This window comes from Aphis gossypii, chromosome 2, assembly GCF_020184175.1.
Source record: "Aphis gossypii isolate Hap1 chromosome 2, ASM2018417v2, whole genome shotgun sequence".
NCBI classification, from domain to species: domain Eukaryota; kingdom Metazoa; phylum Arthropoda; class Insecta; order Hemiptera; family Aphididae; genus Aphis; species Aphis gossypii.
In genome coordinates, this window is record NC_065531.1 from 2,112,512 (window position 1) to 2,344,682 (window position 232,171).

The window sequence follows — 232,171 nt, forward strand, 5'->3', positions numbered from 1 at the left end:
AAAAATCGTATTGTATTTTCTGTTCGAAAAAAAGTAGGCGTACATTATTCCGTGTCCGAAGGTTTCGAAGAGTTTTATTTGCCATTTAATAATTTTGTTTCCAGTTAAAATACAATAAACATAATGATATAATTTATCTATAATTCATTTCGACTATAACATTTAACCAGTATTAATATTTTATTAAAATGTCTAATCATAATGTTGTATATTGATAAAGTTTTAAGAACGGTAATTACATATTTTCTGCGATAAATTCTAATTTAAAATTCAAATACTTCGCATTCTAGAACGACTATATTATTATCATGCTCATATATATATACATATATTCATCAATGTACCTATATATATGATATATAATGTTATGCATAATATTCCAGTCAATACTGATATTGCGTGTATATTTTATGTTCATCGTTTTTACTGGGACTATTCTATAAAAAATATTATACCTACGATATTATACCGTAAATTATAGGTGCGATCCTTAAATAATACGAGTAAGATTTATATATAAACATAGTTTTTGTATATTATTTGGAAAAATATTATTTTAGAGGGTGAGTGTCCTTAACTATCATAACCAAAAAGAGGTCAAAAGTTTGCTAAAAAAAAGAAAAACGAAAGACTTATTGCTGTTCTTCAGTGATAATAATATTTTACTGTTTTTCTCTCTAAATCAGAGTATAAGGTACTAAGATACATGAAAAACAACCCGATGTTTTTTTGTGGTCAGTTATTGAGGAGTTGTATTTTTGAAACAGTTGCAATTTTTTTTTTCATTCTGTTCCAATATAAGAACAAATGGAAAGAAAAAGATAAAAAAATATTATAAAACCATATTTTGAGCTTCACTCAGAATAAATAAAAGTAAAAAAAACTTAGTAATCTCAAAGGAATAGTATTCAAGTAAACACAAAATACCTGTTATAGAGTGGGCCAACTTGAATTTGTAAAATAATGGATACATAAATACATGATATATATATATATATATATATATATACATATATATCGTAATAACGACGCAATTCGACTACACTGCAGTGGTTTGTCGTTTGTGTATATTTTTGGTATATACCTACGCGAGGTACGTGTACGAAATAATAAAATATTATATTATATACATTATACATATAAAAATTGTGTGTGTTCAATAAAAATGTAATGACATTATTACAATGTAGTTTTTTTTTTTTGCCACTGTATCTTGTCGAAACTACGACACGCGTTTTCCCGACGGATAAAAGTGGCGGAAAAGTTCTATTCGAGACAGAATAATTTAACGCCTTACGCGACTGAATATGAAATCATCAATGTATACGTCGCGAGTCATACATATTGTATTATTGTATTTATATAAAATATAAATACATATGTTTATTTATTAATGATAAAACATATCGATACCTACCAAAGTTTTATAGAAAGTTATGTTTGTAAAAGTGAGAGAACAATCGAAAAATATTTAGTAGACAGGCATTACTATTTACTACGAGATGTATAATACGAGTACAATAATACTTCATACAATAATAATTATTGACTGGAGTGTTATTTTTAACATCATAGTTCCGTTTAAAACTTAAATCTTATCAACTTAAGTTCTAACACGTTTTTCATGTGCTTTGCATATTTATATTTTATAATTTATTTATTTTATTTTATTTATTAACCTGTTACATTTAATTCAAGTATAATATCATAATATGTTTTTAAAAATTGGACTTCTGCCCGTTTTATTCGAATGAATAAACTATTATAATTTTTAAAATTAATATACTTGTGAAAATATCGATACACTGTGTGTAATGAATAATATACTATTACTGATAGTGGTCAATGAGAGGAGGGTAGAGACACTGAAAATGCAAAAATAATAGATTATAAATATTAATTTATGCGATTACGGAAGCGTCAGAGGTATGACAAAAAATAGTATGTTTAACTCGAGTGGGAAGGCATTTTAAGTCAGAAATAGCACACGTGCTAATGTGTACACGGTAAATATTTTTTTTGAATGACAAATTACCAGTCAAAGACTGTGTGATTTCCCTGTAATGTGTAAACGGTAAAATAAAAAAAAAATGTTGAACGGAGCATTGCCCGTTGGCATGGTGTGATTAACGCAGTGAAAATAAAAACATGCTATGAACGTATACAACATAGGTATTATTATTATATAATAAACAATTTAATAAATTGATATCTTATTTAAAAGAATTAAAAATATATAAATTATAATAATTTATCAATGTAAGCTTTTTTGTTAGTTGTTACGTATGCTCGTAATCAATTATAAGACATATTACTATATTGCATCTGAACTTAATCCATAATATTTCGAAAATGAAAATTTTATTAAAATGTTTAAAATTCTAGTCTGGAATACGACGATTGTTCTATTATTTAAACAAAAATAAAATAATTTTCATCGTATTATAACAATTACTATAATATATAAATCTTTGTTTTTTATTATAAATGAAAAACTATAGGCACGGGTCGGTACTTGTACATTATGATGACGAGGGTCCTTTGAGCACAAGTTGTTTATTTCATAGTTGAAGTTCACGCGCTTAAGTGTCACGTTAACACTGAAATCTGGTGTGGATATAATTGAATTACTGAATTAGGTTTCCCACCTTTGTGGTAGATGTGATGTCTTTTGCAAAACGCTGTCCACATCGCTGCAAACACCGTAAATACAAACATAAAAAAAGCTCCGGCCGGCTGTAGTGTCAAGCGAAACAATTTCCGTCGTCGCGCTATGACGTTCGGTCTCCAGTGTCCATTGTTAGTTATGCGCTAAAATAGGCACTTACTCTTTATCGGGTACGCTGAGGGTGATCGGGCTGTGATTTATCACCACGCCTCCTTACAGGGACTTTTTTTATTTTTATGTTTTACAATTAATAATGTAATGCCATTTGGACCTTGGTTGTTTAAAAAAAAAAAAAAGTGGTCTGTGACGGTTATTAGAAACAGTACTTTACATTATGTACATCAAATTACTATCTCACAGTTGTAATAGTGTTAAGTACCAAAGTTGCCGAGAAATAGAATATAAAAACATATATTTGACAAATCCGCCTGAAAATCCCGGCGCCGTGGTGTCGCCTTTACAGCGTACTGGGACCATTGAGTTCACGAAAGCATACGAACAGTAAGTTGTTGTCTAGATAATAGATAAAATAATAGTATATATTATACTGTAAATCACATGTACTCCGTTTTCGAGTTTGCATTTATTCTGTTTATTGTAATAAACTGTTCATATACCTATTTTCAAGGGTATAATATTATAGATGATCACTTCTGATCTGATTGATCTCGACTGATCTCTTCGGCTTTGTGTGAAACTAATATAATATATCATACAGAAGTATGTTTTAATTAATTAGATAGTTGAAATAAAATGAGTCTTATCGTTCCATGTGACTGTATAGTGTATATACAAATTACACGAGTTTTTCCGTGTTCGAGATCTCAGTAAATTAGTACCTATTCTTTTCGTACAAACTTTTAAAGTTTTCATTAGTATTCTGTTAATAGGTAGGTATTTAATAGTTATAATTGTATAAGCTTATAACTTATATTCAAGTTTCACTGTACTCATTACTTAATATACTTATTTACAATTCTAATGATGAATTATCTGAAATATAATATGCATGCAAATTGATGAAAAAGTCTAATAAAATGTTATATAATACATAAAATTTAACACGTTTCTAATTAAATCAATGGCAATATTCAAACCATATAGGTACTATTAACAATACGTTCATAAAGTCAATAAATGTATTTATAATATTTATGTTTAATGTATGATACTAAAGTTAAAAATAAAACTAAAGGTAATTGGTTATCCATGACATCAAATTACCTGTAGTGTAATTACTTATTTATCTATTTAAAAACTCTTAATTTGTAATACTTATATTTTATATTGTCTTATTGCCTAAATATCTACAAAACTAACGAACAATAAATATTTACATGTTTTATAATACAGAGTAAAAACTAAAAATTATTTTTATTTAACTATGTGGTAACTCGTATTAGTTTTTTTTTTTTTAATAAAAGTACTTTATACAAATGTGCAAGTAAATGCCAAATGGGTACCGCTCTGTTGTAAACTAGGTTTCGAGTGGGTCAATGTGACGGAAATTTGAATTCAATGATATATTATTACAATACAAAAACCGAATTTGAGTAGAAACGGTCTGTCAGTGTCAGTTTATAATAGTATATAATATCACTGAGTAAATATTTTCATGATATAATTTTTGATGTAGCTTTTAAAACCATATATTTTACTTTTAGTATTAAGGTAGATTTATTCATTTTTTCTGATTATATTAAATTTTTATATTATTTTTATTTAATTATTATACTAAAATGTATTTATTACCGTAACTTAAATCTTAATAGGTATATATATTTTTTATCTATTAACAATATTAACAAAATACTATTATGATTTCTAAAATACATTTTTAAAACAATAGGCTTAATATTATCAATATACTCATTCATATTATATAAATTTAATGTTTGTACAAGTAAATCGAATATGTCAATTATCAATCTACTATACTTATAGTAATAATAAAAATAATAAAAATATTTTAAACAATTGGTACGCACATAATCAAGCTTTTAACAAAGTATTTTCCCTTGGTTGAAATAAATACACATTTTGATACTTGATATTATAATATTTTATCTAAAAAACACCCATATTTTGTATTTACGTATTTATATCGAGATACACAAGTACAATAATTTAGTATTACTGTATTAGTTATAATAATTTGCAGGTCTGTATTTATTTTCAAATCGTTTTACCACTATAGAAACTCCAACGTAAAAATAATTGTTTTCCAATGAAATACATATTTATTTTTTGTTCTTTATCAATTTTTCTTTAGCCTCACACATTGTCTTCGCTTGTTTATTTCGTTGAAAATTATTTAAATATGTAAGACTCGTTATATCCAGATGCAATTGGCATTTATTGGAGTGTAAAACGATCAATGTATGTTCTATTTAAATCATCGTAACAGATCTATGGATCTGTTTGGACTATAGATTGTGTGAATTGTACAGCGTACACTGCTAGTTATGATGACCGAGACAACGTTCGTAAAAAAACTAAACAAAATACTAAAATGAAAATACATTGGACATGATGATACTTTTGATCGCCAACTTCCATGCCAACCATTGACGGCTAATGGTTGGCAAGTAGTATACAATCTGCGAGACGGGCCACAGGTGTAAAAATATGTGACAGTTATGAAGTTAGACAGCGATCCATAGTCGGCAGTTTATCAACGTTCGGGTCGTCCGGTTTGCTTATCTCCCTGCCACCAGCTTCACCACCGATAAGGCCATAGAAATTTTAATTGTATTGATTGTTTTTTAAATGAAAATAAATTAGAAAAACTTGAGTCTAAAATATTTACCTTAGAAGCTAATCCTTCTAATATTAATGAGTTTATACTACGGATGATAACTTTTCTGAAATCCTTGAGTGACAGGTAAGAAGTCGTAGTAATTTAGTTTTCTTCTTACTCGAGTTTCCTTATAATACTAATACAGATGATATGCAGTCTATTCTTGAAGTATTTCATCAAATTGATACTGATGTTAGTACTGTTATCTTACTACGTTTGGGCAAGATCTCAAATCAATGTCAACCAATATTCGTATTGCGTTACCAAACAAACACGATGTTTTCATGCAATTTGTTGAAAAATAAAAGCAAATTACGTCAATCTGAACACTTTAAACATGTTAGTTTTTCTACGAATTGTACATTACTTCAATGTAAACATTTTAAATCAAAACTGGATTTTGTGATAAATATAAAAGAAATCTGCTAGTAAAAATGATTTATATTGATTTATATACGGTGTGAATAATGTTAAAAAACTAAAATTTTATTACCAAAATATTAATAAACGGTAATCCTAAACTGAATGTTTTTACACGCAATTTTTTTTGATTAATCACGATGTACCTAATCATTTTATTTGAAAATTGGTTGCGTAATGGGAGTAGTAATAATGAACTCAGTTTATTTCCAACTTATTCAATTTTTCAATGTGATAGAGGGATTATAAATGTATTATCGGCACTAATAGAAACATCAAAGATGGGGGAATTTAAATTTAGGTCAAAAGTCATTTTAATTGTTATCGTATACTACTACAAAATAGTGATGTTGAACATTTGTTTTTCAACTATTGATAGGTTCATTTATTGTATTAATTGGTGCTATTCATATACCATCAAATATAAATGTATCAACTAATTAATATTTTAATTCTAAAATTATTATGTTAGGTATTACCTTCTTGGATTACACTGGATGGTTATCAATAATATAATTGTTCAGATAAGTGTTATTTTAGACATTTGGAAACCAAATGCATTTGAAAATTGTATCTTTATCTATAACAGTTAAAAGTTACAAAAAATAGTACAATTTTTATGTTTTTGTACCCAACATTATGTTATAACTAACAATGTATTGATTGTACAAAAACTGATGCTCGTTTAATGTTTCACGTATGTTAACGTATGTAGAAGCTATGCATATTTGCATATTTATACCATGTTAAGGTATTTTTTTTTTTTGAAAATCTGACAATGGCTTATTTTTATTTATTTAAAATACGGGACGAACCCTATAGTACAAGAATGACATTTACAATAATAATATATTATCGATAATATTAATATATATATATTCAATGACTAAAATAATAAGTCATACTGTGTGTAAAACAAAATTAAAAAGTGTGCAATACTGCAGTAACAGTAAAACACCGTATTAGTATATAACAGTATTTATTATAATATATTATATTATTATGTGTGTGTGTGTGTCGAATTAGTTTCGTTTAAAAATGTTCCTAACTCGTAACAAAATTAAATCATCAAAAAAAAAATTATTTCAATAAAACCGGAATTAATTTAGGTAATTAGATTTTAAAAAGGCTGATAATTTTAATTTTTACATCCCAAAAGTACAAACTTGCTTAAATTTGATATCCGAATCCACTTTTAAATTTTAAAATCGAACCATTTATTCAACTACTTATCGTATATACTGTATACAATCACACGAAACACACATCTTTGTAAAATCAATAAATTTATCGCTCCGTTCAAAATCTAAAAGTAGTAAATTATGTTGTACAAATAATCTTTTATTATATTATAGTCATAAAGAATTTATTTATTATAAATTAATTATCAAACTCGTATCTAATTAAATAATTGGGTAGTTATCTATGCACTGTGGTTACTATATTTAAAATAAAACGGCAGTTAATACCATAACATTAATATCCAATTGTAAAATAATTAAATTAAATTTGCTGTTTATTTATTTAAACAATAGTTTATCGAATGGTTTATTGCAATGAAAATAAATATGGTAATATATTAATATTATTCTTAAATTTAAACTTTATGTATTTTAAATTATTTAAATTATATAACTAAACAATTTTTTAATCTAACTATTTATAATACACTGTGTCTTGTATTGTGTAATAAATGAGTTTAAAATGTTCCCATAATAATTATTAATATTCTCGTACAAAAAAAAGTAATATTCAGACAATTAATTTTGTATTTACAATACCTTTTTTGTTTTTAATTTTTTAATTATTGCTTATCGTTGATTTGAATATAAATAGCACGATGAATATTAGAAAAACTACGAATATGTATGTACTTTATAATAAACATAACTTTTTATTGGATCATTTTTTAATATATTATTGTGAAAACAAATTTATATACTTCTTTTACGTGGACATAAACTACAATTCAAGGTATCTAGTTAGCGGAGAGCTTTCAAATGGTTATAATATGGCAATATATTATTATGATAATCTGTTCAAAAGGATCGAGGCCACCATTAATTCCTTCTTAAATTTAAATCCATTTTCACACTACAGTACAAACAATAATTAATATAATAACTTTAAAAGTTATAATCACTGCATAAGGCAATATAATAAAAACAAATTATAGCGTTTAAATAAATTAAATTATCCCAATAATTTTGTCAAAATAATGTTGTTTTTTTTACTTAATAAACGTAACATACGTCGTGTTAAAAGATAATATTTAAATGATTTTGTTTCATTACACTATCTCTGTTTCTAAAGACTAAAAGTAAAATATACACTTTGATGTTAGGTTTTATCAATGAGAAAATTGTACCTATAAATATAATAATTTATAAACTTAATTTTAAAAATTGCAATATGATATAATATTATGATTAAAACATACTAAATTGAATGTATTGATTTCATGATAAAAACAGTGCACTTATTTATCAGTAAAAAGCAATAATATTAACAATGAAATGAAATTATTATTCTCCATAATGTATTATTTATTTTTTCATGGTAAAATATAAATTTGCATAGTGGCAAAACTTGTAACAATTTTTTGAGCTTTCCTGCACTTATTGTTCACTAGATAGCGTTCTATAAATCAATGATTATAAACATTTCCTCGTTGAAATGTATTTCTTTTATTTATATACAATGTACATTGTACATGGATATAATTTTAAGTTAATTTTTATATTTTATTGTAAAATAATTCAAACAATTTATGATTATCTTTTTGGATTAATTACCTAATTCATTGTGGAAATCTAATAAACTAAAATCATAAACACAGAACTTAATAATCCATTTATTTACATACTGATTTTAGAACTTTTTAAGTATACTCTGAAATACTAATATTTTTATGTTATATTAGGTATATATTAAGAAATTTTGGAACTTTTTTAATGTTACTGAATACATATTTGAATGTCTACGAATATCAATAATAGATATCATTTCTGTACATTAACCATGACGTAAAGCATTTAATAACCCCATTTGTTATATCATAATATTATCGTTTATCAGTCAAATTTAGTCTAACGATGTTTTGAAACTTTTTAAACTCTTTGTACAAAGATTTCTGTTTTTTAGATGTTTTATTTAAATTAAATATTAATTTAAGATGATATTTTCTTTTGTATAATCATTAAAATAAAAAATAAAAATAATGTTTTATTTATTCATATTACTTTTTCTATAACTAACCAAACAGTTCAAATAAAAACAACATATATTCTTATTTTTTAAATGTATAAAATCACGTTTTAATATACATATAATCATAGGTCATAATTATGATTATGATGGATGTAACATTTACTTTATTTATTTTGTCATTTTGGTCATATAAATACGTTTGGTTTGTTTGTTTTTAATTCACGAGATTAAAAATTGAATTTACAATAAACTCATTTTAATTTTTAATGCTATTTCATTTATATTTATTTTGATTTTATTATATAATTAATTTTATAAGCTTTTGATTTATGTATTTATTTGTATAATGAACCTTAATTTTTAGATTATTTCTGTTCACTGACATTTTCGCTGTCCATGTAAATTATTATAATTTATAATATATTTTATTTATAAATGGTAGTGTAATTTTTTTTTTCACAACATAATTGTACGGTTATAATGTTATATTCTTTTTGTTTGACTATAATATCATTTGTGGTTCTATTTATTTTTCTATTCATTAATCTGATAGTACTGGTATTACAATTTGAGGTAAAACAGATTGAGTTAGAGACGTACAAGATAGTAGGCACTCAAATTACTACAGACTAGTGACACAAAAAAGTCGTAAGTAAAACATTATAAATTGAATAATTATTATATAGTGGAAATGATCTTATTATATTATTTAAATACACTTATTACGTATATAAATAAAAAAATAAATAAATAAATACGTATGAATATTAAATTCTATTACATTTTTTTTTAAATCTAAAATTACCTAATAGTTTCTTACGTAATATATCTACAATCTACATTATATATAATCAACCCGTATTTCATTCCTTGGCACAGTTTACTATAGTTTGTAAAATCTGTATTAAAATGTATTCCTGACACAGTATAGCTATAAAAAATGTTGTTTCCATGGAAATGGTAAGCTAGTGTTAAAATATCATACGTCTTCCGTCTTACAATTATTATGTAATGCCACTAGTGTTTGAAAATTGTATGAAATATAAAAATATGATATTTTTTATATTTTTTATTGTTACTTGAAAATTTTTCAATATTTTAATGAAATTTGTTCTTCTCTTTTTTAAAAAATATTATAAAAATAGTTTAAAATATTTATATTAATAAAAAAAAAAAACAAATACAAACTAATACTTAAATTATATAATATCATGCAGAAATAAAGGATATTTACATTATTTCAAAATTTTATATTAATATAATTCATAATTTATAACGTTATACAATGCTAAAATACGTTTGTACGATTTTACTGCAAGTGCACTAACGAACTGTCTCATCTATCGTAATAACATAATATAAGTCTTCAAAGGGAACTAAATTATGTAATATTTATTTATTTAAATAAACATACTATATAGGGAGAATTAATTCTCACTCGGTTTCTCTTTATGCGGCGGCTTAAAATTGAAAGAAAAAGTTTCTACTGACATAACTCAAGACTTTGATGTCAAATATTTATTTCTTCTGGAGTTAATATTTTGATTGTTTCGATAATTCTAAATGTTTCGACGGATTCAAAAGGTTTGATTGGAATGAATCGATTAATGCCGGTGGTTTGTTTGGACCCTGTGGTAACCGCAAATATGATGAATCCTAAATAATTATATTGGACAATGAAATTCGCCAGACACGTGATTTGCTAAGCATAGCTCTGAGCTTTTATGGTTATGGAACCTAATATCTGTATGTTCTATATACTTACTGAAATATCGTACCTACACGAGTTACAAAGTACAACAATAAATTGAAATTTTTATAATGCTGTAACGATGTAAAAATGTTTGTAATAATTGAATCTATATGAAATTAATTATGTAATGTTTAGTAAATGCTAACATAAATATTTAGAAAACATTTAAAGTCTCTAAAAATTAAGCTTTAAAAGTCTTAAGTTCTTTCATCTCTGAATTAAAAAAAAAAAATCAATTTTGTCGAAAACTGTTGTTTTTATTTTTATATCGTTGTTTTGTTACTTCTTTATTTATTATGTTCTGAACAATTACAATTCTAGAATTTTTTTTTAACCTTTAAGTTATACCTACTGGATTAAGACTTGGTTAACTTTCATTCCAGATTCGCCTATAGTATTATATATTTTAGGTAAATGATGGTTATATATATTAAAAATTATTTTCACTTAGTCAATTTTGGTGAACATGGGGACTTGTGGGTTCCAGGGAGATCATACAATTTCTGGACTTAAAAATTTTATATATTATACATTGTGAATATTTGATGTGGTGATAGAATAAAAAATATCACTGTAAATTATTTACAAGATATTATTTAAGCAATGAAGTACTTTATTTGTTATAATCTAGTGAATTTTATAATATAAGTAAAATGGAATATTTAAATACTTGATTTAGTATAAAATCTAAAAAAGAAGACTAATTTTAAAAAATTTAAAGTTCACTAAGTATATTATTTTTTGTTTTATTTAGGTGCCTAAATGATAAAAACAAAATAATTTGATTATTGGAAAGACTATGGTAATAATTGATTAGAGCTTTGTATAGGTAGCTATTTAATTTAATTCTAAGCAAACGTTAAAATATTCACTACATAAGGGGTCAATAGTCTTATAAGAGCCTTATAGTGGACGGTTAAACTTTCCGACAATGTAAAATTCACTATTTTGTTTTATATATATGCAAAAAACATTAATATCGCCTTCGTTTGATAGATATAAATATAAATAAAATGACTACATTTTTTATAGGTACGCAAATATATGTAATATCAACTTGAAGCTAAACTTTAACTGATTGTTCTTTTTATAGAACTAAAAACTAATTTATAGATATTGTATAATATATTTAAGTTAATAGCTATTAGTATTGTTTAGACTTAAATGAAAAAAAAAACTTTGTACAATGTTGAAATTCTATTTAATTGTTATATTATTTTAAATTCCATAAGCACTATAATGTTTAAAACAAAATATGTGAAGTTTAAATTATCGAATATGTTGTTACTACATTTGAATCTATTATTTAACACCTCGTATTCAATGTTAGTAACAAAAGCTTTATATCTCTCTTGCAAAAGTTGTTAATGTTAATTAGTGTGAGTTTTATTTAAATAACATTGTTTTTTTTAAATTTTTTTTTAACAATTGTTCGTTTAGAAATAATACAAAACAATTTGTCTACGCTACAGTTTATATTGTTTTTCAACAATTAAAAATACGAGGTATTCTTATCCGTTTAAATTTTTATAATTATTTTTAATATTTTAATAAAGTTCATGCAGACGATAAAAATAAATTGGGTACCTTTTTCATATTCTTAAATAAAATATAGTATTTTTTGATTTTAAAATTAAATTTTAAACTTAATATTTTCTTTTTACATAGATATATAAAACAGTTAACGACTATTTTTTTTAAAACGAATTTAATAATGATGCCAATAGAAATAAAAAAATAAACATCGTCCAAATAGATGGAAAGTATTGATAGTATAAATTGATCAACATGCGTATTTATTACTACTGCATTATTAATTAATATACCAATATAACTTAATTTAATTAAAAAAAATAAAAATAAAAGAGGCAGACTTAAAATAGATATTGCATAATCGTTTGTACTGTTCAATATTTTCATTTTACTTTATACATTAACTACTTATATATATTATAATACTCGTGGCTATACAGTCGATTTCGATTTATACGTTCGTTCTACCTATATAACATTGCTCGACCTGCACTTAAGACCGTCATACACCACTGAATCAGATAGATTAATGGACGAGAAAATTTAATTTATGTTTTCTTACGACCATAAGACAGCTCGTCAACGTGCGTACCTATATTCTTGCGGTGTCGCGGTCGGTGCAGGTAAATTTAACGTCACGCGATCCGTATTTGTTTGTTTTTTACTAGTATGCCATTGTGTCTATGTTTTCAAAGAATTGATATTATATAGGACGTGTATATATTGTCATGGTTTAAATCGAGCGAGGTGGATGATGACGATCGGTGATGATTAATAACAGCCCGACGACAACGGTCTGTCGTAGAGGTAATAATACAATGACGAAGGGAAGGTTTTTCGGGGAACGCGAAAAAAAATTAGACAAACAACTTAAAATATAAAGGTCAGATTTAATTACTTGCTCGAGATCCGTCCGCGGGGTAACTGGCTGAGACGAGTGATAGAGCGTCTCTGTGTGTGTAGGTCACACTCAGTTGTCTATAAAATGTAATATAATAATAATACTCTGTAAAGTTTATATAATATAACCATCTAATATTATGTGTACAATAGCAATCACGTTGAAAACTTTATACAATGTACTTATAATAGAATATTGTACATTATAGTTATAATAATAAACCTCAGCAACCTTTGGAAAATAATTCTACATGCCTAAATTTCAAACAATATAGTATAAAGTTTACTCTCGAGAATAGTACAATAAATACACTTAGATAAATGAACATATTTTAGAATATCTATCGTTTCTATGTTGTAATAGAAGTTATAATTTGTGTACCATTTTGTACATAATGCTCGTATTGTATAACTGGTATGATAAATTCAATATTTCAGTAGTACAATAAATAATCAGTTACTACAACGCAAGTCGCATTGACTTTTTATGTTACATCCACAAATGTATTTAATATTCTAGTGCACTAAACTTATGAGTACAACTAATGATGAAAAATAAAATAAATATTCGAAAACGTCAGTAGTTTAAACATATTATGTTATTAGCATTTTAATGTATGAGTTATCTAGAATATTTTAACTAAAATATTATATTATGCTATGATAAAGTTGAATTATTAACTTAATAGTAAAAAACAAGTTAACATTTTAAGGAATGTCACTTAACTTTATGACAAAATGTTTACGTATGTTTTTGTTATTTTAACTAAGTAATTATTTTTAAGATCAATTTTTGATTAGTCAAGAATTCTAACTTCAAAATTAATTTAACTCATTTTATACACTGTATGAATTGATTTGACAATAACATTGAATGGAGATAAGTGTTTTTTATTTCATTACATCGGTATTTTATTTTGATCTTATCAAGTGTGATGAAAATAGTAGTCCTATTATTTTATTCATCAGTTCAACGCGTGTGTTTAATTGATTGTTTTTCAAAACTGACGCTCTAGGAAATTAGATTGTAATAATGCGAAAATACATTTTTAAAAAATAATGACTTCTTGAGAATTTAATACGAAAACACAGCGATATTCGTCAGCGAGAATTTGCATTTCTAAATATTCACCCTCCCTCAACTATACAGCTACGGACTCGATCCATTCATTATTCGGAATTCTTGTCACTGCTTTTCCGAATGTAAACAGGCTCTTTTATATACAGAGGTAGACATTTAAAATTCCGGTTAAATAGATAAGCGCGTTATTAACCTTGAACATTACAGGAAAAATATATCTGGTAACATTGCAACCGACTACACTGTATTTTAAACGATACTTCTAAGATAAATTGTATGTAAAGTTCTATATAAATGCACTGACGACTGACGAGCCTGTTTCAACAAAGATAACTCTAAAATTCGTATCTGCAGTGTACTAGTATAAATTGTGTCTACGTGTTATACGATTTCGATTTTAGATTGATTTTGCTTACTTCATTATTTATATTTTAAACACAACAAACTCGTTATGTGATCTTCATAAATAGTTCATTTGTTTAGTTCACTTCTATTGATCGCAGACTCGCAGACATATTCCGAGTTTTACTAACTGTAAATAATATTATTAAAGTTGGAGTATATATTATATTTTAATTAAAATAAGTTTAGTTTTAATGATTTAAGTATACAAGTTTAAATCTAACATAACTTAACCAGAGTTGATGTGAACAAAATTCAAAATTTTAAATTGGTTATTATTTTATTTCGAGACTTATTTAATTTTTATAAAATTGAATATGGAAAATTATAAATGAAGAAATATTGCGTGTTATTGTTATTGCCAAAACCTAATGAATTTCTTAACTAAAAAAAAACAAAAAGACCGGTAAATTATAAATAAAGCTTTTAAAATATGTCATCACTAACTAATTTATTTTTTCTTACTTATTGGTTTTTTATGTCAATACATTTTCGTATTTTATTGTTTATGTGATTTAGTTTTAATCATTGTATAATTTAAAAATTAAATAAATTGAAAATTATCTGAAATCAATGTATTATAAAAAAACCACAGTTTTTAAAAGATTTGATTTCCACGCCAAGATATTAAGCTTTTATTATTTTCAGATTTTGTGACATTGTTTTATTTTAAGTTAAAGTAATACCCATTAATATTATCAACATTTTTATTCATCTGTTTTTTTATTATTCAAATTACAAGACCAGCCAAAAGTATAAAAGATACAATAGATATGGTAATTCTAATTGAATGCAAAGAAAAATATTTAGCAAACGTTCAACTTTGTAATATTATACATAATATAGGTAGTTATATTTTAAAATAATATTTTGTTTCTTGAACTAAATAGAAGTATACAACGATTACAATTCGAGAGACACAAAGACATATTTTATATAAACTATAGCTATAAAATATTATATATACATTATACGTAATCTATATTTAATTGTGAATAATATGTTATTTTTCTTCATTCAATAAGCTAAAATTAAAAAAGTCTATTTGAAAAAAAACTTTTTAGAGGGGAAGAAATGTGTAAAATATTTACACTTACTAAATCTAAAAGTCTGAAATCATTTAAAACTCATGTGCAGTAATTTTTGATAAAAGTAATGGCTTAAATCGCATTTTTAAAATATAAAAATGACTGTGTATTGTATACTTATATAATTTAATAAGCACTATAAGTGTAAACAGCAGTTGTATAATGAAACTTTATATATATGTTGATTACCTAACACAAGTTTTTAAAATGTAATTTAAATATATAATCATATCTTTTCATCAGTAATAATCAATATTTTAATGAAATAACTAAAATGTCTGCATAAACGTTCAATATGTTACATTGAAAGTTGTTATGACAAATTCTCAAAGCATTTAGTCGTTATAATATTGTAAATGAACATAATTAATTATTATTCAGTAATATTTTGCCAGAACAAAGTTAGACGTTTATTTTAATAAACTGTTTATAGAAACTCACAACCATGTAAACGCTAATTAATTATAATTATTTTTTTTTTTTATTTCAAGTCTACTCAATTTATATTTTATTTAGTTTTAAGTGTTATTCATATAGTAAAATAATAGTGTAAAAAGTAAAATACAAGTAATAATCTAATCAGATTCTGTTTTACCGTTATATTAGTAAGGAAATGTTGTTGATTTACACATAATTTTGTCTGTACGGTTTTAAATGTTTTTCCATCTATTCTAAATCATCATCTGTAGTTGTGTCATTGTGTTAATTTAAATAATTCAAAAATAAGAAAAATATTTTAGACAAAGTTATTATGTTTCCAAGTAGAAATTTCAATTATATATAAATTTGAAGATTTCTAGACAGTGGTACGTTAACAGATATCATTTTATTCAGTAATAGGTTTTCTAGGATTCTCTTCTTCTTTAATTTTAAAAATATTATTAAAAATATACACCATACATTCTAAATTGGGTACTTTAAACGTGAGCAATCGTTTAAACATTTCATGTACCCGTGTGCAAACACTTACCATAGAATTAATAACAATATGGGTAGTATTGTATATTAGAATGTATGGGTAAGAACTTAGAATAATAATATAATAATTAAATGCAAAGTTATTATTCATTCTTATTAATACTCAAGAATTTGAGATTCAATGAATTAGGTACTAAATACTTAGTAGTATCTTGCCCGGCGTACTACACGTCATTCATCCAGTCATAGTAAGGCCATCTTGTACATAGTTGGCGTTAAACCATTTATTTTGAAGTGTACCGTATTCACTTGACTTTGTTTCAAAGTTTGATAATCCAATTTTCCAACGATGAAAACTGTCAAAAGTTTAGAAGACAAACACTAAGGAAGAATAAGAAATTGTACCCGTTTGAAATCATTCATCTTATATGAGTAAAAGTTGTTGTTTTATTACTGATACAAACTCACGTATTATGGACGATCAAATACTATCATTACTATCCCTGTTAATTAATTTATTTTATTGAATGTACATGCTCCTTGAATTGATATAAGCAAAAGCAATAGTTGTAAAAACTACGCATATACATACCCTTCTACTAGAATGTTTAATGTTTAACGCAGTAAATTCGTATTACCATGGACTATATATTATGTATTTAAACAGTATGGTCAAATTGCAAAACAAATAAATCACTTTAGAAATGCCATTTTATTTTTAAATATTTACACCTACGATTATAACCACGCAATGAACTATATTATTAGGTTATTAAGCCATTGTGTTAATATATATATATATATATATTTTATTTTTTGTAACCAAGTTCGAAAAAGGTATGTTATGAAACTTATAATATGTGGTTTATCGATTAAAAATCAATAGTTATTATGTATTATTTACAAATGCACATAATAGTTGTCATTTCTTTTGGTATCAATTATTTTGAGCGTATGTTTAAGTAGGTACATAAATATAAATTTAAATATTACAAATAATAATATGTATACGTAGTCATAAACAGAGTGCCCCACTGTGTTTGTTTCAGTCAATCCATTTTTTTTTAAATATTTACGTTTTTAATTTTTTAATTTTATTATTGCAAATTAAATAGTATTTCGAGAAAATTAAATGTAATATAATGAAATATTATCTTGTAAACCGAAGATGAATGACGTTATACTCTTATTTTGAAGACCCTGCGTTATATCATATACTTTCTTAATATTTACCTGTTATAAATAATATAATAAAATAAATTAATGTATTAAAATATAATATTTTGCTTATTTACTATGTCTACTCTTAGAACTCATGAATTCACCAATTGTAATATGTACATTGCACATGCTTAATAATTATAATTTATTTACAGTGTATTAATTCATGACCAGTGATGAATGAGACGTGAAGACGTTTTGGAAGGGTTGAATGGTTAAAATTTATATTTATCGGACCACGGTGACTGACGACGCATTACGATCGTGTCATTAGTACGATGATAATAATTATCAGTCGTATTCTGTGTTTTATTACGTCTAGACAAGACATGTCAAGCAAAGTGAACATACCGTAACTATTCTGAATATAGTACGTTATTAAGGTCCAATATTATGATGTATACCTACTATATATAATCACTTACGTGGTATTCTTCAAAAAATACTCGCATGTATTGTCGTGCCTAATTCTATCAGATGCAAATTCATGATTTTAAATATTTAACGAGCCCCATATGCAAACAATTTGTTGACTTTGTCTCTTAACTTGTTTTTTACTTGAGTTTTTGGTCGTCCTAAATACGCATAAACCCATTAATAAGGATTGTATTAAAAAGACCAACAAAAAATGTCTATTAAAAAATTTGACCCTTAAAAAAATAATTATTTTCTACATAATGTATCATAATATTTTATAAAAAAAATATTATTCACATGTAATGAACATCATTTAATACAGTGCACTAACATTTAAATTATAACAAACCCATATTTTCCTATATAAATATTGTGGCTTTTATTTACATGTAATTCAGGTCACCTTATAAAATTATATTATAATACTGCACAAAATTATTCAAATTTTAAATTTACAAAACACGTAAATACTATATCTACGCAATAAGAACCAAGCACCTGACATCCAGCTGTCACGTATAAACTAATATTTTTTCTCATTTATACAGTATATATAGAATGGAAATATCTATAATCAAATAAAGTACTTTCAATAAAGTGAATTTAATTAAGAAAGTACAAACAAATACAGACAGTTATATGGCCATATTTTAATGCAGTTTTTAAAAAGGGTTACATTTGACTTTTACCACTGTAAAATTATGACCAAATCCTTTATAATTTCTGAACAGTAATATATATATATATATGTATGTATGTATCTGTGCATATACTATAAATAATAAAAATATCTTAATAAAAAATGCTCTCCGAGTTTATTTCATTCCAGTATACATCCATTTATAGAGTTCTGGGCTCAAGAATCTCGCAAAACCCATAAATTTCAAACCCACAAAGTAAACAAAGTCACTCGCACGTTACGATTCATCTGTCGTTTTTATGATATATAACATAATAATATATCAAAATATTTAAACGGAATACTTCTTTTTTTTTTGTTTCTTCACCTGAATACACATACCACGCACTCGCCAAACATGTGCATTGTTCTATTTCTCTTACCTTTGTTTATAATATAGATAGGCAGATAGCAATGATTGGTGTCTACTAATTGAAATGTGTGCTTACAAATACCAAATACCATAGACATTATACACACACTCACACATATACACACGTCACACACATATATTTATATCTATGGGTAATATTTGCAATGAACAGCCGTTATGCAGTGATTTGTGGTCGGCGGTGAAGGCACCACGTTTGACATGGTGAATGTATACGCGACGATCGCGCGGCAGGAGCGACAGGCGAAATTTGGAGTGAGGGGTGGTATTCAAGCGTGGTGGTGCGCGCGCGTTCAGGAGAGGGTATGCGACAGGGTAGATTTTAAGGGGTTGGTCGCGCGGTGGCGTTAGTGGTCGGAGGGGGAGTGAGAGAGTCCGTAACGAAGAGGGGAGGGGCGAGACTGACACCGCGACAGCTGCGCGCGCGAACACGTCTCGGCGGCGGTGGCATTGTCCGTTTTGGCGGGATTCAACGAGCTTGTTGCTTGCCGTCCGCGAGACCGTCGTTGTCGTCGTCGTCGTCCGTCCGGTAGTCGCGATCGCATTGAACATATTATTATTATTTCTATCATTATCGTCATCATCGTATTACAATATTTGACGGTGATGGCCAGTGGTAACCTCGGTCTCTGCGGTATAACACCGATCGTAGTCGTGGTTGCTTCGCGTTATTGTCTTCGCCGTCGTCACACCGTCGCCGCCGTCGCATAGGATAATACCATTTAAATCGTGAATCGCACGGACACGTGACGTCATCTCGATCGCAATCATTGCCGCCGGTAGTTGTGAGAGTGACGTGAGTGCCGGACGATTGACGGCGGCGAGATATAATAAATGTTGTAGCGTCAAGCGGCGGAAAAAACGGAAAAAAAATTAATAAACCCACGACAGGCTATAGTGGCGGCGAAGCGGCCGTCGCCGAACGCAGTGCCGCATGGCCGCGGTGGCCGGACTTTACGGGTTCGGCGACGATTCCAGGACTGTTGCCGCCCGGTTCGTGGAGAGACAGCGGTTGGCCAACAGGGATTCGCCCACAGACACGTACGTCTATAACCGTGTCACCGTTCACTAACTCCCCTACCCCTTTTCACCACACACAAACACACATTATAATATTATGATGATGATGATGATAATATTTTTTGATTTTTTTATAAGATCACCTGTTATATATCTGAACAATAATAATACGAATTGATCAGGGAGGTCAGTCGATAGAAGACATACTTATAGTCATGGAATTATTAGAAATAAAATATATATAACTGATATTATAGTGTTCAAAATGTTGCTTATTAAGATAAACAGGTCATGACGCCAGTTAGCCAAAGACAAACGTTTTTCTTTTGGTTTTAAGAAGATTAAGTTTCAGGTGATAGTTGGGTTAGGTTAGGTTAGGATAGTGGATTGAACGGACTTTTTCTATATGGTTAGTAGTGACTGTGATAGGTATTTTTAAAGATTAATGAAAATGTTATAATAATTAAACATTCTAATAAAGTATTTATTACCTAATAAATAAATTATGTTATAACGATGAGGATCGTGGTTATTGGAAAATGCGATATTATTATCATTATCGTTATTACATTATATGCACGCGTGGTGGTATGCCGTTGCGTGGTTTGCTAACGATTATTATACCGAATATTATTATGCAAATGCGCTTTGGGCCCGATGACCGCAGGTCGGCGTGTCAGAAGACGATTCGTGTGTCCATCCTGTGAACTGAAAAATCATATTTTAAAATATATTGTAATTATATAATGTACACACAAAAGCCGTGTTTGTTTTCACGCGACCATCGATTTTTGTGGGTTTTTTTCGTTAGTGTTGTATATAATACACGCGTAGTAAATTACCAGCGCCGGCAACGTCTATACATTTGCGCCCACCCAAGAACCACTATACTGTTAACAATAACAAAGTTTGCAATTCTTATCCGAGGTTTATTTTTTTACCTTAATACAGCACACGATTCAGGCCTTACTCGTTTTCAGTTTTATTAAAATTGTTACACACAATTTTTGAATTATATACATATAATATTAGGATTAAAAACGTGGAGTTCCCGGCTCAACATTTAGCGTTGGCTATTATTTTTTCAATCACGATCAATTAATATTGATACTATATGGAAATATATCATAAATTCACATCAAAAACATATTGCACTTTAAAAAGTAAAAACTTAAATTGTATTAGAATGATAAATACAAATAAGGTAACCGTACAGTAAAAGTCGAGCGTCCTTTGTCATTGAATGGGCACTGAATAGGTGTGCTATATTCGAATTCAATGATAAATGGTTGTTATGCGATGAAAAAAACGTTTCTGAGTGAAGACAGTTTAACTTTTTGGTAACCAAGGTTACCAAACAATTATTTTAATAGTAATATTGAAATTTTAACTAATATTTGTATTTTTTTTTTCACAAAACGGCTTCAGTCTTTCTCTTTTTCACCTTCACCCTCTGCTCTTGTACAATTCTATAGGTCAGGGATGCCAGGGGCGCCACGAGTTTCACATATACATATATGCGTATATATTATATACATACCACCCTGACTGCTATAGTTTTTAATCCCACGACGTCATTTATTTATAATACGTACGGTTCCTATCATAGGCGTTTATGTTAGGGTTCCCCTAAGCACTAGTCTCCCTAGTGGAAATTAATACCCTGAGGTACAGTCAATATCGGACGTCAAATAAAAATAATAACAATAAATTATATATAGGTATTCATATAAATGTTTTAAAATAATCAAAAATTAATTATAATAAGTACTATGATATTGTGATATGTCATACTTTAAAATTATTGTAAATTAAGAAAAAAATTATATATATAAATTATAAGCTGTCCTAACAAAATGTATTCATCAAATGACTGTGAATTAAATAATATCGCAATGTTATGAATATTTCAACGATAATTGTACATTATTTTAAACATGTTGCTTTATTTAATCTAATTTTCGAGACTAAAAGGTCTACCTACGACTTATTTAACCTTATTGCACTCGTATATGACAAATATTTTCAACAACCAATTTACTTAAATTCCAACACACCCTCATCCGATCTAACGGTATATTAAATTTTTTCACTATGTCCCACGATCAGTGATGTTCACAATGTGTGTACAATATTTTTTTTTCATGTAAAGATCAATGGTTCAACAACGACGTAAGTACGGTTTATGGGTTCATACTAACAATATTAAAAAAGGTGAATTGCAATATCTAACAGTGTAGAATTAAATTAATGTTGTAAATTGTAATTAATAAAAAAATATATTTGTATATTTTCTATAAAAATAAAATAATTGTATTGTAAAAGTACTGTTCTCTCACCCTCTCTCTCTCTTTCGGGAACGAGTGAAGTCGTGTGCAGCGCATACTGTAATTAATATATAAAATAATATATCGACCGTTCACCATCGTGTCACTTGTCGTACATTGTATTCTATATATATATATATTATTTATTTATGGTCGTTTTTATTATCCGAGTATCCGATTAACTGCATAATATAATAATATAGCCGCGTGCCTTAAGTGAAAAACCGAGTCGAAAGTGGCGTGTGTGCGGGGTAGGAGGAGAGATCGTAAAACCGTCGTCGCCGCGACGCGTATAGTGGATCCTCTGCCGCCGGCGGGAAGGACGCCGGCGGCGGGGTGGCGCGCGCGTAAAAGTTTATAATATGTCTCGCGACGTACGTTCGGAAATCCGCCGGCATGAATACGTGAATATACATGTACAATGCGTATAATAATGTAACGTGTACGATCGTGTGTGTGAGTGCTGTCGTCGCGGTTGACGTGGGCGTACGGCATCATAAATAGGCTATTTATAACCTCCGAACAAATTGATATACCGGGCGCGGTTGATACCGGGCCAATCGTTTACCACGGGGAGGTTGTACCCCCGGACACACGAGTCCCGCGGAGCTCCTGCACCCGCGCTGACTCTTGGTCCTTTTGTATAACCGCGGATGTTGTACTACCCAACTCACTTTCCGCCCGCCCGCACGGTACGCCGCCGAGTCGTCTTTCCTTATATCCAAACGTTGTGCACCAGCCAAAATCGTGTCAATATATATATAGAACACAGCATACTTATATACACAATATAAGTATAATGCATATAGTCATATAATATAGCAAGCGCATCGACGACGATGACGAAAATAGCTTATTACCGGAAATGGTCAATAATATAATAATACATATGTCGGGGAGACGGGGAATTTTCCCTTTTTTTCACTTCGCTTTTATACGTTTTCTTTGCGTGTCTATTCTATTTCTTTAATTACTTTATAATAATATGAAACCTTTTTCGGTGGCGAGCTTAACACATTCTCGTGCAGTCCTTGGAGTAACAAATTTACCGTTATTAACGAGTGAGGTCCGTTTTTCGACTTAACCTACCTACCGAATAAATCAGTCTTCAGATATAGCGATAGAAATATGGAAAAAGGATACGATGATACTTAATCAACCACGCGCGATAAACTTACTATACATTATATTATGTACGTACAACGTACAAAGATGCGTTATACTATAGGGGAAATCATTATTATTTTTTTCTTTAAACAATAGAGCTATACGGTAGATAATAATATGTTGTACAATAACTGATACCCCCACAAACCAAGGATCTGAAAGAGTTTTAGGTCATTAATTTTCTCGAGTTTATTGATTTTTAATTTAATATGCATAAAACAAAAATTATCTTAAATTACCACGCGTTTAAACTATATGTACACAATATTAATATAATGTGTCTTATGTACGGAAACCTGTACAGTTATACATAATATTATATTATACAATATACATATTATAGTTTCTTTTATCATCTAACAGTCATACTCTTGGTAAATTCTCTGATGGTTTCGAAAAATTTTGATTTTCAATGTCGGATTAAGTAGGTTTATTTGATAAATTAACCTCGAAGTAACTACTTTAATTTACAACTGAAACATTTATAATGTAAAATAAACAGGTGCTTATTAATATTTTCATTGAAAATGGAAATCTAATAAATGTTTGTTATTTGTCCTATAATATATTGTTCCTACCGTCTAATAATTGCAAATAATTTTACTCACTGAGCTATCTGGGAAATAAAATCACATTAAAAGATACGAAACACTTTACTTATACATTTGGAAAATCAATTGATAAATAAATATATTAGATGGACAGTTAGTGCTGAATAATTTTATGATTAAAAAACTAGTCAGAAAATCAAACTATGTGTATAATTATTAATTATTAATATTTCAAAATTTGATTTCAATATAAATGAAAGTCATTAGAAAAATATAGATGAAACATATATTAATATGATGTTGCATTTAAAATAAGGAACATAAACAATTATAAAAATGAAAAATACTACGTCGTTACAACTTAAAATTATGTTAAACAAAAAAATTAAAAAAAAAACATAAATTTATCAAAAAAACGATTAATAAATAATAAAATAGTAACGTGACGTGCTATAATGTTGTGATGTTCCTTTATATATTTGCATCACAACATCATGGATTTTGATAAAAAGTTGTTCTCGCTCTTGTACCTTGTATACATATTGTATTATGTATTCATGTAATCCGACGAAAATTCATTTTTCACGAAGTTTGAATTCAACAACATTCAATCACGCTTGCACTCGTCGTATTTTATTTCAACGTATAAAGTATAATATTAGAACATAATTTATACTTGTACATATTTTTTGTTCACATACGCGATGCCAGTATTCTTCTCGTATGTTGAACGTATATTGTATGTTTGAATTTCTATACACGATATAGTAGCGTTTATCAGTATAAGCGCATCGATACCTAACCTAATTGTTTTGTGGTCGAAACGTATGATTTTATGAATGACAGTGTATTGTTTCGTATTCAATATTGTTTTTTTTTTCATTGTCATTGTCATTGCAGATTACAAAAAAAAGTGTTTAACTAGATAAATCAAAAAATGAATTACCTACATTTTATGATATAGATAAGACATGTATATAAATTTGAATCATTTTATCCTGAAAGTATAAGGATTTTTGCTTGACATAACGGATCGGTAGATGAATAAAATTGTATGTGTCTTATTACTTGATCCTATTAGTAGTTGATTATTGTTGCTTATCTTATGAAACATTTGCTGCAGGTATAGGTAAGATAAGGAATGATTGACTTTTGTTTTTATTTGGTATGATATACAATTAAAATCACTTATATTGACAAGAGTTGAGAGTATAATTTTGTATAACTTTTTTAATGTCTAGGTAAGAGAAATTGTGGTGAGTTTAATAGATGAGTATAATTGTCAGCGATAATGCTGTATCTTAGTATCCACAAACGAGATATAACGTGTTTACAATTTGATTGGGTTATATAACAACTGTTATGGATATTTCTTGAATTATCTGTTTGGTGGTGTTGTAAATACAGGTCACCGAGTATTATGAATAAATTATTGCCTTCCGTCAATTTAATTTTATATTTGACTACCTAAGGTTTTTGTGGTATTTATTGAGGTTTTAATTAAATTACAATAATTATCATTTTTATTTATTAATCGTCTAAAAAACAATATTTAAAAAGTGTATTACAATTAAAAAAAATTGTTGGATCATCTCCAAATCCAAAGGCTGTGTTGAAGATAAGAGTTAACGCACGTACAGTATTAAATAAACCTATCAAGAATATAACTTAAAAATAATCAATTATATTTTATAATTGTATTGTAAAACAATATTTCAAAATATTAAATACATTATCAGAAACACATGATAAATTATAAATATATTCAAATATTATATAAATCCAGGGACATAAGTTTTATTTTTAATTGTTTAAATTTAACAAAATCATGAATACATACGTTATCTTTAATATAAAAATGTATGCTCCAGATTGAAAAAAACAGTTCTCAATTTAGGTAATGTAATATTAATATCTTTAACGAATTGTGTGTTATAATCATGAATAGGAAAATTATTTGTATTAATATATTAAAAAAAAAGCAAAAACTTTCATTATACGAAGATACTTAATATTTTAAATTTTAAATTCATTATAGGTATATAAAATTGTTGGGAAGAGACTAGAATTATTGAATATATCTTTCACAAGAGAATTAATGTTATATGTAATTTTTTTAAATGAATATAAAATGCGTTACTATAGGTCACTATTGATTGCAATTGAGATTTATAAACTAATGTATTAACGATAACGTTTAACATTTTTCTCAAACATGTAAATGCATAACAATTTTTTTTAACTGACTAAAAATAACTAAGTATTTTATAAGGGATTTTTTATTAATTAAAGGGCAAATAATTGATAGTTTAAATTTTAGTGTTTCCGCATAATCATTCTGCTCTGATTATTTGGTCTGTTATCAATGGATATGTAAAAAATAATACTCAATATTAAACTATAAAATGTGATTATTTATTATTATATAATACCGTGCGTAAATCACTGCGACGGTATCATAATATTATGTTATAGTCATTAATTCACGGCATCAAAAATTCAGGTTTCTCGTACAATTTGCCAGCCGTCAGGTCTCTTTTTTTATTTTATTTTCACGACTAGTCGGGTCAAAGTAATTTGGGCAGGTGCCAATTATAGCCGTCTCGAGGTCTATGATTGTGTGACCAACGCAAGTTTGATTTTGAGCATCGTGCTCGCACACACACATACATACACTCATATATAAACACAAAAAAAAACGTTGCATTTGGACATTTTTTCATTTATTTCTATTCTAAATTTCATCGATTTTAGGTACTACCTATGTAAATTGACCTGAGTAATCCATTAAACGCACAGACCATCGTACGCGGTGGATATAAAATGATTGAAAACCAAAGGCCAAAGTTTTTTGCATAATGCTATCAAGGAGCTTTTTTAGTTTTATAATTTTAGATTCTGAACGGAGTGATGAATGTATTGATTTTACAATGATGTGTGTTTTTTTTTGTGCCTGTGTATAGCGCACCTAGTCAAAATAATGCTTCAATTTCAAACTTCGGGGGTGGTTTTCCGATGTCAAAGTGAATATTCTTGGTGTATTATAGAGGTTAGGTTAAGTAAACACTTTCCAACAGTCTTCAAAAAAATCAAGAAAAACAAAAAAAATAATTACGGAAAAACGGAAATTTTTACTCAAAACCAGTTTTCGACCAAATCGATTTTTTTATATAGTTGTAACTCAAAAACTAATCATTGTAAATACTTGAAATTTTCCCACATGTTTATGTTACCGTTATTAATACATGGCTGAATTTTCAAAATATTTTGGCTTTTTTTGAGTTATTAATTATAGACCACAGAAATTTTTGATTTTTCTGAGAATTTTGTTTTGAAGTGTCGATAAAAAAATTTCGGATGGCCAAAAAAACTTGAAAATTGAATACAAGTTTTTCACAAGTTATTATTATAGTAATTAAAAAATTATAAGAATACATCGGCACAATTTTTTTTATTAGCATTTGAAATTCAAATATTGACAAAAATTCGTCAAAATCACTAATATTTGAAAATTATTCTGTAGGATAATTCATAAAAATTTTTGCATAAGTAGCTAAAAGTTGAAAATTTAATAAAAGTTTTTTTCATAAGTTATGCTTACAATAATTATAAAAAAACTTAAATTTTGGTGTATTAGGCCATTAAAACATAAACCACCTTTTTTACCAACCACTGGAAATTATATCCTAGGCTGACAAATCTTCGTTCAGAATTATTTTTCGTATACAATGATACCTATCATTGGATTGAAATTTAACACTCCTATAATATATAATAATGATCCACACGGCACCTAATGCTCAGTAGAAAGGTACCCATTTACCCATTTACCCACTTTTTTTTTTTTTTTAATTTTCCGATTTATACGATCTCATGGCGTGTATACGTATACTGTACATACAGTTAACCTAATAATAAACCACCGTAGCATCGATGTAAAAGTATTTTTTATTTCATCTAATTTATTATTTTTTTTTTCTCTGTAATATGTCATAATAAATATAACTGCAACGTACTTCCCCCCCGAACAATATATTATATTATTATGTATGTATATTTTTATTTCACTATTATGTGTGTTATATAGGTATATTATTGTGTATTATACATTATTTAAATCGATATGTGTAATAATAGTTTCGTATCTATATAATCTGTGTGTGAGTGTATGCATACACATAGGCTTATGTTTCCGAATAATGGTCTGACCAATCTCCTGACATTGTTGTCTACAGATTTGCAGCGACGTGACTCTAATGACGTATCCCCTATTGCCCGAGTTACACATTTCTATTGCAATAATAGCTGCTCTAGTCGTTGGGACGTAAAATATTTAACCATCCGGTCCAATGATACAACCGTGTTGTAATGGCGTTTATATATAGACGTAAAACATATACACACGAGTATTATAATATATTGGTGTTGATCACACTTCACCGGATTTAGACCGCGAATACCTCTGCGGAGGTTGTTTTAAACATTTAGCTTAACGCGCATTTCCGTCATAAAATATATATTAATATAGTTTATTTCGCTCAAATTCTCAATAATAAATTTTCCGTACTAATTTGCTTACGAGTATATTGAATTAAACTAACGCACCTACCTGCGCAACCGAACGTCCTGTATAAGCGAAACACACAAACGTTTAAATTGGATAATATATTAATTGCATCGAATTTATTTCTATGGTTTTGTACGGTTCAGCCACAGAATATTTTTCTTTCTCTTATTCTATTTTCTAATAATATTTTTAATAGAGCATTAATTGTTCATAAATCATTATACGTATTAAAGTATTATCAATGTTAGCACTTACTGTGCCATAAACATTTTTATTTTTATTTATAGGGAAAAAAATGTTGTTTAAAACTTAAAAGTGACAAAAATATGATTTTTAAAATAAATTGCAGAATCTAGTTAAATCACACCTTAAAAAAAAAAAAAATTTTTTTAGTTCTTTGTAAGTTGCGATTCGTGTAAAAATATTACAGTTAATAATTTAAGTATTAATTACTGTTGCTTGATTATCACACAACAATTAATTGTTTAATCTAAATTATGTTATATTCCAAAAATATATGAGCTAAATTTAGTGGTGTAAGTGTAACATCAAAATTTATACCCGGGAGTAAAATTCTCAACGTCTCATCCAGGCAGTATTAAGTGAGATCTATGAAGGAAAGTGCATTCATCTTAGTAAAACTATTTCATACGTTTTTAAAAAATATTATTGAATATTAAATAAATTCAAAATTATATTATTATTTTGAATTGTTATGAAAAAAAAAGTTCAATATTTTATTACAAAACAAAAACATTGTATTATTTCGGGTATGAATGTACTTGAGTCCCCCTCATTTTCGGAATCCTTTTAGTTACACCACTGGTTAAATGTATCACAACTAATATTATTATCGTATTATGTTCATAACTTATTTAAAAAAAAACCTATTATTTTTGGTCATTCCATTGAAAATATGTAAAATTGTACTGTGTATATAATTATAAGGTTTGGTATAAGTTAATATACCTTAAGAGGCTCAGTGCCAAATTTTCAAGTTTTCCGAAATTCTATGAAATTTGAAAATAAAATTTTGTATTTTAGTTACCACCTTAATTATAATATTTTTCCACTAATTTACTACCCAATACCTATTTAAGAGGGGTTGATAGGGTGTATTATATCGAAAAAAATGACTTCACGGGAATAATTCTCAGACCTTGTAGAATTGTCGAATTTTAGTAATTATATCCTTATTTGAAAGAAGAAGACTTCCTACAGGCCGCATCGAATTCAGATTTTTATTTTATTTAAAATAATAGTAAAATATAATTTATACAAAATTGTTTAAAATTGTATTATTTTTGTAGACAGATTATAAAGTTTAAAATTAAAATATTGAAAAACGGAGATCGATGCGGCTTGTAAAATATTACCTTCTATATTTCTATAAGTTAAAAAAAAAAATTATCAAATTTGGTTGATTCTACAGAACAGAATCTCTATTCCCGTAGAGCGTATTTTTGTGTACAAAATCGCATTGGCACCGAGCTCCTTAATTTAAGTATATAAACAATTTTAAGCTTCTTATTTTTTTTTAATTTGGATTTGACTGTAGTTACAATGCAATTTATTATCTAGCGATTTAACCACGTTTATTATCTTGTAAGCGTACAATTGTAATAATTGAAGGATAATCAGTATTAAAAATGCTATGACATCAAAAGCTAATAAAAAAACCTCTATGACGTAATCATACAGTCATACATAAACATATTACATAAATAATAATATTTTGTTTGATCAAAGTCTTTAACAATCATTTTGAATATTATTAACTTAGGTAAATTTGCATGCGTCTTGACTTTTAAATCATTTTTACTTGTGTAAAAAATACTTATATCATCTCACAAGTTATCTTTGATAATAAAAAAAACATATCATTTGCATAATAAACTTAGTATACCTTACATGTTGAAGTCATTGATTTTTTTACTTGCACATGTGTGAGAATATAAGAGGTAACTAGTAGTCCCTCGAGAAACACCACTACATAATATTAAACTTTTACTACTAAGAGAATTATTTATTCAAACACAATATTAAATTGTTTTCAGTTTGATAAGCGCATACGAATTTGATTGTTTGCAAGTTAGTTAGTTCTCGAGGAGCACAGGTCCTTTAATGTCAATAACATATAATATATATATTTAATCTTGGATGATATAACATATCTTTGTTAAATAGATAGTAAATAATATAATAAATAAGTAAATAAACAAAATTATATTCTGGAGAAATTTATGTCGTTAATATAAACCGATATTTATTTATTCCTAGACCAAATATTATAACTGTTATACCTACTACATATTTTTTTTTCAAAAAAAATTATTAATATAATTTATAAATAATGTACGTATATCAGATATCTATGTTATGTTAAATTATTCGTCTTAACTTATAATGATTAAGATTTATAACAATTTACAAAACATTCAGAACTATAGATTTCCGTAGGTGAAGCAAAGTTAACAAATAAGTAAGTAAATTATATGGTTCCCCATCATTACATATTATTAAATACATATAAAACCTATTAAGTAATGAGAATTTAATTGTATGTTCATTTTTACACTGAGAAATCTAATAAATTTGTATTTATATTTTGTAGTTAATAACTAAAATCTTATATACTACTGGATAATAATTTTAAAATCGTTTGAATAATATGTTTAATTATGTTTCATTTAAATAAAGTACTAAAACTTTAAAAAACATTACAAAGTTTGACGAGAGCATAAATGAGGTTAATTTGATTTTATGAAAGATGGATGACGTATAATATTATTTCTTAAACATTTAAACGTGTGTATTATATACCTTAGTATAAAACAAATGTTGAAATATTGTTATAAATTATGGTTAGTTTTATTATTATTATTAACTAATATTTATTCGTTAATATTATTTTCTAGACATTATTTTCATTATTTTATTCACTGAAAACCATAATGAAAATTATTCCGGTTCTGATATGACTAAAATATAAACTTCAGTAGTTTTAATAAAAAAAAAAAAAAAATCAATATTTCATTAAAATAATCACTAGGTAACATTTAAGTTATTTTCAGGTACACGGTATATTATTATAAAATTGTATATCAAAGACATTCAATAAAAGTTTCGTAGTGTCTTATACTAAGTGCGTATTACCTGTTAATTATAGATTAAAAAAATTATTAAAATCATGAAGTTATTTTTGCTATAATAATATATATATAAAAAAAAAAAAAATAGTTTAATATATTTACTATGTCATATTTTACACCACATTCAATTTTTGTTCTTGCTTACCACGTGACACTTTACTGGTCATACTACACAATAAAAAGTATAACTCAATTATTTGGGCTTTGTTTCATAATTGTTCGAATAATTAATTTTCAAAGTTAATTAATTTTTATATAGTATATAATAAACTCTCCTATAAATCATGAAAAACCTTTTACACATTTTTAATAATTTGTACCCATAATTTAACGAATAACAACTAGCTAAAAAATTTGTTTTTTATTTAAACACGTTTTTTTTATACATACAAACTATGAATGATTATAAAATATATTAGATACCTAAGATCAATATATGATTGTTCACCAAATGAATAATTTAACTTTCAATAATTTTAATATATTTTTTATGATTTTAACTCTATGATTTGTATTTCATTTTATACTTTTATCGGTGGGATTTAAAAAAAATATATATTTATAATAAACAACTTTAATGGAACGGAAAAATAATATAACTTTCTGCGTGCTCATAAATAATAAATCGACTAAAACGTTTGTCCGTCACGTCCACCTGCAGCAGTGCGTACTTGTATTATGAAAAGGTATCAATCGATTAACAATCGATTTCCTATCGTACGACCATCGCTTAATGTCGTTGAAATATTTTAAAGTCATAGAGATAATCAACATAATATATTAGTAATAATATTGGCAAGAATATTATGAACGTTTAATCGATAATATTGTGTTAAAGTAGTATATTAATATTAAAATAATATGGTATTTATTTGAGAAGTAATAAAATAATCGTATGCGAACTATAAACTATACAAGTTTACGTAAAAATTATAACAACCGACGTCGATTCGATTTTTAACGTAACAAATGAATAATAATATTACCAGTAAGATTTTGAGTGGAATTAATGGAAAAACGATAATATAATTAAAAAATGTGACCTGGGTAAAAGGATTGTCAAAATACTCGTTTTAGTCCCTGGTCACGCGCTCGTACACACACACACTCACTTAAATATAGTATATACACGCTATATTGATTAGGCCGTTATATTAGTGTTACCTTGTGCAATGTTCAAAAAAAAAAAAAAAATGTTTTTCCGTGGATGGATTAAATCTATTATTCATTACAAAAACTTGGTAATTTTTCACAACGATATTATATATACGCTGAACGCCACATACTTATACTTTCATTTACCCGTGTACCACACAGTCATATATAGTCGACTCGGGGATCCTCTTAAATTTCCGGAATACGTTAAAGTAAAACGCAATTATGATTTTACACTTTGGGAATATATCGTATTATTATGTTATGGTATCATTGCTTGAAAGACTAAAACTATAATTAAGTATTATAAATTATAATACTGTGTTTGAGCAATTTATAAATTATATCTGTGTGATTATATGTATAAATATACTATACAATGATGGCTAATAGTTGATTTTCTAAGCATGCTCGCTCACTTTTTTATTCGATAATGCAGTTGTTTACAATCTGTTTTTTTTTTAAATTTATAAAAATAGTTAAAGACTATATTTTTATTCAATTGTTGAGAGTTACTGTACTATTTAAGGTATTAACTTCTATTTTTCAAATGAGAATTATCTTTTTATAGAAAGATAGATATTGGATTTGTTTATATTAGATAGGTATCCACTATATACTTTACCATTTTGAAAGATTATTATCCTTGGTATAACCATTTTGATAACTGATTTAATAATTAGGATTGTAATTTATGAACATAATTCATTTGACATTAAAAATATATGTATATTCATTAAATTATTTACTTTTAAAAGAAAATTTTAGAGCGAGTAAGTTTGATGAGTTACTCTATATATGAAAAAATAAAAATATTTTTTTTGAATTTGATTTCTGCAAATTGTTTATTCATCCAACGCTTTCAAACCATTTTGTTATTATTATAGTTTTGAATTCGTTTTTTGTTCATTTTTCAGAATACACTGGTGTAATAATAACATTATATATAATGCATATCGAATATCGAGCCAATAATTTATTATTTATTAACATTTAAAGTTTTGCTATAAGATATATAAGAGATGGAATGGGGCGTCGAGGGAATTTCGGTGCACTACTCTGCTGGTCTAAACTTTAAACGCGTCATAAATAAATATAAGTACGATATTCAATAACCATATGCGGTTATACATAAACATTTTAGGAAAATAGTTTGTTTTATTATATGTAAAACATAAATTATGCAAGATAATCTATTAAATAAAGTAGAATATTAATAATAATATGATCATTGTCGTAAAAAAATTGGTGTAGCTTAGTGCTATAATAGCGTGCACTTTAAATTATAAGAAAGAAAATTTAAAGTTAGAGAAAAATGAGTATCTCGAGCTTACAAAATCACAATGTAGTTTAATGAACACCACTATATTATAATAGTTTACCTGTAATGCCATAATAATGGTTTTATTTATCTTTTCACGTCGACTTTACAAATAACATTTATTGACAATGATCGCATATATTATTATAATAATATAATATGTTTCGTAGTACACTATTGATTATAGTAAATGATCGCATTTTTATGAATATGCTCTGAAACTCTTTTTATAATAAAATATGTATTATTTATGTTAAATACAAGTATACGAGTAACGATTTATAGGCACCTACACATTACGAATGAAAAATTATATTTTACGATATTGCATCGTTAGAATAATGTCTTCTCGTTATAGCAATGCATATTCCACAGCTATACTCGAAACACTAGTCATATTTTTTAAATAAATTTATCAAAACACTACAATATTCTTTATATTTTAATATCGGTAAAATTTAGACGAAATATTTGGATTAATGTATTATTGTAATTGATATTATATTATAATTCCATAAATACTTATATTATAATTTATAATATATAACACTCTGTCGTCACACAGCGCGACCTGCTACCACCCAGTTCCGGTGCAAATCGTTATTGTATATGACTAAGTTTGTTGAGTGTTGTGTGTACCTTTATTATAAACTCTGTTCCATATTATTACAATAATTTGAAATGTTATTTACCGTGCTGCCGAGCACACGAAACGTATGTCAACCGTCGTCGATGAGTGCCATATCGCTATGCTTAATAATAATATTATATAATTTGTTTTTACGTAGAATAATGTCATGTACAATTTGCCAGAGTTATTTAATTGACTGTTTCCTAATTCTCAGAAATACACGTAGCAAATGTCAGCTAATATTTCGTTTTATCCAACAAAACTTATATTACGTTTTGGCAAAGGAGACATTGACCTAAGTCTGAGTCGACAACCGTGTACAGCGTGTACTGCGCAGTAAAGGTAACCTATATACATAATAGTTTGTATAGGTAAAACGTTATACTTGTACATATTTTGTACAAGAATATTTTAATACGATGTCGGTGAATATAACAGATATTATGATTATTATATTGATGTACAACCTTATGTACCGCATCGTCAAACTTATTCTATGATTTTTTTTTCATACACGAATTTAAATGGAATGGATATTTTTGTATTATTATTATATGAAATATCCTTCAGCTGCAGTGACTATTGGGAGAGATGTACATTTTATTTTTATTTATTTATAAATATGAATAACATAATATGAACACACACATACATATATATATATGTTTGAAAATAAAACTAACTTTTTGGAATAATAATAAATGATTTGTTTTGACTGTAGTTGCAGTTCTCCGTTTTCAATATTCATAATTGTTTTTCTTTTCATAGCAAACCTAATAAAACGTGTATACTTTTAATGATTTTTTTTTTTTTTTTTTTTGCTCGTGTAAATATTATTCATAGCAATATATCCATTTTAGTTAAGCTGTATAAAAATATGTTTAATCGTATATTTTACTTTTCAGCCTTTGACAGATTAAAAATTGCGATTATTAAAATTAATTACTACTTACTACATATTTCATGGTTAAAAATTAATCAAACGTGCTATGATATTAATTATAATAGTAACAATTTATTCGAGAGTAGCATACGAGTAGTGAGTTTAAAAAAAACGTATTCGCCCTATTGAAATAGATTTAAAAATACCACGATACCATTTGCCAAAAGATTAAATGATGTTGGTTTTTAAATCAAAATAAATGTTAATGTTATTTTACTGTGTTAATGTGCAATAAGGTGGTTTAAAATTTCCTTTAATTTATTATAAAAAAAAAAATATATTTTATTACTAAACACTATAGGTACAGTTTTAAGAATATAGTAGTAGTAATAATAGTTTTAAATGTATTTAATATTTATGTATCGCACGCTTTACCATTAATATAAACAGTAAAACAGTGACTTTTTATTATAAATTATATTACTGCTCGTTTTCGGGTATTTTTAAAGGGTTTCATCTGCACGCCTAAAATATAAATTTGTTTTATTAAAAATAGTTGAATTATTAATCATTATTTATTATTGTTCAGAACTCAATAATAAAATAATGTTATGAATGTATAATACACTATACTCCAACAAATAATATTACGAACAATTTATCTGGCAGAAATGTATGCATTTCAATAAGATAAATTATCATAATAAAGAATAATGTCATAACTCACCTAGCCGGTACTTATTTTGCAAATAAAATGTTGTACGGAAAAACAATTGTAATGGTCTATATTATAGTGTAAGACAATTGTTGCAATGTGCAGAAAAATATCTGCACACCTACTTCTCAAGTACAAAAAGAAAAAATAAGATTTCTCATTTAACTTTACAATGGTATTATAATGAATTTAAGTATATTTAAGTTGAGGGGTAGAGGGGATGAGGGTTCAACGCGAGGGGAGAAGACTCAGCCCCCTTACTTCTGACCACGATTAAAAAGACTCCGTTAACATTTTCTTCTAGAGATACACATATACGCTGAAACCGTTAAGTTGAATTAAAATAATTTTCTTCGTTAAAAAATAATTATTTATTTTCAAATTGTTATTATTTTGGTCTTGTATGAAATTATTTTATTAAATATTTTTTGGTTTGATGAAAATATAATCATACAGATAACTTAGTTCATTTTCTTTTATCATATGTTTTATAACATACATTTTATTATATGAACTACTATAATATAATACATATTATTTTATTTTATTAAACACGTATATTACAGTTTTATTAGTTATATTTTGTTTTAATATATTATGCATATGTTTAAGAAAAGTATATAAAATAAAATATAGCTATTTTTTCTATTAAATTCATAACATGGTATATCAAAACCAGATTTTTATTTAAAATTATATGTTTTTGTATTATAATATAATCATTAAATGTTTTAATTCTGGAGAAATGTGTTATTTATTTACATTATTTAAAAAGCCGTTATATCAAAAAATTATAAATTTATGTGTAGGTAATTAATTGTATAATAATATATGGAATACTAATTAAAAGATTTGAAGTAGGTATTAATGAACAAAAGTATGCTGCCCTGTCATCGGCCGTTACATCGTAATAACATTTTAATTTTTAAGTTGTAAGAATTAAATTTACACTCACGAAACGCTTGAAATGTAGTATATAGGGAGCACGGTATACTCTCAACCATGTTATAGCACATTAAAGCCTATTTATATTTTGCGATACATACATATTACACAAAATATATGTATAATATGCCGCCCATGGGATATATACATATAAGTATATATTAATAGTATTTACCGATGATTGACTGCTGCAGCAGCCGTATAAAACAGCAGTTGCCGCAAATATCGGCAGTTTATCGGGTTAGTAGCCTTTATTGTACGAAGCAAAAAACTTGGCCAGTGACGGGCGGCGACAATGGCAGAGAATGAAGGGATAAGTCGAATCGCCTCTCAAATCCAGGAAGTCAGTTGACCGTTTTTTTCCTCTACACTAACTCCTTTCGAAAAATTCTCAATAACAGAATATTATTTGTGCCGCAACAGATATATTACAGTATGTACAGTTGTTATCTATTTTTTTATAAATCAATTTGTTTTTTTTGAAAACAAGAAGAAAATTGGTATTATATTATTATGTTAATAATATGTAACTTGTATATTTGTCGGGACATATTTGCGGTCGCAAGAAAACCACCTCAAACGCAGCAAAAAAAAAAAAAAAAATACTTCAATACAAATGCGCAAACTCTACGCAACATTTCGGAACCTAAGATAAAACAAAAAAAAACAACCCTTCAATCTTCAAGCCTTTGTTATTCAAGTGTTTGGAGATCACTCGTTGCTGCGTTCGAAAAGTGAAAAATAATAATACACATAGTTGCCTATAGTTTGTCGATATCTGTTGAAAACACTGCACGTCATGTATATATTATAATATGACGTATATTGTTTTATGTTATCAGATCTGTCGGTAACGTCTGAATAAACTGTAACAACTTAATTCACTAATCGACATTCGCACAATATAATAAGACGTATGTAGGTACATATTAAGCTTACTCATGGTGAATATTCTCACATTTTAATCCAGATTTTTACGTATGCGGTAACCTTTCAAATCAGAAATGCATGATCAAAATTTTCACTTTCGTTCGAATTCACAAATAACTTCTCGTTGTGGCATTCTTAGAATCTAAAACCCTTCATTCAAGCGCCTCTAAAAAAAAAAAAGTAATGAATAAAAATAAAAAGCAAGACGTAAAGGCAAATCTTTATTTCGTTTTGCAGAATTATTTTCACACAACAAACACTATTACATATATAATTCTGTTTCTCAACACCCTTGATCATAAAAATTGTTTTTATTTCATAATAATAAAAACGGGTGTGACTATAGGTTTCGAATAAAAAGTCTACACGCCACGTAAATCGCCGGAAAGCCACCAATAAATAACTACTTCATGGCTACGCACGAGTCAATAAATGAATAATATTTATTATTCACTCGCAATGATGACAGGACACACAGAAATGAAATGTTTTGTCAAATCGAAAATTAAACCACCGGCCGGAATATGCGTGGTTGGTAATTATTATTATTTTTGCTAGAACAATAAATAAACACTAATACGACATTATAATATAATACTACGTTCGATACTTGGACACGTCCTATTAATGTGTGTAATATAATAACATAATACATCGGCAGTATAATACACGTTGATCGCTGTGGCGTGCGCATGTCAAGCGCAAAACTAAAAAATAAAAATAAAAAAAAATATCTAATAATACAAAATTCGAATCGAATCAAACGTCGGGTCTGACGACGAGGCCATTACAATATTATAAATAATGCAAAAAGCTCTTCGTGACGCCTGTGACGGGTGGTATCGTGTTTACGGGTACAATATGCGGCAATATAATACTATATTATACGAGTTTTGTACGTTGACTATGTAGGTACTCGTACACACTGGTATATTGCGTATATGATATTCGTGTGTCAAAATTATATAGGTACGAATTCCAAAGACACGTGGTTGCTCGGTTTTCGGTGTCGTGATGGGTGGTAGGTCACAAATATAATTCGCTGCACCTACCTATATATTATTATTATTATTATTATTATAATACAGATAACGCACATGACGTTCAATAATATACCTACGTATATGGCCTATGGTATATGTATATATATATATATATATTTGTACACATAGAGTGTTAGGTACTAATGTACTATGGATATGTATTCTAATGATATATTATGTTAGTAAGTACGGAATAAAACGAAAAAAAAAGCATAAATAATGTATATTATGGAAATTATTTGAATACAACGCACGAATTCAAAGTGATCCAATGTGTGGAAAACAAAATCGAAAAAAAAATGACATAAAAATTGTTTTAATGGCGATTTCGACATCGATAATAATAACAATAATATACATATTATATATATTTATAAATTATGTACTACGGACGTTATGTACAGTATATGGCAGATTATGATGATTATTCCACTTCCGAGTACCTATACGCGATACGACTGTATTATTTTTCATACGTTTCCTATTCGCTTACGTTTTCCGGGTTATTGCTGTGTAATGTATAAAGCAATAATATTATGTAATATATTTATTGTGCGTGTACACCCAATTTACAAAAACGGTACTGTTTCTTTTCCATTCATGTAAATATTACAATACAACGGGTAATATGAACAGCGTAATTTACAGATTAAAAGCAGCATGAGATTTTTACTTCAATTCGAATACAACGAGCTCCATTTTAGAAATGGCAATCGTTCGGGTTACCCATTACCGGAGTTGTGTACCAGATGCAATTATTACGTTTTAAAAAAGTTATTCCATTATTTATTAGTAAATTACACAATGATTGTCAGATCGTTTGCTGTAACTAAAGCTAATGGCTTAGCTCCAGTACTGGGGTGTTAAAAATGTAATAGTCGTGGCCATATTATATTTAGTAATACTTCCATAAGCCTCGCATAATAAGAAAATAGAACATATATAGAATTTTAAAAACTAGAGTTCTTGAAAAAATGTATACATTTTTAAACTTTATTAATTATATTTTGTTTCAAACAATACTTCGACCTATTTTATACAAGAATATTAATTGTCTGTAGTGAGCGATCAGAGTGGTGCTATAACCTGTGTTCTCAGCCAGCGAATTCATTTCGTAGAAATTAAACTGCGATGCTATAAATTATACATCATTCATTTAATTAATAATATAATTGTTATTCATTGTAGTAATTTAAAACCTCACGTATACGGTCGTCTGCGCAGCACAGCTACTTCAATATTCCGACTTTGAGGAGTATTATGTAGTTAGGATAATTTCCCGAACATTGCTAGAATTTTTTTATGGATGATTTAACATATTTATGAAAATATAATGAAAACTAAAAAATAAATGGTTTTAACTTAACATTACTCCTGATATATCCCGTAAACGAGTTTGTTATTATTGATTGATAAGTATTCAATGTTTCGATGAGCATACTTCACAATAGCTCAACTGTACAAACATTTACGGGACTTACAGTTATTTCTCCGCCACTGTAATATCCTCTTGAAGGGTATACCATACACTAAATGATTGTAAACAGTAAACTATATATTAGAAGCCGATGACAACTTACACGCTACGTCATAATTCACGTGATGTCATTACATATTTATAATATGATACGTTTTAGAAATATATTTGAAATAAGTCATATTAGTTCAAATAGTTACGCTAACCGTTCATTATTTGTTTTTAATACATATTATATTATAAAAATTAGAACTTTGCAAAAATAATTTAATGCGCGTAATAGTATGAATAAAAACAAATTATTTGAATAAGGCTAAGATCGAAATGTTGGGAATAAAATAAGTACAAACACAAAACCTTTTTATATTATCTGAAATACACAATCTATATGCATATATCTACCATAATTATTTGTATACAATACATATAAGTACATATAAGTATATTATTATTATGAAAGGTTGTGCGCATTTGAGATACGAACGGTTTGAAAAAATGAAGCTATAAGCATTAGTGTGAGCTCGGCACTTGAGAGTTGCAGATTATTGAAAACCGAAGTTATAATAGGTCGCTTTACAACATTTAAACCACGAAAAATCTAAACAAAATTTTCACTATTACGACAAAATACTTTTTTTACAACGATATGATCTGTTTCTCTTGAGAATTAAATAAACATACATAGAAACAAATTATGACATTAAAATTAGATTGATTAAATTAACTTGACACACGCATTGATCAAATTATAATAATATGTACCTCTACAAACTAATATGATATATTATGTAGATTGTAGGTATATTTGAAATTGCTGGTAAAAGAAATAATAAAAAAAAAATTCGAATGATGAATAATTAATGTTCACGACGCTTAAATAAAATCAGTCAATAATCATTGATTAGTCAGCTAGAAAATCTTAATTGAACAACCTGTGTATTTTGTATTTACTCGTACATTTAACTGTCAAGGTAAATTATAATTTAGTTGTATCGAGCTTTTTTTACGTATAACAAAATATACTGTTACCTGTTTATGCTATGTCGTTAAAAATTTAATTTATAGCTAATTATTTGAAAAGCATTAAAGCCGGGCTTATGATAAGAACTTATCAAAGTTATAATTATTATTACAGATTATACCTAATATTATGCATATTATTATATATAGAATAATTCACTAAGTATGCTCACGCCCAATTTTTAATTAATAAATTATTTATAATATTTTTTTTAAGAGTTTTTAATAATTAACAATAATAATATTAGCACAATATAATTATTATACTTAAGTACCTACCTTATTTTAAGGTAAAGTAATATATTTTAAACTATTTCGATTTATTTTATAACATTTATTAAAAAATGTCCTATAGTGATAGAAATTGTTTTTTTACTATATAAAATCTACTTTTTAAACTGAATATTATTAAGTCAATGTTTTTTTTTTAATTATTTAAGTCTAAATTTAAACTATTAGTTTTTCTTTATTAAAATGTATAATATACTTAAGATTGTAGTTATTAAAAATGGTTTCAAAAATGTATATAGTACTTTATGTAATATTGCATCTTGTATTTATTATACTCGTCGATTTTTACAATCTATAAAATGGCTATAAATTAATATCAGATACTAACATTATCAAATCATCGAAGCTGTATATTTTTCAAACCCATTATCATGGTAAGATTTAAAAAAAAAATATGTTAGTACAGCCTACTTACGGCACTCTTTAAACGGCACAAAAAATCTAAGTATTTGAAAATATAACCATCGAGTATATTTTAAAGTTCCAAAAATTCAGAATTTGAATAAATCAATTATTAAAGGAAAAAATGTTGACGTGCTTTTTTGGTGAACCACACCCTGTATTATACTTTTATAGTCGCTCGTGGTATTTATCAAAATTATTTAGGGAAATTTGATCGCCTCTGCTTACAAAAGATTAACAAATAATTGACAAATAACAGTAATCAGTTGCGGCATACTTTTTTTTTACCCACACACTAAAGAAGACTTATAAAACTACATACTCACATACACACACATACATACAAATATATATATATATATAAATATTATATATAAAGTAAGCATTATTATAAATCCTGATCGCCGAACTGTGTATAATCTCAGAGATATTTGATGTTAAGCCAATAACGCACTTCCGAACTGGTAAATTTATTTCGCGAGCGTTAATATTTATTAAACGATACGTCTGTGATGTATGTATATACATTAATATTAACGAGTATTGATACATACATATAATTATCACCCAAACACACACAAATATTTATAAAATACATGTAAAAGTATTGATAATATTATAAACAAAATTAGTCAGTTCTACAAAATCGTTCGACAAGCGGAGCACATTCGATGCTGCCTCGCTGGAGCTATTATAATGATTATAATGTTTACATATTAATGTGCGTTCTATTCCTATTATTGGTTGATGGGGATTGGGGTGAGGGACTCTTGAACAAAAAATTATAATTCTTTAGCACATATTTTGGTTAAAGTCTTTGATAATAGTATAGCCACTCAAAAATTATACACACACTAATTTATTACGTTTTACTCGCTTTTTAAAAATAATTTAGTAGAAACCGAACGAGGGCTGAACTTATTTAACCTACTTTATAGTTAACTTAAATATATCGTATTTTCTTAAGATAATACAGTTAATACAATAACTCAATCAAAAGTATAACCTATAAAAAATTTAAGGTCTGAATATTCATTTTAAATATTGTAATTCAAATAATTATATTATAATAATAATTAGGTAATATTGAATTAAATTGGTTACAATTCGTTTGTTAAGAATTAATAACCTTGTACTTAGTTACTCTTGGTACACTTTATAAAATATTTTCATTATTATTCACAAGAAAATAAATATGTAAATTTAAATGTTAATTTCTTTAATTTATTACAACCTAAAGTAAGATTGTAATTCATCACTGACGTTTAACTATTATTAATAATAATTTTAATAATTTTTAGTTTAATAAAAGTTATGTTGATAGTTTCCATTTCAATTATCATTGATAGTACAAAACGTTATAAAAAAAATATATCAAGCTATATTTTGTTTTCAATACTTTCATAGCATATTTAATATTTTTTTAATTTCAATATATTTTATATATAGGTACAAAAAAGAAAAACTAAAATGTATCAGACCAAACGTATTAAAGTTGAGATCAAGAGTCTCCCGTGAAATATTTAAATTTAAAATAAAAAAAGTTTCATGGTATTTTCATACGGAAGATGAAATAATAATAACAATACATAGAAACAAGAATAATGGAAAATTTGAATTTAAAACTTTGTAAAATATATATATATATATATATACACATTGCAATACAATAATAAAAAACTAATAAGTAATTATCCAATTAAATATTATTATAGTTGCATGATTAAAGCCAAACTCTGGGGTATCGTACAACTACGTCATTAAAAAAATAAATAAATTGTTGAAAACAATAAGTATCCATGTATTTATTAACCATCTACTAGTAAAAATTATGTTAGCTCAATAATTAAATAACAATACATAACATAACATCACAATACTACAATGGTTACATATACAAAAATAATAACTATTATATCTATTTATGAGGTAAGATTATTGTGGACGTTTGTATTAGTAAAGGAATTATTATGAAAGCTGGTATTTGGGAATTATAAAAATAAAAATATTAAAAAAAAAATTGACAAATGAGTAATTTAGAGACAACTGCGTTTATAACTAAAGAAAGAAAGGTAATTAGTGACTGATTATTGAACAGATGTACTTATCTATATGTAATACATCAAATCGCATCAAAGATTCACTAATAAACTATGTACAAAATGGAGTTACGAAAACGACTAATATCAGAACTGTCCACAAGCTCGAACGTATGTGAGGAGATGTTTTCACTTCACCCGCTTTATATGATATTATCATGTATACGATAAGAGAAAATATATTATTACTACTATTTTAGTTTATTACAGATACGTGTACCATATATAGTATGAACAATAATAAAATGTAATTTTCATTAGCAGTATGGAATTAAAAAGTATAAAATATTATAACGTTTATTCGTTCAGCGAACAGCGGTTACATAAATAAAATTTGTATTATGTTATTGAGAATTTAATTAACATTTCACTGAGTAATATTATATACAAATTGAATGTATCGTTTACTTCAGCACCATAGTATATAAAATAGGTACATAATAATTATTAAATGCAATTTTCGTTAAGAAAAAAAAAATATTCAAATTTTCAATGTAAACAAACAATTATTATAAATTATAATAAAGTTTGTTTTTAATTTCAACAAACTATTATTGAAAGTGCACAATAAATGATTTTTTTTCCAACAATAGAGCATCATATTTATATATACGAATTCTATAAATATATGCACATAATTTCATTCATTTTTACGGTTGCGTTTGTAAATCTAATTTTCGATGGAAATTAAACTAGTGTAATAATTGCGCCGAACTAAATAAAAGGGGACAATTCGAATTGAATGGTTTTAATTTCTATGCGAAATTCAATATGATAAAATATTGACCAATAAAATTTACTTAATATTACAATATAATTATCAACTACTCGTTATTATATGTTAAACATTTTTAATTTGTTGTTTTATGAAATGAGATTTTGTTTTTATTTCTTTTGTATCATTTTTAGAAATAAGTTGTAATCATTACAAACGTTACCGCTACCATATCGTAACAAAAAGAAATCCACAAACATAATCATATTTTTCGTCGTTCAATTGTTTTGTTTTCGTTAAATTAGAATAATAAATATGAAAAAAAAACATTTTGTGAGTTTTATAAACGAGTTTTAAATAGTTTATATCATAATAGGTCGTAACATTGTATAATATTATATATTATATTTATATAAGTTAACAATTTTTCTTGTTAAAACTATAAAATTACACATTTATAACAAATTTACAAACTCGCACAGTGTTGTGTTTTAAAATATAATTACTTACTACATTTATATTTTAAGTGTATAATAGGTTTATAAAAGCTATAATATGTCTACTTTTAGAGTAGGTAATATATTATAGTAAACAAAATCGCATATAAGTATTATAAACCAACCTAGTACCTATATAGTATAATAATATACTATAATATAATATTATATATTTACTTAGTTACATAATATGTGCATATATTTTTTTCTATTATTGGTGGTACTTACTTCTTGTACTACCTATGTATAATATATTTTTATTGTTCTTACTTATTTTTTTTTTTAATGCGTAATAATTTATTGTAAATAAATTTAACTGACATATTTACGTATTGCATGCGTATATGTACACGTGTGTATATGGTTAATTAATATATTATATATTAAACATCAATACACGAGCGATGTCACATCTTTCAACTACTACGCAGTTAGTGTATGAATAACCAAACAAATATAAATAATTTGTATAGACGAAAGATTTTACGTAGGTACACCTTTCATTGGTAATAATTTATCATTTAAATGAAAGTTAAAATTTTTAATCTCTTTATCTGTACTTTGTATAAATAGATAGATAGAGATATTTTTTATCTACTCGATCTCCTTTCTAAAATAGTGTTTAAAATATATAGCATGCGGTATTAATTTTTTATTCGAATTTCAGCGATCTATGCAATAGGGTTTTTCGTCACTGATTTTGGAATATACCTACATTACAAAAACATTACATTGACTTTCAATCAAATTTCTAAATTCATAGTACTGTTTGTAAATTAATTGACATCGTATGTTGTTTTTGTTATAATAATAATCATTATACAATATATAAATAGGTAAAAATAATTTAAGTAAAATAATAAAAATATCGCTCTAATTACGTGTACCATCCATTAAAGGTTAATATAATTTGGAATGGAATGATTTGGTCCATATTTTAGGTAACATAAGTTAATAGAATAATTTACAATTGAAAAAAAGTTATCATTTTAATTTCTATATACACAGGACATTACTTAAATAACACAAAAATATCTTAAGAATTTTAAAATATGACCTTTAAATATACTCGGAAATTAAGATTTTGAATAACTGCGTCATTAAAGAAAAAAGCTCAAGCACGATTGATAAATGAAACCAAGTTATAATACTTTATTATATATATATAAAAAAAAGTTATATTCAATCTAAAAAGCTAAATACATGCAATATAATGCACCTATTATAGTTTTAAATCATGTCCATTATCGTTGAATACATTTTTTTGACGGCTTCATAATTGTACACAACATGTAGACATGTTTACGTGTCAAATTAAATATTATTATTATTATTATTGTATAATTTAAAATATTTCATTAAGAGACCTTGCAAAGGTTCGTTTTAACAAATAAAAAATTACTTGTCAAAACACGTTCTATTTTTCATCGGTGGGTAATAGATAGCATATAATGGAGTTATAATAGTAACACTGCAGTGAGCTATAGAACAATCGTTATTTTACGTTCTCGTAAAAGGATAACATAATACTATGAATTTAATTTCTATGATATTCACCTCTTCCGGACACGTCATGTATTCGTTTGCGTAACAAAATTGAAAAGTTTTAAGACTATAATATATATTGTATTGAATTTAGTTTCAATTTTAATTTTTCAAACACAACTGCATTTTTAATTACCAAACGTAATATTATATAAGTTATAAGTAAACCATAAATTGAAATACGTCTTAGAGAATAAAATCATATTTTCATATTGGGTATGATCCGATGAAATACGAAATAACACATTCACGGATTTACTACAAATTATAATTTATGCGTGTTTATAAATACTACATTTACAGTGAAAAAATACTTCACAAAATCTCGGAACACCAACCATCCCCTATTTTTGATTGCAATATGAAAATTCAAAAGTACCAACGTAATATACATACTTTAAAAGCGTGTTAAGCAAGCTAAATAACATTTTTTCTAAATGTATTTGACTGCACGCGAGTGTATCTGCTTAACAAGGGTAAGGTTTTTGGTAGACATCTCTCATAACGAATATTAATAGAATGAAAAGTATGTCATTGTTAAATACTAATTAATTGTTTTAGCCTCAGTTTTGATATAATTGTGCCTATGAACCCCTACAGGATTTTTATCAGGGGGAGCATTGTACTTAGTGTACTCTGATTCTTAATTCTATTACATATTATATATTATTATTATAAATTATTATAATTATTATTATTCTTTATATTATAAATACTATATTATACCAGTCAATTATTTTGTTTTTTTTTTTTTTTTGAAAAAGTCAGTGGTGCAAGTTTGCTTATTAACTGTTTATATATAATACGTTTGTATGTTTTAAGTATATTGTATTTCAAATTATTATTGAAATATAATATTATTTAAAAAATTAAAAATTGACGTGTTTACCTGTTGTATGTAACTCGTTTTTAATTATTACTGTCCTAAAGCATGGAATCGAGATTTGAAATATTCAGCGCCACATATCGGAAAACTTTTGACACAAAGTTTGTCGCGTGATTGCAAATGTTCGTGCTAGATAGCGCTAGCAATTCCAAACGTGGACGTTTAAATAATATAAATAACAATATTATTGTTGTTTTAAGTTCGTAGATGGCGCAATGTGAATGAAGTATGATAATAATTTGAGCTATTTTTTTGTGGTTTTCGTAATCTTAATTGACGACTGGAGATAAACCCTAAATAAGTTATTTAAAACAGTTAACCTATAAGTGTACAATGATACAAAAAAATAAATAATTTTTTTACACAATTACAATTATATTACTATTTATAACTTTGTATTCATATTAGCTTAGCATATGTTTAATATCTAATAATATATTACAATGGTTTTTAATATAATGATGATAACTTTTAAAAGCAATGCATAACAATTATTAGAGTTTTATTTATTTAATTATATATAATACATGAGAATGAAAAATAAATGCGAGGTTTTATATATAATTCTGGTCTTATGAAAACCATATGAAAATCGGAATCGTAACAGAATTTTGTCATATAGAGGCGTTATAATTTATTTTACCTTACAAAATGTGGGTGGGAAGGTTTTTGAGAAGAATTTAAAAAAAATAAAATACGTAGGAAACATATTTTTGTATAACAGCGCGTGGGACGCGGTCTCGTCCGGCGATTTGAAGAGAAAATATACATCGTCTCCCTCGGACCGGATACACATTTATAATATTATATTATAAACGTAATATGTATAGAATATTGTACATTATATGAGTTGTGCACGATTTGGATGATATTTGCCACGTCGTCGTCAATCACGACGTGTCGCCTCGGCGCGTCCGCACTTATATCCACTCGTCGTAATACACCCCATCGGGGATTGTGGGAGGTGTGTGAAAATATTGTATATTTTATTATATGAGAATTCGAAATATATAGTATATTATAGTTAAGTGCCCGAACCGAATCGTCAGTTATATAGAATAGGAATTGATCTGCTTTGTAGTTATTTATATTATATATAAATACGTCGTCATCCTTATTATTATACAGTTTTTTGCATTAGAGGCATTTTTACGAATTTCATGTTAAAAAATAAATAAATAAACGTAAGTGTTATGGTTTTTTATTCAGTTAAAAAAAAAATTATCAAATAAAACGTAACATTATCAGGGTTCTAAATTTAATGCGTTAAAATATTGTCATATATATAAAATTAACTTATATTAAAATGAATCTACAATCTTGCTTATGGATTGTTAATTACATTTAATAAATAATATATTAAAAATTTAAATAGAAAGAAGTATAAATCATAGAAAACCTCTTATTGTAAAAAGAGCAAATGTCAACAAATATTAATTTTACAATTATTGTGTAATAACCACAATAATACTGTGTATTCATGTTAAAATAAAATCAATATTTTTATAATCCGTTTACATTAGTTATAGTAGGTACCTACTATTACAAAATATGACATTTTACCAACCAGTTCAATCACAAAAAAAGTGGCAGTGGCCTTTCATGTTTAAATAACTAAGAATTTTCATAACAGAAAAAAAACTGAAATATAATTATACTCCTAATAAACGATACATATATTATCATTTTCCAAAATATAAACGTAAAAAACAACCTAACCTACCGCACTATACAGTATATAGTATATCGTATAATATATTAATGTATTATTATTATTTTTTATAATGTAATTCAGTCAGCCGCATTGTATGTATAATATATTTTAATTTGTTGTACCTATATTGTTTATATATTTATATATTTAAACATAAATAATTGTTAGTCAAACTAGTAAAAAACATAGATGACTTTACAGAATATACAATTATATTGTTATTGTTTTTAAGTATAACGTTCCTGTCTTATTTTTTAAATATTTTAAACAGTTTTATTTTTTATCACTTTACACATTTAGATAATTTTTAAAGCAATAATGCCATATTTATTAGTATGCTATACAATATAAAAATATAATATTTAAGGCGCTTGTAATTTATCAGAAATTTATGTTGGATAATATTATTTTCCAAACTATACTATTATTCTTAAATGTTCAGTTGCCGACTGGCGTCACCCATCGCATGTTCCGACGAATAATTAATTGGTTTTATTTCATATATATTTTTTAATATTCTTTATAAATATATACATGCAATGTAGTATTAAAAATATAACTGGTACTAACTTTTTTTAATAATATTACTAATAAAATTGGTATAATTATAATAATAAACCCTAAGCGGTTTGAACTTCATAGGCATATAATAGTGTGCACAAAAGTTAGTTGGCTATATGGACTGAAAGTATTGAAATGGAATTGCGTAATAATAAATAATATTACATGCACAAATGAGTGGAGTAGTTATAGTTTCGTTATTAATACAGTTATAAAAAAATCTATATAAATAATATACATAAATCGTACATTCGTACATAAAACCTAACCAATCGTCGATGACTTCTTTTATTTCTATTTAATATTTTTGTATTATAATAAAATTGGGGACAATTATTAAAATAATGGTTATGCAGTGTAAAATTTAAAATAACTTTTTAGTTTATCTGAATTCAAATACAGAGTTTAAAATAAGTTTTTTCACATTTTTTATAATAATATTATTATTAGGTCTTCAAACTTATAGTTTCGATTTATAGAAGTAATTTATTAATGTAAATATTTGAAAGTGTCTTAAATATTTAAGGTCAAACTATCATAATTTTGATAAATTATTCAAATACATATAATATGTAGTTATGTAGGTTATAAAATTATGTAATAGTATAGTTCTATAAATATTTTTTAGTTTGTTTTTAGATTTATAGCGTTAATATTTTTATCAAGCTACGTTCGAATCATTACATTTTATGAAGTGATCTGATCTACAGAGTAAGATAGCTACTATAGATTTGTTATTTTGGCGAATTCACCTAATCGTTTTATACAACGAGCTTAATATATAGTTTTAAATATTTCACTATAAAATTTAAATCTAAAATTAAACGTTTAAGAAATCTACCCTCACTATTGGGACTAAATATTTTTACAAATACGTTAGTAATAAATCAATAAATTGGAAAGTATATAACATGATAATAATAATATTTTTTGAATGATTTATTTGGTGTGGTTTTCAATTGATGAGATAGAAGAAAATATTTCAAATACTATTATAGTATAATATGATTACACAATATTTTAAAATAGAAATGTGAATGAATCAATGTTAAATGGGTAAGAAATAACTTATTACTAACAAATTTTACATCTATTATACATCTAATAACTTATAATTATATATTAAAATAATTTAATATTATTAATGTTTATACAACAAATTATAAAACATTTGAGGACGTGATTCAAAAATTTATTTTCTCATTAAATGCTTACAGTGATTAAGTAAAATTGGCGCTTTTCAAAATATTTGACATATTTTTCACTAATATAATAATAATATAATTTGCCTTGAGTCACTTTGAATATAACTATTTCCGAATCGCTTTTTTGTTAGAACGATGAATTTTATTTTATTTTTTGTACTTGACATACCCATTTAATGAAGATTTTCTCGAAGTAATATGAATAATAATAATATGACAAAATGCAATTTTAATGAAATCTGAACATAATAATAATACGACCATTATCCCACGTAGGATGGAAGCAAAATAATAATAGAATCATTGAATATGGTCTTATTATTTTGATTTTTAATTATTTATACCCAATGAAATTTAAATATTAGCGATAGAAGGTGGTCAGAATAATAATATATGCAGAATAAAAATTATAATAATTTTATGATTTTTTATGAATTTTTATTTTTAACTAGACTTGATCATGTTTTCATGGATAATTTATAAATAGTATAATAGTAGGTATATATATATTGTAAAATCTATGTGCCTAATATTACAGTGCATGTAAAGCGAATACTTCCTAAAACTAACTACTATAAAACAATAAAACAATCATGAAAATGATTCATTAAATTAATTTAATTTGAATCATAAAACAAATCATGTGTTATTTGTTATTTATGTATACTTATATTATATAATATTCTTTTCTGTTTGACTTCACATCAATTTTGTTTCGAAGTAGTAATATAACTAGAACCGAAAGAAAAGAGAAATTTTACAATCAAGTAATATTTATAAATTTATTTTTATTTTTGCACATTGTTTTCTATAAGTTATTTTTCTATATGAATATTTTGCATAAATAAAGCAATTTAATTACAATTATGATATTGTATTTTAGTGATGTATCTAATAATTTTTAGTAAATGTTTGTATAATTTTATTATAATGTAGAAAGTTCACCTTAAAATATATATATATTTTTTTCAAACTAAAATTTTGCGCTACCTCTGCGTAATTATTTTATTGATCTCTTTGTAATGTTTACAGACTGAATCTTTTTTCTTAAATCCGCCACTACCAGAATATCCATCGACGTGGTTTTGTGTAATAATATAGCGACTTTAATAAAAAAAAAATCCTTGCTGACGTCGCGTTTACACCACACACTGCGGGAATTACGTCTTGCACTCGATAGACATATATATGGCGAATGTACAGGGTGGAGACCTATCGTGTAATTTTGTTTTCCAGTGATATAGTCCAACTATGAAACACAGAAACATGGTGTGTCATCCCGTACAATGTATATAAAAAATGTATTATTTGTACGTCGTACGAGTGAGCACGATAATTGTATTCAACCCTTAACCGGCGCACGCACTGATAGAGATCCGGTCAGATATCTCTCTCACTCTCTTTCTCTCTCTCTCTCTCTTTCTCTTTTTCTCCATGTTGGATCAGCGGATATAGTACATAGTATATATGTATATATATATATAATATATACTATATATACTTTGTACCGTACGATTTGTATTATTATTGCGTAGTACTATTTTCTGGGCCAGATGAGGCATTATATTATTATATCGGCGACGACGCAATCACAGCACTGCAGTTTCATCTGCGCGTTATAATATACGACACACGCGTCTCCGAGCTGTGAGTTATTATAAAATCATTGTTATAATATAATTGTGCACATGTAGTGCATTTATCTTGTCAAGTTCACCCGTTTTGAATGTATTGCCGTTAGTGTTATCGTTATTTTTTCGTAAATACGTTTTGCTGTTATCTTCATCGAGACGGGACAATATTGCTACAAAAAAGCGTACATTATATTCACATAATTATTACGGCTATTTCGTTCGTCTTCTCAGTGTTGAAAAAACGGATTTACCGGTTATCGATTCGCTGTTGGATCTTTCTGAAGTTCGAAAGCAGGATATCGTCGTGCAATTACGTTACGATCTGCGAGAAATGGTAATGTTTTTTGTAGTCCTTAACAAGAATAACGGCGTTTGACGACCAGTTTGGTTTATTAACTCTAACCAAAAAGTATTGCACTACCATTAGTATGATGTGTAAAATGTGATTATTTAGTCTTTCGCGTTATATTTCCATCCATTGACCGCCCGTTCATATTTGTCGGTAATAAAACGATCATCACTTAGGTTGTTTATGGAGAAAGAATATACGTAATAATTAATTGTTTTCGATTATCAATATCCGCGCACACATGGAAAGAGATAAAAAAGAAACGATTGGAAATTACCAGGTTTAGATTATTTATTTTTTTAACGAACACGATGTCGCTTTTAACGTGTTATAGTTCTAGAAAGAAAAATGTTTACATTTTAAAATAATTAAAATTTATTTTTTTCACATTATATTTAAAACCATTCTTTATTCATTGAGGTATAAAATAATAATATTAAAGATAGAAAAAAATGTATACACACTCATATTGTTCGCTTAATTTAAACATGACGTCGATGGTTTAAAGTTTAAAAATGTAATTTATGATTTAAGAAAGTTTGATTACTTTTCACTTAAATTGATGAGATGAAAGCGACGTTATTAATCAAATTATTTAATTAAACGTACAATATTAAAACAATAATGATTATGAATTATAATTATTTTTTCTTAAATATATTCATTTTTACAAATTGTTTACATCTTTATTGATGCATATTTTTTTTTGTACTGTATATATTATTAAAACCCAAGTATAACAATTGGATTTAATGTTTGAAATAAGTTATCAGAAGATATACAAACTTTGTATATGATTTATAAAATATGTTTCTTATTTTTACTCTTTAAAAATATATTTGTAAGCGTATATTTGTTGTTTAGTACAACAGTCAACAAGAGTAGTAAATTTCTATATACTTAATTTTTTAGTAATAATAAAACAGAACCTAACAGTTCATATTCATACCTATTGTTTATTTTTATTATATTACTTATATACCATCAAAATGATTGTACTAATGTAGACCATGTTGTATAATTTTAAAATTCAATTTTTAATGGTGAGAAATGAGATAATTTTAAAGGAAAAAAAATTACATCAATAAAAAATTTTAGCTAAAAAAAAATCAAACGTGATGACCTTCTGTAACCTTTCCTTATTTGCACTACTTATGAGCACTACCTACGTAAAAATATATTGCACCTATTTTGCCTACACGATGCGCCGTATTATAAATTATATTGAAATAGTGCTGGATTTTTACGTTTATTATTGTTTTGGGTTATGTTTATTTAAAATTTAAATTCCATATCGGGATATATTTTTAATCAGCTAAATGAATTCGGTTTTGATTTTAACAAAACATCACTAAACGTTGTGCGTGTAAATCGAAACATATAATTTATTAATATATTATACATGCACTATTGCACTTTTAGTCATTTTTTTTTTCGTCATTGTCGACTTATGTTTTTACCCACATACATCATACATTTATACATCATACATCATAGTTGTATCGTTGTACATGTATAAATTATTATAATTTATAATATACATAGAGAGCTAGAACGAATCATTTGATAGATATTATAATATACGAGGGTGGGACTTCGTACATAAATTATTGGCAAAACGAGCACTCTGTATAACATCATATTTATGTATACAAATATAAACGACCTACATTCGTAGGCGTCATTCATGATTTTACGTGCGAACCCTCACCCATCCTTCTACGCAAGACACGCCACAATTCACGAGCAAACAAAATTTGATTTAGATATCTATACAATATATCACAGACCTTTTAAGATATAATAATTAAATAATATTATACAATCATAGATAGTAGGGTGCGAGTTCTCTCGTAGATATTTTCCTCTATTCTCGTTCGTTTGGTTAATGATAATATTCTTAGGTAGAATTTTTAAAGAATATTCCCCGGTTTTACTGATTAAAATATATTATAATTATCATGATTATAATAACTAATAAGTTGTTTGTGGAACGATATATAAATGTTCCAGTGTAATAGTGATCATAATAATATACTGTATTATTCAGCATAATACAGGTTAAAATAGTATTTTGGCATATTAAAACAAAATTGTATATAACTATGGGTTAAGAAAAAATAAAGAACATCAAAAGTCATCGATACCGTTTGGCAGTAAATAACTGATACGATCTACATTATGTTGGCATATTATACACTAAATTATGTTATTCTAATTATGAGGTAAAATAAAAAAAAAACAAATACATATCGAAGGCCGCTGCCCTTTAATATCGTATTTTAATAATAGTATTATATACTATTATAATACAGTGGTTTTAAAAAATCAAACAATTTCGGTTAAGATTGAGCGATTGCGATTATTTTCCCGGATATCGACCGGACAGCGTAAAAAGAATCGCCCTGTACATACACACAGTTCATCATATTCTAACTGTTTCCGGCCGAATGTGTGCAAACCACGCTCGGCGCGTATGGCGCATTGCAGACCGATGCGCCGCAGCGCCCGGCCTTTGCGCACCGAGCACTCGTTGTCGGCCCAGACGGTGGAGAGTTGGCACTCCTGGACGACTGACGACGCGCGACGGTGACCACGATGATGATTAATAATAACAATCATAATTTATAAGTAATATTATTATTATTATTATTCCCCATTTATTAATTTAACCATCGTTGAGCCGCAGTCTTACATAATAATAATAATAATAATAGTATAGGCATTAAATATGACATGACATACTAGTATAATGTGATTAGATTTTTCATATTATGTGATACGATACTTTTGTAACTCAATTACCTTCGGTGTATGTGATTACAAATTATTATATTGTTATTTCATGCAAACAATTGTCATTATCGTAAACACACATGACTAGTCGTCGGCACTTTTGTGATTATCCGTGACGACTATATATATAATTCTTTAAAGACCTATCGTCGCCTTATAGGTGCTTAACAACCAATGTCGATGGAGGATAATAGTATAATAATATTATTGTATCGTTATTATTATTATTTTAAGACTTCGACATAATACAATGATAATAATACGGGTATTATATTACTTATGACGATTTTATATTATACCGTTATTAACCTGACCCACTGTAGATACTTATCAAACATGAGTACGAATTTTAGCCATTGATGTATAGCATTATTATATAATCAGTGTATTCACGCACATTTTTTATTTTATATAATATAATAGTTATCTTTTTTCTTATATTTATGTTTGCAAGATAATACTTACAATAATATAACTAATTAAAATAATACAAGCTTGTAATGCTTTTTTTAATGAAACTATACGTAAAATATTTTATAATAAAATACCTATAAATTGGTTACTAGCAGTCATAAATTAAGTTATATATAGTACAATACTATAATGGTTTTGCCTAAACGTTATGAAAATCGATTGATGAAAATAAATGTAAATTTTTTTACTATTTTTTATTACAATTTTATTATATAATATACATATATATATATCGCAATAACCATTATTAACTATAATATTATATAATTATAGTATTACCTTATCTTATTATTGTGACCAAATTTTGGAAATGTGTTGATGTGTGCGACGTGCAGAATAAATTCTATACGACCGTCTCGTAGGTATCCATTTCTGGGAAATAACATTCAATTGACGAATGGCGAGCACTGCAACAACCATCGCCTGATCATTGGAAGCGATAAAACAAAACGAGATAAGATTTGTGTAGTGGTAGTCGTGTCAGCGGAATTTCATCGCACTTAACTAACTGCATCTTGATTCCAGGCTATAATAATATTACATATGCGCTCATTGACAGTGACACGAAACCAATTTGAATAAGGCCATAAACATACTGTGAATAGGACATAGGTTCATAGTAGGGTTTATAATTCAGAGTAATATGATGTATGTATTAGGTAACCACATTGACCGTGGTATAAGCTCTGGTATAGATCCGACCACAGTCCGTACCGCGTTATGGAATTTACGTTATGATAATAAAATAATTTGAAATCTAATTTTCTCTACACTATTCTGAATAACAACTTAGTAAAATTAATTCAGTGTTTTTAGTTTTAATATTAGAGTAAACCAACATTATCAAATAGAATTATCGAAATTAAAGGTAAGAATATTACATGTATTTAAAAGTTAGTTTTTTTCAATATTTGTATTTTCCAAGATATATACTATAAAACATATTTTGACTTTTAATAATTATAATATGCATAACTTGTTTGAAAAATAAAATATCATTAATACGACGTATTTGATGTGACACGTTAGAAACCAGACAACTTGACGTAAATTATGGTATACTAATACCTACATACTGCAGAAGGTAGATGGTTATCGTATTTTATTTGCTTTCGGGGTTTTAAGTTGTATTCAACTAGAATTTATATAGAAATATTAAGAAATTTAAGAATGTATATTTATTGATAATATTATTATTTGATATTAATAGGAAGTTATCAGTTTTGATACTGTATAAGTATTTCCAATAGATTTGAGTAATTTTAAGTTTATATATGTCATCTGATATTATATCGTCCACCTTTATCTCAGATTTTCAAATATATTATTATATTAATAATAATCTAAATGCATTCTAAGTACCTAATATTTAAAATATAAAATATAAATCTTACAATATTTACATATGGTTAGTGTTTTTAAATGGCACTTTTACGTGTATATTGCCGTGAAGTTTTGCTTTTATCCTGTTTTGAGTGTTTTTTTTTTATCCACTCCACTTTCACTAGGTGTTCTAATATTATGTATAAGTGGTATTTATGTACAATATAATATACGAGAGCGCTTATTTTTTTAATGAATTATGCATTTTTGTTATTTATATAGTTAGACGATTGTTTTCAATTTTGTATTTCGGTGTTATCCAAGAGAATTTTCTATAATTTAGATACGGGAGGGTCATGTTTAATATCCAAAACTCTACGGATAATATTTTACAACTTTAATCGTTTACATTCTACACAATATTATAATAGTATTATATTACCTATTATTTAACTTATATTGTAATATTCCACACATAAAAATTTTTCAAAAAATCATCTATGCTAAATAATTTATAAAAAAATGATTGGTTCTTATTTAAAAAAAATATGTTTTTTATATTTTATTCTCCTTAAATAGTAAAAATATAAATAATTTAAAACATAATTCTTAAATATAATTCAATGTTCTACTTTCTATATATTAATCAATTCGACAAAAACTGTAAGGGAGAAAAATATATGTTTTTTACGGATCGTAACTAAGAAGGCGAAAACGTTGGTTTCACCAAGTCACAAATTATAGTATAATAAGATATTATTATAAAAATAGATATTCTGTTTATCAATTATGTAATTATGTCGTATCGTAGCAGAATGAAAATCGATCTGTATTACTAAATATGTGCTCACATAAAATTTGAAATCTTTACTTTGTTTAAAATTGTATAAAAAAAAATCGTGTATGATATTATGTTATATTAAGACATATCGCATCTATCATCGACAGATATATTATACAAGAGTCTATAATTTCATGTATATGATATGTAGTTAATAATTAACGATTATACAATATATATTCTATATTATTACTCCTATTCGATCGATTTTCGTATGTATGTAATGTTTCAAATAATTTGTGATAAAAACGTGAGGGTGTAAGTTGAGCAATTCAGTTCCTAATAGTTTATAATTCGCTTTGGTATAAAATTCTTCCGCCTCCCCCTCTAACACAATATTATATAACTTTAGTTGGTCGTTGAACGCGGATTGCATACATTAATTATTACTATATCATACCGATTTTTTTTTGGAAACAGTGATGTTATTGCAAGCTTTATAATGGGGATGTTCTTTTTTCCGGTCATGCGAACACGATTTCATACACATCGTATTTATAATGTTATATGCCTAACACTGGGTTTAGGTAGTCAACGATTGTATATATATAATTATATACGCTTATATACACTCATAACAAAAATAATAACTATATTATTAAATGGTGCAAAACTTAATGTACTCGTCTGCAGTTATGTAGTTTAGAGTGTGAGCGTAATTAGAGAGACGATTTGGCACGTCCACTTTGTATATTATAACAGTGGAAAAATGCTTCTATGTAACTATATACGTATCTATACCTTTATAATATAATATTATACACGTTGATACCGTGCCTCACAGGTTATGCCATTTAACGATTATACCCGGGTCCAAATGTCACGCGATAACATTTTAAACATGACCTTTGTCGTTGGTATTATTATTATTACTGTACAGTTTAATATATTTATAGTATAATATTATGTATGCAATATATACCTAAGTATCAACGACAAATTATAATGTTCAATATCATATGCTTAGTATATCGACATAAGTTAGACGTTCCACTTTCTACAACTTATAAAGTACATATACCTAATTAAATAAAATAACAACTAAGTAGTAGAAGGATCATAACATAAAGCATGATATCAAATGTATGAAAAATTAAATCTAGTTCTAATAAATCTAATAGCATGCTCGAGATTTATAACAATTATCTACAAGCATCGTTGTCGTAAAATTCACACAGTAATACAATATTATTATTGACTGAAAACAGTATACCTACTACTATAAACTGTCGTAATTGCGTAATATAAATTACATGCAACCATTATACGCGTTGTAACATACTCAATACTCGTACACGGGATTCATACGATAAAGTCTATTTAAACGAAAACGTTCATCGGGAGTTTCTGATCGAGTATGGTTTTATTTTCATATGTATATTATTATACATATAAGGACAAACTTTAGTAAGATATTATAATAATATGCATAATGAATACGATAAAGTTATTTTTTATCATCTTAAAACTTCAAAGTCTGTACATTAAGTTTGAAAAACTAATTCAACGTGAATTCAGTTATGATGAGTTTTCTTAACCCCTTAATACCATATTTTTAGCTTGTTAAAAACTTCCGGGCTTATATAATATATATATATGTAAAATGTACATATACATATGAATAATAACGTTATAAGTTATAATATAGGATTATACTATACCAACTCGTTGCACATCATAAATCGCATGATGAAATGATCTAATAACCTCGCGTACTATACATTATTTCAATGTACTCATTTTTTTTTTATTTATTAATTCGATTAATACAATATGCATGTCTTAGATTTTTTACAAAATATGATACAAATTGTTTATAAGTGCGTGCGTTTACGCACTTTAAAGAATCAATGTATACCTAGTATATTATCGACATAAGCTGAAAAATGTCAACGAATAAGAGTTTTACCGATCTCAGCTCAAAAATATTTTTCTAATACAAACATTTATCATTGCATTCAAGTATAAAAATATAAAATAACAATACAGTTACATACTCCATTACACATAATAATACTAAATTCTATGATAGGTGTATTCACTTTTTCTGTGTTGTTATTATTCAATTCAAAATCTAACACAAAATATAAGTTTAATATAAACACGGTAAAAATACAAATAGCTTTTATAATATACTGATTTTCATTTAATTTTGGGACTAAAATATGATATCGTGATATCATTATCATTTCATAGATTGATGTATATACAATAAATTTGTAGCTGCACGCGATTGCAAAGTCTGCAGTGCGGCATATTAAGTTACATAGTTATAGATAGGTATACGTGTTTAAGTTTAATAATGTGTATAACGTAATTCGAGTGCATTTAATGTTGACATTGAACAATAACAATAACTTGTGATACAAATAACGATAACGATAATTGTAAGGAATACACGAAAAGCCATAAAATGTGGACGTTATTAGTTGTCGTATTATACCTAATAGCTTTTATGCATAATCAATGAAAATATAATATTATACAACTAGGAGATTATGGTATTTTAGAAGTACAGTATAGAGTATTCGTTATGTTCTTTATTTAAATACAATACAACATTCGTTTTTTTACTTGAAAATTAATATTTGAAAGTAACTACTTAAGAGAATATAACTGTTTTCAAAACCATACGTTATCTTCATAAAACAGAACTTTTATTGTTCAAAAGAATAATATATAAGGCTGTATAAATAGATTCACTTCAATATTATAATCATTTATATAATGATAAATATATACTATAATATAGTCGGTGTACTTTAACTATATTTTTATGTATATATTTAAAAGCAATAAATAAATAAATGATATCACAAAAAACGATTTAACAGAGGTGGTCTAGTTATTACCTGAGTTATGCATATTTTAAAGTTATAAACGTCTGTATATATTTTTATGTATTTATTAGTAAATTAATTTATCTATTAAAAAAACAACTCAATTAGTTAGAAAATATTTTATGATTAACAACTAACAAGTAAACAACGTTTTATTTTAATCCCTATTAACATTTTTGAATTTGATATTATTCTGAGAAATAAATTAAATTTACAACCTATAGTATTTAGCTATCTCTTCACTCATAAATATGTACAAAAAACAGAACTACTGTACATCCATTTTTTGATATTTTTAATACGATATAACGAATGCGATTGTTTTATCTTGTGTAACTTACCAAGATGCTAGTGTATTCTTATATAGATACAATTAAAAAAAACAAATGTATAAGTAAATTATATTCATAAACTATGCCCTTTATGTGTATAAATATGTATCAAACGCAAAATTCATTATTGGATTTTATAATTTCAGATAGGTACGTTGTGATTTTTTTAAAAAAAGTAGGTTAACGCATTTTGGTGGTGGATATTTGTCTATCGTCCTTTCGGTCCTCGGACAGGATAGTGTAATTTTACTGTAGGTATTCAATTTGAATGCAATGATTGATGCAATAAAAAAACAATTCTGAGCGGACGCGGGGATCTTTTTTATTTAATTTTATTCGTTTCTATGGTGATAAACAAAGCCGTAATTAGTTGTCCATAACTATTTAATATATTACAAAATCGTGATATCGTACGTTTTTTCTCCTTTAATCGCTTTTATTTCGAGTACCGTTTCGAAAATCCAAAAATGACATTTCTAAAGTACCAGCTCAAAACATTACCTTTCAGGAAATATGCTACACTTGTACTTTTGAGCAAGTTTAGGGGGAGAAAAAGTGTTTACAGAATAAAAAATAAATAAATATTGTAAAACCAATACGTTTCTCGCTCCGCTTAGAATCTAAAAATTTTTCTTATTAAATTACTTACGTTCCTATATTATTTTTTTAGTTACCAAATGTAGATATAGGATTATCATTTATTAAATTATACCAAGACGTCTATATTCGTTATTTTTAAAATTGTTCTTATTCGCCTCGTTTTATGATAATAATATTATATAGCTTCCAATGGTAATTTAAATTTTAAATATATATCATAGTCATGATTATTCATTACGTCCTGACAGAGGTTTTTATCCCTGGTTTTGATATCACATTTTATACACAATACGCGACAATTAAAGATAAGTTAAATTAAATTAATTATTTGTTATATAATTATTATATATATCCAATATCCATATATATAATTGAGTTTATTATTTTTTATTGCTTTATTATTACGTCTAATGACTTTATAGTGTAGTATACTATAATTATAGTGATCTCTTATAAAAATGTAGTGATTTCAAACTTTGATACTTTGCTACCACTGTCCACTGGTTTGTTATTAACTAAGTACTTTTGTTGTATTTTGTATTATTTTCCAAGATGTTCTTACTATAAATACTTTGTACGAATAATAATCAATACATTTGAAAAGCTCGCTCAATTTCACACAATTCTTTTTTCACATTAAAATGTCAATATAGGTTATAATTATTATGTTATTTTATTATATAAGTATTAATGTATGACGAAGGGATTAACATACAAGGGTGATATTATATACCATGCATTATTCCAGTTTTCATATCTTTATTTTTAACTTAGATATCTACTAATAATAATATTATCGTTTATTGGGTGGACATATTATATCCTTTTATGCTTGATTATCGTATTCCGCTCGTTTACTAGATGATTTTATTTTTATATTGCAGTGCATATTATATAAACAAGTTTACATAAACCACGGAACTGCCCGTCAATCATGCAAATTATAGTTCACAATAACATTTTGATACCATGAAAATATTATTGTATGCGTATCAAAACAATATTAGAATGTTTTTTATAAATTTCTGACAAAGAACTCTGTAGCGCAAAGTTTACCATGGATCATCATCATTATAATTGTAACCGATTACTTTCTGTACAACTAACTGGTGGTATTATTTTTTTAACATGAAAGTTAAACAACAATACTTGACGTTTCGCGACGGCAACGTATATTACTTCACTATTTATAATAATTATTTCATCTCTATCTAATCTTGTTATGTACTTGTTTATTTTATGATGACAAACATGAATCTATGTGCATCAAAATTACGATGTTTGACTATATTACTATATTCTATAGTTCTACCCCAGAGATCATATATTATATATTAGGAATTAAGATTTTTTGATTAAAATAGTTTATCCTTTAAATATACAAAAACATATCCATAGTGCGTACAACTTAATCGTAAATATTACGATATAGGTAATATTAATTATATACGTATAAGTCATGCGAAAAAGTCGGCCATATATCACATTTTTTCTGATAAATTAAAATTAATTTTTATTTTATTATATTAATACATAGTATATTGTACTGTAAAACTATAAACATGTGGTATACAATATCGGGTGTTCCAATAATTTTGCTGGTACAAAAATATTATTTTAACTAACATAACATCAGCTTGTTCTAAATAGCTAATTCGTATTGTCTGAAACATCTTATCAAAATGCTCAAATTATTCATATTTTATAACGATATTAAAGGTTTTTCTTTTAGTACTCTGTATGAATATATCATGGCCTAACGAAAATCGATTCTTCTCTGCCTCTAAGCGTGATACTTTTTTCACAGTAAAACCAGTCTTAGTGTCACGGTATATGCGCAGAATTTACTCTTTCTAGACAGAATATGACTCGATTACACTAAAATCTTCGGTAACCATTTTCTGAGTTTCAACACGTGAACTTATTGACAAAATTCCGTTGTCTGTAACAGACTTAAGTATTTCCCATTTAAACTTAAAAATGTAACTTGATAATTTTACAGATCATGTTGAACTCATAATCTGCATAATTTCCATAGGGGTTTTATCAAAAATCAATAAGGCATTTGTTCGAAATTCTACAAGAATGAAAATAGAATTTAATCGTTGGCGCTTCCCATTACGGACGCGTACTACTTGGTACTTTAGAATACATTTTTTTTTCATACGAACAATGCATAATATAATATATATTATATAGTTACGGAAATCGTGCCGTTTTAATGGAGATAACGTCTTGGATAATAATCTGCAGTTGTTAAAGCTCTTGTTTGAAAAGAATGTCACTTTATTATATGCGAATACGGTGTCTTGTATAATTGTACACCCACAGTATAATATAATAAAATGTAATATAATATCACTATAGTATTATACACATAAACGCACACACGAAAGAGTGATGAATATCGCGAAATGCTGCTAAAAATAGACGTTTTTCCGTGAATTTCCATTTCTACAAACATAATAATGTATTATAATTTAATACGATTTGATGGGCGTGGCTGTAGTCCTGCAGAATGTGCATATAAATATAATATGTCTATATACGTAAATACGACTGCTGCAGCTGTGCGTACCGTCGTTCACTACATAATATAATATATATGTGTGTGTGTGTGTAATTCCGTGGTGTGAGTCGTCATGTCTTTGAGTGTGTATTTGTGTATACGTACGTCGATATTGCTAGAGGCGCATACCGTTCGGAGATTATATTGCTTTTTTCGAATCTCATCGAGAATATAATACTTTCGTTTTTCGATCTGTCCCGCGTAACTACATTTATATATAATATACACTCAAGTTTATCCATCCTCGTTATCTTGTCTTATTTTCGTTTCTCTTCTTCTCTCATTCCCTCTCCATGGCCAAGAAATTCGAATATTATTTGCTTATAAGGGAGATTATTAGAATAATATATTATACGATTGTAATATTATACATGATACGTAGTTATAACGATATGATGCAAATGTAGGTACGGCGACAAGGGGTAGAAAAAAACCCTTGAGATAGGCAAAAACCTACTATAAAGGTCACGTACAGTCAAATCGGCCTCGCGGATACGTCTTATACGTGACATCCTGTGCTTGTCTCAATATCTCATGTAGTGATATTATAGCAATGACAGTCATAATATTATTGTATTATAATGCTATTGATGACGACAAAAACGATAATAGCGATAATAATAAATAATAATGATGACCAGGCAATGGTGGCGATGGTCGTGTATGTGCGTTGCGCGCAGAGTTCATTGAGTGGCGATCGCGCGTGTATGAATGAAAGCGCCGTTGAGGGTTGCGCCGTGTGCACGCGGTATACACGACAACGTCGGTCGGTGGATGAGTGGGCGGGTGGTAGCATCGGTGGTGTTAGGCGGAAACGGTCCGGACCGCGGCTGAGGAGGCCCCGAGAAACGGCGGCGGTGGCGTATTAAGTGGGTGGGAGAACAGCGACCACGGTTCCCCCCTCTCGCATGCCCTATCGATCGGGCGCCACCACCACCACCACCGCCGCTGAACAGTTCACCTCGACGCCGCCGCGTACAGGCAACACTCGAGCGACCGGGCCCGGAGCTTATGTGCGTGCGTGTTTGCACTCACGACGACGGACTGACGGATGGACGGCCTGAAAAGTGCGAGATAGACAAACTATAAGATTTAATCTTATTTAAACTCTCGGAACATTAAATACGAGTTTACGACGCGCACTACAGTCATAGCCTCATAGGTGTGGTTACGATTATCAACGCGCTTAATATAACATTTTGATAACGGACATTTTTATGTATGATATCCACGTGGACGGAACCCAAAAATTCATCTTAGGACAGTAACAACTGCTTCTCGTTTAGTTCTTACTAATTTCAATATTCGTTCTTAGTTTTTTCTGTCCCCTATCAATATGGCTCCTAAATTTTAGCGTTCAGTCGAATGCTATCCCTAAATACATTGATATAAAGTTATGATTTAAGTTTCTTTATTTCTTTAAGCTGTTGATTAAGATTTTTGTTAGTTTTTTTTATATTTAAATAGAATTTTTATACCTCTATCTCTAAATGATTTGTCCTTTGACATTGTTTATTAATTTGTGTGTCCAAAACGTTAAGTTGTTTTCTATAAGTTAAAACACTCTCTATTTCTTCTAAATCTTTGCAGTGGTGTATCATAATATATTCAAATTTGTATAATACTAAGAGTTTTCGAGTAATCACATAGTAGGATATAAGTAGGATAGCGTATAGTGTTATTGCTGTTGTAACATACATATATATGTTTTACAATATTAAGCATATTAATTGTTTGCAGAACCTATAAAAACCATCGCCCTTACAGCTAAATTAGTATTTATTTTTGATTTTTCTAGTAGACAAATGTTTTATTATTTTGCACTGGTTTTTGAGCCTCAACTTCAAAGTGGGTCAAGTCGACAGCATAGGAAACTATTTAGCTAGCGTATTTCTATAGCACTTAATGTTTATACGTGTGTTGAAAATGTGCCTTCTACTAGTTACATACATTATGATATAAACGTGTGCGAAAACTTCTTCGTGTGCGAAAGAACTAGTTATAGTATAATATAATTATTACAATATAGGGATTATTATGTAATGCACGCGAGCGCGCACCCACGTTACATTATATTCCACGACACAAGTGTGAGGAGGGGAGTCGACGACGCGACGTAATAATGATATAATAATTCTCATGTTTTCTTTTTAGACAAACGGAAATAAAACCTGCTGATTAAAATATTATATACGAGCACATTATACGGAATTCCGTTCAGAAAAATGAAAAAAAATGTCTATACAGTATACACCCTTCGTGGCTCGAGAGTTTTTGTTCTTTTGCCTTATGTATATTAAAATGGGTTTGTCGACTGGTAGTTAAAAATAAAGGCCAAATATAAAATATAAAAACTAGTAATTAAATTCCAAAACTCTGCTGCAGCTCTACAGTTCAACTACAACAACTACATAGTACACCATATTATAATATATTTATATACACATATATATTAAGTAGCGCAGCAGTATACACTTTGTAATATAGTTATCGAACTATTTCCATTGATATCATCGCTGTAACATTAAAATAGTTTCGTCTGTGAAAATACCCTTTATGGCCGTTAAGTATATATACATATAATTATACATAGGTATAATAATGATAATATAAATTATATTATAATATACCCTTTTCCGTTCACGTTGTATACCGTTTACGCGTTTCGAACACGCGCATTAGGAAGTACTCTATGCAAACCCTCATTTTCGTACTACTCCTCCGACACCGCACTTTTGTGAATATTATCGAAATCGATATTTGGGTTCTACACGAACGATCGTTTTATCATTACCGACTTCAAAACAAGGGTTATGATTATATAATTATTATGATTGTGTTTATTATCGTTACTATTAAGTATATTATTATATAAAGCTGTAAGTGTATTGTGTAATGTGCGAAACTACCGGCTACTAATAATAATCGTTTTGCACGGTCATACAGTTAGTGAGTACTGTTGCAGGTGTTTGAGTAATTTTTTTTAATGGCTCGTTACAAATTCACTCTGCTCGTAACCATGTACCTAATTTCAATTAACAAAATTGACGAGACAAATCAAAAATAGTAAAAAGTAGACATAAATAGTAATTGTGTATTATGATATTATGATGACTTTATATTATACAGTCTAGTTGTAAATATGTGTTAGCGTGTTTATATCTAATTTGAATTTTAGTGACATCATCAGATTATGGTTTTTAAAAAATATAATAATTCAGGTTTTCTTCAGATTCGATTTTTTCGCTCTCTTTAAATTATTATTGGTTCAAATACAATGGAATTTCGAAAAAACAACATAAACCATATAGCTATGACCGTAAGACTTTAATTTTTTGATTAACAATATGTTTAAAAATATACTAACAATTTAGTAACCATTTGACCTTAAGGAATATTACGGATATTAAATTGAAATCTAGGAAGCTAAATTCTTTCGAGAGCTTCCTTATTTGTGTCACCACTGCTGATATTATCATGGTGGTTCAATATTTATAATTATATTTAGTATGCATGATTCAAAAAGTTGTAACGTTGGGTACATGCCACCAGCTGTCGAGAAAGTTATATCTCGCCAACTGCGATATGTCTAAGTGTGGGTATATAATATAATGATAAAATAACGAACGTAAAAATGTAATTTGTTCACAGGACGATTAAAAACCGTTTTCATAACGTCTTTTGATATACTATCTTGTATTCGCGTTTCATATACGCACACAAACTTAAACGTTACTAAATCCCTTACATTTACATTTAATACGTACACTCTTTAAATCGAATCCAAGTGGCTTTTAAATTTTAATATTTAGGTAAATTCCTGGGGTGGCACACAAGTGTATTACCTACCTCATCGAATTAAAATCGTTTTTTTTTCAACTAATATAACACCATAGTACTGTATAAGAGTATATATTTGTATAAGTATATTTGTTTTTATCTCCGGTCAAAGTTCATAACCATTACCGGTATGTAAATTTAATGGATTGTTCTTTACTTTTACCGTTTTTATAAATGTTAAATGTATAATACATAAATAATCGCTTGATCCATTTTATTCAGAAAGTTAAAACAGAATACACAATAATCTATGATATTATATAATATGCATGTACTAATATTGTACTATTATACAGCTTAATAGTAACTATTATGCATGTATGCTTGCGATTCGAATATATTCTATATTATCAAAGAATGTACGTATACACAATACAGTGTACACAAATAATTTCTATAAATCAATGTGTACACAATTGATGATACAAAATTCTAAATATAAGAAATATATTATATTTTTAAGGAATGGATATTCAGTTGAATTTATTTTTTATTGTTTACTCATTGTATAATTTTGTCGTTATGTACGGTCATCATAATTTATTACTGATGATAAATACTATACCATTAAAGTTCAAATCGATGATGTAAACTATAAGTACCTATTTTAAATGTTTGATAGATAAATATATAATATATATTTTTACGTTATATCAAAAATGAAATATATATTTTAAAAGGGAGACTCCGATCGTCCGATCGTCTCATGATTGATTGACGAACGGGTTTGGGATTTAAAAATACTTAATATTATATGCATATACACACAATAATACAATTACAATGATAATCCCAATACTGTCTAATGATATAAATATCAAATGTTTCATGTAAAGAACAGTTAAATATCAATTTATATTATTGTATACTGTGGGTGGTAAAATTAAAAAAAAACTTTTATTAAAAAATGTCATACAACACTGTTCAATGTAACCAATGAATTACTACATGTGATTTTATTGTTTTAGGGTACACGCGCGTACACACAACAGATTTTTTCCTCTCTATCGGATTCGAGCATGTTATACCGTATTGAACTTCCATCCCTATACACGCGTATAAAATTATACAATATCATTATATTATATGAACACCACAATTTATGCCATTAATTATAGCCGTTTGTCCTAACTCGTAAGCGTTTAACTCCGATGACGCAGTATATATCATTAGGTAAGGTTTTGCGTTTATATATAGATATATTATAGTGTTTACCGATCGATATGCTTAGGTGTCATAGTATAATACAATATTATAATATAATAATAACATATTATATTAGTTACACAAAAGATAGATAAAGTATAAAAACTAAAAATGTAATACAATTTATATGTTATGGTTTGGATATTTTTTATTCCATTCAAGTGTTGTTTTTTTGTCTTTAAACTTTTTTCAATATAATTTTAGAAACACGAGTCCAATTAGAATACAACTGAAATCATTTTTAGAGCTTTATTCAATTTCGTTTTTTGTATAGGAAACTTTTGTTTATTTTGTATTTTAATATGGACCATGTTTTGAAAATTGTTAAAGTAAAATATTGACAAGAGATCAATAATTGTTCACCTTATTTATTATTTATAGAAGTATTTAAAGTGTTAATTTAGTATCATTAATACATAAATAATTTTACTCTCCAATTATATTAACCATAAACTTAATATATGCATCATTTTAGTATATAATATGTAATATTGTAGATATCGAGTCAATATTAATTGTTATAATAAATAGCACTAACTACTGTTGCAGCTACTGCTGATATTTAGACAATATTTGTTTTTTTTTGTTGATGTTGTTGACCATACTTGTATTTCATAATCTGTAATTTTTGGTTTTTACATTAAGTAAAAGTTACGTGTTGAATAAACTATTATTTTAACTTGTGGAAAAATACATCCACCGATAGAACTTCATGGTATGTGCTTGTATTCCGTCAATTAAGAGGGCCTGGTTTGAATCATGAGGTATTTGAACGTAGTATTATTAAATTACATTTTTATTACTTAAAAATTTCTAAATTAGAATAATGAAAAGAAATAAGAGAGAATTTATTTATTATTAATTTAAATTCTTCAAAGAATTTGAAAATCTGACTATCGTTATTATTTGTAGGTATGAAATTTGGGTTAAGTGAATGATGACATGGTTTCATTTGCATAAGTACATTGGTTTTTTTGAAGGGTTTTCGATAGTTGATTGTTGATTGTAGTCTTCTGAAGTGTTGATCACGAGGGATAGTTGAAGATGTTAGTTTTACAAGTTAAGATTTTTGCTTGGGGTGTTGAGGAGTTTTCAGATAAGTTACTTGTAGATAGTACAGCCTTTATAACTTACTAGATGGGCTCCTTCACAGAGAGAATATTTTGCATGGGAATTTGGAGATTTCTTTCCGAACACAAATGAGTGATTGTCACTTCATTTTATACATTTTAAGTGCAGTAGACTTGTGTATTTTCGTAGAATTGTTAATTTAGACATTGATATTAGTTGTTTTTTTTTGTGGGTATATTCAACTTTTACTTTAGTTTGCAATAGTATAAACTGATAAAATATCACTATCACATTCTTCTATATTAAGATCAACAAAGAACATAGGCAGTAACATTTTTATATAGTGATATTTTACGTTAGTTACATTTCTAACCAAATTACCCATGTTCTCATTTTAATCTTGGCGTGATGTCTTTAAGAAATGTTGAAAGTAATCCGATAACTCCTAATTCCTTAATGAGTTAATTAGTTGTGGTTTTACTGGTTGTATATTATAATTGTATATTTTTACAGTTAAAGTTGTTTTTAAGTACAGTAAATGAACGTAATATAAGTGTACAGTATAAAGATTTTTGGGAAAAGCTGATCAAGTTATATCATATTATGCTTTATTGATGATTCGGGTTAGATATATCGTATAATTACCACATTATGTGTATAAATTATACATAATTTCAAAATCTATATTTTTTATACAGAACAATAAATATATTTTTTAATAAGGATGTAGATGATGTATGAAACTATCAAAGTTCAAATTGACCAAATGTTTTGTAACTTTGCAAGTCAGATATGTGATTATATTAAAATGTTTGTAAATATTACAACAACAAAATATAAAATACAAATCGGTATTCCCACCACATCCCTTCAGTTATAATATGAATAGCTCTCTCTCACTCTCTATAACAGTCCCCTTTTACAATATAATATATATCAGCTATATAAAACAGTCTTGACGGACCCTTCTATAGACGCGCGATTTAATATACGAAAAACGCAACAAGTTCCACGAACTTGGGGCGAAGCCAGCCCCATACAGGTGTATAATATAGTATAAATATAATGTGATACGATGAATCCCGAGCGCGTTGTTATTTTAACCGTTTTTTAATCGTCGTACCTGTGCTTGTTAAATGACAAAATTATATGTACTAAAATTAATTAAGCCACGTTTCAAACAGCCTATATAATATGTATTTAATATAATAACACAAAAACGCACAGAAAACGTTACAATGCGATATTATTAAACATATTTTTAAAGAATTGCGAGAAATGCGACTCAACAATACCATGGTACAAGCGTTAAAACAGAAAGTGCGTGCGTGTTTGACCGCCGTGATAGAAAAAAAAAATTGCGATACACTGGCCCCACGGCCACGGCCGCCGCCGCGGATCGATTGCCGCCGCCGCGGGTGAAATTCAAATGCGAACGCGCCCGAGTCGACTCGTCTGTAGGAATAATAATAATAATAATAATAATAATAATAATAAAATAAAATAAAAAAAAACCATAGGAGCCTTTTACTGACCCACTGTACCTAGACGAAAACATAAATGTTCATTTTACTCAGAGCCTAGTTCTAGTTCTCAAATCTCAATCGGAAAAATCACACATCAGAATACACCAAAAGTAACTATATGTAACAATAAACATTATTGTTTTAAGTTTTTTTTTTTTTTTCATGAAATTTAAACGCGTTTTCTTTATGTACAAATAGGTAATACAATACGCACGTGTGACATATCATCGGTTATTGTTGTTAATTTGCAGCGGGAGAGTGCACGTGTATTATTACTATGCGTATATTATATTATTCGTATACACATACCTATGCATATTATTATACTTGGCACACGCGTGTAACGTGTGTTGAAGCGATTGGGGGTGAAAAAAAGTACACGGTAAAAGGAGTGTGGAAGAGGAAGAAAATGAAAAAAAAAGAGAGAAGCGACGAGGTAATCATTTCGAGGTCCGTAGAAAATCCCGATAATGGCTGTGTATCTAAAGAGGGTAGATAGGACGCATGCTCGGGGGTGAACTCACAGTCGTTGTCGCTGGGTCGAGGGGTGTACGGGTGGGTGGGTGTGGTGGTAGATCCAGCGCGCCGCACGCCGTGTCGCCGCTCGGTATGGTGCGCTCATCCAGCCGCGGTGTTTGTGCGTCGCACCCCTCTCCCCCTCGCCGGCCTCCCTTGTTTGTGTAGTGCTTGTCTGTGTGTGTGTGCGCTCGCGAGCCAAACGGGCGCGCGCGCGTGTGCGTCGTATTAGTGTGTCGTATACGAGCGACCGTACCGCCGGTGGTGAGTAGTGTTGCACACGCGCGCGTACGGCAAGGAGTCACCGCAACGACGAACGATCGCGCCGACGACATCGAATATTATTAATCACACAATAAAATTAAAAAAAATAAATAAATAACGGTAACAATAATAATAAATATAACGACGGTGACGGACAATATTATTGCTAAGTAGTGTGGCAAACATAAATCTTATAGATCGCGATCGCACTCGTCTATCGATCATGCGGACGCGCCACGGCGTGTCGTGCTCGCGACCAAGTTTCGCACGGTGCCGCCGGAAATAGATACTACGAAAAATCGTCTCGTGTACGACTCACGCGGCGGTTCTACTCCCCAACAACACATAACATCGTAATCGCGGTGAAGTCGCTCGTTTGACTCTCGTTGCACGTACGTTAAAACGCGCCGGGGCCGGAAATGGCGGTGCTACAATAATAAAATTAATTGGTAATAATATTCGCGTGCTCGTCCATCGCGCTGTCGTATCACGTCGTCATAGCGGTGGTGCGCGGGCGGTGACCGCCGCCGCCGCCGGCGTCCGGTGCGTGCCGCCGCCCCGATCGGTGCCGCAGCGGCGGCGGGCTCAGCAGCCGCCGTCTCCGCAGCCCCCGCCGCCGCCGCTGCGATCACGTCCGCGACGATGCCGGCCGGACGCGTCGGCGGTGACGACCGCGACGGCCGCTGGTCCGCTGAGCCCGGTGGCCGGCCGTCGTGAGCCGACCCGACGGCGCGTACAGCGAGCGGACGGCCGACGCCGCCGCCGCCGCTCGTGACCGCGTGCACAACCGGTCACTGCCGCGTCTGATGCTGCTGACGGGCCGAACATCCCAACGGGACCAACATTTCCCGGATCGAGTTCGTTGAGAAATGGGGGCTGACCCCTGTCCTCAAACCGAGACAGGACCCACGCCCCCGGGGTGCTAGCCTGGTAGACGGTGACGATGCCGGAAAGTACGTTTTCATTCCGGTTTTATAATAGTATTATGTTATCATTATATAATTATTGTTATTTTTTTATCGCTTTGTATTTCGCGTTGGTCATGCTAGTCATGTGATCACGTTAAGCTGGAGTCGTAGACACACTCGGAAGTATGTGCCGTATTAAAGGAAATCGCATACATTAATGTACTAGAGAATTTACACCGATATTATCTTTGACGTTTATTACAATACGTAAAATCATCATATTATTATGAATCTAAGGTTTGGTCGAACTTAATTTTCACAAACTCGAATTCGAATCCATTATTTTTCGATATGTTCATAATTGGCACAATTTCATTTTTTGACTTTAGGGGAGGGGAGGCTTAGCCACCCCTCCAATTTGCTCCAATGGTCAAAATCGAACTTTATTTTTTTCAAACTTTTCGAAATACTTGAGTTTTGAAGTATTCGATTTTTAGTACTAAATATGTCCATATAACATCGAATGGTTTGGATTTTTCGAGAATCAATCCTTAAATATATCATTTATTATATTTGTAGGTGGAGTATGCTCGCGCGCGTGTCTTAATGAAGTAATAATTATAAGTATTCGATTATATTAAACGATGACTAGGTTATACCTACGCTGAATGCTTCTTTGAATTAGGTACAGCGTGCAATATTTATTAGCCTTATGTGAGTTGCTTGATTCTGATGACGGCCGAGCTTGGATAAAAATAAACAAATTCTAGTGGGTTTTCTTCCCCAACAGTATATTATACTAAATCATCTTTCCGACCAGTTGGCTCCTTACTGGCCCTTTTTACGCGGTTAATTAGATGTCGTATTTCATCATTTCCTAGTCGTAGTCGTCGTTGGGTGAACCGACAAGATATCATGTATATACGCGCATAATGTAATACATTATATTATTCATTCGTTGCTATTAGTCAACTGGGATCGCTGATTTTTTCATTTACAGCTGCTACAATTCACTATTACGACAACACCACAATTTTGCGAAATACACCAATAAATTAATTGTATATGGTAAACATAGTGAATTTAATTTTGAATACAAATTTAACATAAAAGTTATTATGTTTAACGTTAATCTTTTTTTATAATAATTTATGTTTTTTCTCTTGACATGGAAATGAAAAGTGTCTCTATAACATACTTGATAATAGTATAGGTATACATCGATCTTTAAAGAGAGGTTTATATAATCAAGCACTTTATATACAGCGTTAATCTTAGCGAAGTGTATCTAGCCTGTAATGTTTGTTTTGTTTTCATTCGATAATATTATAATATTTCTATGTAAGCAAATTTATACGCAGTAGTGCTACGTGTTATGTATAGAAGTGGTGATAATATAAGTACTATAGTCAGGTCATTTTTAAATAATAATTTGACATTTTAATGAACTAATAGTGAACTGATGGTTCTCTAATATAAAAGTTAGGGACTTATGTTTGGTCCAATTACTTTTAATAAACCATTAAATAAATACACTGTTTCACGTATGTAATATTATGTGTTTATATCATTTGTTTGTTAAATTAATAATTAATAAAACCTATATTCTCCATACAATCATTAAATATAATATTTCAATTTTTGTGATTTATTTATATGGCATTATAAAACCATATTATATATTTATATTTACATTATAACAATTATAAAAATGATCTAAAAATAGTTAAAGCAAACATACTATTAAAATAGTTAGTCTATGTTTTCATGCTAACAAATAATTATTTCTTAATTTTTCACAATGTATTCGAATTTTAGTTTTCTTTGACTATGCATTGGTATGTGAGACATAAGACATAATATGCAACATAAGATGCCTAGAAAATAAAAACTCGTCCATAATATTGTTTAACTGACGAGAACTCTAACAGCCATTTTAGCAGGTTTTGGTACTGTATGCGAATGTCTGTGTGTGTGAGAGTGAGTTTTATATATTTTGTGACGTCGTGTTATTAATTTATCGCTTTGTTTTTTCACGCCAGTCGCCCAGAAAGAAATATAAATGATAAATCTGAAAATCGGAAGTGGTTTCAGGGTCTTGGCAAACGTTCAGTCTGAAATGTCGAGTGTATATTATATGTTAAAGAAACTGGGATAACAATTTATCGTCAAGACCCCTGTACAAATTCCAAACGATTCGAACAGCGAAATGTTCCATTAGGGTAAACTACTGAAACGTTATGGCATGGCATAGGTTTTTAATTTTTTTCTTTTTTTTGGCACTCTCAAGTGTTATAGTACAATATAAATGTGTAGGAAATTCTGTTTATCCAAAATAACAGGAAAACTTACAACCTAACAATGTTTTACGTTAGAAATGACTTGTATTTAAAATATATATCTCTGATCTCCGACAGAACACTTTTTTAGATTCTGAATGAAGAGCGGAACGTATTGATTTTAAAATGTTATAGATTATAATTGTTAATATTATGTATACATTAATAAAATATTAGTTTTTTTTTTTTTGATGATAGACAATATGTATTATGTAGATTATAAAATAATTCTCATTTTTTTTTTTATACACATATATTTTGTATTCTGGACGAAGCGAGGAATGTATTGATTTTACACAATGATGTGTTTTTTATATTTTTTTGTGCTTGTGTTCAACATAACTTGTCGAAATAATGCTTTAAATTTAAAACTTTATGGGTACTTTCTGATGGAAAATTAAATATCCTTGATGCATTAAAGAGGTCAAAAGTAAAAGTTTCCAGCACTTTTCAAAAAAATCGAGAAAAACAAGAGTTTTTACGCAAAACCAGTTTTCGGACAAATTCGATTTTTTTGTATACTCGTAGTTGTAACTCAAAAATGAATTACTATAAATAATTGAAATTTTCACAAAATGTTTTTATTTGTGTTATCTATATACAGTTAAATTTTTAAAATATTGTAGCTTTTTTGATCTATTTATAGACTATTTTTTTTGAAATGTCGATAAAAAAAATGTTCGATTATAAAATTTGAAAATTTAATACAAGGTTTCTTATAACTCATATTTTTTTCTTATTGTAGTTAAAAAAGATCAAAAATCGTTGTTCACAATTATTTTTATAAGCGTTTAAAGTTTAAATTTTTATGAAATATGTCAAAATCTCGAAAATTTGCAAGTCATTTTGTAATTGAAAATTCTTAAAATGTTTTTTATTTATATCTTAAGTTAAAAATTCAACACAAAGTTTTCCATAAGTTTTCCTATAAATGACTATAGAGAAAACTCGAAGCGTCATTATACGAACAAATGTTATGAACGTCTGAATTTTAAATTTTTACGAAGTTACGTAACAATAACGATTTATCCTCAAATGATTTTCAATATTTATTATTATTCAAAAAATATAAGTCGTAGATACTAGACAATTTTACCAGTTATTTAGATTGGCATTTTCTTTACATAATTTGATTTTCAAAATAGTTCGTTCATTTTATGACTGACTATTATTGGGCATTTAAAATATTCATTTTTTTTTTTTATATATATATAAATGTCGATAAATTTTTTTGGCTAAGTCAAAATACTTAAAAATGTAATACAAAGTTTCTCATAAGTTACTCTTATAGTGATTCAAAAATTATAAGAATACATAAACACGATTATTTTTTTTTATTAGCGTTTGAAGTTAAAATATTGACAACAATTCGTTAAAATCATGAATATTTGAAAATTATTTTATAGTTATAATTCATAAAAATGTTTGTATAAGTAACTAGGAGTTGAAAATTTATTACAAGATTTTCTATATAACTTACAATAATTATAAAAGAACTTAAAAATTGCCCAATTGAAAATTTTGTCCTTAGTTTAAATTTGTATTAACTCGTTAAATAACGATTTACTATTAAATAATTTTAGATTTTTGCTATACCTAAAAATTACTAGTCGTAGAAATTTTTAACATACAACATTTGTTTAAATTGGCATTTTCTTTACATAATTTAATTTTGGGGTATTTATTCAAGTCATTGAACCATAAACTACCTTTTTCACCATCCACTGGAAAATATATCCTAGGCTGGCAATCATTCGATACCTACTATATAGCAGAGCGTTACCCACTTAACTACCCTTTTTTATTATTTGTATTTATATTATCACCATATTCCGTATACTACATAGCTGGCACACTTGAATCTGTCTCTACCTCACGTATACATGTCCCATGTAGAGCATCTACATAAATTAAATAACACGTATTAATTTCCAAGTCATATAATTATTAGTCTTAATCATAATTTAGTCCATAATTAATCCATCTGATATAAATGGTATGATATTTTTATAACTGATATAATAATATAATAGAGGTACATACATTTTAAAGATCGTCATAAATTGAACTCGAATTAGTTTATTAGAACTTGTCAAAATTGAAAATGTTCATATCATAAATTAAATTATATATAATATTTTAATTATCCCAATATTAAACGATATTATCTTTATAATATTGAACACTATGGCGTAATATTATTATACGAAGATATTGAGTCATCCCTCGATATTACTGAACTATCATACTATAATAATTATATAATATATAGATTTTACTTACATAATTATAATGTAGTAGAGTGTCCGTAGATGCAAAGTTGATTATTACGATCAAACGCAAATGCCATATTTCACGAACAACCCATTTTATGTATAGACGTGAAATATAATAATATATATGATTTATACGCATTTATCATTATACATTCTGTTCGTTGGTCTACACTCTACAGTATCAGATTTTTATGTGACTGCACACTCTTATATGTTATATATACATACATATATTAAAATATATTTAAAAAATCCATCATTTTGTATCCATCCAGACACACTAATGTGTGTTTCGTTCGGAGATCTAGCAGCGGAAAAGTTATTTATTGTTATATGGGTTAAATCATCACTCAGAAGATACATTTATAATATATGTATATTATAATATAATACACGCGTATTTGAGTGGCATGTATAATATTATGGATGAGTGATAAAATGTATATTGTATTACGTAACTACATAGACGCATTGTATTAGATCAAAATATAAAATACTATAGATTCGTGTGCATATATGTAACATTTTAAATTGAATATTTTACTTGCGAATTAGATGAACGCGCACAATATATTGTACATTTGTTTTACGACGTCGATATATAAAACGTGGTATCTATTTGAGTGTCATTATTATTTTTTTCTTTTTTAAAAAATAATTAATTATCTTTTTTTTATAGAGAATGTCAATTATTATGATTATTTATATTAGGTATACTTTTAGTTTCGGTTTACACCTAAGCTTAAAATTGAATGGCCAATTTATGTAAATTATCAATATTCGTTAATTTTTCATTGCGTAATGTAAAAGTTAAAAGTTTAGAAAGGACTTGGGGTAGAGTATTTTAATATTGTGGGTCAAGATGAAAACTAAATAAAATTAAACAAAATCAAAATTAATTTTTATCTAATATATTAATTAGAGTTAGTTTAAAATATTCTAAAAGTGTAATAACATTATAAAATTATGTTTATTTTATTTTGTATTTTTAACCATATTTTATTGTAAAATAGAATCAATCTATCTAATTTTCATAGTGTATAATGTATATTATATTGACTATTGAGTATAGCCAAAATAAATATATACATAATATAAGTCATTATAATAATGGATGAGTTCAATTTGAACTCAATGATAAATTGTTGTAAAATATAAATAATTCTGTGTTGAGACAGTCTATGGATATAAATTAATAAACATATATTACTATTTTCAATTTATTTTATGATAAGTAACATGGTATGTCGATTAGTTTTTAACAAAAGCCTCACATTTATAATATTATATATACATTATATAATATATATATATATATATATATATGTTTTATTATTGAAAATGTAGAAAACATTTATAATTTGTATACAGTGAAAGCTCGATAACTCGAACCTCTATAAGTCAAATTGTCGATAACTTAAAAGAATGCCTTGGCCCCTGCCTTACATTTATGAGTTATTGAGGTTTTTTGTAATGCAAATTTTTGATAACTCGAATTTATTTTTAGATCCCAATCGATTCGAGTTATATTAGAGATTCCACTGTATTAAGTAAATGAGTTGATATTTTTTAACTGGGCTGGATGTCTTGAAGGAAGAGATTCTTCATTGACACTTCTTCCAATATGAATTCAGTTTGATTTGACTTAAGAGGACGCTACACTCGTATGTGTTGTCTCCGTGTTACAAATGTAAGACATAAAAAAAATGTCTTGCATAGAAAGAACCAAAGAGGCTACAGTCATACCTCAGAAATAAAATTTTAACCACATATAAAAGAGAACTTTAGATGTAAATATCGTTTTTATTTTGTTCAATATCGGAGCTCCAAAAAACGTTATTCAATTATAAAAACACAAAAATAATCGATTTTGAAACAATAATAACTTTTTTAGTATAAGTGATATCGAAAAAATAAAATGACATTTCACAGTTAAACTTTTCTTTTATATGTGGGGAAAATTTCGTTTCTTAGTTATGATTGTAGCATTCTCCGTTTTTCCCCGTGCAAAACAGTTTTTGCAATGTTTTACATTTGTAAGACGTAGACAACACATACAAGTGTAGAGTCTTCTTAATGATAAAATTATATAGCTATTTTCGTTTGACGCAACGGGGAGCGTTAACAGGTAATGTGTAGAATCTAGGTTGACTATAAGTGGATAAGAGTGATTTAAGACGTTATTGTAGAATTTATTAAAATTATAAGAATCCAGTTTTGGTATTTTTGGAACTTTGGGATCGTGATACAGGGATCTATTAACGACATACCATAATGAATAGTGAGGAATTGAAGATTTATTGATTATAATGATTGAAAGATCTTTAGGCGCGTATAAATTGTTTTTAAATTAGCATTTTTTTTTTTTTTTTTTTTTTTTAGTGTCATTTTCGATGAGTGTAGTAATTTTAATTTGTATAATCTAAGATTTAAAGTTTTTCATTTTATTTTTATATGGGTTGCTCGAAGTCTTTTATCTAGAGATAGAGACCTAGATATTTGACTAGGATCAATATCATATTTTTAAATCAAATTAGAATAATTAGATTATTATTATTATTTTAATTAAATACAGACTTACCGTAGAAATACGTAAAAACTCGAAACCCCCAAAAATACTGTTTTGGAATTACAAAACAATTACTAATTATTTCTCTTTAAGTATCTAATTTTTTTAAAATGTAAGCTTCAAATGTCTAAAAAAAATGTGTATAATATGTACTCATATTATTTAGATTTTTGAGTTTAAGTGAATTTTACATATGAGAAACCGTATAACCATGTATGTCAATATCTAAGAAATTAAAATATAATTTTTTTGTTTTAAATCGTTAATAATAATTCATTTTTTAACTTTGTAAAAATGTATTTAGCATAATATACAATAATTTAAACTAGTAAAATAAATGTATATGTTATTTATTATTCAATTTTCAAGCTTTATAACTATACCTAAAATATACATGTATTATTTTAATTGGGATATAAGCATTTTACTTGAACTTTTCTAGACTTTTTTTTTACCAAAATTCAAAAATTTTACTAAAAATTAATAAAAACCCCTAAAATTAAAAAAGTAGAAAGTTAATATAAATATATTAAAATTATAATAATATATAATATCTAATATAAATATTTGGTAAAATTGTCAAGTCATATATACCTTATTTATTGGTTTTTTAGTAACAACGAAAAAACGAAATTTACTTTGAAGAAAACTAGTTTTTTAACACAAAAATAAACGCTTTGTTGTAAAAACAATACATTCATCGCTTCGCTTAAAATTTAAAAATTCATTTTCTCAGATTCTTAAGACACTTAAATATAATATACCTACAAAATAATATTATAAATATATATATGATATGTTTATATATATTTTAGATTCTGAACGAAGTGATAAATGTATTGATTTTACAATGATGTGGGTTTTTTTTTTTTTTGTTTTTTTTTGTGTCTGTGTACAGCATAACTAGTCGAAATAATGCTGCTCCAATTTCAAACTATGGGGGTGGTTTCCGATGTAAAAGTGAATATCCTTGGTGCATTATAGAGGTAAAAAGTTAACATTTTCCAACAGTTTTCAAAAAAATCGAGAAAAACAAAAAAAAAATGACGGAAAAACGGCAATTTTTACGGAAAACCAGTTTTTGACCAAATCGATTTTTTTTATGGTTGTAATTCAAAAACTAATCACTAATCACCAAATGTTAATATCAGTGGTATCTGTATATATTTAAATTTTCAAAATTTTGACTTTTTTTGAGTTATTTATAGACCACTGAAATTTTCAATTTTTTTGAGAAATTTTTTTTAAAGTGTCGATTTAAAGAGTTGTTTTTTTGTAGCTAAAAAAAATTAAAAATCGTTAGTTACAATTTTTTTTTATAAGATTTTATAGTTCAAATTTTTACGAAATCTGTCGAAAACGCGAAAATTAGCAAGTAATTTTGAAGTTGAAAAATCATAAAATTTTTTTCTTTTATAACTAAGTTTTGAAAATTTGGTACAAGGTTCTCCATACATTTTTCTTCAAATATCTGAAAAAAAAACTACCGGATTTAGACAAAACATTTTTATGAGTGTTTGAAATTTAAATTTTTACAAAACCGCGTTAAATAACGGTTTAGCCTCAAACGATTTTTGATATTTGTTATAATTCAAAAAGTATAAGTCGTAGATATTTGAAAATTTTACCAGTTATTTAGATTGGCATTTTATTTACTTCAATTAATTTTCAAAATATTTTGAGTTTTTTTGAGCTATTTATAGACAACTGAAATTTTCAATTTTTCTTAAAATTTTTTTTTGAAGGGTCGATAAAATTTTTTTGGCCCTATCAAAATACTTGTAAATTTTATACAAAGTTCCTCGTATGTTATTCTTATAGTTATTAAAAAATTATAAGAATACATAGGCACAATTTTTTTTTATTAGCATTTGAAGTTCAAATTTTGACGAAAATTCGTCAAAATTATGAATATTTGCAAATTATTTTGTAGGTATAATTCATAAAAATGTTTGTATAGGTAGCTAAGAGTTGAAAATTTAATACAAGATTTTTCATAAGTTTAGCTTACAATAATTATAAAAGAACTTAAATTTTGGTGTATTCAGGCCATAAACATAAACCACCTTTTTCACCAACCACTGGAAATTATATCCTAGGCTGACAAATTATCTTCGTTCAGAATCGTTTTTCGTATACAATGATACCTATCATTGCATTCAAATTTAACCTAGCCTATTCCGAGGTCAACCCCACCCCCTAATGTACAGCAGAACGTTACCCACTTGCCCGCTTTTTTTATTTTGTATAAAATATAATTAAGGTTTCAAAAATGTGGGCAATTAGCCTATAATATGTACATATATTTATATATATATATTTTTTTTTTTTAATTTGTTGTTGCAAAATAAGTACTCTAAAAAAGTTATTAGTTTATTAAGTAAATAACTTGAGGAATAAACTCTATCATTGGGATGACTTATTCTTCGGTGAATGCATCTATTACGCTGCACCGTGTACTAATTTTTTTTTAAGTGTTGTAAGATATTTTAGACATAATTTTAATGTGTATTTTAGAGTATGGGAGTGATTTCTGATGATTTGTTGATAAATTGTTAAAAAAAAATAAATATATTGCTTCTGTGTAAATCAGGAAGTGTGAGTCGTTTTTATTTTGCAGATGGTATAAATTCCTCCATTAGTTTTTCTAATAACAAATGATTTCTTTTTAAAGGAAGTTATGACATTGCTTACCCTTGTTGTGTTATTTATAGCGATATTTAAACCCAATTTGGTTTCTTGGTTGATCATATCATTTATGTGCAATATTAAATAAATATAATTATTTTACTTATATTTCGTGTCAACACTACGGTTCTCTAACTATAATGTGATATTGACCAGTAATGATTGCTCATAAAACCATTTAACTTAAATAATTAAAAAATGAATCCCGATGGATTATGACGTTATGATATTAGTGATAAATAATATTGCTTAATTGCTTCGTGTAAACCTTTTCCACATTAAACAACATAATATAATAGTTATAAAAATATGATTAGCTCACATGTATCATTTTATTTTATATAATTTTATGGGAAATTAATATTAGTAACTTCAACCTGTCATTATAGTATCCTTAATACAATAATAATGACATAATTGCATAGTACAAGTTTATGTTTGTTTTATAAATACGTCCACTCAAACACGGTATAATAATAATTTTCCAAAAACAAAAAAAAAACGAAATGAAATGAAAACTAAGTCTATTTTCAATAAAAAAAAAACCAAAAATTATACATATGTCTCATATATATATATATATATATATATGTATGTGTGTATTTTTTCATCTTTTACCGGAACTTGATACTATTTTGATCAAACTTCAAGGTTTTTTTGCCAACATCCTCCCATTACTTTCCATAGTCTTTATCGTTGTTTTTGTTGTAAATAGAAGAAGAGTGGTTTTTTTATTATTATTTCGGTTACGCAGCAATTTACACACACACAGAAAACTCAGAACATAGTCTCAATAATCAGTCGGTCGAGACTGTAGTGGTGGTAGTGGTGGTAGTGGTGGTTTATGGGTTTGGTCGCCGCGCTGTCTGGTCTGTAGTGGTAACCACGGTTACCGGCAGTCGTGCCCCCGACTCACGTTCTTCAGTGGTTACCAAAACAATCACCAAATAAACTTATAGAACAGATACTACTACTAATTATTACTCTAAGAGTTTATATTATAATATGATTTATGATTTTATATACTATATTATATATATATACTACTCGTGATATAGATATTAGTCGTAGTGTATAGCTGCTGCAGTCACACTCGGTAAATTTTTGTTTTTCATTCACCTCTATATTTTCACCACTCACAAATAAAACAACATAAACTATACCGGTATATATATATTATGCATATATTATTTTTTTTCATAGTCTCAACCTCCTACCACCTCACTTGATCTATTTTTTCGTGTAATCGTCGAAAGGTCTGATTGATGATGACATACAAAACATAAGCACGCAATAGAACACGTACCGGTATATTATTTGGCGTTAAATATACTTAAATTCCATAGATTTAAATTAGAAAGCTTTTCATACTCGGCGATAGCTTTAAAACGGTAATCGCAGTCAACTTCACAAATTTTTAACAGATTTCCGCATATTTTTATTATTATTACTATTATTTTATGCGCAGTAATTGGGCTGACAAAAACACACCACAATATTATAACAACAGCTTGTTGGCTATACCTAATATTTTCCGTTTTTTTCGTTATATTTCACTTCAAGACCAGATGGGCTGCAATGTATATCTTATACCTATATGGCTATATCGTATTATATAGTATACATTTATAACTAACGCGCTAGTCAAAGTGGCTATCTATATATATATATATATATATATACTTATACTTTAATATCGTGTATTATAGTATTATGCACAGTAATAATATGGCGGGTAGCACCAAAAATGTTTTTCACGCAATCAAGGTATATGGAATTTTAACCATTTTTTAATGCACTTTTAAATTTCGTTAATCTATGATAATTAGGTTTGCATGTTTCAATGTATTTAATATGTTAAATCATATATTATAAGCTCCACCGGTCAACAACGATTCAAAAATCGGCTAGAACAAATAATGTGCATTTTGCATATTGCCGGTCGCATTTAAATACGCGTAATAATAATTCTACTTATGTATTTTGTAATATTATAATACAAAGTTGTAATAATAATAAGAAATTTACCCGCCAAAAGACACTACTTAGAAGGTGATTCAAAAACTAATATGATTAATATCATTCTAATTCCTATGAATTGGAGAGTATAATATTATAATATTCATTTATATTAATTTTGTTTATGTTTATCACGTTTGCTTATAGTCAGATGATTTTTATACTTAATTAAAATAATGGGACACCATATTAACGAATCTCTATCATCTATAATGTATCTATATGGCTATATTATTACATGATATAATCTTTACAGAAAATTTTTTTTTAATATTTTATATCATGTATATGTAATATATGGTTTGTATGTTTATATATATATATATAGGTTATAGATATATATAATCAATGAAATATTTTTCTCTAGTGATGCTATAAACATTTTTTGAAATATTTGACCATTACAATAATATTAATACATAATTTAATATACTAATTATACCAACGATTAGTCATATGTTAGAAGTATGCACTATATAAGAATAAGTGCCTACTTAAGTCAATTATTGCAATTTTTTAAAACACAAAGTATAAAAAACTTTATCATAATAAACATAAAATTCATGAAATATATTCACGTATAATTTAGCATAAAGTTCGAATTTCTGAAATGCCAATAAAATGTAAAATACCACTTAATTTTATCATAAATTAATTTTCGGTATTGTTTAGGTCACTGCCGAAACTCAGTACCCAAGACGAAGACGGCTGTGGTCCAGGGGCAAGTCTTGGCACAGGCCTCACACACGGTCATCCTCAACACTGTTCGGGGAGTGCGACATTCGAACCGATACCGCACGATCACGACTTCTGCGAAAGAGTAACAATCAACGTAAGTATTACAACTTATCATTATAATATTTTTTTTATGAATAAGTTATTAAATATATACATACATTTGGAGTGTAAAATAGTAAACAAATACTTAACATTATTTTTATTTTTATTTGTATATTGTTTTTATATAATTTATTGTTTGATTTGTCTACCATGCCATATAATTATAATGAAAACACTAAGGCAATGTTTGTTTTATATTAATAAAATAATTGCACAATTGTATTTAAAAAAAATGTGATATTCCAGCATCCAAAGTGTCTTGTTGACTTGGTGTGTATATTATATACGTATATGAAATCAATTTATGAACGTTTGATTTATTTTGGTTAATTTAACATTTTTCTCGACCAGTGCCGTACTTCAGCCATTGTTGACATTGCAAAACGTTCCGAGATTGACTAACGCCACGAGGTCGTTGAGAAACGATGCTTATACGTATATATATATAATATAGCTGCTCAAACAATTTACATTTAAATTACACAGCATACACGTTGGAGGGTTGGATTAAGGGCTAACCTAACCTAAGACTAAGGCGGCTAAACTATAAAAATGTCAGCCATCAATGTTGTCAACATGAGAATATTACAAGAGGGCTTTCGTAAAAACCGTTTATCCTTATAATATGCATATAATAAATGTTATAAATACAGTGCACATAATATAATGATCCGTCGAGTGGGGCCTGATGGGAGGTTAGGTTAGCTAACCTAACCAGAGAGAATAGGAAGATAAATCAATTACTCGTCAAATTTAATTCATAACTTGTGTAATATTTATTGACACTACAGTACTGTTGGGAGTTTTGATACTTTGAAGCTGAGAAAACGCCCATTTATTATACTATTACGCATTTTCTTCGTCTAGATCGGATATTGGACTTTTTAAACTATTTTCTTTTATCATAATCATTCTCTTATTCACACGTTTTTGTGAAACATAATATCATAATTGTGATCAATGGATACCGTTTGGAGTGCACTCGAAACGTGCGTTCATCGCGTAAAAAATCATATAGCACCAGCAAAGTTGCGGTAACTGAGTTTGCATTATCGTGGAGGATTTTTATTTTTTATAAGTACCCATCGAATTTAAGAAAAAATATATTGGTGAGCTATCATCTTGATTATTTAACTAGAAAAGAATTCAAAACCACTGTTACGTAGTAATAAGTTTAATACGAATATACGTATAACTACCTAGTTATAATGTGTACGAAAATATATTTATAGTACCAATAATATAATATATTAAAATATCAATTATTTATTTTATTATTTTTATTTATTAATTACAAATCTATTAAATATAATTAAAATATATATATATTATTGGTTGATACAATTTTGTGCTAAACATTACGTATTTCTTTTTTTTTTATTCAAATTTAATTTTATTGATAAATGTATTTAACTGTACTATAGATATTATATCATGTTTAACTATATACTTTACATATATAATAAAACAGTTTTATAATATAAACAATTTAATTATTGTTTTTTATATTATATTTAATATAAAGTTCGGTAACTTTAAAAGTTCAGAACTTATGTTACTGTATTATAGATATTGTAAATAGTATCAATAGATATTAGGAACTCAATATTTAAAATCCATAAATGGTACTATATTTTGAGATGGGAAAAAAATATATGATTGACTCACAAATTATAATAAGGAGTCAGATTGTTAAATTAAAACTATGTAAGCTTCAATAACCAAGTATCAATATATTTATCGGTGGTGGGGGAGAGGGTTAAAAAGAACATAGTAAAATAAAAATGTAAAACTATCACAGTAAATTCTTTGAGATGAATGTGACGGACATCGAATTGCATACAGTAGCACGAAAATAAATGCTCATGGGATTATTATATTATTTGTCTGTGTTTAACCAAAAATGGTCGAGTAGTGATGAACTACCATATACAGTCGTTTTACGATAAATGCAGACATAGTTCAAGAGGACGTCGTACGATATATATTATATATTTTATATAATATATATCATACAAAATATAGGTATACGAGCACTTAACTCTTATGTAATATAACGCTCGTTGTACAATGGAAAACATAGTGTGGCCGTGAGGGGAAAGTGTGGATAAGACGTCGTCCTAAATCGAGGGCGATTTCCTCGCCGCCACCACTATTCTTATTGAACGTGAAGAGCCCTCGTGCGCATTCATTAGACTCTAAAATCTGTTAAAAGTTTCGAGAGCGGAATTCATAGCGAGCGTATATTAAGTCCTATCGTTAATCATATTTTGTATATCTATATCGGGTGATTCATTTAACGTAAGATACTCAATGTTTTTGAAAATATTTTCGATTTAAAATGTTCAGCCGTTAAAAAACGACACTTTCCAAAAATATTTATATTTTTATCATTTCTTTTTTTTTTAGGTATTCTATTATGATGAATAAAAGTCAAAATTTTGAACTAATATCTTATCATTTATAAATATTTAATTGATCGGAGTGGAGTAGTGTACCGAGAAGCCTAATATTATAAGCCGCTTATTTAATCCTTAGATAATTATTAACTAATTATTAATGTCAACTGTTAATGTACTATAATACTTGTCTAAAATTGTATTTTTGTAAATTGATGAAATACTCCAAATAATATTTTGCTTTGAAATATAAAATTAAAAATGTACGTATAATTCAAAATAATAATAACAATAAAAATTAGTAAAAAATATTGTTTAGATCTACTATTAAAATGTAATAAAAATATTTAAAAAAAAAAAAAAGTTAGTGTTTTCTGAAATGATGAGTGGCTTACGTTAAATGAATCACCTCTTGTATTATATTATATGTATACTTGATTTATAGATATATAAAGAGTAGATATTTGTTGTGTAACTATATAATTGATTAAATATTTATAATATAATATTATAACACACGAACAAACGCAAATTGTATGCATATGTACATATCATAATCGTACTCGGTATTAGTATAAAATATAATAGAAATATATGTAAGCAAAAAGTTACGCATCATTGGATATGTGTTGATTGAAGTGTAGAGGTGAAACATAAGGAGATTATATTATATTAATATCCCTGTTTACTTTTTTTTTATTCCATCTATTCAAAACCATCTTAAAAAATTCCTTTCCATCGCAGCATAATATACAGCAGTATAATATTCTGATTAGATGAAAAACTGATGTGAAAAATTAATATAAATGAAAAATTCGCTCAAGGGTATACAAAATAAATACACTTTATCCTTAAGTTAACTATAAATCAACCCTCCAAATAAAATTAGCTATCTTACTATATACCTAAATAATCGACCATTGATCACTTTACATGATAATTAAGAATAGTAACCTCCTCAACTAAAATTGACAAAATCTAAATCCTCCAAATGGTTAGGTAAGTTTAAGGATCATATAATATTAATGTATAATTTAATATAATATGTACGAAGACGTATTATGTACTTATTATAATGATACATTTGTATCAATTTTACGAGTTAATGTTCGTAAAAATGCATACGGACTGCTAAATTTTATAAACGCGCTTTGGTGAAAAATAAAAAGGTATATTAATAAAATACCTTTATTTTTAAGTTTTACCTTGAAATTTTATTTTATCGCTTACCTAATATAAAATATCACCACAAGTCACCGAGTCTATTAATATAATATGATATAAAACTTCTTGAATTCACCAAATTTCATAATTTGTATGCTTATTAGAATTAATCTGGATATAATTCAATGAAAAATAAATCGTTAGCATAAATAACTAAAAACTTTGTTTTGTTGGTTTGTTTACTTTAGTTCTACTCATTATTCTATTCTTAGAATATTAACGACTAAATTTTGTGTCCTTTCGAACAGTTAACTTGGGGTGAAGAGGATGTATTTTATACAGACTTAGCCTCCCTTTTTTTTATGACTTAGGATTCAGCTCCCTTACATAATATATATATATATATACAAATTATTCAAAGCATCCTTATTTCTTATAAATGCAAAGGTTTTAGGGTTGATCAAGGAAAAAAATTTACAATAATTTTAAGTATCACCCAAAAACATTAAAAAATTATTAACAAAATTGTATTAATTAAGTGAAACATATTTTTAAACACCACTGCAGTAGTGCAGCATTATGGTACTCTTTTCGTATTTCATGACTATTGTTATCTCAATTTTCGTTCATCTGATATTATGATTTTAGAGTGACCTACTAATATAATAATAGTATTACAATATTATGCTCATCACACATTTATTTCGACTTTTTTCAGTATAACTCATCCATGAATTATATTTTTATCGAATTATTAACACTTACCATTATGGTGTATGATATAATAAAAATATATATTGTTCTCATATATTTTCTATTATGCGTGCATTTTTTTCTATTTTAACGTACCAAGCACATATACAAATATAATAAAAAGTTTTCATGAGTATTTAAAATAAACTAAATTGTTAAAAATATATATTTTTTTCATATATAACAATAACTAACCTAATCTTGTAGCGAGTGTGGTATGAAACTATGAACAAACAGTGACAATATGCACTTCCTGCTGATGTTTTCTACAATGCCAATGTAGACTATTTTCTCTATGCCTTTATAGTAACATATTATATAAAATATTATAAATTCCTTTAGCAGAGTATTCTAAACGAAAGAAGATGACGGAGCAAGAGGAAAAAAGATTTTTTTGGAGATTTTAGTTAGGGGTAAAGGAAGTTGAGAGGAAGTACGGAAGATGACACTCCGTATAGAGCACCGGGTGACGTATATATAGACTCCTGTACGTTATTTATTATTTTAGACGGGTGCGGTGGAGCCAAATTAATGATTCTCTAATGGTTTATAATGCGTGTCATCCTTTCGTGTGACAAAGTACCCACCCTCGCGTATAACGTTCGCATAATCACTCCAATATTGTATAACACGCTTATTAATTAACGTTTGGAGTATAATATAAACGCGTATTTTGTCGAGTACCGGTTTTGAAACCTGTAGACATGACCAGTTGAATCAAATTAACTGATATTAGAGCTTAATTGTACATATTTAATACGGTATGATACTGATTCAAAAAGATGATTATGTTATATTTGTTTATTATACTACCTATGCATATTTAAATTTAAAATTTAATAATTAAAAATTAATTTAAAAATGTAAAATTAATTTTCAATTTTATAAAAATACGATTGTTTGTTTATTTTATTATCTTATTAAATTGAATTTCTGAAATAATAAACAAAATATCGAACTAATAATGGGATTTTGTGATTTGCCTATTTTTAATATTCAATTATTATACCATCATCAATTATTAATCCTATTATTTTCTATTTGAATTTTGTTAGTTATAAATTTATTAAGTATCAATACAATACTAACATGAGAATAAGTAGAATAAATAAAATATAAATAAATGTATATTATATGTATACATTAATATATTAGTTATTATTATTTTTTTAATGGTGGTTAGGTATTATGTAGATAAGAAAATAATTTTAATTTTTTTTTTTTATATACACATTAGTTTTATATTCTGAACGACGTGAAGAATGTATTTTACAATGATATATTGTATTTTTTTGTGTGTGTCTGTAAACAGCATAACTTGTCAAAATAATGTTTAAAATTTAAAACTTTAAAGGTGGTTTCCGATGACAATCTAAATATCCTTAATGCATTACAGAGGTCAAAAGTAAAAAGTTTCCTGAATTTTTTAAAAAAATCAGGAAAAATGGAAATTTTTACGTAAAACTAGTTTTTGACAAAATTTATTTGTTTATATAGTTGTATTTAAAAAACGAATCAATGTAAATAATAAAAATTTCACCAAATTTTTATATTAGTGTTATCTATATACATTTAATTTTTTTAAATATTATGGTATTTTTAGTTATTTATAGACAACTGAAATTTTCGATTTCCCCTAAGTATTTTTTTTTTTTTTTTAAATGTCGATAAAAAAATGTCTGGTTATTAAATTTGAAAATATAATAAAAGGTTTCTTGTAATTCATAAGTTATTCTTTTTGTAGTAAAAAAAATCAATAATCGTTGGTCAAATTTTTTTTTATAAGCGTTTTAAGTTCAAATTTTTACGAAAATGCAACAACTATTTATTTTATTAATAATCATTATAATTTATATATAATAATAATGTGGTATATTTTCTCTGAACTCATAATAAGGTTAATGATAAAGTAAAATGAGAAAAACTGCTACAAAGAATAACAATCATCCTAAATCTTTTTATAAGTTTAAGATTTAGTATATGAGTTTAATTTATTTTCAATTATATATTCAAACAAGGTCTTGGGCAAGTTCCTCCTGCACAGTGGTGTTATTAAAATGTGTCCCTGGAGTGTAATTTTCCGTTTTACTATTACTCATAAGTTTCTCGGACGTACAGTAATAAATATATTCTATAAAATGATATGATAAAAATAAAAACTTCTTTTTTATGGGCATTTAATAATGTTATAATGTTATTGTTTTATTTATCATATTTGTACGGTAATTGTAACTGAATTATATCATAATAATAACAATACAATATAAAAAATATCATTTTAATCCAAAAGCACATTTACGCTTAATCACACGCGTAACTTTTAACCTAAGTAACGATTGTAAGGGCATAATATTAATGACGTATTGGTTAGTTTTGAAATTAAAATCGGTATATTATTACCTTTATAAATTATTATTAGAACACCATGTATACTCTATGTCGATCTACAATAATATGCGCAATATAATCTAAGACAAAACCAATAACATTAGTAATACTAATGGTAATAATTTAGTTGATATTTTACTATGCTCTTGGTTTTATCGATTATTATTATCTCTAACATAATATATTATAGGTCTCGACAACAACGAAACATGCAAGTTAAGTATACAAAGTTTGATTGGTTTACGTTACGATACTGTAATAATATATTATCATATACTATATATAATATAGGAATCCAGCACGTATAATATAATGTGCACATAATGTTCCACGTAGTTAGTGGTTATCAAACGCTAATAAATATTATCTTGATAAGTGTGTGTTTCTTCGATTTTACGATATGCTCCGGCGAAATGGCAATCGTTTTAGAAATTAATCAAATAGTTTTGAGTTTATTTCGTTGCATGATAATAAAATACTATTATTTCATGTTTAAATGTTTAAAGCACTATACCTAAATTACCGCCTTACCTACTACATAACATACTTGCACAGTAAAGTTCTTACGTGAGGCATTAGAGCGATATAATATATTTTTTGAAACAAATTAACGTTCCTACTCTACACTCATATGTATTATAATATTATAATATTTTAATATCATAATATAAGTTGTTCGTACACTTCAGTGTAATAGTTCGTGTTTTATGTATATTATATATTATAGGATATAAAATTATAAATAATAGTGATAGGACTTCCAACTTTTTAATGTTTTAAAACGTACCTAAATGAATATGCTGCAGTTATGCCCTTATTATTTATCATATGTATGTATTTGAATGTGTTTAAATCAAGAAATATAGTGTGAAGTTTATTTTAAATTTTAAATTTTAATAAAATGTTAATATATTTCTTTATTCTATACATGAGGAATATTTTTAAATAATAATTCAATAGCAGATACACATTGTTTTATAAAATATAATATTACACTGATTTTAAAGCGAAACGTTGACTTTGAATTTATTTTTTACCGATAAGATTAACATCTCAAACAATGTAATTTTTACTTGACTCTATGAAGTTTTTAATCATATTATTACTATATATAAGATTGTAAAATTAGGAAATATGTATCAGGTATCTAAAGTATTAAGAAACCTCTTAATATTTATTACAGTGCTTTTATGTATTTCAATCGTAAAGTTATGAAATTAATTTATAATTTACAAAATAATAAATCTAATAACCAAAAAATAAATGCAATTATAATTTTGACCAACAAAATATATCGTAATAATTTAATAACTGCTTATTGACCTATGTAAATATATGTACAGCTCATCAATTATAGTGGTTTTTTTGAAAAAAAAAATCAAGAGCATTTAAATATCTAATTTTTGGCTTAAATCGTAGTAGTATACATGGAAACATAATATATAACGATTTTTCTCAAATTATTTAAATAGTAAAATGTATCTCATTGTAAAATATTTCGTAATGATGACAAAAAAAAATGTTCTCGTAAAATTTGGATTGACCATCAGGACAATAATATACATATGTATATATATATTAATTATACTATACCACTATGTTATTAATATTAATAGGTTTATAATATAATCCTTACAATTTATAACCTTTATAAACTATTTCATCTATACATCAATCTACGTCTATCCATGAAAATTAATTATCCACAATATTGCACTTTTTAGGCAATTATAACAGATGTGTTAGAATAAAAAGATTTAACTAATAAAATACTCATAAATGTAATATATTATTAAAGTTTAAGTTATAGCGAAATTCATAGTTTTTTTTTACGTAAACTATTACCATTTTGAGTGATACAACAGAAGTTTTTTGTTGCTTTTTGAAGTGATTTTTTTTTTGTTTTTTAAAAGTACAAAAGGTATAATAACATTAAAGTTTTAAGAGGAAACCTCTAGCTATTTAGATTCAATAATCAAGTCATCAAATTTCTTCTTTCGCTATGGTCATGATTCATATACATTATACATATTGTTTAATAATACTAACAATGCTTAATTTTTTATCTCCTATAGTTACCACTTGCTAAGAAAATATTATCTTCTAATCTAATAATACACCAACATTTTTTTCTGAAAATATTTATATTCCTGTTGGACTCGCAACAATAAGTGTTTTTATACTTGATGAGAAAAAAAGATCAGCCAGTTATAAAATCGTATATATATTGTAATAATATTTTTTTTTACTCACATATCGATCTTGTATACGAGGGCTATACTATTATTGAAAATATAATTACTATTATTGTGTATTTATTATTGTAATTAATAAATATAATATTCTATATATATATATATATATACATATATAAAATACTCAATTTCTTTGATACTTATATATTTCTTTATCGAATCCGTTTTAGGTGAGCGGTATGAGGTTCGAAACGCAGCTGCGGACGTTGAACCAGTTCCCGGACACGCTGCTGGGAGACCCGTGTCGGCGGATGCGGTACTTCGACCCACTGCGCAACGAGTACTTCTTCGACAGGAACCGGCCGACGTTCGATGCCATTCTCTACTATTACCAGAGCGGAGGCCGACTGAGAAGGCCAACAACGGTGCCGTTGGACGTGTTCTCTGAGAGATCAAGTTCTACGAACTCGGTGAACTGGCCACCAATAAATTTAGGTAAGTCATCTAAGTTTCAAAATTGTCCTGAAAATTATTAGATAATACTGCTGTGTAATATTTTGCATAAACATTTGTCATACATTTTTCAAAATAAATAATTTTCAATGTTTATTTTCTTTTATGTAATACGTCTGCTAACATATTTGTTTTTTTTTTATTGCTACTATTAAAATTGTATTTATAAATAAAACTCGGTCTAGATTTGTTCGTTGTCTTAAGTGCATACACATACAATCTCCGGGCCAGTTCAAAAGTTAAATCTTTTTTCTATTTTTTCTATTAAATGATACATCCACACCAGATAGTTACCTCTTGTATACTCACATGCACTCCAAAACTCGCGAAACTTCTCCTCTATTCCAATTTCTGCCAGTCATACGCACGTCACGCATGCCTTTAATACATAGGTATGCAATATGCATATAATAAATGTATAATATGTATTTTATACTTAGGTAGAGTACATTCGTCGTGTATATGATGCTGTTGCTCAAAACAATTACCCTTAAGGGTTTTCCCGAACTAGGTGATAGTGCTGGTAGTAGGGAATGTAGTTATGTGTTCATTGTCACACACGCGAATGTTTTTTCCCCCTATCACACCTATTATGCTCTGTTTTCCCGAAATTCAACGAATGGTTTGAAGCAAGGTGGTGTTGAGGTGGGATACTACATCGGAACAGATGACTGAGTATGAGATAGGTTCTGCCGTTACAGATGTTGTGGCAAATGGGTCACGTAAGATTGTAATTCGAAGACTTAACTAGGATCGATTCTCTTGCTTTTCTTCCTCTAGTATCATCATAAAGAATTTCCCTCTCACCTGCTATCCATGTATATATATTTTTCAAACACGTTTCCATTCCGGACTTCAGACGTGACATCAATTACTCGCATACTGACGACTTACTTCACTTTATCAGCTAAATACGTGCATTGCTATCATCATTATATAAAATTATAAACACGTATCGCATACGTATTATTGTGCTGTTACATCATAAATTATCACTTCGTATCAAATACGCGATCTTAATTTCAAAAAAACCTACCCATTCCATTTTCAGAATAGAAAAAACAAGACGGTATATTACAGTATATTTATATTATAATTTGTGAATTACGAAATAGCAATATAATACACACGTATAATGCTAAATAACGTTTATAGTTAAATAATACACATAGAGACACTATATAGACATTGTATTAACCTCCAAAAACCAATTTTATTTAACGGACCTTTATATATATATAATATGTTATAATGGTATAAATATTGAAAGTTGTTTATTATTATTATTATTATTATTATTATTATTTTTTTTTTGGAAGTTTTTAACACCCACTGCTGTTTTGTGACAAGATATATTTTGTATATTATGCAATTTTCAGTTTATTTGAAAACTGTTTACCCAAACAAAACAATTTTTTTTTAAGTGGATCCTATATGTTCAATTAACTTTATGCACTTCTTATAATAAATGTGTTGATCTAGTATTAGGTAAAAGACTTAAATGTTATTTTCTAAACTAAATACTCTTCCTAGAGGACAGTAAAAATAGATCAGACATTTTTAAATTTTTATTTAAATTATCTAAGTGTAGCTTTATTTATTGCAGTAACTATAGTAGTCAGATTGGTTACTTTTTCCACTTTCAAGTTTGTATTGTTCGTATAATAAGTTTTATACTTTGATGTTTTTATGTTTAATAATACGAACCAATGTTGTGGAACGCCAATTGTTAATAGGGATAGACATTTTTTACCTCATATTAGATGATGGGGGCGGGGGCGATCAAAAACGAAAAAATTGCATTCTTTGATATATATATGCGTTCAAATACTCCAAATTTCGTTTCGATACAACGACTTCCGTATAGTAGTCATTTTTTAATGTCCCAGACCGCCGACTGTTATAATACCTCAATACACAGTTATAGGTAGTACATTCTATATGTACAAATATATATATATATATATAATATGTATGTGTTATTATTGATAAAGTGCTATCACTGTTGTCAATCAATAGATGCTCGATGTGCCATGTAAAAAAATAGAATTAAAATAAAATTAATTCTAAGAACCATCCGGTTGTATCCATGTATATTATTATTATAGTATCGAGTTGTATTATAATATATTGTAGTATTATAAGCATTAATAGCACTCGTGTCAATAATATGTACATAGCGATAGCCATCAAGGGTTAGTTGCGGGAAGGTTTATAAGGGTGATTGGTGAAGGGGACGCCACTAGTCGGGATTTCGCCTAACCCGGGCTGCAAACGAGTTTAAACGGCAACAATGTAAATGGCTTACGTGGGTGCAGCGCGCACAGCAGAGGATGAGCCTATATATCTAGCCAGCCGGTGGTCGGACGCGGGACGATCAATACGACCTGAAATTCACCGTCGTTACAATATATATTCTCTTTTCTAAAAATAGACGCACAATGCCTCGGATGCATTCGCATCATCGTCGTCATTGTTTAAATATTATATTATTATTTATAAGCGTGAGTTAAGATTCGTATACTTTCCAAATAACGTCATTGGGGGGTCTTGGGAAAAATTTTCTGATTCAATTGCAATATACTACGAAATACAATACTATCATTGCAGATATCAATAATTGTATATAATATACCAATATTTAAAATATACTAAGTAGTTCGCCGGCGAAGTGAATAGGCAAAACAGCTACATGGCTGTTAATGTTCGTAGTCAACGGTACAACATTATTATTACAACGTCGTGTACTCTTGTGTTGCGAAAAACACATGTACTGATTGTACTGTGTTATAAATAATAACATAATTTAAAAATTACCATCTTAAAATAACTTACTAGCCCAGTATTAAATAGACCTAATAGTAGTGGTAGCTTATCCGTCTCTTTCAAAACCTATTACAACGTATTATTTTTAATAATCATTTTAATTTAAAATCCAAGTCGAAAGCTCATTATGGAAAAATTATAACAGTTATACGAAATGGTTTTCGAGTAATTTTACATTCACTTTTCATTTACATTATTTTGTTGACAATTAGTATAATTTAAAAGTACTTTGTTAGAAAAATAATTTTTTTCAACACTTTTTATTTGTTTGCGTTTTCTCTGATTTTATAATTAATTCTTAGAATGTGACTTTTTCAATATTGTCTATCGCACGTCGATCTCCAATACGACCAGATCCTTCCAAATAGCTATACACAATTCGTGTACGTCTTTTTTTTTTTTTAGTTACACTGTTAAGAATGTGATTGACTATCGATAATTTTTCCAATATTATACGCATGTCTGTTTGTTAGTACTGTCACCTCCTCATACCCATTTTGTATCGATATGTCCAGGAAAAAACCCTCTGAAGTGTTTAAATAAGGCGTATTATTTTTTTTTTGACGAGTGACAGTGACGTATCGTCCGCGTTTAAGTTTTGAGACATATGTGATATGTGCAGCAATCGTTTGAGAACAAAATATATTGTTGTTGACATATCGTTGTCGTCATCGATTGGTAAATCAGAGGGTCAAATCGAGTGTTTTTATTCACCAGCACTCACGTCATGATACTAAGTAACAGAAAAAAAATGTATTTTAAATAAAAGAAAAATAGTTTCCTTCGAAACCTCAATTGTCTCTTAAAGGACCAGTTTATATTATTATAAATATGAGTATATTATGTTTAAAAATGTATAACAATGTCTACACAGATTTTTAGTTTTTTGGTTTTTAACCCAACTGAAATATTTATATATCGAAAGAGTAATAATAATAAAAAAAATATATGCGTGATATTTAATATATTTTTTACTTAATATACTTAGTGTTACTATGTTAGTATTTAAAAAAAAATACATGTTGTATTTTAAACATTTTGATCTATCGCATATAATTATAAGTCATAAATATAATAATCGGATCATATATCGTATGGTGCGTTATTATTCTAGAATATAAATAGCCATATATTATTTAAGTTTGCTCATGAAACATGCATTAAGCCAATACTATTTGACGCAATGCCCTTTTTTTGAAGCTATATAATAAAGTACTTTAAGCAAAGCACCGCATATAATATCATACATATTATATACACGTATACATGTGTGTGTGTGTGTGTGTGTATATGTATTATAAACACAAGTCATATGTTCTCCAATGAAAAATCTTATTTGAAATGGAATTGAAACAGTTGCCGTATAACTTCCTAGATATAAATGCGATAACGCGTTCATTTTTTTTTTTCATTCGAATAAGTATATAAGATATTTTTTACTTCCTTTTTTGCCTTAAATAAATAATAACAATGGCAAATTATGTAATATAATGATACCTTTTTTTATTTAATTTCTGGACGGGATAAACAATGTATTGATTTTACAATTATTCGTATATATTTATTATTTATATAATATAATGTATACATTTTTACGTAATAAAAAAAATATATTTTCATGTAACGAAGAATTACGTTTATGTCATATTAAAGATCGAATATTATACTTTTTAATATTTTCGACATGTAAAAATTAATACCATATAATTGTTCTTATTGAAATAATTTATTACTATTTTATTTAAAGATAATATCACGTGTACATTATTGATATAAAACAAATTCGTACATTGATCCATAATTAACCAGTTTTATTGGACCTAATTGATATATGTCCTTCTAATTTAACAATTCCATATTTGTGTTATTTTTTGATGATAAAATAATGTATGACAAAATCTATTATTAGGTTAATTATAATTTTTTATTATTATCATTATATTATATTTTACTACTACGTGATTTTGATTACTCTATATTCTCTTTTCTATTTCTATTTTCAGGGAAGAAGAGGGTTTTATAAAAGAAGAAGAGAAACCACTGCCAAAACCCGAGTTCCAACGGAAGGTATGGCTATTGTTCGAATACCCGGAGAGCTCACAAGCCGCTCGGGTGGTGGCCATCATATCCGTGTTCGTCATATTGCTGTCCATCGTGATATTCTGTCTGGAAACGTTGCCAGAGTTTAAACACTATAAGGTGTTCAACACGACGACTAATGGTACGAAGATTGAAGAGGACGAGGTGCCTGACATCACCGATCCGTTCTTCTTGATTGAGACCATATGCATCGTGTGGTTCACGTTCGAGCTGTCCGTCCGCTTTCTCGCCTGCCCTAATAAGTTGCACTTCTTCAAAGACGTGATGAATACAATCGATATAATCGCTATTATACCGTACTTCATCACGTTGGCCACAGTGATTGCTGAGGAGGAGGACCCCACGATGAACCTGCCCAAGGCGCCGCAGAACCCGCAGGATAAGAGCACCAACCAGGCCATGTCACTGGCCATACTCAGGGTCATCCGGCTCGTGAGGGTTTTCAGGATATTCAAACTATCCCGACATTCCAAGGGATTGCAAATTCTTGGGCGCACCCTAAAAGCCTCCATGCGAGAACTGGGACTGCTCATATTTTTCTTGTTTATCGGTAAGATTTTTCGACGACGAACCGCGTCCGCGTCCGCCTGTACTACGCATCTTATTGTTGCTTTTGTTATCGTGTACTAATACCCCGCGTGGTTGACTTTGGGGATCTTTGAGTTCAATTCCGTCAAACCGTGGCGTATACAAAACCATGTTTTTACAACAAATAATCTGGTCTTGATAGAAATAGACCAGGCAGGTGTACCGCGCGGTCCGTAGCAGAAACGAAAAAATATCTTGTTTGTAGTGCCAACGAAAATGATTATTATATAGATATGACGTACAAAAGTCATCGCGTATCAGTCTTTCTCGGTGACGGATTGGATCTTATCATAGTATTAATTATCTCTTATTACGTCATTTGCACTCTTACACTGACAGAAAATCGAATACAATATACGGGACACGGGTCATTATCAGCTTAAATCGGAGAGAGCGCAAAGTAATTCGATTTACGCGACTATCCTTCCGCGCTTTAATATTGTCGTGGTGAGTGCAGACAAAAATCTGTGATCCACAAGCGCTGTTTATGATACTGAAAATTAAAGTGGTCGCAAGCAAACAAATTCTGTTAGCGGTGGCGGCGGTTAAAGTGTTTGTTTATATATATAAATAACGTCGACGACGGGGCAAAACGAAAATAATCGTAACATTCCGACGTGTCATTTTATCGATTGACGCCGACCCAAGCCCCCTCTGTGTTTGTAGAGAGACTGTGTTTCTATATTTATATAAATATATATAGAGAGAGAGAGAGATAGAGAAAGAGACCGCCTCTTGCCGGGCCGCACACACCCCGTCCACCTGTTTAAACCTTTTTTTGTTCTCTCTCACTCACTCGATCTGTGTTTGTGTGCATTCTCCTTTCCATTCTTTCGTATTTGTCTATATATACATAAATACCTACACACTATATCACAGCCACCGCTGAATTCTCCATCCGTTACCGAGTCCGGTTTCGATTAGATTTTTCGACCCCGGGCAACTCTCATCCACTGACAATCAAGCGCCTTGCGACTAGCCCGACAAAAACGATGAATTTTTCACGTGACGTTATTTTCTTTCTCTCTTTTGTACCCGGTGGGTTTTGTTAATGCGTAATGACACCACTACCATGTAAAATATAATATAATTCTTTTAGTTTATCCGAATATTCGAAGTATGAGAGTTTTATTATAAGTAATATTATTTATTGTAATTTTTTTGGAATACAGAATATTTTGGCGATTTTCTTAAAATATTTAACATAATAATATTATTTGTTGTGTTTATAAGTCAAATCTTGTGACGTAATCTACCATTAAACATGCTTGTCTTATCAAATTTTTCTATTTTTGAGAATGATATATTACTGTACGGATATCGCCATTTTTACTGCACTAATACATATCTTTCTTGGAAAAGAGAAATATCCCGTTAATCCTTACAATATTCTGTAGTAGTTTTTACTGATATCCAGTGTTATTTACGTGTAGTTACCAGAGTATTTGCGGATTCAAACAGTGTCCACTATGATTTAAATTTTGATTTCTGTGTACAAATTTTTATATTCTCACCATTAACCACTCTACTTCTATACCACCCTCTACATAATAGGCATAACATTTTATTAATCCACAGTAATTGTAAAACCGTAAAATCACAATTTTCTGGAAAATCTTGCTTCTTATTGATACCGCATAATATATCTTAAATTCTTAAAAATCTACTGTTATTGAGCTTGCGAATGAAGTGCTCTCTAACGGCACTATATGTGGTTTTTGTCACATTTCAGAACGACATAATATATAACTTCATTGGTTTTAAAGTTTCTGTATTTAATTGCGCATATAATATTATATAATATGCTCGACGTGGTTATATTGCACGGCAAGCTTGGAGTCTATCGTCGACACCTTTGACCATACGATTTTTTGATATGACATTTGTACAACTTTTAACAGAAATTCATCTTTTTTTTACGCGTATTATTTCCTGCAGTATATTCTATACAAGCCCCTCCTACCTACCCCAATCACAGTAGATAGAGCAAAAGATACAATAGTATATTTAGAGAGGTTCGCCAGAATTCTCGTTAGATCATTACTCGTTATTATTTATTCCAACACGATTGAGGTTTGAAATTATTATGCCCTACATTATTCGGCAGCGCTGCTCGTTATATTTTATTGTGTATGGTATTGTGTTCCAATGTCAGCGCTGTTCTACGAACCGCTTACTTTTTGAACCAGCGATATTCAATTTTTTCGTCTCTCTGATTTCCAGTAGTCCGACCACCAAATCGGAATGTAGATTAGACGCTACTAATTCATTGGAGCATATGCATTAAAGAAAATAAATTGAGTTTGACGTTTTTTAATAAGAATCGTCAAGCGATAAAAAATAAGTTCACTACAAAAATAGATTGTGACCAAATCGCTATTAAGATAGCATACTTTTCCTTGTATTTTGCGCGATTTTGAAGAGATAAATCGTTTTTCAGTCCATATTCAACATTCTCGTGTTCTCAATTTTTGAATTGTCAATCTATTAAAATGATTATTAGTGTATAAGTAACAGAAAGTTCGGCTTTTCTGAGTCTATATAGACAGCATGCTAATTAAGCATACTTTTTTGACAAATAAAAAAAATAAAAAAAAAGTGGTGCATAGATTCGTAAATATAATCTTTTTTAGTAATATTTTAATTTTTTTTCTATTACTACAATATACTTACAGTGTTGGTTTAAATATTTCGTTTCAAAGTAAACAATTAATCAAATCACCATTTTATAAGTTACTCGTGTACAAAAAAATAAAATTTTTATATAATAAGTTACTTTAGTTTACAAAATTACCTTTTTTGTTTGATTTTTTAATGTTACATCTATGTATAGTATTATTTTTGCACAATTCGTATAATCATATCTATATCGTCTTACAATATTATTGTGATCTTAAAGAATTTTTGAAATAAAACTATAGTCGAGTTGGTTGACATAATGTATATATATACTATTATACACTTTGTACTTTCAATAATCCGATAACGATTTATATAATCTTTGAGATATTAAATTTTATCTAGAATTTCAGCCATATTCAAAGAAAGTAGGAATTTAAAGCTTAAAATCAATAAATATTACATTCGTTTCTAGTTAGTACGACGTTAAAAATTGTATAATGAAGTAACTGTATCATAATATTATATACACTTATAATTCATAGAGTTTAAAACGAGTTACTTTTGCATAATATTATAAAATGTTTAATTAAATTATAATCGTATGATGTAAGGTGACTACACGAGTAACTTATTTTACTATATGTATACGAAGTACTTACCAAACACTGTACGTATCATATTATATTAGGTATATGATAATATATATAATGAGTAGGTATGTAAAGTGCAAGTAACGCCGCAATATTCCGACAAATATTATGCAAGAGGTAAATGATTATTTTATGGTAAACGAGATAGTATCTTTGAATATTCTTAAATACATATTTTAAAAACTAATACTGTAATAATGATTACGGAAAAATATAATATATATTACAATTTTAAACTTTGTAAACATGTCATATTATCATCTAGTTCACAATAAAATAATCACCCTGTACATGTTTATACTATGTATGCGTAATATGAATAAGTAGCTAATTGTTTAGTGTAAAATTATATAATAATAAATATGAGTAGGGTGATTAATTACTCACCAATCACCGTGATGTTTTACACGATGACCCATGCATTAAAACTGCGTTGCTTCCTCGTCACGATATTATTATATTATATTTAATACGACATCCCAGATTTCTAAACACATATAATAATAGTTATTTTGCCTATTTGTCTATTCTCTTTTATCATTTTTTTCTGTTCAATCTCACAATATACAACATAATATATAATATGTAATACTATAATATGCGTACAAGGCATAATAATATATATTATTATACAATTCAAAATATACCATCAAAACATTTAAAGTCTATTTTTTTATATAATATTATAATGTAATAGTATCTTTGTTCGTTTAGCGAATGTAGACCCGGAAGTAAAAGCTAATGGGGACTTTATCCCCACCCCTTTATTTGAAATATTTTTTCGCTTCACAGTTATGAAATAATAATATATACCCAAACGAATTTATTTCTTCTTTGATGATCTAACCTAGATCAAATTTCTATGTAGACTTGTTTTAGTAGATTTCATATTTCTGTAGTTCATTGTAGATTTTTTTTTTTATCTCCCGATCACAGTTAACCCGTTTTATGGGAGATTGATTATATTTAAAGTCAATATAGCTTAAAATCATTTGATTGATAACTAATTTTGTTATCAACTTCAGTAGTTGTAGCAATCAGTTAGTACTCAATGATTTTCATTGGTGTGGACAATGGTATTATTATTAAAATAGTCCAAGACAAAATACAAGATCTATCTTACAGAATTAATTTTCATATTTCTGAGAAGTCATCTCATAATAACGAAAACCAAAATTTCTTAGATATCTGTCATTTAGTTGTGGGTGCCTACTATCATGATGCGCGAACACGCCGAAAAATGTTTTTATACTACATAAAGTTCATGTTTCGGTGAGCCTGCCTTGGTTTCCATAATCTCAAACTATAAGGCTGGTCGGTTACTTCGTTTTCAATTAGGGGGCGTTAAGCACTGATATCTAATTTCGAGGGAAAAAAGCATTTGACTCACAAAAGTCGGATTAAAATTCACACGATATCGATGGAGCATATCAATATTTTCGCCCAATTAGGTCGTTGCACAGAAGTTTCAACATATCGCGCGCGACTATATATTGTGGTCGTCGTTCACCGCGCCCGCTACATTCTTAGTCCGCTGCTATTGATTTTAACTTTTTCTGCGTGCAACGATAAAAATAAACTCACGCAAACACACATAGACGATCATATACAGTTAAGCTCAAACATACACTCGTACGTAGTCGTCGTCATCGCGCAACGATGATGATGTTACTGTGTAAGGTTATCGAAAATAAAATATAATATAAATAAATAATAAATATATATAATATATTATGTGTATATTTATACACAGGTAGTTTTTTTTTTTTAAAAATTACGAAACAGCAATTTCTAGATAAAATATTTTTGAAAAAAAAGCATAATAAGCATAATATTTTAGGTCTGACCTGCACACAATAAAAATATATTATTATTATAATTTATAAAATTTTATTTTATTTTGTTATAATTCATCTAAATTAGGTTTGGTTAGGTTATAAGCAACAATAATAAACAGTGAAAAAAATTAACTAACACTGTCTTATAGTTAAACATTTTTTTTGAGGCAGACACATTTTTTGTTTAATATATTAATTATCGATATAATATTAGGTATGAATATAGTATATTTATACGATAAATTAATAATTACACAACAATTGTTGGTTATATGATTATGGTGGGATTTATCGTGACAAATCGACGGAAAACCGTTTCGACAGACCCTCACGCTCGCGTTTTCCGTTGGACCGACCAAAGACAAAACTTTGTACACGATTTACCACACGGACGGCCGATCAATTCTACCGATCGGAATCGGTGGAGCGGAACTCACAGCCGTTTATTATTATCACTACGTCCGATCTTCTACGTCGCACTTGTGGCGAAAATACGTGTGCGATTATTGCACTGTAATATATCATATTTGGTCACAATGCGTGATTAGTGATGAGTTATTTGTCCATAGACACGATTTGGATGGAACATAAAGTGCTCACAAAAACGATCGTTATCTAAAACTTATTTGAATCAAATAGTAATTTTTTTCAAATAATATTACAGTGCTGTAGTATTGTAATATTGAATAATCATTTTTGACGTCAATTTTGTGTTTTAATGGTTTTATATTTATCCGATTTAATTATTTGGTTTTTAAATATTTCCGCGTTAAAAATTTAAATGCTACTCGTTATAATTTATTTTTAAAACATTGTGTTTTTAATTGAATTTTTTAATCTAACATATCATTTTTTATAATTTTCTTCCACTAGTAAATAAACACGGCACATATTTCATATTTATAAAACATTATAGATATTCAGCATTTGTAACCACTAAATTATCGCGGTCGGCGCTTTCGATGATTGTTTTATGCGTATATTTTTTTCATTTATATTGCATAATGTTATACATTAAAAAAAAAATATAAAACAAATTATTATATAGTCATAATTTAAAATCCGCATGAAATCCCATTTGTTTTATCCAAAACTATTGGAATCATCTTTGTTTTTTAGAACTCCAATAACAATTCCATTTTTACCACTGTAATTTGGTCCTCCATGAAAAAAAATTAGATTTGGTACATTTGAGAGGGACAAGAACTTTGAAGTTCGTTTAAATTAATATAGCATTTTAGAAGTGCTTCAGAAGATTCGATACACGTGACCACCAATTTCACTTTTTCACGATAGTCATACACACACACTTACGCATTTTGACCGTGTGTCGTATTTATCAATTTCCACGATAACATTAAAATATTTTCATTCAAACAATATTATCGTAACATTTTCTAACCAGGTGGTGGGGGCTAGCCCATATATATAATATTATAAATATATGTTTATAGTGGGTCGGTGCCGCACGCGCCCGGACCGGCCCCGTCGTCATGGATACCGCGCGCGCCGCCTCCGATTATAGCGATCGAATGACGTCATCCATCCGGGGTTTTTGTGAATAACCTCATTGAAGAAAAACGGCCTACATTTCTCTGCACACACAGGTTCTTCGTCAGCATTCGGAGTCATATATATATAATAGTTAAACGTATTATATTTATATCTACCGAGGGAGGGTGGAAAATTTTCCGAATATATAAATAAATGCATACACTGTTTTCCAAACATCCCAATCGGCGTTGTGATTTTTGAAATCGATTCGCGAAGTTATTATATTACAATATTATATCGTATTTAACGATGTATTCGTCTATTTTATTATTCGACATTCATCCGTAATGCGACGATATAACTACTTCGACTGCGCACAGTGTGACTCCGAACACAAAGAATGTTAGAATATTTTTATTTTTTCGCTTGCATTACCTTTGCTTAAAATCGCGGAAAGTTAAATTTTACAGAAAATTTACGTTTTCTGTGTTACTCTGGTATAATCGATAATCAGATTTATATGCGACAGATGGTAACAAAACGGTTTTTAAATGTACAATATTTTTCTCCACGTGAATTTTGTTATTGAATATTTGTGTAAAACACAAAATAATAAATGCAACTTAATAATATTTGGTATTAGTATAATATTATTAAGTAAAATAAATTTATAAAAAAAAAAAAAAAAAACTATGAAATATACTTCTAAATATTTCTACATAGGTTCATTTAAGGTACAATATACCAAACATAAACAAAACCTAACTTTGACAACGTTAAAATTTTAAAGATGTATTGTGCTTTGAAGTAAAATAATTTGAAATTTTTAAAAAAATATATAATTTTTAAAAATAAATGGTTTGGATTGCCAAATTACAAGAAAAGAATAACAAGATTTCATATTCTGACAAATACATGTTAAATTGTACACATATTTTCTCGATTCTTTACAATTTTTGTTTACGAGTATACGTATATTACATTCGCATTAATATTTTTTTACATATATACATATATTTATATTTATATTTATTATTTTCTCACGTGGAATCAAACATAACTCCAATTTTATATTTAATAATCGAAAAACAAATTAATCTCTGAATTTTCCCGACTAAAATTCAAATTTAACACTGTGTCCTATATAAGTCCGACGAGTTGGTAGAAAAACAAAAAGCTATAAGTATTTCGTTACACCAGGCGCACCGTAGTGCGGTGGAACAGCATGATCAGAATAGAAATCACCGAACTCGTCAGACAAACATAGGCCACAGCGTTGGATTCTGAGTTCTTATACAATTAATTACACTTATATGTGATGGGAAGGGAATGTACTTAATTCGAAACAGCCGGGTTTGCAAAGAGAGAAAGTCGTATCTTGTCGTTAAGTATTGTTTGAACTCGGGAGATCCGGCCGTCCACCCTCTCACTTCAGTGCACCACTTAAGTCACTTTCAGCACGGAAGTAAACGGAAATTAAAAATTTCGAACGAAAAAAAAACCTAACCGAAGATAAAGCAATCGCCAAAACATTGCTGCAATGCTGGGTGGGTAAGTCAAAATGTCACTGCGCGGCGCGTTTTAAGTCGCTAGTCTCTCGTGGCGCAATCTCCGTGTATATAATATTATACTACTTACATAGTTTCGGGGTTTTCCTTTATTTTTGTTTTCATTTTATTTTTATTATTATAACTGTGGTGTTGAAAAAAAGGGGGCTGCCGACCATTTGTCTCTGAGCGTGTTGTTTTCCAGGAGTGGTGCTGTTCTCGAGCACCGTGTACTTCGCCGAGGCGGGTTCCGATCAGTCGTTTTTCAAGTCCATCCCGGACGCGTTCTGGTGGGCCGTGGTCACCATGACGACAGTCGGATACGGTGATATGAGGTAACTTATAATTGCGAGCAGCCAGGAATACAACACTCGCCAACCATAAACCATCACGACCGATATATATGCATACCAATAATATGTATACACTACTGTCACGACTGATATTTACGACTTCATGACGCATTCTCATGAACCTATATACTGTATAAACATCGACACATGACTTACTAGAAATACACGCACGTACTCAACAACACTCAAATAAAACTATAACGGTGAACTACTATTCTATACAAGACAGGCTGATAGAAAGAGAAACCTTAACTAAGAAAGAGAGAGAGAAAGAGATTGAGAGAAAACGAGAGAAAAACGATTTTTTTGGATGAAGAGGAAGGCAATAAGAAAGATATAAGTAATAAGATCGAGTAAAAGTTTCGAAACACTATATATCTCGAATGTAGAGTAAACATTATATATAATACTCAGGAATATATATATATAATATATCATCGTGATCATGGGGTTCTACATAATAATATAAAGTAATATGTCATGTATTATGTACAATGTTTTATAAATATTTGTGTGCTAAAACTATTTCGGTATTGTGACGGGAGACTTCCATATAAGATCGTCGTCGTTGTTCACGCCGCCGATCGGAATCGCGATTTATTCATTTTTGTTTATGTTTTTTGGTTTTATATATGGTTATTATTATTATTTTATCGTTTTCATTGTCGTCATTATTACTATATTATTATTTATTTATTATTATTATTATTATTATTATTATTATTATCATTTTTTTTTTTTTTTTTTTATAAGTCACAGTCCTAATGAATTTCAGGTGTGGTGCTATTCTCGAGCGCGGTGTACTTCGCCGAAGCCGGCTCAGAGAATTCCTTCTTCAAGTCCATCCCGGACGCATTCTGGTGGGCTGTTGTTACCATGACGACTGTGGGCTATGGTGACATGACGTATGATGTACTCAATTTCATTAAGACAAAATTAGACAGTTATTGAAATTTATTTTTTTCCATATTTTTAATTTTATTCACTAATAGTTATTTGCATTTTATTTTTTCTTTAACATTTTAGTGCGATTTATTATCAGAGAAAAAAAATAATAATAATAACAATAATAATTACAGTAACAAAAATCGCATTAGACATATTTTTATTACATTGTGTTTTTCGTAAACGTATTTTTATTCGTTCATTTATCTTTTACTAATTATTATTTATTTATATTTTTTTAACATCGTTAGCTTGTCATTAACATATTATTATTATTATTATTATCGTGTAAGCTGTCACTAATTTCGAACTGCCGTAGATCATTAGTTATACTATAATATTATATATAATATTCTTATAACCAGCAAACACACGTCATACTTTAGACTTAAATTCATCACATATTTGTGTTTATTTATCATTTACGATATTTTTTTTTATATAATTATGATCACGTCTGAAAGGTAATAAACAGAATACCTAAAATATTTGAGAATATTTTACACAGTCTGCAGTTATTCCCATATTACACACAAAACATGTTTTAAAATCCAAATTCCCTATATAGCATAAAGTACACGAATACATAGTAAATATTATTATATTACATAAATTCCATTATATTGTTTGGTTATTTAATCTATAGTTTATTAGAATGACTTACTAATATTTAGTTTCCTCAAAATCTTTGTTATTTTTATTATTTGTTTTATTTGACGATTTCATCAAATACTGAGTATGTTAGAACAATAAAATTCTATATTCGTCTTAAACAATATTGTTATTACATATTATAGTCGTCTTGTCACTGTACGCTCCATTAGGGTTTGCCAACATTCCCAAATCTGTATAATAATGTCACCATCATCATCATCATAATAATCATGAATCTCGAGCACATCATATTTAGTAAAATATATTAAGACATTTTATAGTGTTATACTATTATGCCACAATTTAGTTTCGATTGCAGTTCTCCAATCGCGATTAGAATGTTTTAGATTAATTATATTATATCGATAGAGGATTTCAGTTTAGATAGATCGAAGAAAGTATTATTACTATTTTTATAATATTAATACACCTACTTAATGAAAACATTATAGTTTATTTTTTATTTTTATACCTTTAAATTATTTTTATTATTTTTTTTGTTTTGTGTTTTTGCCATTGTTTTTTTGCTCCTTAAAAATAATTACTTAATATTATAATTCACTTAAACGTTTAGAGAGTGTTTAGACAGTTTTATTTACCATGTTACATATACTTTGTAATTTGTATACAATATTATGTTTTACTTTTTTCATTATTTTTTTTTCCGTCAATTAGAGGTATCACCTGTTATAGGTAGACTTATAGACAGTATAAAACAGCAGCAGTTCACTAACACATATAGTTACCATATACACATATAATAGCCTTGACAAAACTATATATAAATCATTACTTGACTATAAGTCAATTTTTAATAACTACATATACGAAGTTATACATAACATAGTTCTAGCAGCACGAAGTGCAGTGTTGTAGTTGCATATTGCAGATTTAACAAAACTCATCAACCACATAATATATTATTACACTTACCTACTAACAAAGATTAATCTGTTGGCCTAAATATATCATTTTCGTAGTCGTTTGTGTATGCATGTTTTACTTTTGAAATTCGTATTGTTGACGTAAGTGTAGTGTAGTCGTTTGTATTATATTTAGCGTAATTGCATGGTTTTATAAATATCATCATTATATTATAAGTAATATATCAACTATATCAGTGTAACGATAAGTGTTTATTATACACTATCATTGTGTTTGCATAGTTTATATAAATATATAATATTAATATTATATACATATGTTAACTATGTAATTAATAAAACGGTTATGCTTTTGAAATCGTTTTATAAAAATCACACGAAGGATTCAATTCTAGTGGTGTGTGTGTATGTGTGTGTGTGTGTGTGCGTGTGTTTGTTTTTGACAATCCGTCTTTTTATTGTTATAAGTCCTGGAACACGAGATAATTCATATCCCCATTTTTTTGAGCTCGGACACCCGTTCATATTTTTGGCTTTCTTGTATCGATTGTGCAAATGCTTCTCACGTGGTGAATTATGATACAGCACATAATATTACTCCCATGGTGTGCTTATATTTATAGTGTATTACAGGTCGATTATATTATTATTGTAGATCACTCAATGTTCTTTAATAACCCAATCTAACCAATTGCATAATTTGTAAATAGTGGGAATGAAAGGGTTTAAGGGTATGTATCGTACTTATCTATTGAAAAATGCTTTCTCTGAGAAAATAAAATTAAAACGCCAAAATAGATTAAACAACTCTAATTTTAAATTGATATTAACTATTATATAATTATATAGGGAAATTATTTTATCGATTAATAGTCAAAATTTTGACATTTTTTACATAATTTCCATTACAAATAAAACAACGTTTTTTTTAAAAAAAAAAATTATATTTTTATCGTTGTATTTAAAGTTTCTTTATAATTTTGAATGACAAAATATATTTTTAATTTCATAAACTAAATATTTTTTGAAGTATTTTGATACATAGTAATTTAAATTTGGATAAGTAATTTATGACTTAATGAGTATAAATGTTTAAAGTTTTTTGAGCAGAGTGGAGTGGTAAGTAAAATGTTGTTTTACTACTCCGCTTATCAAAACATTAAATACTCGTCCAAATCTATATCGATAATTAGTGTTGTTCAATAAAAGATTCACTCATTTTATAATATATACATATATATATATATTATAATTATATTTTACTTTTAAAATAATTTTCTTGTAGTTTATATATCGATCAACTTCCTAGATAAATTAAAAATCACTTCGAACAATTAAAAAAACTAAAAGTACATATTTAACCTAATCTAAATATCCAAAGAGTTAATTTAAGTTACCTGATCAAGAAACGTCCTGGAGTATTCTGAGTGTTTTATAATCATAGAATCGTCCTGTATAGTATCATGTTTGAAATATAAATAATAGAACTAACAACGCGTGTGCATCATTGTGATGACTTTTTGTTGTTTTGGTTTCACATTTTCACTTTTCCATATGAATATAACATAATGTACAATCTTTTGAGTGCAATAATATTATCGTTTATTCCAAACAAAAACAAAAAATTTTCTCAATCAGTATCTATACACATACTCATATATAATACATTTATCGGGTTATCCAGAAATTGGTGAGACATCGAAACGGATATTATAGAACAATCATTATATTCTATTAAATCGATCATTTGTTAAACTAGAAATTTAAGATATAGAGTTTCGACTTACAACACTAATTTTATTCCTTAGTATTTTTTGTTTTATTTCAACGGAAAAAATTACTTTTAACTGAAATGTTTTAAAACATGTATTTATATATATATATATATATATTTAACGACAACCTGTCGGTTTTATTTCATAACTGTATACTTTTTTTAACCTTTAAGCGGGCGCGCTGTTGTAAAAATATAACACTTTTGCAATTTTATTTTTTTACTTATATTTGAATTTTATCTTATCGATGGTCATGGGTATTCTTCTTATTAATCTAAAATGATTTTATTTATGGTTTAGACAATTTTTGAAGTATTTTATGAATTTAAATAAAAATAATTTTGTAAACGTAATAATTTTATTTTATAATTTATACTGCCTATATTAATATGTATTATCATTAGTGAATTCAGATATATAAAACAATAAATGTAAATATATTTGATTATATGTACAAAAATAACAACATATTGGGACTGTTATACAATTTACAACGCGCAACTACTGTTTTAATAGATAATAGCGAGCCCACAGCCTTTTTTATTTATTTGTAATTTATTATTTCGATGTGTTATTTTTATTATTATTAATGATGATCATTGACGCATATTGACGATTGACGTATTATGAACCAAACCTTTCATGGAGTAGATACCCCTCGCCATTTCAATTCGCTCGTCCAAGCGTGTCCACCAATTAAATGGACCACCCTACGTATTTATGTGTTTATGTGTATAAACTTACTGTTCAGTAAATTATACAGACAAATATTACACAGTATTATATTAAATTATATTATATTTTATATTATGCGTGTGTTTCATAAAAAGCATGTTAATTCGTATGTATATTTTATATGTATAATACATATACAAAATATACATACGATTTAGATATTTTGAAAATTTGTCTAGTGTTTACACCTGCGCTTTTATAAATTTTTGTTCGTTTTTCCGTTTGGTTTTTTTCTAATTTTCATATTTTATTATTATTAAAAATGATAAAATTGATTGTACAAAAAACAACCATAAAAAAAATACCACCACCACGAAATCCTCCGCTAGTCATTATACCATACATTGTAATATTATTATATTGTTGTACGCTCGCCGGAACACGTCGACATGTGACATATTCGAATGTGTTTCAGACCAGTGGGCGTGTGGGGGAAAATTGTCGGTTCACTGTGCGCGATTGCCGGCGTGCTCACAATCGCACTGCCCGTGCCCGTCATCGTGTCCAACTTCAACTATTTCTATCACAGAGAGACTGACCAAGAAGACATGCAATCGCAGAACTTCAACCACGTCACCAGCTGCCCTTATCTTCCCGGTACTTTAGGTGGGTATCCGAGGCGAGAGCTGTCAATCGACGCGCCGTCGCCGTCGCCCGAGCCACGGCGCGATCGACGTTCGCGAACGATATAATATTATACGCGTACATATACCCACTGATTCTATACATAAATATATATTATTATATACGGTCTAAGTTTTTTATAATAATACAGAACGTACAGTGATTGTCTTCAACCAGTGACTCACGATTGATTCAAAACAAATTTAAGGATGCAAATATAATATTAGTATGAAGAAGTTGCTTAGTTTAAAAAACGAATAAATTAAATAAAACTAATCTTTATACAGTTCAAGGATATGATTTTTTTTATTTATTCAAGTGCATTCTAAATTCTAATCTATAATTCTAGTCAAACTATCTATGTATAATATGTTCACGAGTTCACCCCCATTTTTAATATTAATAACTAATTATTCAAAATCTAATTTTCAGAATATTTAGGGTACCTACCTAAGGTGCCTAGTTAGTTTTAGTATAAAGATCACATATTTTTTAAATACTTAGATTTGTTATATCATTTAACCTTTTTTAATGCTACGGCTATATTCCTTTATTCATAACCTTTTATCTAATTAAACCTAAAAACATGGTGCCATTGGTGGGTGCTATATTTAGTAACCTAGTCGTATACATTTAAAACTTTAAATCTAAAAGAAAATTTATGTTTTTTTTTTGTTGTTGTTAAACTTCAACATAAAAATAACTTAATTCAATTGCAACAACATTTATCATAAAATAATAATTAAAAAAATAAAACTTAAATTATTAAAAAATAGTTTGTTATATAGTATATACGATTTATTATATTATTATATAACTTTTATAGTACTATATTATAATATACAAGTGATTCCGAACATTGGTCGCGAGATCATTATCAATTTAATCAGTCGTGAGTCAAAAATGGTTGAAGGTTACTGGTATGTATATAACAGGGGTGGCCAAACCGCGTCTCACATATTATCGTAACATTTTTACAAACACATTTTTTAATATGAATTTTTATGTATTATATAAATAATATGACCTTTTTTTTTTAAATTTTGGCTTTTCTGTATTTATTAATTCATTTGGTGGATCGCGAGTCTCTTCTCACTGGCCACCCCTGGTATATAATATAGATATATACACATATTACATTCACACACTGTATGTTTGCTTATTATTTATTACCTACAACCATTAGTTTTATTATTATTACTATTGCTGTTATCGTCGTTGATGTTGTTATTGTTATAACAGACCGTTTAACTTACCATGTACCCATATACACATTTTCTCGATCAATTTTTGTTTTTTGTTATTTTTTATTTGTGTTTTTTTATGTATATACATACTTGGGTACATGGACATTTTTTAAATTCTATGATAATAATTGTAACACTACGTTTTTGCAATAAAAATCAATTTTTTTTTTTATCGTAGTGATTTTTTTTGTTTTAAGTAGTGCCATTTTAATTTAAAATGCAATAGGTAAGCCAATTGAATATCGAATCGGTATTTTAATATAGTAATTAGCTATTTAAGTGTGTATAATTAAATTAAGAGTAGGGTGACCTGAGTAATAAACCATTGTATAAAGAATACATTGCTCAATAATTTTCTTCTGTCCGAATAAAAAATAAAATATAAAATATAAATGCATTGTACCAACTTTTATTATTATGTAATAACATAACGTTTAAACGTCTTAATTATTATTTCAGAATACTATTTTGTAGGAGTAGGTATACACTATACATAGTATAGTATTATATAGATTTTATGATATTCGATACCCGAGTGACCATAGCATTGACTATAGAAAATACAAAAACAAACTTTTCTCATTACAAATCGAAAACAAATTAATAGCTGAACTGTTCGCAAAATCAGACAAAAACGGGTCACCCTAGTCTGTAGTACATGTATGCATTAATGGGAGCTACAGGAAGTCATTGAAATTTCGCACATCTTTAATCCAAAAAAAAAACTTGATAATTAATGCTCCTCGTATAATTTATTATAATATTACCCATATGCAAATGTGATGTGCACCAAGGTTTTCGTGCTAATTTTTTTTTTACCGTTGTTGTTATTCCTTTTGTGTATAACGTTTGCGTTTCGCGTCCGCCGCAGGTCAACACATGGTGAAATATCCGTCGGGTGGTGACTCGACGTCGGATCTGATGGACTTGGAGTCGGCCGACAATTGTCTGCTGGACGCGGAGCTGGACGAACCACCTCTGTCGTTGCCGCCGCCGCAGCAACCCAAAAAGTTCAACAGCTGTGCCACCGTGGTCAGGCTCAACAACAACAGCATCAAGAGGTTCAGTGTCGAAACTGACGTCTGACTAGCAGGTGCGGTATTAGCTGCTATGCAATCCTTTATAGCACTGAACCGTATGGAGTATATTAATATGTTTTCATAGATTTTAAAGTACCTAATTTATTTGAGATTACTTTCAATTCCAACAATTTTTGGAAAATCTAGCCAGGATCTATACATATTTACCGATTCGCAACACCTAAGCGTAAGCTAATATGCACATTTATATAATATAACCTACGTAAAGACGTATTATACTTATTGTAAATTCGTTAACATGAAATTCTAAATTTTCGTAAATCACGATGTGTGGCATTGAATAATAATAATATACTATTTATTCAGGAACCTTTTATTGTTAAGTTATTTGGAGGCATTTCGAAGTCCGTTTATTTTTATCAAACACACCACACAACGCCTTTATTATTACAATATTACAATACTCTAAATGTTATTGCTGCAATATTCTACATTGCACTTCTATGAATAGCTATCGTGAAACACGCCAATCGTGTAATACCGTATCGGTACCAGCTATATCTAAAGTTGTATCCAACGACTTGGTAACTTTTGTTTTAGAAACCAATTAAAACTTTTGCATCACCGGAAATTTATAGGTATAATTTAAATTAATAAATATATTTTCATTAGTTTTTACACGTCAGTCAAAATAAAAACATAAATTGGAAAGGCTTTAGAAATGTTCCAAAACGTTTTAGGCTGGGAAAATCGTATTTTTTCAAATATCAGCTACAATCGTGATTGCGTGTAAAATGTATGATTTTCTGTTGTTTTTAATTGTTTATATTTTATAAATTATAACACGTGTATCGTGTTCAAACTGTTCAAAGTAATCTAAATTAAATACATAGTTAAACTATAAATAGGGATTAATAGTGTTTACAAATTTGGTCTCACGCGTATAATCATTTAAACAAGTGCTTGTACTTACATAAAGTAATTACTTCTTTTACGTGTGAGTAAATATATAACTATCGATACTTCTAAACGAAAAAAGAAGATCATTTTTATATCATGTTAGCATGCTTGTGATATCATTCGATTATGGATTCGTAACTATATGTCAAAATGAAAAAAATGAGTTGTGAATAACTAAACCGATAGGTGCCTATTTGTAGTTTTGTAACAATAAATATTTATATTTGTTTATTGATAACGGTTATTGTATAATTATAATGATTTAATTTATACTATGTATTGTTTATAATTCTAGTATTCAAATTGCAATCCGGCGGCCGTCCAGGTCTCCAAACGCCTAAAAGGTGCTGTGCTGTGATAGCTAAGATGTTTCCTTCGTTAAGTTACCTCCGACAAGTTTATTTATAATATTTTTTTAAGCGAATATTAATAACGATAATAAAAATTGTACTCAGAATCTCACTCTTTTGAGGGGATAATTTTCTAATAATAAACCTAATGAGCCAATATAATTATATATAATGCATAATACCACAATTATAATTATCCAGAGCCGTGAGGAAAAAATATAGTAAACGGATCGTCTCAAATTGTTTTATTTAAAATTGTACGGGTTTTAATACTATATATTATTATATTATATATATACTATACCTATATACCAATAAGCCTTATTTGACTGGATTAAAAAAAAAAAACAATATTTCTAATACGTATTTTATTTATTTATTTTTTATCTTATAAGCCACCGCCGATACTGATACGAAAACTATATGAAAACATAACGCGTTGGAGATGCGAAAGCTTTTACAATTTTTTAAATACGATTTTTTCCTTTTTTATAATGTAAAATCTGTACCGATTATAAATTCTCGCAACAATCTTATTATGATATTTTTGATCGCCTGTAATAGTCTCTATTATCTATGTAATAAATTATTAGTCGCGAGTCTTCCGCGTTAGAATAATAACAATAATAATAAAAATAATAATAATAATAACAGTAATAATAACGAAGTCATAATATTATTATATTAATTATAAATCTTTTTGATTTTATATTAATTTTTAATCAACGTCAACATTGTCCCCATTGTACACATTGATGTAATAACACGAAATAACATAAACCCCATATTATAAAAATACAGATTTTGGTGAATCAAAATTGTTTTACTTCCGTAAAGTTGTGAGATTTGAAACGAACGCGACAAGTACATAGTAATATTTTCATATTATTATTTTGTCTATCGATTCACGCCTCTACGATGAATATGAATCACACACTATGTGAACCAAAATCAGTAGGACTCTTTTATGGATAGATATGTGTATGAATAATACAATAATTATTAATATTAATATTATTATTATTATTATTATCGTTTCGATGGTAGATAATCTTTATTTATGAAATAATACAACTCATAATTAAGGTTGACCGCCGTTTTCGATGGACACGTATTTCATAATCGATAACTTTAAGTCAATAAATAATAATAATAATATAATAAATTATTCTCCGTTCTTACAACATAGCACGTAGGTAGCTGGTAGGTAATACACTTTTACCACGTTTACCATGCAATCGTGTATAATAACATTTCACCTGTCATTTGTCAAAAACGTTCAGCAACAAAACGTCAAAATAATATTATTTAAAAACATCCTACAATACTTGATCGTTGTTACGACAACAATAAAATAATATATTTTATGAAAACTCACATCGATTTAGGCCGCCGAAACGACCACCTTTTCAACTGATTTTATATCATCGTCCGTTTGTCGTTTTAGTTTTTATGATAATAATATTTATAATTGCAATACTATAATATAATAATACGACTTTAACAGTTATTGTATACAGACATAGTTTACAATTTTAATGCCTGTTATATACGTTTATAATATGACGTAGTAATATTAACCGTGCTTTGGGTTTTTTTTCGTTTTTAAAACTTTTAATTCTAAATTATAATCACTCTACCGTCAATAATTTTTTTTTCGGTGCATTTCGTCTGAGAAAAAAATGGATTACAGGGTAATTCGATACAGTCCGTCGGAAACATTAATGGTATTAAATACCACACCAAACGTTATTGCATTTATTTTTTCCTTGTATCGGTCAAAAGGATTCACAATCAATCATTATCATCGTCATCGTAATAATAATAATAAAATATATATACCATATTATGCAACACTACACCTATAATACTAAATCTAAACCCTAATCCCATTTTTTCCGATATGACCTATTAATCGGCATACATACTTTCATTCGCATTCACATATAACAAATTGGTAGTTAATTATTATGAAGACACAGTGTTATTGAGTTAGAATTTTTCAAATGATCGTAATTATTATGATTATAATTTTGTAATTTCTTACAACACTTTTCATGCTTTTATTGGAATTTTTTATTAACTTCTTTTGTTTTGTTATTGATCCATGATAGGTCGACGTCAGACTTATAAAACTATAATTAATTAGTTTAAAAACAAACTTCAATATCTAATCAAACGACGATAGAATGGAAATGAAAATGCGCATACCAAAACAATAACAACAGTTTATTTTTGCGTTCCGGAAACGAATTTTGATACAAATGTTTCAACACGTTTTTACGTGATAATAATATGATTATAATTATAATATTAATGGTCGTCATTGCGGATGTATAAATCGCAGTGTTTTTCCCCATAAATTACTTATTTCTATCTAACTTAGAGACATTTTAATTATGGTTTTAAGAAATTATTACCTACTTTATTAGAAATCCACGACTGTAAAATTTACAAAACTAAATTTTGTAAGAAAAAAAAAATATTGTAATTTCTACGTTATTTAATACAAATAATAGTAATAACCTACCAATTTATGTAAATATTTTAAAATATAAATTACTAATTTTCATTAAATATCTACTAAAAATAATTGATTTAGATATTGTTACGTTTTTTTTTCAAATTTAGGCGATAGTCGAGTAGGAGAGTGCCAATAATATCTATCAGGTATAAATAATAAGATAAAAATATCCTAACATTTTTTTTAAAAATATTAAAAAAAGTCTTGACCTTAATAACGACCACAATTTTTTTTTTATTACAAAAAATCAATTAAATAATTATTTTAATACTTCAGTAAATTAATTAATAATTCTATGTCGATTAAAAATGTATTAGCAGTGGTTTTATTTATCGACGACCAACGTCATCTCGGAGTTGTAGGTATTATTTATTCTTTAAACATACAATGACATAAAGCTGATACTATGATGTTAAATATCTACTATTTTATATGGCTGTTGAATTATGAATATTGAATTAATTTTAATAACATTTTTCGAGATAATATTTTGATTCACTAAAAATACTGTAAACTCAACTAATAAATAAATATACTGAATAAAAATTAATTAACCTAAACTATCTTAAAATTCTAAAAAAATATAAAATAAAAAGTTTACTTTTATGTATCCAAAACAGGAAGTTTTTGAACTTAATATGTGTTCTTCTAAAGCCCATCCCCCCAAAAAAACACAATTATTGTGAAAACGCCCTTCATTAATATATCTACTTACGTGTATCCTGTATTACTATTACATCATTTAAAACTCACTAAATTCAGCTTCACGATAGTACCTACCTCTGCTTATAGCTAATGATTGTATTTTGTTATGCGATTAACTATTAATTTCTTGTTTTTCGAACGGTAGGTCGTAGGTACCTATCTAACAGGAAATAAATTAAGGCATACGCCTCCACGCGACGCGAACGGTTTATTATTACATACCTTACATAGGTTGCCTATGGTGTGGATGATTTAAGCTTTTTTTATAAACCTATATAAATAACGATAATAATAATGATACTGAGTAACACTTGCAATTTTTGTACTGGTATTTGTATAATAGGTATTAACGTTTTCTTTACCGATGTATTCATTAATAATTTATTATTAAAATTATATTATTATTGTTATGATATTATTATTATTATTACTAATATCGTTGGACGAATAAATAACTATTATTATTATTGTTATTGTTTAATTCGACCTATACGTTAAATTGTTTGTAAAACATTGTGCAATTTCTATTTATTATTATATAATATGTGTGTACAATGATTATAATAATAATAATAATAGTAATAATAATAATATTCAACTTTCTTATTACAATCAACCAGAGCATGTTATTATTTAATAAACTTGTCAATTGCAACGGATTGGAAAAAAAAGGCTGCACAATTAATATTATTGTTAATATAATATTATATTATAATAGAGATTAGAATGATTTTTGTTTTTTTTATTATTATTATTATTGTTATTATTATTTAAATAACGAGAATAAGACAGAAAAACTTTTTTCTCAAAAACGGTTTGTCGTTTTTTTTTTTTTTAATCGCGAACTAAAACCGCAGCCGAGAACCTGTTTTTTTTTCTTTTTTGATAAACCTATGTCTACACTCGTATCATTCGGCTATCGCGCGCAATGCGGATTTTATGCGAAAATAAAAGCTTTTTTACTGCACTTCTTTATCGTTGTTTTGAATAGTTGTCTTAATATTATATTCTAAGGGAGTAAGAAATATATATTATATGCAAAAAAAAAATATAATAATATTAATGTTAAACACGTCTAACACGTACACCTTCACACGTTGTAAAAAATTAAATAAATACGTAATACTAAAATGCAATTTAAACATAATATTATTTCAAAGAAGAATGATTTTCCAAATACAATTTCATAATAATTATTATCGACAATCTTAATGTGTATTTTGAAACGATTAATCGGTGCAAAATGCGAGTCGTGCAGTCATCATACATAATATGATGCGCACGTATAGGTACGCTTCGCGGGTTTTAAAATATTTCAATTGAAAAACCATATAATTTATATAAAATATAATATAATATTGTTAAAACACAATATCACATTTCTTTGATAAATTGATATTATATTTATTGTTTTTCGTGGGAAAAAGCAATAATAGTTATACTCTAATTTTTTTTTCAATCAATTTATTCAATTTTTTTGATTTTTTACTTTTAAGAAGTTTTTAGACTATATTATATTATAATAATAATATCTGTCCCCAAATTTGTGTTCTTAAACCATAAGTCCACACGCGTTGTACGCATATAATAATAATAATAATTTTTATGATAGATACTTTCCCGCTATGGCGCTATAACAGCATTGTCATTACAGCGCAATCGGAAATCTGAAAAATTAATTCGGTCGCGTGACCGCGTGTTCTCATTTAACAATTACATTGTTATAAATAATAATATTATTTACCTGCCTACGTTTAATCGATCCAAAACCGAATATTGTATTAGATTTTAATATCATAGTCACATCTCAAGTTTTCGAAGGGAAAAAATCTCTATAATTATTAAAATGTATTGCTATTAGGCCAAAACGAATATATAACAGCCGCGAGACGCTCGTACGTTTTACTCGTTTCATTCATACGTTCTTCCTATTTATATAGTATAGAATAGATTCGTATTATTATATCAATATGCGTTAAATATTTATACAATAATAATAATTATTTTTTATCCTATCATCTTTATTATTGTTGTAGTTATTTATTATTATTATTATTATTTCTATTACTAATAATACAACTGTTGTTATCTGACATTTTTGGGGGCGTTCGCCAATCGTCCGAGACTATTTTTCTCTTAAATTATTACGTAAATATTATATTATTATTAAATTACTTACTATACTGATGGATACCTGCATACACATAATACAGAGCACTGCAGTTTTCGACGCGTAGATCGTTGTTGAACTATTAAAAATGCATTTCATCCGCACGTCGAACATTATGACAAGAACGAAACGAAATAATAATATAATGCCGATGACGATAATAATAGCAATAATAATAATAATAATTAATAATGAAAACGTTCAGTAAAAACTAAATGAATGAAATTAATATTATACCTAATAATATAAAAACGAAAAATCAATAATAAAACATAAAAACTAATATCGACGAGATTATTATTATTTATATTGTATATTATATAGGTAAATATAACATACATAATAATTATTATTATTATTATTTTTATTATTAAACATATTATATATATATATATTTGCATATATACATACATTCCTAGATTTGTTCTGTAAATAAATAATTAAATCGTTTATATGAAATTTGTTTTTGTTTCAATTTGTTTTTTTTTATTGTAATCCAATAATCGTATTATATTAATATGTATTATTTAGTAGATATTATATAATTATTTATATATTTATATACATACATATTAAATATTATGTGTATGTACAATGTATATATATATATAAATAAATATATTCTATATCTATTTAGTGGATGTAATAAATTTAATTTAGTACCTATATCAAACAATTATTTGTAAAATGATCGTTGTATATTGATTGAAAATGAAATCAGCATGTTATTGTTACATAATAATAAAAATTTGAAAAAAAAACTAAAAAATTTAAAAAAAAAAACATTAAATATATAATGCTAAAAATTGTTTTGATTTTTTTTTTGTAAAATGCAAATGTTCGTTTGAATAAAAGTGTTTTTATTAATAACTAAAAATTATTAGAGTGTGTGTTTTTATAACGATGACGACGTCAATCGTTTTATTTACCTAATATCAATTCAAATACCCGTATTAGTAGATACCTACCTATCTACCTGATGTCCTGTTATAATATTTGTTGCAGCTATAAGTTACATATCATAATACAATGTTTCCAGATCCTAAATATTTCCTAAAGTCGTAAATAATAAAATGTTATGTGTTTCTAAGTTTTTTTTTTAATTGATAGATTTTTCTTTCAAGGATTAAGTCACGCGTCGGGAATAATGCGACATGAGTCGGTTATTAGGTTTTTGGAATTTTAAACCAATTCGTATATCTTAAGTAGAATAGTATATACGAGTATAAATATAAGCAACCAATTGAACCAATTTCGTTTATAACATTTGAAAATAATTATTTTTTAAGTTTATTGTTGGACAATAATTGTTATCATAATAGTATGTAGTCTTTGTTAATTTGTAATCACATATTATTATAGTTTGAAGCACCTACCAATTCATGTGGATGATTTTAAACTATTTGCTTTCTCTATCAGGTCCAAACACGATAATTATAAAACGCAAATCGGATTTTTTTTTATACTTTAATGGTTTTAAAGTAGGTAATCTAAAGTAATCTATCTTTTTAGAATAAAATCGACCAGTACAAAATGTAGAAAAATTTTTTTAGGGTATTACTATTTGTCTAAACTTTAAATATTGTCTCAAAACAATTTCATAATCACTTCAATTTCACTGTATATTAGACTTAAGAAAAAAATACTGATTGATTTAAACGGATATTCAATAGTTATTTAAAAAAATATATTTAGAAAAATTAATTAATACGTCAACCTCAAAAATATCATATTTTCGTAGGTGATTTTACTCTAATGAGGTCAAAACATCTTCAATACCTGACAATATTATTCAATGAATTATGTTTTTTGTCTACATTTCGCGGAGATCTTAGAAATAAAACATACAGATATACTGCTGACATCATTTTAACAATAGATAAAACTTTATAAAATAGGCTTTGCCGCAATCTTCTACTACTATATGATTTAACTCATTTTCATCACAGCGGACCCAGCAAATCATGTATAAAAATTGTATAACAAATATCAATTAGTTTATATATCATATAACTTCTGGAGTTCACAGAATGACCACCTTTCTCTCTCCTTATATAATATTTATTTATAATGATGACTGTATTTTTCATCACTAATTTAAAAAAAAATATAATCAATCTATATAGATATCAATTTGCCATAGCTGACGACGCAAAAATCTATTCAAATCCATATATCATTGGTGTATTGTATATTTCTTCAAAAGTACTTAATTGATATTAATAACGAATAGTAAACTTTATAGTTTATATGACCTTTCACTAAACTAATCTAAAATATATCAACAAATGTCAATACTTCAACTTATCTCATGTTTTAAAACATAAAACTCTTTATTTTTATTTATTAAGTATCAAACATTATCCAACCACGTTAGGTACCTACTCTTTAATGAATGATTTAGGTTTATAGCCTTATAGGTAGTATATTAGGCAATTAACACCAAACTAAAGTTCAACTATCACCTATTAGTTAGGTACCAAAAATGAAGCTTTTTGTTTTCATTGGTATAATAAAACGTACCTAACTTATCTGAAATCCATAATTTAATCACATTCAAATGTATTTATAACTCACTCGTGCGATTTTTAGTTCAAAATATACTAGTTTAATTTTGCAATAAACAACAACACTCGACATACATTTCAATTCGAAAAGATTCAGAACAAAGTATTCGCTGTTTAAATGCTAATAATGTAGGTACTTACCTAATAAATCAAAAACTCCCTGCTCTACCCTAACCCCGTTTTAACGATTTTAATTAAATGTTATAAATCAAAAAGTATAAGTCGTAGTCTCATAGATACTTGAAAATTTCACCAGTTATATAGATTGGAATTTTCTTTAAATGATTTAATTTTCAAATTATTTCGTTTATTTTAAGGCTATTTATAGGCATTTGAAATATTCGTATTCGTATTTAATTAGTTTTTTTTTATTTGAAGTTGGATTTCAAATATTGATAACAATTCGTCAAAACCATGAATAGTTGAAAATTATTTTGTAGTTAAGAATTTATAAACATTTTTGTAAAAGTAGCATAGAGATAAAAATTCATTACTAAATTTTCCGTAAAATCTTACGATTGGCTTACAATAATTATAAAAGAACTTGTACGTAGGCCAATTAAAAAAATGTTATCCTTAGTTTAAATTTATTACAAAATCGATAATTCACGCATAAAACAACGATTTACAATCAAATACTATTAGATTTTTGTTATAGTTTAAAATTACTAATCGTAGAAACTTTACACATACGTCTGTTGTTTAAATTGGCATTTTCTATACAAGATTTATTACAGTTCATCAAAACATAAATTAAAACATTTTTCAATACCCAATGGAAAATATTATATATCATAGCTCTTAGACTGGCAATCATCTTCATTCAGAATCGTTTTTCGTATAAAATAATACCTACTATTAAATTCAAATTTAACACACCCATTATAATGACCTTCTATGTCCATGATCTACTCGATACGTATACTCTACAGCAGAGCGTTACCCACTTGATCATCCTTTTTTATTTTGTAGAAAAATTTTCAGAGCATTATTATAATTAAATTGTATAAATAATAAAATATTTGAGTGTAGGTAAAAGGTATCTAAGAGGTTCTTTTTGTATAATAGACTCTCTGGTCATCATTTGTAACTATTATCAACTACGAGATCGAAATTCTTATTTTATAAGTGAAAAAAATGTTTTAAAATGATTTAAAATTGTGTAACAAACAATATTTATAAAATAATTTTAATAATTTTTGGGACGATTAGAAGTTATATACAGCACATTATACACACATCACATCTAAACCTCATATTTTATCACTGTAATAATATAAGCGATCTGACCATCTGTAAATAATATATTTAATCGGTTATACAATCAAGGAGTGGAAACGTATTAATATAACAATTGCATTTTATATATCTCTTCAATAATCATCACTAATTTGAGTCAAATTAATTTCTCTAAAACCAATTAAAAAAATTTATTCAGAAAACTGTAAACGTTTTACACAATAAATATTTATAGATTTATAAATATATATTTAAATGTCAACATTAATTGTTCGCAGAACATTAAGCAATAAAACCAAGTCTAGGATACCAATATATTTTCTGTAATACGTACATTAAATATGATATGGTATAAACCAACTAATATACAAGTTTCATTAATGTGAATTTAACATTACCGAATAGGATGTTGTGAAATTCATACAAACAAAATGTTGTTATAGATTACAAGCAAATGCAACATACATAAAATATGAGAAAGGAATAATCGTTATTCAAAACAATGTGTATAACTTATTCTTAATCATATTTATTGAGACTACATACTAGCATTGTAACATTTAAAATTCAACAGAAATAATTAACTACTTCTTTTTCGTTTCTTCTTTATTTTCGCTGTTTTTATTCCAATCTTTGAGTCCTTTTGGCAATGTAGTGTCTTCGTCCATTGAACCTGTTCCTTCAACAAACTCTTCATATGTCGATTTTTCTTGGAACGGTCTGGGCCCCAAAAGTTCAATCATATCTTCTCTGCTAAGCACTTCTTGTTTTAACAATCTTTCGGCGACCTAATGAATGATTGAAAAATAATTTTTACAGATACTTATTAAGAACTTCATTATAGATAAGTTGAATTATGGTTTATAATTTATTTCACTAAATGTTTAACAGTTAATGTCTTGAGAAAATATTTTGTGTAATGGAACATTCTAGTAAATAGCATATTAATGATTAATGATACAATTACATGAACAAATTCATGAGATATTGAAACGAGAAATTAAGCTTCATCACTTATTAATAAGAATATAGACTACTATGAAAAATGATAGATTTACACAGTTTTAAATTGTATTATGTACATCAAGTTGTTTTATATGAGGTACAATCTGGTACATATATCCAGAGAGTAAGTTCCTGTATTATTAGTTTTTAAATTCTTGTTGATTTAACATGGGAAAAATTTGGTCACCCTCTCCCACTACACAAATAGCTCAGAACTGGCAGCTAGTGATTTTCATCTCAAAATCAGAACTTGGTGGCCAAAACTTCAATGACAATGACAAGTTGAAAGAATCTGTTAACACATGGTTGCATCACATGTGGCATCTTTCTATGATAGAGCAATACAAAAACTAGGTTAGGTTAATAGAGGTGACTACTAAACAGAAAAATAGCTTAATATTTGTGCTTAACATTCCAATAATTTATTTATTTTTTTAAATATATTTTACTTTTTTTTATTGCCCAATAATACTTATTTTCTGAATATACCTATTATTTAAAGTTATTAACTTTTATTTGTACTACTTAAGTGTTACCTATGTTTTATTATTCTATAATAAAATATTATGTAATTATATAATTTTTCATAACCTAAAAAGTAAAGACAACTCAATTTATACCTTAAAGTGTATTTACTACTTGTGCATAACTATTTCCCAAGTATACCTATTATATTAATCTATTATTACCTTTATAATATCGTCCTTGTGTTTTTTAACTAATTCCATAGTATCATCATATGCTTTAGAAACCAATATTTTTACTTCTGAATCTATCAAATGGGCTGTAGTTTCGGAATACGGTTTCTCAAATGTCATTTCTCCAGGTTGAGGCAAATCAAAACTAACATTACCAACTTTCTCATTCATTCCAAAATGTGCAACCTAAAATTCAAATAAATAAGTTATTATTGTAGTTAATTTTTTTAATTCTCTGAATACAACAATGGTTACAGTACCTGTGCATATGCGTTTTCAGTGACTTTTTTTAAATCGTCCTGAGCACCAGTAGTAATTTCATTAAAGAACACTTGTTCAGATACCCGACCACCAAGAGTCATACACATTCTATCAAATAACTGACGTTTTGAATACAAATATTGCTCTTTGGGTAAATATTGAGCATAACCTAATCCTTTACCTCTTGGTATAATTGAAACCTAATAATAGAAAAATAAATAATAAATATATTAAAATCATAAAAACTTGAAAAATCTGATACTTGACATGACATTATATTTAACTATCTTCATCTTTATTTTTTAAAAGTTATTATAACTATAAATAAAATCCTTTCATATTTTAAGTAAATGACAGACAAAGATAATAAAACTGAGTAACATGCCAATAAATATATATATAAACCTTTTACAATACTTTTAATAATGGATCTGCATATTGTAAGAACCAGCCACAAACAGCATGACCAGCTTCATGATAAGCAACTATTTTTTTCTCATCAGCTTGCAGAACTCTACTTTTCTTTTCCATACCAGCTACTACCCTCTCAATGGCTTGTTCAAAATGCTGTATTGAAATACTAGCAGCCAATTCTCTGGCAGCTATTAAAGCTGCTTCATTGCATACATTAGCAATATCAGCTCCTATAAAACAATAAAACAAAAAAATAATACCATCAGAATAAATTTATATTTTAAGAATTTTTGATTAAGAAAACATCTGTGTAAGACTAGATTTTTCTATTATATTATGTACCATATAGGATAAGGTAGGTATAATGTATATTTATGAAAAACTAACAATAGTTTACTTAAAAATAACAACATTTATAATTAATACCTGTAAAACCAGGTGTTCGAGCTGCTAACTTTCTAGCAGTCTCCAAAATATTCAAATTAGTTTTTAATGGTTTTAAGTGCACACCAAAAATGGATGCACGACCTTTAATATCAGGTGCTGGAACATAAATCTGTCGGTCAAAACGACCAGGACGCATTAATGCTTGATCCAAAACATCTACTCTATTGGTAGCAGCTAAGACTACTACGTTAGTAGTTGTATTGAAGCCTAAAAAATATAAACATTATTAGTAGATACAGTTATACCAAAAACTATTATATAATTATTGTATACCATCCATCTCTACAAGCAGTTGATTTAAAGTATTTTCTTGTTCAGAATGACCACCTACATTACGACCTCCTCTTTTTTTACCAACTGCGTCAATTTCATCAATAAATAATATACATGGGGCATGTTTTCGAGCCATAGTGAACATATCTCTGACTCTTGATGGTCCAACACCAACAAACATTTCCAAAAACTCTGAACCAGAAACAGATAGAAACGGAACATCTGCTTCACCAGCAGTTGCTTTTGCGAGTAACGTTTTACCAGTACCCGGAGGTCCTATAAGCATAGAAATAAACCATACAAATTATTAAATTATTCATTGATTACATGAGAAATTCAAAGTGGTTTTGTTAAAATAATCTAGATAAAGAAATATTTTACCTGTAAGCATTGCTCCTTTAGGAATTTTAGCTCCAAGATCCAAATATTGTTGTGGATTTTTCAAAAAGTTAACAAACTCCATGATCTCTATTTTAGCTTCTTCACAGCCAGCAACATCCCTAAATTAAATAATTAAGTTGAATAAATATAAACTATGAACATAATTTAATAATAATTTACTTGAAACGGACGTCAATATCTTTTGGATCTACAAGTTTAGCAGTAGATTCCATTACCCCTCCAAATAGTCCACCTCCTCGCCTACCACGGCCAGTCATCATTTCAGCCGACCTTCTCATCATAAACAATAAAAATCCAATGAATAATATAGTCGGAAGGAACCCTGAGAAACTGCTTGCTTCCAGTTCAGTTTTATAGACTACTGGTATAAAATTGGCTGGCTCTAAATTTAGTTCTAGTTGTGCATTTTCCAAACTTCTCTCAAAAGAATCTACACTACCAATGTTAAACCATAAAGTTGCCTGTAAAAATAATAATAAACATAATGTGAAGAATTATAGGATTCATTAATAACCATTAAATAAAATGTTATCTTACATTTCCATCAATAGAAGATCCCGGCTGTAGATTGATTCTAACCCATTTCTTGTTAACAACTTCTAATTTATCAACCACATGTCGGTTTAAATAACTGTAAACAAAAAATGAAAGAATCAAAAATATGTGTTTAAAATTAACTTTACTTGTGATGTAAAATAAAAATAAATCATCATTATAATTCAAAACTAATAGTGGTAACTAAATACTTACTTATTGACAAAATCTTTCCATGTGATTTCTTTATAGCTCATATTATAAAATGCAAGAAGACTGATTAAACCTATTGCACCAGCTACACCATAAAGTAACCATTTTTCTTTATCAGAATCACCTGAAGAACTAGATCTGAAAAAGAAAAATAGATAAATAAAAATTACAAATACCATTTAACATTTCTATTGTTATAACAGTAATTTAGATATTATTTTTAAAAATTAGGGAATAAATTATATTTTAAAATATTAAAATTTAGGTACCATCAAAATATTAACACTCAATATTTAAATCAGTTTTCATATGTAAATCAGACATACAAATTAGTATATAAAAATTATTAACTCAGCATGAAGAATTTTAATTATCTACACTTAATATGGTAGTTTACAATATTATAAATTTTAACAATACTTCTGTAATACATTGTAAGTATTAATTATTTGTTGATTGTAATTTTTTTAAACTTTTATTAAAACATATGTGAAAAATTAACATTAATAATTAAGTAACAAGACTTAATGATAAAAGTTGTTGGGCTATGATTGTTGGCATATTACCATTTCAATAAGAGTACAAATTGCACCATATTGCAAAATCTAAACAAACCAATTAAGTCATTATTTCTACCCATAAGGTATAATGTTATATGACAAAATATAATATAATATTTTATATTATTTTGATTGATATAATATAATAATTTTATTAAAAAGATTTATTTTAAGGATTATTATAACAACTATCCAATCATAGGTATATACTTTGTAAGCTATCGATGTCAACAATGTTGTAAAATCAAACTAGAAAAAAATTCAAGTTATTACCTACTTAAGTTGATAAAAAAAAAAAAATCAATGTGTACAACTCTATATAGAAAAAAACAATAAGATAATTGGTTATCACTATTCAGAATAGATGTTTTTAAAAATAAAAAATACACACAATTCAATAAGTGATGAATATCTCTATCACTAACCTAAAAATTCACAAATTAAGAACATTTTTTATTTTAAATATAGAAATGATGGGTATTTATTTAAGGTACATGATATAACGATAAAACGTACTAACCCTTGTGACATTCGATTGATCTTTTTTTTAAATGCAGAGTCGAAAGAGGTTGGTTTGCTAGCAGGTCTTTCAGACTTTTTGTCATCTTGTTTGGATTTTTTGTCTTTATCAAAATACTTTTCAAAACCTGTAGGTGGTTTTTCACACAGATTTGTCCACTGTTTGAGAACTGTATTTAAACTAGGTAATACTTGACGCCTGCTCAGAAGACTCAATTGACGGTTTAACTATAAAACAAACAAACCAAAAATTATCGAATTCTTTATTTTCAAAACTTGTCTCATTTTAAATTCCAAACTATTACGATTTCGACCACTTACTGCGAAATTGTCTAATTGGCCCGTACGAATACCATTCATCAACAGTCTCTCAACCTTTTTCGATATGGTAAAAAATCTCTGCGACATGTCTACAAAATAACTAGATACCTATTAATACAATTTAAATACATACAACGGTCAACGTTTAAATAATAATGTTGCATAAATATAAAGACGAATAAATTTTAAATAACATTTTCTATTTTTCTCATAATTATTCACAGACTACAGAAAACGAGTGTTATCAGATGACAAAAATTAACCCTGCCATTCATAGCGGTCTCTGCAATCTGCTTTACAGCAGAATTGTTGAATAGTTCGATGGTCTGTGATAACGAGCAGTGCCGCCAACCGTGCTTTTCTCAGTCAAAGGACTTGCACTTCCCGGGCATTTTCGAACACCTCGACATCGTTCACTCATTTATGTACTAGATCGAAATAATAATAGTGATAAAATTCGTTAAATTAAATCGAATAAGACTCACACAACATTTTAAGTTGCCAACCGATACATAAAAGAAAAATAATTAGTTAATTTGAATAAAAATTTTAAATACGACCTTTTTAGATTCAGAGTGATAAAAATAGTTTTCTAAATAGATTATAGTTTCTTTATCTATTATTAAATTAAAATGTTATTTATTTAATCTTAGAGTCGAAGACAGAAGAAAGAAGCAAGACTACTAATAAGATAGGTGCTGTCATCAACTATTATTAATTCTATTATTAATCCGACCGACATAACAACTTTATATATTATTATATGTATATTGTAAGTACGCTGTACAGGCAGAACTGCACTGAACATAAGCTTACCATGCTTATGTTTCAAGGTGTATTATATTAAAAAATCAATTTTTTTTTTATTATTATTTGTAAAAAAATAGAAATACAATTTATACATATACAATAAGAATTTATGTTAATACATTTTTCTGAAAAGAAGCCCCTCCCCTATTGGAAGCACTTCTATATATTATAATCAAAAATTAAATCTAATAAAGAATTTTTGAGTATAAAATAATATTTAAAAACATTTTGATATATTAATCTATGGTGATTAGAAAAATGTATATTACAAACATAAAAAAAAGTTGTGAAATCAAACAATGTAATATTATGTAAGGATGTTATAAAATATTTTATTATATGGGCTATAAATATTATTTTATATCTAAAATATTTATCAAATATTTACCTATTAATTTTTAGTTTTTAACATATAAGTCATAAATTAAATACGTCATATTGTAGTGTCTTCAAGCTTTTGAACTAGGTTAAATAAAAATCTTGAGAATGCTTTTGACGGTCTCGATCTTGAATTTGAGAAGTTTCATGTTGAAGGTAGAAAAAGTCAAAGAAAAGACAGTAATTTGTAAATTAATAACTAATAAGTTGTTTATCAAATATAATTATATAATACTTTGTAAAATTAGTGGACATAGTTTGAAAAATTAGTAAATTTAAGACTTTGATCTGAAACTCAAATACAAACGGCGATGTTAGGGCGCAGCCCATAATGACTCGACTAAGTCCGATGATTTGGGAGATAAGATCAATTATAGTTCGTATATAGCGTACCGAGATTCGTATAATAATGATATATACTTATATATTGAGTCTCGACTGGAAAAATACACATTAGAGATGTTCTAGGTGGTGGATCAAAGAAGCCAAAAATGTGTTGATATAACGTTTTAGATGATTTATGATGTGCGATTTTGATTGTTTCTGTCTTTCTGATGATTCCTTATAGGAACATTGCGGTGTCTCGACAACACCCTTATACGCTTTCCAATATCGACTAGGTATAATAATTATGTATATATTATAATAGTTAGTACACATTTATGATAATTCATAGTAAAATAGAACAATGTATAGTAAAGCGGTGTTGCCGGTAATTCGTATTTGATTTAAATAAGTGTCCAAAATGGACATGAAAATAATAATACAATGCCTAAACTCATTGTAGTTAGTTAACTCGAATATTTCATAAATATAAGATGTCTATCAATGTTCCTGATGTACCTATTTGATGTTTTTTTTTTGTTTTGTTTTTAAAAACGATATTTTCGACTATGAATTTGATTTGTTGATGAACAACCTTTGATTAAAATCAGGCAAGCATCACTATACATCCCATTATATTCAAAATTAAATCCTAAACGATATACCTATGTAATTCTCTCTTGCTGCAGTGGTCTGTGCATATAAATATTATAATAATATTTTTTTTTTTTAGCTAATGGCCTTAGTCACCGGGCTTAAGTTCAATAAAAAAAAATATATATATTATTACGTCACGCTCACCACACACAATAATAATATAATAATATATATTATCAGTATAGGATACCTCTTCAAGGTAAACTCGTTGATACATAGAAGATATATTATGAAAAAAACAATCGAATATAGATACCCTTAACTGCTGCGGTCGGACGCCGGCGAGTCAACCCGTTAAATCCCGTTAAATTATATACGACCCTCCACAAATCCAGCTGGATCATGCACGTTTCAAGTGCTAGGTGGGGGATATACGGGTATTATACTCGCCAAGGATAAGCTCTCCTCTATCACGTGAGTTATGGGTTACATTAGTTAACAATCGCCGTAGTCTTCGTAGGCCGCTTTTAATGTCACATTTAATAACACACCTAAATGTTAAAATAATAACTGCTTGAAATTATCAGGCTTTTATAGGTAATCTGGCATAGTACAAAATCTATTGCATGATCATTAACTGCTCGTGAATAAGTTGATCACTGGAAGACGGAGAAAAAGATGTGCATGGGAGTAAGAAAATATAATAGTATTGGCTAAAAAAACCGCTGGCTTGCATCTATAGGATTAATGCTGTAATAAAACAATGTGTAAACATAAAACGATAAAAAAAAACTCTAACCAAACTGACGCATAACAAATAGGTTATATACTTGTCGACAATCATCAATAATTTCACGTTATTTCATTTACTGGATGATTTACAAATGCGATACTTACCTACACGTACGTAACGTACATTGTTTCATTTAATATTATAATATACATTTGTTGAAATTTAGATTTTTTAGAATTTCGAAGAATAATAAATACAATATTTTTGAATTGATATTAATTATGTTGTTATAATTTTCAAACAATATCTGCTGGGACTTGACTTTTACGTTTATTTTGGTTTTTATAAAATAGATAGGTACATATTTTTATTAAATTTTAAGCTATTAGGTACCTATTTTGTCTTATTTATATTATGAACGCTGATGATAACTCGTCGTATTTAGATCAAAAAATACCGGGTATGATTATTACTTTACGCAATACATGTATACATGTGCAGTGTGCATTATAGGTGTTAGTACTTTAATATTATGTTAATATAATGATAACAATGTAATGCCATTGCAGCATTAAAAGCAGTTTAAATTTGGAGTAAACAACGATCAGAACCCATCATCTTTTATAATACATATTAATATAAACTATAATCTATAGTCTATATTGTTTACTTACGCATATCAAAAATATTGTTTACAGTTGATCGGTCGTGTCGCCATCTTCGTATAATATTATCATATAGTTTTATTACTTTTACTCGTATTATTATGAAATAGTTAATGATATTACTATCACCGACGAAAACTTGACATGACACGATGTCACCGTTTTCTCGAATTTTAATAATGTGTTATTAATTGACGTGAATATATATGAAATCTAAAAACATTGAAAAAGTTGTTATATTACGACGCCTTGAAAATGTCATTAGAAAGAAATAATAATAATAATAATAATAAGTTGTACTCGTGCAAGTGAAACTCGAAAGCATAAATTCATGGCATACGCTATTACAGTATAATAAATTGCAATACTTACTTACCTACATAATATTATATTATTTTAACATTTATATTTGAATGTTTATTGATTTTGAGCTTTAAACTTGAACTAAAAAAGTATACAATCCCATATAAAGTGCATTGAAAATAGTAATTGTATTACATAGAAAATTAACACACATATACAATAAATATATATTATATATTATTATGTATAATCATAACGTTTTATTCAGCAATTTTTCATTTTTATGAGATGTGTAGGATGCATAACGTTTATATTATTATAATAAGAAGTTTGAAATTATATACTATGATGATTAATGATACAACGGTTTGTGTTTGTACAAAAAAATATATTCATAACAAGCAAAAAACACTTGCTACAAATTTACAGGTCCTGCTAAATGATTAAAATAAAAACCTTATCGAAAACATTAGTTGTTTTTGGATCGTTATAGTTTACCATCGTATAAAACATTAGTAATATTATCTACTTAGTATTGAAAATTGTCACAAAATTTAGTAATCTGCAGTTTAAAAAAATTGTGAAGTTGTTGTATTATACTAGTTAGTAGTTATTATGTTTTTGTACATTGTATTAATTGTAGCATAACGGTGGTTTTGATACTATTTAGAATAATAAATTATATTTTATTTTTTTTAAATTATGTTTAAGAACTTTTATCAGATATTTAATAGATTATTTAGTTATTACCTATATTATATTGACTATTTTTATAATATTAAGTACCTATACAATTATCATATAATATGTATATTTTATAATAAATAATTATATTTCTAACAATTAAAAATATTTGGTCAGTTTTGGTGATTTGTAGAATTACTTATTAGGTATATTTTCAGTTTCCATTTGAATTCATGAAATGGCTAAAAACAAAAGTTAGTTTCAAATGGAAAGTAAAATTTAACAATAAATTAGGTACTATTAAACAGGTAAAAATAGTATTAAATATAAATATTAAATTAAATAATAAATAATATTATTATAAAATATACCTATATAAATATATAAATAAATAATATTTGTTATAAATTTAGCAACAAATAAAATAAATTTTATTTTTTTTAATTAACTAAGTTTAAAAAAAGTAAGTAGTTATATAATAAATTGAACTATAATATTATTGTAATCTCTAATTTTTATGAAAAATTATTTTATAAAATCCAATCCAATCAACCTGTATTAAAATTTAAAAATTAATTTAAATTAAATTAAAAATCATTATTTCTTGATGTAAAATAGTTCAGATATTCAACACGATATCATCATTTATTTTATGGTGATATCACAATAACGAAGACTAGTTTATTAATTTAAACTTACTGTCAATAACAGATTTTTTTAAATTTCAAAAATTTGCAAATAATAATATATAGTAAACAATTAATTTAAAATGTTGGTGTAATACTCATTCTATATTATTCTGATGCTTTCGTTCAAAATTATTACTTAATAGGATACTTATTACAATGGGACATACTAAAAATAGGTAATAACATACTATATTATGATTAACATTCAGATAGAAATAGGTAGGTCACTATTAAAATAATACTTTTATACATTTATATTGTTACACAACAATTATTTAAATAACAATTTCAACAAATAATATGACAATGAAATAGGTATAATGAAGATAAATCTAAAATACAATAAAGTACAATAGTCAATATTCACTGGGATTGTTAACCTTATTGTGTTATATATAGTTATAGTTATTTATTTTTATTAGTTATATTTTAATTCAAAAATTGACTAAGTATACAATTAATTTCTCAGTTTTACTTAAACAAAAACTGAAGACATCATGTTATACATGAAATATTTATTCATAAATTGGATAATAGTATTTGTATTTCTATATAATCCAAGTTAATGTAAAAACGAAATGAAGCTATGAAGGTATATATGATAAATACCATCTCTTTGTATCCACCTTCCACTTTGTAAATTGAGTGTCAGCGTGTTAAATTTTGGATTTTAACAAATGGCCGAGAAAACGTTTAGACTTGAAATTTAATAATGAAAATTGTATGTAAATAACTAATTGTTTAAAATTTGTGTGTATTATATATATATGAAAATTATGTAATAAATTATGTAAATAAAAGCAATACACATGAATATGGTTATTAAAAATCGTTTAAGATCTAGATATAGAATTATAAATATTTAATATTTTTGAAAAACATTTTTAAGAAGGTTTTATCAGATGTTTTAGTAACTAATATTATTTCTATAATATCAATTAAATAAAAATTACATATGGTCATCATTTAATACAAATTATATATATCAATTTATCATTAGGTACTATGTTTTAAAAATAAGTACGTGATACGCGATTTTTAGAAATACAACTAATAATACCATTAATACTTATAGGTGACTCATACTATTGCTCTATTAACTTTTATAATATATGAATTACATCAGACAAACTTAAATAGTCATGTCAAATTAATTTTAGTAATAGCCGAAACTCCAGCGAATAAACTTTCATGTATTAGTGTTATTATCATTAACTGGTATAAAAAATAGATTACTTGATCAAATCTGAATTTATTTATGATAATTTGGAATAAAATTCTCAGTTAATATATTTTCAACTGTTTTTTGTAGTTCTTAGGGCGATACTTGGATTATGTTGTTGATAAGTGGCTACAGAAAAAATAGATAATATTTTCGCTACAATGAATATAATACTATAATTGTGTATTAAAGTAAAGAAACTATTAAACTCATCATTTTATAAACAACACAAAATACATATGAATATGGATTTATAATTTTTATCAAATTGTTTAGAGAAAGAGCGAATACTCAATCATCTTAAAACATACTTACTATTGATAAAGACAGTTGAGTATTTATGAGTGGGCGATGTGGGAAAAATAAAATTCAATAAATATATATAATTAATATCATACATAAATACATAATTGTTAAATTGAAATAATTAATTGTATTTCATGGATATAAAAGTGTAAATAAGTGAAATTGAGTATAATTATCTTGATTTTAGCATTAGAAAATACCTAAAACAAACCTAAAATAAAAATATTTTCTTATTCTAATTGAAATAATACTGTTTAATTTTGTTTGAATAATATAAACTCTATATTTTAGTTTTAATATTATTTAATTGGTGTACGTATAAATGTCTATATTTTGTAATAATATTGTTCTTCATTAATTTTTTTGAAATAAGTGTTTATGTAATCCTGTTCTGTAATCTGATTTCAACTAATATGAACTCTGTTGATGGGGAATTAATAATTATTTTTATACGTGAATAATTAAACCATTTATTTAGTTCTTGTTTGAGCTTCATAAATTATACTATAATAACTAAAAAGTATATTGTATTCCATAAATATTTAAAAATAGTAGATTAAAAAGGCTTAAATTCTACAATAACAATATTGCAGCTATAAACTTCTTTTTTAAGTGTATAATAAAATCGAATTTTGAATGTCCCGTAAATAAATGTTTTTGGAATATTTGCGTTTAAAAATAATGATGTATCCACCGCCGAAGCCGTATAAATGCCCTAAAAGATTTAAAGTATACAATTATTTAATATTATAAGTGATTCAAATAGTATCATTATATTATAATTAATTTATATTGTTTACAATAAATAATATTTTTCAATAATATTCAATTGATCTTATCATTAATTAAAAAAAAAATAATTTAATATATAATTTGATATACTTGTCCTGTGATGATAGCGGGGATCGTGCATAATATTAACCAAGTTAAATTTGATTAGAGTCACTTCCATAGTAATTTGATAAAATTATATTCAAAAATTGATATTAAATAATTATATATAGAAGTTAATATACCGGAAGTATAGGACATGTGGCATTCTTAAACCCTAATCCGTCCATCACAGTGGTCCACGTAGTTCCCATTAAACGCCTAAATGAAGAGCAAGCATTTGGCGATTTGTGATATAACGTATTGTCTTTCCAATTTCCATTTTCATCTTTGAAGGAAAAATTTGTTTCAAACTGTGAAAAAAAACTAACAGCTTAATATTATATTATTATCAAAACAGTAACATAATATTATATTTTAAATATAGCAACAAATACAATTTTTTTACGAATGTTTGCATTCATGTAACTTAATTACATTCCAGTCCGGTTGACGGTAGCCATCCGGGAGGGTGTATTATATTATGTTTGAACAATAAAGTAATCTTTGTTTGTTTATTTATTTTTATTTGCTATGTTGGAGTATAATTGTAAATACAAATTTTTTTTTTTTTTTATAAATATTGAATTAATCGTACTTACAAACAAAGTGTCGTCAAATAGAACGCTACTGTTTGTACTCCCTCTGATTTCAGTCACATTGGATTTGTGATTATAGCTCAAGTAATAACTATGTCGTATTTTATGGTTTTGTGAAGATTCACATCTGCTTATCTGTTTGAAGATCATTTTATATGGACCCTAAACAGAGGAATATATTTATTATGTATAGCCGATACCGTATTTAAAACTATAAAATATAGTATAATAAGTATGTTGTTATAAAAAGTTTTGAACTTATTTGTTAGTTTATTAATTACAACATTAGCTTTTTTAACTAAGCAATGAATATATTGGTTTAATAATAATGTGTATTTTCACTATTAATTTGTTTATATTATTAGAGAAGAAAAAAATACTTCAATCCTTAACATTTGAAAATCATTTCTGGTAGAAAATTGAATTTATTAGTGACTATGGTGAATCGGATACAGTGTTAATTATCAAAGAAAAATAATAAAATAATTTACTCGCTTGTATTCGAAAAATATGGAATTTAATCGTGAATTGTTACCATAATCCTTATTCTTGAACATAGCTGTTTTAATATCTATTTTTATTGTTTTTATTTAATCATATTCGATAAATATTATTTTTTTATGGTAATTATTATAGAACAATTATTATAGAACTAATATACTATACTTATTTACCACACGATGATTAACAGAATATTAGTAATTTCAATATTTTTCATTACATCAAAAATAAAATAAAATTATTAATATTGTTTTAGAATTTTGTTTTTATGTTTATAACCCAAATCTGCAGATAGTGTAGGCATTTTTTGTTATAACTTATAAGATAATAATCTAAATAGTTGTGTTAATTTTATTTGTGTGATAATATTAATTAAGTTATTATCATAATTATCTAATAAAAAAAAAAAACTATGAACTATGGCTATTTGGTAATAAATACTCCGAAACAGCATTTTGAATAACATGTTACTACATTTTTATTGTATGAAATCATTTTTATAATAAAATTATAAATATCACTAGATTTCATAAAAAAATATTTTTATTGGTACCTAAATTATTTATTTTTAAAACGTGATACCTAATTTATTATGCTGAAGTCTTATTTTATTATTATTTTATGTTCTTTATTTATATGTCAATAAATCGACATGTGCAGTTAATATAACACTTAAGTGTATAGTGTCTGAAGATAATAGTTTGAGTATTTACGTATACATATACATAATATATAATATATATTATAATATATGTATCATGTATTATGTATATATAAAATAAAAATTTAAAAGTATCATTGTGAATTATTTCTAAAACTCCATTATTTATTAAATTAAATTAATTGAATTTTAATACCTAAAAGTTATCTGTATCATATGCAATTGATTACTTATTTAGTTTGTTAATAAAATACTTTTCGAACTTTCAATACAATTGAATATAAGATTAACTATTTTATTTTATAAAAACATTTTTAATTTTTCCTTTAGAACGCCCCTCAGACTTCCCATATAATTTAATTACATCTGCCAATATTGAAAATATTGTTATTAGACTTTGTCATACATTTACATTTACAAAATATATTGAAGAAATGAATAAAATGATCAACAATAGATTGTTTCCACTTAAGATTGATGTGCTGTTTCTGTTTAATATTTAATTTTCCTTGTTTTTGTATTGAAATTAAATTTTAAGTTATTTTGGTTTTATTTTTTTATTTTTTAGTTATTTTTAATCATTTTGTTTATATTTATATCTCACAAAAGAAAATTACCTTTACTGAAAAATATGTTTATCACCGATATTGTCATTACCCCAACATTACATTATCGAAATCATAATACGATATTATAAATGTTCACTTACGATTGGTAATTTAGGAAAAATATTAAGTGCTCTCGATCCAATACATAATAATAACACTGTTAGTGAATAAATAAGAAAAAGGTTCATAATGGTGAGTATAATTTTAGTTTTTCATAGACATTAAGATTTAATAAAATATATAAAACACAAAGATGTAACTATTTTACAGCTTGTTCCCCGGTAACATAAATAATGAATGCAATTGATTGTAACAATTTTATTGTATCATATTATATTATATCTTTAGGGTATAATTATCTTGATTGGCGTCGTGTTTGAAAATTGTAGTTATTATTTAATATGTCATTGTGTTTGGCATCATATATTTTATGATATTTTATTCTCACAGATATTTAAAATTTTTTGACAATATTCGTTGATAATATTTTATTAAATAGGTAATTATAAATATATAAAATATTATAAAAATATGTTTAAATTAATGACGCTCAGAAGAAAATCTATAACAATAAATGTTAACTATTACAAACTTGTTTTGTAATGTGATACGAGACAAAGGTTCAAAAGAGGGTATGAATAAGAAGTAATAATACAATATGTAATGTAAAACATTTAGGAATTATTTTAAAAATTACTACCGTTGTTTTGCAAAAAATAATATTATAAGCTTAAAGGATAATATTTTATTGAAAATAATATGAAAACATTTATATCGGGGTTTAATACAACATATTATATGTATTATATAGTATAATTAATATGATATAGTGTCAAAAATAAGTAATAACTAACCACATTTTAAAGCAGTTGCATATTTTTAATTATTAAGAACATTGTAAGTAATTAATATTAATAAACATGTTAACTTAGTAGTTTACTAGGAGTTATATGCAAATAGTTTATCACTAAATATAATACTAAATACGATCGGAATTTTATTAAAAGATCAAATTATAGTATAATTTTAATACTATATTATAAAACTATTATATGTTTTTTTTTTATATGTTCGCAAAATACTATGTCTAAGAATTTAAGTTATCTCAAAAACGAAAAAGTCGGCTAAATAAGTGTAATAGTAGGTAACTGTAATATTTTAAAACATTTGTGATTTTCTTAAAGTGTAACCTAGCTACAATGTAATACAATAAAACGAATAATGTTTGATAAACTAAACTACAACTCAACGTTTACAATACAGTAATAATAATATTTTAATAGTTTTCTTTTCAAAAATTCGTGTTACTTTTTCGTACATCAGAATAGTGTAGTATAACTCTTAACTAACTAGAACGATAATGATGTTAGCAAATTGAAGAATTCTACATCAATTACTCCGGAAGGTCATTTTTTTTAGCATAGTGATGAACCTTTATTTATCCCCTTTCAAGATATTGACGATCATGCTGTTGGCGTTACTCGAATTTTCCACCGTAGTTGTGAACGCCGCGCCATTGGCTTTGGAAAACGAATGGACGGCGGTGGTCATACCCATTACACGAGCACCAGTCACTACCCATCAAGTACGAAATGCAACGAAAATCGAACCTTTCCAAAAGTGGTGGAACTCAATTGCTACGAGTTATCCGAAACGATTCTGGACGACGGTGAATTATTTCCCCTTAAACAGTACTTTTCGTAGATTTTCTTACAGTGGTATGGACTTAAGTAAAAATTACAATGGTAAGAATCCTCACGATGAAAAAAAATTTGGTAAAAATAAGCACGAGAAGAATAAAGGTGGTAAGAACCGCTACGATAAACACTGTGGTAAAAACCTTCACCGGGAGCACTGTAGCAAGAACCAGTGTGATAAGCCCTTTGGAAAAAATCGCCATGAAAAGCACTGTGCTAAAAACCAAAACAGCGACGGTCATCATGGTAAGAATTACCATGAACAAAACAAGCTGCAGAAGATGAAAAAATGCAACAAGCGCAAAGAGTTTATCGTAGACAATAAGGTTAGTGTCATATAAATTATTCATTTTTTTTACGTATCTGTCAAACTGGTCAGTGGTGGGGCTAAGTTATACACAAACATTTTCGAAGAGATTGTAAATGTTTTGTTGTTAAAGTGCGTATTTGAATTAATCTTTCTATACATTTGTGAAGTCGTCTCGGGTTTTTGAATGATTTTTTTCTATACAATATTTTCTATCTTAGAATATTATAAAAATACAACCATATTTGTTATTAAAAATATACTTGGCATAATGCAAAAGTTGACCGTAATTGAAAATTGAGTGTATTTAAATTTAAATTAATTAAACTGATACAGTGGGTTATGGTAAAATCACAAGTAATTCAGCTATAATTCTGCTATTTTTGGATGGTTACATTTATTTATAACATACAAATTAATAAAACCGAGAAAATTAATAATAGTCAATCCAAAAATTAAAAAAACTATTTTTAAAATTTCAAATATTGTACACAATTTATAATTTTTCAATAAATCGATTGCAATCTGTGGATCGTTACATAGTGACCCGCAGTTATTTTGTTATGATATTTATAGCGGAATCATAAACTATAATATTATATATGATATTGTTACTTTTAAAAGTACAATAGAATTTACCGTTTTATCGCAGTGTGATAATGACTTATACGACTTTAGGCCTCTAGGGATACCTAGACCACATGTTAAACGTTGAACATCATATTAATAAAATAGTTTTTACAATTAAACAGTCATGCGCTACGTAGGGTGTTCTTATATTGATATATCATTTGATTTTACAGGTTATTGTCCACATCAATAAAAGTCGAACGCCTAGTACGACACTATTACCGGTAAAAACAACGGTACCAGTTCTGGTCTCGACCACGCATAAATGTGTTGAGAAGAGTAGTATTTTCTCGTTTGTTGACATATGTATACTGATATATTGTATATGTTTTTTGATAGCCGTATGTTTAATACGTATGTGATATAAAATCGTTTTTTTCACTTTGTTAATTTTTACATAATTTGTATATACCTAAAACACATAATTATATTTAATAGTTCATTACAGTATAATAATAATAAATATTTATCTGTGTAAAACTGTCTTAATTCATTGAATAATATATCGATGATTCAAATGATGATGCTAGCAAACTATAATTTTAACTTATAAACATACATACTATTATACAAGTATGTTAGTTCAGTCGATATTTTAAAGGCAATAAAGTGTAACAGAACAATTTTTTTTTTTTGGAATAAACTTTTTATTGGAAGTTGATGAAGAAAAATAATTTTGAAAAACTGTTTCAACAAACAGATAAATTGAATTATTAAAGAATTAGATTTATTTTATTTTGAAAAATGATTTTCCGTATTAAAAAGTCCCAATATCATTTTCATTAACTCGTCATAAATTACCGTGGTAAAATATCAAAATTTTAAATAATTGTCAGTCATTCTAACATTTAAAACTATCTCTAAACACAATTTATTTAACATGCCTATGATCATATATTAGAGTTCGTGTCTTAGTAGACTAAAAACATTTAATCACATGACTATAACGTTCGGCCGTAATTTCGTAACGATATAACTATGGAAACTATCTGCTATAGGTGGCCAACAAGTCGATCACGACGACTTCCTTATGATGTATTTTTAAGCAAAATATGAATATAAATGTATTTTTGATTATTAATGACATTTTTTTTTTGTCGATTGTAACTATCTAAAGCTTAAGAGGTCGATTATCAAAAGTTCATAAAATTCGAAATAATAAAAATAAAATAATTTAATTGTTATTTACACGAAATTCTATTTCGAAGTATAATATATTGTGAATTTGTCAATCATACATAAAGAACTAATAATTTTAATTATTTAGAGAATATACACCTGAATGGCTAAATTAAACCAGCAACTTCTGCTGCAATGGAATAAAATATATAAAGCGATAGCTACTTACTAATTCCGCTCGGGTAACGCGATCGTTCGGATATCGTATAAATCAAATTTGGGTTTTGGCGTAAACGCGAGTATATACAATATTATATTCGCTAGAAATATGTTTTTATCGTCGAAAAATATTCTTTAATCCTCTAAGTGTGCATTTATATGCAAAATACAATTTCAGTATAATAATCAGATTGACATGAAATACATACCTAAAATGTATTATCTCTAGGAGGTTCTTGGATATAATGGGCATACATGAATATGAACGTCATCTCTAATAAAAATATACAGCAGCATAAAATAATAAAATCTGTATTTTAGTAATTTAGTAAATATTAATGAGAAAAAAAGTCGTATCATGCTAGTCTGTGTTGTTTAAAAAAAATTGTCCACGTTTAATCCAAACATATAGCAATATCTTATTATAATGTTTAATACGAAAAATCGTAACACGCGATAGAGTAAATAGCATATTATTGTATATAAATGTAATTATTAAAGAAAAAAAAATGTCGTGCTATTAATAATGTATACTATGGTGTGGCGTAATATAAAAGCGTCAAAATAATATATAATATTATAAAGACTTTGGAGTACGATCGTATGCGGAAAGTGTGAAAAATTATTTTGAATATTTTAGATTCTTTTCTTTTTTTTTTGTTCAGTTGAAGGTTACATTCGATTTTTTGAGCTTGGTAACGAAAGATTTGATAGAAACGATAGGTATATTAATACATGATTATATTATGTGAAATAGTAAACACGTAATAAATGTTAATTAAAATATTTATCTTCTCATTGTGGTGCATAAAATAAAATTTAAACAATTGCTGAGTTTTTATTTGTTTCATTTTTTATTATTTTTATTGTTTTAGGTAGTCATTTTCATTTTTAAATTAGATATGTAAGCTATATAGTATATATAGATACATAAAATAATTATATGTAAGTATTGCGTACTATTGTAAGTATTGTTGTAATAGTATAGTCAAGATGTCAAAAGTGCAGAAGTTCATTGTTTTAAAAATTGTTTAACCATTGGTGTTGGATGTCGTTTGGTAGCGATAAAATTGAATTTTCAGTAGAAAAGTGATTAACAAACATTAAGTCAGAGAGACATGAATTACCTAAGCGTGAGTATAGATTTAAATGTATATACATACTACTGTTAAGCCGAAAGAGAGAAAAGTTTCACGATATTTATGGCTTGCAAATGCTTATAAATATATTCTTCAAAAAATATCATTATTATATTACGCGCTGCTACAGGTGGCGATTCTGTTTAATTTCACAGATTAATCGCGTAGTCAAGTTTGTATTACGAGAGGAACTTTTCGCATTATGACCATTACGACGCATACGTACGAAAAAAATAATAGTATAAATAAACGAAATGAGATCGTATCTTTCTGAAACACGCTGCGGATCACGCACTTTGTCCTCACGGCGGAGACACTCGTCCGCGGGCTTCATTGGATTTTCTCGTATATTTATATACACACAATAGTTATATACTTATATATCATATCCGGTGTATCGACTATAGAGCACAACAAAAAGAAGAAAAAACACAAGAGATGGGAGAGAAAAAGAAGTAAGATATAGAAACTTTTAATTCGCATTTATTTTACTCCCCGGAACTAAGTTGTGCGTGTGTACGCGCGTGGAAACAATTTCTCTCTTCTCTATAATCCATCTCTCTCTATATATCTCCTCCACGGTGAAGTGATGCTAAACGAGTGGACAGTGGGCTGAAACCAAGAGCCGGCCTAAAGTGTTTTTAAGCGCATGGGTAGTGGCGGAACTATTCATTTGCTTCGAGACTTAAACATAATATTATAAATACGGGTGTCTTTTGACTTCGTATAATATTCCCCCTAAAGGCCGATCGTGTCATTATGGGATCGGAAACGAAAATGTGAAAAAAATAATTATGAGTTATTATTGACAGGACGAGTAAACCGGATATATTGAATGTTGTGATTCGGAAATTACGAAATTCGAATGAGAAACCGGAAATGTATTATTGTATTTGCAAAAAAAAAGTTCAATTATTATTATGTGTATACTACCATAACTACTATTGCTTGTGCTATTTATATAAATCACTTAAACAATCATATTTGATTTAGAATATTGATCAAATTAAAATGTTAATTTGAGTGACCTGATGATTTTCAAAAAATCGTCAAGTTTTTACTAAGCTAACCACCGTTTTCTCTAATTATTTAAATTTCCAAATGGTGTTTTGCCCGAAAGTCTGAAAACCCGAAACCTTCTTTCCCGAACGTCTTTTTTTCAACGGTTATAGTTCCCAAAATAAAAAATGTAGTTATTATGAAGAGCTAACGCGGCGTATTTTCTATATATTATATTTTATACCAATAACTAAAATACAACTATTGATATACTTTCTAATCTATTAATAATCATTTATTCCATGCGATAAAGATAGAATTTACGGAAAAGTACGGTTATCTTGTCTTTATTGCACTTTGACGTCGTTATCTTTTAAAATATATTTAATTAATACACTAGAAGCATAATTTATGATGTTAATTATTAATTGTATTAATTATTTTTTATATTTTATACTTATCATAACTTATTGACTTTAATGTTGATTCAATTAAAAAGTGTTTGGGAAAAAGGTTACGAGTTTACGTACTTTTGCGTAAAATACCATTCGGGAAAGTTTTTTCGAGGATTTTGATTCGGGAAAAATACCCTAAAAACCACTAATCAGATTTTTGATTTTTGAAATTTTTATACTATTTTTAATTTTATTGTTGTTACTTTGTGATATACTACTGTCCTGGTACTAAAATATTACTTAAACTTTAAACTGCTGTGTTTGTTTTATAATCTACAATTTATACCTTTCATTAAATCTCTATTTCTAACTCAAGGTTTACTTAAAGGAGATAGATAATCGATAATGATATCTGAAAACTATTGTATTATGTACAATGTACACATTTTTTTTTTTATTAAATAAAAATAAAAAATAAAACTTTAAGTTTAATTACAAAAAATTTTAATAGCTTATAGAATGTCATTAAATATGAAAAAAGCAATGATTATTCAAAATTATAAAAATCTGATAAGTAGTAATACAGTGATTTATAAGTGATATACAGTGAAAACTCGATAACTGGGTTGGAGGCAAAAATAAAAATCAATTTATCGAGAATTCGACTTATAGAAGTTCGAGTTATCGAGGTTCCACTATTTTTTTTTTAACTTTTAAAACCATGTAAGTCCTTTGCTGTTACTGCTAAATTATTCGACTCTTCTCTAATGCATAGTTTATGTCCTCTCATATTATACTAAGTATAGACGAAATAAACCAACTTTGATGTATTTTATTTACCAATAACTGAAATTAATCAATATATATTATGATTTTATGATAAATACTCTAATAAAGAGGTGTGGTTAAGAAATTTAAATTATTCAACTTTAAAATATAATCATCTTGTATTCTTAAAGTCTATGGTGTAACATACTATATTTGAACTTAACTCTGCATCGGGTGCATTATGATGCAACATAGATTAATACAAGGGCATATTTAAAATTTAATGAAAGATGAAACGTTAAAATTTTAATTTATTTGAAAATATAGCAAAAATCTCCTCCCATCTCATAAAAAAGTTGACGGTTTACTTTTGTTTAATGTTAGATTTATCTAATAATGATAAGTAAAAAAGTAAAAACAAAAAATACAAGAAATGAAGATTTTTTTTAATTTTTGATTTCAAACATTGATCTTTTTTTTAATTTACGAATTGGTTTACAATTTTTGGTAACTTCACGTCTTTTAACATCTTTATGTATATTTACTAAAGCTAAACTTAATTTCCAAACTTTTTCATATCACTACTTTTTGGATATTAATATAATCACAAATTATTATTGAAATGCCTAACAATAGTAAGATACATATAAAAACACCAGTAGGGGTCGTGTAAGGAGCTTTTTGTTTTATACGATAACAACCATAATATTTAATCCTTTATTGTTTTTTATTCAATATGGTCTTGGAGATAAAACAAAATAATATAGCGCACGTGGAGCAACACGTTTTTATTTTTCGTCCATTACGGACACGCATATTCTCTTGTATCGTGTATTCCATAAACGAATCTCGCAAAGAGAAACAATTCTGCTGAATAAAAAAAACTAAACGAGGAAAAACAAGGAAACCTGTATACCTACATTATTGGAACCGAAATAAACCCATCCGATGTGTAATCAACTTTTATTACCATCGTAGTTGTCTTCATTGCATTAGAATATAATGTTTTCGAACAGCCAATTTCCACACGCCCAATCAGTATAATACTCTATGTGTTGCGTGTAGTGTATACTAAAAATGAAATAGCTGTAAGTTGTAACTCTGTTATCCACCACCTATGCAGGTATTGTACAATCATTTTTGTCGGTCGTCCAAAAACAGAATAAAATTTTACCTTTGTGCGGACTACCAATAAAAGAAATTTAATATTTCATCCATTCATTTATATTCATTGTAAAATTTGTATAATATATATGTAAATCATTTTATAAAATATAGTATTAACTTATAAGTATTTTTGAATAAATAAATACAATTTTAGATTCATAGTGGAGCCCATCATAATACATGTATTGATTTCATCATGATGTGTTATTTTTATTTTTTTTGTGGACTAGTACATGATAAGTTATCAGTAAAATACGTAGATTTTCAAAAATATTGGTGATCCTGAATATCACAAGATATGAATATTTTTTATACATACCTTATATTACCAATATTTAAATCCCATGCATATACTATATTATATCTTAATATATATAAATCTCGTGTCACAATGTTTGTCCTCAATGGACTCCTAAACCACTTAACCGATTTTGATGAAATTTTTTACAACGCGTGTAATTTGGTCCAACTTAAAAGATAGGATAGTTTTTTTTCAATATGTATTATTAATAATATGTGCTCAAACAGGAATATTTTACGATAGAAATTTTTGTTTATAAATGGTTGCTATGGGGGTCATAAGATTTGAGAATAATATTTATTTATTTGTGGTTGCTATGGTAATATATAAAATTAATATAATGAATTACGGATTTTGACAACATTTGGTAATCATTTAATAATATGAATATAATATAATGTAATATAATTCCTCCTATTGTCGCAGGAAAATGTGCTTATGTAATACAATTTTAGGAAAATACACCAGAAAAGTTCGGAATCTGGGTGTAAAAAAACAACAACAACTGTCTCTGCAGTTGTTCAGCAAGAAAATAAACTATATTAAGGTCGCTATTGATTATGATTGAATATAATAGTTATAGACCTGATGTTATATTTTGTTAAAACCATAACAACAAAAATAAGAATTAGCAAAATAAGTCAATGGCCACAGTAAATTTAAAATTCACAGCAATAGTTAAATTTAAATTAAATTAAACTTACCAATCGCGTGAATGCACGTTGTGACTACAATAACCTTGATTATTTTTTTGCCAGACGCATCATCGGCGAGCTGGACGCTCTCATCGGATTTTAGTGCGTTAAGGTTGGGTTAGGATTATGTATTAATTGATTAATATAATCCACCGTACTATGTCAAACTTGGTATAACTTTGATATTTATTAGAGTTAAATCATACACTTACATACAAACAGCACTAGGTCCGCGATCTACCGCAGATAGATTGCCTACCTGATAAATGATAATATACTTCAGCAGTTCAGCGAATCAGAATTTTTATTCCGGGCAACAGAAAACTTAAGATAAATCTAGAACATAATCCACCGAATATTAAATAATGAATTGAACAAAGTTTGAGTCATATAGAGTTGGTATATTTAACGAGCAAGATAAATATTAGTTAGTAACATTATAAACATAGATCATTCTTATATTAATTATTTTGAAAATAGTGCTGGGATAATACACAATATAGTATGGTGTATCACATAGTACATAGGTATTTAAATGCGATTTTAATATAAAATTTTCATATCTCCGTGATAAACCATATTTATATGTTTTATTAAATTTTCTCATACATAATAACACTAATACATGGCCTACGAAAATGCAAAAAAAACCAACTAATACGCGGGCAACGCCGTGTCGGGACAGCTTGATTATAATATATATATTTAATTGGTATACATTTTTTTACAGCAATAGACTAACATAACAAGTTATACTAAGTTTTATTGTTTTACCAACAGGCAACAATACAAAAACCACGAGATGGCACATTATTGTATTTTACCCACTGTAGTAAAAAAAAAAAATGACATAACTTTGAAACTTAAGTGTTAGAAATTATAAAATTCTTATACACATCTCGCGGGGTCCGCAATCCACCACGTGTGGATTGCCTATATGATAATATACTGCTCTCATAATCATAAGAGAGTCTCACGGCAACGGTAAGCAGAATGACTATAATATTATGACTTGAGTAACTCACTGACTGATAAACGTAGAGCCTGAACAATGATAGATCGATGCTTACAATTTACACGGTATATTCGTAAAATCGTATCACAAATTTAGTGTGTAATAAGAAAGCATTTTACAAAATTCGCATACTAAAGTGGTGCTTTCACAAGATTTTTGAGAATCAAAACAGTCAATGAAAATGTCTAAGTTTTGAACACCGTTAAACCGAATAGTAAATAACAAATTAATCAAAATTCGAATCTATATACATAGAATTTGCATTTTTATCGGGCAACGAAGTGCACGGGGTCAGCTAGTATATTAATAATAATCTTGGATTTAAAATATAAACCATAAATGCTCCATTAAATAGAACTATGTAAACACATTAGCTATAATGATACCCAAATTGATTTTTTTTTAATTTTAACTCTATTGAATCTTTTTTTATTATTAGATATTACCAGTGATTTGCATTTATGTTTCTACTTTACTCATTAATTATTGTAATATTAATATTTTCTACTATTTTTCCTTTTGATTCCTTGTTACTCGTTCATAATTATATTTTAACTCACTTATTTTATTACACTTATTATACAACATAATTGAACTTAATCGGTTTAAATAACAATAAATAAATAAATAAATAGCTAATTTTCAAAAAATGCACCTTGTTTTATTGGCTGTTCTATAAAAAATAACTGTTTTTTTTTTTTATTAAGATTTAAAAATTTAATAAAATAAGTACACCATAGTTAATATAAAATTTATTTCAAGGGCGTTTAGCTTCTGCAACTATAGATTGACAGCCAAACATTTCGTTTTTTTTACTATACCACATGTTTATTTTGTATGTTCCATAAGCAAATATTTTGGGTATATTGGATTCTTTAATAATTGATACTACATCAAAACCTGGAGCTATATAAATACCCTGAAAGCACAAAATAAATTATAAAAACTAAAAAAAATACAAATTTTATTATAAGTCATTCATATAGAATGTATGTAACAGTTTAATTATTAATTTATTATTTATAATTAAATATTATTCATGACGATGGAAATCGAATCATGATTGCATAATCAGTTTATAAAATGCTAATATGCACCAAACTTTGATGTTAATTATTAACAAAGTTAAATCTAATGTTCTTATGTTATTAATATTCTTATGGTTTATACTTAACCCTGTATATAACTAGAATAATAGTAAAATACTTCCTAAGGCCTAAGCCAATCAAATTTATATTTTAATAATAATAGTTGATGTATTTTATTAAAAACTTATTTTTATACCGGAAGTAATGGGCAATTGGTATCTTGAAATCCAGCACCATTTAAGAACGGAGTCCAAGAGTTTCCCATTAATGTTTTCAACGATGAGCAAGCATTTGGTGATTTATGCATATACGCATTTTCTTTCCACTTTCCAAATGAATCTTTTTCTGACAATTTAATTTCCAACTACAAACAAAGTTGAAATTCATAATTTAATAGACCACTGGTATGGATCGGAAAAGTGGAATGCTAATGTTATTTATATACTATATGTATTATAATATTTGTCAATGAAAAAAGCAATGCACATTTATGTGTGATTTATAATTCAAATTAAATAATAGTGTAACTGCAATTTTAACCAAAATCAGAAGGGATAGATTCAGGTATTTAGTTTCATTGGTGGCTGTCGTAGAAGCTACATGCGTATTTAGATTTTCTAGATACAACTGCTTTCCCTCTGGAAATTCTAACGAGTTTTTTGTACCAATATGTAGGTACTACAACATTGCATACATATATATGGACTGGTATAATAGGTTTTGAGTAACTTCTCTCAAAATCCTCTCTACAAGGATAGTTGTAAGTTAAGAATATTTGATACCACTGATTAAAGGAGGAGTTTCATCTATACCATCTCTTATTGGTTAAGTTGAACGTCGCTGTTGCTACTATCGTCGAGGTCGTTATCACCAATACGAGCGTCGCACTACTTTACCACGCGTCGAATTATACGTACGACCTATACATTGTATAATATACAGATATTCCGTAGCCTGGCCGAACTTCTACTTTTATTTTTTATTATTTCTTCTTTCATTCTGCTTTTGAGACACAAGAAGCATGAATAATGAAATCGCGAGATATTAATGTGCGCTAACATCATGGAAATAGAATTTGGACTTTCGAGCATCGAGGTGGCCGGACCTCCAAACTATGGATTAAGGATAGCCAATGCGTGTACTGATTTTTATACCACGTCAGTATTAGATGTTAAATGGAAATGAATCCTTAACTTTTCAATCTGTATGGTAGTGGGTAGAGGGGGATTATCAATTTCGCCGGCTATCGATTCCGTCCGTTATTTATTTTTGTTTATCCCACCGATTGTTTATTAAACTATAACTGATATATATCATATTATCCAGTATTTTTATTTTTTTTAATTAACAATATAGGTAGGTTTACTCAGTTTACCATATATTTTTATTTATTAAAAAAAAAAAAAAATTTCAAAAAAAAATTCAAACATTGTCAACATTTGTAATTATAACACACTTATACACATATATTATGGTAAAACAAAATATGTAATGAAATACATTGTAAAATTTGTAAAAATAGTAAAATAATATAATTATTCAAATAGCTAGTAGTTGATACATTTACAATTAAAATTGTAAGGTAAATATTGTAGTATTAAGTTTATTTATTTTTTAAAATAGCGATTTGATGCCAGTTTTCTATAAGTATCTATAAAAATAATCTTTAATAAGTAATCTATAATATAAAATATTTTATTTGAATAACCTTCAAAAATTTTTGTTTTATATATTTTTTTTTAGTTTATTAATTTTATAAATCTTTTGTGTATTTTATTATTGTTTAGCTATCTTATTATTCTATAAAAATCAGTTTGTATCTTTAAATTCAATACATGAGAAAACAAAAATATATTTGGATGTGCTTTAGTGAATTGCGTGTTAAGTGTTGAATGAAACGACTTACAACTGTAAGTAGTGTAAAAGTAAGCATTATTAAAATAAATAATTTACAAATATTTAGTGAATTAATAGCCAATGGAATAAATAGGTATGTAAAAAAGTTCAGCGAAGTCAATAGCCGGCAGAATTAATAGATTTTAAGGTAAAAAGGTTATTTCGGAAATACGCCCTTAGAGAACAGTGAAAATCAGATCGAGGTAGCTTACTTTTCATAAAATCCACGTTGAAAACAGCTATGCATGGAGGGAGATCAGCAGGAAATAAATCGGAATCAAACATCATTAAGTTGTTGGAAAAAATCTTTAATATTTTGCACTGATGCTAACAAAGGAGGATAAATTGAAATTTCAACTTCTCTCTGTAGCCAAAAACTGAGAGACAGCAGGTTGACGGACTCGGTAGTTAGTCGTGGACACAGAGCGTGGTTCTAGGTATCTGCCAGAGATGGGTGAATTAGTCAAGGCTCAGATCAGCGAAAACCATGTCTTTTCACATGTCCCAGCAAGGGTTAGTTTAAGGTTAAGGGGGGGGGCACAATTTTTTTAAATTGAAAACACAATTTTATGAACTTTATCTTACAGTTATTTATTAATAATATAAATTTTATTTTTATCTTAATTCAATGTTCATATTATCTAATACAATTTTAAACTTTAAAGCAACGCTAACCATCGTGAATCCAAAGCAAAACGACTTAAAATGTCTTCCTCAAATGTTTTTTGTTTTTCTAAAATTAATTTTTTGTACCCTTAACATACAAAGACCTGCAAATGAAATTTAAACAAAATTTTATTACATAATTTTTCATAAAAGTTATAAGCTATATATTTTTGTATACACATTCTAGTTTTTACCATTCAAACGATTTTCCGTCATTGTTGAACGCAGCCACGTTTTGACTCTTCTAAGCGTACTAAACAATCTTTCAATCGTACATGTTGTACATGGTAGTGCTAAGGTAATCTAGAGAGCTTGTTTTATTATTAGAAAAAAGGAGTTCATTTCTTTGACTACTTCACACTAATCAAGGGATTCAAGTTTTTTATTTGATAATTGCTTGTCTTTTCAATGATTATACCATAACCTTCATCCGAATTTTTTCCTCTCAATGGAAAGCCGTGAACTCCGCAAAATAGAATGTTTGATATAGTACATGAAATAATTTTCCTATTTTCTTCTATTATTTTTTTTATGTCCCGACACAATCTTAATGTTAATAAGGATTTTTCTGTGAAGCTTTTTGCTGATTTAATGGCATTTTGGTGCCATTGGTTGGTTAAATGATTCTTACAGTGTTCATGCACATGTTTATAACGTGTAAAAGATTTAATAATAAATGATCCTAAAACTTCTGATACATTTATTGGTGGAAATAAGACGCAATACAAACACAATGTGCTTTTTACTTTTTTAGAATATTTCAGCCAAGGAGAATATGTTTCCAACCAATCAGTCCTCAATATTATTTTATGACCATAAGCGTCCTTTTTAAAATTGTAGTATTTCGACGGGATCCAACAATGTTAAAAAATTTCCATTTTTTGTGATGCTGTCATATGTGAAGATCGCCCAACCCATTCTCCTAAGTTATTTTCAAAACATTTTTCAGTAGTCAAAGAAGTTGATGGTGTAACTTCGACACTACTTCATAAAGGTGCTTTTTTTCACCGTCGCATTCAGAATTATTACTATCACTCATTTCAAAATATTTTCTCTTCTGAGCTTACTGGCTTACTAATTTTAAAAAAAATATGAACAGAGGTTCCTCGGTACCAGAAGGCAAAAATGTTTTAAAAACGTAAAAAGTTATTGATCATAAATATGTATAACTAAATACTAATTATATTATTTCCGAATAAGATTAATTTTTTAAAAATATTATTTAAACTATACGATTACTAAATGTTTAATAATTATTCAAAAAATTGTAAAAATTATTATTTTATATTTAAAAAAATGTAATCAAATCATTTTTTAAATAAATCAAAATATGACATTTTTTTTGTACTTACGAGTCAAAACATTTCTGATATCCATGAGTGAGTGACTAGTAAGCACTTTGTTTGTAATTTATTATTTAATTAATATTAATTATAATAACTAAAAACACTTCGTAGTTTGTATACAACACTTGTCCGTAAAAATGCACACGATGAACAGAACAGAAATGCAAGTAATTTTAGGTATATATACACTGTATACAGTATACCTTTATAAAGGTATCACGCTCTAAATGTCTATAAATTGTTGATACAATGTTATAATAATATTTCATCGAAAACATAAAAGAAGAGAGGTATACTTGTACGCGATAAAAATTATCGGTATCTTCTCCCAGGGAAAAATAAATCACCGTGCAATTAAAAATAGACTACAGTCTACAGATATATTAATATGTAATATTCCAATTTAATTTATCGATTATGTATTTGTATACGAACATATTAATTGAATCACTTAAATCTTCGATATTCAACATAATAAAAACATCTACTTAATATTTTGATTAGGGGGGGGGGGGCATTTTCCATTAGCTGCTCCCTTTGGTGACGCCCTTGTGCTCCAGACATCGTCGGTCCTGCCAGTACTACGCATACTACCAATACTACTTGTGAAAAAGGAAAATGGCACCTGATTCCAATTGTAACTATAGTGATGAGCTGGAAGACACAGTGGAACTACGCTGTTCAATTGTCCATTCTAGGCAGATGGTATGCTCGAGATGGTGCAATGCATCAGTTGAAGGATGTCTTTGTTATCATTCGAGTGTCGCAGCAAGAGCTCCTCCCATATGATACATCGATGAGGCGACGGTTGAGGCATCGGTGGAAACATGGAGGATGGCGTTTGGTAGGATGATCAGTTATTTATTATTAATTAACTCACACATATGGTATTGTGATAGCAACTATCATAATAATATAACAGATTTAAATATTCAAAATGTTTTTGCATCGTATTTTACATAACATATTATTATTATCATTATTAGTTAATATATTTCACAGAGCCAATACCAATAGTATAAAGTAGTATAAACTTAGTATAAAGTCAATGAATACAATACACATATTAAAATATTCAGATAATACATAGATTCAATTTTAATCACTTACGAATAATGTGTCGTCAAAGGGTATTTCCAAAGTAGAATTTCCATAAAACATTGTTTTATTGTCCTTGAAACTTGCATACATATAATGCTGGATCTTATTGTTATTTTTAGGATTACAATTATGAACACTTTTCACGTCCGGTTTATAAAGTCCCTAAACAGAAATAACACCTAGTACATAATGTCTTTTATATAATTTAAAAATAATATTTAAAAAAAAATGATTTTTCGTATTAAAAGGTATACATATTTTCATACATTTTATTATTAGGTATCTATCTTTCCTACTGATCGCAAAACTTTCAAAAACATTTAATGACTTCTGGAAATACTTCCTGAAATTCTATGGGCCAAATATTATCAGGTGTAAACTCTCACCTCAAATATATTATAATGTAATATCAAATAATATTAGGTATATATTTAGCAGTAGGTGTTAAATTCAGCTCTTTCTAAAATTCCTTGTTGAACTAATTTTTCTTTTCATTTGTCCTTGCGTCAATAACTGGACCGCATATTGTTTTTCATATTTTATTTTCGAAGTTTCTTAGTAATTTTATTATTACGTGTTTGTATGGTACATACTTTACAGCTATAATAAGTTAATAAGTTAATTTTTTTTAGAACAATAGTAAACCTTGTTTAATTTGTTCGATATTTTGCTTTCATTGTTGGAATAATATAAACATGCACTGCACTTATTGTTTTTCATATTATTTTACATAAATATAACAGTTTTATAGATTTCTTTGTAACAACAAAATATAAATACGCGTACGTAAAATATATTACACAACAATCTCGAATCTTATAAAATATATAAATTAATTAACTTACAATTGAAGAACTTTTTAACAGATTTAAGTTAATACACAATCCAGATCTTATTGTGAGTACCACTTGAATAAAAATAAAAATAATATGATGTTTCATTGTTTATTTTTTTGATTTTTGCTTTGATCTTTGATTATTGCTTAGTATACAAATAAATAATGTTTAACGAGTAACACCGAGTTTCACTTTACAAGCAATAAATTTAAAACGTTATTTGATTTTGGTCTGTGTTTTTTTTTCCATTGTTTGTATTGTAATATTGATATACATCTCGCAAATAGTTTATAAATTTGTTTTTCCTATTATTATACATAAATAATACGATATGTCATAATTATATTGAAAAATACACGGGTATAATAATATATTCGATGAAATATATTTAACGTTAACGCTGACTTTGGATACATTTTGTGTGGATTTTAGTCTCTTTTATTTTAATTTAAATTGAAATCAAATTTTTTTTTAATTTTCTATAAATATAAGCAAATATAATATTAAAGTATTACAACATTGTAAGTTATATTAAAAGTCTTTGAAACGATATATAATGTGTATCGAATGTCAATTGTCAATTGCATTTATTGTGTTATTTTGATACTTAGATTTTTAATTTTCAGTTGTTTTTCATTAAATAATAAAATAAACAAAATATTTAACTTAAAATATATTTGTAACTGTATAGATACGTATAGAAACGTGTATCATTATGTTTATCTATAAAATAATATAATATTTAACTTTAATTTTTTATAATAAGCTTAATTATTATTCACTGTTATTCTGACTACATATTATTATTGTATATAGTAATAATATAATATAGTTAGATACAATTTAGTAGAGATTTGAATTAATTAGTTTTAAAAAACTGGAAACTATGAAATAGCTGGTAATTAAAACGTTCAAATCAATGTACCGATTACAATTATTGTATTTCATGTGGTACATACTTACACCGTTTACTGCAGCTTTCTTTACAATAAGTACATAAATTGATTATTGAGTGACTAATTAATTTTTTTTTTGCTAGGTTTAGGTTGGGTTAATCTAACCTTTTTTTTTCTGTTTGAAACCGACGACGCCGTGGGAACTGTTTTCACAATACTTCCATGGCACAGGTTAATCTAACGTAACCTAACTAAAACATTAAAATTAATTTATTAATTATTAATTTTATATAGTCGATTTGCATCATTCTATATTTGTATCAAGATTTTTGTTGGTGTTATTTTACAAAACTATGAATTTTAGTGATAACTAGACTTGATGGGCATAATTTTACCACCTAAGGGTGATATCTTATAATGATGATCAATTTAGTTACATTGTTTCTTTGAGGATCCATAGAAACACATACAACTATGATTGATAATAGTAACTGGCACATTTATGAGATGCTATTAGTATTTATTCAATAGACAATTTTAACAAAAATTGCTGACTTGGTAATTGCCATCGATCACAGCATAATGATACTACCTATCGTGAGATAATTGTATAATATATACAAATATAAAATTGTCAATATTTTTATTATAAATATACCTAAGTATAATAGCATTATTATAAATTAGATGTAAATAAGTGTACCTAGTTAATTATTATTTTTTATTTAAAATAAGCAAAGTAATTAAAATGTTACTTAATATGTGTATATTGTAAATATTATTTTAAGTGTTATTAATTTAAATAACCGACTAAATAAATAGTATAAGTGGTTTTTTTTAAATTAGTAAGTAAACATTTATACTTCAATTTATTAATACTATGTATGTAGGTACTTATATAATTTTATTTTATTTATTACCAAGTAGTATCTAAGTAATATAAATAATTAAAAATAAACAATATAAAGTTAAATTAGAAATAATGTTAATATAAAATAGTATTAAAAATTCATACAATTTTTTTTTATTATTAAAATTGTACGGTTGGCGCTTTTTTACAATGCAGATATAAATGTGATACCTAAAATGAAAAAAATCAGATACTTTTATTATAATTTATTTCCTTGTTATTTTATTTTTATACTCACGCTAGCCAATAATATTGTTGTTCATGGATACTTAATGTATTTGTTACTAACCAAAAGGCCTTTAGTAATAAAAAATCTTCTACATTTTCTACGAATTAAGTAGAATTATTTATAATATAAATATAAAATACAATTAAATAAGTCAAAAATTAATCTTTAAAATAATATTATAATATATTACTAAATATAAACTATCTTTACATCACTGTAGGTATATCAAAATAATATAAATTACCAATTATACACTTTTTATGGTGATTTTCAACCATTAACGTTTTGATGGATTTTCCGAACATCTCCAAGGACGTTATTATCATTATTTATTATTTATTATTATACAATACGGGCGTGAGCCTAATTAACACTTAATATTCATAAAAATTAAATAGTGTGATATAACAGAGAAATTAATGATACAAAAATATAATAAACTTTTATGAGATAGAAAAAGAGGGGTCTGAATTTACAATAGACATACAGAATCGAAGTGGTTTATTTAAACCATAGTTAGTGGAGGAGGTAGGTATATTAAAAGTAGTGTGTTATGTTAACCTAACTTAACCTACGAGTTATGTGTGGAGCAACATTTAAAGGAATTAGGTAGAGAATGTGTGGTGAGTCAATCTGCTCATTTATTAGTTTTGATAAGCAGCACGTCTACGATCTTCTTCTAGTACTGGTAAATAATTATGAGGAGGATGTTCAATTTTGAGTATATGACCAGCATATTTTAAAAATTTTTTTTGAACTCGATTAAGCATTATTGTGTTTTAAAACGTATTAGGATCTCAAATGATAGAGCCATATTCAAGGACAGGCCTGACGAGCGAACAATATAGTGCCTTAAGGGGAGAAGCTAATTTAAATCTGTAGTTATTCGCTTAATAAAATCCAAGATTTTAAGTAACCTATAGCAAACACGCTCAAAATGTACATTTAGGCTATGCGTAGGACAGAGAACAAAACCAAGATCAGTGACAGGATGGTCAAGCGATTGCAGAATTGCCCCGTTCATAGCATAGTTGAAATCAATTGTGGATTTAAGATGAGTAAAGGTCATATGGTGACATTTAGCAATATTGAAATCCAATCCTAGTTTACTAGTACATGCAACAATTGCATTTAGATCATCACGTATGACAAGATAGTCGTTATAAATTTATCAGTACTAGAGTACATATCATTTATTTTAGTATATTATCTCATTATTGCACGAATCGCAATACTAGACAATGTCACTTATATTTTAACAATATATAACAAGGTGAAGCTTATTTTTTTTTGAACCGAATTCGATTTAAAAATGTATTATTACTCTGACGGTTGTAGTACAAACTTCATAAATATTGTATTAATAAACACATTAACATACAGTCCAATTTAGTGATACGTATCGTTTATTTAATTTTATGTTCAATTCGTAGCTCAACTTATTATCATAAAATACTTGTCTTCTTCTTCTAGATTTTAATAGGTCTTTAAGGCTCATCGCCACAAAAACATATTGTCTCCATCTCTCTATCATTTGTACATTCTTTTACCTTCCTTATGTTCAAAAGTTTCAAATCTTCTTGTACTCCATCTATCCATCTCTGTCTAGGGCATCCTCTAAGTCAATTTGTGTCGGGCCTCCATTTAGTTATTATTTATATTTATATTTATATCCATATAGACTCAGAATGGTATATATTTATTTGTATTTATATTTTTACTTATCTAATTATGATTTATTACCATTTGTTTGAAATTATCTAATTGTGGTTGTATGATACGAAATAATAATAATTTAGCTATTGATCCAATCATTCCTTTTGATCTACATACGTGATCTGCCCAACTTATCCTTATGATCTTCAGGGACCCAATAATGTTAAGTTCCTTATAGAAGTTATCCAATTCATCGTGGTTTATTATTTCATACTCTCCGTCGTTATTCCTCTTTGGACCGAAGATTTTCCTTAATATTTTTCTTTCAAATAATATATTTTTATTTCATTATGTTATAATTTTTATTAAAACAGTAGTGATTATATACAACACGTATATTGATTAGGACAGGATAGAGGACAACAAGACAGAATAGGGGGTATGTATAGCAGATATGAGAATGATTAGGTGAATGTGTGAATCAACTATATAGAATAGAATAAGAAATCAATTTATTAAGGGTAGGTAATGTAGAAGTTTTAATTGTAGAAACTAAAAGTGAGAATAGGTTAAGATGGTTCGGTCTTGTTATGTAAATGATGTAACGAAAATAGGTGACTTGGAGGCAGTGGGGTTATCTACGTAAAATAATATAGAAGGAAAGATATGTAAATGATAACCGGAAGAGAGATGAATATACAGAATAGAGAACAATAAAAAAAGCGAGTTGAAAAGTAAAGAAGCGATGGAGAATAAAGTTCTACAGAGGTGTTGGAAAATGATGACCAAAATCTGTGGGTCAAACATAAATGGTCGAGAGCGGATTTTGAAGAGTAAAAAGAAAAGTATTATAATATAATATTATTTTATAATTTATTCATATTTTTTACATTTATAATAAGTTTGGTGTTAATTTAACAATTAACACATATCATACATTTTTACACATTTCAAAAAAATTGGAATTAAATAAATTTGTTTTATTATTATTAATTTATATTATATACCAACAATACATACTTCAATCCAGTACCTTAATAATAATTCTGGAGTGGAGTTATGAATTTTAGGTAACTACTTTGTCATTTTTAATTTATCCATCTCACTTAAATTGTGTGTGTAATTCTGAGCTTAGATTTAAAACATTTTCAAAACGGATATAATTGTATAATTGTATTGTATTTGTATTGTTTTGCAAACAAGTTTTACAAAAATGCTATAATAATTGAGAAAAAATAACAAATGCATTTTTTTTCTGAATTAAAATTTAACTGTTTAACATATTGTTAAAAAAAATAGTTAATGTAGAAAACACTTTAAGGACGCTTAAATTCCATGATGCAAACTATACATCCAAAAATTTCATTTTTAAGTGAATAATACATATGTACTCTATACGTTCCATAAATAAATACTTTAGGGAAATTTGTGTCCATAAAAAGTGACAAATCAAAACCCTGAGCAATGTATGTACCCTGAAAATATAAAAATAAAACAGTTTATATGTGTCACATTAAAACAATAACTAATCATGTTAATTTTAATTAAACCAGTATAATATTTCCAAATCAAGTAAATTTGTGATATTTATGTTATGAATGATAAATAAATAAAATCTAATAATTTTAACAAATTAGGTTTTTACCGAAGGTATAGGACAATCGGTCGTTTTAAATCCTATACCATTTATGAATGCTGGCCAGTTCTTTCCCATTGTTTTTTTAAACGACGAACAAGCCTTTGGTGTTTTATGCATAAACGAATTTTCTTTCCAATTTCCTGATGTATCTTTAAGTGCCATTTTTATTTCCAGCTATAAAAAATATTAATAATCAATATATTTTTGGCACTGTGTTGCAATATGCAACAGCCAACAATTATGCGTTTAGAGATAAAACTATGCTTTTGAGTGAACCAACGTACCATAATATAGACTCAATTATGTGTTTGGTTACTTTATAGAATTGGACATAGCGTAACTGTCATTTTTAACAGCTTATTCGGTTATTAAAATAATATTATATCCTTATGTGAATAATGTATATATTATATTATTATACAAGCTAAATACCACTATAATTTATTTATCATTACTTCTCAAAATTAATACAATGTATACAATTTAAATTTGATATAATAGTTCCTCCTATGCTTAAGATATTTAATAAGAAACGATTAAAAAAATAATAATAATTTTAAAGATGAACTCAAATGTTCATTTTGTTTCGGTAAACGGAAATCGATTACACTTTTGTTTGTAACGTGGTCGACTTTGGTTACAGAAAATAATATAGTTTTTATGATTCGATATAATTTCAGATTTGTATTTTCTATTTCGTAAAAACAACGCAAATATAACGGTTTCTTTGCAGTTTAAATAAGGATTTTTTAGAAGTTGAGTTTAAAAATTAACTTAATTTACAGTATAGTTGATAATAATAAAAAATATACAAACATGTTGAAATAAATACGTACTATGTCACATTGTTATCATTGTGATAGGAGTTTATTTATTTATTTATTAAAAATTGATGCTAACCGTTTTTTTATGATAAGTATAATAATATGTAATATAAGTTAAATATAAGAATATGATAAAAGTTTGTTTGCTTAAGACGTATCAAGTTTAAGAGTAAAAATAAAAATATTAGGTATGAAATATTTAAAGATAAAGAATAAGAGAGAGAGAGAGAGAGAAAAAAAAATTGATTAAAATTGATTAAATTGATTTTAATTAATTAATTAATTTTAATTAATACTATAATAAAATATTATTCTCTAATCGGTGGTATCTTTAAACTATCATGATATATTTTTTTTATCTCGAAAGCATTTTTTTCGTTTTTTTTTTGCATCATAATAACTAAGTTTTAAAATATTGTTATAGTAGTAAAGTATAACTAAAATAATAATTTATGGTAAATGAACACTGCATAATATAGATAAAAATTAATTCAGTTTAATATAATATATTTATGCAATATACAATTTTTAGTAATGACTATAGTCATACGTCTTATATTAGTAAGAAATTCTGTTTCTTCATTATTTTGTTATATAATTTATTACCTATTAATAATGTTGTACAATTTATAACATTTCACTGTTTTTATCAAACTCACATACTACCCACAATATTATGTTTAATATGCATTTTTTAATACATTAAAAAAGTTAATTTTTTATTACATTAGTATTTTATTTTAAGTTTTCACAAATAAACATTAGTTTAAAAAGTTTTCTTTAAAAAAATTCAATTTAACCCTCACATATGTTTGTATTCATATTTGATCATAAACAGTAAAACACATATAAGCAAATATTAAACAATCATAGTATAATTATTATTGTAATCCACTTAACTTTTTTTTAATTATTTAATAAACAGTGCGTTACTAATTAAGAAATATCAATAAAATCTATAATACCTATTAAATATCAAATTATAATATTATAATTATTAAATTCATTTCAGTAAATAAACATCTATAATATACAACAACAAAAAAGGTAAGTATAAGATAAATTATAACCACTTACGAAAAAACTATCGTCAAGAGGTATTTCGAGAGTAGAATTTCCAAGGAGCAATGCTGAACCGCTTCTATGACTTATATACACGTTATGTTGAATTTTATTTTTCTGTGTAGGATTGCAATTATATAATTGTTTGAAGATTAATTGGAAAGGGCCCTAAACAAAAATATTAACCAATTATCAGTAACCATAATATAATACCTTTATTGTTGTTTACAACAATAAAATTGTTTGCATTAAAAGTAATGAATTAATTCCTTTAATCAGAAATTAAAGATATATTACCATATTAACATTTATCATCCAGTAATTTTTTCGGTAAAAATATTTTGCTTATTTATATTCTAAAACAGAAGTAATTTAATTCAATTCATTGAACCATCTTTTTATCTTAAATTCTGAGTAGATCGATGCGTGATCGGTATAGCAATCATTTTTTTTTCAATGTAAATGAATGGTAAAAAAGTATTTAGGTATATGTTTTATTTTTGAAAAAAAAAATTGACAATTTCCTAGGTCCAAGAAATATTATTTGGTTCTTATATATTATCTTAATCTTACAAAAACCTAATGAAAATAGGTACCTAATCCGAATATTAGTTTTATAAGCACGTTAAGTTAAAATTATTAAAAAAAATAAAAATTCTTAAATTTTTTATCGAAAATCAGGTTCCTTATAAATTTTATGACTGGAATACATTTAAGAAGAAAATTGTTGTGCGTAACGCCATGTACATTTGTATGAATGATTTAGGTTATTATTATGAATTTAATTTATATATAAAAATAACTCATATTTTTATTTTATATTATTATAAAATAATATTGTAATACTTAAATTATTTTTTATATTGCCTACAATAAAATAGAACAAATATACAATGATATTTGCACTAAACTCTTGTTGTTTAAGTATCAAGATATAAGTTATCACTATAGAAAAACAATTATTATCATAATATAATGAGCCCATGAAAAATATAGTTTATACCTATTTAGTTTTAACGTTCACAACTTTTTTTTTCGTACAAGCATTGTTCATTAACTAAATACTGATATTTTATATTGCTCATTACTTTTTTATAATGGAATGATTAAAATAAAAATATTTGTTTATCGTTTATTCAAATAGCTTCTAGTTGACATAAGATTTTTCTATTTGTTTTTATTAATATATTGTATTACATTATCTAGCAATTTACTTACTAATGGAGCAGTTGAAATCGTTTTTTTATCCACAGCCGATACAGAAAAAATGATAATCGTGAATAGCAGTTGTATAAGCATAAGAAAAATATTATATTTCATGGTTTCTTTTTTTTTCTGGCTCCGATCAGTATGTATACAAAAATCTACTGTTCAACATGTAAAACCATGTGTCACAAACACGAAATACTACTTATTTGTATGTTTCAACAAACTTTTACCAAAATATAAATTCTAGTAGTTGCACGATAAGTAATATCATACAATAGGTACGTATTTATTATTATCGATCACGATAGTTCATCTTATAAAATATAGTTAAAATTATTACAATTCTAGTAACATCAACTACATATTTTTTTCCGTGTGTATTGTCAAGTTATGGTATATTTTTGATTTTACTAAAAATGTACCCAATTAAAATATTTATTTATTTATTTATTTTATGTATATAAACCAACCGGCTTTTACAAAAGATTGAAATGTATTATGAGTATAATACAATATAATACATTATGATAACAATAATATTTTATGAACTAGTAGTAATTTTATAATGTTTTATTTTTCAATGTTATTATTTCTATATTTTAACTTAGTTTTGGGATTTAATCTCATGGAATTATTACTGTTATATAGAATATACGTATTATTCATGGATTTGAATTGAAAAAGAAAAAAGATTAATTGCAAATTTTCATCGTCTTTTCGTTTTCAAAACTAATAACATGTTTGCTTAAAACCACTAACTTCGTCTATGGTATATGGAATGTCATTACTTAAATTTATTATGTCAGATGATAAAATTTGTTCAACAAAATCGCTACAATTTTTGAGTAAAAAAATATGTACATGAATTTAAACTATTATAAGCCGATTTACAGCTATTATTCTATATTTTATGATAGAACCGACATATAACATAATAGCCAGTATCATATTTTCATCATACATACGATTGAATTTGAGTTTTATCTACAAGGGAAATCGAGTTTTCAACATCATTACCTTTCTATTTGTCTAGATGTTTCATTACATAATTATAGATAAATTCTGGATAATATGTAGTAATATAATTATGTTACTTTCAAAAATTATATTATGTACAATTATTGTCATTTATTTTTTAAATATTTGAAATAAGTGTTAATTATTGTATGAATTTATTTTATTCAAGTAAAGTAACTCAAATTTGAAATTATTTTGAATATAATAAATAAAATTTGTGTATAGTATTTTTCATTTAATTAACTGCAATATCAGACTGTATGCAATTGATCTATCAATTTTTATATTCACTGACCATTGATTTATAAATAGGTAATTTTAAACACAGTTTATTGGTAAATTCTTGACAAAAATACTCAAAATTGAATTTTATCTAACAGAAAAAAAAATTGTTTGATATACTATGATTAAGCCAAAAATAGAAAACAAAACAATATAATTTGCTTAAATATTATTACATTTTATAAACAAAAAAAAAAATAGTATTAACTTAATATTATAAAGTTTAAAGAGGAGCGTAGTTTTAAAACCAGTCAAAAGCACATTTTTTGAAAACTTGTTTTTTTTTTGTATTTTCTAAATGGTCACACTATGTTACAATTATTGTAAAATTATTAAACATAAGATGAGGCTATAACTGGTCTAAGCTGATCATAGAAAATTGTGGTTGGTATCAAAATCACCAATCTGGCGATATTTATTTCAAAACCAGCCATAATCAAACATTTTTTTTTCGCTGCAAAAGTACCATATTGTCAATGGTATGACAGAATATTAAATATTGTTATTAGTTGTTGTTAATAATTTAAAAATAAAATAAAAATTATATATAAAGTAAGATATAAATAATTTATTAATATTTTGATTTTATACAATTTTTCAATGTTCTATTTTTTTTCTCTAAAAACCCATATATATCGCAAAGTCTATTTCGAAACCAGCCATGTAGATAAAAATCGAAAAAATGTAAATGCAATGTGTGATCTGTCGCCTAAACACAATAGAGTAAATAGGTAGTCGTGATATTTCGACACTTTATTGTCCAGTACCCTAGATAATCCAACATACCAGTTATTTCTAGTTATACTATTCTTGCTATATTCAGCTATAATTTTATTTCTAAATTATAAATTTAATCATTCAATGTAATTTATTGTTCTTAATATTTTTTGGAATTTCAACAAAAATTTTTAGTTTAAGTTTAATGATAATATTAATTATTTTTACATACATGGTTCGATATAACTTATAAGTGTAATGAAAATAAATACATTATAATTTTTACCTTTAAATATCTAGTGCTTTTGATAATCTAACAGAATTATGGTCTTTTATGTAAAACTTTATCTACTAAGAATAATTATAAGATATTAACTTAAATTAATATTGATACATGTTTATATACATTTGTTGATTATGAATGTGTGATTTGCACATTTTTAGTATTAATTTATTTCTAATAATCTTATCTCTCTTTGGAAACCACATCAAGCAAAAATTCATTTTTATCTATGAGTATCAAATATAATACATTTATTAAATATAAAATACCCTATAACCAATCATAATCATCGTTATGTTTTTTCATATTATATACTGTAATAATTACCATTAATTTTTGCTATAATAATTTTTATGTGTTATTGCAATGATTTGACAATTAATCAAAAGCACATCATCCATAACGTAATTTTTCCGTCTAATAACAAAATGGTATGATTGGAGAAGGGAATCCCTACTTTTTTGTTATTTATTGGAAGGAGTAAATTTAAAAAAGTTGTTTGATATTTTTCGATAGTACGTTTAATATTTAAGGGGATATTGAAGCTTGGTGGACGCTCTTTGTTGACGGAGTATGGATCAATGAATAAAGAATACGTGTTCAATTATTGCAATTGTGATTGCGATATCTTTACGTCGGTTGAATTCCAATGGTTGGTGAGGGTGAGAGTACATCATAGTTTGATTGTTTTTAGTCTGTTTGTTGTTGGGATAATAGAATCAAAAAAGTATAGCCATACGTTGTGAATTTATACTATAAACCCAAAAAGAAGAAGTTTTCATTAGACGATAAGATATTTTTTTATTGTTATTAATTGGTAGGTATCTAAATTCTACAGAGTGTTTTAATAATATTATTTCATATTTCATGTGAACAATTTAAACATATAAATTAGATATAGTTAAATATCTTAACAAATATATTATCTATATTACTGAAATATACAGGTGTTTCACAAAAAAAAAAAAAATAATAATTTATTCCCTATTAATAGTTGACACCATATACTTAAACTGAAGTGATATAATAAAATATTTAAGCAAATAGGTAGTCTTCTCAACAATTATATACATTATAGATTAAATTCATAATATAAAATATAAGATTAAATTGAACATCTTGATCTAGTTTTAGTTAGTATCCTTTAGTTTAGAATCTCGTTGTTCTTACTTATAGCATTGATTTCCGATGAAAACCATAATCAATAAATCATTACATCAATACATGTATCATATAAAATAAAGTCGCTTTTTTTGTGCATGATAAACCCCAAAACGGTTGAATCGATTTCGATGCGGTTTTTACTTTTGGATAGGAAATTAACCAAAGACGGTTTATGTGTATAATTTATTTGTGTAATTTGATTAATACAACTTTTATGATACAATAACATTTGTTCCTCAATAAAATAAAATAAATAAATGAAATAAAATTGTATATTAATTACTATTTTAAAAGCGACGAAATTACCACTACGTGTTAAAAAAAACTCTTGCTCAGTGGTATTTGAATATGATTTAGTCTCGAGTTTTTAATATATGTTTTCAATTATTCAATTAATGAATTTGTTTTTTTGATAAGTTAAGTTTTATGTTAATACAAATTTATCAATAGATATCAATGATTTTATGTTCCATAACCACTTTAACCCAAGTGATAACATATTCTATTCGTGAACATGTGAGTTCAATACAGCGGCACATCTATGAATGTATGTGTTTAGTAAATAGGTAATAGAAAAAAAAAATTTTAAAGAAAATTTTATTTTTATTCGGAACAAACGAATAATTACATTTTTTTTTTTTTTAATATTAACACAGATATTTAATAAACAATTCTAAAGAAAGTTAATATATAACAGATTTCAAGGACGTTTTAACTCCAAAACATAGCTACACAGCCAAATATTTCATTTTGGCGTGTATAATAAATGTAAGATTTGTATGTCCCATACAAAAATGCTTTTGGCATATTAGTGTCTTTTAATACTGAAGTATCCAAGCCTGGACTTAAATAAAAACCCTGTAAGTATAAAAACAAGTATATGAGTATATACAGATTGTTGTCATTATATTATTTATATTTTTTAAATTAATTTAATCTATTTAAATTCTTCTTTTTTATTATTGACACCTTTTACTACCAACGTTATGAGATCATTCACACTTAATTTACTCCTTCATATGTCTTTACCTCGAATCTGTCATAACTCACATTAGCTATATTTATGTCATTCTCTATTATTTGGTCTTCATATTTTACTATTGAATGTTAAATAATAATATATAATAATATACTATCAGTACCTAAATATATTTACTTATTTGAATTCAAGTATTTATGTAAATTATCAGCTCAATTAAATTTATAAATAAATCTGTTAATCGCATTTAGTTTTATAGATTAGTTTTTTCAAATATTTAATTTATTTAGAATAAGAAAAAAATGATCATGGTATTTTTAAATTAGGTGCACAAAATTCTGATTTTTTTTAACTGGTCCAAATATAAATATACACTAAAAATATGATATGAAACTTTTAATAGAACTATTGAAGCTGCTTTACTCTGATTTACTTGCTTCAACATTTAGAAAAATAAATATAAAATTCCGAAATGTCATGCATTCAGTCTCCATTACTTTTTTCATAACTTTGCATCACCATAGTTATTCCTATAGGCTATATAATTAACATACATTAAGGATGATGCGTATTTCCGTTGAAGACCCGTCTACTTTTATCTAATAAATACACATATGTATAATGTACATATTATATTACTGTACATTTATATGAACTCCGAGCCGCAGCCTGTTCTATTATAGATAATATTAAAAATATAAATACACATTTGTATAGTTTATACTATATTTAATTATATGTTTTAACTAAACTAGTACGAAACTTTAAAAAATAATACAATTTACATATTGATTTAATTATTACAATAAATAACTTAATAAAGTATGATTATAATTTTAAAAACTCATATTTTTACCGGAAGTATAGGACAATTGATAGTTTTGAATCCTAAACTAAGTATAATTTTATTCCACGCGATGCCGTATAATTTTTTTAGAGCTGAACATGCATTTGGTGATTTATGCATAAACGCATTTTCATTCCAATTTCCGAATGAATCTTTGTTAGCCAGTTTTATTTCCAACTAAAAAAAAAAATTACCGGTTAATAAATATCTGTAATGGAGCTGAAAAACTCAATACTATCAAGTATTGGAAAAAAATCTATAATTTGAATAGAAATCTAGAATTCATCTGGAGTAGTTACTAGTTATATATGAGTGTTAGCAACATTGTAGCAACATTCTATAATATTAATTCGAAAACGAATAAAACCCTAATTGATCAATAAGATACAAGTATTGAGATACTCAATAGTTATACGTAAGTTAGGTTAGGTTAACCTAACCTTACCAGCACAAAATGTTTAAACTACATTGAGCAAAATAATAATAATTCATGATTGGCTATATGAGACTGATCGTTGCGACTATGGCAAAAAATATAAAAATGATAAAATAAAACATTCATTATTTAATTGAAATATAAATACAACAATATAAAATACGTTCACTATTTGAATGATATATAAAGTAAAACAATAATTTCACATACGCCAATATTAAAAGGACGTCAAGGAACGAACATTTTTGATAGTCGTGTTAAGAGTTATTGTAACTAAAATTATGTATGTAACTTGGTTTGTACACAAATATCGCTCATTGCTAATCTACGAGTGTTACGGTTTGTCGATATCACATAATATGATAACCAAACTACAACAAGAGTATAGTTAGAGATAGTGATAGTGTGTGTGTGAGCGTGTGGCCAGCTTTCTTATGATTGTCGTTTTTTTAGATTCTGAACGGAGTGATGATGTGTTTTTTTTTTTTTTTTGGTGCCTGTCGACAAAATTTGGAGCAGTAAAAATGCTTCGATTCTTGAATTTAGCACCTCTTTGAAAAGGAAATTGAATCTAGTTGGTATTTTGGGGGGTCAAAAGTAAAAAATTTTCAATATTTTTTAAATGAGTCGGGAAAAACCCTAAAAAATGAGGGAAAACGGGATTTTCTACGCAAAACCAGTTTTCGTCAAAATCGAATTTTTTATATTGCTATAAAACGAAAACTAATCGATATAAATACTTGAAATTTTCACCAAATGTTTATATTAGTATTCTCCAAACACAATTAAATTTTCAAAGAATTTTGATTTTTTTTTTAACTATTTATAGACAATTGAAACTTCCAATTTTTCTAAGTATTTTTTTTTTAAATAACGATTAAAAATTTTTTGGCTGACCAGAAAATCTTGAAAATTTAATACAAGGTTCCTTATAAATTGTTCTTAATGTGATAAAAAAAAATCCGAAATCGTTTGTCACAATTTTTTTTTATAAGTGCTTAAAGTTTGAATTCATACGAAATATGTCAAAATTGCGAACATTTGCAAGTAATTTTGTGGTTGGAAAATCGTAAAAATTTTTCCTTTTATAACTAAGTTTTGAAAATTTGGTACAAGGTTCTCCATACATTTTTCTTCAAATATCTGTAAAAAAAACTCTATCGAATTTAGACAAAAAATTTTTATGAGTGTTTGAAGTTTAAATTTTTACAAAACCGCGTTAAATAACGGTTTAGCCTCAAACGATTTTTGATATTTGTTGTTTTTCAAATAGTATAAGTCGTAAATACTTAAAAATTTTACCAGTTATTTAGATTGTCATTTTCTTTACGTGATTTGATTTTCAAAATATTTTGACTTTTTTTGAGCTATTTATAGACAAATGAAATTTTCAATTTTCCTAAGAATTTTTTTTTGAAGTGTCGATAAAATTTTTTTGGTGAAGTTAAAATATTTGAAAAATTAATACAAAGTTTCTCATAAGTTATTCTTATAGCGATAAAAAAATTTTAAGAATACATAGGCACAATTTTTTTTTATTAGCATTTGAAGTTCAAATTTTGACAAAAACTCTTCAAAATCATGAATAATTACAAATTATTATGTAGTTCAAAATTCATAAAATTGTTTATACTTATATCTAACGTTAAATATTCTAGACTGACAAATCATCTTCGTTCAGAATCGTTTTTCGTATACAATGATACCTCTCATTGCATTCAAATTTAACCTACCCTAGTCCGAGGTCCACCCCACCCCCTAATGTACAGCAGAGCGGTACCCACTTGCCGACTTTTTTCAACTTATTGTTGTGGTGGCATTATCTATATTTTAGTTATTAGTAATTTTTTTTTTTTTATTTTAAAACAATATTTTATTTTTTGTGATTTCTAAACAAAATATTATTTTATAAATTGTATTGAAAAATAAATTGTGAGTATAAACTTTCATAATGGCCGTAGCCATTTTCCTCCAAAAACGAGGTACCATTTTCCTGTACTGTCAATTTTCCTTCAAAAAAAAAAAAAAGGTTGGTTTCCATTTTTCTCCACATTATTTTTGACTAAAATAATGTCCAATATTTTAGCCAGTGTTGCGTTCCGTATTTAAAGATAGATCATAGATTAACTTGACACAATAACGGATTCGAAAAATTCAAAGTCTTGGTTTAGTTCATTAACCAAATGTAAAAAATGTGTAAATGTGAACAGACACGTACATTTTAGAAAATTCTACATTTCCACCATTTATTTTGGCAGAATCATCATCTTCGTTATAATAATTATTATTTTTTATTATTTACCAATGCTCGTAAGTCATTCCGTTCACATTTTAAAGAACATTTTTATAAAGAATTCCAAACATATTTATGTAGCTCAATATTATGAAGCAAATTCAAACTTATATTTATTGATAAATAATAAGTATTCAATGTTCATACTAAAAACAAGTCAAAAGACTACCAAGCAAACAAACGGCTTATTATTATACTTTACTTTATTTTATACTATAAAAAAATATAATATTTTATTATTTTATTTATTGAAGGAAAATAGTCAAAAATTAGTTTTTATTTTTTTGAAAGAAAATGGACAGTGGAGAAAAACGGTATCTCGTTTTTGGAGGAAAATGTATCCGCCTTTTCAAACAAGGTGATAATTATACCTAAAAATTTTTATTATTCTTATTTGGTCATAAGTTATGAAAATGTATAATTAACGAAATATAATTAATCAGATTAATTATTTTGTTATTTAAACAAAAACTCTTTATTTCATGAAATAGTTATAATGCAATTATAAATAACAGAATAGTATTACCATCGTTGAATTTAATTCAGCTAGTAAACGTCTATTTGCGCATATGGGAAACAAACTAATAATGAGTACATTGATTCAATTATAATTACTTACAGATAAAGTGTCGTCAAGCGGTATATCACTGGTTGTATTTCCAAGAACAAATGTTGTATTATCCCTGTGACTTAAATAAAAGTTATGCTGAATTTTATTGTTCTTCGTAGGATTGCAACTGTAAATACGTTTGAAGACCATCTTGAATGGACCCTTGACATCAATATTAACTTCTGTTTAATATTTCATCACATTTTTTAATTATAACGTGAACAGTTAAATTTCTAAATACCAGAATTTCTTGATAGCTGAATCTTTTCTACTATTCAGAAGGTTCAATATATCGAAAATTGTTATTAGTTCGAAAATAAGACTACTATATTTTGTAGGCGTCTTCTATTTTAATCCTGTGGCCTTCCATTTTTTCTCTAACAGATTTAGGGATCATTTTATATAATAAAATATATTATACGTGTATGTTGGTTTCATACTGAACACGTAAAACTAAATGCAACTCTTAAAAATATGATAAAGATTCTCTTGATTTTGCTTTTAAGGGTTGATACATTTTTGAAAATATAAAATACGGTTATAAGTTTTTTTTTTAGTATAATCAAAATAAATTATATGAATATTTTGTTTATGAGTTGAAAAGTTATACAATATTTAGTTTAAATAGCTCAGGTATAAAAACATGAAGTTTCTCATAGCAGGTTTCTCTTACAAAACAAAAAAAAACCCAAAATTTAATAAGTACCTAGTTAAATTTGTATAATAATTTATTTTTAAGACCATTTTTGATGTCTTTTTAAGAGTTTAATTATTTTTTATTTTACTTAATTTAAGAATTCACTTACAATTGGAGAAGTCGATAGTATATTAACATTGGCAGATTCGACAAAATCCGAATTAATTTTGAATATCAGTTGTATAAACATAAAATAAATATAATGTTTCATTGTTACGCTTTTTTTGATTTTTCTGGTGCCGGCGAGTTTAATATTCAACGTATAAAATCGAATCATACAAGTACCAGGAACTAAATATTAATTTTCAAGTAAAAATAGAAAACCATTGTTGATTTCTTATCGACATAATATGTATTATTTGCATTTTAATGCTAATTTATACATACGATAGAATATTATATAATATTATATTATATTATGTATGCTAATACTAATTAAATTTTTTTGATACTATTGTCTATTATACATTATTATTTTGATTTTGAACAATAGACGGATTCTATTTATGTAATGATTTATTTGTTAAATTTTAAAAATTGACAATAAAATATAAAAACGCGTATGTAGTGTACACGATATCATAGAATAGGTAACTGTGTAATTTATTTCTATCAGGTTTTCATCTCTCTATTGTATTTTAGCATTGAATTATTTTTCTATATTCACTAAAAAAGTAAAAACTTAATTAATATATCTTATGATTAAGTTAGGTTTATTATACCTTCAGAGTATCATTGGATCTCTCAACGACCAAATCAAACAAATGGTTTCAAATATAAATAAATAAAGACTAAGAACATTATTATACTATCATGGGGAAATAATAAAAATAATAATTTGATAGTAAAATATATGGAGTTTAACAGTATAGAGAACTGCAAATATGTAAAGGTGGAATTAAGTGAGGGTACTGAAATTGTAAATGTGTTTGATTGGGAATCGATATAAATATATCATTAAAGTATAAAAAATGCATTGGAGTCATAAATTATCACGAATTACAGGATGTAATAAATTCAAAATAATAATATATTTTTATTTCATTATTCTTAAATCTAGTCATCATTTTGGATGATAATACATAACATCAGTGTAGTCAATGAAAAATTAAAATTAAAGTAATAAAAATTTATTTATTTATTTCAGATGAAGGATTAACAATAATTACCATACAATATAAATATTCATTTTATGTAACAGTATGCTATGACCGGTAGGTATAGCAGTGCATTTTCCACTTTCGTGTATAGGCGATTGTAAAGTGTTATAGTGTTTATTATTAAATTATTATTGTTTTTTATTTTATTTCTTCACATAAGTCATTTGATTTCAATTTAATTTCTTTACAGTAATAAATATTATACCTATAATTGGTTGTATTTTATAGGCAAATCATATAATACTATATGATTATTCGAAAAGATAATAATTGAATTCTTCCTAAATATAAATTCAGAAATAAATAAACAAAACGTTTTAAGAACGTTTAAATTCCAAAATGTAGGCTTGACAGCCAAGTACTTCATTATTTTTTGTAAAATACAGATGAAATTTGTATGTTCCATAAAGAAATACTTTTGGTGCATTTGAGTCTTTAAGTACTGAAAGATCAAAACCTGTAGCGTTATAAGTTCCCTGAAAGTATATCAAAAAGTATGTAACATAAAGAAACATATTTATTATTAGTCATTCATAGGTATATTGTATTAAATAATTCAATAAATTAAAATTATAAATTAAATATTGTTCGTGACGATGATAATTGAATGATATTATGCATATTATCAGTTAATGAAAAGTTTTATACAACCTATCTTAAGTACTTATGCTTGACAACAAACATTTTGACGAGTTAAAAGTATTATCTACAGTATAATATTTTGCTCTACCACTGAATAATATTTTCAAATACAATTATATTTGTAATTTTTAATTATAAACACTTCATTTTTTTTTTTATACAATAGACAATTTACATCATTTCGTTTGGGCTAAAAGAAACAAATACGATATAATATTTTTTATTTGAAACTTTTTTATGGAGTGCAGTATCACGAAAAATGTACTTTCACAACTACATGTCTTATTAATCACGGATGAAGTGGGAAATGTGTTGAGTAGCAGTTAATATTCTATTTTGTATTGGCTTCTGTCATGGTTGTTATAATTTGTACAAATCAGTATCTTTTTATTATTTTTATTGTGTTTTTATTTATGAATCATATAATTTATTGAATGATTGTGCACTTTTTTACAGACAAATTTAGATGAGTTATTTAATAATAGTCTAATGAAAAGTAATCTTAGACAATTGAATTTATTAAGTGTTATTGCAAACGTCTACAAAATTTTTATAGGTAAATGTATAAACACTAGCTATAAATATAAAGTCATTCAAATACAAGTCTAACCACGAATGGGAAATTCGTTTGTTAAATTTTTTCAGATAATATTTTAGACTTGATTAATTTTGTTTTTATTCAACTTTTTCACGTTACTTCATAACTGCTGGGTATATAGTAGAATTGTAGTGTATTTGTTCATATTAGTACTTTTAAAGATAAATATTGTATTATATTGGAGTGAATTGTAGTACATGCTGAACAGATGTATATCGAATCACATCTAACCCAATTAGCTGATAATGTGTAACACAACTATAAATTTAATAGTAATCATGGTGATGGCAATCGTGTGATGAGTTTATTAATATTATAATATCTTATCTGACGTAATACATGATGTAATTTATTTGCAATGCTAAATACTTCATTAATTTAATAATAATATACCTACATATATAGGTTTTAAAACTATCCTTAATTGTGTTTATTTTAATAAAATCGATAACACCTGTGTATTGTTATAACTATTAATAACTGAATAGATTATTATAATGTTAATTAAATAGTATTTTACCGAATGTATAGGACAATTTGTACTTGGAAATCCAATACCAAGCGTGTATGCAGTCCATGCGTTTCCAAGTATTTCTTTTAACGTTGAGCATGCTTTTGGTGACTTAAACACAAATTGATTTTCTTTCCATTGTCCGAATGAATCTTTGAAAGCGAGTCTCATTTCCATCTACAAAATATTGTAACCAGTTAATATGTCAAGAAAAATGAACGATACTTTTAGATAAAATTAGCAAGTCGTATTTACTTATTGGAAGATATTTGATAATAAACCTAGCTAAGAAATTATTAATCGTGATACGAAGATACCGTGTATCCGAGATGGAATTGAACTATTTCTCAACAAACATGCGAATAATTTAGAGCATAACATCTACGCAACTCCTAAATCATATTTCAAAAACTTAAATTTTTTCTATCTCTTCGAGTAATAGGAAGTATTATTTCGTTTAAGTGTAATAAATAAATGAAAACAATTAACACATTAAAGTCATAAACCCAAACTTTTCTGTATATATAAATTTTTTTTTTATTTATCTAATATAAAATATTATTATTTTATACATAGTATTTTCAGTATATTAAATTTTATATTACATTATAATTAGGTATAGAACAAATTAAATGGAGCCAGTAATTATATAACACATAGGTACAATAGAACAAATAGACAATACAATAATTGAATGAAAAACTTACGAATAAAGTGTCATCAAGAGGCACTTTGAGAGTATAATTTCCATGGAGCCATGTTGAATTGCCTTTGTGATTTAAGAAAGCGTTAAGTTTAATTTTACTATCTTGTTTCATTTCACAATTATAAATCTGTTTGAAGACCAATTGGTAAGGACCCTAAACATATATAAATATTAATCAGTAATATACCTATTATTCATTGAAATGCACCACATTATTAAGAGGGTTCAATTTGTAGAAAATTTGAAAATTTGTTACCAAAATAACTAATTGACACTTATTTATAGACAACTAACAATGGTCATTAGATTTATCGAGATTAAAAAAATGACAATATTATATAATTAATGAGATTATTAAATATTTTAAATTTTAAATGTAATGCAGTTCTCTATTATTGCTTCATGTGGTTATTATTTTTTGTATACAGTAAATAGTAACAAACATATTCTAAACTTAATGAAAATCTCGTAAATACCATATAAATTATATTATATTAATTTATTATTATTTTTATGAATTTAATGTATATGACAATTTATATTATAATAGTATTATAAAGTAATGTTTTTATATTGAAATAATTATTGATATTGGTATTGAATAAAAGTAAACACAATGTATACATCACTATATGTACTTTAGGCTCTAGTAGTTCAAAAGTTCTCTCTAGTATCAAAAAAATTTTCGTTTTTGAAAAACATTTATCAAAAAAAAGTGTACCTATAATTTTAGAATATAATCATAAACGAATATTATATAGTTTACAAGCATTTAATATTTTCGTCTTAAAACTTTTTTTTTATATTAGTTATTATTGTGTAAACTAGAAGCTTAAAATTTAATATTGCTCAAAATTCCTATACTATAGAATTATTAAAGTATAACATATTTGCTTACTTTTATTCACACTGCGTTAATTTAATATGGATGTCTTAGTAATTTACTTACAACTGGAGAAGTTAGACCATTTTTATTTTTTGCAGTAGATTCCGAACTTATAATAATTATGAACAATAGTTTTATAAACATAAAAAAATTATAATTTTTCATAATTTTTCTATTTTCGCTTTTTTTTCTGATATCAAAAGTACACAAACAGATACTGTTTATTGTTGAAAACGAATTTCACAAATCCTAGTTAATAAATGTTACTTTTAAAGTAGCAAATATACAAAATATAATATCAAAATATTTTCAGTTTTTTTACTATTCATTGTTTGCATTATAAAATTATATGATTATATTTCTTTTAATTGCAAAAAGATATCATACAATATCACAGTGGATAATAAACCGATACAAAATATTTGATGATCAACTTTTTCTATTTCAATAAATTTAATAGATAACAAAACATAATATTTTTTGTAGATAAATGATATCGTTATAGATCGTTTATACGTGTAGTGATAGTGATGGCATTATTGTTTTGCTGTGAAATTTTTTTATCAATATTAGTTCAAAGAAATGTCTTTTAGTACACTTAAAATCTAAAATCAAATAGATTATTTGAACGTTATTGTAAATATTTACAAATAAATACAACGATACAATACATATACTTCTCTAGAAATATAAATGAAATTTTGGAGATTCGTAGATTTCCGTAAAATTCTATTTCATCTTGTAACATGATCGGGATAATTTTTTTACGGAATTAGTTATCTTAGTTTTTTGTAGCTGGAGGTTAGAGCACTATTTATGAGATTTTCATTAATTATAAGACACGTTTGGTTTATTGTTTTATACATCCCTAATAATTATTATATTTAAAATAATACTTTACCGTTTTTAATATAACTGTTAATAAATGTATTGCTGATTTCTCTTGTGTTGATGGTTAGTGTCGAATTACCTACTGTGTGTCATTTTAATATATTACTTAATATTTTTGGCGGTGTCGAAAAGTGTTAGGTGTGTATATTTAGTATTGGTCAATTAAACAGTATGATAATTGTATGGATACAATAGCTACATTGTATGTAACAAGTGTTAAAATCTTTTTCATTTAAAATTTCAATGAAAAAATAAGTGTCTTTATTTTCTTAGATAAAATAGCTGTTTTCATAAAGTTTGAAATAATTTAACACAATATAATATTATACATTAAACGTATATTTCAAAATTTAGATAATCGATTGGCAATCGAATATTTATCGTGTTTTCTTCCTTTAAGCGAATAACATATTTTACAAAACTATAATATTTAGATATGATATGAAATTTTTTTTCAAAACAATAATTATAGGATTTATGTTTAGTTATACATTTTTTTCTAAAAAATAATACAATGTATGGAGTTTAACTTTGAAATACACTTGTAGTAATTAAACTTTAACAAAATAAAAATATTAAAACATAGTTAAGTTGTGTGTTTATAAATGTATAATAATTTTATAACTTGCATCATATTAATACAGCTGTGTATTAAATTCATTGTTTATTTGTTAATTTATTTATTCATATTCTGTATGAAGACCTTCAGTGTAATATTGTGAACAATAACACAATTAAAATTATTGAAATGATTTAGAAACGGGATAACATAGAAAATAAAAAAAAATGTCACTCTGCGTAATAAACGTAGATAACGTATTTTCCGGACCTTCGATTGTCTTGTTTCACAGAATTGTATAACTAGAATGCTTTTAATTTTTTTTATCAGATTTTAATAATATTATTTCATGGGTACCTATATAAATACTTTTAAATACAATAAATATAAATTGCAGTTAAGTTTATATAATTAAATTGTTATAAAGCTAAGCAGCTATTTATATTATTATTATTCTACTATATTATAAAGGTACTGTATGAAAATACTATATTTTTAATAAAAATTATCTGTTGGCTCAAGGTACCGAACTATGACCAATATGATACAAAAGATGTGTGCAAATGGCCATTACCATAATTATGCACAGGGTCAATTAATCTATTTTGCAGATGATACTATTTCTTATTAAATAATCAATGCAGAAATTAATTACATACAACGACAGAAGAAAATTTTACTACAGTTAAATATTGTATAAACAATAATTCATTAGAATTATTAGAAATAAACAAGTGTATAATACTAAATATATAAAATTCATCTAGGAATACAAGTACATCACTAAATTACTGAAAATCATTAAAGTATCATATTATATTCACAAATCATTCAAATAGCGAAATGTTGTATTAATATAAATTATAAAATTAATATATTCAACTATTTTTTTTTTAAATTTATTGATTAATTAAATTTGAAATATAAGAAAATTAAATACCATTACTAATTCAAACAATTTATTGTTTCTTATAGATTTTTCAATTTAATAGGAAATATACAACTTTCATTTCCATTATATTGAAGTAGGTAACTTTAAATTTTCTAATCAAATTCATTTGTTATTATGTCTATAACTATGTGTCTTTTTTTTATAAATAATGATTCTTTAAATACTTATATTCAAAATATGTGTGTTAAATAATGATTTTTCCGTTCCTATACATAACTATTTTACCTGTCAAAAACTAATTACGTATAAAATGAGGATAGTTTTTGGGAAATATTGTCCTAAATACACGTTTCAACAATTTTAAACTAGTTACAGTTTAAATATAACTAATTTCAGTATGTACCATGATTATATTAATAGCTTATTTTAATATTTGTCTACATATATTTTTATATCAAATATTTATTCAAGCTTAAATAATAGATTACATTTATAATATTATTTTAGTTATCCATCTTTGGTTATATTTATCTAGAATTCTCTAATTTTGAATTATATTCATCTTACACCACGTTATATTTTTCAAAGGATATTCACCATAAGAATACATCACTAATTTATTTTTTAATTTATTATTTGTAATTGGATTCATGTAAATATGGAAAAACGGTTTCTAGTTCAATTATTGTTTCTATCCCGTAGACAAGTAGTTCTCACCTTTTTTTGATTCATGTCAACTTAAGCCACTTAAATTAAACACTGCGTTATCCTAGCATTAAAATAATAAACAATCTTAGCTGTATATTTTAAAATTAATTTTGTATTAAAAACAAATAAATAAATAAAATACAGTACTTAAAAAAAAACGTTCAAAACGTTGACACTTTAAACAATTTAAACATTAAATTGGCAAATTAAATAAAGTAAGAGCAAATATAATAATAATTTATCACCTGTAATATTTCACGTCACCTCTAGCTTGGTCCATATCAAACTATGGTGACATGTCTCCCCAGTTGAGAATAACTGCCTTAGACTGAAGGTTTGCATATAATTTCAAATAATCTAATGTAACCATCGTCTCAGCTATTATCAGGTCAAACAGTGAACTCTCCATTTCGTTACAATATTTACTGTCAATTTCACAGATCTGATTAAGTGCAGGCAATAAAGTTGATTTAATTTGTTAGGATTCTAATGTATGGCAAAGGATGTTAACTACGATCATGTACTATGATAAAGAATGTATTAATCATTCAAAAATTTTGTAATTTTTTAGAATAAAAGAATAAGGTATTAGGTAATTATTTTTTTTTTAAATAATAAGATTAAAATAAGCAAAATTATGAACTCTTGAACTTTTGTAGTATTCATATCTGACAATAATATTGATAAAAATTTTGTGTAGGGCTATTTAGCAGTTATAAAATAAAAAAGATAAAAAAAAGGTGGTCATGTATGTAAAACTCTGCGGTATACGTCGGACCCCAAACGACTCCCATCGATTGTTTGATTATTTCCAAACGTCTCTTATCAAAAAAGGCTGAACGAAAAGGCAAATTCCTAATTTATTGTCTTCCATAGAAAAAAAAAATTAATTTAAAGCTCAGTCATATTAGTACACCTAAATCTAAAAAAAAAAAAACAAAAGTTCATTAGAAACATCATTGACAAATTTTCATCGAGTGAAATAACATATATAATAGATTATATAAAAATATTATGCCTAAAAAATTGTCCAATCTATGGGCAAGGTTCTTTTTCATATTTCTACATGTATTTTTTTTAAATTATTTAACGCTAAAATTAAATATTATTTTAATAAAAAATTCATTATTCCATAATATGATTATTCTATAAAAATTATATAATTAATTTGGTTACACCAATATGTGTATAACCATATCTCTTTTGGGATAATTTTAGGTCCGTAAGAAATGAAAATAAATATGTGTTGTAAAACCTTTTTTTGCCGTTTGGAAATTGATCTTTTTATAAAACGGAGCGGTTTAGGAAAACGGGAGGCGGATGGGCTAAGACATCTGTATACAGTAGGTTTCGACTGGACCTCGGACATAGAGTAGGTCACTTTTATGTATGTATGAGTGATAACGCTTGTACATATTATAAATATTTGGTTAAAGTTTCGTTTTTAAGTTACAACTTTATAAAAATCAATTTTGTAAAAAATTGGTTTTGCATAAAAATTTCCGTTCTCGTCACTTTTTGTGTTGTTTTTTCCGATTTGAAAACTGCAGTATACTTTTTACTTTTGACCTATGTAATACACCAACCATATTCAAATTGATACTAGAACCCCCCCCCCTGAAGTTTTAAATTGATGCATTATTTTGACGTAACTGTGTGTGGGTCTAGGGGTAGGATCCCCCCTCGAAATTTTTAAAAGTAGAAATATTTTTTATTATTAAATAATTAACTATTATGTAAATTGAATATTATAATGAAAACTTATGTTTTCTATAACTAATAATCAAATATTATTTTTTTAACGTAAAAATGACAAGTGTTCAGTAGCTATATATTTAAATAAATATGTTAGACCCCCCACGAATCTTTTATCAATTACGGCCTTGTTGACAATTTATAGTGTATACTATACATAGACACAAAAAAACATACACGTACCATTGTCAAATAAATGCATTTAATGTAGTGAACGAAGTAGGTTAGTTTAAAATAAATCGTATTTAGAAGAAATTTCATTAAAATCAAATGATTTTCAAATAAAGAAATTAATCCCTATTCCCCTTGACCATTGTATCATGTGTGAACGGCTAGACCGATTTCGCTTATTTCTTTTTTGTTATATTCCTAATTATCAGGACAAGGTAAGGTTCTTATGTAGGAAAAAGGTAAAAAAGTTGCACTGAAAATTAAAAAAAAATTACGATAAAAAATAAAAAATACACATGATAACTATTACTATTATTATTATTATTATTTTATATTCGGTAAGAATGGTAACAATTTATTATTATTATTATTTATTTTTAACATAGCCTATCTAATGCTCATAGGTCTTATATTGTTTCTCTACTAAATTTCGTCATAATTTTCCCTGCCATTTAAATGCATAGAGGACAAACTAACAGACAGACAGAAATTTAACGAATTTAACACACAATTTGAGAAATATAAGAGATAGGATTTTTAACGGGCTACGAAGTGTACGGGTTTTTGTTGATTTTAGGTGTATTGATTCATTATAAACAATTTAAATAAAATAAAAAATATTTCTTTCATTAAATAGTTATAATATAAATTTAAATAACAAAGTATATTACCATCGTTAAATTTATTTCAGCTAGTAAATGTTTATTTGTGCATATAGGAAACAAAATAATTATAGGTACATTGATTCAATTATAATTACTTACAGATAAAGTGTCGTCAAACGGTATATCACCGGTTGTATTTCCAAGAATAAATGTTGTATTATCCCTGTGACTTAAATACCAGTTATGCTGAATTTTATTGTTCTTTGTAGGATTGCAACTATAAAGCTGTTTCATGACTATCTTGTATGGACCCTTAACATAAATATCAACTAGTGTCTAATATTTTATCACATTTTTAAATTATAATGTGAACAGTTAAATTTCTAAATACCAGAAATTCTTGATAGCTGAATCTTTTCTACTATTCAGAAGGTTCACTATATCGAAAATTGTTATTAGTTCGAAAATAAGACTATTATATTTTGTAGGCGTCTTCTATTTTAATCCTGTGGACTCCCATTTTTTCTTTAACGGATTTAGGTAAAATTGTATATATTAAAATATATTATATTTGTAAGTTAGTTTCACACTGAACACGTAGAACTGAGTGCAACTTTTATAAAAATGATAAAGATTCTCTTGATTTCGCTTTTAAGGGTTGATACATTTTTAAACATATAATAGATGGTTATAAGTTTTTTTTTATTTATATCAAAATATATTATATAAATATTAAACATTTGAATATAGTTTTTGAGTTGAAAAGTTATATAATATTTAATTTAAATAGCTCATTTATAATGACATGAAGTTCCTCATAGCAGGTTTCTCTTACAAAACAAAAAAAAAAAAAAAAAAAATTTAATAAGTAGTTAGATTTTTATAATAATTTATTTTCAAGAAGATTTTTTTTTATAACATAAGGTGATTATTATGTCTAATTATAGCATTTAATTATATTTTATTTTACTTAATTTAAGAATTCACTTACAATTGGAGAAGTCGATAATATATTTACACTGGCGGACTTGACAAAATCCGAATTAATTTTGAATATCAGTTGTATAAACATAAAATAAATATAATGTTTCATTGTACACATTTTTTGATTATTTATGTGCCGGTGAGTTTAATATTCAATGTGTTAAGCCGAATCATACAACTACCAGATACTAAATATTACTTTTCAAGTTATAATAGAAAAGCATTGTTGATTTCTTATCGACATATCTATTATTTGCATTTTAATGTAAATATATACATACGACAGAATACTTTATAAATATGTTAATGTTAATTACATTTATTTTTCCTACTATTGTCTATTATACATTACTATTCTGATTTTGAATAATAGACGGATTCTATTCATTTAATGATTTATTTGTTAAATTTTAAAAATTGACAATAAAATATAAAAATGCATATGTAATGTACAAAATATCATTAAATGGTAACTGTGTAATTTATTCCTATCAAGTATTCATCTCTCTATTGTATTTTAGCATTGAATTATTTTTCTGTATTCACTAAAAAAGTAAAAACTTAATTAATATATCTTATGATTAAGTTAGGTTTATTATACCTTCAGAGTATCATTGGATCTCTCAACGACCAAATCAAACAAATGGTTTCAAATATAAATAAATAAAGACTAAGAACATTATTATGCTATCATGGGGAAATAATAAAAATAATAATTTGATAGTAAAATATATTTAGTTTAAAAGTATAGAGAACTGCAAATATGTAGAGGTGAAATTAAGTGAGGGTACTGAAATTGTAAATGTGTTTGATTGGGAATCGATATAAATATATCATTAAAGTATAAAAAATGCATTGGAGTCATAAATTACCACGAATTACAGGATGTAATAAATTCAAAATAATAATATATTTTTATTTCATTATCCTTAAATCTAGTCATCATTTTGGATGATAATACATAACATCAGTGTAGTCAATGAAAAATTAAAATTAAAGTAATAAAAATTTATTTATTTATTTCAGATGAAGGATTAACAATTACCATACAATATAAATATTCATTTTATGTAACAGTATGCTATGACCGGTATAGCAGTGCATTTTTCACTTTGGTGTATAAGTGATTGTAAAGTGTTATAGTGTTTATTATTATATTATTATAGTGTTTTTATTTTGTTTCTTCACACGATTAATTTTATTTCAATTTAATTTCTTTTCAGTAATAAATATTATACCTTTAATTGGTTGTATTTATAGCCAAATCATATAATACTATAAGATTATTTAAAAAGGTAATAATTCAATTCTTTCTAAAAAGAAATTCAGAAATGAATAAACAATACATTTTAAGGACGTTTAAATTCCAAAATGTAGGCTTCACAGCCAAGTACTTCATTATTTTTTGTAAAATACAGATGAAATTTGTATGTTCCATAAAGAAATACTTTTGGTGCATTTGAGTCTTTAAGTACTGAAGGATCAAAACCTGGAGCGTCATAAATTCCCTGAAAGTATATCAAAAAGTATGTAACATAAAGAAACACATTTTATTATTAGTCATTCATAGGTATATTGTATTAAATAATTCAATAAATTAAATATCGTTCGTGACGATGACAATTGAATGATATTATGTATATTATCAGTTAATGAAAAGTTTTATACAACCTAACTTATGTACTTATGCTTGACAACAAACATTTTTACGAGTTTAAAGTATTATCTACAGTATAATATTTGGCTCTACCAATAAATAATACTTTCAAATAAAATTGTACTTGTAAATTTTTATTATAATCACCTCATTTTCTTTTTATACAATAGACAATTTACATCATTCCATATGGGCATATGAAACAAATATGATATAATATTTTTATAATATTTTTTAATTAAAACTTTTTTACGGAGTGCAGTATCACGAAAAATGTACCATCACAACTACATGCCTTATTAATCATGGGTGACGTGGAAAAGAGTTAAGTAGCAGTTAATATGCTTTTTTTTATTGGTTTCTCCGATATGATTATTGTAATTTGTACAGAACTGTATTTTTTATTTTTTATCAAATAATCTTATAATTTATTTTATTATTTTTCACTTTTTTTACAGAAAAATTTTGATGAGTACGTTAATTATGTCTAAATTAAAAATTTTAGACCATTGAATTTGTTAATTATTTTTGTAATGCCTACACATTTTTAATTTATACAAAATATAATAAATGTATAAGCTCTGGCTATATATAAAGTTATTCATATACAACAGTCTAACTACGAATGGGAAATGCATTTCTTAATTTTTTTCAGATAATATTTTGGACTTTATTAATTTTGTTTTTATTCAACTTTTTCACGTTTCTTCATAACTGCTGGGTATATAGTAGAATTGTAGTGTATTTGTTCATATTAGTACTTTTAAAGATAAATATTGTATTATATTGGAGTGAATTGTAGTACATGCTGAACAGATGTATATCGAATCACATCTAACCCAATTAGCTGATAATATGTAACTCAACTATAAATTTAATATTAATCATGGTGATGGTAATCGTGTGATGAGTTTATTATTATTATAATATCTTATCTGACGTAATACATGATGTAATTTATTTGCAACGCTAAATACTTCATTAATTCAATAATAATATACCTACATATATAGGTTTTAAAACTATCCTTAATTGTGTTTATTTTAATAAAATCGATAACACCTGTGTATTGTTATAACTATTAATAACTGAATAGATTATTATAATGTTAATTAAATAGTATTTTACCGGACGTATAGGACAATTTGTACTTGGAAATCCACTACCAATCGTGAATGCAGTCCACGCGTTTCCAAATATTTCTTTTAACGTTGAGCATGCTTTTGGTGACTTATACACAAAATGATTTTCTTTCCATTGCCCGAAAGAATCTTTGAAAGCGAGTCTCATTTCTAACTATAAAATATTGTTACCGATTAATGGGTTAAGAAAAATAAATAATTATTAATAAGTGGTATTGACTAATTGGAAAATATTTTATAATAAACCTGTCTTAGAAATTATCAATCGTGATACGAAGATACCGTGTATCCGAGATGGAATTAAAATATTTCTCAACAAACATGTGAATAAATTAGAGCGTAACATCATCGCAACTCACTAATCATATCTCGAAAACTTGAATTTTATCTATTACTTCAAGTAATAGGAAGTACTACTTCGTTTAAGTGTAATAAACAAATGAAAACAATTAACCCATTAAAGTCATAACCCCAAACTCTCCCATATATATATTATATACATACAACTTTTTTCATTGATTTTAATATAAAGTATTATTATGTTATACATATTATGTTAAGTATGAAAAATTTTATATTAAATTATAATAAGGTATTGAATAAATGTTATTGGGCCAGTAATTATATAACACATACATTAAAATAAATAGCCAATGCAATAATTCAATTTTAACCACTTACGAATAAAGTGTCATCAAAAGGCACTTTAAGAGTGCTTTTTCCAAGGATCAATGTTGAATTGCCTGTGTGACTCAAGTAAGCGTCAAGTTTAAGTTTACTGTTTTGTTTCATTTCACAGTTATAAATCTGTTTGAAGACCAATTGGTAAGGACCCTAAACATATATAAATATTAATCAGTAATATACCTCTTATTCATTGAAATGCACCACATTATTAAGAGGGTTCAATTTCTAGAAAATTTGAAAATTTGTTACCAAAATAACTAATTGACACTTATTTATAGACAACTAACAATGGTCATTAGATTTATCGAGATTAAAAAAATGACAATATTATATAATTAATGAGATTATTAAATATTTTAAATTTTAAATGTAATGCAGTTCTCTATTATTGCTTCATGTGGTTATTATTTTTTGTATACAGTAAATAGTAACAAACATATTCTAAACTTAATGAAAATCTCGTAAATACCATATAAATTATATTATATTAATTTACTATTATTTTTATGAATTTAATGTATATGACAATTTATATTATAATAGTATTATAAAGTAATGTTTTTAAATTAAAATAATTATTGGTATTGGTATTGAATAAAACTAAACACAATGTATACATCACTATAATATGTACTTTAGGCTCTAGTAGTTCAAAAGTTCTCTCTAGTATCAAAAAAAATTTTCGTTTTTGAAAAACATTTATCAGAAAAAAGTGTACCTATAATTTTAGAATATAATCATAAACGAATATTATATAGTTTACAAGCATTTAATATTTTCGTCTTAAAATTTTTTTTTTATATTAGTTATTATTGTGTAAACTAGAAGCTTAATATTTAATATTGCTCAAAATTCTTATACTATAGAATTATTAAAGTATAACATATTTGCTTATTTTTTATTCACACTGCGTTAATTTAATATGGATGTCTTAGTAATTTACTTACAACTGGAGAAGTTAGACCATTTTTATTTTTTGCAGTAGATTCCGAACATATAATAATTATGATCAATAGTTTTATAAACATAAAAAAATTATAATTTTTCATAATTTTTCTATTTTCGCTTTTTTTTCTGATATCAAAAGTACACAAACAGATACTGTTTATTGTTGAAAACGAATTTCACAAATTCTAGTTAATAAATGTTACTTTCGAAGTAGCAAATATACAAAATATAATATCAAAATATTTTCAGTTTTTTTACTATTCATTGTTTGCATTATAAAATTATATGATTATATTTCTTTTAATTGCAAAAAGATATCATACAATATCACAGTGGATAATAAACCGATACAAAATATTTGATGATCAACTTTTTCTATTTCAATAAATTTAATAGATAACAAAACATAATATTTTTTGTAGATAAATGATATCGTTATAGATCGTTTATACGTGTAGTGATAGTGATGGCATTATTGTTTTGCTGTGAAATTTTTTTATCAATATTAGTTCAAAGAAATGTCTTTTAGTACACTTAAAATCTAAAATCAAATAGATTATTTGAACGTTATTGTAAATATTTACAAATAAATACAACGATACAATACATATACTTCTCTAGAAATATAAATGAAATTTTGGAGATTCGTAGATTTCCGTAAAATTCTATTTCAACTTGTAACATGGTCAGGATAATTTTTTTACGGAATTAGTTATCTTTGTTTTTTGTAGCTGGAGGTTAGAGCACTATTTATGAGATTTTCATTAATTATAAGACACGTTTGGTTTATTGTTTTATACATCCCTAATAATTATTATATTTAAAATAATACTTTACCGTTTTTAATATAACTGTTAATAAATGTATTGCTGATTTCTCTTGTGTTGATGGTTAGTGTCGAATTACCTACTGTGTGTCATTTAAATATATTATTTAATATTTATGGCGGTGTCGAAAAGTGTTAGGTGTGTATATTTAGTATTGGTCAATTAAACAGTATGATAATTGTATGGATACAATAGCTACATTGTATGTAACAAATGTTAAAATCTTTTTCATTTAAAATTTCAATGAAAAAATAAGTGTCTTTATTTTCTTAGATAAAATAGCTGTTTTCATAAAGTTTGAAATAATTTAACACAATATAATATTATACATTAAACGTATATTTCAAAATTTAGATAATCGATTGGCAATCGAATATTTATCGTGTTTTCTTCCTTTAAGCGAATAACATATTTTACAAAACTATAATATTTAGATATGATATGAAATTTTTTTTCAAAACAATAATTATAGGATTTATGTTTAGTTATACATTTTTTTCTAAAAAATAATACAATGTATGGAGTTTAACTTTGAAATACACTTGTAGTAATTAAACTTTAACAAAATAAAAATATTAAAACATAGTTAAGTTGTGTGTTTATAAATGTATAATAATTTTATAACTTGCATCATATTAATACAGCTGTGTATTAAATTCATTGTTTATTTATTCATATTCTGTATGAAGACCTTCAGTGTAATATTGTGAACAATAACACAATTAAAATCATTGAAATGATTTAGAAACGGGATAACATAGAAAATAAAAAAAAATGTCACTCTGCGTAATAAACGTAGATAACGTATTTTCCGGACCTTCGATTGTCTTGTTTCACAGAAATGTATAACTAGAATGCTTTTAATTTTTTTATCAGATTTTAATAATATTATTTCATGGGTACCTATATAAATACTTTTAAATACAATAAATATAAATTGCAGTTAAGTTTATATAATTAAATTGTTATAAAGCTAAGCAGCTATTTATATTATTACTATTCTACTTTATTATAAAGGTACTGTATGAAAATACTATATTTTTAATAAAAATTATCTGTTGGCTCAAGGTACCAAACTATGACCAATATGATACAAAAGATGTGTGCAAATGGCCACTACCATAATTATGCACAGGGTCAATTAATTTATTTTGCAGATGATACTATTTCTTATTAAATAATCAATCAGAAATTAATTACATACAACGACAGAAGAAAACTTTACTACAGTTAAATATTGTATAAACAATAATTCATTAGAATTATTAGAAATAAACAAGTGTATAATACTAAATATATAAAATTCATCTAGGAATACAAGTACATCACTAAATTACTGAAAATCATTAAAGTATCATATTATATTCACAAATCATTCAAATAGCGAAATGTTGTATTAATATAAATTATAAAATTAATATATTCAACTATTTTTTTTTTAAATTTATTGATTAATTAAATTTGAAATATAAGAAAATTAAATACCATTACCAATTCAAACAATTGTTTCTTATAGATTTTTCAATTTAATAGGAAATATACAACTTTCATTTCAATTATATTGAAGTAGGTAACTTTAAATTTTCTAATCAAATTCATTTGTTATTATGTCTATAACTATGTACCTTTTTTTTATAAATAAAGATTCTTTAAATACTTATATTCAAAACATGTGTGTTAAAATAATGATTTTTCCGTTCCCAGATATAACTATTTTACCTGTCAAAAACTAATTACGTATAAAATGAGGATAGTTTTTGGGAAATATTTTCCTAAAAACACGTTTCAACAATTTTAAACTAATTACAGTTTAAATATAATTAATTTCAGTATGTACCATGATTATATTAATAGCTTATTTTAATATTTGTCTACATATATTGGTATAACAAATATTTATTCAATCTTAAATAATAGATTACATTTATAATACTAGTTTAGTTATCTATCTTTGGTTATATTTATCTAGAATTCTCTAATTTTGAATTATATTCATCTTACACCACGTTATATTTTTCAAATGATATTCACCATAAGAATACATCACTAATTTATTTTTTAATTTGTTATTTGCAATTGGATTCATGTAAATATGGAAAAACGGTTTCTAGTTCAATTATTGTTTCTATCCCGTAGACAAGTAGTTCTCACCTTTTTTTGATTCATGTCAACTTAAGCCACTTAAATTAAACACTGAGTTTTCTTAACATTAAAATAATAAACAATCTTAGCTGTATATTTTAAAATTAATTTTTTATTAAAAACAAATAAATAAATAAAATATAGTACTTAGAAAAAAACGTTCAAAACGTTGACACTTTAAACAATTTAAACATTAAATTGGCAAATTAAATAAAATAAGAGCAAAAATAATAATAATTTATCACTTCTAATATTTCACGTCATCTCTAGCTTGGTCCATGTCAAACTATGGTGACATGTCTCCCCAGTTGAGAACAACTGCCTTAGACTAATGGTTTGCATATCATTTTAAATAATCTAATATAACCATCGTCTCAGCTATTATCAGGTCAAACAGTGAACTCTCCATTTCGTTACAATAGGTACTGTTAATTTCACTGATCTGAATTAATGCAGGCAATATAGTTGAATTAATTTGTTATTTTGTTCACTCCGTTCTTGGACTATGATAAAGACTTTAAAAAAAGTATTTATATAATTAATAAAATATCAGTAAATAAGAATAAAAAAATAAGGTAATAGGTAATTAATATAGGTAATTAATTTTTTTTTTATATTATATTAAACCATATATTTATATAAACATGATAAAAACAGATGATATTTAATAAATATATTTTGTTTTTCAAAGACGTTTAATTTCCAGAATACATATTTGACAGCCATATATTTCATTTTGTCTTGTATAATAAACATTAAATTTGTATGTCCCATATAAAAAAGATTTTGGTACATTAGTATTCTTTATTATTGAAATATCCATTCCCGGAGCATCGTAAAAATTCTGTAAGTTAAAAAAAATGTATAAGAATATAAAAACAAATTTTTATCACAATATCATTCGTGGTTTGAAAATGAATTAAAATTTTTCATTTTTATGACCTCTATACCTTGTGCTACCAATTTATTGGGTTGATTTCACTTACCCTAGAATCCTAGAATATCTTTTATAATAGGTATCTACTTCGCTTCTGTCATTCCTCAAACCAACTAAATTATTGGTATTTTCTATTCTATCTATACCTATTTTTTCTTGATTCTTATTTATTCTTCTTTCACACCTTATCGTTTTACAGTATTTTTTTTTCTTTTATGTTATCCCGTTTTAATTTAAATTAAATATACGACTAAATATTGAACATATAATTTAGAAAAAAAATAGGACTAACTAACTTAAAATATTGATGAATTTAGTTAGATAAATCTATTTTTACGTTGTTACTTGTATTTCACGTCTAACTTTAGAGCTTGGAGTTTTATATATATATAAAAATATGTTTATATTGTATATTTATAAATATACGTTGGTACAGTTTTACTATTATTAATTATGTATTTATAATAATTAATAAATAGATAAAATAAAAAAATGTTAAAAACATAGATTTTTACCGCAGGTATAGGGCATTTGGTAGTATTAAATCCAAGACCAAAAGAAATTTCAGCCAACGCATTTCCAGCTATTTGTTTTACAAAAGTGCATGCTTTTGTCCATTTTTGCATAAACGAATTTTCTTGCCATCTTCCGTGTGAATCTCTGAGAGCCATTTTAACTTCAAACTACAAAAAGATTTTACTGGTTATTATATCTCTAGTATGTATATGAAAACTCGATAATAATGTGTATTGAAAAAAAAACTTTAATTCACATTAGGTAAATTATATTCCATTGCTAATGTGTATCATATTTTACACATTTTTTTTTAATAATAAGATTAAAATAAGCAAAATAATGAACTCTTGAACTCTTATAGTATTCATATCTGACATTAATTGATGAAAATTTGCGTATGACTATTAAGCAGTTATATAATAAAAAAGATAAAAATAGGTGGTCAAGTGAGTAAAACTCTGCGGTATACATCGGCCCCCAAACCGGATACGAAGTGTACGGGTTCAGCTATATATTATAATATATTAATAAGTAACCGGTTATTTTTGTTGATTTTAGGTGTATTAATTCATTATAAACAATTTAAATAAAATAAAAAATATTTCTTTCATTAAATAGGTATAATATAAATTTAAATAACAAACTATATTACCATCGTTGAATTTATTTCAGCTAGTAAATGTTTATTTGCGCATATGGGAAACAAACTAATAATGAGTACATTGATTCAATTATAATTACTTACAGATAATGTGTCGTCAAACGGTATATCACCGGTTGTATTTCCAAGAATAAATGTTGTATTATCCCTGTGACTTAAATACCAGTTATGCTGAATTTTATTGTTCTTTGTAGGATTGCAACTATAAAGTTGTTTCATGACTAACTTGTATGGACCCTTAACATAAATATCAACTAGTGTTTAATATTGTATCATATTTTCGCATTATAATTACGTGTAGATACAGTAAAACTTCTAGATACAAGAAACTCTCAATAGTAGCTAAATCGTTTTTATAAATTATAATTCGAATTGTCCTTTTTTAAGCAAGTTTACTTTGTATACATTTTATACATTTCTTAGTTAGATATGCTAGACGAAGAAGCAGTAATGGGTTTCCTTTTTTTTTAAAATTGGATAAACTATATTAGTAAGTATTTCCTTCATGAAAAATAAAAAAACTCTAAGAATCGAATTTCACACCAATGATTTATTTTACAATAGATAAAAATTTGAAAAAAATATCAAGGATATATTGAGTTTTAGTAAAATAAAAAGTGTTAAAAAAATATTTAAAATAGAATAGTTAATGATTATTATTAAGTAATTTCAAAATATATAATATAAATATTTTAAAAGAATTAGAAAAGAAAGTTCATTTTTAAATATAAGAGATTCACAAAATTCTCAAAAAAAAATGAGATCATTTTAACATTATTTTTGAGTTAAAAAAATTATACAATTTTTAATTTAAAAACTTAAGCATAAAAATGTACGTTTATTTTAATTTTTTTTCTTACAAAAACTCAAAATCTCAAAAATAGTAAAATTTTTATAATAATTCGTTTTTAAGACCATTGGTTATAGTTATAATGTATTAAACTGTTTTTATTTTTATTACTTGATGATTTTACTTACAATTGGAGAAGTCGAAAATATATTTGCACTGTTAGATTTGGCAGATTCCAAATAAATTGTGAATATTAGTTGTATAAACATTAAAAAAATATGTTTCATGGTTAATCTTTTTAGTTTTTCTGGTGTCTTTGAGTATAATATTATATAACGTATAAAACCAAATCATGTAAGTACTGAAATATCATATACTAAATACTACTTTTCAAGTTATAATAGAAAATCGTTATAATTTTCGGAAAATTGTTTATCGATATTTCCATTATTTGAATTGTAATATTAATATACAAATACGATAATATTTTAATTTCTAATATTTTTTCTATTATTATCGTTAGTATTCAGATTTTGAATTATTGACGGATATTATTAATTTAATAACTTCTTTGTCAAATTTTAAAAATTGACAAAATAATATAAATATATCTATAATGTGTACAGTTGTACACAATACTATAGAATAGGTAACTATGTAATTTATTTGTTATCAAGTTTTCATCTCTCTATTGTATTTTGCTTTTTATACTATTTTACTATATTCACTAAAAACTTAACTAGTGCCATTGATATAGAATTGATTATAGTATAACCTTTGGGGAATATAGTATTATTAGGTGTGTTTTATATATATTATGTTGTATATTTTGTGTGACTCATATTTAATTATATTAATTCATTTTAAACAAATAATGAAATGATTTGAGTAATTTAAAATATGTTATAAAATACCGAAATTATACAAAACAATTTTATATATTTAAAATAATTAAAATATGTGTTTATAAATAATTTATATTCTCAGTGGTTTGATTAGTGTATTGTATTTATTTAGAATATATATATATATATATTTTTTTTTAATTCTTTAATTTAAAACATTAGTTGTCGAACCTGGTAAAAAATTAGATATAATTGGCATTTTGGTGGTTTGATTATAAGGTAGGAGCTAAAAGAAAAAAGAATCAAGTAATATAACTTTATTTTTCAAATAACCAAACTAAAAATTATGATTTTTTTTTTCATAGGTAGTTTATAATTTATCATTGAATTATAATTTAATGTTTACATTGCAGCTATTTTTTTAGTGATAACGAGGTGCTAAGTGTACCACAAAGCGTTTACTTATATATTAATAATTTACTCCATTATATACATTCAAATTTTTCTATACAAATCGAAAAAAATTGTTAAGTATTAATTAAAATCGTTTATTTTTTATATTTCCGAAGACGTTGAATGTAAATGATATGTAATATCCTAAAAAAAAATACAATAATTAAAACAATTATTGAAATTACATTGTATAAGAAAATCCCTATTTTTTTATTTTAAATAATATAATTTAGTGTGAGTATCGGACTTTTGACATGTTGTAATACAATGTCATTTTTACTAAAATCAATTAATTTATTGCCATAATATTTGATTTTTAAAGTGTAGAATTTGCACTTCTCACATGATATTTTAATATAGGTTTTAGATATATTTATTATTATAGATTAAATTTGTAATATTGTATAGGTTTCGAGTGTTTTTGAATTACCTCTTTAACGTTAAACAACCAACGTTTGCTATAATACCGGTAGATGTCACTAGACGTACCACGACAACAAAATAAATTACTTAAAAATATTATAATTTATTAAAATTGATAATTTAATAAATTTTATATAAGTTGAAATATGTGTTTAAAATAAATGCAGTAATAACAAATTAACAATGTTCACTGTTATACTGACCAATTTTATCAATATTGGTTTAAATTAAAAAAAAAAAATGTTCAAAATTAAATGTTATAAACATAAATGTATACTTGATAAATAGTAGATGATAAAACAGTATGTATTTTTATTTCTTACTTAATAAAATCAATAACCAAATTATTAAATTATTTTTCAATAAACTTGAAAAATACATAAATCTATACGGAACAATATTTTGGGGTATAATATGTTTACAAAATTGTTTTTAAACTTAAGAGTATCGAGCGAATATACTTTTTAGCTTTACGAAACATTATTTATTACACAACATTATTTGATGTAAAAATAATTTTACAATTTTTTTGTTTTTTACTATCGTAAAAATCAACCAATTTTAATCTAGACCATTTTTTATAATCATAATTTACAATGAATTAACCACAGTGTACCTAAAATTCATCCTATTAAATTATCAAGTATAAAACATACATGTACCTAATATTATGTTATTACTTTAATAGCTTAATAAGATTCCATTCATTATCTTATCGTCTTGGTTGGTTAACTACGAGTATGTCAACTACCGATATAATAATTTATGTCAAACTGGTTGATTTAAAATTAACTTAACACCTAACGTACGTAATAAAATATAAACACCTATTACTAATTACAAGAATTAAAATTATTGTTTTATATTATTCAAAATGATACTTATGTCACTAATGTATATTATTCAAATCTTAAAAAATGAAATTAAAGTAATCTTACACGTGTTTAAATTTTAATTACCCAAAATTAATTTATTATTATTAGTTACTACCATCTAACATCATATTATATAGGTACTCGCCAATTATTTTATTTTATAGTTAGTTTTGATCAATAACTTTTTTTATAGACAAATCGAATATCAACAGAGAAGTTATGAAGTTATCAATTCAAGTGTACATCGAAGTGGTAAATCCCGATGAATGTAAGTACTATTTTAACAATGTCCAACAAGGTGGATCTTACAATTTTTTTTATTTATAAACAATGAAATTCGATACGTCTCAAAAAGTTTTATTCTGTGCATAAAGTTTTCAAGAGAAAAAATAGAATCTAATACAATTTGGGAATACTGAGCATTGTTCAACAATCTAAAAACAAATTTTTCGGACAGATTTAAAAGTTTAATGTTGGGTATGACGATTGTGTTACAAACTTTATAAGGGTTGTTTAATCATAATAATTTTATGAATAAGCACAATTATATGAAGTCTGTTTCCTTTAACGTTTTATTCGTGGTTCAACATATCATAATGAAATATCGTATTTCATAAATGGCGCCTTTGTAAAATGATAACTTCAACAGAAAAAGCAACAGGTATGATAATTCCAAAATAATTAATTTTTTTTGTTTTTATTATTGTTATTACACACTTACAATTTATGTGAAATATATGCTAGTATTTAGAAGATGGTATGTTATTTATTATTTATATTTATAGCACTACCATAATGCACAATTCTATTAATATTTACTTCAAAATTATATAATTTGAATAACCTTCAAATGTAATTTTTAATTTATTAGTACTTTGATTTACTAAGTCATTAATTATCATAACCTAACAGTAATGAATGCAAAATAATAATATATTACAATTGTATTGTTTAAGTTTGTAATATACATTTTTTGTCGATGTATAATTAAAAATAATTTCCGTAGTTTATTGGAAATTGAAATTGAAATATAATTTAAAAAATGTAAAATAAATCATAATAATGCATTATTATGATATTTCACTTGCACCATAGTTGAATCAAGTATCAAGTACTTTGTTAAAAACTAACAATACCAAAAAAAAAAAAAAACAATTCAAAATCTTCATTTGTTTATATTACGTTTGAGCCCATTTATGGTTAAATATATTATATATTCTAGGTTAACAATATTTTCAGAAAGATTTACGATTTTATGACTACTACTATGCCAAATAATAATATGTTCGTATGAACTCCAATTTTAAAATACACAGTAATTTTAACAGTAAAATTAAATTATGGATTATTGATAGAGTATACAGCATGATTGACGCGTTAACTTTTTTTTCACGAATATATTAACTTTTCTCTAAATTATACTTAAAAATCATGGACCTTCAATACGTCTACCAATATGTTTCTCAGTATTCGTGGTGTATTTCAGTAAACTAAATCAGTCACTACATGAATCGTCATAAGCAACAATTTCTGTATCACTAACTACATCAATTCACCCTTATTAATTTCTTATTATGATATATAACTGCATCGTTTGCATTAAACTCATAAAATTTAGTGAACAAACAAATAAAAATAAATGCACAATATTTTTTTTTTATTTTTCAAAAAGATATGTCTTAACATAAAAAAAAAATATAATCATTGTTGAAACTAATTGTATTTACAAAGTTTAAATAAAAAAAAAACAAAAAAATACAACTTTTAAATCTAGTGCTCTAGAAATATCGATGTATTTAAAAGTAAGTATTAATAGCAGCAAATTAACTACACATTTTTTTAAAATTTTAGTTATACCTTATTATGCATAATTTTTAATATTTAATAGAATATTTGAATGAAAATGAAAAATTCTTCTTTAGTTATCTGTTGAAACATTTCACCGAAATTAAACTGTATAATAAATACGAAAAATTAATTCTAGTTAATAGGTAAATCAGTAAATTTTGTTAAGTTAAATATTAATGGGTAAACACTGTACTTACAATAAAGTTATTTAAAATCGAGAATTTCTCATGGCAACAAAAACAACATTCTTAATGCTTATATCTCCAGTAGATAAATTTTGATATTTTTTCAAAGTAATATCCTTGTGTCAATAAAACATACATCGTGACCAATGGTTCAGTATAAAACTGAATTGTTTAAGTAGTATGTCAAATTTTCCCGGTTGACTTTGTATTTGACAACTTGTTATGTCAGTTTTAGAAAATAACCTCGTTTTAATTCCGTTATATCCATATGAAAATATGTGTGTAAAAGACAAACCTGTACTTACACAAAACAAGATGAGAAAATAATATTTTTTCTTTCTTATATTAAAATCAGATTTACAAAAAACAGTTTATAGTAAAACGAACGTCGGAATGACAACAAACCATATTGTCAACGATTAGCACGAAGCATTTCTTTATTATGCAGTATAATATTATGAAACCGCATGACGGTCAATTTTTATTTCTTACAACACACCTATCGTATTTAACATAGACTGTTATATTATATTCAATATATTATACCTAAAATATAAAAATAATTAACACATTTTTGGATGTTTATTTTTTTCCAAGCTGATTCTACTGGATAAAACTTATGTTTTCATATTTTATTATTAATATTTTTAAATTGTTACAATAATTTTTTTTCTTTCAAAAAAATTGACTTTAATTGATAATAATGATTTTAATGATTTTATTTTTTTTATATTTCTAATTTTTCGTATTACAACATACTACGACTACTTTGTAAACCATTATTCTGAACCAGAATATTTTTAGGAGTGCTTGGTGTATACACATTTTGTATGAGTAGTTTATGAGTTATAAATACTTAGAGCTTAGAAGTTTAAATCAACTTGAAGTTAACACATTATATGCATTAAAAATTAACTTATTAAATTAAAAGTTTATTCGAAAAATAATTTACGAGTTGATAACTTAGTTGAAATCAACTTCACGTTTGAACTTGATTTTAATTTTTAACTTGTTAACGTCTATCTTTGAATATAATAATATAGTGTGAAACGTAATAAAGTATGATCTAATTAATTAAATAATATTATATTAAATATAATCACTTCCAGTAAATTCCGAAAAATCTTTAACTCGATCAATATGAACATATTCAAAATAAATATGCATGCAATAAGCAGTTGTGGCACTTCAAAATTTCGAATTTTTAAACATCGGAATTATAATTATATCATTTTAAAATAAAAACACAACAAAAAAAATAACTTGACAGGGAATCTTGTGTTCATCATATATCAATGCGATTAGTTTAATTGAATACGAATAATAATTCATTTTGTGTTATACAGCACAATTTATTATATTTTAATGTTGTAACCATTGTGTTCATCACTATTGTTGTTAATATATTATAATACAAAAAACCTTTGTTTCATATTATTTTCTTTTTTCTTTTTCATATTATTTTCACAGCGATGATACGCACCTATGTCATAGAAAACGTTAAACACCTTTTTGTTTGGTGACTCTCCTATAAATTGGAATGTACTGCAGTTGTTATAATATTTCGTGTCAATAATTTTATACAAACGTTACATTTTTTTTGTTTTTATATTAAAAATGTTCAACCCAATGATGATATATTATAAGATTTAAATTCAGTATTTCGCGCATTGAATCCGAAAATATATCACAATATTAAAATATTATAACATGTAGTATGATTTGTGTCAAACATTTTAACCGAATAACACGAACTGCACGACCGTTATTAATAAAATATTTATATGGATATTTATTATACTATAATATTATTAAATATTGTTTATATAATTTAAACGTCATAACTAAATAATCGAGTTTACTTGGAAAAAATGAATAATCAAGTTTATTAAAAAATATTTTCTGAATAGAATTGCACTGGAATTATATAAACTAGTATCATAGACACCATAATTATTGAAAAAAATCAGATTTATTAAAATTATTTATTTCTCACTCGAATTCATTATGTTCTTTACACATTTTCTATTAGGCGTCATATCTAACAATGCGTTTATATAAAATACATATTATTCAAATTTGAGAAGAATAAGAAAAGTTTATTTTAAATGCAATTAAATATACCTATATATATATATCAAAAAATCAGTCACTGTTTTCAAGCTATGTTATATTATTTTTCATTTTTTTAAATTTAAATAACAGGTAAACAGGTACTTAAACAACAATTTAAAATAAAAAAGTATTCTCTTTATCTTAGCTCTCGCTTAAACTCGATATAATATAATATATTTATGTACACGAATATATTTTATACGATTATGGTCAGGCTAAGAGAGGACTTATTACGACGTAATGTACAGTAGCTAAAACGAGCTGTCAAAACATGTTTCCTCGTGTATTCTCTACAGCGACTTGCGAAATGGAGATAGAACAATAATTTTTTTTTCTTTTTTTGCTATTCTGTTATACACAAAGAGACGATCTCTATCTACAGTGTTGTGTCGGTGACTTTTTTATCTCACTTAAATGTATACATTTTTTTTTTTTGTAAACTCACAATTGAAAATGTGATTATTTCGCTTTTTACGACATAAATTATACGGGATGCAACACACACTAAACAACAAAATCTCATTACAAAACATAGATAAGGTTATATCTTTCGAGTGAAAACATTTTGATCTACGACAAGTCATGATACCAGTGAAATGCGTAAAAGCGTTTTCAAACAAATATTATCGTATGGTATTTCGATTTCGAAACGATCAAAATTCCGAGAAAAGGGTTACCTCGTATAAAGTTCATTTATTGAATATGTTCAATACTTACCGTTTTTCTTGAATTTTTAAAAATATTTCAAACACGTAAACGTCTAAATTTATGTTGATACGCTATTAAGATGTGGACGTGTAATCTCACTCAGAAAATATTTGACGAAAAACAGCTTTCGTAGTTCCAATATTATTTAAATTTGAGTAACTGAGAAATACTTCGATACAAAGTTCCATAGAAAATATTATTCAACAGTTTTTGATGAAGAAGATTTTTAAAAATGAAAATGAAAAAATGACAGTTCATTTAATTTTAGTATAAAATTGTGGTATTTGGAAAAATTGATAGTATTGATGCCATTAAAAATACGCTGTTAAGAGTTTTAAAATAATATTACGATATATTTTAATTAATTGTATAATTTTTCAACATACCGTTGATTTTTAAATTGGGCATTACTAGTTAAGTAATGGAATTGCTTACACAAAAACAATATTTTAAATTTTAAATACATTTTTAATAATAATCAATGAACAAACCTCCAAAAATTGATAGTATAAAATGAAGCATTATTAAAAAAACAACACACGTAAACTAGCTGTATTTCTACTAAGGTGGTCGACTTTATGCTCGTAAACCTTTAAACTATGTACTGAACAAATCAAATAAGGCGGGGTTAAATTAAATATCCTACATGCAATATTAAGCGGCTTTCAAAAATGTTGCAGTGACTTAAAGTTCAACGCTGTGGTGAAAAATAAAATAAAGCTCGGATCACCAAGAGTTTCGAATTGACGATAAATGATACAGTAAAATATATTATTATATTATTGTTTTACAATCACTGTTTGTAAGGCGGTTGTAGTTTTTTGAGCCGTTGAATAATTTCGGTTAATCATGCGCGTCAAGTGTACAAATTCGAAACTGTTTGACAGTCATCTGCTGCAAATCGGAATGACTTCAACTAAGTATTTGTGAGTATTTGTCTCGCCTGGCCCGCAGTGGCGACAGTGCTCACCGGGGTTGTTGACACACACGAACATGTATTCTATACTTAGAAAAGTCGATTGATTGGCTAGTCTTTCTTTTGGCGTTGCGGTCGTCAAAGGGTGTACATGGGTGTATGTATGCTCACGCAAGGGTATGAAATATGCAGGGTGAAGAGAGGACGCAATCAATTAACCGAGCGGCGTAGAAAAATTGCCTTTTGGGCGAGGCATTCGTCGATACGATGTGCATGCCATTAATCCCGCGCACACAAACGCCACGACGACAACAGCGTCGACGAATAAGGCGGAAAACCATTATCGGAGTTGACTTTTTGATTGACACACCACAACCGCGACGTGGACTGAGAAATTTAATTTACTTATAGGAATTGATAGCTACACCGTAGCAATAATAATAATACAGGGCAAATAGCCAATGAGTCTATATTATGTGCTGCGTGAACAGGTAAAACATATTATAAGAGATACATAAAAATGAAAAAATAGCAGACTAAACCCAAAAAGTATAAAAAATATCAAGGTTTTGAGTCTGAATCATTTATTTAGATTTATTTGAGTGTCAGATGTTTTATGATGTTTAAACACAACAGTAAAAAAATTTGAATAAGTGTTTGGTTTTAAATAGGTAATCATTATATTTCGAGTTGATATGAGTTAATATTGGGTGTTTATAGAAATTTGATTAGCACCTAAGAAAAATTAAATCATCAGATACACGAGGTAAATTTACTTATACCATAAGAGAGGCATTTCAAAGACATTATAAAAAATCAGAATAACATAGCTCCTCCTCCTTCTCCTCTTTTTTCAACAAAAAAAAAAGTTAAGAATATAATAAAATATCGAATTTATTTACCTTCTAAAAATAATGTGAAAATGTATTTAAAAATTAAAAATTATGTATAATACCATAAACCAAAATATAAAAAAAAATATATTTTTTTTTAGTACAATGTATACTGTACTTTGTACTAGAATAAAATTGTTGATAAATTATTAGAATTCTTTCTGTTCTGTTCATGACAAGGTTCTGCACCAGTGGTAATTTGAAACACTTACAAACGATGGCATTTTAATGAAATGTCAGTCATTCCGACGAATAGAATTTAAAAGTGAATTAAATACATTGTGTCATGCTTAAACCACACTATTTGATTTAGGTAAATTATTTAGAATAGTAAATACAGTATAGCTCCAAATTTAAATAGAAAATCTTGAATTAATTTTAATTCTAGGTTATGATTACATTTTTGAAATCTACTTCTTCTCAATATGATCTAAAAATAGTAATAAATTCGCAAATTCAAGTGGAGAAAGAGCTAATTCAAATTTTAATTTTTTTATTTCCTATTAACAGAAAAATAAAAAATTACCTTTTTTCTGTAATATGATCTGTATAATAAAAATATGATACAAAAGTAATAATAACATTGTGTCTCAAAAATACAGTTTTTTTCCTAATTTTTTCATTTCAATCATAGAGATTTTAACTTAAATGTATATGCTACGAATGTCAATATCTGTGTTCTTTACTATTTTCAAAGTTTATATTATATAATCTTGTGATTTTTCACTATAATATCATGATTTAGAGTCTAGGGTTCCATTTTGAAAGTTTTCTGCACATTTTTATTTATTTTCATTTCTTTAACTCAAAATGGTTATTATAACTTTCAAGCATCAACACAGTTTTTATTTTTAATATAATTGTATATTATATTGGAAAAAGTAATTTTAAAAACCACTAAAAAATAGCAAGATAACTGATCGTTATAAACTAAGCAGATAAGTATATTATACTTATTCGCTTATAGTGAAAAACGATTTGTGTATCATTAAAAATATTTGAATAAAATATGAAAATATCTACAATTTTTTATAAAAATTGTACCTCACTTATTACTCATAAGTAATTACCCCAGAATCAGCTACACAGACTCTAATAGACTATAATAGGTATATGCTTCTGCATGCAAAATAAATTACCAATCTCTATTCAACTACTTTAATTGGTTAATAAAGTAAACCATTTTTTTTTTAATTTTTTAAATTTACCATAATCAATTTAAAAAACTGTGTGTATTTTATTGCATTTAACAATTAATACATATGCAATATAAATTTATTGCTGTTAATAATAAATTATTATCCAAATTTGTATAATAAAAATTATTCAGATTTGTTTCTTGTTTTGGTTAATTCGGAAGTATTGGTAAAACATTCATTCTGCTCACCCATATAATAATATACGGATTTTGAGTGTTTGATTTTGTGATTGTTTTGTTACGAATTCGGGTGAAAACTGATTCAAAGAAATAATATTAATAATACTATATTATATTATGTACTGATATAATCTAATTTTATTTATTGGTCGATTGATTTATCGAATATAATTCACAGACGAAACAATCTGCTGCGATTGGGTAATATTATTTAGTATTCTATACGATATAATAATATGTTCACTTGATTTGAAGTCCAGTCCGTAAAAGATCTTGTATAGAACTGTTAAAAGTCCTGCTATAGCTGTTTTATATAATTTACAAAATTAAATGATCGTTTTTAGCGCTATCAAACAAATTTATAAATATATAATATACCTAGTTGAACACAAATTTTGTATGCATACGTACATACGTATGTTCATAATAAAACTTACTATACAATAAGGAAAAAAATCACATCTACACAATACTTTTTTTTTATCTAAGTCTTTCGTAACACAGCATTTTTTGATTTGGAAAAATATCAAATATCGGGTAAATATCCTTTTTCTTTTTTTAAATATGCATTTCTAATGCACATATACGGCCGTCGAATAGAGTGCGCCACTCTACTTTCAGCTAAAGACCGCTAGCACACGCACTACGTTTGCCAACCGCCAAGAAGACGTCGGCTTTAAATCGTTTTCGTTGTATTATTCGGTCGGTGAACAATGGTTGGGTTCAAAAGACGTAGTGTTTTGACGACGAAACAAGATCCGACGCCTTTTTCCGGTACGAAAAAAAATGGGAAAGTTCAATTGTATTAACATTGTATAGTATAACATCGTTTTAAAATAGCAACCAAAAATATAAAGTACATATTTCAATAATATGCCAACTAAAACGCTTTTTACCACATTCGATCGACGCTCATCAATATAATATAATGTGTTGTCCATTTAAACTATATTCTTATAATAACTTGTGTTATATTTATGATAATATTGTACAACAATTGACCCGTTTACTGGTTGAAAACCAATTTAATTCAAACAAAAATAAATGAAAAACCACATGCCAAAACATATATAAAAACAAATAAATAAAATGTAATATAGAATATACATTTACATTTTTAATTTATGTGACAGAGTCAAAAAATATTATTTAGACAATTTATTATTTTGGTAGATATAAAATACAAATATAAAAAATTGATGGGACCGGTACGACTTGATGGCCCTTACTGAGGGTACTTGAAACCTCTTCTTCCAGAAACTCGGTAGTTGTGGTACTGGTTAAACAGCTAGGTCAGTGACATGGATATGATCGATACGACAATAACCTAACCTGTCTATAAATTCTTAGAAGAAACACGTAAGAGTTTTGGAATACGATGTATTTGGGGATTATTAAATGACCGAATAGATGCTACACGTTTTCTTAAACGACTCAGTATTCGGACAACTAATAACACTTCTAATCATTGTGATACGACATTATAAACTCCTATTTTTTGCGCAGAACCTGCTTATTTTGTTATGTTTCATTATACCCGTGCACGCGTTTTATTTGTTATACCTATGTATACCCAAAACTACATACTCAAAACTGTTCAGCAATCGTTACGTAATAAAATAATAAATACATGATTGCCCATAGCTGATTTTTAGATCTGGTTTTTATTTTACGCCTTTCTTACTGTACATATACATGTATGTTTAATACGATAATATTTTAATCGTTTAATGAAAACACACACGCACACACATTACAGAAACACAGCAATAACAACAATAATAATAATGTCGTAACGACTACCAAACAACAACGACTATTATAATTATATTACAATACACACTGTATAATATAGTTGTGACGAACCGTCTCTCCGACTGTCACGGGTCACGTCTGTAGCGTACCTCTTTCTCACTCGCTCCTACCTCCCCCCGTACTGTTTAGTTCACTAGGCTGGAACGAAAATTAATTTCGAAATACGGTTTAATCAAAACTTCTAGTTCAATTAATCATAAAACACGCGTACACACTATATTATATTCATTGTTCGCAAAAAAAAAAAAAAAAATTAATAAAATTAATAAAATAACTTAAAAACAAATACGCCACTGCCGCACTGCTACTATTATGTTAAAATATTATATACAAGGTGTACTGTGCCTTGTAAAGTTCTCGTGCAATAAACACCGACCCTTAAGCGTAGATTTTAGCGCACGTACTGCTACTTGCGTGCTCATTTGAAATAACACATTATATAGTAATTTGACTCAGTGGAATGAGCATAAACCGTAAAATACCACGAATTTTAAACAACTTTTGTGGATTCGTCGTAGCAAATAGTGATGATTTTCTATTGTACCTAACTATGCGATATTTCAAAAAAACATTAAATATAAAAAGTAATCGACACGGATAAACAGGGTGAAACACCCTGCACACTATACTCGTGTACACGTGTTTACGAGTACGTAACTTTCCAGGGGTTATTGTGACTTATATAGGTGTATCGAGTGCACACGCGTGTGTATTTAAATTAGAAATTCTCCAACCCTTATATTGTTTAAAAAAAAGTTAGCTATGGTTGTATAATGCTATACATATTATAAAAAATCTCGTGTTTGTCACGACACGCCACCTGTTTTGGTTTATTATGAATTAACAATGACTGGTGATAATAAAAATAAAAATAAATAACCCATTGTATTCTGAAAATAAAAGTTCAAACTAGGGGTGATTCGATATATTATATACGAGTCGTACTTTAAAATGTTATTTAACAATTATTATTGTACCTACACGAGTTTATGATCGTTGTAGTTTATATACAAACATATTATTATATTTGTATAGAGTTTAAATTCGGAATAAAGAATAGTGAACTCACAGTAACGTTTCATTATTGTGTATTATGAATCTATACGTATGAGTATAATTAATTGACAACGAAAGACTTGCATACTGTGACTGGGTAATGCAAATCCTAACTATCAAGTACATTGTAGAGCAATACCCACAGAAACGTCAAAAACATTTTATAAAATGGTCATAAAAATATTATCTACAAAATAACGATGAAGTGTACTAGATTTTCAGCAGTATAATCTCGATATTCGTCTTTAGGTTATTGTTGTAATTTTAGTTTGATTATGTTTAGTCCGTCTACAATTTCAAATTTTAAATTTTATGTTTATTAATTTTATTAATTTTTTTTTTCACTCAACAAAAAATTTAAAATTGCATTTTCTCTAAGCTTTCTGACATCATTAGGTATGGAAATATATGAAATATAGTTAAATTGGAATTATTTATCTGTTGAATGTACTTTCACAGTGTTCGCCGTGTATTAGTTACGATTAGTGTTATTGAAAATAATCAAGATTCCATTTTTGGTTGAATCTGGACCGATTATAATACAAAGTATATCCTGCGTAGGTGTACAGACACGTTTAACAGCATAGTTTAAATGTAGGTAAATGTAGATTATTTCTGAAAACAAATAAAAACAATTATTCTTACAATAAGATGTTATAGAGGGTTGTTGTGAATACTGCTAAATGCTTGTCGATTTAAAGAGTGATTTTTAAAATTGCAAGTCTAGTACCACGACTTTAGTACTACATCATTTATTCGTTTCACATGTTTTTGCGGATTACATGTTTGTGTAAAGTTTGCTTGGAAATCAGAATCGTATTCAATTATTCAAACGGAAGCGTGGAATGCGAGTTGTCGTTGAATGTCCACAAGGACATGTAAGGTTACCTGACGATCGTAATGTACCCTTTTATTCCTATTCTTATAAAATATGTAATGGATAGAGACTAAATTATGTATTAAAAAGAAATGAATTATGCACACTCATAAAGATAATTTCTCGGTAGCTGATATTATATAGTATACATATACGAACCTTATATAATAATATTTATCATATTAATTTACTCTTTGGAATCATTGATCATTTTTTTTTTTTTTTTAAGAATAAAATAATAAATGTTGGTTAAAACATTATATATTGTATATATTTATTAATACCTACAAAGCTACAAAGTAAAAACTGCTATTGATATGTAGATTATTATAATATATACCTATATTAATATTTTCAGGAAGAAATTTGGAATATTTTAATAATAATTTCACATAAAGCACATTTTTCCCAAAGAAAATATACACCAAAAATGAATTCCATTTTAATCAGTTATCAATATTTTAACTGAAATATCATGTAGTTCAATATTGATAATTATTTTGACTTGCATAATTGTATAATAATATTTTTACATTTAAGTGCTTTTAAAAAATTGGTGTTTGTTACTTACTAGGTGTTGCTTCTTTACCTACTATTACACATTAATTTTGAAATAAAATAAATAATTATTTTCAATTTGATCGTATTTTATGTATTTTAATTCCACGATGTATGACTTCCATGTAAAATTGGTAAACGCTTTCAACCTAAGCTCCGTATTTCTTTTACAAAGAAGTTAAAAAGTTTACCTTTCAAGCTGTCTAAAAGTCCAAATGAAAATCTAAACGTATACGATGTCGATTTAAATTTTAGTAAAAGAGTAACTCAACAACTGTCGTTAATCAGTGGCGATAGTTTGTAGAAATATAAAAATATATCTACCATTGTACCATTATTACACAATAATTCACATCATGTATGTAAATGGCTATTATTTTATTATATAATATTATGTAGGTATCATGAAATTTATTTTAATCCTTAAAATCTTAAAATAAATAAATTACAGACATTAATTTTAAAAATAATACATTATTTGTAAATTTCTTATGATTTAAATATGTGATATAAAGTTATTTAAATTGATTAAATTTTAAGTAACCCATAGTAAATAGATATAATAGGTGCGTTATATTTAATGCCACATTAAAAAAAACATTTTATACAACATTTTAAGTTTTTGCTAAACAGTTTTTTGTGAATCTGTAATACCATTTACTTTTATTTTTTAATTAATAAGCAATAGAAATGATTCACATAAGTATTATTATTGACTCTGCTCGCCCTCAACAATGTTATCATTATTATCGATTTACGACATTTACGTATGAATAAATACAATTAAACAGTCAATTAAAATTGACTTAGATATAATATTAGGTGTAATAAAAAATGCAAATTATTTGTACTAGAAAAACCTATACGAAAAAGAGCTAAATCATAAATTAAAATCAAAACATCGAAATACTCAGAAGCAATATTTTAATTTAGTTACTTTCCAAAGTTATTGATATTGTCATAAATTATATAATGCAATCAGCATTATTTATAATGCTATAAAAAATAAAAAAATATATTATATATAAATATATATTTCCTCTTTCGTTATCCCGCGTATTATTCATAGTTAAAAAAAGTAATAAATGGGCCACTGAGTGGTAGTGAGAGTGGGTGGTGGATCACACGATAATTCCCTCTCCACACCACCACAAAAATACACCATTTTCACCAATGTTCAGCTAAATATTATAATGCGTATAGTGTATACATTTTTCTTTTAATAAAAACTATAAAAACAACAAAATAGTATGTTTTATTAAACAAAAAAAGTAAATGTGTATTAATTGAAAAAAATTTTAACCTGCATTTTTTATTATTACACGAATTTCTAAATCGGCAGTCAATAATAATATAATGATTCATCGATTTTTATTGATTATAACACTCGTCGTCGTCGTTCCACATGTATTAGTATCGTTCACTGATCCCATCCCGAGAAAAACTAAAACATAAAATGTAGATAGGTATACTTATCAAAGTTAATAGGGGTAATACGTTCTCGGAATTCAGCACATTTCTCCGAAAACCCAAGTTGGAAAGGTCGTGGGGTGGGCAGTAGAGCCGGGTAATGCATATATCCACCCCTACCCCACAACTACTACCCACGTTAGTTGTGTGGTGTACAACGTAATAATTACACGCGACCATGTCAATATGTAATATTATTATGTATATTACGAATTATTGTCGCATGTAATAACGTAATATTATAAAACCAGTATCGGTAAAACGGCAGTCGTCTGCGTTCGAGTTATTATCGTCAAATCGAAAAACGCGTTTACTACATAATAATAACGACGTATAATGACATAATATTCGAAATTTTTATTGTGCAAGAGTATTTTCCGTTGTGATTTATTATAATATATTATTTGGAACAACTCAACCATACAAATATCATTTTCTGATAAAGGCTGATAAAAAACGGCTTGATTTGCCTAACCCTTTTGGTACATGTGTTTTTTTTTTTATTTGAAAAATATCAAATATTGTTTTTATTAATTCGTTGAAAATATTATTTGAATTCTAAAATACAGTATGGTTATAGATTTAGATTGAAACTGATATAAGTTTGGGAAAAATAGCATATATATTTGTATTCATTTAACAATATAAAAATATATACCTGGATACTATGTATACTTTGTTGTAATGTAAATAATAATTATCGTAATTAATATTCATAAGTACCAAACTGTGTTAAAACATTAACTACCAATGAAAAGAATTTAAATTGTTAAGTGAATAAACCAGTAAAAGTTTATGGTAAAAATCTACAAAAAGTGAGACATGTTTGAGGTTTAAATTTAAAACAGAATAATTAACTGCTGTTGTATTTAGTTATTTTGTTATTTTTACTCAAAACCTTTTAACTAGTAAATACAACTATAGTTATATGTAGGTATTATAAAAATTTTAAACAAATATACTTAAAACCATTCTACTATCTGTTTTACAACCGTTTTCAATAGTTTTTTTTTTTAACTATTATCATTCAGACGAGTATGCTCCTTTTTACCGTAATGTATATAATAATAACTGCATGGTGGAAAAAATTTAATCCAATTATTGATAAGGTTCTATCAGTCCCTTTTCAGACGATACCAAAGTCTGTCACGGTTTTCCTCGTCGGGTCACGTACGCAAGCATTCGTCATGACCTCGTTACGTGACTTTATACATACACATAAATATATTCAATATAGCTATAACGATGATGATAATAATAATAGCTAATAATATATGCATAATAATGTAGTTTTTTCCATTTTTTTTTCTGTACGAATAAAAATATTTATCAATATTTACTCACGTACCCTGTTTGCATACATCATGTATGGTATATAACTAATCATATAATGATATCGCCTACACAGAGCGGTTTGTTTTACATGATGGTTTCTTTTTAATATTTCAAGTTTTCTAAAAAAAATTAGGTTAGTTTTACAAAATCACAGTATGGTAGAAGCAAATCGGTTGTAAATTTTAGACGAGTAAAATATTATACGGGTTAAAAACATATTTTGCTTCACAATGTACTCGCAACGGTCGTTAAAACTTTATACGCTCAAATAAATATAGTTAATGAAGTATTGAATCAATAGGCAATAGGTAAAAATATCTGGGAAAATGTTTTGCTGTAGAATACGAATTGCTATATTTGAGTGGGGTACAAAAAGTAAACAATCACAACGATAAAAAAGCACCTAAAAAATGGAATGGTATACTTCTCTCTCTAAAATCTACATAGATATAGTATTATAATGTAGGTTTATACGGAAGTACTTCAAATTATATTATAAGAAAAAAATGTTTGCGTTAAAAAAAAAATCATCTCGTACAAGGACAACCATCATTTACTTATTTTTTTTTTTTAATACATAAAATATACCTAACTAAATTTTTATAATATTCTTAAAATATATTATAAAGGAGGATAGTACCCAAGGCTGTGATAACCATAAATACGTACATAACAATATAAATGTATATTTGCATATCAATGTTTAGATATAGCATACGTATAATATTATTGTTAGGCAGTGTTTGAAAGCGAACTTTCCAAATAAACTTTCTCAACTTTTATACCTTAGGAACTATATTCGTAGTAGAATTGAAGTTAAATTTAAACGCTTAATAATTTTGGAAAGTATATTATCATGAGAAAATCCATAACTTGTTATATTAATATATTGCCGTCGTCCTACAAGTAATAAATTACTTTTTTTTAACTTAAAGCTAAAATCATATACAATAATAATATTCAAAGTATCGTTTTATTTTAATTCAAACAAAATTGTTTCAATACCATTCGACCTGGTTTCTTTTTTCGTTAGGCGTTTTGAACTGTAATCGATAATAACATTATTGTTATATTATCTATATCATAAAATATTATATCTTCGTAGCAACGTATAACAATACTAAGGTTTGCACTAGGTGTCCAAAATACAAAAGTTAACGACTCTACATGTGTACCAATTCAGTTGTTAAAACAACATTTTGATAAAATCAACAGAATTACTAAATCGACAGTGTTTGTTACAAACCGATTAGTTTCCGTACTAAGACATAAGATAATAATAATTGACCGTTCGAAATTTAATAATTATAATTAAGTCTGCTATTTTAAATTATAAAATAAATTTTTATGATTTAAAAAACTTTTTGAAATGTTTGTATTAACTGTACACGATTTTATATATAAAAAAAAATCTAATTTCAATTTCAATTATGGATATTTAAATATTATCTTATGTTTTACCAATATTTAAAGTACCTACAATAAACGCAAAAAAAAAAATAAAACTATTTATTGGGGCTCATGTTAACTCCACCACAAATACATTTTTTTTTGGTATGAACTTCTCTAGATATGATTTAGTTCATATAAGCTTAGAAATAAAATAAAATGAGGCAATAATAACAAAATGTCTTATTTCTTGTGAAGCTTATAACCGACCATTTATATGTAACCTAGGTTAGGTTATATATAACCTACCGACTATTATATAGTTACCTTGTTACAAATGTCGATATACATTAACGATTTATCCACGTTAAGCATTTTTTTACAAAAATATAATATAATATATTTTGAAAATTTTTAAACTTTCGTGTTCTTATATTGAAATATTGGTTTGAAGTCTTTGAACAGAATTCAAAATCAGAACTATAATAAAAACAATGATAAAAGTGAAATTTTTTTAACGAATTCCTTATAAGTATATAGTGGAACTATAATAATCTAGAAAAAAAAGTTATTTTTGAAAATAATCGAGTACATTTCTACAAACTGATACGATTACCGATCATATATTATATTTTTTACCGTCACTAAATATAGTAACTATATTATTGTTGTATTCGACGGCCGAAACTCGAGAGAGAAAAGTTGTGATTGGTCGCTGATAGTCCAATAGTAAAACCCTGAGCATACAACAAGTATGTACACAGGTGTTCACTCAAAAACACGTGATAAAATAAGATAGGTAATAATATATTGTAATAATCCATTGTACACTATATTATGTAGGACGCGTTAAGTACTCGTGGATATTATTCAACTGTAAGATAGGTAATTATAATTTTTTTTTTTTTTTTGATTTCAAACTTTTATAAATTAACTCAAATTTAAATTAAGCATATAATAAATTTCAACGTGAACAATGGGTGACCTTTTAAATACAATGATGTATCTGTATAGAAGATAATCAAACCATAGATATGCAATATAATACAGTGGAACCTTGATAACTCAAACTTCTATAAATCGAAATTTCGATAACTCGAAGGCCTAAATACCTTACCTAACCAGGCTTACAATATATATTTTATATAAATATTATTTATTTATTTATTATTTATTATTTTTTTCTACCACAACCGATTCGAGTTATCGAGGTTTCACTGTAATTAAATATAATATGTTTTAGCAACTAAAAAGTACTTGGGTATTTCCAAAACCTAACCTAACCTAACCCCGAGGAGAGGACATGAATAATTTAGGACTTTTTTGTTCGGAAATCAAACGAATCGATTTTTATTTCAATTACCGGCGGCGTTTTGCCTATATTCGATTGTTTTACAGTAGGTATGTAAAAGCAAAATGTTCGTCGTCGTTTGCGAAAATTGAGATCGATAATCGTACCGTATAGAAATGAACGGTGTGTGCGGCTTGCCACACACAGACGGAAGTTTCGGTTTTGTATACGAATAATGGACGATACGGTCGTAAATAAATCGAAAAAACTCGATTCGGGTGGGCAGCAGGACGATTCGCGGCGGGAACTCCGCGGTGTCCGCCCCAAAAACCACTCTGGAAAACGCCGTCCACACGCGGTCGAGTCGCATAACGTTCGTCCGTATCGGAAACGCGATAATTCGCGTGGACGCGCGACAGAAATCAAAGACAGCAACAGCCACGACGACGCGTTCATAATATAATACGCGCTGGAACGGCGCCAGTCCGACGTAACAAATGTGTGCGGGCGCGAGACGGGAAAAACAACCATACCGCCCACACCGCCGTCGTCGTCTGCTGCTGTAGCGAATTTCATATATATATACATTTAGAGTTTTTTTTTTCCTTCCTCCTTTTTCGCGTCCCGTCCGTCGCGTATGGTATAAGTGCAGTATATATACATATATAATATGTATATCGTACCCGTAGAGAGAAAAAAAAAATGTATAAAACTTATATACGCATATATATATATGTATATATAATCGGCGAAGAAACTGGGCGAGACGTCGCGTAGTTTAGTCGTCGGCGACGGAGAAAAAAGAAAGCCGATATATATACAATATACGTATATGTGTGTGTGTGTACTTTTAAAAGCCGCGCACAACTGGCGTTTTTCTTTTATTCAAATAAACAACTCGCCATTATATATATATATATACGATCCGAATAAACGAGAGAAGAGAATAATATATGTGTTTGTGTGTGCGCGTTTATATTCTTTCCTTATATATATTTAGGTATATACGTATATATATATACTATCCGTACAGTAGAAATACTTGGTGTGTATGAGTTTCACCACCCCTCACCCTTCAATCCTATTTATATGCCCTCCGAGTTCGATTTCCCCGCCACACTGCCAGAGCGCCCCCTCGAAAACTTTGAACTTTTTTTCCCCCTTTCTGTAGTTTTGTTTATTCAGTTTGCGCCGGTCTGCGCGCGCGACAACGCACACAATGGCGTGAAAATTAAAACTACGATCACTCTCCGAAAACACTTACGCAGTCATAATACTAGACGAACGTAATAATAATACAAACTGCAGACTGGCTCTTCTTCGGAAACGCGCGCAGACGGATGTCTGGCGAACAGTTCAAGTATATAATATAATAATAATATGACCTCATACGATGATAATATAATATGTAAAGTTTCTCGTCCGTCGGATCGCCGCCGCCGTCTTAAGTTATCGATCACCACCACAGACACTGTGGAGATATGGGTGGGCGAGGGTTGTAGAAGATCGAGAAACTCGACAAAAGAGACGACGTTTCCTTTATACATTACACCGAGGAGGCTGTTAGCGCTAATGGACGTCTTGTATCGCGATCTATAGACCGGAAATGAAAGTCGGCCGTCACTATAACGTTTCGACGAGGTTCCGAAATATATTATTGGTTACACGGCTGCTGCAGTCACGTGTTAGACGTGCTGGGCGCCAAAAAACATTAACATCGAGATGATAAACTGTATAATTTATAATGTTTATATTTTAATATTAAATTATTGTGCAAAATATTAATGAAAAATACCTATATAGACCAATAATACAGAACTCAACAAAATTCCCCTACCCCGAACATAAGCCGTATCCAGACCTCCCAATCCAAACATCTTCACCTCATCCAGGAATTGACGAAAATTTATTATAAAAGATCTTGTTCGCGAATAAAAAACCATAGAAACCCTCTCTTAATTAAAAAAAAAAATATATAAAAATTTCTTGGTGATTTTGTATGAAGCTCAAGATGCATAAAGCTGATTGATCAAACTTACTCACCTACCCAAGCTGAAATGCGTTCAATGACAGGTATCTTAACCCAAATTGCTAACAACCAACTTGACACCTAACGTACAAATCGTTTAATAAAAATAAATTTAAAGAAAATATACACACAGCTCCCACTAACATGGCCGTGGTTACGTCCTTATATATTACATATTATATAAGTATATTTATATCTAATTATTCATACCCACATAATATATTTTACTGCAAATAGTTTAATCGCAGAATACTCGTTTTCCGTTGATCTAATCTTATTATTTTTACGATCGAGTGTTTTTCCGGTAACTAGATCACCCTGTATAAGGCAAAATGCGAGTTTAACCACGAAAACTTCACCAGATGCGTGCAGACGATCCCGGCCGTTAAATAATATATAATATAATGACGATCGATGGCAAAATGGATCATATAATATTTTGAAACTACTCAGGAAAATTATTATTATAAAGATCCCATGCACTATAAACTTTATATGGGTTTCGGTTCGCTAAATTTCTTTATAGTAGCTTTTCATATAATAACGCAATATGGCCATCTCTCAATTTTAGTGGTAACACGTGTTTAGTGGTTATCGTACCTATATAATATGATATGATGTATTATATCAATGTCGCGGGGAACATATAAACACAAAACAAAAAAGCCAGTTTACAACATATTACGTATTTTCGTATATTATAGTCGCTGTTTGAAATCGTTTGTCGAAAATCATGGTAAAATATAACATAATATCGTTTGAAGGACGATAAATAAGGTTTTCGTAGACCTTCAATAAAACGGAGCGAAAACTCAAAAACTACCATATTGTCCACTGGAAACCACAAAAAATCACCCGATTTCGTAAATATACCAATAAGGCAATAACGCGCAGACGTTTATATTTTGTTTTTATTTTCATTAAAATTCACACATAATATATAGAAATTGCGGTAAAAAATTATTGTGACCTATACCGCAACTGAATGAAAATGATTGAAATGCACTTAATATGAATTGAAAAATTCAAAGATGGAGTGAATATAATATAATGATAGTACTACAGGGTGTACCACTGAAATAATATATTAATAATAAAAAATAAATAATATTGATTTACTACCTAACCGTTCATATAATAAAATTCAAAATAATAATCAAGGAAACGTTTTATTGAAGCAACTTTTATGTTAATTAAGATAAATTAAAGTTATTATTTATCATATTTTTATCTATTAAATATAATATTAAACTACATTTATAAATGTTTTTTAAACATTTCAAAAATGTTAATTAAATTTTATTTTCAGTCATATAACAGCGAAACATTATGCGTAAGAATATAAGATGTTTCTGATGAATAATAATATTGTCATACAACTTCACTCAAATTAAAATAAGTGAAACTTTACATGACACGGATAAAAAAATACCAACGAGGTAAATAATAAAAAAAAAAAAACATCAGCACATTCAATAAGTAGTATGTAAGTAATATTATTTACGATAGTAAAAATACTGATTATTATTTAATTTTAAATTTGGTTAAATGGATTTTTCCTTTTAGCAGCCGTATTTATAGCTTTTCTTATACATTAAAGCATTCGAATTAACAACTATTATTTTATATTAAATATACATTTTCAAAACCAAACCATCAGATTTATTTCAACACCCCTCTAACCTAACCCCCTTCTATAATGCTTTTTTAAAAAATGTCTACGCACAAATAATGATAATCGAAAATCCCCCCCAAAAAAAAAAAAAAAAAATGGACGGAGACAACAAAATACTAACAGAGTATAAACTAAAACTTAGTACAATTATCGGTGCAAGTGGTGGTGTAAAAACGTTTATGAGCTTTGTAAAAAGATACAATTTTGAAAATATGCGTATCCATTTAAATGGACCACAAACCAGCCGTGGCAATTATTTAATTTACAATTTGGTTTTGTGCACGACGTATACCTACAGAATATAGTACAAATAACCCTGTTGACTGTTCTACATTATTACAATATTTGGTGCGACATAAAATTTATTATGCACATTCATTCGGATATGATAATATTACTTTAGCGACCTGCGGAATCCATACCTATACGCCTTGTTCCACATGTACACAATTAGATTCAAACGTAGATTATAATATTATACAAAGTGTTTACGAGTAGAGGTACCTGCGACTATATATACATCTATCACGCGGTTGTTTAATATGTGAATATTTACGAGTTTTAATTAAACTCGCAATGAAATTTTAATTAACAAAAACATAATATTATGTAAATTTCAATGACGTTCCTTTGCTGTCGGACGAAATTAAAAATATGGTAAACAATATTTCTATCCGCGCCTGTTGCGCATATCACACCGTATGCACGAGTTCAATTACAAAGTGTTCCATGCATCGTGTTTACGTGTCCGCAGAGTATTTTCACGATATTATTTAAATTCAACGGAACTCGAAACACCCTCCAGGGAATATCGTCCGTGAAAGCGAGACGCGTGTTTTGTATTAATACATGAACATCCCTATGCATACTGTAGGTATGCTATTACGTATGAAATCCACAAAGCTAATACAGATTTTGACGATATTGGTGCTAAAATAATAATATGAAACAGTCTCCGCGAGTGGATGAATTGAATCGAGTAAACGACGTACTAACCTAACCTAACCATGCTTTCAAGGGATAGCTTTAGACAGTATTTAATTCGTATCATTACGACTATTATTATTAGAATCAAGTGATTAACCTAACGGGAATAGAACCAAAAACAAAGATCTAAAAACTTTTACGAAACTGACTTTCGGGTATTTATTCACACTGAAGTTCATAGAAAGTGTAGCTACCAAAAAATAATACATATTTTTTAAATACAATTCGCTCATATAGTAATATTAATTTCATTAATGGAAGTCGAATTGCAATTCATCATCGAAATATAAAAAAACCATAATCATTCTCAATCGACTTAAATAGAATTTAGTAAATTAGAAATCTTCAAATAATCTTGTTGCTATAAATTACCCTACTTCGTGTTTGGTATGATGTTTATTACATATACCATTTATTACGTTTTAAACTTTTGAATTTTATTCCTCTGTTCACCGTTATTTAAATTTTACGTTTTTAATATCCCTGAATGCAAAAAAAAATCCAAACACATACTAGTCGTCTCAAAAGGTTAGGTTAATTATAATATTTAAAGTTAAGCATCAGAGTTAACAATTCTTACGTCACGGTATATCATAAATTAGCTAAGCCACTCATGTCATACAGATATACTAAAAAATCATTTACCTATTCTATTTACAAAAACAACATTCTTAGAATTCGGAAGTACTTTGTTCGGAGTAATTTCGTTACTGTTTGTTATAAATTTATTGTCGTCTCCTGTGAAACAATAATTTATAACTGTCCAGGCACAATAATAATTGTAAAAAAAATAAAAAAAATACAGTACCAGGAAAGGTAATATTTTAATACGTTTAACGAGTGATTTAAACAACGCCGCGGAACGCAGCTTATGTTTTAATGTATATGATATTATTATAATGTATAATATAGTGTCGGTCGGTGGCCATCGCACCGTTCTCAAATGGCAAATAAGCCGAGTCGCGCGAATATTTAATCCACGACGGCGTGGACAAAAAGAGGGTTAATCCCTCAGACTTGGGAAAATCCACTCACTTATCTGACCCGGATATATGCATACGCCTGGTCGTACGGTACCCGGAAAGCTTACGGAAGTGGTCGGCGGATCAACGGGATTTGATAAATTAAATTTGTTTTTTTTTCGCTAACAATGGTCATTAAGGCGACGAGCAATTTGATATCGCCCAAGGAAGTAGATCTAAAACGTTCGTTTTCGTCATCCATTCAACAGCTGATATTCCTCCCAGGAACTGGCTGGTAAAAAAATGCATATAATGATAAATTAAATATTCTATCATAATATATTAATTTATGACAATGTCACAGAATACAGACAATTATTCTTGACAACAAATTTGACCTAAAATACAAAATAAAAAAAAAACAAACAAATATTTAATTTATTAAATAATTATATTCATCAAAACAATATTATATTTTATAATTCATTGTTATTCATAAAGTTTAGTTAACATTTAAATTTATTATTAGGCATTCTGATTTTATTTTTCTTAGAACTCAGTTCTAAACATTATAAAGATCACTGTATTAGTTTTATCTGAAATGTATTAAAAAGCAATATGAGTGGAGTACAATAACATATTCCATAAATTTTTGATTCAGTATTTCACTTAACTAAACTTTAAACACTCGTTAATAATATTATTAAATTATTTGTTTTTTCTTCATTTAATTTATCAGAAAATTGTTCCTACTTTGTAATATGAATTTTAAAATGTATTCAGTCGTTGAAAAAAATTAAAAACTTAAAAAAGAAGGTAAATACTGTTTATTGACAACATAAAATATTTTTTTAGAAAAACACATATTTCGGAAATCGTTAATAATGTTATATTCTTTGAGAAAAATGAGAATACTTAACTTTAAATGAATTATCTTGTATGCTTTTATTACTATGGCATGGATTTTTGGCATCATAAAAGTCAAATTATGTAAATATTTATGTTGTCAGAGAAAACATAAATAAAATTGAACTGTTTAAAAAAAAAAAACTTATATTTATAAAAAAAATAATTATCAAAGAAATGCTTCATTATTTTTAATAATATATTATAATTAGATATTTAAATTAAATTTTCGATCATCTCCATTGATTTCTTCTCGGAAAAACAATTAAAACAACGTACATTCAGAGATTTTTAAACTTATAAATGTACTCCACCTCTCATTAGTTTGGTTTACAAAATGGTTTTCCAAAGGATTGATCAATGAAGACCAAGAAAATACTACTGCGTTTGTTGTTTTAAATTTGAACATAAATCGAAAAAAAAATAAAACAACTGTCGGAATAAATGTTTAACTATGTTATAGCTCTGTATTTTATATAATAATATCTGTATAACTCTTATGATGGTAATAACAGTATCTGAATCTAGATAAAAACAACATTTTAAAGTTTTACGAATTTTTTAAAATTATATTCAACTGCTTCTAACCAAGTTCCTAGAAAGTAAATATTGGCTCAGTCGGAAGCCATATATCTTGTTTTTTAACTCTAGTTTTATTCAATCGTAATTAACTGTACTTTGGTTGTTTTGGTAAAACGATAAAGTCCATGTGCTAATATATGTATAATGTATATGCTATACAAGATGAATGAAACATTTTTGGATAAGATGTTGTTAGAACTATTTTAGCATAATGGTTATTATTAATATGATCGTACATAATAGGTTATTAAAAATAGAGGGTTAGGTATGTACCTACTCTGCTTATTGAACATCTATCTATATTTCATGAATTTAATTTTCAAGAATTATCAAACATTTTTTTTACAAAAAGTATAGAAATAAAAATATTGAAAATTTAAAATGTCTTTAAAAGTGTCAATATATTTTTTCATGTAGTTTTTAAGCTACTTACACCAACAGAGCAGAATTTTTTTTCTTTAAAATGTATAGAATATAGTAAAAATATATTGTTTTTATCAATTTTTATTTTGTTTTCTTGGATTGTTTTAAAATACAGTGATACTCTTCAACTGCAATCTCTCAAAATTACTAAGCAGATTTGATTTGCTGTTAGAAAAATCGCCTTAAGTGATAAATTGAAATGTTGTTTTACAATAAATTGTGCACACACAACCACACATATACACACAAACACATACACATGCAAAACACGCCATCATGTATAAAATCAATACATTAATCGTTCCTCTCAGAATCTAAAATACAAAATATTATGTAATATGTGCATTTAGAGTGTTAGTAAATTTGTTCATTTTTAATCACTTAATCGAGAAATTTACATTCAATAAAATAATTTATTCATTTACAATTATTCACGCTCTAATAACTATTATGCGTTTATTGCTTATAATTTATATGCGAACGAGTTTTTCTGAGAATTTTAAGATTGCAGCAGTTAGGGTTGCCCTATAGTCAGGTCGACGGGCTGCGAGCGAATAACGCAAATCATCGTGTGTTTAATAATAATATGATTACGTTTATTATTGTTATAATTTATAACAATAATAGTCGTCGTCGTAGGGCGCGCATAACATAAATAATATTATAATACAATAATCGCATGGCAATTCATATATTTTCAGAAGACGTAAAACCGCGGCTAGTTTATGTATAACGGCGTACGACGACGACGACGAGCACGACGATATACATTTGATCCCCAGGCCATAAACCACGAGAAATTTTGCAGAGATTAAGCGGACCGACGGGGGTACACACTATTTATTTAACATGTATATAATGACATTATAGCTGACCCCCTCCCACTTACCCAAGTCCGGCTCTCGAACGTTCGCCATTGTTATGGATATAATATTATTATGACACCGTCGCCATCGCTGTTTGGCGCACTTGTCCGCTAAGCCGTGTCCCGAGGCTAACGAGTTATGAACGGTTAGCTCACGAAAAACGAAAATAATTTTCGGCCAAAAATGTTATATAGAAATGTTAAAAATTTATAAATTTCGTAAGTGAACATATTTTCAGTACACTTCGTTTTTTAACAATATCATTAGCTACTAGGTGCAAATACATAAATTATTATTATTTACCTATAAGTAGAACATAGAAAATATTTTTTTTTTTTAATTTTAATAAATTATAATATACAAGTATATAAAATATGATATATTAAATAATATAGAAAGAACTCTGCAGTAATAATGTATTATTGAGTATTGACGGACGTTGTGATTATTAATGAACTGTCGTATACGTATTCCCCATTATGGGTAACGTATTATCCATTATATACCTCAACTATAAATTATTAATTTGTGCCTTATAACTGTTGTAAAGCGAAACCATGTTTTATAAGGACACCGTTCGTTTAATAATAGTAAAAAAATAATTATAGGCTGATAAATCTAATCTGTTCGCTCAGAAATGTTTTTTTAAGTACAAAGATATATCATTTATGTCGAATTGAATATATCTATTACGGTGACTCACTTTTAACCACTTACTATACTGCTTAGCGGACCCATTTGTGCATATTTTTTTTAATTATAATTAAAAACTGTTTTTTTTTTCAACCACTGTAAAGAAGCGCAAGTATTAAAAATTCTTTACGGAGTGGTAAAGAAGCTTTCCGACTTAGGGATGTTTTTAGGAGTGAATTTTTTGAGAAGGGTTGTTAATATTTGTGGTGACTAAGCCCTAAATCATTCCTCCCGATTGGTGAATATATTACACTTCGCAAATATATGTATATGTTTTAATATGAATGACCTTATAATACTTGAAAACATTCCTCTTCTGGAGCGTTTTGTTTTTTGTAAATTCCAGCGACCTATAAGTCAGATAGAGGTTCATTATTGCTTTATCCATATTAATATATAGTCACAGATCGTTTGTTAAAACTATCCAACCGCCGTCGAGTACTTTAATATTATAATTAATTTAATTTTAATTTACCATACACTTTTTAAGTGATCGCAATGACTTGACAAATGATAGGTATGTTCATAAACGAAATAATTGTC

General features: G+C 26.8%; 10 protein-coding genes across 11 annotated transcripts; 2 read left to right on the top strand and 8 right to left on the bottom strand.

The window, feature by feature from the left end:
* Positions 1 to 19,946: 19,946 nt before the first annotated feature.
* Positions 19,947 to 126,069, top strand: LOC114123679 (potassium voltage-gated channel protein Shaker). The gene is given in 9 exon segments (XM_027986739.2): positions 19,947 to 20,522; positions 87,953 to 88,112; positions 97,250 to 97,463; positions 97,466 to 97,514; positions 102,362 to 103,008; positions 112,326 to 112,455; positions 116,959 to 117,149; positions 119,286 to 119,507; positions 120,710 to 126,069. Coding segments are annotated over 8 exon segments (1,713 nt in total). The 5' UTR covers positions 19,947 to 20,415; the 3' UTR covers positions 119,501 to 119,507; positions 120,710 to 126,069.
* A 4,200-nt stretch (positions 126,070 to 130,269) lies between these two features.
* Positions 130,270 to 135,868, bottom strand: LOC114123696 (AFG3-like protein 2). The gene is made up of 12 exons (XM_027986759.2): positions 135,617 to 135,868; positions 135,297 to 135,523; positions 134,220 to 134,354; positions 134,007 to 134,100; positions 133,629 to 133,930; positions 133,449 to 133,567; positions 133,068 to 133,343; positions 132,774 to 133,001; positions 132,351 to 132,577; positions 131,933 to 132,133; positions 131,664 to 131,858; positions 130,270 to 130,757 (listed from the first exon to the last, which is right to left on the bottom strand). The coding sequence occupies exons 1-12, from the start codon at positions 135,701 to 135,703 to the stop codon at positions 130,554 to 130,556; spliced, it is 2,295 nt and encodes a 764-aa protein (XP_027842560.2). The 5' UTR covers positions 135,704 to 135,868; the 3' UTR covers positions 130,270 to 130,553.
* Positions 135,869 to 142,679: 6,811 nt separating this feature from the next.
* Positions 142,680 to 145,841, bottom strand: LOC114123718 (uncharacterized). The gene is made up of 4 exons (XM_027986783.2): positions 145,668 to 145,841; positions 143,800 to 143,958; positions 143,344 to 143,511; positions 142,680 to 143,042 (listed from the first exon to the last, which is right to left on the bottom strand). Exons 1-4 carry the CDS (start codon positions 145,752 to 145,754, stop codon positions 142,884 to 142,886), a joined length of 573 nt encoding a protein of 190 aa, XP_027842584.2. The 5' UTR covers positions 145,755 to 145,841; the 3' UTR covers positions 142,680 to 142,883.
* Positions 145,842 to 146,768: 927 nt separating this feature from the next.
* On the top strand, positions 146,769 to 148,680 carry LOC114123686 (uncharacterized). Its single transcript, XM_027986746.2, has 2 exons — positions 146,769 to 147,589; positions 148,374 to 148,680. The coding sequence occupies exons 1-2, from the start codon at positions 146,993 to 146,995 to the stop codon at positions 148,560 to 148,562; spliced, it is 786 nt and encodes a 261-aa protein (XP_027842547.2). The 5' UTR covers positions 146,769 to 146,992; the 3' UTR covers positions 148,563 to 148,680.
* Positions 148,681 to 156,706: 8,026 nt separating this feature from the next.
* LOC126550328 (uncharacterized) lies at positions 156,707 to 164,251 on the bottom strand. Of its 2 annotated transcripts, none has more exons than XM_050201640.1 (5): positions 163,914 to 164,251; positions 162,960 to 163,255; positions 162,124 to 162,276; positions 157,302 to 157,469; positions 156,707 to 156,936 (listed from the first exon to the last, which is right to left on the bottom strand). In XM_050201640.1, the coding sequence occupies exons 2-5, from the start codon at positions 163,053 to 163,055 to the stop codon at positions 156,775 to 156,777; spliced, it is 579 nt and encodes a 192-aa protein (XP_050057597.1). In that variant the 5' UTR covers positions 163,056 to 163,255; positions 163,914 to 164,251; the 3' UTR covers positions 156,707 to 156,774. The 2 variants fall into 2 exon arrangements, with proteins under 2 accessions (XP_050057597.1, XP_050057598.1); XM_050201641.1 differs by having other exon boundaries at positions 163,910 to 164,251.
* Positions 164,252 to 167,957: 3,706 nt separating this feature from the next.
* On the bottom strand, positions 167,958 to 171,486 carry LOC114123717 (uncharacterized). The gene is made up of 4 exons (XM_050201642.1): positions 171,385 to 171,486; positions 170,182 to 170,334; positions 168,287 to 168,454; positions 167,958 to 168,116 (listed from the first exon to the last, which is right to left on the bottom strand). Exons 1-4 carry the CDS (start codon positions 171,484 to 171,486, stop codon positions 167,958 to 167,960), a joined length of 582 nt encoding a protein of 193 aa, XP_050057599.1.
* A 3,997-nt stretch (positions 171,487 to 175,483) lies between these two features.
* On the bottom strand, positions 175,484 to 181,029 carry LOC114123708 (uncharacterized). Its single transcript, XM_050201639.1, has 4 exons — positions 180,810 to 181,029; positions 180,013 to 180,165; positions 176,674 to 176,841; positions 175,484 to 175,696 (listed from the first exon to the last, which is right to left on the bottom strand). The coding sequence occupies exons 1-4, from the start codon at positions 180,975 to 180,977 to the stop codon at positions 175,550 to 175,552; spliced, it is 636 nt and encodes a 211-aa protein (XP_050057596.1). The 5' UTR covers positions 180,978 to 181,029; the 3' UTR covers positions 175,484 to 175,549.
* Positions 181,030 to 181,859: 830 nt separating this feature from the next.
* On the bottom strand, positions 181,860 to 185,398 carry LOC114123685 (uncharacterized). The gene is made up of 4 exons (XM_050201743.1): positions 185,267 to 185,398; positions 184,319 to 184,471; positions 183,621 to 183,788; positions 181,860 to 182,336 (listed from the first exon to the last, which is right to left on the bottom strand). The coding sequence occupies exons 1-4, from the start codon at positions 185,366 to 185,368 to the stop codon at positions 182,178 to 182,180; spliced, it is 582 nt and encodes a 193-aa protein (XP_050057700.1). The 5' UTR covers positions 185,369 to 185,398; the 3' UTR covers positions 181,860 to 182,177.
* A 7,350-nt stretch (positions 185,399 to 192,748) lies between these two features.
* On the bottom strand, positions 192,749 to 196,361 carry LOC126550058 (uncharacterized). Its single transcript, XM_050200892.1, has 4 exons — positions 196,202 to 196,361; positions 195,249 to 195,401; positions 194,554 to 194,721; positions 192,749 to 193,276 (listed from the first exon to the last, which is right to left on the bottom strand). The coding sequence occupies exons 1-4, from the start codon at positions 196,301 to 196,303 to the stop codon at positions 193,118 to 193,120; spliced, it is 582 nt and encodes a 193-aa protein (XP_050056849.1). The 5' UTR covers positions 196,304 to 196,361; the 3' UTR covers positions 192,749 to 193,117.
* A 2,849-nt stretch (positions 196,362 to 199,210) lies between these two features.
* Positions 199,211 to 202,419, bottom strand: LOC114123683 (uncharacterized). Its single transcript, XM_050200893.1, has 4 exons — positions 202,264 to 202,419; positions 201,370 to 201,522; positions 200,624 to 200,791; positions 199,211 to 200,015 (listed from the first exon to the last, which is right to left on the bottom strand). Exons 1-4 carry the CDS (start codon positions 202,360 to 202,362, stop codon positions 199,857 to 199,859), a joined length of 579 nt encoding a protein of 192 aa, XP_050056850.1. The 5' UTR covers positions 202,363 to 202,419; the 3' UTR covers positions 199,211 to 199,856.
* Between the last annotated feature and the right edge of the window lie 29,752 nt (positions 202,420 to 232,171).

Coding starts and splice junctions, on each gene's coding strand:
- LOC114123696 (XM_027986759.2), bottom strand. CDS start 135,703: ATGTCGCAGAGATTTTTTACCATATCGAAAAAGGTTGAGAGACTGTTG. Junction 133,344..133,448: donor TAAAGGAGCAATGCTTACAG/GTAAAATATTTC, acceptor CTATGCTTATAG/GACCTCCGGGTACTGGTAAA. Junction 130,758..131,663: donor ACAAGGACGATATTATAAAG/GTAATAATAGAT, acceptor ATCATTCATTAG/GTCGCCGAAAGATTGTTAAA.
- LOC114123718 (XM_027986783.2), bottom strand. CDS start 145,754: ATGAACCTTTTTCTTATTTATTCACTAACAGTGTTATTATTATGTATT. Junction 143,959..145,667: donor TTTTTCCTAAATTACCAATC/GTAAGTGAACAT, acceptor TCCTCTGTTTAG/GGTCCATATAAAATGATCTT. Junction 143,512..143,799: donor TATTTGACGACACTTTGTTT/GTAAGTACGATT, acceptor TTTTTTTCACAG/TTTGAAACAAATTTTTCCTT.
- LOC126550058 (XM_050200892.1), bottom strand. CDS start 196,303: ATGAAAAATTATAATTTTTTTATGTTTATAAAACTATTGATCATAATT. Junction 195,402..196,201: donor ATGGTCTAACTTCTCCAGTT/GTAAGTAAATTA, acceptor ATATATGTTTAG/GGTCCTTACCAATTGGTCTT. Junction 193,277..194,553: donor CAAATTGTCCTATACGTCCG/GTAAAATACTAT, acceptor ATATACTTTCAG/GGAATTTATGACGCTCCAGG.
- LOC114123683 (XM_050200893.1), bottom strand. CDS start 202,362: ATGAAACATATTTTTTTAATGTTTATACAACTAATATTCACAATTTAT. Junction 201,523..202,263: donor TATTTTCGACTTCTCCAATT/GTAAGTAAAATC, acceptor ATTTATGTTAAG/GGTCCATACAAGTTAGTCAT. Junction 200,016..200,623: donor CCAAATGCCCTATACCTGCG/GTAAAAATCTAT, acceptor TTTAACTTACAG/AATTTTTACGATGCTCCGGG.
- LOC114123686 (XM_027986746.2), top strand. CDS start 146,993: ATGAACCTTTATTTATCCCCTTTCAAGATATTGACGATCATGCTGTTG. Junction 147,590..148,373: donor AGTTTATCGTAGACAATAAG/GTTAGTGTCATA, acceptor TTGATTTTACAG/GTTATTGTCCACATCAATAA.
- LOC126550328 (XM_050201640.1), bottom strand. CDS start 163,055: ATGAAACATCATATTATTTTTATTTTTATTCAAGTGGTACTCACAATA. Junction 162,277..162,959: donor TGTTAAAAAGTTCTTCAATT/GTAAGTTAATTA, acceptor ATTTCTGTTTAG/GGACTTTATAAACCGGACGT. Junction 157,470..162,123: donor CCTTTGACGACACATTATTC/GTAAGTGATTAA, acceptor CTTTGTTTGTAG/TTGGAAATTAAATTGTCAGA.
- LOC114123717 (XM_050201642.1), bottom strand. CDS start 171,486: ATGAAATATAATATTTTTCTTATGCTTATACAACTGCTATTCACGATT. Junction 168,455..170,181: donor CTCTTGACGATAGTTTTTTC/GTAAGTGGTTAT, acceptor TATTTTTTATAG/CTGGAAATAAAAATGGCACT. Junction 168,117..168,286: donor CCGATTGTCCTATACCTTCG/GTAAAAACCTAA, acceptor TTATATTTTCAG/GGTACATACATTGCTCAGGG.
- LOC114123708 (XM_050201639.1), bottom strand. CDS start 180,977: ATGATTCGATTTTATACGTTGAATATTAAACTCGCCGGCACCAGAAAA. Junction 180,166..180,809: donor TACTATCGACTTCTCCAATT/GTAAGTGAATTC, acceptor ATTGATGTCAAG/GGTCCATTCAAGATGGTCTT. Junction 176,842..180,012: donor CGCTTGACGACACTTTATCT/GTAAGTAATTAT, acceptor TTTTTTTTTTAG/TTGGAAATAAAACTGGCTAA.
- LOC114123685 (XM_050201743.1), bottom strand. CDS start 185,368: ATGAAAAATTATAATTTTTTTATGTTTATAAAACTATTGTTCATAATT. Junction 184,472..185,266: donor ATGGTCTAACTTCTCCAGTT/GTAAGTAAATTA, acceptor ATATATGTTTAG/GGTCCTTACCAATTGGTCTT. Junction 182,337..183,620: donor CAAATTGTCCTATACATTCG/GTAAAATACTAT, acceptor ATATACTTTCAG/GGAACTTATAACGCTACAGG.